The sequence below is a fragment of the Platichthys flesus genome, chromosome 15 (assembly GCF_949316205.1).
Source record: "Platichthys flesus chromosome 15, fPlaFle2.1, whole genome shotgun sequence".
Classification (NCBI taxonomy): domain Eukaryota; kingdom Metazoa; phylum Chordata; class Actinopteri; order Pleuronectiformes; family Pleuronectidae; genus Platichthys; species Platichthys flesus.
In genome coordinates, this window is record NC_084959.1 from 13210164 (window position 1) to 13495546 (window position 285383).

At 41.7% G+C, this 285383-nt stretch overlaps 17 protein-coding genes and 1 long non-coding RNA gene across 38 annotated transcripts; 10 read left to right on the forward strand and 8 right to left on the reverse strand.

Moving 5' to 3' along the window:
• Positions 1–1782: 1782 nt before the first annotated feature.
• sptbn2 (spectrin, beta, non-erythrocytic 2) lies at positions 1783–47325 on the forward strand. Of its 2 annotated transcripts, XM_062406226.1 has the most exons (39): positions 1783–1870; positions 12035–12222; positions 27481–27632; positions 27804–27977; positions 28343–28434; positions 28560–28640; positions 29707–29822; positions 30162–30274; positions 30398–30585; positions 30695–30812; positions 31067–31225; positions 31302–31604; positions 33067–33220; positions 33338–33732; positions 33857–34120; positions 34201–34412; positions 34671–34808; positions 34918–35137; positions 35247–35783; positions 36261–36463; positions 36553–36643; positions 36758–36904; positions 37223–37486; positions 37779–38003; positions 38081–38170; positions 38287–38565; positions 38653–38783; positions 38878–39082; positions 39167–39541; positions 39640–39884; positions 39975–40113; positions 40226–40310; positions 40891–41087; positions 41219–41346; positions 41436–41511; positions 42941–43119; positions 43305–43478; positions 43628–43670; positions 43789–47325. In XM_062406226.1, the coding sequence occupies exons 2-39, from the start codon at positions 12066–12068 to the stop codon at positions 43999–44001; spliced, it is 7062 nt and encodes a 2353-aa protein (XP_062262210.1). In that variant the 5' UTR covers positions 1783–1870; positions 12035–12065; the 3' UTR covers positions 44002–47325. The 2 variants fall into 2 exon arrangements, with proteins under 2 accessions (XP_062262210.1, XP_062262211.1); XM_062406227.1 differs by lacking the exons at positions 1783–1870; positions 12035–12222 and adding an exon at positions 17063–17683.
• An 856-nt stretch (positions 47326–48181) lies between these two features.
• dpf2 (double PHD fingers 2) lies at positions 48182–57635 on the forward strand. 4 transcript variants are annotated; one of them, XM_062406211.1, is made up of 12 exons: positions 48182–48279; positions 49809–49969; positions 50255–50362; positions 50564–50742; positions 50842–50934; positions 51544–51625; positions 52096–52137; positions 54181–54318; positions 54432–54563; positions 54665–54777; positions 54873–54954; positions 55326–57635. In XM_062406211.1, exons 1-12 carry the CDS (start codon positions 48248–48250, stop codon positions 55406–55408), a joined length of 1245 nt encoding a protein of 414 aa, XP_062262195.1. In that variant the 5' UTR covers positions 48182–48247; the 3' UTR covers positions 55409–57635. The 4 variants fall into 4 exon arrangements, with proteins under 4 accessions (XP_062262195.1, XP_062262194.1, XP_062262197.1 ...); XM_062406210.1 differs by having other exon boundaries at positions 50564–50741; positions 50835–50934; XM_062406213.1 differs by lacking the exon at positions 52096–52137.
• An 828-nt stretch (positions 57636–58463) lies between these two features.
• Positions 58464–84050, reverse strand: LOC133970050 (sodium/potassium/calcium exchanger 3-like). The gene is made up of 17 exons (XM_062406858.1): positions 83571–84050; positions 76671–76781; positions 69087–69163; positions 68856–68930; positions 68678–68762; positions 67885–67988; positions 67721–67795; positions 67603–67628; positions 65261–65314; positions 65033–65175; positions 64076–64242; positions 63760–63997; positions 63472–63638; positions 63203–63317; positions 63006–63118; positions 62807–62872; positions 58464–62048 (listed from the first exon to the last, which is right to left on the reverse strand). Exons 1-17 carry the CDS (start codon positions 83671–83673, stop codon positions 61938–61940), a joined length of 1830 nt encoding a protein of 609 aa, XP_062262842.1. The 5' UTR covers positions 83674–84050; the 3' UTR covers positions 58464–61937.
• A 7979-nt stretch (positions 84051–92029) lies between these two features.
• sipa1 (signal-induced proliferation-associated 1) lies at positions 92030–123656 on the reverse strand. Of its 7 annotated transcripts, none has more exons than XM_062406149.1 (16): positions 123503–123656; positions 106384–107985; positions 105917–106041; positions 105623–105811; positions 104206–104380; positions 103780–103883; positions 102625–102782; positions 101650–102256; positions 101289–101563; positions 100203–100643; positions 98878–99004; positions 98624–98756; positions 97276–97374; positions 96513–96585; positions 95267–95345; positions 92030–93892 (listed from the first exon to the last, which is right to left on the reverse strand). In XM_062406149.1, the coding sequence occupies exons 2-16, from the start codon at positions 107492–107494 to the stop codon at positions 93749–93751; spliced, it is 3840 nt and encodes a 1279-aa protein (XP_062262133.1). In that variant the 5' UTR covers positions 107495–107985; positions 123503–123656; the 3' UTR covers positions 92030–93748. The 7 variants fall into 7 exon arrangements, with proteins under 7 accessions (XP_062262133.1, XP_062262134.1, XP_062262135.1 ...); XM_062406150.1 differs by lacking the exon at positions 123503–123656 and adding an exon at positions 122541–122839; XM_062406151.1 differs by lacking the exon at positions 123503–123656 and adding an exon at positions 108636–108895.
• A 2332-nt stretch (positions 123657–125988) lies between these two features.
• LOC133969582 (histone acetyltransferase KAT5) lies at positions 125989–134607 on the reverse strand. Its single transcript, XM_062406159.1, has 16 exons — positions 134521–134607; positions 134373–134439; positions 133258–133326; positions 132977–133113; positions 132299–132367; positions 132031–132213; positions 131130–131300; positions 130964–131038; positions 129789–129851; positions 129292–129540; positions 128926–129015; positions 128699–128839; positions 128514–128607; positions 128245–128404; positions 128049–128130; positions 125989–127370 (listed from the first exon to the last, which is right to left on the reverse strand). The coding sequence occupies exons 1-16, from the start codon at positions 134548–134550 to the stop codon at positions 127236–127238; spliced, it is 1815 nt and encodes a 604-aa protein (XP_062262143.1). The 5' UTR covers positions 134551–134607; the 3' UTR covers positions 125989–127235.
• Positions 134608–136475: 1868 nt separating this feature from the next.
• abcg4a (ATP-binding cassette, sub-family G (WHITE), member 4a) lies at positions 136476–151688 on the reverse strand. 3 transcript variants are annotated; one of them, XR_009924221.1, is made up of 15 exons: positions 151107–151688; positions 148295–148532; positions 143815–143932; positions 143433–143694; positions 142675–142820; positions 142463–142586; positions 142122–142236; positions 141918–142048; positions 140869–140967; positions 140607–140775; positions 140424–140524; positions 140188–140346; positions 139989–140107; positions 139601–139892; positions 136476–138546 (listed from the first exon to the last, which is right to left on the reverse strand). XR_009924221.1 is itself a non-coding variant. In XM_062406158.1 (15 exons), the coding sequence occupies exons 2-15, from the start codon at positions 148521–148523 to the stop codon at positions 139664–139666; spliced, it is 1923 nt and encodes a 640-aa protein (XP_062262142.1). In that variant the 5' UTR covers positions 148524–148532; positions 151107–151688; the 3' UTR covers positions 136476–139663. The 3 variants fall into 3 exon arrangements, 2 of the variants coding, with proteins under 2 accessions (XP_062262142.1, XP_062262140.1); XM_062406158.1 differs by having other exon boundaries at positions 136476–139892; positions 143433–143483; positions 143562–143694; XM_062406156.1 differs by having other exon boundaries at positions 136476–139892.
• Positions 147789–148785, forward strand: LOC133969583 (uncharacterized). Its single transcript, XR_009924222.1, has 2 exons — positions 147789–147863; positions 148312–148785. It is a non-coding gene; the product is annotated as an uncharacterized LOC133969583 (long non-coding RNA).
• A 1669-nt stretch (positions 151689–153357) lies between the features above and the next one.
• Positions 153358–154649, forward strand: LOC133970018 (uncharacterized). Its single transcript, XM_062406803.1, has 4 exons — positions 153358–153532; positions 153684–153825; positions 153943–154076; positions 154436–154649. The coding sequence occupies exons 1-4, from the start codon at positions 153457–153459 to the stop codon at positions 154507–154509; spliced, it is 426 nt and encodes a 141-aa protein (XP_062262787.1). The 5' UTR covers positions 153358–153456; the 3' UTR covers positions 154510–154649.
• Positions 154650–155384: 735 nt separating this feature from the next.
• Positions 155385–157428, reverse strand: si:ch211-117m20.4 (sushi, von Willebrand factor type A, EGF and pentraxin domain-containing protein 1). 2 transcript variants are annotated; one of them, XM_062406805.1, is made up of 5 exons: positions 157216–157428; positions 156879–157043; positions 156617–156784; positions 156342–156542; positions 155385–156154 (listed from the first exon to the last, which is right to left on the reverse strand). In XM_062406805.1, the coding sequence occupies exons 1-5, from the start codon at positions 157313–157315 to the stop codon at positions 156141–156143; spliced, it is 648 nt and encodes a 215-aa protein (XP_062262789.1). In that variant the 5' UTR covers positions 157316–157428; the 3' UTR covers positions 155385–156140. The 2 variants fall into 2 exon arrangements, with proteins under 2 accessions (XP_062262789.1, XP_062262788.1); XM_062406804.1 differs by having other exon boundaries at positions 157210–157428.
• A 708-nt stretch (positions 157429–158136) lies between these two features.
• hinfp (histone H4 transcription factor) lies at positions 158137–162048 on the reverse strand. The gene is made up of 9 exons (XM_062406930.1): positions 161601–162048; positions 160892–161118; positions 160569–160680; positions 160260–160412; positions 160085–160162; positions 159533–159653; positions 159302–159440; positions 159085–159209; positions 158137–159001 (listed from the first exon to the last, which is right to left on the reverse strand). The coding sequence occupies exons 1-9, from the start codon at positions 161758–161760 to the stop codon at positions 158671–158673; spliced, it is 1446 nt and encodes a 481-aa protein (XP_062262914.1). The 5' UTR covers positions 161761–162048; the 3' UTR covers positions 158137–158670.
• A 529-nt stretch (positions 162049–162577) lies between these two features.
• On the reverse strand, positions 162578–167005 carry dpagt1 (dolichyl-phosphate (UDP-N-acetylglucosamine) N-acetylglucosaminephosphotransferase 1 (GlcNAc-1-P transferase)). The gene is made up of 9 exons (XM_062406242.1): positions 166549–167005; positions 166292–166412; positions 165989–166202; positions 165298–165444; positions 165005–165089; positions 164681–164869; positions 164481–164568; positions 163725–163880; positions 162578–163639 (listed from the first exon to the last, which is right to left on the reverse strand). Exons 1-9 carry the CDS (start codon positions 166713–166715, stop codon positions 163574–163576), a joined length of 1233 nt encoding a protein of 410 aa, XP_062262226.1. The 5' UTR covers positions 166716–167005; the 3' UTR covers positions 162578–163573.
• A 1527-nt stretch (positions 167006–168532) lies between these two features.
• On the forward strand, positions 168533–186082 carry c2cd2l (c2cd2 like). The gene is made up of 15 exons (XM_062406958.1): positions 168533–168770; positions 169067–169511; positions 177731–177826; positions 178059–178178; positions 178731–178841; positions 179385–179498; positions 179597–179690; positions 179780–179912; positions 180049–180113; positions 180908–181029; positions 181694–181865; positions 181973–182065; positions 182487–182620; positions 183296–183509; positions 184197–186082. The coding sequence occupies exons 2-15, from the start codon at positions 169146–169148 to the stop codon at positions 184445–184447; spliced, it is 2085 nt and encodes a 694-aa protein (XP_062262942.1). The 5' UTR covers positions 168533–168770; positions 169067–169145; the 3' UTR covers positions 184448–186082.
• A 398-nt stretch (positions 186083–186480) lies between these two features.
• On the forward strand, positions 186481–187121 carry LOC133970205 (histone H2AX). The gene has a single exon (XM_062407084.1). The coding sequence runs from the start codon at positions 186565–186567 to the stop codon at positions 186991–186993; it is 429 nt and encodes a 142-aa protein (XP_062263068.1). The 5' UTR covers positions 186481–186564; the 3' UTR covers positions 186994–187121.
• A 2623-nt stretch (positions 187122–189744) lies between these two features.
• phldb1a (pleckstrin homology-like domain, family B, member 1a) lies at positions 189745–220646 on the forward strand. 8 transcript variants are annotated; one of them, XM_062406757.1, is made up of 25 exons: positions 189745–189876; positions 190387–190436; positions 195458–195556; positions 196255–196378; positions 196998–197168; positions 198895–199029; positions 200416–201410; positions 204391–204849; positions 205382–205519; positions 206043–206171; positions 207706–207861; positions 207947–208057; positions 208160–208249; positions 208347–208484; positions 209250–209372; positions 209547–209705; positions 209883–210023; positions 210976–211074; positions 211163–211241; positions 211488–211632; positions 211953–212043; positions 213256–213402; positions 214638–214857; positions 218664–218749; positions 219249–220646. In XM_062406757.1, exons 3-25 carry the CDS (start codon positions 195497–195499, stop codon positions 219387–219389), a joined length of 4137 nt encoding a protein of 1378 aa, XP_062262741.1. In that variant the 5' UTR covers positions 189745–189876; positions 190387–190436; positions 195458–195496; the 3' UTR covers positions 219390–220646. The 8 variants fall into 8 exon arrangements, with proteins under 8 accessions (XP_062262741.1, XP_062262742.1, XP_062262739.1 ...); XM_062406758.1 differs by lacking the exons at positions 189745–189876; positions 190387–190436 and adding an exon at positions 193122–193242 and having other exon boundaries at positions 204391–204627; positions 204718–204849; XM_062406755.1 differs by lacking the exons at positions 189745–189876; positions 190387–190436 and adding an exon at positions 193122–193242.
• Positions 220647–225812: 5166 nt separating this feature from the next.
• Positions 225813–230712, forward strand: atf5a (activating transcription factor 5a). Its single transcript, XM_062405473.1, has 4 exons — positions 225813–226132; positions 226986–227240; positions 227537–228713; positions 228802–230712. The coding sequence occupies exons 2-4, from the start codon at positions 227099–227101 to the stop codon at positions 228986–228988; spliced, it is 1506 nt and encodes a 501-aa protein (XP_062261457.1). The 5' UTR covers positions 225813–226132; positions 226986–227098; the 3' UTR covers positions 228989–230712.
• A 107-nt stretch (positions 230713–230819) lies between these two features.
• On the reverse strand, positions 230820–238547 carry stk36 (serine/threonine kinase 36 (fused homolog, Drosophila)). Its single transcript, XM_062405513.1, is given in 22 exon segments — positions 230820–231576; positions 231897–232107; positions 232109–232216; positions 232218–232759; positions 232966–233149; positions 233241–233367; positions 233471–233588; positions 233702–233776; positions 234489–234599; positions 234709–234772; positions 234884–234975; positions 235066–235242; positions 235330–235461; positions 235604–235709; positions 235798–235979; positions 236066–236253; positions 236377–236470; positions 237086–237335; positions 237432–237562; positions 237856–237933; positions 238023–238163; positions 238246–238547. Coding segments are annotated over 22 exon segments (3288 nt in total). The 5' UTR covers positions 238330–238547; the 3' UTR covers positions 230820–231483.
• Positions 238548–244349: 5802 nt separating this feature from the next.
• stip1 (stress-induced phosphoprotein 1) lies at positions 244350–253436 on the forward strand. Its single transcript, XM_062406018.1, has 14 exons — positions 244350–244463; positions 247819–248028; positions 248117–248258; positions 248811–248952; positions 249215–249380; positions 249480–249606; positions 249857–249959; positions 250423–250543; positions 250640–250736; positions 250829–250953; positions 251056–251092; positions 251319–251422; positions 252699–252871; positions 252965–253436. Exons 1-14 carry the CDS (start codon positions 244455–244457, stop codon positions 253035–253037), a joined length of 1629 nt encoding a protein of 542 aa, XP_062262002.1. The 5' UTR covers positions 244350–244454; the 3' UTR covers positions 253038–253436.
• Positions 253437–255355: 1919 nt separating this feature from the next.
• On the forward strand, positions 255356–266949 carry rps6ka4 (ribosomal protein S6 kinase, polypeptide 4). Its single transcript, XM_062406104.1, has 18 exons — positions 255356–256310; positions 256727–256798; positions 257348–257415; positions 257804–257954; positions 258151–258266; positions 259897–260004; positions 260152–260232; positions 260770–260873; positions 261072–261222; positions 261306–261467; positions 261663–261788; positions 262461–262594; positions 262737–262830; positions 262967–263137; positions 264238–264429; positions 264507–264666; positions 264854–265017; positions 265311–266949. The coding sequence occupies exons 1-18, from the start codon at positions 256223–256225 to the stop codon at positions 265569–265571; spliced, it is 2403 nt and encodes an 800-aa protein (XP_062262088.1). The 5' UTR covers positions 255356–256222; the 3' UTR covers positions 265572–266949.
• The last annotated feature ends 18434 nt before the right edge of the window (positions 266950–285383 follow it).

Genomic DNA, 285383 nt, shown 5'->3' on the forward strand with positions numbered 1-285383 from the left:
GACAGTATCATGTATGTGTATAGTAGGATATACAGTATGCATGAATATACAAAGCCACTAGGGACTTGTTGTTCATGAATTCTTTATTGAGTCCCTAAAAAAAATCCCAAACTGTTATAAAAGGAGATGCCTGGAGACTTTGACGCTTTGAGGATCAGGGAGACATTTAAGTGGGCTTTGAATGAGGATGATGCATTCTTCAATCAAATTATCCTTCCTTTTTTGGGGGTTCTATGGTTTTATGTCTGTCCTCATATGCAACTGCAGTATCCCTGTTTTTTTGTCCAAATTCCCAAAGAAATTAGATGTACACAAGTAGATCATTCAAATAGCATCAAAAACTCCCTCTATGTAGAATCCTCCTCGTTTTGAGATCCATTACCTCTTTCTACTTCAGGTCATCTTTATCCTTTGATATAGTGGCTGAGGCCTGGGGCGGTGGGTGGAAGAGGGTGAGCGAGCTGTCTGTACTTGTATTCTGTATTGTATGTTGGCTGCATGTTTGGCAATTTTTGTAATTGTGTTTATGGGACTTCCTAGCAGGGGGGGGGGGGGGGGGGGGCATAGGCCTCAGCTAAAATCTGATTGGCAGCTAAAGATCTACTGTCCTGTCAGTAAAAAACACTGTCACTTACTAACAACAACAAATGTGACAATTTCTATATTTTTTTTTACTGTGATGTTATCGATGTCTGCTACTCGTCAGTGGTGATAGAACTTCACAAAGCATTGAACTATAGAGCCAGGTTCAACCCTTCTTTTGGGTCCCCTGGAAACATGTCTGTCATCGCTTTAACAAATCGATGAATCGTTGTTGTCTATTTTTTGTGTTTACTTAATTTGCAGTGCGTTGAGCTCTCTCTCTGCCACCCTAGAGTGTACGATGCTTTAGCTCTAACAGCAAACAAGAGATCAGCCACCGTGCGTGGATGTTAGGACACTTAACTGGCCCATGATTTAGGAAAACCCTAGATCCGCCACTGCGCCCCCTTCGAAAATAAGATGGGGGGGCTCTCATTTCAATACATTCAAATCAATTCAATGTATATTGTAGTTTTTCAACGCTGCTCTTTGTAGCGTGCAAAGACAGAGATTGATTTTGAAAGGAGCTTTTTTTGAAATACGAAACACTCCCTCTGTTTTCTTAGATGCTTTAGCACCAGGGACAGCACCACACACATACGCACACACGCGCGCGCACACACACACACACGAGCGGAGCATCTTCCTCCCTCGCTTATTGTTCGGAATACAGTGAGAAACGAGGGCGGTGTTTCCCATGTGACTGTGAGGGGTCAGCAGCACCCACCCACTCCACCACCCACCTTCCACACACACGCGCTCCCACACACCTCTACCACCACCACCACCTCTTCTTTCTTCTCCCTGTAGAACAGGAGCTCGGGCAGCGGGAGTGTGCGAGGTACGGTTCGGCCCTTCGGATGCTCGGCGGCGCGGGGAAGAAGCTGCTCCTGCCGCTGCTGCTGCTGCTGCTGCTGCTGCGGATATCCGCCTCTCACCTGCTGCCTCCTGGACGCGGGCTCGTCGTGTCTCCTCTTCCTCCCGGCGCGGTGAAAGCCAGATAGACAGACTGAGCCAGAGAAGAAAGACTGCTCCCGGGTTTCGTAACGCTCTGCACCGGTGCTAGCAGCAGCAGCAGCGGCGGCGACGGAGGGATTCGTCATTTTTCTCTCTCTCCACAGAGGATGCGGATTTAACGGAGAAACGTTATCAGCGTCACCTGGGATTTTTTTTTTTTTACCGTTAAAATTCGAATTAGCCTCGGTCGATAGCGGAGGAAGGTTTTTTTTTTTTACACACCGCGGTAGAAGCCACAGCGACGGGCTTTTTGTTTCCAGAAGATAAAGAGGTGAGCGTGTTTTATTGAACATATTTTATTTCATTCATCGCTAGCATCACCAGCAGGCTAACCACTAATAACAAAGCTAATGCAAAGAGGGGGAGTGTGTGTGTGTGTGTGTGTGGTATTCAGGTGACTCCTGCTAGCATCCCCCTACTATTAGCTTCCCAAGCCCACACATCTTGTTTGACACTGACACAGATGTGGGTTCATTCCTGGTGGGAGCTAGCAGCCCGGTGGAGCTGGGTCTGACTGCGGGTACCTCGGTGCTGGTTAGTGTGTGTGTTTGGGGGGGGGACCTCCTCTCTATCTGTGTGTCTTCTTGCCTTTGTTTGAATCGGTGTCAAACGCAGCCACATTTTTTTTTTTTTTTTTAATCTGCGTGGTCTGTACAAATCCAGCTTGTGGATCTCTCCTGCCGTTCAACACCTCTGCTATCAACCGAGCTGTTGCGAGATCCCGGCCGGGTTCTTCATCCCACCACGCCGAGATGGGGGGGGACAACGGTGGAAAAGCCGCTGTTCGATTCCCTCCTCCCGACAGTGAGGGCTGTGTGGTTATATTATGATATAGGACCGAGCTTGATTCTGCGTGCCTGGCCAATAGACTGTGAGTCATAGCAGGGGGGTGCATCAGGTAGTGCTGTGGAGGAGGGCTCTCAGCTACAATAAGTTGTTCCCATCCCCATTGAGCGTTTTAAAGACCGTCCCTCAGATGAGCAGATGAGCAGGGCTGACATTTGCTGGCCACCACGTGTAGAAGCAGGTTTCGTGGCCCTCAGAAAGCATCACCCCGTTGAAGAAAATGGTATAATTCAGAAAACACATGGGTGCCAAATGAATGTTATAAGCTTTTCTTTTCTAAATCATCGTTCTCGATGAGCTTTTTTTTTTTACTCGGAGGTTTTTGTATAGCAATGACGTGGGCACACACCCATACACCCCCGATGAAGAACAGGAGTAGTAAATTGGTGATGAAGGAATATGTTTCACGATGGATTTATATTATTTGATGGTTTTCTGAAAGCAGAAACAAGAGAGAGAAGGAGAGATGACTGGAAGAGACTCTGTTGGAAAGAATCGCACAGCAGTTAAAGGGAAGGATAACTTCGCCTAAAAACAAACTATTGACCAACCTGTCTTTTCACCTACATTTACAAAGTGCTCTTTCTAGGCCAGGACTGTCCACAGGATATATGTGTTGTTTAAAGGACACTTTGATAGATAAAGATGTCTCCATCAGGAAAACAATCCTCTTATCAGTGTCCCTCAGTAGAAACACACCTCAGGTTTTCGGCTGACTTTATATCCAGGGCTCATTGATTGGAAGCTTAATGCAATAAATCACTGTCATCTAGACGGTGGTCAGGTGTTTGTTCAGTTAAACTTAAAATGCCTTGTCTTTGTCTTCCACATCCTCCTCTGCTTTGAGACCTGAACATCTATTTAATTGAAATAAGATCACTTTAACAGAGTTGTAGTTGAGATTAATGTCTAACTTAAGACGGCAGCTAAATAAGCAATAAACAAAAAGTATTAAACTATAATTATTTAATTTGTATCCATATTTTTTGCTGTCCTTCCTGTGTTTCTTAAAGGAATAGTTCACCCAACAATTAAAATTCACTCATCTTCTTACCACTATGCTGACGGAGGGGTGGGTTTTTCTGTGTTTTGTTACGTGTGAAGAATCAGTCATATACTTAAATTGTATTGGATTTGGCTGCAACGCTGTTTACCCTGGAAAAAACAGATGTGTTTTGTCTACTGAAACACTTCACCCACCCCTCCATCAGCATAGTGGTGAGTAGATAATGGGGGAATTTTCAGTTTGGGGTGAACTATTCCTTTTAACATTCTTAATAATTCCTGTTAAAGACTTCCATCCTGAATCTTTTTAATTTTCTACTTGGAATTTGTCTTCGACTCTCGGTCACAATGATGGAGACAGCCTGCACATCGCATTGGATAATCCTAAACAAATTATTGTTTTTGTTTACCACTTATAGACAAAGTTACTGCTCAGAGGAGAACAGGTTATTTTGGTACCCCTCCCTTCTAGATGCTTCACTGCCCTTTGTTAGAGAAAACCAAATAGTTATGTTGATAATTGATATTTGGTTCTTGCTGCTTCCTGTTCCACTGTCTCTAAGCCAAGCAGCAACTTTGTGCAGAGTACACTCATCATACACTATATAAAAATGGAGCATCCAACTGAGGTCTCCTTCAAGGAACCTCTGTCCAAGTAAACATGGATATGTCATGGAGAATATTTGCTTTAAGTATCTCTACACCCAATATAAGTTTAACGTAAACATCAGCACAGATGTTCACTATGCCTACACGATTTAAGAAGTAAATGGTCTGCAAATGAGATGCATTGAGAAGTCACACACGGTTGCAGAAAGTCTGAATTGGTACCAGCAGAGGGCGACATGCTGACTTTCTCTTTCTGCTCACTTGGTTGAAATGATGCACACGGAGCATTGTCTGCAGGCGTTTTCGGTGTAAGGTTAAAGTAGGCCACATACAGTTTATTTAATAATTAACAACATCCCTATGGTGCTGTGGCTGAAATCTAGCTGCAGAGGCCTGCTGTGATATTAGCACCTACAGATACAGCCCTGCGCAGTAAATGTGGAAATTATAACACTGTAATTGTTATTTAAAATGTACTTGGGTAGTTATTGTGATTCTTTGTGTCATTCAAAGCTAGCTCTACATTGGTGAACCCAGGAAGAATACGTGCAAAAAAAACAAACCGAATAAAATACATCAACAGCATCATTTTACTTTGCCCTGTTGCAAAAAACGGTAAAGCCTTTTTGACGGCGAGACAGACGGTTGTGATGATAGATAAAAGAGAGATAACTGTTGGCTGGCTAGATGGCTGTCTACATGAACAGCATTCAACAATGGAACGGCACTGTGAATGTGGGCCCCCCATAGTGCTGATTCTCAAAATCCCTCTCAAAAAAGCTTTTTTTCAGTTCCTGCTATTCACACATTCATTGTGCTGCGGTGAACAATATCACTAACCCAGAGCATGTCATGTGTAATTGGTGCTACTTCCTGATGTGCAGTTCTTCATGGAACATTTTGTAATTTAGAGCTCTGTTCTGCAACATCTCAAAGTGCATCAGAGGGTTCAGTATGGTGTTGTATTGTGTCTTTGTTCAGACAATCTATTCATATACCCTGGAAGGCTTTTGGCACACGTGTCCTGTGTTGTGAAGGCTAGAAAGTGACTGTTTACTCCGGGTCAAAATGTTTCTTTCTTAATCTGCTGCCATGACGTAGACAATAAGAAAATCATTATCCCTCCTCCACCCATGCCTGAGTGAGACTTTTAACTGTTGTTGGACCTGAAGCTTTGGTAAATAAAATGCATAGTAGTTTAATTTTTTTTATATAACATTTAAAATGAGATCTTTTAAAATCGAACAACCTATGGAGGTTATGAACTACACGTATCATCAATTTAGATTAGGTTAAATAAGACTCATAACTTTGTTCATGAAAAGTTGATCAACTGGATATGTATTTGAGCATTATACTCATGCAGCATGTAAGAGTCAAAGTTGGAATCACTCACGGCTAAATGCTCAGTGGCTTAGGGAGAGGAATACGGGCATGGCAGGGTCACATGTGACAGACGCCTCCACACAACCATCTGGAAAACATGACTTGTTTTTAACAACTTCTTCAATTTCTGTATTTACAGCACTTAATACTGTTAGAGTTATATTTACAGCATGCTCTCAATTCCTGGAAACGCTCTTTTTTGAGGCATCTAATAACAGATGGTGGTATTATGATGCAGCTGGTTTTCCAGGTGTGGTTTAGTTGGTGCTAGCGGAACTGCATTAGTCTGGCAAACACTGTTGTGTTGTGCTTGGCTCTGCTTTGCACCGGATGCAAGATTAGATCCCTTACACACAGGAGCAGACCTATAGACATGCCAACAGGCCCACTGTCTGCACTTGTTTTTTTTGTGTTTTAAAATGCCAAGAAGCAATCCTCAGTGGATTTTTGCCTGATCCAAATTTAATTCACTGATGTTTTTAATTCTCTCAGTGCCGTAGATCGATGCTGCCACTGCAATTTCCAGCCAAATGTATTTAAGAGCACCAGCTAAGCTACAAAATAATATTTTATTTAAAGGGTTAATCTTTGAAATTACAATATTTGCCTGAGTGTGAAGAAGATAACAATGGTCGCTTCATTATAAAGCATACAACTTGCTATATGCATATAATTTGGATGAGTTGGATTTGTGTGGATTATTCTTCAGAATTTTTTTTTTAAATCCAACAGTGAAACTTGTTTTGCTCCTTATTGTTTGCTCATGCCTCTCATTGACTGAAGTAAGCATCTTGTTTCCCCCATTAACTACGTGTGTCAATGCTGCACTGCTTTACTGAAGAATCATTTAAAAAGACTGTAAGACAGTATTTTCTTATTAAAATAATATACATCATTTCTGGGTATGAGATATAGGACAGATATTGTTTGCACTGTTTGGCCCTTCTTCATTGTCGATTGAGTAAAATTGCCGTTACTATTGTATTGTATTGCTAGATTTTAAATATGGTGTAACTATGATGTAGTTTAAATACGATTGTTTGACAGCTGAAAACTAGTTAAAAGCTATAACTTATATTAACTTACTATCAGTGATGATTAAATGCTAGTAAACTTCTAAATAGAAGTGGTCAGAGTTGGTGCCTTCAATCAAAGGAGCATGTCTGCCTGTGGAGGGCATTCTGGCTACTTGAGTTTTTGATGAATGTGATGCTACAAGTCAACAAAGGACCTCTGCTGTCCTATTCAGCCGGGCATTCAGGTCAGGATCAGCAGCCTGTGGAGGGGCCTCCGATACGTGTGTGACTCTGGCTGCTTCATTTCTGCAAACAGGAAAGGCTCGAACGGCTGGACTCAACTGTCTGCTGACTCCTCCATTGTATGGGGCCAGCTTGGCGGGGCAGGCTTTGTGCACTGCATTTTGGGATCTGCCACCGCACCCTCTAGCTCATCCAGGCATCACAGGCATGCTGATTATGGGGCAACACAGAGGTGCCACCTCAGCTTAAATTCATATAATTAAATTTATGTAAACTTGGCTGTAAATTTGGCTTCTTTACTGCCATTATTATTTCTTTTTCACAAAAATCTTTAAAATGTTATAATTAAGTGTATTTTAAATACCAATATCATACTATAGCTTTTGGTAGTAATTGTATGGCTAGGGTAATAGCTTCTTTGTTCGGCATCACTGGGAGTGGCTGTGTGTTTGTATGTGTGTCTTGCCTATTCCCCTGGTGCGTGGTGGCTCTGTGTATGGCTAATGTGCACTGGGCCTAATTCTCTGCAAGGGACTGATTGTGGGCTCTATTTCTCTTTTCCTCTCTCCCTGATTAACGGGTGCATTGACAAACTGGCCAGCTGGGTGAAGGGAAGCAGGTCTGGAGAGGGAGGAGGGAGAGTGAGACAGAAAGAGGTGGTGGCCTCGCCTATAATGCTGCTGGCACTGTCCTGCTTTCTTAGCTGGTGTCACTCTGTTGTGAGGAATAGCCTGATGTGTGTCTGGTCAGAAGCTGGGGTTCAGCCTCGAGGCATTCGTCTGTGTCCCAATTTCCCTCTTCTCTTTTTTTCAGAAGCAAAGGAAAATCCAACTTATAGTACATGATTCATATTTGAATTTAGAGAAAGCATAGTGCTGTCATGTTTGAAAAGGTTATTCCCCATGTAGGCCAAGCTTTTCCACCCAGGTTATAATATAAAAACAAAATTTATATTGAATGCATTCTGTCATTGAATCCGTTCACTTGCACTATAGTTACCCAGTTTTTTCAATGATGTTTTATTAGCAAAATTAATATGTGACGGGTTAGAAATCTTTCATTACATTAATGTGTGTCTATGGATTAGGCCTTGAGGGGATTTCCTTTCATAGAACCTCCTTTATGCATGCTTTTTGTGTCACATCTGTGTGTCGGACTGCCTGTCTGTGTCTCTTTTTTATGATCAGAAACACAGTCGGAAGATAAATTGCAGTAGCTCTGGGGCAAACATCTGATGCCCCTAGAAGACTTGTTTATGAAAAAAGGACTGGAGAGGCCCCTTTATTCTTTTTAACATTACACAGCAGAGTCATTTTTTGGGGTTCTTTTCTGTCTCTGATGGGATTTCTTTCTAGACTGGCTGGGGGCAATTGTGTATCACTCAGACTAGCACTATTGTAAGTGTGCAACCGACCCATTTTGTGAGCTGAATGCAAATACACTATATGGTTAGATCATGAGTGGGTGCATTTGTATGTGTGCCTTTTAGAGGCTGTGTGTGTGTGGGGTGGTGGTGGGGGAGGTTTAATAGGTCAGCTCAGCTTTCATGTGCGGTTTCATGCCACACTGTTGTGTGTGTATGAGTGGAGGATGTGTACAGTAGGTTGTATCATAGTAGGTCAGGGGATTGTTTGTCTGATCCATTGAGGAGCGATTAGTGCAGACCCTGAGCTGAGCCTCTTCCTATCCACAACAACGGGAGGGTTGCCCTCCATTTGACACTGCCAGACTCTTGTGACCTCGCTGCTCCATCCCCAATCCAGCCCCTGCCCTGGTCCACTCCCAAAGATAGATTGTCATGCACATCATGGCTGTCTGGTCTGTCCTGGATCGTTTGTGCTGTTTGTGGCTCTTGCCTAAATGCCATGACATTTGGGTTATTTAGGTGGGATAGAAATCTTATAATTTACATTACATGTCATTTGGCTGACGCTTTTGTCCAAAGCAGCTTACAATTAGTACACTCATATTATCACTTAGCTCATTTTCAGCAGCACCACGCCACCATCAGTATCAGCCCATTCATTTTCAGGGCATGGAAGAGTTGTTTTTTGTGCACTGATTTAGTGATCAATGTATTTTGGAGAATATCCAATGTGGAAACAGGGGATTAAATAAACATACTGACTACCTACACTCGGTGTGTTTGATGTACTAGCCAAGTCCTGGGTTGTCAGTGAGTAGAGAGGTGACAGGTCGGGAGGAAGTGTGGAGGCGTTGCTCTTCCTTCTTCTCTAATCCCTGCATTTAGTTTCTATTGCCAGCCACTTCTTAATCTGCCACTAATAGGATTTGCTGAGATTTTGTTGAATTTTTTTATAGGTGGAATGTTAAACTGGTTTGACTTGGCTTAACAATGGTGAGGTATACTTTAGTGTTGTGACCACGGACAACTATATGGTCTGAGGACTCAAAACTAAAGCCATCTATATTTATAAAAATGTATGCAACTGTCTGTAGATGTAAAACCGCATCCAAAGTAAATCTACATTTACGTTAAAAGATAATTTACAATACACTATTACATTAAACATGTATCTATTTGAATGTTCTAATGTTTTAAGTAGATGTTGGGTTGATATATTGCATCAGAGCCTAATCTACGACAGTATGACAACATCCTCCTGCAGCAATCTCATATCTGCAAATTTGCCAAAATGTATGTTTAAAATTTATATAAAAAAAAAAACACAATAAAGCCTGCAGTGAAAGTGTGACCCAGTCACACATAAATGTGCCCCCATGTTACCCAGATGCAGATAATTTCTGTGATTTAACGGTCTCCTCTTTTGGCTTAAGAACGAATAGCTACTAGTGCTGTGAAATGACATTTGACATTTCAAGGTGGGTGGGGTATTTTAAATCTGTGCTTTCTCCACCCCCCCTTTTAACTCTATGATCACTTTTTTTTTGCATATGATGCAAGGAAGATATGGGTCCAATGTGGTTACACATTGGCAGTATTTGCATTATGCTGCTGAGGTGGCCTTCTAAATCTACTCTAGAATATCACTTCTTTTGTTCCCAAGGATTCTCTTTCCTCCTTCGTCTCATTATAGCAAAATATAATCTAACATAGACTAAACTCACCCATACCATGAATGAAAGCACGCGTTTCACAGTCCTCCGTGGAGCTTGGCTTAAGAATGCCTCTTAACACATCACCATGACCTTACTTCCGTCATCTTTGTGTACGGTAACACAGCCACAGCTGCTAGACAAAACAAAAGATAAAGTCTCCTCAACCTCGTCTATTAATCTGTCCAATGCTCTTAAACAAATGGCCCCAGTTAGTTAATGTGTCTCTGGAGGGGTTTATCTTGATGTACTGTAGATCCCCCTTTGGGTGTCATTGCATAATACTTAGGCTGTCTGGTCATATGCACTTACCATACCTTTTTTTTTCTCTTTGAAACAATGGAGTGAAATTATTAACAGATGAAGCCCTATTACCGATAGAACATATTTGACGTGTGATTTTAACAAATCTATTGACACTTTTTACTTAGATATTTTTATCTGAATGTGCCACCAGCTCAACCTTTGAGTTAACATCATTTATATGTGGGAAGTTGAGGATCCATCCATGTTTTCAAGCTATTAAGGCACTAGTCCTGTAGATGAGAGTTGTTGTGGCGAAAGGTCAAAAACAGAGAGGGTCATGAAAATCATGTGGCTTCAAATAGTTCAGCAGCATTCAAAGGATTTAAAAGCAAACATCAACTTTCAGTCATTTGTGCAGTCTTGCAAACCAATTCTGTGTATTTTATATGATAGATGTTTGAAATATCTGTTTTATTGAAAAATGAATTTGAAATTGAATATATGTATTGGAGTGAAACATTACCATAGGCTACTCCATCTTCTGTAATAGCTGCTATCACAGCCTGTTTCTGATTGTAAAATACCAGTGTTGATATTGATCCATCCATTCGTCCATTTAATTAGATGAAGTTGTTAGGCCCTATTAATGATAGTGCATATGTAAAAGGTGTGAGCAGTTATACTTTTGTATATAATAAGCATGGGCCATTACATACCTTACTTATTGACTTATTGACTAATGACTTCCTGTATTGTAAGTAAATCAAAATGTAAATTAAATGCGTGTCAGTGTCTTGATCTGTGTTGTCTGTGCTGCAGGGCTTGCATGTGATGCTCACTGCGAGGGGTCGGGATGTAGAAGAGAACATGAGGAGAGATATATTAAACTGCAGGAAACTGCTGCACTAGAGAAATTAAAAAATAACATTTTGAGTTGACTGTCAAATATCTCTGTAAGCTACCGCTATCACTCAACACATTCATGAGATTGACTTGACCTTGGTGGGTGTACTGCTGAGGGCCCATGGATGTGCAGTGTTTAGTTTTTTCGATGGGTTAGATAGAGCAGGGGCAAAGCATCCATGTAACCTACATCATTGATTAGGACAAGGTTGGATCAAAACTGGCTGCGCCCAGACAATGCAAGCTGCAGCTACAAAAACATTCAGAAAATAATCTAAAGTGAGAAATATAGACTGAGATCGTAGCTCTGCAAATTGGAACTGGCTTATCACAGCAGTGCAACATGCACACTCACCTGAGAGGGAAAAGCTCTTTGTTTTAGACATAACAACAGCAAGACACCACAGTTTTGTTCACTTTTCATTCCCACCCAAGCCTGATATATTACAATGATTATTAGTCAGAACATTAATTAATAACTGTGGTTTACGCCCTGCTGCTGTTGTGGCAACTCAACATTGAACCAGGCTTCTTCTAATGTTGTTATTTGGCCATCTTTCATTTTAAAATGCATATCAATATTAGTTGTGCGTGCGTGTATGTGGGTGTGCCCTCCTAGGTTTTTACGTGTGCAAGTCAAGATCTAATCAATGTAGATTGAGGTTGTTTCTGCCATTGACACTGAGGCTATAATGAAATTACTGGCGCTTCCCTGGCTTAGAGGAGCAGTTATATTCAATTACTGGTTGGCTAACCTAATGTCTTTATAGCAGTTGCTGAACTTATCTCAAAGTTTTTATCTCATTACATACTCGGGCAGTTGTGCTGTCCAAACGACTATTTGCATATGACTGTCACCTGAGAATGTAAAACTAAAGTGAAGCTGAGAGGCTGTGTGGAGAGTGTGGGTGATGTATGTAACTGTGCATCCTCATGCTCCTGCTAATATAAATAGATTCTTGCTTTTTTAAACTGAACCTCCCAAACATCGGCTCTCAAACTGATCAAGGCTCAGTCTTATGAAGCGTCCGGTAGTAAGCAATGTCTTCTCCCCTCTGTTGTCACTGATTTTTGGTTGTTTTTCTGTCTCTTTTGATTTCTAGGTTGAATGTGTTTTCCTCCTGCTTGGACACCATGAGCACCATCTCACCAACAGACTTTGACAGCTTGGAGATCCAGCAGCAGTATAATGACATCAACAACCGCTGGGATCTGGCAGCAGAGACTGACTGGGATAATGAGAACAGTTCAGCACGCCTCTTTGAGCGCTCGCGAATCAAGGCTCTCGCAGGTAAGCTACACTTTAGGCCACACCAAAGCACAGTGCCTGCATGAAGTCATCATGCACCTACTGCATGTGTGAGCTGATGACAGACAAATATGTGAAGAAGTGTAATTGTGTTTCTTTCTGTCAGATTAGCAACATACATACCAGACAGTTAGTGCTTATGGAATATTGCTAGAAGGAGCTCTAAAAATGGAGGTATAGACAATCAGTCTAGCAGCAAAATGGCTAGAAATTATGCATAATTTAACACTAGCAAAACTAGATGTTATACACACCACCCAATCACAACATCTGTGTGTGAACTTTCTAGTTTCATGAGCACGTCTGTGTTTATTGGTGGTTACATCAAATGCATTCTAATACTACATGTCACAAAATGTCATGGGCAGAAAAACAGACTCATGTCATGTTAATAAAGAAGTCAGAGAAGAATTTACCTTTTTTTTCATCCTTCAGTGAGCAGCCAAGACCTGATTTAATGCTGCACATAGCATAAATCAGCAAACAGCATGGCCCAATGAAAAGACAGTGTTAAACTCACTGAGATATTATGGGTGTGCAGCCTGTCGCCTGCAGCTCTTCATCTAACAGTTCACTGTGGCTGCTCCTTCTTGTTACTCCCTGTAATATTTCAAAGTGTTCCAATGAAAATTCTCGTCATCTTGATTTATAGATGCTTTTTTGATAAACGTTAGCAATGTTTAGTGAATTGTGAAGCTCCAGTTGTTAGAAAAAAATGAAGTTTGCATTAACAGTAATCTAAAAAGGCATTGGCTGTTATTTGATGACAATTTAGCATTCTGCATTCATATGCAGATATATTTTCATAGATATGACCTTAGCATTAACATAACAAAATTCTATTTCCGGGTATGTCACTACAGTCTCTCAGTTTATGGTTTAAACAGCTTAACATTTTTAAGCATGTGACTTGACGAAGAGACCACATTCACCGACAGAATCATTGACTAATTGCAATATGCATAAATCTAATTAGGTTCTGTAGACTAAGGAACACACTTTAATTGATTCTTTCCCAAAGGTACATGTTTTTATAGGGCAAGACAGGAATACCTCCAAAAGGAGGACATTACCAGAGAGCTGTTAAGTCAATCCACCAAAGAGCAATAAGCATTGATGCAATAAGGAAGAATCTGCCTCAAGGCTAGGCGTGGTGAAGATTCTCCATGAATGGGACACAACCCAGAATATTAACAGTGTTATTTTAACAATGTCTGTCTTTTCTCTTCAGTCTAATCATTTTATGATTATTAAAAAAAAAACAACATGAAATTTGCTGGAGCCTCTTACATGGCTGTGCCAAGACTGGTGTCTTACCGTAATTAATGAGAAGGCTGTATAATCGGATATAATGCAAATGTCTGTCTGAATATGGCTTTATTCTCTTCCTTCATCACATTTGGTTGACAGTCTTGACACCCTACCAAATTTTAGATGTTAAAGTGTGTGTCTGGCTGGCCCGTCTTGTTGGAAACACCAAATAAGATGACCCAGGTGAAAATCCTGCTTGCTGTATTTTTTTTTTGTATTTACAGACATGTAGTTCTGAAAGGAATTTCATCTTCCATTTTTTTCCTGACAGAAAACAACAGAAAGTACTGGATTTATTTCATGAAATATCAAGCTCTTTCTTCTAGTTTACAATGGCAAATTATTGTCAGATTGAATCGAATTGCAAAAAATACTTAGGCCCAATGGTTCTTCCCTGAATCTTATTGTGGGCAATTTGTCTAGACACCTATTGATTTGTCTTGTAAGGAAGAGATGAACCCCCTCTATTAATAGTCTTAAGAAGTTTAATTATCATGGAGAATCCAGCAGAGGGGAGTAAGAGGCAGACAGGCACCAAAACACACACACTCATGCACACAAAGTAAAAACCACATGCTCTAACTATCTTTGAGCATGGTGGTAGTAAAAGTTAAGATAAGCTTAATTTTACTTAAAAATACAGCCATGCATTTCCACACGCTAACAGAAAACAGTTATTTTCGTTTGTATTTATTGTAGTGAATTCAAAGATTGTGTTAATTTTGCTGACATGTAAAGAAAGCAGCAGAGGGCAGTAAAAGTGTGTGAGTGTGTGAGTGAGTGTGAGTGTGAGTGAGTGTGAGTGAGTGTGAGTGAGTGAGTGAGTGAGTGAGTGAGTGAGTGAGTGAGTGAGTGAGTGAGTGAGTGAGTGAGTGAGTGAGTGAGTGAGTGAGTGAGTGAGTGAGTGAGTGAGTGAGTGAGTGAGTGAGTGAGTGAGTGAGTGAGTGAGTGAGTGAGTGAGTGAGTGAGTGAGTGAGTGAGTGAGTGAGTGAGTGAGTGAGTGAGTGAGTGAGTGAGTGAGTGAGTGTGTGAGTGAGTGAGTGAGTGAGTGAGTGAGTGAGTGAGTGAGTGAGTGAGTGTGTGTGTGTGTGTGTGTGTGTGTGTGTGTGTGTGTGTGTGTGTGTGTGTGTGTGTGTGTGTGTGTGTGTGTGTGTGTGTGTGTGTGTGTGTGTGTGTGTGTGTGTGTGTGTGTGTGTGTGTGTGTGTGTGTGTGTGTGTGTGTGTGTGTGTGTGTGTGTGTGTGTGTGTGTGAGAATTTGTGATACCATCTCTGTTTAACAAGTGTCGACTTGACGTTCACATTCTTTGACATGTTGTAGCAGCTATTTGCCCCCAGGCCCAGCTCCTGCCCATCTTTTAAACTGAAACCCAAATGTCAAGACCTTTTGCATTCTATAGGCAGCTACTGTCTTACGCATCTTTCTCATGTTCTCATTCAGTGACACTGCCTCCCTGTAATATGATTTCCTCATTTCCGGGTTCACACCCTTCACACTGCAGTTTGTGTTTCAATACTTTTAAGTGTGACAGCAGTGCACTACTTGATACAGCGCAGAAAGAGCCTCCCCTGTGTTAAGATCATTGTAATTTGCTTAGATAACCACTTATCTACTCGTCTGTACTGTGGAGGTAGCAAGGCAAACTACGCAAATTTGCCTTTAGAAACGGCCTGCTTAAAACAAACAGTTACACAAATTTACTGTGGAAGTTTCCAGACTGGGAAAGAGCATGCTTTTGTACTTTGAAAAGCATCTTTTCACTTTTATTTACACTAGTAATCATTACTACTCCATTCTTACACTGTTTATTAACATCATTGGCATAGATGTGACAAATCAGTTAAGAAACACAAATTAATATACACATATTTGATGTGTACATGATATTATTTTGGAAACAACACAGAAGCACCAATAATATATTAATTATCACGTTTGAAATAGTGTTATTAACACTCAAGAGATTTTTGTTGGGGTTCTATTAAGAAGTCCGCCCCTCCGAACTCCCTCAGGTCTAGAGAAGGGTTGGTGCTGTTGGATGGATAAAATGTGCTCAGCAATAGATCATGCCTTTCTGGCAGTGCTGAGACTTCCAGCAGCTCCTATCTTTTCCTCTTTCTTGTCAAACCATCATAAATTATCATTAATTCCAGTTTGCTCAATTGCAAATAAACCCCCTTTGGCAGCCTTTCTCACGGTTTGTTTTCATATTTCACAAGCTTTATTAAATCACAGTTAATCCTACCCAGTGTGTTTATTTATTAGTTTATCTGAATGACTGATGGGTTTTGAAGGGAGGAAACTGCCCTAACATAACATGTTAAGATGCATATACCAGACACACAAACTTGCCACCGCAGCTGCCTCTCATGTTAATTTGAATTACAATGTTTGGTATATGCCCATTGGGATCTTAAATGACCATTACTGGGATTTACTAGTTCTCCCTCTGCATGTGACCACAGCATAGCCTCTGCTCCTCAGAAGGAAGCCTGTTCGCTTTGGATCTCATTAGTCCAGTTCCTCTTTATAAACACCCAGTCACAGAAGGCCTGGGGCATTTGGTCATCTAATGAGACTGATCCAGATGCTCCTAGCTCATCAGCAGTACAGAGATCAAGCGCACAACCAGGCCTTTTAACTACTGGACCCTGATCAGACGGACCTTCCACTTGCAAGAAAGGCTGTGACCTTAGACCTCAGGGTTTATAGTGTTGTGTAATTTTGGCACATACAGGCATTTGATAAGTATCTGCCTAAGTCACCTCTTCCAACTCTTTAATGCTGTTATTGTTTTGCTTATTTTTATTTCTCTCTGTGTCAATCTATAGCTGTTGCAGGACATTGTGAGGCACGGATTAGTGGGATTGTTCTGACTTAAATGAAACACTTCTGACATGATTCTATACCTAAGGTGTATAGAAACATTGTTTTATGTACAAATATTTGGCAGTTTTGAAGTGCAAGCATAACTGAAACTACATAAATGTGTGGATGTAGTACAGGTCCTTTATTCTTACTGACTCACTTCTTTATACCCTCCATTACTGCTTATAACACCCTTCCTTTCATACAGACATGCACGTTCACACTTTCAAATCTTGTTGAGACAGGAACGAGCTTTTTGTGTTGAGACTTTCTCAACAACTTCCTTCCTGTCTTAAACATCTTATCATATGGCAGACCGCCCTAACAAAGGAGGGGAGATCAAACATTGTCTTAGCAAGCGATAAGAATAAAAGGGAACCACACAGCGAGACAGGAGGATAAGACGTCACATCTTACGGGGACTTTCGTGAGGCACCTATTTGACAAGCCACACCCCGCTGCTGCTTGGAATTAAGGTGGAGTTTAATAATCCTGCCTCAAGCTACACAGAGCAAAAATTCTAATGGTTTAGTCCACCTCTACACCTCCTCCCTCCCCTCATCCTTCCACCATGTTCTGTCTTTGTGCTCCTCCCTCAAACACACCTTATGCAAATGCCACAATTTTCAGAAGGCACAGCAGGCTTTGTTTACACAGCTATCCGACCGCAGCCAGTTAGCCTGCTCGGCTGTGCTCTGTTCCAGCAAGTGTGAGTTCAGAGTTTGGAGGGAAAGGAATTGCCACTCGAACCACGAGGGAGTGCAACCAAACGATTTTTCTTTGCTCAGAGGCCACAACTGTGGTGAAATTCTTCATAGGAGGAGGTGAAACCAGAGAACATTTTGTTCTTCGGTTTTGTTTGAAATGCTTCTTTGAAAAAACCCTCTACTCCGGCGCTCATTGCTGTGTCTTCATTGGACAAGGTGGGACATACAGTGGATGAAGAGAAGAACAAGCGGCAATTTTTTCAAGCTTGTGTTGTGCCTAACTAAGGCACAACTCTGAGGGAATCTGGAAAAGCCACGTTTTCTTTCTTTTGGAAAACACTTTAAAGGATTTGATACTTTGTAGTGGGAAAGGGTTGCTCTGCTGTGCTATGTACAACAACTCCCATTCACTTCATATCTGAGAGGAATATTTTAGAGAGAGAAAAGCAGCCATGGAGTGGGACCAGAGGGAAAGAGAGCACTCCTTGTCCCCAGCAGCATTTGTTAATCAGGTGCAATACTCCAACATCTTGGAAGGAAGGTTTAAACAGCTACAAGGTAAGAGTTGTACTGACCAACTTCTATTCCATTTGGTAATTTGAAATATGCTTCTGTTATCTTTTTTTATGGTTTAAATTAGTTAAGCAAATTCATTTGAATATACAGAAGTCTTATTGACATCTCAGACTAGAGTCTCAAGGTCTCTAGTGTGGCTTATGGAAACAGTTGTTGGTGTTTCAGGTTATTGATACGACTGTGCTAGATTGAGAATTGTTACACTTTAACACATCCTGTTGATTGTTTTTAAACAGGAAATATGGCTTTTTGGCTTCTGTACAAGTGGTAGTCCTAGAGCAGGTGCTTTGTGTTCTGAATGAGTCCCCAAATAACAAAGCATTTTTCTGGCATGAGTGATTATCTGTGAGAGTTTGAAAAGACTCCTATTTAACTTCTTATTAAATACTTTTTCAGAGCATAATGTAGAGGGTATCAGGTACAGTGTATAGTAGATATACACAGTAGGCTTCAGCTCAACTCTAAGGCAGGCAGGCAGTATGGCCACTGATCACTGGGCCACCTGTCCTTTCTTATCTTATTACGATTCATGGCTCTGACTTCGACCAAAGCCTGTTAGGTCTCTGAGTTCTTGCACATAGAAATCACACAGGCCACTGGTTGTGACTTAGAAGTTTAGAAATAATGTGAAAGTTTTGACATGGTCAGTGTTACAACATTTTATGCTAAAATTGCAATACTAATTTAATCGGACCTGTATCTCCCAAGTACTAAACTAACTTCTGGGAATGCTTGTGATAAAAAAAACTATTTTCTTATTACCATTTGTACCTTGTAAGAATTCTTGCGTCATTCTGTGGCTTGTTCCTGTGAGCTTTACAAATCTTACTCACAGGCCATGCGGTAAAGAATCTCCAGTAGCATTGTGTGTATGTGTCAGTGGTGTGCAAGAAGAACACTGTTTTGCTAGTTTCCTGTCCCTCCCTGGTTGCTGTCTGGTATGGAGAGCTGTCTTTGAGTTTACTTCAGGGGCAAGTCTACTCTTTCTGCATGTTTGACATTCTTTTAGTGAAAAAACAATATTTCGCCTACCATATTAGATTTTATCTTCATGGCCATTGAAGAAGACTTTGTTCTCCTGATGGAACATGTATGTGTGCATATATTTACATATGTCTGTGCAGTCTTATCTAAATAAAAAAATGTGTACACCTCCACCCGGACAGCACTGGTGCTATTGACTGGAGATAAGACCCATGGAAAAGATTGCATCTTCTACCTCAAAGAAAGTACACGATATACAACATTGTCTGAGTCAACCGTGAAGTACAGAGAAATACAGGTTACACCCCTGCGCGTCTTTTTCAACCTGCCAGGCAGGAAAACCTTAAACCTGCAGTGTAATTTTGGGGGCTAGTGATCAAAAACCACATTTTTGCTGACAGGATTTATTCCCACTTCCCTAAGAATATTGTGAAATAGACCTGTTTAAGAATATCTAAGTATTAGGGTATCTATGCATGATACTTATACTTAATACTTTTTATATTCTTTGTTGGTTATCTGTGCCTGGTAATGCTAGATGAAGTTTGCTGTAAATATACTCACACGCTCACATACTCAGACTCACAAACACATTTTGGCAACACCCAGTTGTATTTCCAGTTTGACTACCCCCGAGGCTCAGTCTTTATGTTACTCCCTGCCTCCCGTGTTAAATCTGCTCAAACTATTAATTAGAAGATCTGACACGTTTGGCGTCATTATACAACTGCTTCACACAAATGGAAGCATTCCCAACATGGCTTTCGTCATGGTGGAGAGGACACCATGTGACTCAGGTTCCTTGAAGTCGTTTAATGTCGGCCCAGATCCTGTTCTTACATGTTTACTGTGTATAATCCTGATTTGACTTGACTTTTGTAAGGATATGAAAAGATTCATGTGTGTTTGTGCATTACCTCCACCAAGTAGGTAATTTTTTCGTCTTTGTCTATTTATAAGCAGGATTACGCAAAAACTACTGGATGTATTACCAGAAAACTTTGTTGAATGATGGGGTATAGGTCAGAGAAGAACCCATTAACCTATTTTAGTGCTGCTTCAGATCAGAGGGCAGATCCATGAATTTCATTTTCACTTTGGTCAACATATCAGAATAATTAATGGATCTTGATGAAGAAAAAAAACAGGCCTGTGTGGGACTTATATATGAGTGTGTGCAATACAAATCTGGATCTAGTTAATATAAATGTGGGGCCTTGGTGTAGGTATGCACTCTACTGTGTTTTTTTCTATTTTGAAATATTTGTCAACTTGTACCCAGTCACTGATTCACAAAATGTATTTTTTGGGAAAATCTTACCTGAGCTATACAGTATTCTTAATTAATTTCATTTTGGACATTTTAAGATCTTAACAACGAAATGTAATGGCTGGAAATATTTGAAGAGTTTCAGGTCCTATAAAAGTCTAACACCAGCACTAAAGACATTAAGCATTATCTGACTCTGGTAAGTGATATCTAACCAGTAAACAATGAACTGAGTAACTAAATAACTTAGGCCAAGGGAGACAGGAATAATGAAAGACCGGGCTGCAGCTAAGTTTGTGAGAGGGGGGACATTTTTTTTAATCTTTTTTCCATGGAACAATTTTTAATAAAAGAGGGAGAGTTGCTGTTTAATAGTTTTTTTCCCAGCCCATCCCAGCATTATTCTTTGCACCAATAAATCCCTACCCTAGTATTTTCTTAAAATACAAATCACTCTTACAATGTCTGTTGCATGTACTATCTAATTGACAAATGCCTTAGGCCTATATCTTAAGTTATCGATTTCTGTGCCAAGATACCGGCATGATGTCTGTGATGTTGCAGTTTAAAGATAAATAGAATGTGAGTTTAGTGTGGTGCAGGGTCCCTGTTCAAAAGGTCACTGTCCCATTTACCTGGCCCCTCTGAGTCACTGCTGTGGACTTTCGCCTGTCAGGCTTTAGCAGGGTGGCTTTATTCAGACAGACTTTGACACTAAGTATTTTCAATTTTTTTTTAAACACTGGAAAAAGTTAGTTTCACACTGTTGTGTCTAGTTGTGTATAATCAATCTGCTTTTGCATTCAGTGTTATATTGTGGATCAAGTTTCAAGACTTGAAATTGTATATCCTAAATTGATATTTCCAACAGCTCTGACTTTAGTGGCCTCAAGCTGCAAGCCAGAGAGAGTCGCATTACCTTGGTCAGGGTTTGCCATTTGTACACACACAAACACACACATGTAGGCGCACATGCACGATGCTTTGTTTGTACAGTTTAACTAATATTGACAATTTCCTACTTGGGAGTGCAACAAGAAAGTGCAGTCTCTGAGGCATCGGGACAATTACTGTCTTGTTGACATTTCACACCCTTCCTGTGTCCAGATGTTATGGCTGAGAGGTGCCTCTTTCTGTCTCCTTTCTCATGGGATTGGCCTTGGCCAGTCCTCTTCTTCCCTATCCTCCCCCGTTATCAGTGGCCGCTGCAGATGGCACAGAGAGGCATGAACTCTCAGTATGAACGAACCTGTGAGAGTTGGGTAAAAAACACAATGTGTTTCTCTACTGGTGACCTCAAACCGTTAAATGTGTAAAAATAAGTTACGCCACAGCGTTTTTTACCACAGCCCTAATTTCAAAATTATAAGCAAAGGAAAGGCTGTTGCGCCTTTATAGGGAGAGAAATGTCAAAGCGTGTGTTCATCTATATTTGCCATATTGGTCACTTTGCATCATACACTCATTACTTGCTCACTGTTTATTTGAATATCATAGATTAATTGGTCTAATGATAAACAGGGATGAATGCTACAACTCTGAAGTCGGTAACACTCAATATCTTATTTTTCTACTACTTCCTAGTACTGTTATTACTGCACACGTTGACTTCAATATGTAGTCGTTATAATCTTGATTTGAATTATTACACAAACTTATACAGGCTAATATATAACCTAAAATTGTCTTATGCCTGTTCAATTGCTCATCCTATTTGAAAGTGAATTGTATAGATGCCCTCTGACCCATAAAGGACATGTCTTAATGTGTGATTTTGTCTTTTTGTACAGATCTAGACATTTGCAGATAGAGGAGTTGGACATTTTTTTGAGTCAAGCCATTCATTTTATCCCACCTGTTGCCGAAGATTTACTTACAAAGAACTCCTCAAACAGTCTGACCTCATTTTTTACATTGCTCAGTTCACAATGTGTATTAATTGATGGATATGTCCATACCCTCCCATCAAACCTCTCATAGGTGTCAATAAAAATGACAACTATGCACCACAAAGCTGAGAAGCTGCTATTGACTGTCTGATGTTTTATGTTTTCTCTGCACTGTATTAAAGATGCACAAGTATTCCTTTACTGAGGGCCTAGGATCTACTCTGTAATCTCTGAAAGGAACAGACAGTTTGGAACGTGGTGATTGTTCAGCAATTGTTTCTTAATCCATTCTTTTTAGCTTTATTTGGAAGAATTCCTGGTAACTATATGGCAATGAACTGTCTGATAGCTGCATTAAACAAAACTATTGCAGGTTCATAGGTTCTCAGTTAAATCTCAAGCAATACTCTTCTATATTTTGACTTTTCAAAATTTGTATCGTTTCACATCTGTCAAGTCAAGCACATATACAAGTATCAAACCAAAATGTCCATTTTACTCACTAGATTTATACACACGTCTCACAGTCTGGTTTTTAGTTAACTTGCTTCATGTTTACAACATCATATTGATGCCTAATTTGTTCTGTACAAGCTGTTATTCAAAACAAGTTTCACACATTTGAAAGAAGTTAAACTCCCATTGCTGGGTGCCCTTCTTTGCGCACCTTGGCACAATACCATAATCTTGTCTGTGTGGGAATGTCCAAGAGAAGGTCATTAAAGCTGATTAAAGGAGATAGACTAAGGGAAGTGGTTTACTCCTTCTTTCTGAGCACAGGGTGACCAGAGTCATAGGCCCAGGGTGGGTGAGAGACAGAATATCAAAAGCATATGGAGTCAAGGGTGTTTTCTAGCTACACAGGGAACCAGTAATGACCAGGGACTTGACCTGAGCAGGAAATGACACAAGATGAAGTTGTTCGCAACTTTGAGTGAACAGTCTTTGCTGAATCCAAGCCAATACTGCCATTGACCTTTTCTATTTCTCTTCTGAAAGTGACGTTCATATTTGCGAATACATAAATGATTACAAAAAATCAGCAAATTGAAAACTTGAGACTAAAGTCTGCAAAATTAAGTCTGCCATATTCATTTGTTGCCAAATGCAAGAGGTGCTTAATATGATAAGCTAATATATACATTTTTGAATGGAGTCTCTTGCCCCATGATGAAGTGAGGCCAATGGGAGCCAAATGTGCAGTGTCATGCAACATAGCAGGGGGATGCAGGAGTCATTGAGAAAACACTGAGCATTCATTAACGACCAGGAGACAAACTTAGTCTGTCTGTGTCTAATCTTTTGCCACAGAGGAGTTTTTAAGACTGGCTTTGACTTTTGCTCTTAATTCCGAAGAAATTACCACCACAATTATCTTTGTCTCTGTGATGGATAAACAAACGATTACATCACTGGCAGGGCATTATCACTTGTAGAGACAGCAGTGGTGACATCTTGTACCAGGTCAATGTCTGTTGTGTACACAGATACACACGCCAACACGGAGACTGAAATGTACAGGTCAATAAAGTTAACTACAATCCAAACATTGTGAACAATGAACAGACATAATCTTCAATTAGTTGTGATCAATGATCTGCAGAGTTAATTAAATCCCTTTGGGTTGAATCCAATAGCTTCCAACCAGGTTTTGGCAGTATTGGATATTTAGAGCATTCTGTATTTGTATAGCAATCAAGAAAATTTGTCATCAGTGACCATAAACTTTGCATGCTGGCAGCTAGAAAAATGTTATCATGACAAATGGGATCTTGCTGTCTGAAGGACACCCTTTTCTTAAAGTCATCCCACTGTGTGTTAGCTCGACTCCTTCTGCAGACAACTGCCTCAGCTACATAGCATGTACTGTCCGAAACTGGTAAGATGACAGGAAACTTTATAGAAAAAATGTATTAAAAGAAATAACACAATATAAACTACAGATCAAAACAGAAAAGATCCATTACTAGCCATACTGACCTAATTAAAAAGTATATCATTGCATCAGCGACGTCTGTTCACTCGTTAATTCATTTATTGAACCATGATGTAACTCGACTTGATCTTCCCATCAGTCAACACCTGTTCATGTAACAATAAATTACCTGCTTAATGTGAACAATGAACTCGGGACATGGTACATCTGATTACAGACTTTTATTAACTGCTCACTATTGTACTGATGCTCTCTTAAGGTGTGTGATTCGATGTTAGTACTGTATCCTTCTCCATTGTATCTTCAAACACGATCTTAGCCCCTATGTTCCAACCCAGGCAGGATTAAGTCTGCCAGCATATTTTCTCATATTACATGCAGATAATAAGTCTTTATCGGCACTGTCTTGGGTTTGTTTGGGGTTAAATACAAAATCAGTTGTGAGTTCAGTAGGCAGTGGAAAGGACAAGGCCCCACTCTACAATCCATGTTCTGACGTGTACTTAAAGCTTAATACCAGTGACAAACATGTTCAAAGTGACTGGACATGTCCAAATAGTTTTGGAAACCCCCAATGGTGCCTCTAACCACTAGTTCTGATGTACTATTAGAAACATTCAGGAAAAAAACGTGGCACCAAAAATTTGATTCACTTATTCCTCTCAAGGGGGAGAGGTAGATCTCCTGTATGGTCTGGGAATTTTTAAAATTCTTTATTTTATAACACTTTATTTATTTGAATGCACTACAAAGTTATCTTGTTGTAGAGAAGGTGTCTTAAATTAGATTATTTATTCCATGTTAGACACAGTATATACTTGCTAAGATTCATACCATTTTCACAGCAGCCAATATCTATTCTCTACTGATCAATGGGGATGTCAATATAAGAATATATGGCAGTTGTATTGCATCTTGTTGCCTCTGACTTTGGAACAATGCATTTCAGTGTGGGAGAACTATCATTTTGAATTGTGCGTACTTAAAGGCTGCAGTGTAGAGTCATTTCAGAGGGATTGTGATGACGCAAAACTAGCTAGTAATTACTAGGCTTCTTGTCTTAAGCTCATTCTGTGTTTTCCCACTCTTCTCTCTTGTCCCATATGTCATTTTATAATTGTGTTGGCAGGCATTTAGCTTGATCTGACTGTTTAGAGGAGACTTAGTCCTGGTCCTTTATTATCTTTTCTCACCTTCCCGTTACCATTTTCATAGGTTAGTAAAATGACATTGCACGAACCCAATCCACAAATGTCACATTGTTAGAGAAAACCGCTGCACCAGTTCCGCCCTTATCTACTGACTCTGCGACTGATGACAAGTTTGTGTTTGCTTGCTGTAACGAGCACACACACAAGAGACAGATATCTGTGTTTGTCGTTCTTGTGTTCATTTTCAGCAGCCTTGTTATTAGTACATCACCCGTAGGTTAGCAGCACGTCTTCTTTAGATTCCCAGCCCACTGCCCCACTACCTTCACCTCAGTGCAGGGTGCTGTCACAACATGACCAAGCTTCAGGAGGAATGTAGGCTTCTCCACTTTACTCCACCTGCCCCATTAATCCCCCTCGGCCTGCTCATTGAACAGATTCCGATTCAGAAGTCCCCAAAACTCAAACATCCCCAAACAACCAGCACATCGTATTACACCATATTACAATGTGTACAGAGCCAACTGGGTTTAAAATAAAGCAGGGCTGTTTGACTGAGTTTTACACAGCTCAGGCTCTTCAAATGTCTGTAGGCCATGACTATCACCTGTTTTGATTAATATATAGTATCTTTGCAGCCAGATAATCATTTTTCTCTCTAACATTCAAAATTCAATTATGCACGGTATCTATTCTGAATCTGGAGATTTCAATACACAACATATGTTAATATTCACACGTGTACGTTCTTTTTTAACTTCTTATTCTTCTGTAGGTGTTGTTCTTTGACAGTCAGTGTTGTTAGGAGAAAAACAGCTCAAGCAAGGAAGGGGTAGTGCATTGACGTCTCATTTTAAGCATCGTTTCATAATGAACGTTTATGTGACTTGAGTCCTGCAGTTCTTCTGTCAATAAGAATCTGTGTTACACAATCCTGATGGACTCATGGGAGACATTAACATACATGTCAGCATGTTTGTGTAACATAAAATAAATAAGAAACAATATGGAGACCGGCGTATTAATATATCATTGTACAGTTTCACTAGAGGTCAACCTCCACTGGATACGTTTTAATACCTGAATTACATTGATGTAGATGTTAAAACATTATCAGTGACAGTATCTTTTTTTTAAACCATTAGCAGCAGTCTGCAGTTCGCTGTCACTGTATCAATTCAAGAGAGAACATTGTCAGTCTTGATACAGCGGAAGCACCTGCAGCTTGCAGCAGCTTCATGTTCTGTGGTATTCCCCCACCCTAGAAGGCTTGTGTGTAATTTCACAATGTTCTTTTTTTAGCTGACAGTTGGCACAGTGGTTGATTCCACAACATACCTTCTTTGTTCACCTCAAAACACCCCATTTAAAACATACATAAAGATAATAATCCAGAAGACCTGCCATTTACTGACCTCAGGGCATGATCTCGTTGATCTCTTTTTAAAATGACTTTATTTTACTTGCTTATCTTTAGTCTCTGTTACACAAACCACTGAGGTATTTGGTTCTTGACTTTGGGTTGAAGCTGGGTTTTCAATATTGTTGCATTTGAAATTATTACATCTTTCAAACTTGGTGTTTACTTTAGTGAAAATAAGACCTTTGAAAACATTAAAATATGTTTTGGTAGTAGGAACCCTGATCAAATCTACCTTGATATAATATTTCATAATATAACCTTTTATTATTGCATATATTACATAATAATATGTTATGTTATATAATATATACAAATTCATAAACTGGTAGTAAGTTGAACTGAATTGGGGTAAGGGTTAAACATTAAGAGTTTTTAGCAATTACATTATCTAATATTGTTCTACCTTTTACTTTAATTTTTCTTTACCTGTAAGTAGGCTTTGTTTTGTTGAACTCTGAAGTACACAGCTGCTTACACAGATCTATTTTCTGTCTGCTCCAGGCTTGTTCTATGTGGACATGTGTTAGGTACTGTGCATTAAGTACAATGCTAGAAAAGTGTTTTCCAAAGGCGGGGAGACCTTGTGTCCTAGAAATAAGGTCACCTTGTTAGGTGGCGGAGCAGGATTAGCTTCTTACTCCCCTGGTCCATATGTCTGAGCTGCTGTTACAGCTTAATTTATTGTAATTCTTTTTTTAGTCTTCTCTAGTAACGTAACAACAAAATTGCTCACTAAATGTCATTGCCTCTACGTGCAATTTAGCATCGTCACTTTTCACCTCTGAACTCTCATTGGCAGAGCACACATGAGCAGAGCCATCAGTAAACGTTGGTGTTAAGAGTGAAAACCTCTCACTAAGCTGTCAATACAGTCACTCCTGGAGTCTTAATGGTGCAGCTTATGAACTGCTCAGGGCAAGGGCTTAAGTCCTTATGATTTACTGCTACCTGTCTGTCCTAAGATTTGATCAAAGCTGTAGACAATGGTGTTTGTATTGAGCAATGTTAATTTCCTGTAAGTATTTATTCCTCTAATAGGAAAGGAATGATATTTGGAGTAGAGCCATCTCCCTCCATAGAGGCAATCATGCATATAACTTCACCTCCTCTTTTTTGCACTTTGCAGATGAGCGTGAAGCGGTTCAGAAGAAGACCTTTACCAAATGGGTGAACTCTCACTTAGGCCGAGTGACCAGTCGCATTGGTGATTTGTACACCGACCTACGCGATGGCCGTATGCTAATCCGCCTTCTGGAAGTGCTCTCAGGAGAACAGCTGGTCAGTATCACACAGAAACTACCATTCTCTGTCCCAAACCTGACCCAGGCACCAGCGTGGCACTCACATGACCTTTTACTTCCTCTTTTTTAATTCTTGCTCCCTTTCCCCTCAACTTATGTTGTAATCAATTTGTTCAACAATGTCAACATAGGTCTTCTTTCCCCACAGCCAAAACCCACCAAGGGACGCATGCGTATCCACTGCCTGGAGAATGTTGATAAAGCCCTGCAGTTCCTCAAGGAGCAAAAAGTCCATCTGGAAAACATGGGCTCCCATGACATTGTGGACGGGAATCACCGCCTCACACTGGGTCTCATCTGGACCATTATCCTTCGCTTCCAGGTAACTTATAAAGTAGCAGAATATAGCACTGCTCATATTTTCTCTCAGCTCAGCTGCCACATTTCTCCAGGCCTTTCAAAGAGAAGTTTGACTGTGAGACATCTGGTCTCTGCATGTAGTCCATCCTCAGGCAAACTCACAAAATAGGGTAAAAAGGTTACTGCCACTGGGATGTGATTTATGGGGTAATTTATCATGTCGTTATTTTAGTCTTGAACCTGCTGTCATTACCTGTGAAATTTTCAACTATTCCTTAACCTTGGTATAATACACCGATAAGAGATTATATTAATGATGTGGGATCGTCTAATAATCTTGGAATTTTGTACAACTCAGTTTGAAGTAAATTCATATTCTGCTTACAGATCCAGGACATCAGTGTGGAGACGGAAGACAACAAGGAGAAAAAGTCAGCTAAAGAAGCCCTGCTGCTTTGGTGCCAAATGAAAACTGCTGGGTAAGAAAGGAGAGAACGACAGAGGGCTTAATAGCAAAGGATCAATACTGTGAAATATGTGGTGTTGCTGATTAATCTTGCTTTGTTGATTTAATGATTAATCATTTCTGTTCTGACCTCTGCAGATATCCCAACGTCAACATTCACAACTTCACTACCAGCTGGCGAGATGGTCTGGCGTTCAGTGCCATTGTGCACAAACACAGGTCACTGACTTCTTCTTGTGTGATGTGGAATGCAACCCGACCCTTTTAGGCCCATACAAGTATATTATTAACAGTAACAATTATTAAAAATTATACTTTTAACAGGGCTCACTTTTCAAATGAGAATTTTATCCTACAAGGCCAAAGTATCCATTATCCCCCCCACTCATTTATCTTTATATAATGATGAGCGCGTGTCTATTTGCAATCAAACTACTATTTAGGTCTCCTCCCACGCCTCCCATCCTTCACACAGTCTGCGGTATGGCTAAAAGGATGAACATAAAATAGGGAGTAAGATGACCTAGATCACCAAAATAATAACCCACATATTTTCTATGAAGAGCTAAGCTTGGATACTCACTTGCACACCCTGCTGGGTAATAATAGCACGAGCAGCTTGGGTTAGGCCAAAGGTTTACATTCAACTTTTGTGTCAAGTAGAACAGAGAGCATTGTTCATGACAATGAATGCCTCAGGTGATACTAGATACATGAATGATCATACTGGTTTCACTGGCATTACTGAACCATGAGTATCCATGTAAGTTGTGATGATGCAGTTTACATGATCACACCCTCGTTCCAACTACTGAGGAGCCGACAAAGGAGGCATTCAAATATTTGGAATGTTTTTTTTTTCCCTTATTCACAATATCATACGTTACTTGAATAAAGAATATGCTTTCTCCATAGCCATGGTGCAGTTTTAAAATCTAAGAAGTTAATGATCAACGAAAGTCAAAGGCAAACTAGTAATTGTCTCATTTCCATGTATTGTGAATGCCAATTCATGCTTACTGGCCTCCAAGACCAATATTATATTGAAGTAAGGCTGTATAAAAACGTGGTTTTGCTAAAATTGTGTAATAATTGGCTGGAGCAGTTTGCATAATCCAAATATGAAAAGCCTGTTTGCTTGCAGACTTTACGCAAATCCAGTGAATTATTTTATTTATCCTACTCTGAAAACAGAAAGGCATATTTCAGTGCTTGGCAAAATTTTATTTTTCCGCGGGTTGATGGTTAATTTATTAAAATGCTTATTGTTCCCCTGATTTTGCAGATCTGACCTGATTGAGTTTGACAACCTGAAGAGATCCAATGCTCACTACAATCTTCAGAATGCTTTCAATGTGGCTGAGAAGGAACTGGGCCTTACCAAGCTGCTGGATCCAGAAGGTTAGTGAGTAAAAACAGGAAGCACTCCTGTACGTCACACTGATGACCTGACACCATCCACTGAGACATTAAGCTGATGCCTGCTCCCTGCAAGACTGACGGGTGTTGGACTATAGAGGATTACTGGAATTAATTATAGCTTAGGCAACACAACATCACATATCAGCTATAGTGAGATCACAAAAACCTTGTCTAAAGATGGTAATGGTTTGGCAACAAATAAACTGATAATTCAGGCTATTTTGAAAGCCATTGTATAGTTTGTGGATGCTGAATTTTATACTAAATAGGCAAGAAATGGGGGTTAGGTACAGATGGATAATGCTTTCTCTATTTCAGATGTCAATGTTGATCAGCCTGATGAAAAGTCCATCATTACCTATGTGGCCACCTACTATCATTACTTCTCCAAGATGAAAGCCCTGGCAGTGGAGGGCAAAAGAATTGGCAAGGTTAGCTCTCACTCTGTGCATGAGTGCATGCGTGTGTATATGTATGAATGTATGCGAGTAATACAGTTGAGTAAATGTGTGCAGTATGAGCTGTCTTCATTTACAGATCTCTCCTTGTTGCAGGTGCTGGACTATGCGATTGAGGCTGACCAGCTGATAGAGAAGTACGAAACCCTGGCTTCAGAGCTGCTGCAGTGGATTGAGCAGACCATAGGGACGCTAAATGACAGGCAGCTCGCCAACTCCCTGAATGCTGTGCAGAACCAGCTTCAGGCTTTTAACTCCTACCGGACTGTGGAGAAACCCCCCAAGTAAGTAACAGGCAACTAGTTTAATACAACTCAGTGGTGATCCTGTACTAGAGGATCCAAAGGTGTGAAGCAACAGTATATTACATAGAGTTTGTGTTTATATCTACAGATTTACAGAGAAAGGAAACTTGGAGATTCTTCTCTTTACTATCCAAAGCAAGATGCGAGCAAACAACCAGAAAGTCTACATGCCAAGAGAGGGCAAACTTATCTCAGACATCAACAAGGTATGAGTTTGTATGAGAAGAGGTTATAAATACCTCCTTCCATTGACAACGTTTCTAGTTTCATAATGTAATGTCATACCATAAGTTTTTCAATTAGGCTGTGTGCTTTTGACAATGGTGGTCATTCAACTTTTTGGTTGTCGACCACAGGCCTGTGTGGTTGCATAAAATTGTCATCATGCATGTAGTATACGTATCCTTGTTGCTGGACACCAACTTACCGAGTTATTTTTGTGTTTTCATTGGTGTGACAGGCATGGGAGCGACTGGAAAAGGCAGAGCATGAACGTGAGCTGGCGCTGCGAAATGAGTTGATTCGACAGGAGAAGCTGGAGATGCTCGCTGCTCGTTTTGACCGCAAAGCAGCTATGAGGGAGACATGGCTGAGTGAGAACCAGAGGCTGGTGTCTCAGGTAGAGAGATGAACATTTATTCTGACTTTATTACATTGATTACTTTTACTGCAATATGTTGCATTTCCTCTATTAGGACAACTTTGGAACCGATCTGGGAGCGGTGGAAGCTGCCACCCGTAAACATGAGGCCATTGAGACAGACATTGGGGCATATTGGGAGCGTGTGGCTGCTGTGGAGGCTGTTGCAAAAGAGCTGGAAGCAGAAGGATACCATGATGTGCGGCGTGTTATTGCTCGAAGGGATAATGTGCTTCGACTCTGGGAATACCTGAAAGAGCTTCTGGTTGCACGCAGAGAGCGGCTGAATGCCCACCGTGACCTACAGAGGCTGTTCCAGGAGATGTGCTACATCATGGATTGGACGGCAGATATGAAGGTAAAGAGCCATTCATTAAAGTGAAGGCCCGCAATATTTTAACAAGGTTAACACAGATTTAACGTATGGTGAACTACTGCTTCCATTCATACATTTTGTTGGCTCTGTTTTTAATTAACACAAATGAATTTCCTAATCAATTCCATACATATGTTCACAGCAGCTTTAGTATCTGCCCTTAATAGGAGTAATTTGCTTTTTATAGGCCTAGCCTGAGCTGTGTTGCCTGCTTTGTCATTGCTGGCTTTACTGAGAATGGCCAAGCCTTTCTCCTTAGGTGGTTAAATTTAGTGACACTATTTCCGTATACTACGATTTAATTCACTTTGATTGTGTCTCAAAAAGTAGTGTCCCGATATTTAATTTCCTGATAGCCACTGATTCAGAATTTTACAAATTAGGCATCCATTAAAGTATAGTTTAACACTTGACTGGCTTAAATGTTGCAGTATCAGTTAGTTTAATATCACAATATGTGTGATATTAAGCAGTAATATCACACATTTTAACATAGGGTTTATTAGACTTTGTATCAAGAGGTTGAATTTGCTTATATGCTTTGGCATTAAATGCACTGTATTCGTCATTTGGCTATCGCTTTTGTCCAAAGCGACTTACAATTAGTACAATCAACATTTTATGAGGGGCCATTTTAGGGGTTCAGTATCTTGCCAAGAACACTTCGGCATGCAGATGGGGAAGAGTGGGAATTGAACCCCCAACCTTCTTGTTGGAGAACGACCACTCTACCCCCTAGGCCCATACCGCCTTAATACTTATACTTAAAACATTTAGAAAACAAAAAGTAGAATATGTTCCTGTCTCCACCGCCTCAGATCAAATGTCTGCATAGCACCTAGGACTTGGCGTCATTATTCACCCCTAACTTTTAACAAACACTTCATTTTTTCATGTTTTTTCATGTGTTTTTTTTTTTTCATATTTCATGTTTTCATTATATTCCTCAATTCAGAAAGTTTATAATTAGATGTGGAAAGTAACTGAAGACAGCTGGGTGAAGATGTATATGTCTGCACCTACAGTTTGTTCTGTAATCTTCAGTTGTAGGCCATTACCATATAAATAAAATGCTTGTATACAGTTTATTATCTGTTTTTATTATAGCCTGTTGTCATTTAATGGCCTAATCTAATGACTCTCTCTGTTGTTATCTAAATAAGCTTATAGCTCCTGTTGTGTTCAGGTTAATTGTAAAAGACCACATCATTGATGAAATATTGTCATCAGCTATTATCTTTTTTTGTTTTCAAAATGCAACCATGTATTATAAATATCTACTGTCTAATAGATTTTTGAGTAATGTTGCTCCTGTTCTTCTGTCATATTCTGTTTGTGGATACAAAAGCTGACATGGTTCCCTACCTGGGTGCTGCTGCACGGGAGTTACATTTAAGTTGAAAAACTAAATATTCTCATGAGCTGTGTCCTTTGTGTGTTTCAGAATCGTCTGCAGTCTCAGGATAATGGCAAACATTTGCATGATGTGTTGGACCTTCTTCAGAAACACAATTTGGTAGAGGCTGACATATCAGCTCAGGCAGAGAGGATCAAGGCAGTGCAGGGAGCAGCACAGCGCTTCACTTCCTATGAACAGGGTGAGTTTTAAAACATACTTTAAATCATTCCTTTTACAAATCACACAGCTTTAGTTTGACCTATTTGTGCATTATATCTAAGCATCTTGTATTTCTGACTTTTCTGTTTTTTGCTAGCCTACAAACCATGTGAGCCAGGACTAGTAGGTGAAAAGGTGGACCTGCTCGGTCAAGCTTACGAGGAGCTTGGTCAGCTTGCCTGCAAACGTAGAGAGCAGTTGGAGGACTCTCGTCGCCTGTGGCAGTTCATGTGGGATGTCGGAGAGGAGGCAGCCTGGATCCGAGAACAGGAGCAGATCCTGGCTAGTGGAGACTGTGGGCGGGACCTCACTTCTGCTCTTCACCTGCTCAGTAAACATGAGGCTTTCAGAGATGAGATGGCTGCCCGCTATGGTCCCCTGAGTAACAGCATTGCTGCCGGGGAAGCTTTGGTTAACGAGGGACACTTTGGAGCCCCAGAGGTCACAGAGAGGATTGAAGACATCCGTTCACAGTGGGCACATCTTGAGGAGGTGGGTGATGATCATGACTCTTTTTAGATGGTTGCTCACAGTATAAAGATATTTTCTCCAAATATATATTTTTTCCGTTATGTATTTCTGTTTTTGTAATTCTCCTGTTCTTACTGTTTTCCAGACAACTAAACTGAGAGAGCAGAGACTCAAAGAAGCTGTGGCCCTGCAACAGTTCCAAACAGATGCCAGTGACATGGAGGCCTGGATCATGGAGACACTTAGACAGGTGTCAAGTCAGGAGTTGGGCCACGATGAGTTCTCCACTCAAACTATAGCTCGCAAGCAGAGGGAGATAGATGAGGAGATCCAGAGCCACCGCCCCGTCATCGACTCCTTGCAAGAGCAGGTTCAAGCACTACCGCAGGCCTATACACAATCCCCTCAGGTAGGGTGCTTTATTTTCATTCTTCTTTAATGATGACTTGACAATTAGAGTTCTAAATCATGGTTAACTGCTGACTGTAGGTGGATGGCCGCCTACCTGCTATCGAACAGAGTTATGAAGAACTGGAGACTCTGTCAGTAGCTCGGCGGCAGGCTCTGGAAGGAGCCCTGGCTCTTTACCGCATGTTCAGTGAAGCAGGCGCCTGCCAGCTCTGGGTGGAAGAAAAGGAGCAGTGGTTAGACAGCATGGAGATCCCAACCAAACTGGAAGACTTGGAGGTGGTGCAGCAGAGGTCAGTCTGTGAGGAAGAGAAGGGATGAATGTTGCTCAGTTCATATCCCCCAAAAATATTCATGGTGGAGACATTGCAACTGAGGTTCAGATGTGAAACAGTAATTGAGACTCATTTTGTTGCACTAATGTATACAAATTATACAATTAATGATTTATTTTAAAGGTCATTTTAATATATACAGAAAAATCTTGTCTAAATGCCATTTTCTCTATAGAATTACAAAATTAATACTGTTTTTTTATCGAATAATTTCAGATTTGAGACTCTTGAACCTGAGATGAATAATCTAGGAACTCGAGTCACTGATGTTAATCAGGTGGCAGAGCAGCTGCTGAGCTCTGACAACTGTAGTAAAGACCAAATCCACCAGACAAAAGACCAACTCAACAGCAGGTCAGCACTAACAAACAACGCCTAATAAATGTTTTTTGCAAAAAAATATGTTTATGCTCTACTACTACTAATGTTTTTGACCTAAATATTGCACTTTATATGGCCTCAGATGGACAGAGTTTGAACAACTGGCTGGTCAAAAGAAACATGCCCTCGAGTCTGCCCTCAACATCCAGAACTACCACTTGGAGTGTAATGAGATCCAGACTTGGATGAAGGAAAAGACCAAGGTGATTGAATCCACTCAGAGTCTGGGCAATGACCTGGCTGGAGTGATGGCACTGCAACGCAAACTCACCGGCATGGAGAGGGACCTGGAGGCCATTCAGGTATGGAGATCTTACAGGCAGTGACTTATACGATAAAGATGGGAAAACCATAAAAAACAATAAATACAAAAAATGTTTCAGTATCTAAACGATCTTCTTGTCCTTTCAGGGCAAATTGGATGACCTAAGAAATGAGGCAGAAACGCTGGCCACAGAACATCCAGATCAGGCAGGAGAGATCCAAGGCCGCCTGGCTGGGATTCAAGAAGTGTGGGAGGAGTTGAACGCGACCATGAAGCGACGTGAGGAATCACTGGGTGAAGCCAGCAAGCTGCAGGGCTTCCTCAGGGACCTGGATGGTTTCCAGTCCTGGTTGTCCCGCACCCAAACAGCCGTGGCCTCAGAAGACATTCCCACTTCTCTGACTGAGGCTGAGAGTTTACTAGCCCAGCATGAGAATATAAAGAATGAGGTGGATAACTATAAGGAGGACTATGAGAAGATGCGTGCAGTCGGTGAGGAGGTCACCCAAGGTCAGACAGATGCCCAGTACATGTTCTTGGCTCAGAGGCTCCAGGCACTGGATACTGGCTGGCATGAGTTGCGTCGCATGTGGGAGAACCGCCACAGTCTTCTGGCCCAAGCCTTTGACTTCCAGACTTTCCTAAGAGATGCAAAGCAGGCGGAAGCTTTCCTGAACAGCCAGGTTAGAGACAAAAGCACTATATAAATTAAAGCCTGTGCCGGAGAGCTGTGGCTTTAATGAAACAAAAACCCAGAAGTCCAGAAGCCAGTACCAAACCCCGAACCACAAGTGTTCTTTTTCATACCTATTTTAGTTCAGGTTTCACCCTGTATTGCTTTTTATAACGATGTGTTGGGAGAATGTTGACCTGTAAGTGGCCCATAGGCCTCGATCTGTGTAGGTGTGAGCCACAATATTAAGTTTATTTTAATTTAATAAGAATCAGAATCAGATGAATCAACTACTGTTTAATTCTTAGTAACACCTAAATCAAATGGTGAGTTAAAGTTCACAATAACCCAAAAGCTGCAGCACATGATTATCACTTTTTGCTTGTTTCATCAATTTATCACTCAAAGTGACAAAATAAAGAAAAATCATTGGAACTTGATAATTGAATACAATAAATGTTTTAACATTCCTTTCCTTTTTGTGTAGGAGTATGTGCTGTCCCATACAGAGATGCCTGCCAGTCTACAGGGAGCAGAAGAGGCCATTAAGAAGCATGAGGATTTCCTCACTACCACAGAGGCCAGTGAGGAGAAGATAACTGGTGTAGTGGAGAACGGAAGGCGACTCATCAATGACTCTAATGCAAACTCTGATAAGATCCAGGAAAAAGTTGATTCTATCCAGGAAAGGTTAGCAACAGTAAAGAAATCAGAAATGTTTTTTTCTTTTTCAAATAGATATTTGAAGAGTGGCTAATTTTCTCCTTAATTTTCTCCAGGCATTTTAAGAATAAGGAGTCTGCAAATGAATTGCTGACAAAGCTTAAGGACAATCGTGAACTTCAACACTTCCTCCAAGATGGGCAAGAGGTAAAAACATCTTTTAAAGATTAAATGAAATAATAGCATAATGATTAAAGATGTTTTAACATGTGAAGTTGATAATGCTTATTCTGAAATTCTCTCCACTCCTCTCCTCCATAGCTCACATTGTGGATCAATGAGAAGATGCTGACGGCACAGGACATGTCTTATGATGAGGCCAGAAATCTTCACAGCAAGTGGCAGAAGCACCAGGCCTTCATGGCAGAGCTGGCCTCTAACAAAGACTGGCTGGATAAAATTGACAAGGTGACACTAAAATGAATCTAATTAAAAAAGGGTAAACTTTGTGATAGGGTTTGTGTTTGATATGTGGACAGGTGGTGGCAATCGGGTTTGTGTTTGATATGTGGACAGGTGGTGGCAATCGGGTTTGTGTTTGATATGTGGACAGGTGGTGGAAATGATTGCTGATAGTTACATGACTGTTATGTAATTGTAGTGGATAATTTATATTGATGTTATTATACAGTGGCGCCAGTCTGCTTGCCTTCGCGTGGCCAATTACAGCTATACTAATGTAATTAATTAAAATATAAGCGTGTGTATGTTTCCTGATTCTAACAGGAGGGTCAGGCTCTGGTGGCAGAGAAGCCTGAGCTGAAACCTGTTGTCCAGCAGACCCTGGAGGACCTACAGCGTCAGTGGGAGGAGCTGGAAGGCACCACACGCACCAAGGCCCAGTGTTTGTTCGATGCTAACCGGGCTGAGCTCTTTACACAGAGCTGCTCCTCTCTAGATGTCTGGCTGAAGAACCTCGAGGGTCAGCTGCATAATGACGAATACGGCAAAGATTTGACCAGTGTCAACATCTTGCTCAAGAAGCACCAGGTAGACGACACTGCAACAAAACATGTCCATATCATCTTTACAATCAATAATTACTGTTGTAGAATGGATCTTTAATATCATATGGCACAATTAGTAGCTCTCATGGACACAAAACACCTTTTGTCAAAAATATGGATTTCAATGTCGTGAAAAACCTAAAGCAATAAAATAATCAAATCTGTACTTTCTGTTGAATATATTTTTCAGTGCATGTGGTAGAACATGCCAAATCTGTGTATTGGAGACTACCAAATGCCTTTCCTTCTTACATCTTTTTACTGTCTGTGTATAGATGCTGGAGCACCAGATGGAGGTCAGAGAGAAGGAGGTGCAGTCCCTGCAGTCTCAGGCTCTGGCGCTGTCCCAGGAGGACGCTGGTCTAGCAGAGGTAGATGGTCAGCAAAGGCGTGTCACTGACAACTTCTCAAACCTCCAGGAGCCTCTCAAACTGAGGAGACAGAGACTACTCGCCTCCAAAGAAGCACATCAGTTCAACAGAGATCTGGAGGATGAAATTGTGAGTTGGATTACCTGTCTGACTACAAATATTAGATAAAGAAGTTTGGAGTTTTACTCAGTCTGTTTTTCTATCAGCTATGGGTGAAAGAGAGGATGCCCCTGGCTAACTCCACAGACCATGGAAAAGATCTGCCTACTGTTCAGCTGCTTATCAAGAAGAACCAGGTAAAGTGATTTTTGCATGCAGGATGATATAATCATAGTTAAGAGGGACATACAATTATCTTTATCTTAATGTAGCTGCAAAACATCAGTGAACACCCTCTCTGTTTCTGAATCAGACATTACAGAAGGAGATCCAGGGCCACCAGCCTCGCATTGATGACATCCACAGAAGAGGGGAGACTCAGAGCCAGGTCGATGGTGAGAGACAGTCTGTCCTAGAGGAGCGTCTTGTTGAGCTGAACGACCTTTGGGACCAACTGATTGGCGAGACAGACAAACGTCATGCACGTTTAATAGAGGCCAATCGCGCCCAGCAGTTCTATGCTGATGCAGCGGAGGCCGAAGCTTGGATGGGCGAACAAGAGTTACACATGATGTCAGAAGAAAAGGCCAAGGTACAAAGACAAAATAAGACAAGATTTGCCACTGGTTCACAATCTTATGTCTTGGGAAAACTTGATAATTTCCTGTTTTTCTCTCAGGACGAGCAAAGCGCACTAGTGATGGTCAAGAAGCACCAGATCCTGGAGCAGGCACTTGAGGACTACGCCCAAACCATTCACCAGCTAGCCAATAGCAGCCGTCTCATGGTCACCAGTGAACACCCAGAGAGGTGAAGTAGAATATTGACAGTGACACATGCCTTTCCTAAGCAAAAGTTATACACCAACCACTGACAAATCTTTCCTTAATTTTTCATTTAACAGTGAGAGAATCAACTTACGGCAAGCCCAAGTGGACAAACTGTATGCCGGGTTGAAAGACCTCGCTGAGGAGCGTCGTGGCCGGCTTCAGGAGAGACTGCGGCTGACCCAGCTGAAGCGGGAGGTGGATGACCTAGAACAGTGGATTGCTGAGAGGGAGGTGGTTGCCGGCTCCCATGAACTAGGACAGGACTATGAACATGTCACAGTGGGTCTCTTTTTTTTTTTCCGACAAATTAATTTGGCTGAATTAATTATGTTGCTCACATTCTCCCTGATTTTCTCTCTTCAGATGCTGAGAGACAAGTTCAGGGAGTTTGCTCGTGACACCAGCACTATTGGCCAAGAGCGAGTAGATGGTGTAAATGGGTTGGCAGATGACTTGATTGAGTCGGGTCATCCTGAGAATGCCAGTGTAGCTGAGTGGAAGGATGGTCTAAATGAGGCCTGGGCAGATCTGCTGGAGCTGATCGACACACGCACACAAATGTTGGCTGCCTCCTACGAGTTGCACCGCTTCCATCAGGATGCCATGGAGGTGCTCGGACGTGTTAAGGAAAAGCATGAGGCACTGCCTTCTGACCTTGGCCGTGACCTGAACACTGTCCAGCATCTACACAGGCAGCACAACACGTTTGAACATGACATCCAGGCCCTCAGTGGACAGGTCAGCTATCTGTTGATAAAGAGATGTTTACGCAAGATTCGAGTTAGAGCTATTTTAATAGAATACTGAATGTCCCCAATTCCCTCTTGACCTTGTAGGTGAACCAGGTGCAAGAGGATGCAGCCCGGTTGCAGAAGGCTTATGCTGGAGAGAAAGCTGATGACATTAACAGGAGTGAAAATGCTGTGACTTCTGCCTGGGAGGGCTTGCTCGAGGCTGGTCAGGCCCGCAGGCTCCTCCTGCTGGACACGGTGGAGAAGTTCCGCTTCTTCAACATGGTGCGAGACCTCATGCTATGGATGGATGGCGTCAACCTGCAAATTGACGCACATGACAGTCCAAGGTGAATGTCATTTTATCATTATGAATTCTGTTGTAATCAGTGGTACGTTTTTATATTTAACATTCACCTTTCTCCTTTCTGTTGTCCCAGGGATGTATCATCTGCAGGGCTGGTCATTGCCAATCATCAGGACATCAAGTCAGAGATTGAGACCAGGGTTGACAGCTTTACTGCCTGTACTGAGATGGGAAATACTCTCATTAACAACAATCACTATGCAGCTGATGAGGTATTATACAATAGGTCACTTTCACTATTGCTATATTCAGGCATGTTTTGAGTAAGAAGAAACATGATCACATATTATTATTTAATGTTCCTGAATATTCTTTGATTCTCAGATTCGGGAGAAACTGGTTCAGCTCCAGGAAAAGAGAGACAGGATCAACAAAAACTGGCTAGACAAGATGGACCATCTACAAATTGGTAAGCATGCTTAACATGTGTTAAAGTGCGTGCAAGGGGACATTCAATCTATTTGTGCGATTGTGAAAAAACGCAAGAGATCAATTAATGTGGGCAGGTTTCTACAGGTTAGAGATAGCAAAGAAAATACAAACAGGTATGTCCAGTTTGAAGGCCTGGGACAAAGACACCACCTAGCAATTTATAATCCAATTACATACTCTAATTGTACAGTTCAACTTTACAAAATTATCATGGCAGCCATTATTTTTTCTTTTGTCTGTACTTGTGAGGTAAACTACACAATGCTCCAACGTTGATACTACACATACTCTACAAGGCACGTCTACTTCCATGTATTTTCTGTTATTGATTACGCTATTGCTAAAGCAGTACCAAGATTAACTTTTTTGGTTTGCCTACACATGTTTTTATTGTTTATCTCTTGTGGCCCCATTTGCTTTGGTGTCCTTCCTTTCACCAACAGTCTCTCTGAAATCGAAGAAGCTTAAGAGCTGTTGTGTGTTTGTTAAGTAAGAGGATGTACGGCTGACTCACTATCTATTTATTTATATCCTCCCTCTTTGTTTATGCATCTCAGTGCTGGAGGTGCTGCAGTTTGGACGGGATGCCTGTGTGGCAGAGTCTTGGTTGGCAGGTCAAGAACCTCTGGTGCGAACAGCAGAGCTGGGCGCAAATGTGGACGAGGTCGAGAGCCTTATAAAGCGTCACGAGGCCTTTGAAAAACTTGCTTCAGCCTGGGAAGATCGCTTTGTCCTACTGGAGAAACTCACTACAGTAAGTACAGATACATCCTAATTACATGAACAATTCACAACTTGGTTAGATTTCTGCCTGGCCTGGTAGTTGCACTATATACAGAATGCCCTCACTTATTTAAATAACACCACTGCGTTGTCATTTTTCAGCTTGAGGAGCAGGAGATCCAGAGGAGGCGAGAGGAAGAGGAGAGGGCTCGCCGACCCCCCACACCACCCCCAGTCGAAGAAGTGGCACAGTCTGAGGCAGAAAGTCATCCACATGATTCGGCAGCCAGGTAAAGGGGGCTTATGAGAAGAGCACAATGGTTGTGATCTATTTTATCTTTTTGCTATTAACAGGGTTTCCCCATCTCTTTAAACACAGAACCAGTCTGGACCAGACCACCCTCAATCAGGATGTGTCAGTGAATGGAGTACATAGTGATAATGACACATCTCAGGTAAGACATATGTTGCACTGATAATTATTTTAAAGATTTTCAAATAATCTTATGTGTAATGTACTGTAATGCTTTTTCCATATTGTCATCCCTGGATTTATTTGACTAAATCTGTTTTAAAGTTCAACAGAGAAACAATAGTTTAAAATATTGGTAACTTGCATCGTTGTTGCCTCGAAACACTCACTTGGTATCAATTCCCTGCAAAATATACAAATATGTTAAGAGTTTGCAGCAAACCATGAATAAAATGAAAATACATGTTTACTTTGGGTTTTTAACTGAACTGATCAGATTCCGGCCCCATACAAAGACATTTTAACAATTTTTATTACGTTTTTACCAGCAGTCATTATCGCTACCGTTGTCAGTGGGAAAGAAATCAGATCCTAAACGTGTGTGTAAGCCAAAGCATCCGGAGCGTGTGAGTACCAAGCCGTGGATTTGGCTCTGTAGCTTCCCCGTCGTGCCCCTCACAGCCTCTGCTCAGCTCCTGGTCAACTGCAGTGCCTCTTTATTTGACCAGCCATTGTTCTCTATCACAGATGCAATCCATTGCTTTTTTATTTTAATTTTGTTTATACAATGAGCCCCATTGCTGTTTAAAAGCATGATGCAGATTCATGGGGATTGTCTTCATGGATGACATATGCTGCCTGCAGGTGCATTTGTGCTCATATTGACCAGGACAGGAGTAAATTTAAATGTGGAGCCCAGAGTTGTAAAGTTTGTGATATCATAGCTGTTCAAAGCTTTTTTTATGTGTAGTTTGTTTTAGTCTGTCCCTTTATGTGTACACTTTTTGTGATGAGTCGTTTCATGGAGTCAATTATCAGTTCTTTGTAGACGAGGTGTGTTGTATTATAGGAGTTAGTATTGTATAGAACTATTTCATATTTAAGATTCATATGGTAAACATTTTTTTGTTAAAGGTGGTGTCATCCTTTATTCGTTTATGAAGTGAGTCTGGCAGGTGCAACATAATGGACCTCAGAGAGGCCAGACACTGAAGACAGTAGAGAGATTTACTGATATTTTCAGGGAGCTATTCAGAGTGTTAAGATTAATCTCTCACTAATATATTTAAAAGGTTCCTTTGGTACATTTTTATCTTTTTTCTAAAAACAAATATGGGTGTTAATTATAGGATGCACCTTTCCGAGATGTGTGTTCATTTTAACTATGTCTTACGCATATAAGTGACTTAAATGTCCTGTTAAATATCAGTGTACTGCAACTGTGGTCATGTGGAACCCATGCTCTGCTGTTACCTCAGGTAATCACACACTGTCATCAGCGCTTACGTCATCATGTCTCTTCATGTATGGCTGTGAATGGTTGCGTTGCTGCTCACTGCTTCCATCCACTCAAGGTTTTTTTTTTTTCTCTACCTCATTATACCCACATTCACGTCTGGTTTGCACCACAGGGCTCAGAGTCGGAGTCGGTGAACGGGCCAGGTAGAGACAGTGGGCTGGCATCTTCTCGCCTCGAGCCGTCTGCAACGTTACCAGGCAGGGGTGGAGCAGAGTCCGAGCCAGACACCATGGAGGGGATGCTCTGTCGAAAACAGGAGATGGAGTCCCACAGCAGAAAGGCAGCTACCAGGTGAGTGTTCTTAAGAGGGGAGTCAGACAACACAATAGACCTAGGAGAGGGCAGACACTCAGAGAGGTTTTAAGAATTTATAACAATGGAAGATAATTAAAAAATTGTTCTAGATATAAAAATTGTACTTTCTGTTTTTGTATGCAACACATGCTGTTTCCAATGCCATTTATTTGCTCCCATAGGTCTTGGCAGAACGTGTACTGTGTCTTAAGAAAAGGAAGTCTTGGTTTTTATAAAGATGGCAAGAGTGCCAGCAACGGAATTCCATATCATGGAGAGGTACCCATCAGCCTCGGCGAGGCTGTGTGTGAGGTAGCAAACGGCTATAAGAAGAGGAAACATGTGTTCAAGCTCAGGTAAGAGAACTGCTGTCACACTGCTGGATTTCATGGATAAAATAAGAGATCATGATGAAATGCCAAGCAAATAACAAAACAGTGGGACATGAATTAGACTACATAGCTTCTCTCTGACTAATGATTCACCTCCTCGACTGTGTCTGCAGGCTAGGGGATGGAAAAGAGTACCTGTTCCAAGCCAAGGATGAGGTGAGATATATAGGACAGTATTACATTCATAAAATAAAACCATTTATAAATTTGTGGATAAATATCTTGTTTGCGGGCATCTGTCTGACCTATAATAATGTTTTCTGTCTGTCTGAAGTCGGAAATGAGCTCCTGGATCAGCTCCATCCTCAGTTCCATTCCAACAGGATCAGGAGACTCACCCGGAGTTCCACGGGCCATCAGCCGCGCCATGACGATGCCTCCCATCTCCCCCAGCTCAGTTGATGCTGGAGGCGTCACCATGCGCAACAAAGAGGGGAAAGACAAGGATCGAGAGAAGAGGTTCAGCTTCTTTGGCAAGAAGAAATAGAACACTTGTAAAATCAGTGATGGAAACTAGATTTCTCAAAATTCAACACAGTGAAGCAGGCAGAATGAAAAGTACAAACAGGTCAAACCAACACACTGCTTTCAGTGCAGGCCCCAAGGAATTTGTCCACAGCTACTGTACGTGGCACACAGTGAACTTTGTTTCTTTTCTTTCTCTCCCTCGCCATTTTTATCTGTCATTTATTTTTTCGTTCACCCAGTTCTTATTTCACATTTATCTGCATCCAACAATGAAAGCCCTCATCCAAAGGCAGTTTCAGCCAACCAGCAGAGCTCAGTGTGAGTCAGTAACAGGTCTGGTTGTCGTTAGCAGGGATCCAGGCCCAGTTCACTTCCAATCTCCTCTTCAGCATGATGGTTTTATTGCCCTCACTCTTAAGTGCTCTCTCTTTGGGAAGGATCACATCAGTCTTTTTTTTCTGTTCTCGGTATTGATGTTATTAACCTGACCAATATTATTGCTATTATTATTATTATTATTTATCTTTTGCTGTTGCTGGTTTGAGAAAACTAATTTGACAGTAGATGATCTTGATTCATGTTGGGGAGAGAAATAAATTTAGTTTCACTAGTGGAGAATGTAGGGCTTGCCCTTGTATGTATTTCTTTTATGACAGTTATTGAGGTGTTTTGAGAAAAAATAAAACTCTTTGAATTTTAGCAGCGTGCAGTAAGTGATCACACGTTTCATTGGGAAATGATATATAAATATATATATATTTAATAAGTGGTTTTATTTTTTATTTTATCTATAATTTTGCCTGTATTTGATTATTTCTTTTGAGCGATCTTTTCTGCTTAATTTTCAGCTTTTTTTCTGTACAAAGCAGATAAGATTAGTTTTCTAGTGTGTGTGTGTGTGAGCGTGTGTGTGAGTTGTGGTGCTGTGGATTTTGCACGTTTATGTTATTCCTAATTAAACGTGGCCAGGCTGATGCTGCTTTTCGGTACGCAAATGTAGACAAAAGCCAGACAAACTCAAACTCACAATATTACTGGAATTATTTCCTCAGAATGCCTTTTTTCTTTTCTCTTTTTTTTGTTGCTTTTTATTATATGTCAGAAGAAATTAACAATGAAGATCCTCAAGACGGTTTCATTATTTCTGTTTCTCTCAATATCTATTTCTGTTCTCCCTCCATCTGCTGTTGTGAAGGCACGGGGCAGTGTGTAGATAAAAAGCTGATGCACATGTGAGCAGGACAGCTGACGGGTCTTATTGCAGGTGAAATGAGGGGCGTGGAAGTGATAGGCAGTGAAGAATATGGTTTGTGTGCTACTTGACAGAGAGAGGTGTAGTGAGCCTTACTTGAACCTACTACAGATACACTGAACCCTTTTTTTTACAAACCCACCTCCCATTCAACAAGTCTTAAAGAAAGCTTTCTTAGTACTAATGATAAGAATGTTAAACGTGTGCCCTGTGGCAATGATCTAATGTATGTCAGTGGATTGTATATGCAGGTAAGAAATGAATCAACAGAGGGAGAAGCCCTGAATTCTCTCTGAAACGAGCTTTGCGCTCTCGCATATGTGGCATGACTTCGTGTAAGTTTATACTCGATGTGTCTCATCTGTTCTCTTCTGTGTTGGTGTAATCACTTCATATTCAGGGTTGAGAGCAACCAATTATCTGTAATTGGCATTTACATTCATCCAAGATATAATGGCAATCTAACAAAGATTTGTGTTTAGGCTCCTCAAATACTGAACATAATTGATAGGAAAGATGCATTTACAGTATATTGTGAAACTAGACTGTAGCTCAATTACAAAGAAACATCTAGAGACCATCGGAGGGGTCGGTAACTGTTTGGTCGAGTCACTCACTTAAATCCAGGTGTTAATTTGCCTTTTGTACCTGCCAAAAAGCAAAAAGAAGATTTTTTTTTTTGAAAACCTTGAGTGGGTTGCATATTTTGCAGATAAACAATAATTTGACCTGTCCTAAATGTTGAAAGTAGCCTGGATGTGTCACAGGCCTTTGCAGGGCTGATGAGTTCACAGGAATGTCACACCAAACTGTTGTGATAACACACACAGGGGGAAGTAAACTTGCATTCGGTTGCAGTTTAAGCTGGTCGGCCTTATTTTTCCAGTTCCTAACGAATGTGCAAACGCTGTTCAAATCCGACACCCGACATCCACTTTGAGACGATTAGTGATCAGGGTTAATTTGACACCACCTAACATTGCCTTGTCTCTGTCAGTGGGACTTAGCATCCAGGGTGCGTGACAGAGCTCCCTATAGAGACAGTCCACTTTAAGTAACCTCAAACTCAAAGTTCAACCGGTCAACGAGGTCATTGCATACACGAGTGAGCCGACGCAGTTTAGCACATCGTGCACAATTTCCTATGAATCATTCTCCCCCAGTGGACGAGCTGGCTGTAGTGAACACTGCACTGCACAGCCTCCATTCGCTGTTATAGGGAGTTCAAGTTCATAGCTCACACAGGTGTGTTTTCTTATCAGCTCATTTGAATGTGTGAAAATTCAATTTAGTTTTGGGCCAAATTGGTCACGTGAAGCAAAAACGTCCTTGACACACTGTACACAAGCTCTCTCTCTTTCTTTCACACACACATTGGTACTGTTCTGTATATTCAATGCAGAATGACCTTGGCGATCCAGTCTTGTGGGAATGTCCTCAGCTGGCTGATTCGATGTTGCATATGGCACCCTTTTAAAACAAAACAAAAGTAACACTGTGCTACTGGTGAGCTTCGAGCAGAACATGGGACGTGTGTATTATTGATGTCAAAGAGATGAGTCTGGTTATGAGAGAACTTGTCACAACGGAGAACTTCATGAAGAAAGAATTACAACTTTTACTTGTTGAGTATTAGATATGAGTGAAAACAGACTGGTGATAATTTTAGCTTCCTTTTTTTAGAAGAAGGCAGGATCTTTGCTGTCTAGTGGGAGCTTGTATTTTTTCCTCCAGTAGTCTGTCTTGCAGCATTTGATAAGCCTGTTCGACAACCTTCATTTCTGATTTACTTTTGACGAATGTCTGTTCCTCCCTCTGTAATTCAGAGCTGTTAATACCACTACTATTATTAATTGCTGTTATTATCATTATTGCTACTGTTGTTACTATTACTACTACTGTTACTAATGCAACCTATTGCAAAAAGTATAACTGCTGTCCATTTTCAGGTACGTGTCTGTAATACCAGACCCTTCCACACGATGTCAGTGTGCTGTGGAGCATTTTCATTACGAAACGAAAATAATGTTTGTTGACTTGTGTATCTACATCTAATATTAGGAATAATAAAACATGGTTTAATGAAACAAATGTGGATGTTGGGTTTTTGTATGTTGAAAAAATGTGATAAACAGAGAGAAGAAGTTAGATGTTTGAATTATAGTCACTTAACAAATCTATAAAATGCAAACTATTAAACTGGGACTCAACTGTTTAAATAAGTGTCTTAATAAACCTCAACTACTCTATTTTATTTTTATTAAGTTAAGTCCGTTCACACCTTGAGATAACAGCTTAGGTCCCACAATGAGCAGGCACAGCAAAGACAAGAAAAGAAATGTCTAATCAAACTAAAGATAATTGATAAAAAAATGTGGTTCATTTAGAAGTTGTGTACCTGGTTAAATGGGGTAATATTGTTAATATTGTGCTTCCATGAAGTTGCCGGAATCACAAAGGCCAGATTTATTTTTAAAAAACAGTTGAGATAGCTTGGAGTGAGTCAAAATCCAAAGATTTTCCCATTTCCCATAATAAAACTCTGAAGCAGCTCCTAATTGTGTGCAATTAGTGCCGATACAAATAGAAATCCAGATCTAGTGAATTCAAATATAATTGTATAAGGGGACTGTTGGGCCTTGGCGGAGCTAAGTACTCAACTTAGCATAATTCTACTTGAAGTTGAACAACTTTCCACCTAGTCTAGAGAAGAAGTTTGATCACAAGTGAAAACTCGAGTGGGCTTAAAATTGTCTTTTCATTTTGTGACTTGCTGTGCAGCCCTATAAAAAGCATATTGTGTATCTTTAGCATTTTTAGTACCATCATCTGTTTTTAATAAATTAAAAACGAATAATTCAGCTGCAGAATCGCAGCTTTTTGACCACTCCTGCAGTGACGCATCCGTACCAGCAGGGGGCTCCCGACACCACGCTGATCGCTCTCTGTTGCCTACAAGTCCTCGCAGAGGGCAGAGTTCCCCGGAGCCACTTCCCCCGTGTGTCAAAGCAAGATGGCAGCTGTTGTTGAGAATGTTGTCAAACTGTAAGTGCTGCACCTTTATTCCTTCCTAACCTTCGTCCTACCTCGCGCACACCGTCACGACTCCCTCACACTCCACGCGGCGTGTCGCTAGCCTAGCTTAGCCTAGTTTAGCCACAGTGACTTAATGGGGTTAGCCCGTGGGAGCCGTCGTGTGTGCTCACATCCTGGTGTGGGAGTGGAAGTCAGCGAACACGCAGTTTTGACGTTTGTCAAACAGGCACCGACGAGTCCGTGTGACGGAGCATGTTGTTGTTTATCAGTAAACACGTCCGCAGAGGTCGCACAGTCACCTGTTGTGTCCGTGGAAGTCCGCGGCTCCCCGCTACGCTCGGTGCTAACGTCAGTGGAGGGCAGCAGCTAGCCGCACGCTAACAAGCTAAAGTGAAGAGTAGTAGTAGTAGTAGTGGTGGCCCACGTCGTCAGCGGACACACGGTGGAGAATGAATGAAAGCCCGCTTCACCCCCCCCAGCCCCGTGTCACGCTGGACGCTGGAGATGCGTGACAGCTCTGAATGTCATGCAGCTACTCTGCGGAAGTGTCCGAAGGTTCCACTGAGTCTCAGCAGCCGGTTCGGAACGTGCTTCCATTTCCGCTGTCTGCACTTTGTGTTCACTGCAAACTAAACATTTAAGTTTCTGCCAAAACTTTCCTCTGTTTTCTTCTCCACCGATCATTTAAATGTCCTTGTGCCATGACCCTAGATGGATGGGCTGATGACGCTGATGATCCCTGGTGGGAAATTAAATTGGCATAGCAGCCGGATTTATCAAAATAAAATGAAATACAAAGTAAACATACCTAGAGTAAATATACAAGTTGCAGTGGAAGTGCAAATAAAAACTCAAACTACAACAGAATGAGATATTATATACACAAGGTTCAAAGGTACTCGAGATACTGTGTAAAGAATGGTGTAAATGACATCCTGGTGAAATGATTGTAATATTTATAGTAATGTTAATAATAATCATAATAGTGCACACGCTACATACTATTAATAATGTACTGTTATAGCATAGTAACAATAATAATAATGGCACAGCTTAAAGTTATAATAATAGTGTTGTTATAAAGTAAAATATGTATTTATAACCATCATATACACTCACTATGTAATAGTTAAAGAACTTTGAGTATATACATACATTAAAACAGTATATGGATATGATTTAAAATATCAATGTAATGTTTATGTCTGAACACTTATCACATGTAGTATAGTAGATATATTCAAGTAAGCAGCCTGTTTGACTTTATTTATGATGAAAACACAGCTCACTTTTGACTGTGCTGACGGCCAGGCTTTTTTTTGTTGATGTACCAACAAACAGGGAACCTGCTGTTGCCCTGTCACAAATTATCTCCTTTTGAAGTACATAGACATTGTCTGGTGAATGAGCTTAAGGTGGGAGCACAACAAAGAAACTGTCAGAGGGGTTCAGAAGTTCGAAGTGGGTCCTCTCTCTTTATGGAGTAGCCTGCTGATTCGTCTTTTAACCGGTGTCTGACTCTGGTTTGGTTCTGTCAGGCTCGGGGAGCAGTACTACAGAGATGCAATGGAGCAATGTCACAACTACAACGCCAGGCTCTGTGCTGAGAGGAGTGTCCGGATGCCGTTCCTCGACTCGCAGACCGGCGTAGCTCAGAGCAACTGCTACATTTGGATGGAGAAGAGACACAGGGGACCAGGTGAGATACCAAGCAGGTTCACTGGAACATTGTCTAAGGTTAAGACCTAGAACATGAAGTTCACTTGCAGTCATTATTAGAAGTGTTTTAACAGAAGTAAGAGAAAATTTATGTAGAGAGAATATTTTAGGAAAATAAGTCATATATATTCATACAACAAGCTAAAGTGTGAATGCATATATCTAGATATACCCACTTAGCTTTTTTAATAAAACCGAAAAATTGATGTAGAGATGATTTCATATTTATCTATTGATTGTTGAACACAATAATTCTGTCCCTCAGGCATGGCTCCAGGGCAGCTCTACACCTACCCGTCCAGGAGATGGAGGAAGAAACGGCGATCTCATCCTCCAGATGACCCCCGACTTGTCTTCCCTTCTGTCAAGTCAGGTATTGACATGAATGGACAGAATTTAGCTCTGCTTGGTTCCCTGAACCGTGTCCTCTTTATGAAAGGCTATAAAAGTTGTAATTTTATGGGCTAATCAAATAAGTACTACCTTTTTTTTATTTTAAAATGTGATTTAGTCCGTCAATATACAAGTATTCCAACGTTTAGTTTTTCTTCTTGCATCTTTGTTGTATTCATAGAGGTGGATTTAGCAGTGAAGAAGGATACTGTGCTGTCGTCGGACGGCAGCAGCCTGGAGGCCCTGCTGAAGGGAGATTCCTTGGACAAACGTACGACCACAGAGATCCGAGGGTCTGAAGAAGACTCAAACACGAGTGATTACACTGGAGTCTTGACCCCTGCAGCTCGGATCAGAAAGGTTTTTAATTTTTGGCGTTGGGCACAAGATAACTTTAGAGTTAAGAAATTCCTTTTACTTAACAACTATTTGCCTCGTTGTCTTATTGCATTGACACAGAAAATCGTCGAGCCTGAAGACTTCCTGGACGACCTAGACGATGAAGATTATGAGGAAGATACACCTAAAAGAAGAGGCAAAGGGAAAGGGAAGGTAAATAACATCTTCGGACAGGAATACACCTTCTCAATAAGTCCATCAACTCCATGTGTGTCACAGCCTTTGGGCTTACACATATCAGCTCTGATCTCCCAATTCAATTTCAATTCACAAAGTCCAGTCAGATTCTATCATGTAACTTCCAGGATGGGATATTAACTTTTTAAAAAGCAAACATCTACCAGCTATTGACATGGGGTGTATTCAAATTAACAATCCACCTCCATGACTTAGACCTAAGCTCACTCAGCATGCTCACTATGTTATTCTCTGGTATTTGAATTTGATCGCTACCTGCTGACCCAACATGCTTGTTTGAGTGTTTTTTGTCATTTGTTTACGGATGTTATGCTTTATTTTTTTATACTGAGCGGAAAATGCCTGTTTAGAAAATAGTTCAATTTGTCGACATCTCATAAATCAAACAGCCCTAAATGTACCACTCACAACAGGTAAACACTGCATGCACAACATTTAGTTCATTTGTTGTTCATTAGGAAAATGCAAAGATCAATTCTGGGATTTAAGAATAAGAACAACTGCCATTAATGGTAATGAGTTTGTGTTTAAAACCAGCCCGACTGTTGATGTGTCTGTGCTCAGGGTCGAGGAGTGGGCAGCAGCACCAGGAAGAAGCTGGACACAGCAGCACAGGAGGACAGGGACAAGCCGTTCGCCTGTGACAGTGAGTCATGCTGGTGGAGAGGGGAACATGTGAACTCAAGTTAACGACATGTTAATAGCTGTAATGTTTGTAATCTAATGAAGCAAGGTACTTTGCCCTAGCACCTCATTCTTTATCATCTGCCTATACATTTTCTCCCTTTTCTCTTGTCCTCCTCCTTATTCCCTTCTGCTTTTAGACTTCCTTTATCTGAGCGTCTCTATAGTTAGTCTCAGCTTAGTTGTGCTGTTTCTGATTGTCATTAGGATATCAAATCTCTCTTATACTTGCATCTCAAATCTTTCATGTACGGGGGGGGGGGGGGTTTCTTCGACTCCTTCGGTTTTGTCCAACTGTGTACTTGCTTGATATGATTAGGTTTTTCTCTTTATGAAGCATTTTCACTTTCACCTGCACTTCCCTGTCGGTCTATGGTCCTATTTCTCTGAGTCTCTGTCTGTGCTCTCTTCTTCTTCTCTTCTCTCTTTCAGACACTATCAAACAAAAGCATATTTCAAAACCTTCTGAAAGAGGTATATTTCTCTCATTCGTTTTTTACTCCTGTCTGCCTTGTCTTTTGTCTTCACTGCCTGTTTTTTATTTCTGTGTGTTACCAAGTACATTTGCCCTCTTTTGTAGTTCAGTACATTGGATACAAGTTTTTTCCTAAGCCATTTACTTAATCATAATTAACCAGATTTAGATTCAGGTCAACGCTGTTATTATACTCCCTGTTTAAGCTGTTGTCTCTAATCAGACAAATATATGAGCAGATGCAGCCGGTAAGAGATAAACTCCTTTTTTTTTTTTACTTCCCACAGAGTTAGATAATCTAGAGTATTGCTCCTGCTCCTGTTTTTTTTCTCTCTGTGCTTTGTCTTTTGTCTTGTTATTTAATACGTTCAATTTGATTGCTTTATACTTTTTCCTCTTACTTCTCACCACACCTGCACCCTGTTAGGTTTTATTCAGTGTTCCATGTTTTAGCGTGAACTGCTGCCTGTGCGTTTGACGGCCAGTTTGACCTTTGGGGCATATTCTTTAGAAAACTGTCCCATAGAGTTCTTATTCCTTTAGATAGCAGTTAGAAGAAACGGAGCACGGGGGTTTTAAGGGAATGAAATTAGAAAATGATGGTAGTGAAAGAAGAAGTACTTTGTCCCTTGGTGTTATCTTATGACAGACCTCACATACCTCCTGTGACGACGGCTGCTCACATTGGCGTCTTTGTCTCCCTAAAGTCAAATAATCCCCCTCACACTATCCCATTGGCCTCTCGTTCCCCCTCTGATGGTGTAAACTCTGATCAGAAACATTCATATCGAAGGTAAGGAGCTGAGGTCATATACCCTTACAAAATACCAATACATTTCTTAGTTTATTTATGTTTAACACTAGTGAGATACTGCACGTCAGTTACTTTGTTAAAACCAGTGTCTAAGAGATTGCCCACCTTTGCAGTAGCTCGGAGCCTGAGATTTAATCCTTTTGAGCTCTAATACATTACTGCCACAGACGATGTGATAACACCTGCATAGAAATATCGCCTCCACAGCATGTTCTACATTTCCCCAGACTTCTTCACCTCTAATATCAGTACAGGCCAACACATTTCATCGTCTTTATTGTGTTTTCAGGGTTTTCCCCTCCCTTTAGCGTGTCATACAGTTTTGTCTGCATGTCAAATTTGGCCCCAGGCTTCTCCCATCGAGAATCGCCTTGAATGCTTTGTTTGCATTGCTCGCTTTTTTCCTTTAAGTGTCAATGTCCTCAAATATCAAGTAACATGGCCACCTACTGGTTAGCTAGACCATCATCCTTGTTCTTATGGTTAGAGGTTACAGCTGATCAGGAGGTATGGCATTTCTGACACATGCTCTAGGTGATTGACCAATCACAAGAACGTGGGTCAGCTGACCAATCGGATCAAATAATATTTATTTTGTACATAGCACATAAAACCCTTTCAGGATTCTTTAAATACCACATTGTCTGGGGGGTGTCATCACTTCGCTGCATTACAGATGATTTTTTTTTTTTGTTGCACTATTTCAGTATCTAAGGGCAGAGATATCAGAAATCACATTAAGTCTGGTCATATTTGTCTGTAGGGTCATTACAGTCTGTTTAAATAAACTTTTTTAGACTTAAATATATCTTGGTAGCTGCTTCCACCACAAAATGTTGACACAATATTTATTAATAACTATTATGTCACAGATTTCAAACTAGAGAAGTTAAAAGTTTGGATAGACCCTTGTTATGTACAGTAGGCATAGTTATGTTTGAAGTAGGATACTGTAGCGCTCTGTTTCTTAAAGCAAGTCTTTGTATCGACACAAAAGATCCAACAATCTGGATGATGGAAATAAACAATAACAGCAGGTGTTTCTCTTACTTTCAGCAGGACTTGCAGTGTTTATTGGTCAGAAGGGAAAAACATGACACACGCACCATGAGGGACCAGTCATCCTTTCCATTAGTCACCCTCCTTTTACCGCTGACTCTGTACAACCTGGAACTTACTAATGCTTTCATTGTTTTCATACATGTTGTGTTTCTGCTGTTGGTGGCAGTCTGTGGGAAGCGCTACAAGAACCGTCCCGGCCTGAGTTACCACTACGCCCACTCCCACCTGGCGGAGGAGGAGGGTGAGCAGAAGGAGGAGGTGGAGATCAACGAGCCGGCCAGGCCGCTGCCAGATGAGCCTAAAAGTAAGTGAAACAGAGGTTTCCTTTTTAAGTTGCTCTGGTTGTTGCACAACTGGACTGCCTTGTTCTGTATGTTTCCTTGTTATTATTACTGATGTTTTAATTGTGCTTCTCAGCTCCCAAGAAAGGCCCGGATGGTCTCGCGTTGCCTAATAAGTACTGTGATTTCTGCCTGGGAGACTCCAAAACCAACCTGAAGACTGGTCAGTCCGAGGAGTTGGTGTCCTGCTCCGACTGTGGACGCTCAGGTACATTCAAGACAGGAAAAAGTTGTTTATTAATATTCCACAAACAATCCCACTGTTTCATCTGCATAGATAAAGGGATAAAACAATTTCCCTCTATGCAGGCCACCCGTCTTGCCTGCAGTTCACTTCTGTGATGATGGCCGCTGTGAAGACGTACCACTGGCAGTGCATCGAGTGCAAGTGCTGCAACATCTGCGGCACCTCAGAGAATGACGTGAGCTCACCTACTGACATTACAGTGCATGCTAAACTCCGGGTTGTTTTGGCCGAAGGCTCAAGTGTTTGTTGTTGTCATCGCTTTCATTCCAGGATCAGCTTCTGTTCTGTGACGACTGCGATCGAGGCTATCACATGTACTGTCTCAACCCACCCATGTCTGAGCCTCCAGAGGGTGAGTGAACTACATGAAAGAAACAGTGTTCCGCTCAGTATAAGATAATGAATGCACATGATTTACCACATTATCAGACCCTGAAAGCCTCAGGTCGGACAACACTGAAATTCGTGTACTTGTGTTTCTTAGTCAGCACTGTTTGTAATTACTATTTATAGTTTGTAAGTAAAATGTATGAACGTCTTATTAAAGTGTTGGTATAATATAAATAAATATTTTATTTCATTTTATTCATGTTATTCATGTTATTCATTTTATTGGTTTTATTCATTTAAATATTTTATTTATCCTATTTTATATACAGAATGACATTTAGCCCTGTGTTAAACCATTTCTGACACTAAACATTTGTCTGTGTTCTCGCTCAGGGAGCTGGAGCTGTCATCTATGTCTGGAACTGTTAAAAGACAAGGCGTCCATCTATCAGAACCAGAACGCCCCCCCCTCGTGATGGCCGTTCCTGCCCCGCACACGCTCATCACTCAACCGTCCCAGCAGCAAATGTGTGGTTTACCCTTCAACACCGATGATGAGCTCCCACTGACAAGCTGACCTCAGAGGGAGTGTGTTCAGAACGGGAAAAAAATAGTGAAAAGGGAGGTTCACCTTACCAAACAGGTCTCACTTAGCTTCAGATATGACTGTTACACAGTTACAAGCTCCGATTTAGCCCCAGAGATTTTTATTTTCACCTCTTTGCCACATAGCCAATTTGATTAGTGCTGAATTTTTGGATTCACAGCATAAACAGCAAAATATGACTTATTGTTCAGCCTTTCTACACATACACAGATATAAAGTTGTTACTCTGCAGTGTGCTGGATTTATGACTAGAGCAGAAATAGAACTTGTCGGATTGAATAAGCATGCCAATGCTTGCTTATCGTGAAAAAAAAAGTTTTATAGTATTTATATATTTCTATGGTATATAATAGTGTGAAGTATGTACAGATTGGAAAAAGATTGGTCGTGTAATGGTCTTTAAATTAGTGTCCATCCCATCATTATGGAAAAATCCACAACCATTTATTTTCTTTTTGTGGCACTGCTGATATTTGAAGATTAACTGTGTAGAGTCAAAGGGATCTGCTGAGACTGTAAGAGACTTTCCATCTCATCCAGCGACACACACAAACACACCGAACCAGGGATGACTAGTAAGAACCCTGACATGCAAGTCAGAGTGGCTCCAAAGGCTGAAAGACTTCAGGGATGGCAGTTTAGACTTGAATCTGGTTGTTGACTCTTGGCTGCTGGTAACTCGAGATTCACAGAGTTCAAGAGGACACACTTCATTCAGGCTTTGGGGCCTTTACTGACAAAACTCCTGCAGCTGCACAGTTCAAGGTGATACTTGACTTCAGTCTGCACACTTGGCCCTTTTCTGACAGATGTGCAACAGTTGTGATGATAATTCTAGTCAAATCAAAAACGAAATCTACTTTCATTATCAGCCAGGTTCATGGATAAAAAGTCTTCAGCGCTGTGTTCTAGCAGTTTGCTCTTCATGCGATATCTGCAGATGTGACACCACTAGATTAATTTGTATGTAACTGAGGACTATGTGACCATGCAGATGGTCACCTGTTGACAATGTAAAGCAATATGCCAGGATGAGAGTGACTCACATACAGTCTGCTCAGGCTATAATGTGCGATACTGTACATTATCTTTCCAAGAAATGATTACAGACAGGCGACTGTGAAAGCAATTGTGGATGGTGGCTCCATATAGTAAACATATATGAAGATGTGTTCGTCCTATGGAAAGACAGCTATGTTTGTCACTGCTTTCATAGATTTATTATGCAATGGTTTCTGTCTGTGGCAAGGCTTAAAGCAAAATGTGCGGCTGAACTGCTACGGCAGTTACTTTACCTCAAAGATAAATAGTATTTAAACACATGTTGAAACATGCTGTAGATAGATCGGTTGAGGGCAGACGGATGGATAGTAATGAACGGAGCAGAGTCTTGCTACAGTATCTGCACATTCTACATTTAAAACAAATGCATGCTCAGTAAACATCTGCACTCTCATACGCTTTGTAGTCGTCTCAGCGTCAGGTCGGTGATGGTGTTGGGAAGTGGTGTAATATAATTAACCATGCTGTCATGTTGTTTCAATAGCCAACTAACAATTACTAAAGAATTACACAAATATATCTCGGTTTCTTTTCTCATCACGTTTGGAACCCTCTGTTATGTAGAGACAGGGGCTACTAAAATATTCTTGCAGGTTGTTTTTGTACTGGATGTTTGCAAACCTGACGTGTGGGACAATTTGGGACTTAGGTGGAAGTTGCTTTCTAGTTGATCCTGTGATGGACTGAGCCGCTCTCTTCCAAACCTCGAAAACGAGAAGCAAAGCCCGTAGTGTGATTAGAGGCAAACTAGGGAGCGGCACCTTCAACACTGAATGGTTAAGTAATAATGGACCAATGCAATTTCTAGGCTGCGTTCAGACAGAAGTGAGAAACAAGGAAGATCACCTTTGGTTGTCAGGTTATATATAATTCAGTTTAATACCAAGTATGGTTCAAAACAAAAAATGTTTAAAAAGGTTCATATGTTTACTCGGTAGGTGAATTCTCTTTGGGTGGACTTTTCATTTTGGGTTCTAAAGGAATGTTATTGTATGAAATTTGTCTTCAAGAAAATAAAATACTAAGCACTATAACTTGCTGTAACGTTTGTTTCGTTTGTGATGATTGGAACACAGCATGGGAGACCCATGGAAGTAGGGCAGATCATAGGTCACTATTTGAGTATTAAATACAATTTTTTATATATATTTATTTAAATAAAATTGAATTAAAAAAATTGAAATCAAAAATAATTAAAAAGGGGGGCGTTGTATTTTTAAGTTATAATTACAGTCTAGACATCAGGCAGCGAATGTTGTCTTACATGTCTAGTTTTGATTGCAACATGTATGTCCAAGATACAAAACATCTTGTTTTGATCTCGTGTAATCAAACATTGATGCCAGGCCACGGTCACACCGTGTGACGAAAACACGTGATTCGAGGTAGTTTATATCTCAAACTTGTTGTGACATTCATCTCAATTTGAAGATGAACTGATGGAGTCCCTGGGAAAAGTTCGTCAAAGTAAAAGCGTGGGAAATGCCCAATGACAACTGTCCTCATTTCCATGAGGATCGGTGAAAGCTAACTGAGGGGCGTTTCCGTGCGTGGCGCTGTTGAGCCATTTTGCCACGCCCATTTCAAATTATCCCGGATTTACTTTTTGGGGTTTTGAATTTCCTGCAAACTATGGTCATAATATGTCCATGTTTAGGCCCAGAAAGGGAACTAAAAAACCGTTGAAATACAAAAGGGCCTCCCACAGGAGGTGCTCGGGTCCTAAAAACTATTGTGTGTACAGTAAAAGAGCTAAATGAACAAGTTGCAAATGTGCTCTATTGCATCTTACTCCAGTAGATGGATTGAATGCCGTCTGTCTCATCATCAGTGCTATCTTGATAAAAATACCAGGAGATGAATTGTTATTGCACATTTTTTTTATTGCACTCAAGATACAACAGTCTTCTATGATCCAACACGACCTCTAAATCAATACATTTTAACTGGGAACACATCGTCTAGCCCCAAGGTCGCAACGAAACAAACGCAGTGTCCTCTGCGAGCCGTGAAACCCAAGACGTTCTGCTGCTGCGTCCCTCTTTCGCCACAAAGAGTGTATTGAATTTATTACTAGATTTAAACACAACTCCTTACTACCCTAACAGCTGAGTATGTAAGTCCTCACCTGGCACAATGACATAGACGGATAATGAGGATGTCAGGAGACTGTCTCTTCTCAAGGTCAAATTCAAAAATGAGCTCCCAAAAATGCCAACATAATAGAAGGGAAGTAATGATTATTTCCATTACCTTTTGACCTCAAGTCTTTTTTCTCAATAAATTACCCAGTGTTGTGTATCGGTTGTTTCACAGACTCAAAGAGAAAAATGCCAAATCCTCCTTTTGCATTGACAAGTGACTATTCTGCATTTTTTTTCTCAATGTATAACTCAAACAAATAATTGATTGATCAGATTATCTGTCAGTTAACTTTCAGTCCGTCAACTTACCAACACTTTATTAAACATTTAAAGTGTGCAAGTAGAAAAGTGCATCTTTTGTCGGAGAGGATCATTCTTTTTTGAATCTGACATTTTATAGGTGATCGGTTACCCTGAAACCACATCAAAATGCATTATTGGGAAGCATAGTGTGTTTGAATTGGACTACACTTTGGAATTGTGTCGCTAAAAAAAGAAATGTTCATGTTTTCTTGACAATTTAGTATGAAAAGGGCAAAATATTTACTGTCATTAATTGGTATATGTCCAATTAAAATAGTCCAAGAAAAACTAAACGCTCATAAATTTTAACTTATTAACTTTTAAAACAGTTAAACAATATTTTCTACTTAATTTCAACCTGTAAACCGGAGTCTTACTTTCTGTGTTTCCCCTCACATGAAGCGAGGAGACATGAGGTTGAATATGTCGATGAGTCAACACTGAAACAAAAAAAAAACTTCACGGTGAAAAGATTCAAATATGAAAATACACAAGTGCGGTAAAATTCATAACAAAGTTAACGTCTTCATGTTCCCCTAAACAAAGTGACAGAATATCTATTATTTCTGTTATAACAATTATAATTCACAAGCAGGTTAACAATATGTAGTTTCTTAGAAAATATCAAAAAACAGCACAAATCTAGTCTCTGTCGGACATTTGTTGTAAAACTATGCCAATTATTTAACATTTACAAACGGTACAAAGTGTTAAGTCAAGTAGACAATCATAATTATACAGCCATCCCAAAAAAACAAAAAAAACAAACTCTCATCCCTTTGGTGGAACAGATTTGAAATTCATGGGTTCAACAACAGCAAATACCAAAAACGGACAGCACGTCGTCGTCCAAAACCTAAAAACACATTTTTATCAACAGGAATGAAATGTTTTTTTCTCTGCAGAACAGAAAAGCAGCTGGTTTATATATATGTGCGGAAGATGCAGCATTATTTGCTATAATACACACGAACACACAGTATAAATATATAGTTTATTATTGTTATTTTTCTGCGTGTGCGCTGATACGAGTTTGTGCTCTTTGTAAAAATGTTCCACCAAAGTGACTTAAATCTCTTTAAATGTACAAGAAACAATACAAACATCCATTGTTGTACCTAAACGTGACGTTTTACAACTAACCTGCACTCAAAGTCTGTGACACTCAAAGAAGAACATTATATTCATTTTGTAGTAATAAGACCTCCTAAAAAATACTGTAACTGTAGGTTAATCCTTTTTCTTACATACACTAACCTGTACCAATACTTGCTTCTAGGTAATGAGTCATAAATCTTTTTAAATATTCTCACAATAATGTGCACATCAGTGTTCCTGTTCTAAAAGTCCTCTGACACATACACAGTGCCCTTTGCTGCACAGCTAAAATTCCTTGTCGTGTTTTCACAGGTTCTTTGCTGCTACATTTTAATGCATGTAAATATTTCCAAAGCGAGGGTTTACATTCAATACATATTCAAACCTAAGGACGACAGTAAAGTTGATAATCTGATGGTTGACAAAGTAATTCATAAAGTAATTTTTTTTTTTTTACATCTTTAAAGTAAAGATGTTTATTGAGTTAAATAAAAGTCACCTAAGCCGCCTGATGAATCCTGTCACATTATGGTTCCCAGCTTATTTAGTTCTGGGTTGTTCGCCTGTAGTGGGGCTTTGTATTGGCTAGTCTCATTTAAAACTGCAGGAGTAAATCATTACCTAGGGTTAGGGTCACCCCTAACCCTAACCCTTTACTACTGCAGAATGAGATTCAGGAAAACTAGAGGCCCAACAAATTCAAATAAGCCACACCAAATTTTACCATCAGTTCCCCAAATGTGCCTGATGGTGTTCATCAAAATCTACAAATTATTTCCTGGGAAATCAATGGAAAAGATTTCATATCTCAGAATGTTAAGAGTAAAAAAAATATATATATCCTGTATTTGCACCTAAATTGAATTGGTCCTTTCCTGACCCGTATCCCATCCTCAGACAAGGATTCATAGAAATCCTTTTTGTTATTTTCGTGTCTAATCCTGCTCACAAACAAACACACGGACAGGGCTGAAAAACATAACCCTCCTTGGCGGAGGTGATCAAATAACTCTCTGTTAAAATGAACTTTCACTGTGTTGTTATTCAACTGTTTAATGATCCGTAGATGAGTTGCCCGGCTGTAGCAGCGTTCAGAACACAAACATTAAAAATAGAAATAAATAAAGTCGAACAGCAGACGGAGGAGAAGAGCTGCAAGGACGGTCCCTGACCAGAACCGGACCTTTGTGTCATTAAGACCTTCACAATGCATGGGACGTTAACTATGAATGTGATAATCAATAATAAGTCTGTCAATGCCTCAAAGGGTGTTAATGAAAAATACTCATAGCACATAATTCATTATCAAGAACGAGCAGTTTCGATTTGTAGCTAATTTTAACAGGATTCTTTGGAATTAATAAATGTATGTGTATTAAAATTATATGAAATATAAAATCACATTGTTACAGAATTGACATTTTTGCTCACTTAGGATTTATAAATATCAGCAAATATCGGTGCACAGCCACAACAGTGTGCAACTACCAAGCTACGACCAGAACAGTCAGTTTCCTGATCTGAAACGTTAAAGACTTCACTGCACGAAAAGGAGGAAAAAGACAAAACAACTGTGCTATTGATAAAAGACTTCAGTTTGTGTTTGTGTGTGTGTGTGTGAAGTTGTGTGTTACTTTAAAGAATCTTACGGAGGTGCACGCACACTCTCACTAGGAACACATCAACGCTGTCACTCTTTTGATTTGGCTTTGGGAAAGAGAACGAGTCGTAGCCAGGTAGGTTCCTCGGTGTGTTTGTCTGACAGGGCTCGACCTTTGACCCTTCAAGGCCTCACATCTGCCCGAAGAGGATGGAGCAGAGCAGGAAGATGGCGTAGAGGAACAACAGGCCCACACCCAGCCGACGATCCAGCTTCCAGTGGTTCAGATGAACACTCGTCACCTGCCGGGGGTGGGGGGGGAAGACACAGGGAGGAGGGAGGGACGAAAAGATTCAGCTGAACAGTTTTTAACCAAGAATTTATCCTGTAAATCTAGAGATATAAGATTTCTAATACTAATAATAAGATAATTTCAATTATTTCAATAGCATTTACAAAATATTTAAACAAAAACACAATCAACTAATGACCTGGAAAGTTTCTAGGCCATTTCAGGGTTGCATTTATTAGAGCCGATTATACCAACCTTTCACACACATCTATCTCGACATTTATACACCGGGATCAACAATGTGCACCACTGTGAAAATGTTTACGGAATAAACTCTACAGAAAAGATGTGCATTTATTTTATTTTATTTATTCGTCTAAAGACATTTTGGGGGCATTTTGCCTTTGCTGACGGGACAGCTCAGGAGAGAGGATGGGGGAACACTGGTGAAGGCACAAGATACTTGTTTATCACCCCCACCAAGGAGGTTATGCTTTACATCCGTGTTTGTGGTTTTTTACATTTGGAAGAATATGGCAATGTTTTTTTATTTAGAGTTGTTTATAATAAAGTTTATAGGTTAATCTGTAAAAATATTAGGCATCAATAACGAGGCTTTGATAACAGCATCTTAATTCCGATCGCCCGTCAGAAAGGTTTTCACTAATCAGTATCGAACCCGCTAAAATCCATATCGAGGATTAGACATTTTATTTGTCAGTTATTAATCATTTGTAGAGCAATGCTTGGTCTGTTGTGTTCACTCACTGTCAGGAACACGGACGCCAGCAGCAGGACGACAGAATACACCAGTCCTTTATTATTGATGTAGACCTGTGAGGAAAAAAACAATAAGTGTCACCATTTTATGACCTCGAACAGACGTGAGAATCCAAAAGCTCTGTCACGTGCACGAAGACACCGGTAACTATGATTTGTATATTGGGGGGATAAAGTTAGTGCATACCGATGATCCATTTTCCACCACCAGGGTGCGCAGAGCCCAGGGGAAACCCAGACCCAGGAGGATGTCGAATATATTGCTGCCTATGGAGTTAGACACCGCCATGTCGCCCATGCCTGAGAAGAGACAGGAAGCGTGACTGAAGAATGGAAACAGGACTCAGAGATATAGAATAATAAGGTGCACGCTGTTCTCTTTACCTTGTCGTGCTACAATCAGACTCGCCATGCAGTCCGGCACGCTGGTTCCTGCTGCCAGGAAGGTTATTCCCATGATGTAGTCTGGGATGTCTAGTGTGTAGCTGATGATGGTGACCTGATAAAATGAGAATTCAGCTATACAGAGCTGCAGGGGTGATGTGCTTGTGCTTTGCAGTAACGGCAGCTTTTCACAATACAGTGTACAAGGAGGGAACATTTTAAGGGGACACATAATCCCTTTGTGCAGTGCTTGGGTCCTGCCTCCTTACCATCCACACCATGAAGTAGGAGAAGATGGCGATCCACAGGGTGGAGGCCACGAAGGTGACCATGAACCAGCGGTGCCAGCGTGGCTGAATACAGTTAGGCACGGTGCAGAAGAGCAGGAGGCCCAGAGGCCACGTGATCACCCACTTCACCCTCGCACCGCAGCCACCTGCGAGGAACGAGAGCCGGGGCCGACAGGATCAGGGATTTAATCATCCGGCTCGAGATTGAGGTAAACAAATGAATTAAACCACTCTGATCTACTTAAGAAAGGTTTGCGTCTTCCTCACCTGGTATCCGCACGGGACTGAAAATCCCATAATCATCCTCTTCCTCCTCCTCTTGCTGACACACCTCGACGCCCGGCTTGTCTCCCACCTCTGCTTCCACTATCCCCGGCCTCCCTCCTCCGTTCTCCACAGCGCAGGAGCCCGTCCTCTTCAGGCTGTTGTTGGTCGACCCGCCTCTCGACCCGGCGCTCGCCTCGCTGTCTCGCTGGCTTTTGGAAGTCCGGATCAGCCTCTGTCTCTGTGAGGGCAGAGCGGGACGTGTTTGTCAGAGAGCTCCAGTGGCGATATGATAACCTGCGATGTGTGGGTCCCGTACCTCACTGATGACCACGCGTCCTGCCATGGAGAGCCTGGTGCGGGGGGAGAAGTGGGGGGTGATCATGATGCGCAGGCCGGCCTCGGAGAAGGACAGCTTGTGGGGGTTAAGGATCAGAAGCTCATCCACCATGATGACTGGATGAGGCTCCTGACCGTGAGATTGTCCTGAGAAAAACGAATCAAACACGTAACAAATCCCCGTATGTAATGGACAGACATTTTTTTCACACATATGACACCACTTTGGCCTTTGACCTCTGAAATGCGGTGTTACGATTATTGGAAGGAGTTCCTGACTGGGAAAATTCAAGTTAATGCCACCTAAGGCTGGAAAAATAATTATGCCTGCGAAACAAACAAAATCTGCAAAGGTTTGTTTATGAGCTGACATCATCACCAAAAAAAACATTATTTCACAATCAGCTCTAAATCGTAGCTTCTAATGTCTACTTGTCACTTGCAACACTTGCAAACTGAATCAAGCACAATTAAAATCACAAGAGACTTTTAAGCCAGTGCAGATATTTTGGAAATGGGTGCCAATGTGTTATTTAAATACCAGCATCCAGGTTTTTCAAAGCACACTGAAGTCTGGAAAACGATTTCCCAAACTCAGGTATTGGGATGTTCCCAGTAGCATGTGAGTTTGAGTCCAAATGAAAAACTGCTCAAATTTGAAGAAATTCCATGCAGGCAGACTCGAGATAACATGTTCAAGAGGCCACTGTGACCTTGACCTTTGACCTTTGACCACAAAAATCAAACCAGTTCATCTTCAACTCCAAAAAAAACGCTTGTACCAATTTTGAAGAGCTTCCCTTTAGGCGTTCTCTAGATATCATGTTCACGAGAATGAGACGGATGGACAACTTGTAAACATAACGCCTGTCGCCGGTGCAGTGGCATGAAAACCTCTGGGTCATGTTCATCAGCCTGAGCTGTAACGACCTCTGACCTTTGTTGAGCAGCACCATGGACGTGTTGCATGCGGAGGCGTCCTCTCCCATCTTGTCCTCTCTGTGATCATCTGATCTGAGGCAGCACGGCTCAGCGTTGCTCAACTGACGTGTCACCAACGCCCGAAGCTGGGAGTTGAACCTGTGACCGGACAGAAGCTGTTAGTGTAGATGCAGAGTCATAAAATGATGACTGATGGGGAAGTTTTTTTTTTTTTTTTACTTACTTCATGATTATAATGTAGACTCCATACATGGTCATGAGGAGCAGGGATTCCCACCTGCACAGTGAGCAATGGATTTGTGTTAGTTTGGTCTCAAACTTTCCGAACCTCCATTTAAAGCACAGAGCACACAGCTCTGTCTTCCATGCCTGACATGTAGATGTGATAAAGATGTGATAAATATACAAAATATTTCTGTACATAGTGAAATGTGCATATTCATCAAGTTTAGGGCATCCTAAACTATTTAAATATTATTGCAAATGGATAAAAAAAAAGCGTATTTTTTATCAATTAAAGACTAGAAAACACAATTAAAAATATATATTTATTTTACAATATTTAGATCTGATCTCATCTTACTTTACCTTATCTTATCTTGACCTATCTTATCTTATACTATATTATACAATGCAAGGTTATTGCAATTTGATGAAAAAAATATCACATTTCTTCATTAATCTTATCGATTGTCTGTGTAACTAAAAAATTTTTCCTTTGTGAACTTATATCAATTTATTTTAAGTCATGAAAATGTAAAGTTGCAGAGAGCGACTTCCTTCAGGAGAGTTTAGTCATATCATCCACATGGAAAACAAATGCAACACAACACATAAGGAGCTGTGCACACTTCTACACACACACTTTACCTGTGTGTGCACATCTTCCCTAACAAGCACCAAAACTGATCTCTTGCTGTCCCCCATGTGCAGACTCAGATATTGTGAGCAGGCAGTGACTTGGCAAACTCAGCTACAACACAAATCTGCCCCGGTGGATCCAGAGGGACAGGGGGTGAGGTGAAATACAGCCAAGCGGCTTTGGCTCCGCTCGCTGCAACTCAATAACAGTCTGTCATTTATCACTGAGGAAAGCACTGACATTAAATCCAGGATTAAATCTACTCTTTCATTAAAACCACTGACATATACAACAATGGAAAGCCCCTTTTTTTTTAAAGGCCAAAAGAAAACATTCACAGCAGCTTGGAAGCATAAATGAGCGTGTTTAGAAAGAAAAGTCAACACAAAAGAAATCAATCCAACAACTATTTCTAAATCAATCTAACAAGCTCCGAATTGCTGAGGGGTTGCCACAGATGACACAGACCTCCTCCACACAAAGTAGACAAAAAAAAGTCATCTGACAGCAGATTGTAAATTGATCGTGAGCTGTTTTGTTTTTTTCTTGAACTGAATCGATTTGACGTGCTGCCCAATCACAGACGGCCCAATCACCCTGTTGAAACCCTCAACCTCCTGATTGTGATGACACAGGTTTGAGGACAGAGGTCGCGACCCCAATCACGAAGGAGATGAATTCCCACATCTGAACACAGAACACAGCCACTGTGGGAGTGCTGCTACAGAAATGTGATCATATGAGCAATGCTTGGCAATAACAATTATTCAGAGCAATCCTATTTATTCATACATTTTAATGGAACAGTATTATTGTGATTTTGCTTTTTCAAATGAGCCTAAAAGTAACCCTGTGACGTTTCAGTGATGATGTAAATGTGAGTTAGTGTAAACAGGAATTTCAGCTCCTTTTCTCCACGTTTAAAGAAAGAGCAGGAAGTTTAAAGACCTTTCAAACAAGCTGAGCCTCCGGGCTAAACCTCAACTGATTTATACCTTTAGCGTCTGTTAAAACATTGTAAAACATCGTCTCGTGCAAGAAATAAAGCAACAACATTTAGGCAGCAGTGGTCGTTCAGCTCCTACAACCAGTGCAATTTTAGTCTAAAAACGTTTTTTATCCAGACTCATAAAATCATGTCATTTCAAACAATCTTTACCAAAAATCTTTTTTGGACATCCTCTGGCCTTAACCCGCTGGGACTGTCACGGTGACCTTCGACTGAAATCTTACCAGTTCATCTTTGAATCAACCGTTCAAAAGGCAACTGTGACCTTTGACCACTCAAATGTGATCAGGTCATCTGTGTCCAACTGAACGTGTGTGCCAAATCTGAAAGGATTCCCTCGAGGCTTAAGATAAAACATTCATAAGATAAGTTAATCCTTTATTCGTCCCACAGTGGGGAAATTTGCGTGGTCTCGGTGACCTTGAACGAAGTTCAACCATCAGTTCATCTGTGAGTCCAAATGAATGTCTGTATAAATTTGAAAAGATTCCCTGGATGTCTTCCTGAGGTATGTTCACAAGGCTAAAAACTTTTTGGGGTCTTGACCTTTGACCCTTTGACCATCAAAATCAAATCACATCTTCTTTCCCTGAACGTTTGGACCAAGTTTGAAGAAATAACATGCGGACACCTGACAGACAATTGTATAACACAGGAATACAAATATAACATAATTCAAAGTGTATGAGCTCACCAGACGACTCTGGCATCATAGATAACCTGCAGAGAGAACAAAAGAGATGAATTGACACAATGTGGAAAAGTTCAAAGCTACAAACAGGTTGACTCTGGAGGAGGAAAGCAGATCTCACCCCAATGAGGGCCAGTACAGAGAGGATGTAGTAGGAGGAATCTCTAAACAGAGACCACCATGTCAAGACCACTGTCTGAGGAGTGAAGTTAGACATGTTAGTGTTCATTCTCTGTGAGATCTACACAGGAGATGTTAGACATTTTTTTTTGTTAAAATTTCTACCTGGCCTGCAAAGATCCCACTCAGGCCAATGATGACCAGGATGTTGAAGACGGCCGAGCCCACGATGGTGCCGACGCCGACGTCTCCTTTAGTGATGAAAACACCTGCGGGGGGGGGGGGGGGGGGGGGACACGGAGGGACAGGGGGACGAAAGAGAGGGAGTCAGATGTGTCCATTCAGCGTCTCGCTTTGTTTGGCTTCTGATGAGAAGAAAATCAATGCAGCAGCCTGTCATCTCCTGTCGGATTCTGTGGGTGGCTTTACAGAGACCTGGCACGCACGTACACACACACACACACAGACACACACACACACACACACACACACATTGATTTGCTGGAGACTCACTGAAACCTTATAGTTACTAACTGACTAATCCTAACCCTCATTCTAACCTAACCATAATCTAATATTAATATTAAATTTGAACCCAAACCTAAATCTAACCTTAAAACACGTTTTCACTTTAACATGTAATGATTTTACATTACAGGGACTTGATTTTGTTGCCATAAGGCAGACAAGTCCCCATCATGTGAGTGTGTATACAGATTTGGGTCCCCACAACGTGAGTCATAGCAGGACCAGACATCCCCACACACACAGACTATAGAGAGGGGGTGAATATCAAGTATGTAAATGGAGGGGGGGTTATAGAAGTTCACTTGAATTGGACTTTGCTGACATCTCCTGGAGGAGTCTGTTACTGCAGCAACTGCAAACAAAATGTATATCTTTAAATCTGAATAAGTTCAAATGATTCAGTACTCTCTGAAATGGCTGAGCAACCCACCAATGAGAGAGGTGAAAAGCTCTGGCGCAGAGCTTCCTGCCGCCATGAATGTCGCCCCGGCCACATCCTCGCTGAGCTGTAGGTTCTGTTAGATAAAAAAAAAAGACCATAAAAAAAACAAATCAAATAAAGACCTGTTGTTTGAAGAAAGTATATTCGAATGCAGTTTGATGCTCACCTCTGATATCTTCTCAAGGGAAGGGACAAAGTAGTCTTCACACACGATGGCCAGAGCGTAGAACATGTAAATGGCCTGTAGAGTTGTTGAGCACAGATCAGAGAGTGGAGGGACACACACACACACACATCCTGCCTCTGTTTGTAATATATCATGACAAATATTATTATAATGAGTCGCGTAAACACAAAGGAAAATAAATTACAGCCAAATATTGTGTGAAATACTCACACAGAGGGTATGAAGCAACACAGCCCCTTTCCTCCGCTGCTCCTTGGTAAATATGTCCTCTGGAAACTCGTGGATGGCTGTGGGAGAAGGGCGGACAGGGGGAGGATTTGAATATTTCATTTAGTTTTTCACAGTTTTTCCATTTCCTTTTCTAGTTAAAAACAAACGTCGATTTTGGAAGCTGCAAATAAAATAAAAAATCAGCCCAAATGTAACGTGACATCACTTCAGTGGAAGAACACCCAAAGACAAATGGATGCTGACAGGTTTTAAATGATGTGAGTCACAAAGTCGGATGCCCTAAAATCAGCAAATGCCTGCTCATTTTAGGGGGAAAAAAAATCAAGAATACAAAATGTTTCCCTTAAATTTAGGGAACATATTACACAGTTGAACTATTTTCTCTCTATAAGATGTATGCTTCTTTCATTCCATCCGGTCATTTCACAGTGAATGTGCAGATTAAGAACGGTGTCGTCCTCCTGTTGGTCCCATTTCAGACGCAGCAGAAACCACAACATCTTGCAGACACAGCCTTGCACTAAAGGTCGAGACAGGAAGTGAAGTTGAAGTGAAAGTGGCAGCTGCTTCCTGTTCTTCCTCGAGTGTAAAAGATAAAGAAGACTGTTGATGACAGCTCAGCCTCCCCCCTGCTCCCATCATGTTACCAGAGAGGGAGAGGGAGAGAGAGAGAGAGAGAAAGAGAGAGAGAGAGGTGCAGCTCCAATTTACAACTCGGAGCAGAGCTGGATGAATTTAAACTACGGGGAGCATGGAGCTATTTATAGCTCCTGTGCTGTGTGAGACAACAGTGGGTCGACAAGCACACAATAAGCCCAGTGCAGCCGTCACGCTGCACACTGTGGCTGCAAGGAAACTGAACAACAGACTGCGTGGATTAAGATCGGGTCCCTTGCGATGAGGGATATGAGATTTAATCTTTGACACTGTGTTGTCAGAGACGGAGAGGAGGAGGCCATATGGTCCCGTGGAGAGGACAGTGACTTGGCCATATCCAGTCGGAAAATGTAAATGTTTACACATGTGCGTCTGTGCTGCCTGCTGCTTCTTGTGTATCAATTTGAAGGCCTGCAGTAGGAGTGGGTTTGTGAACACGGACAGGGCCAGGGCCTTTGTCTTCTGATTGCTTAGTGGGCTCGGAGAAGAAAAAAAACTATTTCATCCGTGTGCCAGCTGTTATTGCGGGGCAGGGCTCATCCACTAAATCACCGAGGCTTAGCATGTAAACTTTCTGTCATCTTATTGCACGGAGCAGAGCCTGAATGTGAGGCTGTCCCTGTGTGTGTCTTCTGAAGCGGCCTGTCACGCTGATCAGCTGTTGGACATCTGTGCTCTCTCTCTCTCCCTCTCTCGCTCTCTCTCTCTCACTCTCAGTGATTCTATTTCTTTCCCCCTCTTGTTTGGCCTGTGGCGTCCTGTCTCACAGCCCTGGACGACTCCCAGCTTCCTCTCTGCCCCACAACACAAACTCCCAGGTCCTGCAGTAGGTGGAAACCCAGGGGCTGTGACATGCAGCTCAGATGGACGCTTCGAGGAGTTGCTCTGGTGAAGGCAGTTGCTATGGAGACCCTCTCCCCGGGGGCAGCTTTTTTTTCTTTCCTTTTTTTGATGGGTGGCAGTAGGAAGCCAAAGGCAAGGCGACTGCATGAACAGTGAGAAAGGGGGGAGGTGAATTTGTGTTTCCCATGGTTGGGGTTTATGAAAAATGGAAAAAAGAGAAGTGACAGCAGCTCTGGACCGTAATGTCTAAAAATATTTATTTTTCCTCACAAACCCTCTGGAGAGGTCTGAGTGAGCGAGGGGGGGGGGGGGGGACAAAGATACACAGGGACAGAAAGTGCGTACTGGTTTACTGAATGCTGCTGGACAGGAATGTGCTTTACCAGGACTGCTGCGCTGTGGTTTCACAACACAAACTGAAACACACTCGCTGAAGACAAATCGCACATCTGCAACTTCCAAAAATCAGGGATTTAATCCAGATGTGATATCATCTCGATACAAGCAGTGGTTAGACATCCCTCTGTGCTCAGACCTACCAACCTAACTGCTCCTGGTGTCTTTCCTCTGCCCCGATCCCACACTGATCTGCTTCTGTCACAGACGTTCACGTATCTCTGCTTCATCTGAACTTCTCCACAACCCACAGGTGTTTAAAGCTCTGTGTATTTCCTCAACCTTTTCAAACAGTCGCTGCACAGAAGCTGCTGCTGTGGCGTCTGCTCAGACATGAGGAACATCACTTCCTGTGCAGCAGAGAGCACAAAGAGCACAATGTGATGAGAGATGCTTAAATGAAATGGTTGAATCGTCGTTCACTGATAAAAAGATGAAACAGCAAAGAAGAGCCGGATTTCTTGAGCACGATCGCTCAATAACTCTGAGAAATGTACGTTTTTACATCCTCCTTCATTTACAAGCACATCTTTGACACATCACATGACGCTGCAGCTGTGTGATCACTTGATCTGGTGATGTAGTCGGTGTGAGGCAGCATGGGAAGTGACAAAGTGCGTCGGTAGCAAGTGTGAACATCAGACTAAACTGGAGAATAACCAAACAACACTTTGTAACATTGTTGAATGAGGCCCAGTACACACCATAGACTGAATATATAAGGTTTTGTGGTCTCTGTGTTCTCGCACAAGTGGGCAGGTCTGAGTGCGTGTGTTCACACCTGACATTAAAATGTGACCCCACTTGTGTCACTTTGTCGTTGTGCGTGTGTGTGTGTTTGTGTGTGTATGTGTCGGCACGGGCCAGGCAGGTATCAATCAGGATGTGGTGATCAGTGTTGATAATGTGGCAGTGGTTACAAACAAATAAAATAAAAAAGTTTGATTCATGGTGAAACTGGAGGAGTTCCCTACGTGTGCCACATCTTTTCAACAAGAACCATTCCTTATTCCCTCAGAAAACTATGAAATCTAAAAACCCACCAAATCTCTCAATGTTAAAGAAAATTTTAATTAGAATTTTCCTTCAATTGTAAATAGTACGCTAGAAGAGAGATGACCAATGATATATATATATCAATCCATGTTGATTCTCTCCTGGTTTAAAAAAAAGGCTTGTAAATTACATATTAATAAAAGTGGATTAATGTCAAGTCAACCAACACTTTATCTTTTACATTTTTTAATCCCCAGAGAAGAAGAACAATGAAGGAAACATCCCTGGGCCTGCAGGGGAAGGAATCAACGATTAGTTTAATATATTTTTGTTCCCTTGTGCCTCCTGATTTTTCAATATCCAAACCTGCTGACAGCAAAGTAACAATTATGAGTTGTTTATATGAGTTATTTATTTGTTTATTAAACTTTTCCATGAAGAGGTGAATATATAAAAAGAAGCCAAGTGTAAATTTGACTAATGCATCTGCTTTTAGCCGAAACACGCTGCGTGCACTCAATAAAACTTTATTAGCTTTTACCTGCGGCACCACCAACATTTATTACCTCCACCAAGGAGGTTATGTTTCCACCCGTGTGTTTGTTTGTTTATTTGTTCTCAGGAAAACTACTGAACCGAGTTTCACCAAACAGAGAGGAGGGGCGAGGCCTCGGAAGAACCCATCACATTTTGGTGCTGATGAAAAATAATGGACAAAATAAAACATCTAAGTTACCAGGCAACTTCCTTTTTTCTTTTATATTACTACTATAAGAACTAGACAATCCTGTGTGGGTGGGTTCAGCCTTGGCAGAGGAATGTTCTATACTGAGTGCCATTCTAATTATAAAACACTGTTGCCTATTTGAAGAAGCAGCTGGGCATTAAATAGTTTGTTTTGGTGTGAGGTTGGATATTACTTATATCAAAAAGAAAAGCAGTTTTCTGTCCTTTATTACCTCAGGTTAATTTTTTTTCTACTTTTGTTTCTTCTTTTTAATTAGCAGGATTACACAAGAAAAAAAAATGCTCATGTGGATCCAGGACGTTGTGAAATAGGATGTTTTTCAACATTTTCATTGATTACTCAGCGAAAAATGATTAGATTTTTTTAAATCAGGCACATTTTAGAGGACTGATGTTCATGTGTGTCTGCAATTCGGTGCAGATTAAATCTTTATCCAGTGAATCTAAGTGTGGTTTCATAAGGGGACTGTTGGGCCCTGGTGGAGGGGATGAAGTTAAAACTATATGTGTAGCACTGTTTATGGTTGTTTCACAGATTCTGTTTCGTACATGTATTATTATTGAAGTGCAGAACAATGATGCATGTGCAGCAGATTAGATCCTTGAGTAGAAGGTTGGCTGATGTCTCTCTGAGTCCATCTGCTTCAGGAGGCTTCAGTGTCGGTGAATGTGGGCAGGACGGAATCATGCTATCGACCTGGAAGTCGGCAGGGTGTCCTGGAGTCAAGCTACGGTATCGACTGGCACACTGAGTCAAGTCGTATCATGCACCACCCGAACTGCCACCGATGTATCGACACACACACACACACACACACACACACACACACGTACACACTCTTCTGCATTTTACATGAGGAATCAAAAAATAAATATTTCATCCAGGTGTGTAATGTAAATTCAATTATGCATTTGTTCTTTGATTTGCTTTCCTTTGAGGCACTATGAATACGACGTTGATGAAACGACACCCGGGCTTCAAACCGCACCAATCACCTCGGCCGTCAGCAAACACGTCGAACATCATTTCACTCTGGAGTGACGGAAGTGAACACAAAATCTGATGCAGCCTAATCGTACTCATACAGCACCGTCACGTCCTCAGCCTGGTGGACAAGGATCATATTTTGGTTTGTGGGCAGGACATCAGAATCAGAATCACAATTATTTGTATTGCCATGTATATTTGCACATACAGGAAATTGCCTTGGTGTGGTTGGTGCACTTTACAAACAACAAATTAAAAACAACAATATCGAACAATATAACAACAATATAAAAAACAACAATATATACAGTTGAAGAGTTACGTGCGGTCTCTCTGCTCAAAATGTTCCAAAACCTCAAGATTACAAATCACGCTCGTGTTAACTGCTGTTTGCTTTGTCTGCCATCCACAATCAGCCTGTTCCCCTAAAAATGTCCGACACCATTCCAGGATCATTTATGTGAGATTATCCGCCAGCTTCTCTTTCTCAACGCTGTTCCCAAAAAAAAAAATAAAAAACACGACAGTGGAAAAATACTATTCTCAGCTGAGTGTCGCCTGCCAAGATAAACATCATAACATGCCTCAGCAGCACACGGGCCTTTCACTTCATTTACATTATTTGGATTAATTCACCCACTCCTCCTCATCCTCCATCTCCTCCTCGTCTATTTTTAGCTCTTTGTACTTGAAATGCTTGAAAGACGAGAATTGTCTGGGTTTCAAAAATTTAGCATTCAGTTGCCTAGCAACTGCAGTCTCCGAGGCTTGTCAGCTGAAGGCGGATCTCACCGTCTCCATCTTGTTTGGAGGAGTAGGGATGAAAAGACAGTAGGAGAGCCTGGGGCTGGACGCTACCGTGCAATCCCCAAGGTAATATCCCCCGAGGTCCGGCCAGGCTTTTAATCACACTACAGATTATACAATCACTGTCAGACGGCCTGCTGAGGACGGCAACCTGAGCCCGGAGCCGCGCTCACTGCTGCGCCTTGCACTACCTGCTCAGCCTTTTGTTCGCCTCGCACGTCTCAGGAGTATTACCACGGGGGAAGTACCTCGCCGCGGCGCGCTCGTGTCTTTGTGAGCGATAACGAGGAGCCTCATAAAGGTGAAGTGTGTTATCAGGTAGCAAAACACAAATGGTCGCGCCGATCGAATGGAGCGATGGTGGAGAGATGCACCGATTCTCATTTTTTCTCATTTCCATCTCATTTCTCGCTCTCAAGTGTGGAAGAGAAAAAAAACCTCTGATGTAACGTCATAGATGAGGATGTGTGACAGCAAGACAGTGAGGTGTGAGATCAATTGTTCCCTCTGAGTCCGTGTTCCTGCAGAGCGCCGCAAAAATATAAACTATGTCATATCACAGAGACGCGGAATTACTTTTCTAGATCAGATTATCAAAACGTAGAGTGGTTTTAAGATTAAAATGGCTTAAGGGGAACAAGGTTTGGTGATAAAACGATGAAGAGAATTAAAACTGACATCTATGGTCACACGGTGGATAAACTGAGCAAGTCACAGCCCAGACCTCCAAAATAAACAAACCTCTCGATAAAGTCAGTAATAAAATTATTCCAAATAACACATTGCTCCCATAAAAATAGAAAACCCCGCCTGTGCCCGTGTTATATAAACCTGTTGTGAATAAATTAAGTTGCTCTGACATCTTGATCATTCCCGACGGCTGTGATGAAAAAGATAAAATGTGAGAATTTGTGCTTCACGATCAGAAACGCAGAAATGATCAGACACAGGTCCTCTACCCAAATCTATTCCCGAAATTATTAAAATTATTCATTGTGTGTGTAAAGTACTCAGGGTTGCACTCTCCTAACATGTTATTTGCACTTTATATCATTAACATTGACTTCTATACATTTCTGCCAGAGCTGAACAATAACCCAACAGTGCTCCATTGTGAGTGACAACCCAATATAAGAAGAGTCATAAAGTAAATGCAAATGATATGAAGATACTGAGTCGAATCTCCTAGAAGGGGCAAAGGGTTTTTCTTTTCTCTCTTTGTGCAGCATTGTTATTTTATCGACTCCGTCTCATTATCTCCGCACAACAATAAAGAGATTTCCTCCCCGAACTGAATTTTTAATAATAAAACTGTCAGCCGTGATGAATGCAGCTCATGTCAGCCAGCCAGCTAATCAGCCTGGGAAGCACAGAGGCGCAGGTCTGATTATGTGCTGTCGATTGGCGGCACGGCTCGGGGATAATTTCACAAAGATGCGAGAGTTGGAATCTGTGCAGAATATTCAGGGTGTGCGACCAGACTCGAGAAGCAAAGGCAGGCGACTTGTATCCTGCTAAAAAGAGAAAAAACAGACCACCTTAAAAAACAAACTGATCTAATCTGACTTCTGTGCCTCATCTGCTCTCTGAGTTTTTCAGCGCACGGCCTCGACAGTGACAACCGACACAATGCTTCGTCCGCATGACCTTTCAATTTCACCTGCAGGGGGGAGAGGCAGGAGTCTCTGGTACACTCCGCCCTCCTTGTTTACCTGCACACACTCACACACATGCACGTGACATACTCTCTATAGCACTTCCTCACCAGTACCAGGATCGCCATGCACCTTTTTTCTGGCCGTGTGCGTCATTCCAAATATCATACCATGAATAGGACAATATGACAATATGAGTGTAATGCACTCATGCGGCAAGACATATTAATGGACTGTCATGGGGGCTGATTCACAGGATACATAAAAAAACTGACATTTTTTAAAGACGTATAATTTTCCCCCGCAATATCACGTTATTCTGATTTATAGCTGATCTTATCCACATCATCCCATGTCTACACTGAATGATAAGGGAGTGCTACAGACAGTCTGGGGGGAGGGGGGGGGGGGTGTGCTGCTCTGTCCTGGAGGAACACAGAAGTGATCTTTCTGGTTGAGAGCAGAGTGACTCACCTGCTCGAGGCTGATCCAGGGTCTGGTTGTCTGACTTCTCCTGCAGCAACCTGCGAGTCCATCGCGGCGTCCCCCCGTTCTCGTCTGGCCGAAGAGCAGAAGATTCGGTTTCTGTTAGGAGGAAGAAAAAAACATCGGGGTCATTTTTGTGTAAAAAAAAAAAAAAGTTTCACACACTCCGGCTTTAGAAACTATGGTTTGATGGTTGATACCTCTGCCAAGGAGGTTATGTCTTCCTCTGTGTTAGTTTGCAGGATTACGCAAAAACTAACTTTTGATGCAGATCTGCAGATCAGAACAGACGCAGGGATTTCGTTTTATAGTTCATTGATCTTGATTAGATAAATCCAGCCTGTTTAGGGGACTGATATATATGAGTGTGTGTAACTTGGTGCAGATCCAAATTAAAATCTGGATCTAGTGAATTAAAATGTAGTTTTAAAAGAGTTGGGCCTAGGCGGAGGTACGAACTGTAAGTGCCATTATAGTTTAAGCACTGATCCTTTTTTTTATTGGTATAGTCAATTAATTTGTTGATTGGCACAAAAATTGAATGATTCCCTATCCTCCACCATCATTAAGAGTCTCAATTAGCCCTTTTTTCTCTGTCTCGTAATTGTGACTCCAGTTATTCTGGTCTCTTGTTGAGCGAGTGCTCAACAGACTGTAGTTTCATGTTTCTGGCCATGGGAGATAACAGCATGTTCAGTAATTCACGCCATGACGCCGTCAGCTGTCCTGAGCCATCAGCAATGAAATCTTTAAAAGGTGTGTATTTCAGCTCCGTGCATTTTATTCCTCAGTAGCTAATCTCCGTGTGGCTTCCAGTTTTTACAGCTTTACTAGGGTGACAGCTGAGGAACTCCCCACAGATAGAGCTGTCTCATCATCTATCTCATCATCTCTCCTCCGTGGGGGGAGAAAAATACACATATTCCCCCTCTGCTACCCAGAGATCCTTTCAACGAGGGGCCCGAGAAGATAGCCAAACGGTTATTACGCACTGCACTACACAGGGGCCTTTTATATATGAAGCGGCTCGGTGCCTGTGTCTGATGCGTTTTGTGATTGCCAGGCGCTGTAGTGTCTCTTTGTAGCATGCAGCTCATTGAGCCTGGTTGGCGAGGGCAGCGGCCGTGGCTGAGAGGAGACGTGAAGGCTTTCATGTTGAGGCATCAAGAGGGGCTCGACTCGTATGAAATTCAAATGGGTTTCTGCCACAGATGGCTCTGCATCACTTTCACACATTGAGCCGGGGTGAAGCCTTCAACACCTTCAACCACATCTCGTCTCATTAGAAAAAGCCGAAATAAAATACGTGATTATCTCTCGAAAGTTTCTTTTTAGCCAGGTTCAGATTCCGTCGATTTCAGACACTTCACATGGTGTGCAGAGGTTACAGCAGGATCAGTGATGAAAGCCGATGAAATGTGGTGTTTGTGTGGAGATGTCTTAATCCTGCCTCCAAGTTTCCTCAGCATAAACACGCTGCTTGAACGAAGAAGGGTAAGTATAAATACCATCATGTTAGGTATAAATAATAAAATCTACAATTCATCTCTCTTCACATTTGTAGCTCTTATATGTAGAGCACAAATCTCCACTAAGACCCAACAGTCCCCTTAAAGTCGATCAAACTGCTCCGACTTTCACACACTATGAATTATCTCGATTTAATTGATCAAGGTCCATCAATTATTCTCTGAAAAAAAAATCAAGGAAAATGTTCAAAATGTTAAAGAACCGTAGAAAAGTGCCTGGAATCGCCTCCTGATCCGGATCTGCACCAAAATGATACATGTTCTTTCAGTTCCCATATTGCATCCTTCAGCCAAGTTTTGCGGTAATCTGCCCAGTATTTTCCAGTTTAGTCTCGTTAACTAACAAACCAACCAACTAACACACAAACCAACCAACAGACAAATGCACATGACCTCTTTGGCGGAGGTAACAAAGAGCACGGGGAACTGGCATTGAAGCTCTGTGCCACTCATGTATTCCTTTTGTTGTGAAATGTACTCATGGATTTGTTTGTGGTCTTAACACATGTGGAAAATGGACCGAATGATACAAGCTAAAAATCCTTGTGTAAGGCCTATTTAACTTTCCCAGGCCTTGAGGAAGAAACCATTATTTGAAGGTAAGTCCGACGCCATACACCCGGTCATCAGCTCCATTCAGAAGACACACAGCACTGCGGCCTCCTCTTCCGTCAGCAGAGACAAGACATTTGATCCCATCAGTCACACATCGACTGAACGGACCGGCTTCCTCACGTCTTACCCCAAACAGGCCCAGTGCCTCCACAGGGACTCAGCGACTGCAGCCTGTGGAGGCGAACCTGTGTTGGTCTCTGACTGGGAAATCCTCCACAAGCAGGTTGCACACGGCTGCATGTGAAACCTGAATCTTTGGGTTCTGCTTAATGTAAAATAAATATCTGTATCTCAGTCCATTCTACATTTTCATATAGAACACAGAGCAGTCGTACAGGTCTCTGCTGTGACATTCACACCGAACGTTCAGTCAGTGTCATGTTGCAGTAAACACAGAGGATGAGCTTTGGATTTGACCTTAAATGGGATCAAAAGGCAGTAAATATCTGAGCGTAGCCAACACCGAGTTCAAATAGTGACAAACCAAAGCTTGAATAAGGATTATGTCGCGGTACGATCAGGTCAACCTTCTCATATTAATGTGTAAATGATTATAACCTGTTGATATTCACTGCAGAGAGTTTGCACATCCAGCTGCAACAATATCGTATTCATACTTGATTTGATTCATTTTTCTTTCTCGTCAAACCAGTATTGATACTAACCTGCAGTGCATTAGAAAAAAAAATCTGACCAATTATTCTGCAGCCTAAAGCTTCAATGATTCAAAAATGAATTGTCTCCCTGAACAGTCAACACTCAATACCCTGCCACGACAAATCCAAAATTGAATTGTAGAAATGTGTGATAATTGATTGAAAGAAAAATATTAATATTCTGTTCAGACCCTTTGGCCATGATTATAGTGTCCTGTCCTCTTGGATATGAGGGGACGAGCGTTGCACACCTGGATTTTCCGTCCTCTCAAGTTCACTGTGGGCGCAGAGCCATCTCTAAGGCTGCAGAGATGTTTGATTGGGTCGATGTCTGGTCCGAGGTCCTGACAGTTCAATCTTGGCGTCTGAGAGTCCTTGACTTGCTTCTTTTGTTTTCAAAATCAGCGCAGCTCACTCCGAGTGACCATCAGGTGATTGTCACATCTGTTACCAACAGCTCAGTGATTGGCCCGATTGGCCAATCACTGAGCTTTGCAGGCAGTCGCAATGACCTCACGACCTGGTTTTTGCTGTGATATTGAGTGTCAGCTGTGACACCTTATAGAGACAGGAGTGTGACTTTCAAAACCACGTCCAATCATGAGTGTACCACGAGTGAGCTGCAATGAAAGAGGGTCGAGAGAAATGGGAGATATCTGAGACTAATTCAAAATGTCATGGCAAAGGGTCTGAAAACGTATGTCTATGTACGATTTCAAGAATCGTAAAAAAATTCCAACAAATTATATTTGTATAGCCCACATAGGGCACCATCCTCTCTCCTGAACCCTTAAACTTAACTTTAAACATACAAACTTCAGGGGGAGTCATACATGAGGGATCCCTCTTCCAGGAGTGCACAGAGTAGAACCACACCCACACAATAACAATACAACAAGATGTGTTCCACAGTAGATTTAGGGGGGCAATATATTGACAGAAAGCTGAAACCGCGAAGGTTTGTGAATGCTTTTGTTTGTCAAACGAATGAATCAAACTGGTGCAATCTCGTGTGTATACGCCTCCAGACCAATACACTCACTGGATGGATACGACAAAGTAGTAGTAGTAGTAGTGGCTGTAACCATTTATTTGTATTCTAACAATGGGCAACATGACTGGATTTGATAATAACCCCACAGAGAATCATTCGCACCTGATCTGCTTCCCTCAGCTCTACAGAGGATTTTAACACGTTCAGGCACGATGGAAACCACTGCGCACGACCTCCCCAGCACCAAACTGGGGACAGACAAGGCAACCAGCCACTGAGCACAGCAGAACATTGAAGAGACAAAGAGACAGAGGTTTCCCACAGTGGAGACCAAACACAGCAAGAACGCCACTTAAGAGTGGAAACCTCAGCCAAGACCTAGACCTCTAATGAAACCACATTTAAACTCATTAGATCCTAATTTGTATTTTATCTGCACAAAATTCACACTCGTAAATATCAGACCCCTAAACATGCCCGATTTTTTTTTCTGACAAATTAATTATTTTCTAGGAAACCAAAGAAAATGTTGAAAAGAAAGTAGGAAAATAATATGATAATTGGTCCAGTACTGTATGTGTATCCTGCTAAATACCCAGTAAACGTAAAAACAAATAAACAAACTGACAGAGGTGATGTGTCTCTGCTCAACGTGCAAATAAGCAACTGTTGGTGAACACATTTTTGCCATATTTGCTATTAAACCTTCAGAAAATGAATATGCCGATGTACGTTGACAGCTCATTCCCACTTCTCTCAGGGATCCCAAATGATGCTATTCCAGGTTTGACATTTAGTTCTTAAAAAAAGAGATCCACGTTGTGTTTTGTGTGCTGCCAGACGCGAATGTGACGTTCATGGGTGTGTCAGCTGTTCGACTCACTGCTGCCGCACAGCCATCTTGGAAATAAAATGTTGTTAGTAAGGCTTTAAACCATCAATCAAGCATTAAAAACCTCCCTTTTATAAAGAAAAAGGTCAAAAAGTACCGAAATAAAAAATGCGTTTCCTTGCTGATTTTGTCTTTAGAGAGTTTCTCAAGCTTTCAACCATGTTTGTTGCTTTTTTGGCAGTGGATGCTTGTACAGTTTGTCATCATCCTTTGAGAGTTGATGGTGATAAAATACACTTGTAAACAGTTTGTGTTGGTGTGTCATTTGGTGTTGTTTTACTAAATCTGACTAACATTGATATGGCAGTGTCCAGCACAGCCATAAATAGTCATACTAGCCGTGGTATTCGGGATGCTACAGGATGTGTCATATTTTCCGAGTACATTGCGAGCGTAACCTGCCTGTCGCCATTACAAACAGCAGAGCAATGCTTCGCCCGGAGCTCTTCCATGGTTTAAGTTGAGCGGCCTTGGTCTCGGTTCAAAAAACCTCTCCTGGTTGATGGCACACTCATATTTTAAAGGTGAAGTATAAATATTAATGACACGGCTCATTCACCGGGACACTCTTCAGCGAAGGACATCATCCTGCAATACCAGGATGAGGCCGTTACGCGAATCAGAACACTGCAGATGGAACAAAAAGTTCAAGGCTTCAAATCTTCACAGCACGCGCGCACACACACACACACACAGACACACACACACACACAAAGGATTACAGGGGGTAACTGAAGCTGCTGATGAGTGTGTGCGACAGTGTGACCACATCAGAAAAGGTGATGAGAGGATAATGAGCTGGGGGGAGGGGTGTGTGTGTCTGTGTGTGTCTGTGTGGGTCTGTGTGTGAGAGTGTCAGAGAGGGTCGCATAGTGAAGGTGTGTCTGGACGTGGACTGTGATAAAAACCGATGATTTGTGTGACATGAACTAACACCACATGTCCTTTTATAGATGGCGCTGTTCTTACTGTGTCAAGTGGAATGTTGCCGTGGGGATAGAGGAGGAATCAGACCGTGGGGAAATCAGAAAATCGGGAAAATGTCAATCATCTGTTTGGCATCGTGTTATAAATAGGATGAAGTGACAGTTACCGTAAATAATTTCCAAGATAAATGGAATTCATTTATATTCGTCTACGTTTAATAAGAATTTATTTGGCAGAATGAAAAACACATTCTTATTGTAGCAGCCTGAAAAGAGGCAGAAATATAGAAAGGGGCGAGACGACAAAATCCCTAAGGCGCCCCCAGTCACACAGGGCATCGAACCAACGCCTGCTGAACCTGCAACGACCAAACTGAACTTATCATCAGCCATCAGATTTATTATAAACCACAAATTGGGTGTGATTTATGTAATCAGCAAACTGTCCCATTCCTGCGGAGAGAGCCGAGTAAAAGCCATGAGCAGGAGGACAGGAGCCGGCAGTCGGCTGGAAGGCGTGTTAGAAAATATGAAGAAAGGTTTGAATATTCAAACGTTGTGTTTAGGGTGAAAGGTTTTATCACTTTGATGATAAATTCTTTGCTTTAAGAATTGCCGGAGAATCACACCTTGAAACCTTTGCACCTACTTATCTTACTTTTATTATGCTATAATAACATATATGCTCAACCTACAAAGGCATTTTGATGGAGCATTTAGGGCAGAGTCCATATGTATTCATATTTAAATCCATAGCAAAGAGGAATTTGAGATCAATGGATAATTGGGGAGGCCTATTAGAGATTTTGCTGCACTTCATGTTGTACACTGCATACATGGATCATACAGGTCATATAGAACATTATATAGATGTTCAAGGCTAATATTTTAATACACATCCTCTTATATACAGCATATACATCTTATTTTTTTCTATACAGTTACATTTTTCTGAAGATTTATTTTATATATATATATATATATAGATATTGTTTTGCTTTTCTCTCTTTCATTATATGATCTTTATATATAAGGTTTAAATATGGTTATTTGTAAATTGCGACCTCCTGATTGGCTGCACCTCTTCTCATCCTTCACGGCAAACACACACATCAAATCTATACAAACAGATTCATGTGGTGCATATGATGATAAATTGTTTTAAAATACTTTTGCGTTGGTATATGTCGTTTATGTTCCTGTGGCTATGTATGAGAATGTGTAGGATTAAAATGACTGGGCGCGCGCCGCGTGCGAGTCTATATTAAGGTCTCACCTGGTGCCTGGATGACCTGAGCGAGCCAAATGACGGCGAGCAGCCCGACTCCACAGCAGCAGAACCGCTGGAAGGGCCGCCGGTTCCTCGCAGCAGCTCTCATTCCTCAGCCGGCCGCATATCCACCAAGAAACATCTGTTGCTCTCCGGCTTTCTCACACTTGTCCTCCACTTTGTGTCCGCGGACGAGCCTCCTCCCGGCAGGGCAGCCGGGGCGACAACAGCAGCGAGCGACTTCTCTGCCAAGTTGAGTTCTAAAAAGACAGGAGAAGAAAAACAACAGAAATCCCCGCTGGTGTCAGGGACCAGCCCGGTTCTGCTGCCCGGGCTCAGAGCAGAGGCCGAGCCGCCTCAGTGCGCCGAGTCTCCGCCTGGTTCATAGCGAGGAGACGCGTGAAAGGAGCTTCGTGCGTTCATGTGCTCGGTCTGAAAGGTCGACAGCAGTGAGGTGCAGCCACAGGAGGCGACATGCTCTGAGCTCCGTGCGCCTTCACTCCCCCTACCTCCCCCTGCTCGCACCGACACCTCCTCTGTGTGGCCACCAGACGGCGACAAACCCAGGAAACCTCGGTCAGAGGACACGAAAAGAGGTGCTCGCGAGTGGTTATGCTTTCAGCTCTGTTCGTTTATGGGTTTGTTTGTTTGTTTGTTTGTGATCCAGATTATTGAAAAACAGCTGAGTGGATTCCCGTGAAACTTGGGGGAAGGATGTGGTATCTATACATATGGGCAGTGGCGGGTCTTGAAGTTTTCTAAATCAGGGGCCATAAAGGGGCCCAATTTACCATGGATGAGTCCTGATGCGCTAAGGTGCACATTTAAACCTTTCCTTGTTTTCTGTTTGTGCAAAGCCACACATCAATGATTATTATTTGGAAATTGTCCCATGTGTACTCCATTACAATTAAAAGTGTCAGTCATGTCTTTTCATTAAACAAACAAAACACTTATAATTTGACAAACAGAATCAGATGTGAGTTTATGTATTAAGTTCACCAGTTCGGGACCTGCAAACAATCATATTGACCAGATAACGCGAAAGTTATTATAAAAGCTGCTTCATATTTTACATTCATTTAGCATTGGGCTGAACGGAGCAATAGGGGCAAGAGCGACTGCAAGATCTGCTTTCAATCGAAAAACATAAAATTGATAGTAGATAGTCAGCCAACACAAGTACAACATGAAACCACTCAGCAGGGAGATGGTTACTAAGTGATTCAACATTGTGAGTCATCAGGTCAGAGATGCTCAAACAACATCACTCACAGTGCAACTGCATTCACCGAATACTGACGGTTGTGTTGTACAACAATGGGTAAACAGAACAAGAGAATGATGCAGATGAATAAACACCAGTAACATCACCGGTCTGCTCCCAGAGTGCTGCATGATGACGCTGCTCTCTGAAACATGTGGATGGAGCCTGTTCTCGTACAGGCACTGAAATCAGGCCACTTTCAGGAGCAGATGATTTTTAAACCTGTAAGTTCCACTTCTGCAGCTGAGCTCGTCTGATATTGAGTGACAGCTCCTCGTTTCCTCTGCAAAATACACCTGGGCGACGCATGGAGACACACACATATATATATATATATATATACTATAAATAAATACAGCTGTTGTGTTCACAGCTGGCAGTCTGACTGCCAACCCTGTGATTAGCGGATGACCTGCTCTGCCTCCAGCTCCACAGTCACCCTGCTCTTAAAGACCCTCAATGTACCGGCTGTTGGATGCAGAGAAAAAAGCAAAAGTCACTCACCACAATATCTTGTGTGTATCGTTACCTTAAAATCAAAAACACATTGTGCTACCAAATGAAGCATTGCCTAATTTGAATATTTTGAAAAGATCATTTCTATTTATGTTAACTTGTTGGGGCCCGAGCACCGAACGGTGGGAGGCCCTATTGAAATTGTAAGGATTATTCTGAGCGTAGTGAATGGGCTTTTTCAGGGCTTCAACGTGCTCAAAAATATTTTTAAGTTTGCCGTAAATTAGAAATTGGTGTAAATTGACGTATTCTAGAGTATTTGGAAAAGGGCTTGGCAAAATGGCTCAACAGCGCCACCTGAAACGCAGCCCCTAGGTTTCCACATAACCGATCTTCACCAAAATCGGAAACAAAGGTGACTGTTCATACAAAAAAGCCTCAAGGAGCATTATGAAAAACGCAACAGGAAGCCCGCCATTTTGGATTTAGTGCCCATTTTGGCCATATTCCGCATTTTTACTTTAACATACTTGTCATAGGGATTTCATCCGATCAACTGTAAACAGGACCTCTCTCTGACTACCTACAAACTGAAGATCAAATATTCAAAGTGTTTTAAAGTACTTTGAAGTATATATCCTGAAATGAACTGATTTGATTAAACACATGTTGGACTTTACTTTGTAAAATCTCTTAATCTTAATCTGATCTTCAGTATGTAGATAGTCAGAGAGGTCCTGAACACAGGTATATCAGTCTCTCTCTTAACTTATTGAGCAAAGTGTTTTTAAAGTAATTTGAAGTATCCTGAAATGATCTATTCCACAGTGAAAATGTTGGAATTTACTTTGAAAAACCTCTTAATCTATACAGTAAATATGTTTGATAATCAGTATGTAGGTAGTCACAGATGTCCTGAACACAGGCATATCAGTCTCTCACTGAACTTATTGAGCAAAGTGTTTTTACAGTACTTTGAAGTATTCTGGAATTATCTATTCCACAGTGAAATGTTGGACATTTCCTTGAAAAATCTCTTAATATATACAGTAAAAATGTTTGATCTTCAGTATGTAGATAGTCAGAGAGGTCCTGAATACAGGCATATCAGTCGCTCTCTGAACTTATTGAGCAAAGTGTTTTTAGAGTACTTTGAAATATCCTCAAATGATCTTTTCCACAGTAGAATGTTGGACTTTACTTTGAAAAATCTCTTCATCTAGAAAGGAAATATGTTTGATATTCAGTACATAGGTAGTCAGAGAGGTCCTGAACACAGGCATATCAGTCTCTCTCTGAACTTATTGAGCAAAGTGTTTTTAAAGTATTTTGAAGTATCCTTAAATTATCTCTTCCACAGTGAAATGTTGGACTTTACTTTGAAAAATCTCCAAATATATCCAGTAAATATGTTTGATATTCAGTATTTAGGTAGTCAGAGACGTCCTGAACACAGGCATATCAGTCTCTCTCAACTTATTTAGCTAAGTGTTTTATAGTACCTTGAAATATCCAGAAATTAGCTACTTGAGGCTAAAAATGTGTGACTTTTATTTGTAAAATCTCTAAATTGATACAGTCAAAATGCTATTCATAAAAATGACACGTGAGACGATATATACTTGTGAATATAATGCAATCCATTTATTTTCAATTATGCATTTTGTACATGCTCCATGTCAACAGTTTATTTTGAAAAATACGCTTTTCATGCGTATAACATAAATGTCAGTATATGCGTGCAGTTGAATTTCTGTGTTAGCTGGCTTGACCGCAGTTCTGCGCAGGAGATGCGCGGTCCGCTTCTGTACAGGAGGTAAATAAAAAATGTTTTTTAAACTAAATTAAAAACAAACAAAATGTATAATTACAAAAAGCCAATTCAGTGGCCTGAAAATTTTTTTAAATCCTTACAATTTCACTATGGCCTCACTGTCTGTCAGTGATTGTCAGTGCTCGGGCCCTAATAAATAATAATAATAATATATTTATTTACAGGTGCCTTTCACACCACTGACAGCACTGAACCTTACTAGACATAGAGAAAAACTGATCAAAAAACGATCTATTAAAATGATCAATAAAATGAACAGTGAATACATCACTCTCTATCTGTGTTTACTTGTTCAACTTGTTGCTTAAATGCACTAATTCTTGCATTAAAAAAGGTACAATGAAAAAAACCTCTCACGACTTAAAATACCTGTAAATGATTTAAAGTCCAATGGTTTATTCAAGAGCATGGGATTAAACTACGAAGTAAACATTAGAAACATAAAGCTTCTAAAATACATAAATGTCCATGAAGGTGTGAGTGCAATAGATGTCTTAGTTACAATATACATTATACACACAACTGTACAAAGTCCTAATGGCTAATAATTTACATATATTCAAGGTTACTAAGATATGTTTTGAGATGTGTGGGCAGGTGTTAGAGTGTTCAGCAGTCTGGGAAAGACACCAACATGCACTCTAGCTTTAATGACTATGGTAAATTCATCAGGAGTGTGCAGGAGTCAAGGAGTCAGTCAGAGGAGCAGAAATAGTGCTTTTTTATTATGGAGACTATATATACTTAGAGGGAGAGACTCCACTGATTCTCTCGACTGTCCCACTCACGTTATCACCCCTGTCTGTTTGTTTGTTGGTTGATTTGTATGATTGTTTGGAAGCAAGATTACACAAAAACAACTGGACGGATTTCCACTGGGTCAGAGAAGAACAATTAAATGATGGTCTGGATCTGGATCAGGGGGCAATTCCAGGGATTCTTTTTCTACTTCTTTTTCTACTTAGTGAGGCTTTTTGAACATTTTCATTGATTTTCCAGAGAATAACTTTCTTCTTCAAAAAAATCTGGAATTTAAAGGGAACTGATATCTATGAATGTGTGAAATTTAGTGCACTCTAAGTCGACTGTTGCCGGAGTCTAATTTAACACTGTCTCCATATAAAAAATAGTGGAACAACTGGTCATGGTAACATCATACCAGGATGGAGTGTATACTGTCTACATTGGTACAAGATGGTGATTAAGTCACCATACACATTGTATAATAAAGTATGATGAATAGTCCAATTCACTGCTACAATCAGCAATGCTGTTTTTGTACCTATGGTTTATGACAATGGGATGATTCTAGTTGTGCATGAAACTTTGCTTGTTGGGTTTATAGATTACTTCTAATTATATTCTGTTGGGCCCACTTGCAGGAAATGTCCATCCTGACTACAAACTAAATATGACATTATTATTATCATTAACGAAAATAAATGAGTCGGTGACAAAAATGGCTTGATTGCATTAGAAACAACGTAAATCAATGACATACAGACCTTTAGATTAATCCTCGTATTGACAAAATAAAGCCATAATTGATTCTTTAAATCTTCTCTCTCTCTCTCTCTCTGCTATATATTCTTCTAATTGTCTCATACAAGACAAAATTCAAAAATATTCAAACGGGGACCTGCCATGCTGCCTGTGTTAGGAAACAAAGGCTTCATGTCACACAGAGATCTTCCAGAAACAGGCTTAAGGTTAAGGAACAGCTCCTCGATGCTGCTAATAGTCTATCCTGCCAGTTCCCCAGAAAGAGCAAAAGTACACAAACCCCCTTTTGCGTAAAAAAGAATGTACGTAAGTTGAAGTGGCCTGGATAATGTCTGCTGTTAAAAATTACAGCTAAAAATAGGATAGGCATACTTTAAATCAAGTAATAAAGGTCAAAGGAGCCTCATACATAGCTGCAGCACCCTGGAGTTTTGTATATTTGAATGTCTTTGAATGCAGGGTTTATGACATGAGGGTTTATGACAGGATTCATTTATCAGCCACAGTAATTGTTATATGAGGTGGAGGCATCACTTATTAACAGGCTGGATTGTAAACAAACCAGAAACATGTCATGGGTTGTTGCACAGCAGGACAACAACACTGCAATGCAGAACTCAAGGAGGTCTTGTCTTTTAAATTATTATATAAGTTCAGATTTATAAAAAAAAATTTAATTTTTAATTTAACATTATGACAATATTGATTTTGTTCCAAAAAACCAAGCTATCAGTTTCCAAAAAATGGAAATCCTTAATTTAAACCCATGCTGTGCCTGATAAAATGAGCTGTTTGGGTATATCTACACATCAGGGGCCCTCTCGGATAAAACATTTATCTGCTGTTTGTATCTGTGGATGCACAACATCGATCAAACCAACGAATTCTAACTAACTAAACTAAAATGTTGTGAGGTCCCATTTTTGACAGGTAGTCAAGTTGCAGCCATGTTGCAGACAAACTAATATTATAGGCCTCATCTGCAAGTTGTGTGTATGGAACAACAGTGGGCATTTCAAATGCAACTACCTTGAGTCTAAACACACACACACACACACACACACACACACACACACGGCCTCTGTATTTACTGAAAACGGATGAGTCAAACTGGCGTTAAGCCCCTTGAGCTGTGTGTGACACATAGCCCCTAGTGAAGACGTCCTGTGCTCCAACCCCAAATAAAGACATAGGCCGGCGCATTGTTGTCATCAGCTCCCCTGCTGGTGTCAGGGCAGGGAAGATAAAGTGTTTTTCTCCAGCTAGTGTTTAGGAAAGTCTTCCAGTGGACAGAGTCCTGGGAAATGTTTGTATCATGTTGTCGTGCTGTATTATGATCATGGACCGAGCTTCGGAAAGTGTATTTGTCTTACCTCATGTTGCATCAATTCAGGGAGACGGGAATGTGCACACAATCAGGATTTCAAGCTGCTTTAAATCGGTGTTATCTCCCTGTAAATCTCTACACGTGTTTAGGAGACGACGCAGGCTGGATTTATTTTTATCTTTCAGGCACTGCATGTCAGCTGCTGATGGGACTCTTGTGGTGATCTTCAAGCATTTTGGGAGTTTTATGAATTTGATACTGATAAACAGTTGATTGTGATCTTAAAGTTGTTGAAGATGTAAATAAGATTAAAGGGCTGATTCTGAACTCATCAGTTTGGTCCAGACTGAGATATATATTACTATCAATATAATATCTCTGACTACTTGATTGTTATGAAGTGGTAAAGAGATGGAAGGTTCTTAGAAGTCAGATGATGTCCGAACTTTTTCCTTTTGCATATTCTATTCCTGCTCAGGATTTCAGTTCTCCAAATATAATAACTTTGATACCTGAATGAAAGGTAAACAGAGAAGTGGAGTGCGAGTGGTGTTCACACTTTGTGTAGGTTGAGTGTCATGTAAGTTAATGGGGTTCTCTTCCCTCCAAAACCAATTTCACCAATTAAAACTCTCAAGATCTTGTTTGTGGACTTGTGGATTATTTTTTTTTCTCTCTCTCTCTCTCTAATGGAGTTTTTTTTTTGTCTTGAACCTGAATGGAAAAAAAGAAGCTTTTGTGTGTATTTTTTTCTACTTTTGTCCCTTTTAGGTCATTCAGCCACATTTAGCGATTTCTTTTCTTTCTTTTTTAAATAATTCAAAATACCTCATAATAACCCGCCTGCATACGCCATTCAACACATTCATCTCAATTCGACTCGGTTTCACCCATCATCATTTTTAAAGCACCTTTTTCCTTTTAATTCACTTTTAAAAATTATATATTTGTTCGGCTCTTTTAACAATCTGTGGTACTCATGGAGCTGTAAACCTTCAATGACGCTCAACAACACACATCTATTACCATTATTATTATTATTATCATCATCATCTGTTCTTTCAGATCACGTGTCACCCCATCCCTTTTCCTCGCACTGCGGATGAAAGACCAGATGTTGAGACAGTCTCTGAGAAAATCCTTCATCGGTCACGAAAACAAATGAAGAACTGGGCAATTGCAACCAAAGACAAAGAGAGGAGATCTCTACGATGGATTAACATACATTACATTTTCAGGTAGGCACAAAGTCAGAGAAATAAGCCTTCACATATTATACGACCAGTTCTGACCAGCCATTCTGAAATAAGAGTTTCACTCATTAAGGCGTACCTCATGGGGTTTTAAGACCTTATTATACGAGCTGTAGCTGAAATAGCTCAATAATAGAACGTCAAGGGGAACCATAGCCGGAGTTGCAGATGGTATTTTGTCGTGTCATATCACGCTTGTTGGCTTTCTACAAAATAAAACTAAAATTGATGACCAAGCCCCCTTTTTCACATTATTTTTTTTCCCCCCTCCAGTTTCAACAGCAACAAGAAAATCCACATTTGCATGATTAATAAGTTACATTTTTTTTTTTATACATACACACGTACAGAGGGGGAGCTTGGAAGTTGCTTGGCACATTCTCATGCTAGACCAACCTCCTACAATCTAAATAACTATACAAGACACAGTAAAACAGGTCTTCTCACACCTCTCAACTCGTCTCCCTGTCCGGACAGGAGGCTTCAGCGTGTGTACAGGAGATGAGACGGATGAGACAACCCTCGTCTGCATGATCACCCTGCACAGGGAGGACGTACACAACCCGATGCACTAAATAACACGGAACAGTTCGGCTGTACATACAGTATCTTCACATACCGATAAAGTTTTTAGATTCATAATTTAATCTGTATATACTGTGTCTTAATATGCTGGTACCAGGTATTCACAGTGACTCTAAAATAAAATTACAAGAGGAAGTTTGTACAAGAAAGAAGAGAGTCCGAGTGACTGGCGAAAGTTTGGCATCCTTTTTTCCCGTCGGAGTTCAGAGTTCGTGATCGTGGGGGGGGGGGGGGGGGGGGGGGGGGGGGGGTATGTCTGTGGTTGAGCCAGTTCTGTTTGGGAGTGTTTCAGGAGAGCTGCCTGGGATTTTTCGTTGGCACTGAGGAGAAGCAGTCCAGCTCCTCTGAACACATGTCATAGAACGGCGCCGTCAGCCATGAAAAAAAACAAAAGGGTGAGGTAAGGTGGCGTCGGGGGGGAGGGAGGGGGATCTTATCCACCTTTTTTATGTTGAACAATACATAACCAGGGCAGGCTAATTAAAATACAGTGAGGGCCCTGTCCAGTGCTGATTTCACAATTTTTTTAAAAAGAAAAGAAAAAGTGCAAGAATGACACAGAAATACACACAAACACACATCAGGTTGTAAGACTTCACCCACTGTCCTCACCGCTATGCCTCTCATAAGCCATACTTCACTATTAACCCCAAAAATAGTCACTGTAGAACGTCCGCCGAACACTAAAAACATATTTCAATACAATATTCTGTATTCCACTATTAGTCCAAGGTGTTTTTGTCCAGACATGTAAAGCTATTTTTGCGAGTTGAAAAGAAAAGCTGCCGTTTGGCATGTTGTGGTTCAGGCCAGCAGGAGATCTTCTACAGTATGGCTGCTACAATAGTGAGGTTAGAGGATGGCTACAGGCGTTAGCGGAAGGAATCTGAAGCAGCTAGTTCCTGCCTGTGTCTTCGGGAGAGGTATCGACCTTTTTACGTTATTCCTTCAACACTGTTTTCATACACACTTCCACGTGGGATAAAAACATGCCCAGGTATATGTTTTCCAGTTTACATCCCTTTCATTTATGTTTTTTATGAGGTTCGCCTTAAAAACTTTTTAATACAGTACTACTGAGAGGTGGAGAGGGCAGGAGTGGTGGGTCCTTCCGAAACTGACCTTACATCAGTTGGCATCATTACATCTTTTGGAGTGAAAGGCTGCCTACAGCCTCGCCGAGGTCATGCTCCCTTTTTTTCTCTTTTTGTGTTTCTATACGAGGCTTTCCACACAGGCAGAGCCAGGCAGAAACACACTGCATCTACATGTCTGGCAGAGGGAGGAGAGCAATACTACTGTTCACATATATTATTGGTGATATATATATAAATATATATATATATATATATATATATACATACATACATACATACATATATACATATACATATATATGTATATATACACATATATATATGTTCCCTTTTGGTAATTTCAGATAAGACACCACTAAACATGCTATACAGTGTCTCTCAGTCAGTCTTAATTGCCACTTTTAATGCAAGTGCTATTCAGCCCAGCTTGTCAAGTATTTGAAGCAAAGTACAGTAAGAGATGCACACATAAAGACGGACACACAAAAACACACACACGCACACACACACACACACACATTCATACACGCACTGTCTTATACACACCAAGAGAAGCACTCCAGCATTGCACGCCAACACAGCAGCGCGAGAGCTGCTCATTGGTCAGTCTATGAGGGTCATGGGATCCTAAAAATGTCTTATTTTTTCTTTTGTATGTTGATTTGCATACTCCCTCACCGACAGGCAGGTTTCAGGACAGAGACTGTGCCAATACACAGACTGAAGAGGACCGGTGTGTGTGTTTGCCTTTGCAGATATGCATGAACAAATCAAGTGCACTGAGCGCACAGGGACATTGTTCGATTTGCATCTGTCTGCTGATCAGCTCATGTGTTTGTGCGCGGCGGCGGCGGCGGCCGAGCTAGCAGGGCTTGTTGACGTTGCACAGCAACTCGGTGACTTTGATGAGGCGGGCCACCGTGCTCTGCGACTCCTCCTGCAGCCGCTGATTGTTCTGCCTGAGGCTCTGCACCTCGGCCTGCAGCACCGCCTTGTCCTCCTTCTCCTGAAAGACATCGGCACACAACAAAACAAAAGCCGTCGCTCAGATCGCTGTGGCAGGAACGGGAGGGGAGCGACAGGTACAGCGGGTGGCGTTAAGGCAACTAGTGGGCACACATAAACACAGAGCTTGAAATAAAACAACACAAACAAGTGTCGAGAGGCACATCACACTGCAGTGAGGAGGAAGACACTCACAATCTAAAGAGCACAGAAACAGTAAATAAATCACTGAAAGGATCATTTATATGATATTTTCACTGTTTACAGCATTCAATAAAATCAGTGTTGGGGAGAAGACATTCTGAGATTCTGAGAATAAAGTCCTATTTTTACGAGAAGAAACATGACATTTTCTTTCGTATAAGTCTCACAAATAACATAAGTCTTAATATTTTGGCACATCAGCACCACTTTTAGGTATTTTTGGTATTATTTGCTTTTTTTTTTTTTATTATGGTAATATTATGACCTTATTCTCAAAATCCCAGGAAATGTTTTCTTCAACATGGCCAGAATACTCTGTCGTGTAACTGCGTAACTTAACACTTACAATTGTTACAGGGATGCAACTAGGAATAGGGAATACAAATGTCTAAGCAAAGTCTTAGAAGGGGATGTCTTCAAATCTGCTCTATTAACTGATGATATTCAGTTTATAATTATATCAGACAGAGAAAAGCAGCAAACCAGCACATTGAAGAGGACAACAGAATAAGCAGAGATCATAATTTAACAGAAAGAGATCTGAATTGTTATTGTCACTAAGCTCATGAATCCGTCTTTATAGACTAAATCATTGATTTGACAAAGATACATTATATTCATCAAAAAGGAAAATAGGTTTCAGCTCTTATCAAAGGACTTGAAAATAGAAAAGTATCCGTGTGATTAGGATGAAAAATACTCATACATACAGAGACATACACAGTATTGAAAGAAATTCACAACACAATGTCCATTCGTCTGTCATTGACTGAGCAGCGTCATCCACTGAAGAAGACCATGAGCTGTGGTTCAGTGGACTTTGTCATGTCCAGTATTGTTTTACAGGAATATTGAGATTTAGGTTTAGTTTATGCAGAAATATAATAGCTTGTTATTTAAAAAAAGTTTTAGGTATTATGTCTGAGTTCAAAAAAGAAAACTTTTGAGTGTCTGTTGTTTGTGCGTGTATCAGCTGTGACTGAAAATAGTTGTATGAATTAGACGATTTGTACACGTAAAAAAGAAAGTGCTGATCGGAAACTCCAATTCCTCTCACTCCAGTAACAGGAGCTGATCCACTTATATCCTCGTTCCTACCTGCTGACTGTTCCCGTGCAGCTCGCTGGAAATGTATAGTTAGAGAGAAAAGCTGTCATGAAAGTCAAAGCACCTTTTGCAGGTCATCCTGCAGCTTCTTCAGCATGGCCTCCAGCTGGGACACCTTCTCCTCTAGGTGGCCTGGAGAGTCACTGCAACAAAGAGACGCAGTGACACTTCGTCAAAAGCAATCGCAGCACTTTGAGGTTTGTAATTGGAAAATGTATAAATAGAAACCAAGGTGTCGACATGGTTTTGTTTGACAGACGGATGTCCTCACTGGTACCCGCTGTATTTTATAGAAAGATTATTTCTTTATTTTTTGTTATATAAATAATCAAATCTAACTTTTATCTAGTACAGAGTGAACTTTTTGAGTTGCCTGATCGGCATTCGAGTAACTCCCATGCCCTAATGGTCTCCACTGCCATTAACGTAACCTGTAATACTCCGAGATCCAATTACAATTACTGCTACGGCCGCCAATCAGACCTATCCTGAGTATAGTCCTCCCATGATGCATTTCGTCTGATTGCAGTTACACACCATGATTAGACCCTCCAGAGCAAAGCGCCGGCCCTCTCCTGGTGATGTGAGAATCATGATAATAATGCTTTTAAAGGAAAGAACACAGCGTTGTTGTTAAATGATTTGGGCCAAGTGGTGTATTTTTAAATGTGCTTTTTGTTATCTCAGTATTTAAAGAGATTTTTGACGACAGAGTTTCCCTGAAAGAAACTGTCAGTTTCCCTCTGTTTGCTTTTATTTTAACTTTACATATATTACTCAATTAGTTTTAACTGAAAATAAGAAAACTTAAATTTAAGATTTTAGGCAACAATTGATAATAGTTAATGCAATTTGCAAAGTCAGGGTGAGAAGAGGGTGCAGTATATGGCGTGTACAGTTCTATGTTCTTTATAAGCATCTGCTTCATCATGCTTTAGGATAACACTGCTGTGGACTTAACGTGTTCAGAAACAGCATGAAAGAGGAAATGAAGTAGCTGGGAAAAGAATAAAAGAAGAATAGAATGGACTGGGGTGGGAGTTCTACAGAAAGATGACAACGTGGGTGAGTCAGACACGTAAGTGCATCCGAGTGCGTGCGTGAGTGAGTGTCTGAATCAGAGCTCTCTCTGCAGGGGAGAGGATTGATTGAAGCCAATAAAGTCTGAATAAGAAAAAGAGAGAGAATAAAGGAGAAGAGCACGGATCGAGCTGAGAGACATGTGCAGGGATTCAGGTAAAGCAAACAGAGAGACTAAAGACAGAGACATTAGAACTGTCTCACCCTGACTGTACTGTGCAGCAACCCACCTGTCCTTTGAGTCTCTCCGCTTGCCATCGGTCTGGTCGGCTCCTGCGTCTGACGGGTCTCCGGCTTTGCGGTCTGTGATTTTAACAAGAATGTTATTTACATTATTGCCACTCAAAATAGCAGAGCATTAAACACTCAAAAGTAAAGGGAACTGTAAAAGATGTTCACTTTCTCTCTGACGTTAGGATAATTTTAGAACCGGGCTGCAGCCATGAGAGCTTTCCCGAGGTCAGTCACTGTCGTTGAGTGATAATTCACGATTCCCACCCATATCAGGGGATGCACAAACCTCAGTACTTTTAGAATAACACTGAAAATATGGCTCAAAACAAACAAGACATTTGAAACATTGACCTCTGGAACTGTTTTATAACATGGAGACTGTTTGTGTGTGATGTACTTTTGTTGTATTGTACAACATTGTTGCACATGACCCCTGTTAACTAGACAAACAAATTCAACTCAGTTTTACTAAGGCCTGACTCACACTTGTTAATTTTATTCATCCCAAACTGGGGAAACCATTATTTTCATGTTCATGTTTTCATTTAATGTTGAAACAGGTATGAGACTTCAACAATAACGTTGGGGCAAATGTTCGAATCTGTCTAACTAGAAATGTTTGATTTTGAAAGGATGAGATAAACACAAGGTATCAGTCAGTTTAATCCAGGTTTCTCTGGATGTTGTGACTGTGTTGACCATATAGAAATGTTGCTGTATTATTTTATATCTGTATGTAAACAGTATGGTAATCCTCACCGTCTCGTGACAAAGCCTCCAGGATGCTGCGGCAGGCTGTGGCCAGGTTAGCGATGGACTGCCACTCCTCCTCCGTTGAATCTGTCGTCTCTGAGAGAACTGAGAGAAAGAGGCCGTGGTTTATGGATCATAACTCGGTGAAGTGAAGGAGTCAACTGTAGCTGCATTCATTCAGGAGAACAGGGACATATTAGTCAGTGACAGAGCACAGATTCACTTTGGTTCGTCAGTAACAAGGAGTCACCACCTGGGGGTGCTGCTGTGTTAAATGACAATTCAGGGACAAGGAGGAAATGCAACGATTTAAATGTAATGCACTTGCAGGTTTCTATGGAAGCAGTTTACTAAGGTTGTAAGTTGTTAGACATAAGTTAACATGCAATTTACTGCAGGAACAAAATGAAAAAAAATTAAGATAAAAGTCACATTATAAGAAATTTAGCTTATAATGTGACTTAGTATCAGCGTGCTTTGGTAAATTATCAGATGCAAATTTAATAAAAACAAAACAACATAATATATATGCAAGGATCTACAATTGTTCTTTTTTAAGATCTATTAAGTCCTTGAATCTTATTATTCAGTTATAAAAATAACCTGCCGGCCTCCTGTGAAAGAACGTAATGTGAAACAATCAGAGGCCTCAGAGTCCTCCCCCACAAAAATCTAAAAGGATCTGAAGAGAGGATGAGTGTGAGATGATGAGTGTGCTCTTATGGCTGTTAAATGATGAGTCCCATAGTCTCTACAGAGGCAGAGCAGATGGCGGAAGAGGGGTTCCTAGATTTGGGGCTGCCTAAAAACTACCCCCCCCCCCCCCCCACACACACACACACACACACACGCACACACACACACACACTACCCATCTGTCTCCCTTTTATCCCAGCCCTGGCAGGGGGTGGCAGCGGAGCAGGGGTGATATTAGATTAGCGATCGAGGGGGCAGCGGGGATGAAAGAGGAGGGACAAAGGGAGGATGCAGTGGGGATGAGGAGGGAGGACAATGAGGAGAGGGATTTAAGGCAGGAGGAAATCTGGGAGAAAAGGAATCTGAGGCTGAAACGTGCGTGTTTGTTCCATTTTGGCATCGTTCAAGTAGCACGGAGCATTGTTCTGAACCCAGGATCAGATTAATAGTTTATTTCTCATCTCATGCTGCTAATATTCCTTATGTTTAAGAATACCACACAATAAATATGTAGAGTTATTACTGATCCTAGACTGTAGCAGGAAGAAGGAGTACTCGGAGAAACCCCACACAGTCACGGGGAGAACATGCAAATCAGCACTGCCCAAATGAAACTTGATGGTCATTCAATAATCTCTAGGCAGAGGGAGGTACTCACTCTTGGTGATGGAGTTATGAAGACTCAGGGCTCGTGAATTTCGTTCGGCTCGGTCTACACACGACAACCGGGAAGATGAGAGAGAGGAGTCGCTCGCCGATGCCCTGTCGTCGCCAAACTCAGGCCCCATGAACTGAAGACAAGATGGAGACAGAGATAAAGGGGAAACGACACTGTCAGCGAGGAACTGGCATGTTGGGGGGGGGGGGGGGGGTAGAAACCGCTCAGATGTCATGTCGGTCTTAGTCTGTCACCTGTTCGTCCTCCAGGGGAACTTTGGACTTGACGGCCAAGATCAGATCAGGCGTGTCGTCTCTCAGCTCGCCGAGGTTTTCGTAGATGTGGCATTCCGGCTTGAGCTCCACGTTGTCGTACACGTGCCTGCCCGCCAAGGAGGAAAGGGAGAGTTGTGGTCAAACACACAATGAATCTGTGGCTGATAGCTTGTGAGATTTATATTTGAATCCAATCCAGAGGTCAGAACAGAAACAGGAGCACTTGGAAAAGTAATCTCCAGATTCCGGCTTGATTGACATTTGTTTATCTTGCACTCAGAAAAGGATCTTTCAAAAATATCATATCTGATGCAGCCCAGTCAGATGACTCAGTTCTACTTTGATGAAAAGTCAAATTCATTTAAGTGAGCAGCTAAGTTTGATATTAGCCTCATGAATATTCCCTTTATGCACAATGTTCTCTTTAAGCTGATGTGACTTGTTGGAGTGAAACCAATCAGTGTTTCACAGGCAGGAACATAATGTATATGTGGTGCTGTTATTACACAGGTTTATTGCACTCTTGTGACCATAGCAAAATTAGAGAAAAGTTATATTTTATTTCCCCGAGTGCAGATATTATGCAAACAAAGGGAAACAAATGTGCTTTCCTGTGAGCAGGAGTTAGAGAGGATTGTCTACTAAAAACCAGAAGGTCAGTGGTTCGACCCCCGCCTCCTCAATTCGGCATTCTGAAGTGTCCTTTGGCAAGATACTGAAGTGTATAGATGGTGTGTGAGAGTACAAGTGCTGCATATAGAAGCACTGTATGAATGAATGGGTCAATATGTCTTGTAATGTGACACTTTGTGTGAGCGATAAAACTAGAAAAGCTCTGTGTAAATAATTGGAGTCCATTTATTATTCTTGTTTTCAGTCACTATTGCCCCCAAAAAAAGATCTTTCTTCTTTTTTTTTATCTTTGAAGAATAAAAAAATCTATGCTCAAGGAGAGTACATTTAAAAAAGTGAAATCTTTACTAAAATGAAAGTTTATTATGAATCATAATTTAAATACCACCGCATTAAGGTCTAGTGACGGAGTCCTTTCTCTGTGACTCAGAACTTACGCGGTGACTCTGAGATTTGATTGGGATGAATCAGCTTCAGTTGGAGGATTTCAGCCATGTTGGATGAGGTCATAGTCGACTCATCTGCAGTTGTGTCTAGATCGGTTGTTGCATGGATCAAAGCAAATGTCCTGTTGTTTTTATAGCGTGAAACCCTCTTGCTCTCTAAAACACCTTGGAGCTCTCACATGACTGAGGTTATGACTGATTGAACTAATCAGCTTTAACACTCACCCATCACAGGTGTCCCTGAAGGAGGGCTGCCTCTCCAAAGAGAAGCTGCGCGGGAGCTGCGAGGCACTGCCCTCCTGCCTCTGATTGGCCGGTGGGTCCTGCAGCGACGTGGCCCGTAACAAGGGCAGGCTGGGCGGCGTGAGGAACGAGTCGCGATTTCCCTCGCTCTGCCCTTCATCACACAGCATCTCTATGACCTCTTTGGCCTCCTCCGCCTCCTCGGCATCCACCTGCACCTCCATTGCGTCTGTCTCGTTGACCCCATCCGCCTTGAGGTCGTCCTCCTTCGCCTCCTCCTCCGCCTCCACCGCCTCCTCCTCCTCCTCCTCCTCCTCCTCCTCGTCTTCCCTCTCGTCCAGCACCCAAGCCTCTCCCGACTGATCCTCACCAGGCTTGCACTCTGCATCCTTGATGGCTTTCTGGTACAACTCAGAGAAACTTCTGCACGACATAAAACAACAACATACTCAGTGAGAAAAAAAAAAAAACTGTGACACCTCTGTTTTTTCTGTCCAGCTCCTCATTTCATGGTCATACATTATTTAAGAAGTCAAAAAGAAAGATAAAATGTCGAAGCTTTTTTATATACTGCTTTGAATTCACAATGATGACGCCTTTGTTTTCCACAGAATAAGAATTTCAGGCCTGAACTATAAATTAAGCTTTCAAATGTTTCTTCTTTTTAAGTTTATTAAATATTGGTTTTATTTACATTATTTTGACATTCCATCTGTGTGACAGCTGAAAGGAGAGCGTGCTGGTAACAGTGGGACAGCCTGTGCCAGTGTGATTAAACGTCGTTAGAGGGATTCATTGGTTGTTAGCCAGCTGATTTGACACTGACTGCCGACTGCCAACAACAGCACAGTGAACTGTGACCCCTGAGTGGCACCTCTGTTGTTGTTCTCAACTGATTTGTCCCATTTAATTGTTGTCAACCTCTGCGCCACCCCTCACTGGGACCACTCTTCACTTTCCACAGCTCTATTCCCACAAGGCCCCTCTCACCCAGTTTCTGTTGACCCGTGCGTGCCCTTGTTAGCGTTCACCCTCCCCCCCTCTCCTCCTATCTGCTGCCTCACCCACCTGCGAGGCTTGCCGTTCTCGTCCGGCGGTATGACAGTGATGTGGATCTTGTGCGCCGTGCGCAGCAGCCTCGTCCTCTCCTCCGGGCTCAGGTGAACCAGCGAGTGTCCGCACAGCCGCACCACTCGAGCCCACAGCTGCAGGCCTCCGCTCTCTGCGTAGCAGAACCGCTGCAGCTCGGTCACAAAGCCCTCCTCGTTCATCAGGAAGCCCGGCTGACCGACCCCGTCTCGCAGAGGGGTGACCTCCAGCGCCTCACAGCCCCTCGTAACCAGCTGCAGACGTGCAGAAAAGTATGGATGATTCAGAAACACAATAAACAACTCACTGTATAATTTCCCATCAGGCCACAATCACCCACCTCTAGCCTCTGCACCACCTCACGTATGTCCTCCACCTGGCTCTCCATCACACTGATGGACACTGACTCCCCACGCTCATAGAATATATCCAAGCAAGGGCCGCCTTCCTTAGTCTCTGTCACGGCTTTCCAGCCAATGACATCTCTGCAGGAGCAGTTAAACACCACCTTGCGTGTGCACCTCTCGATGAGCACCACCGACTCGGCCGACACCCCCAGCAGACAGGGGAGCTTGAGCTCTCCCACCTCCCCCTCATCTCTGCTGTAGACCATCACGGCCCACACCAGCGCCCCGGCACTGTGCAACTCGGCACCTTTGGCTCCCTTCAGCTTGTCCTTGCGCTTGCCACCCAGGGAGAGCAGGGGGAACTTGGTGGAGGAGTCGATGGGTGTCGTGGTCACATAGTTTTCCGCCAGGTCCTTCAGGTATTCCTGCCGCGTGCGCGTGGCCATGGAGCGGAACTTCTCGGATTTCTCTGCGCCGTTTTCAGCGTTCACTGCCTTTGCCAGGAGAAAGTCTCTGAAGGCAGCTGAGCGAGGGAATCGGGCGCCCCTGGGGAACAACGGGCCAAATAATGGGATGTCTTTCGAGCGTGTCACAGCCACCCTGAGATGGAGAAGAGAAAAAGAGGAATGACAGAGTGAGAGAAGGGTTCTCTGGAAACAGTCAATCTAAGTGTCCTTTGTGCTAGATAATGTCTCCTAAATAAAAAACATTTGCAATGAATCTGCTGTTTTTGTTTCCCCCCCTGAGGTGCACTGCTACTCCTATGTAGATAGATTAGATTATATATTTTTTTGTCTTTCCTGGGAGTTCAGATCTTTCCATAACTCATTTTACTTCACCACTGCCTATGAACACACATGCGATGTGTCCGACGAATTCATTCCCTTAAAAAATCAATAAAATGGGAGCTAAAAATGTATTTGATTGATAGGCCTGTGTATCAATAATGGCATTTTGCAGAATCCTACCTGTAGTAGGTGTTCTCCGTGCAGGGCTCATGAACCTGAACAATGATGAAGACATGTTGGAAATGGGAGCGGATGGACTTCGGAGTGAAGGGCATAGCGCCTGGCTCCTGGAAAACGATCGTCACAATGTCGTTTCCGATGTGTCGCTTCCTCAGCAGCTGACGAGACAAAACCAAGACACAGAATCTTACCAAACAGAAAGGCCAAAGTCACAGTAAAATACAATTAAGAGGAGAACAAGCCTTAACTCACTGGAACAGCTTGCAAGACTTAATAATCGACAAAATAAAAGGTTATGGTAAACAGCAGAATTGTGTTATTATTGAAAAAATACCTGATTGTTATCATTAATATGATTATCATTGTGATTACTGTTTCACCATTCAGACCCTTCTATTTTTGATTCAACTTTTTGTATTTGTCTGTTTTCTATGCGATATAATTGTAGGATACAATGTTGATATTGTAACTGTGCAATACTTAATGGTAGGTTGTAATTGTGGTTGAATGTATTATTTTATATATATATTTTATCATTATATAGAATCTGGGAGGAGAAATAAGTCCAAATAAACCATATAATATAAATAATATAAATAAAAAACAAGTTAACTTGTACACAAAAATATGGTTGGAGTCAATTAATTAAAGTTAATATTGTAACTTCAAGGGGTGGATTTGGTCAAGATGACGATACATTTAGAAACATTTTATAACTTGAATCAAAATGTAAAATCCGAATGATTATATCATTAGATGAAAACTGTCTAATCCCCAAGTTCATTTTGATATAAACTTTTAAGCTGCATCACAATGGCAGGTCTTTGGATAGGGGGCACATGGAGAAGTGACAGTCAGCTGAATAGGGAGTCCGCACAGTGAATCCCTTCATAGTGGGAGAGAACACTGGGGGGCAGGATTTTTATGTCATGCTTGTTGCAGAGCACAAGCTTTTTTCCTAAAGCTTTGACTAAAGCATGACACTGTGAACAAAGATCGTCAATGAAGCTTGAACCCGCACTTCTGCTGATTTAAAGAACAGAGGTGAAGCATCTGAGAACCGTGGCCTCCCAAGAGTAGAACTTGGTTTGGGAGAAACACAAAGCTCAGGACGAGGAACCCTGATGCTTCCGTTCCATTAGAGGTTTATTTTACCTGTTGTGTGTTGTTGGCTGTGTAGGGCAACATAGTGGACACATGGAACATAATCTCGTAGTCCTGGTAGCGCGTGTAAAGGGAGTGTGTTCCAGTCGAGTCGCCTGTACAAGACACACAAACGCAAAGAGACAAAGAGGGAGAGATTAAGGAAAATCAGTCAACATCTGCGGATGAAAACAAAGTGTCGCCGTCAGGGTGAGATCTGCCTCGTCTGCCGTTCGCTGCAGCTCAGGGAGGGGACAGCAGCATGGAGATAATCAGCAGTCGCCGTGCTTATTTGCAGGCATTACTCAGATTACATGTGGCCAGATAGGAGTTATCTTAGGCTTTCAATAGCGCACTGATGCCCTTCGCATAATGGCCCTGCGACAAGGTGAGATGCAGCCAATAGATCCGGGGGGGTGGCGCGTGTTTTCAGCTCACTCTTTATATCCAGCTGCGCTCTGTATTTCTCCCAGCTCTTCAGCCGCACCCGCTCTCCGAGCAGATCCAGGAACTCCTCAAACGCCGGCCCGGAGCTCTCATTGTTGTACATGTCTTCCTCTGAGCTCTGGCCCGCCCGACAGTACATCACCCCGACCTTTCTCTGGAAGTTCAGCTGTAACCAGAGACAGAGAAGAGTCAAATATGCATATTTATACCATCTTCTCCTTCTTTTCATTCCAACTACCAAGACTTTACATATATTGAGGGATGCTCGTCATTCAATAGCTTATGTTGCAGCTCAAAAGGTTCATTTATGTGCTGAAATGAAACCCGGCTGTGCAGCACACATTATATTACTGACCCTATCAACGACCTTGAGCTTTTACATCAGGATTCAGGCGGCTCAATGCTTCAATTAGAGAGACACTTTATTTTGTCTGTCTTGTTCATTGCTTCTCTAAACTAGTTCATCTCAAAGCATCCGCTTGTTTCTGTCTGTCGTGGGTGAGTTTAATTGCTCAGCAGCCTCAGCAATAAAATCATCAAAATAAAGCCTCTATTCATGTGAAAGAATGCAGCACTTTATGTTTTCTCTGAGAAACAACTGTATGTTAAAAGAGATGGCATTGGAGAAGTTAATCTTTAGGTTTCAAAAATAACAAAATATCTTTTGACTCATCAGCAAGTGTCTGGACTTTGAAAAGATTGTGTAAGAAACTGTCTATTCCCAAGACCAAACAGACTAGGAGGAAGTTGTCTTTTTTGTGGATGAAGACATGTTTGGTATCGGTCGAGTGTGAGGTAATCGTTGGTTTCTTCTGAGTGATATTCAAAGACGTGGTAATCGAAGTTTGGGATCCAGTTGGAGTGGAACTCCTGCAAGCAAGGGTTCACATTGCTGCTTTTTTGTTTAAGAACGTTTTGAATTTTATTCTTACACTTTTATAAAATAGTTTCTGTTAGATTACGACTTTATTCTAGCAGTAGTTAGATTTTCTCATTAAATTCCGATTTAATTCTCATAATATATAACTTTATCCTAGAAAACAACAAAGCATCAATCCTTCCTGTAGTAGACCAAAGGTTGTAGAGTTGCTGAAGCTCCAGATTACTGCACATCAGTAGGTAACATCAGACAAAATCATTAGGTGTAGTCCTACATGCTGAGTGAACAGGAGGAAACTATAGAGCCCAGAGAGTAAGAATACACGGATCCGATGACATCACTTTCTCACTGAAGCACGGTGATCGATCACAGAGGATAGTGGAGGAGAGATGTTGACTATAAAAAAAACTGTACTTGCTTTGGATGCTTTACTCTGGATTCTAAGGTGTGACATTCAAACAAAATAACACCATAAGATGTCCGTGCATGCAGAAAGTCTCCAGAATCCACAGGCGTGTCCTTACTCACCCCCTGTTCGTCCAGCTTCAGCAGCGTGTCCCTGACCTTGGGCGAGTTTGAGGCCAAGCGGAGGCAGTGCAGGTTCAGCTCGGGCATGATGAACTCCAGCAGCCTCTTGGGAGACAGGCCCCGGGGGGTCGTGTGACGAGCAGCAGACGGCACAGACTCCTCCAGGATGGAACCTCGCAGCGTCTTCATCTGAGGGAATTCACATTCATCACATTCATCACATCCCGTCAAAAAATCCATTTTACACACACTGAACCTGAAGGAAGCTCCGAGGCGAGAAAAGCACAGCCGTACCTCCGTGGTGCGAAAGATGATCCTGTAATTGTACTGAGCTCCACTGGATCCCTCCTTCTCCTCTCGACGGAAACTGATGGCCACCGGGCCGAGGCGGTCGTCCATGCCGAAGAAATTCTGGTGTTCTGTGATGAAAGTGGAGTCGCATCAATTACAAGTGTGAAGATTGATAATGGAAGTGCAGCAACTGGGACAGTGTTGGGGTTAAAAAGAAATACAAGATGGGACTGTGTGAAATGTATTGGAGTTTTTAAAACAAAGTAAGACCATGCAAAGAGTTTTGGATATTTTGACCAAATTTTAAACTGAGAACTAGCTGATGAAAAATATAAACTTTTACAAGGGAAGGAAATAAATCTGACATTAAGAAATTGTTTATACCTTGATAAAGATGAATAGGACCACATTGTAGAATATTATTCCCTTAATTAACTCAGGTAAACAGAATCAGCAGAATCAACACGTACCTTTCATGTAGAAATATTTGCGATAGTAATGGGCTCCCAGATCTGCATGCCCGATGAAGTAGTTGCTCTTGCCCTGCTGCTGGATGTGACTCTCTCTGGGCTCCTCCAGAACCGACACGGCATCGTTGGGGGTCCGCAGGCTTAACCAGAGTCCCCGCCGGTCCTGGGATCGACCCAGACCCACCTGCTCCTCTCCCCCCGTCTCGTTGCGAAAGTGGGGGCAGCTGAGCAGCAGCTCGTTATCATTGCCATCCCCTTCGTCCAGCAGCGACTGCTCGGGGTCTTCTGGATTCCCCCCGTTGCCTCCCGCGCCCTGTGCCGGGGAGGAGGGGGTGGCCTGGGTGAGGGGCCGCAGCTGGGAGGCGGCCGAAGCCCCTGAGGTGATGTTCTTTTTCCGCCCAATGCTGTCTCTGTTGGTGGCCGCCTCGGTGAGGTCGAACAAGATGCTCTGGACATCGTAGTGGGCAAAGTTCCTCACCCAGGCCCCGCCCCCGATGTTGTCATTAGGGCCGGGCTGAGGGATCTGCAGGGGCACAGGTTTGGACTTCTTACCCAGACCCTCAGGCTTTGGTGGCTTGGCAGGTTTTGGGGAGTCCCCTGTCAAAACAGAAAGACCCCGAAAGAAGCCATCAGGCTCCGGAGGGTTGCCCTGCAGGCCTAAAAGCAGGAAAGGGTCTTTGAACCTGAGGGCATTTGGACTCAGGGGCCCCTGGTCCTCTGTGCTCAACTCCTGGATTTGAATCTGTCTCTCCAGTGAGGACAGGCTGCCGTATTCTCTATGTATTAGCATCCCTGAGTCGCCCTGAGCCCCCACACCCACCTTCTCACCAACCGCCCGTGTTGCTTTCCCCCCTGCTTTACCAGAGGAGTCCAGGTCCCCCAGGGTTACATCGCTGTTACTTCTCTGCATGATGTGGCCCCGGCCCACTGACCTCAGAGTCAGGCCCACGCGGCTCGGAGTGAGGCTGTCGCCGTCCACCCCGTCGCCGTCCCTCCTGGGCGGCCACTCCACTACACCCTCTTCCCGTTTGGGGTCAAAGCTGACGGAGGCAATCGGCGGCCGGACATTCTGGCGGCGAAACTTGCGGATGAAGAGGTCATCTGACTGCATGGTGCCAGGGAAACCAGGCCGTCCCTCCAATTTGGCCCAGAGCCTTCTGCTCTCCCAGTTACTTTTACTGTCCTGGTCTCTATGGTGCTGGTGTTAACGAAGATGAAACCCCCTCTGAGGGAAATCAACAGTCCTCATTCACAGCACTTCAGATGGCTGAAACGTCTCGACCCACTGGGCTCTCATAGACGTCTGAGCGAGGTGCCGAACTTTAAAGTCAAAATGGGCTTAAACGCAAACGACTGAAGGCAATTCTCGGCTGTGTCTCGTTGCAAGGTTCCGTCCAGTTGTGCAGATGTGTGTTTTGCTGTGAATCCGGACGCGGGGTGCTCCTTCCTGTGGCGTGAGGATGTAGGGATCATCACTGAAGCCAAACTCTCTGTTCTCCGTGCAGAAGAGGCTCTTTGTGTATCAGCCCCTGTAACATGGCATCCGTTCGCCTGCACTCTTCAGTGCCCGCAGCTTCCCTTTTGGTTTCGTCCCCTGCCCACCTGCATAGAAAGAAAAAAAAAAAGAGTTGTGAAACGTGTCAGTCTTTCTTGACACTCCCCCAAATCGCGGTTATCTTAATCAACAGCTTTATATTCCGCCCAATAGCAGCTTGTCAGTGAGTACACAGAAAACACTGGCTTTGAAAACAAGTGTTGAATTCCAGCAGTAAAGCGGCGAGCCGGTCCACCATGTGTTTTGTTGTTGAGTAGTGCCCTGTGCCTCTGTTTTATTTCATTTATTATTCTTTCCGTTACACACTTTCCGCTCCAAAGTTTCCCTAAATAGTTCCAGACTTAAAGCTCCCCGCGTCCACCCTGCACATGCTCACAATGGACAGTGTTACCACAGGGGAGGGGGGCTTCCTGGCTTACTGACAGTGTGCCAACATACGAGAGAGAAATAAGCGTACACTATCTCTCAGCCTCACTCACACAAACACAGTGTAGTAGTTCCATGATGTTATGGTGTAACAACACACAGACATGAGCGATAACTATCGGTATGAGGTCTTCTAGCAGTTGTTAAGACTTCTTTTCATTTTTCACAGAGTCAATGAAAAGAGCCAAGAGATTTGGATGAAGAAGCTGTGTGCTTCCCCTTTTTCCTTTTTTTTTTTTAAGTCGCAGAACAAGTTTTCATTCTAACTTACCAGTAAAGTGGATTGCATGTCAGGCACAGATCAACCAGTTCCTGTCATCATCTGTCCCTGGTGCCCCGTCCCTGACCGAACTGACGCCAGCCCGCTCGAGCTGGAACCTTTTTGTTGCTTCAAAAAGCTACGAGAGGCTTCTTCCTGTCTATAGCGTCTTTTCTTTTTTTAACACGCATCTGCTCGCTCGCGTTTGCAGCCTCGAAGAGCAGGTGCAGTTGTGCAGAGCTGCTACCAGGAAAGCCTTTCACATACACACACACACATACCGTTAAAAAATGCTACAGAGGCAAGTGAGGAAGTCACCAGAACTGTTTGTTTTCCTTCCTCCCCTGCTCTCACACTGTCTGTTTCATCACAGTGAGAGAACACGGCAATTTTCTAAGCCGTGCACAATCAGTGGATATTTATCAGCAGTTTTGATGGTGTAAGGAGATCATGCGTGCCAAGGTTTAAACATGCACTTCTATCATAGAAGACATTCGCTGGCACGCGAGGCTGCTCTCTGTTTCCAGGAAGTGGCACTGGATGAAGATTTAATCAGTTTATCTTAAAGGTTCTTGGTATTGAATTATATCTGCTCTTTAAGAAGAGAAAAAGGACATGTACCGGGCTTTGCAACATTACATTACATGTTAATGTTTCCCATGGTCTATTTGCTCTTTTCAGTCTGTAACAGCAGTGTAGAGCTCTAAAAAATATATGAAATAGCTATCATAATTTACCTGAAGCCCTAACTTTTTTTTTAAATGTCAAGGTCACTGTCACACAACATTTCAAATCTCAATAGAAGATGAAAATGAGATCATTTATTGGACATTCATTTGATTCTTCTCATGGAAGCCACACTGGTCGTCCTTGAGCTCACATTTGAGCTGGGATATAATATTTTAGGAACGTTAGCAGACTAAAAGAAACTCACAAAATCTTTAAATGTTTAATCCCTGTGATATTGAGGCCATGAAACCTGTAATGCAATGCATGGAATATAAGTCTGGTGGAGAAAGTGTATAACCCCTCCATCTATCAATCCATTATCTATACTGCTTATCTTTCAAGGTTCGCACTGGGCTGGAGCCAATCCCAGCTGACATTGAGCGAGAGGCGGGGTTCTCCTTGGACAGGTCTGACCCCAATTAACCAAAACCCAATGTGCACGTTTTGGGACAACGGGAGAAAACCTCAAACTCTGCACAGAAGGGCCGTGGCTGGGTTGGGATTTGAACCAGGAACCTTCTTGCTATGAGGTGACTGTGGGGTCATGTATGACTGATCAATATGTGGAACATTGGACGTAATAACCTGCTTTTGTGCCTGAGTGACTGTTAATCTTGATCATGTCACATGCGCTTCAAATGACACAGGGATGCTGCAGAAGTTCAGCTGGTGTGTGTCGATGCTTATCGGCAAATCGGGAGGCGCAGCATCATCTGCATGTTTCACAAAGCCTTCCAACAAGTGCGAGCAATCAATTTTCTCCGCTGTCTCCGAGCGGGGGTGCGGATGCCTGGTTTTTTTTCTTCTTTTAATTAAAAATCACAGATCGCCTTCATGTTGTTCCAACAGCAAACGGAACTCCCAGGGTCGGAGAGAAGCACTCCTGCTGTCCACCAACACAGCGAGGGTGGAGCTTGGACACTTCTCAATCACTGCCTTTGTACCGATCACATGTTCCTGAGCTTCTTCAGACCCCGACCCGTGAAGCAGTCGTTGTTTCCATAGTAACTGCTCCAGTGCCACCCTCTCTGGAGGAGGTGTCCAGTCCACCAGTGTTTTATAACCACCCTGGTTTCCTCACTCAGGAGGAGAAGAGGTCTTGTTTTTTGCAAAATGAGCCCGAGACGGATGATATCTGTGTCGGTGACCTCTGTGTTTACTCCTGAGGCAGAAAAAATTATCCTGTCGTGATTGAACTGTTTAAAACAAGATAGTGATGATCAACGGAACAAGTTCAGGTTCATCCACATTTCATCTTTCATACCGGATGCTGTATCGAGGGCCCTGGGCGCACACACATGTAAATGTATCGATAGAAAATATTTACTTCCTGTGTGGAGGCAAATCGCAGCGTGGCTTCGCTAAGAGCTCAACGTGAGTCATTGGCAAAAGCATGTCAAGGCCCTGAATGGGTTGAGCGGCCACATGAAAAAAGGTTGTGGATAAATATAAACATGATTTAATCTGTTAAATCACGTCAAGCTTAAAAAAACAACTACATGTAAGCATGAAATTCTGAATTGTTTTATGCCTGTGATGAAACAAATTCTCTCAAAACGTGCAACGCGCAAAACATTTGTATTCCTGATAAGTTACTTCGAATCCCAGCCTGATCATAAAACACTCAACTAATGTTGACTAACTTGAAAAAGTTTGTTATCATTCAGTTTGTTATCATTCATGTTATATTTGACTTATCATTCAGGACAGAATCTAAACCTGATTTCAAGAGATTTGGCACAGAACCATTTTATTTCATCATTTGCAAAATTCACTTCCACATGGTGTGTCTGGTGTGTCAGCCTCTATCTGGTCCTGTGTTATGAAGTTATTAATCATCTGTGTTTACCACTGTGAGGGTGACACTCACTTTCAGCTTGAAGCCGAATCAAAGACGGGAACAGAAAGTGATGGTATCTAGTTTCAGTCATGCAGGCGCCAAACGTTCAAAAAGCAAAATAGTCATTTTCTTACCATTTCTGATGTACGACAAATCAAATCTTCACCAGGTAGTCAGAAAACTCCAGTTAAATATATTTTAAATACTACTATATTATAGTTATTCCTGCAAAAGTGGCCTGCTTTTGATTAGAAGCTGACCTCTGTGTGTGTTATAGAGAAGTGTGTGACATACCTTAAAGAGACATACAAAGTAAAGCAGAACTGGGTTTTGTCCCTGCCCCCTCCTGGTTGCTGTCTATAGGTTCCTGTCTATTTGGGAACCCATTGTTTTAGATTTCAGTAAGTCATTTAAAAATGTCACTGCACCGTCCATCCTCCCAACTCAAAACCAGTGAAGCTTCATCATTTAAACAACTACCTCTTGATCCAAATATCTTGCTTTCATATGAAAAAAACCATAAAGGTCATTGATACCAAACAATGTTACCAGCTTTAATCCACTAAACCTTTATATGGTCTTTAATGGATAACTTTGTAACCACAGGAAACCAACACCCTGCGCAGTTACAGTTGGACGAGCTTCCCCATGTCCACAGTGCTGCTCGAATGAGATGATGGAAACCTGTGTGCGACCTCTGACGCTCCCTGAGCCACAACTCCACCACCACTTCAACAGCAACACAGCCTCTCCTTCACTTCAGCTGGTTAGCCGGAGCATCTTAAACACTTTGTATTAAATGGCCTCAAGGAGGACTTCCTGACCTTTCTGTCCTGACCTACATTACGCCATGCAGCAGCAGGGTGATGCAGTGCTCAGCACTGTCTCACAGCGAAAGTAGACCCTGGGTCAGCTGGAGTTTGCGTGTCCTCTGTGTGAATACGTGGCTTTTCTCCAGCTTCCCTCCCACAGCCCAAAGACATTCAACTTAGGTTAAATGGAGGTGTGAATGGTTTGTGTCTGTGTGACTCCTCTGTGATGGGTTGGCGACCCGTCCAGGGTGTGCCCCGCTTCTCGCCCAGTGTAAGTGCAGGACCCTCAAAAGATAAACTGTGTAGATAATGGATGGATATGGCTATTATCTGGTGGTAATATCACTGATATTTCCATGTGTCATCTTAACTAATAAAGAAAAACGTCACATGAATCAAAACGTGAATAGGAAGGCTGTCATACAGGCACATGGTCCAACTCGTTCATAATAACAGCTGTTTGCTCAATATTTTAGCAGATTTTGTTATTCAAATTGTTGAAACTATCAACACACACACACACACACACACACACACACACACACGTCCTACTGATGCTCTCCAGGATTTTTTATTTTAAGATTTAGAGAATCCACTAAGACCACTGGGAGCCAGCTGCCCTCTGCAGATTCCCTCACGGTACCAGAGCCAGTCTCTGTGCCAGAGAAACTCAATAATGCATGCAGACAGCAGTGTTTATTCCTGCAACTCAGCCAGTGCACCGACTGTAATGATCGCAGTATCGTGCTCACATGGCCCGTATCAACTAGACTATATTTTACAAATATAAATCTATATTTTATCAAATACATTTCTCTGCGTGCTCAGCTCCAGTTTCGTGTTCTTGATGTTGTTACATCACCGAGAGTTAAGGATCTGCTTTTAACACTTGGATAAGAAAAGGAAGGAAATGTGAAATGACCCGGTGGAGCAGCATCAGTTTATCTGTTTTCAGGATTGTGTCTTGTCGCTTGGACAATATTCTTTTGTCCTTTTTGCACCAGATTCACTTGGACGGGTCACAGCTGCCTGGGATACGTGTTTGGTTTAACTTATGATAACAAATGACGACCACTTCCACGTTGAGCCCAGGACAAGGTCAACGGGCCTCTAGCGTAAACCGTCAGGACACAAACCGAAGACAGAAGAGAGTTGCGTTAGGCTTGCACCGTTTTGGGGAAGTCACGGCCGCTTGACTTATTTTGCGCCCGCTCGTGCAAGCCTGCGTCCTGTGAAACAGGAAGAGACAACTGGCTTCTGAACCCTGAGAGGATGGGTGTCGTCATCGTTCCAACTCAACACTTCCACACCTATGGCGGACTGTGCTGCAACCCTGCAGCATGAATGAGCAGTTGTTTGCTCTCTGCCAGTAACTGGAATTAACTTTAACATCCACTTGTGTGCTCTCTTCGCACTGAACCACCGATTAATGGTGAAAAAGGTGGACGATTGAGATTTGATCTGTTTTCCCCTTCGGGTGAAGCCGTGGAAATCCGCTTAGCAGCTTAGCAGCAATTAGATGTGATGGCGGACATGAGTTGTGCCTTATCAACTCCGTCACGTCACTCTGTCAAGTTGCAGCAGCTGTTAAGATTCACACCATAATGTCGTCTTTGTGTCAAAAGACTTGTGAAATACACTGCAGGCCTGCACGTGTTGTGCAAGCGGTGTTTCAAAGCAGCCGACCGGTGTGACATGTGATGTTAAAATCACACGTAAAGATGAAGAATCCGGCACTAACACCAACATCTGCCGCCATACATGTTGTTGCACTTCGGTGAATATTTCTTTCGGAAAGTGCGGGGGTCAGCTGCCCGAGTGTCACCGTCCATCCTCATAGTTAAAAGCCAGCTTGCCGATTTCTCAACCGCAAGGTCTCAATCAACTCCTTAATAGAGATTGATTTTGGGAAATTTAAAGCCAGACTCAGTCCCACTCTCACTATTGATCCGTCGCAGCCCTGTTAGATTTCAGATCAGGTTGCATCCCCGCTTCGCTGCTGAAGAGAATCTGAACTTTAGCTGGTTGCGATGCTTTTAGGAGAGTGAATAGGTATTAACGTGGCTGGATACGATTCAGGAAATGACTTAATTCTGAAGCCCAACACTTGCTCCAGGCATCCTCCGTCCCCCCCCTCCCCTACCCGGCCCCACCCTCCTCTTCACCACACTGCGGACAGTGAACTGGGCCAAGTCCAGAGGCTGCTAAGTGGATGGTACTGCAGCACTCTGTCTTTTTTTGTCATGTGTTTTATCTCCCTCCCTCGTTCAAGCGGTTGGCAAATGTCAGTCTGAGCTATTGGTCCCCAAAGACAAGCATGCATCCCTGGAACCAGGTGTCAAATGGGCTGGTGTTATAAGGATAGCGGCCATCTGATGTATCAATTGCCAATATTAGAGTAACATAGGTGAGTATCGACATCGGACAGAATTTGGCCGGCATACATTTTTTTGTTAAGTATTAGTTTCACCTTTTTATTTGTCATGTGCAAGTTTACACAGGGTCAACAACAGTACAATGAAGTGATGAGGGGAAACAGATCAGCTCAGCAGTGCGATAATTCAATTAAAATAAAAGTGGGTATTAGTCGACACTAAATGATCTAAATAATGCAGTTCAGAGACTATAACTTATACTCCAAAGATGGAGATGCAGACGTCTGCAATACCTGCAAAAACTAAATAAGCCAGGGAGCTACATCTGAGGGATATCTGTGATTATGCATGCTGAAAAAAGATGTGAAGTTCAGTCTATTCTGGTCGTGTACGGGTTTTCTTTTTATCTGTAAATATTTATTAAAAGGTTTCTGGTTAAATATATGTATCTGCAGGTGTATCTGTATCTATATAACAGCTGAGGAGGCAGAGAAAAGAGAAGGTTGTTGAAAAATCTCCAAAAATCAAAAAAACTTTCTGTCACAATAAATTCCTTTTTGCACGAGCCATTCTCCACACATTTTTTGGCCTCATATATATTATGCATGTATTTTCACCAGTGGAGATAATGTGATTGTTGATTTTTTGAATTCTTGCTTTAACAATGTTTCCACAGCCTGTCAAGGTGACAGATAAACGAGCAGACACATGCTGGTTGGCAGTTATTCCTTCAAAAATGACGACTGGAGAATCGCAACACAAACATTCACAACACCTGTCCCCTCTTTCAACAGTTTTGTCACAGCACACTGATGCTAACTTGTATCTTTTAAGGACACAATGGGTTTTCCCCTTAATGTATACGTCTTGTCCTATTTCAAAGAAGGCGCATGATTTAGCTCCAGAAAGAGGAAACGCAGAGGAAATGTTAAATGCCTTTGCCCGCAGAAGGACCAATCAGCAGAAAGGGGTCAATGAAAAGCCGTCTTTGTCTGTATCTGCTCTGCTGTATGGCATCGTTGTCATGGTCGTATGTGGAGGTCAATCCTCCCCCCGGGCTGTACAGTAGGCCCCAGCATCGTCCCCGCACAATCTAATAACTTTAATTTCAAGGAGAGCAGCTCCCCTTTAAAATGTGTCCTTCAAAAATTTGAAAATAAATGTTCCGCACCATACATTATGAATGAGGCTGGGCGAAAGGGGGCGAGGGTTACCAAAATGTTAATTATTCATGGCTTGGTCGCTCCCTCGTCCACTCCTGAACCATCGAGGATGCACACAAACTAGAGCTGATTTGTTATGATTTATGTCCAAACGTCTGTGTCTTTGTGCACGTCTGGCTCATTTTACAGTAAACCAATACGGAAAAGGTCACTCTTTTAACGTCATCTGGTACAGTTTCAGTTCTTTTTTTAGGGCTGCTTTTGTTCTATGGAGAAATGAGCTGCTACAGTGTAGTAGAGTCAGACACCGGGAGTCACTGGGAGTCTGCAATTAATCTGATAGCTGAACAATCAGTGCATACATTGTTATTATTATTATTTTTGTTTTGTCAAAGCGGATGCATTAACAGTGACCCTCCAGTTTCAATAAATGCAAAGAGGAAGTTGCTTTGAAAAGCTCCTTCTATAGTATTGTTCTTATTAAAAACCTCACTTCCTCTTGTAATAAATAGCCCGACCTAAAAGTGATGCACTCTAGAAAAAACAGTATCAAGCGCTATTGTTTCTGACATCTAAGCTACGTGCACGTTCCCTAAAAGAAAGTACCGAACTCACACTACTATTGTTTGACGTGTTATTTGCCATGACATCCACCCTGTGTACTGGCAGAGCACTGCCACTTCCTGTGTAGCTGAAAATACACCTTGTGGAAGGCCATGTGTGTGTGTGTGTGTGTGTGTATGTGTGTGTGTGTTTGCAGATTTAAGGCCGAAATGTGAGAGATGGTTTGTGTGTCTTTGCTGACTCTATAAAATAAGTATCCGTGCTTTAAAGATGCGGCACACTGTCCTAACCGTGACAGGAAGTGCAGCTGTCCCTTTGCAACCCCCTGTGTGTGTGTGTGTGTTTGTGTGCACGTTTGTGAGTAGGCGTGTGTGTGTGTGACGGAGGAAAGGAACTGACCCTCAGCTTCATGACTGTATCTATTATGTCGAGCTCAAAGGTTCACTGTTACCCCCCCCCCCCCCCCCCCCCCCTGTCATCTGTGTAAGCTCCGAGGCGACAAAAACAGCCCAATACTGCTCTTATGGCACTGAACGTTACCCCCCCCACATACAGAGGACGACACGCTGACCTCCTCCGCTTCCTCACCGTCACTAGTGTCCACTGAAATGTGGCCGGGTGGCGGCGACACACGACAGCGGAGCCGACGGAGCCCAAACCCATTTCTCAGCTGAAAAATCTCCCAAATCTGTCTTCAGCTGCTCTCGATAAGCGTTGCTGGCGGCGAGGAAAGGCCGCTTCTAAGTGGACGTCATGAAACTCACAATCTGCACCAGTCCAGTCCATCTCCATTAGGATTTCAGAGGACACATCAATTGGAGAAATAGACTCTCAGAGCGCGGATTGACGGAGAAATCAAGGCCAGGTTGAAGAGTAAACCACACCTGTTACTCCTTGAAGAAAAGCTTCTCTCTGTGGAGATTTGTATTTCTTTTCCCTTTTTCAGTCCCTACCTCCATTTTTATGACTTCATGTCTTCCACTGTAAAATACACTAATATTGCACAATTTCATACAGGGAGGTGGGAACTATTTCTCTGGGACGAGGTGCTGATCACTTATCCCGTCACACATTACACACTTGTTAAGGTGACGTTAGGTCTCCCTTCATGGTGACCCACTCTGACTGCTACTTGTACAAGATATTACTTCTGAGTGTGGCATGTCTGGGTGGGTGCTCAGTCCCAGAGCACGATGGCCTGGTAATACACATCTCCAAATACATCTCATAAAAGAGAACATGAGGCTAAGCAGATTTTATGAATCAGTACTGAGCCCTAATGCCATTATGGCTTTTGTGGACGTGTTGGTAAGCAGCACTACTGCATTACGCTTTCAAAAGTTGGCAGTCTGGCAAAACTTTCACATCCATTAAAAATGCATTAAAAACAGATTTAATCTATGAAGAGACAAATAAAGGCTTTAAACTGTAAACATCTGAATCATGTGGATTGATTATGACATATTCACAGAATCCTTTTCACTTGTGTTTGTTTCTCAAATGGTAATTCTGACCTTTTCTCTCTACTGATTTGTTACGAGAGTAATCATAGGCTGCTTTACTGAAGGAACAGCTTCAGTGCATCTGTGGTTTTTACATTTGTGAATGAAAACACTAAGGTTTCCATGAAATGATTCATTGAGCCATGATGCACAGAACCTGCTCAATTTAACTTTTTGCCTAGAGGCTGGGGGGGGGGCCACTATTATGATTTCTGCCGCTAATTTTGTTTTTGTTCACTTAGGTATAAGATTGACTTTCGTTTCAAAGCAAACATGCCCTTGTCGCTGCTACTTCATGAGGTAAAATCTCTTAGTCAGTTTCCTGTGTGTGTGCGGTCGCTGTTCGGTCACGTAAGAGTCAACACACGACGCAGCACTGAGAGGTACACTGCTCTCACTTCTGCATTCGTCATGACGTCTACGTGCGTGTGGAACCGATACGGTTGAAACCACCTCCACGCAGATGTATCGGAACAATGAAGCCCTTGAGTTTGAAAATGTATAACCTGCAGTATTTCGTGCATTGGCCCCGAGAACAGAATTGTTTTCACGATGGTATTTTTACTCTCCTCTCGGCCTTTTTGATCTCTATCTCCATGACGTGGTGCAACCATGAATGATGGTTCCTGGTCTGCTTTCACTGGCTCTGAATACCCGTGAGTGCACTTTTCCTGTTATAGCAACGTGGACAATAGCAAGGAGCTGCTGCACCACTGGATGGTTTTATGTACGTGTGACATAACAGAGAGGGGCATTGTGTGAACGTGGGTCAAGTATTTTTTTTTTTTTATCAACGTGGGTTGTGTAAATATAACAGAAAGATTCACAAGTATTAACAGCACATGCTTACATAAAGATGTCTCATAAAGACAGACGCATCCACATATTTTAGGACGATTACATCAGGGTTCTGTTATTAGATGTGCCTGATTCAGTTACTGTCTCTCTGCGTACAAGGATCTCACTACATCATTTATTTAGCGACATCGTTCATCAACAATGATGACTTTCTTTGTACTTAACGCATCACTTTCTTTGCTGGATGCCGTGACATTAATGGCTGCTATTCCCACGTGTAATTTTGAACATTTGACAGAATTGTGTTTGTGCAGACGCTTAAAAAGCATTAAGTGCTGCATTTCAGAAAGAGAATAGCGTCTCTAAAGTGACTAACATTTCCCCTAATGATAAAGATCTTCAGTGAATATTTGTCACACTAATTTATCTCAAAATTTGCAATCCCACTTTGACACTGTGAGTGAGTGATTGTGCTGTTTTTTCCAGTCCTTTGATATAGTGCAAAGTTCAACTGGATGGCTACAAAAGGGCAACAAACTTACATAAAAGCAATAAGGCCTGATCTTCCATTAGGGCCATTGCCAACAGGGGCCAGGTGACAACCAAGCACAAGCTAAGAGGATCCACCCAGTGGCTTATTCTGCCGGCATCCTGCCATCCAACGAGGGGAAGGCTCCGCCTGTCCAACTGCCTTCCTCGCTGAGCCACCACAGGGAGCCTGCCAGGGTGTAGCCATGCAAAATGGCTCCAAATGAGAGGACTGATAGGATGCTGACTCAGAGCAGAGCAAAATCTGCCTGGTAACTTTGCAACTCGTTCATCTAAATTCCCACAGTGATCTTCACAAAACAGCGCATTAGAGTCACTATTCTCAAATCTATTCTAGTTTTTGCAAAAATACACACATAAGGATCTTTGTGAAAACAAAGACCTTTAGAAATAACATTTATGTCATCTCCATCTTTTTGTATTTATTGTGAAAAGCAAACTGTTGCCTGTTGTCAGCTGGTGGCTGAAGCTGAGGCTATGTGGGTGAGGAGTCATTTCAGGAGTCACAGTATCAATCAGTTTAGAAACGGGACAAACAACGAGAAGCGAAGTTTGAACTCTGCCCGACAAACTGCTTCAGAAAATATTAGCTACCGGCTCTGGAGGGTAACCGAGTCGTGCTGCACGACTGTGTGATGCTGCTGGACTGTCATCATAATTATTCAGTGGAAAGGTTATTCACTACTGCACCTGCATTTACAGACCCTGATAAACAGAGCCGTCTTCTGGAGCTCTACACTGGTTTCTGATGTCGGGGATTAAAGATTATATTCACAGCTCTGTCTCTGTGTTGGACAATAAGAATCCATAACATGACACAGGTACCCAGTCGAGCTCTTTTGGCTTTTGTGTGGTGCAGGGAATAAAAGTAGGCCGATCGATTCAATAGTCTCCTCTGACTGTTTCCCTCAACCTGGAATAGTATGAAACCCACAGAGGAAACTGATCCGAGGGAAAGACACACAGGCTGGAAATAACTCTGCTAAGAAATGACAGTATCCTTACGCACGTATGTTGTTTTTTGCTCATGGACCATCGGTGACCTTGGGCAGCAAAATAATTTGGCTGAGAGTTTCACACAATCAATGAATAACGGGCGCTGGAGCTGAGGAGCAACAGACTGGTCTCAGCGAGGACTGAACGTGGGTCCAGACTGAAAAATATATCCTGAAAGTCACAGTATCCCCCCCACGAAACAATTAGTCGATCAATGAACTGCAACAATTTTGAAAGTTGTTCTCTTAAGTAATTAAAGCTTAAATGCCAAACTTTCTCTGCTTCTAGCTTTTTAAGAGGTGATGAAATGTGATGATCAATGACTGTAAACTGAATAGCTCTGACTTTGAGTGTGCTCTGTGAAAAGTGCTTGGTGAAATAATAATTTATAAATCTTTTACAATATTCTACGAGACGGAAACACTGATTGGGAAAGTAATCCACAGATTAACCCCAAAAAAAGACAGACACTCTAAGTGCAATCTGAATCCAAACGCCTATTGTCCGTTATGGCAAACAAGGATGTAACTACATAGTAATAGCAAGCAGACAGGTAAATGTCATCCATGTTACTGTTGGAGATGGTTCAATTGTGTGACCATATGAAAACCACTACTTTACCAAAAGATTCCATCAATTTAACTCAGAAATAAATTCTCAGTTCTTTAAGCCGAATAAAGATGACGCTCTGAATTTATGGGGATTGCAAAGAAAATTACACAAGGATGCTTTAGAGAGGCTTCACTTATTCTGGTTCAAGTCGGTTTTTCGAAAAAAATATCTGTGCACAGGCATACACGTGCACTTTTTACTATTTAGACATAACTACGAGTCTCAGCACTTTGATAGAGGAAATCTGTAAATGCAGTGAGGGCAGTGGACAGCAGCAGCACATAAGTCTGCAGCAGTGGAGTTTAGGAGGAATAAGTTTGTTAGCAACCTGCTGTCAGTGAACTTCATGCACACACACACACACACACAGAGCGGCTGTGGCTCAGGAGATAGGACGGGTGGTCCACTGACTAGAAGGTCGGCAGTTTGATTCCGTCCTGCATGATACTGAATCCCACATTTTGCCCCTGACAATTGTGAATGCAGTGAATGTGTGTATGATAGAGAAAGAGCAGCTAATAGACGGACTGTAGGTGTGAACGGCAAAACTGTTCTGTGAGTGGTCCTCCGGAAAACCAGTAACAGCCCTACAGTTAGAGTTGACCCTGATGGAAAACATCAACACAAACACAATCGATTCACGTCCAGTCATCAAACATCACCCCCGAACCACCACGTCAGGACCCACTGCATTTGATCATTCAAACTGCCCGTGTCAACCACAGTGAATACCACATTGGACGAGGAACCGTGCGGCTCAATGTAAATTAAATGGCCTGTCCTTTGAGTGCACTGGCTTATGTAAGCTGCTGCTGCTTAATACCACCCCCCCCCCCCCCACATCCCTGCCTTTCTTTCCCTTCAGCAGCAGCAGCCTCGTCCTGCCCCTGAAACCCAAACGTCTCGTATACACACACATACACACACACACAGACACACACACACACACAGCCCCATCCCTAAACCAGAGAGTGCAGGGGGTGGGTGGGTGAGTTGGGTAGGCAGGGAGGAAGGTGAGGAGGGGAGGGGAGGGGAGGAGAAGGGGGGGGGGCGACTCCTGCATCCCTCATTTTCTGTGCCACCTTGAAAACAACACCCCAATTCCTGGCTGGTGTTCCTCCATTCCATCATTGTGTGCGCACGTCACATGCAGCGGCGTTACAACCCCCTTTATCCACGCAAATCCCCCCCCCCCCCCCCACACACACACACACACACACCCATCCACCGCCGCACATCCCCCCCTGACTAGTGGCTTTTAAAATATGTATCTGGATCTAAATCCCCGCTTCTCTTTTTTTTTTTTTTGTTCTTGCATCTCCTCTCCCCCCAATCCGTCTCTCTTTCATTCTCTCAGTGTCCCTCCATCACCCTCCATCCCCCTCCTCCCCCCACCTTGCCCTCATCCCCTGAGTCCTGCAGCCACCAGGTTCCTCACCGGCGTCCTGGCGATGTCACAACACTGTGTTAAAAAACGACCCTGCCCGGTTTGGAGAGGGTGCACAATGGAGGGAGACAGGGGAGATGATGGTGGTGGTGGTGATGGAGGGGGGAGTGAGTGTCGGGAGACAGGGAGCGGAGGGGAGGGGAGGGGGGGGAGGCCAGGGATGAAATGCGACAAAGGTTGGAAGCTGGATTCAAACCCACATCGCTGCGCGTAAACGGTTTGATCCGATCCGGGCTTCGCTGCGCGGCAGAATAAAACAGAGAGCTGACAACTAAACAACGGGCACGGAGGTGGAAGCCGGACGAGGACACGATACCACCGGGCCATGACTGCACATCCTCTGTCGCTCTCATTACATTGTCTCTGGCTGGATGGTGTGCGCACACGCGTGCCTGTACAGGGGTAACGTGGCACGGTGCGCACATCCATCCTCCTGAATTCATCATCACCAAGAGAGAGAGAGAGGGGACGCCGGGGCGGCTGGAATCTGAATCCTCCATTAATCCCGACGCGGAAAGGAAAAAGCTTACCTCCACATTTCAGCTCTGCTCGACCCTGCCTTGTGTCATCCTGTTCCTCTCCGCCGACTCCCTCCCCTTCTCTCCCCATGACAGCATGTTTCTGCTATCTATCTCCACGGTGAGGCTGCTTTCCTCCTCCCTCAGTTCCTCCCGTCCCCTTCCTCTGTCCAGAAATACAATTTAAACACACACACACACACACACACACACACACTTCAAGATCTCCCTGTGTGTGTCTGTGCCGGCTCCTCTATTCTGCTGTTGGAGTCAAGAGGCAGGTTGATTTGTGCTGTCCTCCTCCCTCTTTCTCCTTCTCGTGCTGATTCTATTCCATTCACATCACACTAGAGCCAACCCCCTCTTTCTCCTCCTCCTCCTCCCTCTTTCTCTCTCTCTTTCACACATAGAGCTTTACCCGGCTTCTCTCTCTCTCCTCCCCCTCCTCAGCTCCTAGTCAGAGAGAGACAGGCCAAGCTCTCTGTGTCTAAAACTGATATTCAGAGAGCGTGAAATTCAAGATCTCAAAAGATGACATGCACAAGTGGACTGTGTGGCAGCATAGACGCTGATCCAGTGTTGTATCAACACACAATATGAACACAATTTCCCAACCTTCATATTTGGCTTGAACTGAACCCTTTGCCAGATGAATATTGATCATCATATCCAGCACCTTTCATTTGAAGACTCCTCCTCTGATACCCAAAGCTGACATTTCTGCACAGCAGAGATAAAGGCCAAAGGGCAAAGGTGAAAATGGCTGTGTGTTTGTGTGTGTGTGTGTGTGTGTGTGTGTGTGTGTGTGTGACACTGTGTTTACTTGTAGAGACCTCTGTGTACTCCCCAAACGTAGCCAGTGTGGGTCGAGACCATAACAAACAACCGGCCTGCTCAGGAACAATGAGAGCGCAGGAGAATAACAACACAGCTCGGCCTCTTTCCTTCCCTCTGCACCTTTACAGAACAAGTACCTGTGAACGCGGCTCCACCACAACATGATGCTCAGGAGAGGAGAAGATGAATCATGCTGCTCCACCTCCACTGCAGCGGCGCAGCCAAGTGTCCGGCACCATCCCCCTAATTACTGGTTGGAGGCTCGTCCTGGCTGTAACATATGGCCGTGTGTGCGTGTGTGCGTGTGGGTGTGTGTGTATTACCAGGTCAGAGGCTCTGGTCTGGGGTTGGGGGTGGGGAGGAGGAGGAGGACAAGCCTGTGTTGCTGGTGATGTGTGTCTTGGAGAGATAAGAAAATATAAGAGCCCAGGCACTGGTTGATAGCAGTGAAACAGTTTTCTTTTACAAACCAACCTACCTCAGAGCGTGTTTGTCGGGGAGTTTGTGGCTTCCAGGGTTCAGCGTTGGTTTAAACCGGAGAAAGGAGAGGACAAAGAGAAGCCACTACAAATAACCAGTTCATTATAAGATCACATTTTAAACATCCGGACCAGGAGAGATGTCACCTACATTTCCATGAAAACTAATTTCAAACACCAATACTCCTTGGCAATCTTTACATACTGGAGGATGTAAAGTTATATATGTGTAATATAATATCGATGTAGAAAAAAGGCCATATCATTTAGAAAGCCAGAACAGCACTCATTAGAGCGTGTACTTTCGCCAGGGCCCAACAGATCCCTTGAATTCAATCACACTCACAGAAATCAGATTCCTAAACGTATCTAATAAAAAACACCCTATCTCAAAATGTTATAGAAAGTGAAAAAGCATTTCTGGGTTCTTCCCTGACCCATACCACATTCTTTTACACAGTTTCGGGGGAAATCAGTTAAGATGTTTTTGCGTAATCTTGCTTCCAAACCAACCAAGGAACAGGGCTGAAAACTTAACCTCCTTGAAGAAGGTCACGACCTCTGATGTAAACAAGAGTTTGAAAGTTCAGACCATCACAAATCACCCGGATATCTCACTAGAGGTCATTTAGGAAAAAGGCCTCACTACGATCGGTGCTACAGTGCCACCGTGTGGACATGTCCCGCTGAGACTGCAGTCAGGTTTGCAGCTCTGCAGAGAGACATGGTTGACATTTTAAAGTTTCGTGGTGTTTGCTACTTGAAACAATGACAGACAATGCAATCTCCATTTAAATCATCATTCCTAGCTGTGTGAAGAGCAGATATTTCCATCACCCAATATTCTTGATTATCTACTATTATCTGACTGTTAACACTAATTCTCTTTTGTTTTATCTGAATGGTTTTTTTCTTGCACACACTGTGTCATATTTAAATTGCCTGATCTGTTCATTACAATGTGATATTCTGTGAAATATGGAAAACAGATAAAAGCAGGGAATCTTCACATAAAGAGGCCTAAACCCGAGGATATTCAGATTATTTAGCAATTGAATTGTACAATTTTGATCACTTTGCTCTTATTTGATTTTTCAATTGATTATTTTGGCTCTAGTCTATATATATATAATATTTTCTGTGTTATACTTTATGACAGCCCATGGTGATAGAATTAAACATTATTTATTCTCAGAGGTCCAGATGTTGCAGAAACAGCCAATCAGTGAGGAGGAGGAGGAGGAGGAGGAGGAGGAGGAGGAGGGGGAGGAGGAGGATGTTAGATGAGTGTGAAATTCCTCTCGCTCTCCTCATGGGGACCGGTGTAGCTCTGCCAGGTGCAGTAGGAACATGTGTGTGATGAAATGTCGAGTATAAAGGCTGAGGATTCAGACCTGATTCACACCCATTTAACAGCATCAATCCAAATAGGAGCAGATGCAGCAGAATCTGTACCTGAGTGTTTGTCTGTCCACCTGCTCTGTCCTGCAGCTTCAGGTCTCCTCCTCAGTCCAGTTGTTTCATCTTGTAGCCTCGGTGTGTACATTTGATCAGAAGCTGAGTGTCAGTCCTGTAACACAGCCACAATGATCAGGTTGCACTTTTACATTTGGATTCAAACGAACATCACTCATTTCGCTTTCAGATCGCGGTCTGAACTCGGCTAATGCAACTTCACAAAAAGAAAGAAAATTCACGCTGCTGCCGCCTGGTGGACAAACTGTATATAGACACAGTGAAATGAAAGATCTAGTATTTAGGACTGGCCAGATTTTTAAGATAAAAATGCATGTTTCTCTATTTTTAAAGATGAGTTTGATGAATTCAAGTCTTCTTATTTAATTTTGAATACCAAGAATCTTATTTTCCAGATTATATTTCCCACTTAAGTTTTTTCCCCAAAGGCCGGTCACAATTGAATAACGGCTTTCTATTCTTCTATGCGAGTCTGTTTTTTTTTAACTTCTATCTCTTCAAATTTGAAATTAGCAATTATGCAATGCTACATACATTTTGCATGTACCAATACTTACCGGTGTTTTAACTTCACTACACTATTAATGTAAGTGACGTTCGAGTTTTGCTGGCTATTCAACGTGGTTCTCAGAACTCTAGGCCGATTAAATAAAAACAGGATGCTGAGGTGGGAAATGTACACTTTTAAAATCAAATATTAAAGACACGTTACAGGGGTTTTTACAATGTTTTTTTTATCAATCCAACAAGCTTTTCAAATCAAAGGTTCAAATCATACTCCCAACTGTGTTTCACATAAAGATATGCTAAATTATTTCACATGTAAACATAAAAACACAAACTTGAAAGTAAGATATCACTTTAAGGTCTTGTCCTGTAATTATTGTGAGGCCTGTTAGCTTACATCAAGTAAAAAAGAAATACAACTGTACAGAAAATGTACATTCCTCTAACAGATCAACATGGCTTCTGTCTTCTAAAGGTTTTTTAATAATCAGGTTCAGTATGTACAGTAACAAGCAACATGTTTAACTTATGGATTTGTCTCTTGCACATTGAGTACAGATGATCGCAACAGGGGATGAACAGGAAAAACAAACTATTCACCTGAATGGTCACAAACAGAAATCATATACGCTTCCAACAATTTAAAATACATGGACATGAAAAGCAGAGCTTCTATTGTAAAAGATAAACATGAACTGACCAAAAACATTAAAACATCGGATCTTATGTCTAGTTTTAAATATTTGTCTGTTTCCAAATAGTTCTGAATATATATTTGTATATATAGAGATACGTGTAGCATAATCGACTTTGATTTGACACAAGGATCCAGAAGCCTTTAGCAGCATATTTCCATTCCTCTTCAGGCACCGACGCCAGGGGAATCACAATAAACAGATGAGCACTGTGTGCCATGAGGAGCTTGACTTGGCAGAACTTTACTCTGAAAACAGAAGTGGAGTCTGATTCCTTGTGCTTTCTTTCCTGTAACGCAATCCCAATACTGATCACACTGAGTCATTGATATAAATATATATAAATACAACCAGTCCTATCATCAGTGGGTATTGTTTCCAATCACTATTATTACTACTCAAACCTTTGTACACAGGAAGAGGTTCTGATGTCTGCACACCAGAAAAATATCTACTTAGAAAGTGATGACTAAGGTTTGGACAGTGAGTTATGGCATTGTTTAATAAGTGTTATCATAGTGAACAAAGTTTTCTAACTATGGCTATGGCAATAAAAGCTTCTGCTTCTCAAGTCACAGTTTATGTTCATTGTCTGGTCTGATTGAGGTTCTTGATGAGGAGAAAAAGAAAAAAAAACTTGATCTGATCCATCATTTGTTTTAAGTCTGTAATCTGAAAGTCTGGGATGGTTTTCTGTGAACCAGGCTCGGGCTCTACCACTTGCCCCTCTTGCTCCAGTCCTTAGGTGTGAAGTGAAGACATTTTGAATCAATGCGTAAGTGTCTCTTCTGCATCGCTCTCTCATGCCCCTCCACTATGTCCTCTGAGAGAGTCAGGATGTACTGTCCCTGGAGTCAGAAGACAAGACAAAGTCAGTTCATACTCTCCACAGCAAATTGAATAATATTTAAAAAAATGTAAGTTCTGCATTAAATCAAACAACAATGTTCCTTTTCACCGGATTTGTTTTAATATATTCACTTTGAAAACATTCTTGAACTTACAATTCAAAACATGGCCTAGTGATTTCTTTCCACCACTCTGTTCACGCTGAGATTATTCTAATATAGGTTTATATTTTTTATATAAATATATTTATGAATGTCCTCTGCTGACTCCATACTCTTGTAATTTTCTTTCAATGATAGGAAACTCAAGGTTTAGAGTTGAAAAACATTTCCTGGAAATTGCCACGGTTACGAACTTCTGCTGTTTTCCCATTACCATTTATGTTGCTCTTTAGTAGGGCTGCACTATAATAGGAAAAGATGCGATATGAACACTGTGTAATATCACAAAGACGATATGATTTGCGATTAACAAACATAAGCAGTCCCTGGCTACGGAGGCAGAGACCACAAGCAGCTTTTTGGCCAGGAGAAAGGTCACAGCCCGACCGCAGCGCCACGGTGTCTTTTGCGATACGTCTATCGCGCATGTTGATATCGATATATCGTTCAGCCCTACTTTTTAGATAATTTTAGATCAGAACATCAATTTCGTAACAGAGAGCAGGGGTCTCTCACCTTGTAGTAGTTGATTAGGTTGAGGTACTGAAGTGTTGAAATGACGTCTTCTTTCTTTACACTCGTGATCTCACTGATCTCACTGAGAAACAACAAGAAAGGGTCAAATGAGAGAAGGGAAACTATCAATTTCTTTATCTGAAAGGTTTGTTAAGAGGTGAATTAAAGTTGAGATAAAATGGCACCAGTCACATACTTGATGGTAATCTGCGGCCTTTCCCCATTGTCAGGTTTAAGGTCCATGAGAATTTCCAGGATGGTCTGTGACCAGTAGGAACGATAGGACAAAAGACCAAGGTCAGAAAGTGGCTTCTCTGGAGTTCCCGTCTTCCCTTCGACCTTGGACAGCTCATAACCTGACAAACACAGTGAGCAGATAATCAGCACCGGTGAGGAGAACACAGATATGACCAAAACAAAATACTACTACTAGTCCTCAGACACTGTTTTTGCTACTAAACTTACTGAATTCAATAAGCAGCTTGCCATAGCCCCTCCGCTGGTAGGGAGGCAAGGTCAGGATGCAGGCGACGTTATAATCTTCAGTTGACTCTTTTTCCTGCACACAGTAAATACTCATTATGTTTAGATTTTGTCACGAGGACATAAAAAAATAGGTTGTTTCAAAATCGTCTGCACGATTTATGTACCTTAGAGAAGTATCCCACTATGTGGAAGCCTTTGGAGTCATACTCCGTCATTACATAGAAGAGGAAAGGGTCTGTGTCATAATACAAGGTTTTGTGATCCAGGAAACATTTAGCCAGTAAACACAGGTTCTGGGAATACATCTGAAAAAAAAAAATGCACACATTAACGATAAACATAATAAATGCTTTACAAATGTTGAGGAGAGACAAAGATATCAGTCACTTACTTTGTTTTTCCTGCCGTCAATCTCAAAGAATGAGATGGTGCCTTTGCGGTAGATCTCGTTGCCTGGGGGATGTCTCAGGTTACATTTTGTCTGTAAAGATGAGAGAGGATGAGAGCGATGTCCAACAATCTCAAAAGTCTTGTTCACACTAGATGATTTACAGCCCGATTTGCCAGTCTCCAATGTTTTTTGGAAATCACACACAAAAGCAGAGACAGAGACGTACAGGAGGAATTGAACATAGTTTGGAGACCAATTGGTGGATTCTCCTGGTGATAGCTGTGTATGTGTGACCCCCTGTCCCCTGTGGTGTTTTGTAAAATCTGCGTAAGCCGCCAGAGCCAAGAACAAACGGATGATTCTTACCAAATGCCTCTGTAGACACTTGAGGCTTTTGAGATACTTGAGGCAGAATTCACAGAGGTAGAGGATGGGCAACGCGGTGAGTTCCTGCGGGTATGGTGAGAAGTACCAGGGTTTCAGTCTGTGACGTCCTAGCTCTATACACTCGATGTTTTTCATCCGGGTCACGATGTCATCGTGGCTGCGGTCAGACACCAGACTCCCTGTCATGCGGGGTGCAGATGGGATGCCATCCGAACTGTCCTGGGAATCCTGGCAGTAAACAATGTGGACATTACAAACATTAGACCCTACTGTTGCAGCTATTTCTTTAGTAGCAAAAAACAAAAAAGCTGCTCGATCAAATGAGCAGATGCTTTTATTTTATGTATTTTTACAGAATTTGAAAACTAAACTTGGATCAAAGGTAATTTCCCCCTCAGGTTTATCGGACCCACTAAGGCAGAGCTGAATTTGGACCACAACACACAATCAACGTGGAAATAGGAAATTGTACAGACCTCTGGTGGCGGTAGAAAGACACTGGCACTTTGAGGGTTGTTATACTGCAAAACCTTTATCATCTAGCAGAGGGAAAAAAGACAAAAACACAGGCTTGAGCAAACTAAAGAGGAGAATAAAACAATTCTTATTTACACTGAACAGTTTGGTTAAGGTGACAGATTGAAAGCAATAATGGACTTTAGTGTAACATTGTAGTTATAGTATATTTCAGGGTGGCTTCATGAGTAGCCGACCAGCAATTCTGACAATGACAGAAATGTCCAACTGTGAATGAATAGTGAGGAAAAGTGCAAACACAAAACCACCAATTATTTCAAGTGGGTTTAAGAGGATGTTTTGTTCACTTATACGACAACCCCACTGGCCACGGTCATCAGAGACGTGAGCAGATATATCAGCTGCAGCAACTTTCTCATTCCATACAATGTGTGAGAGAAGCTTGATGGAGTGATAGAAACTCTGATCTGCTAGGTTTTTTTTTCAGTGCAGGTCACTGCTTTGCTATGTGTATGAATTAAAATAGGCCAAAATATTATCCGCTCTCCTGCTGGATTATGCAGCCAACATCATACATTTCTTTAAAAGATCATAAACATTCAGAAATACAAATTGCAAATGCTTAAGTTTAAGATGAATAATAATATGAATTTGGGGGAGTTTTTTTGGGTGTAATAGCTTTGAAAATTTAAATTAGTTAATTCTTCACCTGCAACAATTACAAGGCCAATATAACATTAATCAAAAATTAAAGACACGCGAAAATGTAGAGAATAACTAAAACAGTAACTTACGGTAACCCAGCAATACATGCTATATGGTAACATATTATTATGTAAATCAATATGTTTTCAATGCACTTGTATATTTGTAGTCACTAATGGCGACAGATATGACAAAGGTGAAAAATTAAATGTTAAGAGTAAAACCAAAAAGACAAAACATTTCTTTGTTTTACTTCTTTAAGAAATTGTGTGTCATCAGAAACATTATGAGCATTAAGATTTACATAATTTGTTACTTGCCTGTGAAGTTATAATGGAATACTGTGCACCATTAAATTGATTTTCACTTTTTAACATGGATAATTCTACCAGAGGTGAGCATACAATGTTTGTATTTTAGATGGCACATTTCAAACTGAAATATAACTGAAAAATAATTAGCCTCATACCTCATCAGCTCCCCCACAATTAGCTTTCCTTTTCCTTCCGGGCTGAGGGGGTATGAGCCGTCGGGCAGTGCCGTTCTATCGGTGCATAGAAATGAAAAGTTACACATGAACCTGTAATAAAACACTTCAGCTCGAACATTGAAGAGCCCAAGAAGATGTTATGTACCGTTGTGAGCGAGGCGAGCTGGTCATGGTCTTCGCGGGACTTGAAGGTGTTGGTCTCCCGCACAGCAGGAAAAACAGATGCCTGAGTGGCTTCAGCTGAACTTGGCAGGGAGGGGACCGGGGGGGCTGGGGGTACCTGAGTCACCATGGGGACAGGCTCGACTTTCCTTTTCTGCAGCAGACAAATATTGTTAAGACACTCTGCCTGAAATTCAGACAGAAACCACTCATTTTTGAATCAGAAAATATTTCTTTGCAGATATTTTTGATTCAAGCCAGACAAGAGGCATGTGGTCAGTGTTTCCTCTACCATTATCTACTATTCTCTCTACTATTATATTTTTTTTTATATAGCGCCAGATCTCAACACAAGTCATTTAATGTTACCTTTCCTAAAAAACAGGTCTATAGCTTGGCTCTTTTATTAAACAAACTAAATGGCCTTATTTTATTTATCTTATTTATACGACGGCTTTTCATTTCCGTCTCTACATGGTCGCGTGTTTAGATTTCTCCTCTGCTCTCTGCTTCATAGAGGGGTGTCATCTCAAATATTACTTACATCTGTTCATTGATATAGTCAGATTAAACTTTGTCCAATGTCTGCATGTAATCCTGGCATTAAAATGCGACAAACACAGATCAGGTAAATCTGCAGTGTGTTGCATGTAACTAAAAATATGTTTTCACAAAGAAGTTTTAAAATGTTCTATTCCCCCTCCTAAAATAACAACTGCATCAACCAATCTCCACTGTTTTTTGTTGTGTTATTTAATAAATTCTGCGAATGTGGTTTTATATTGTTTCTTTATATGTCTGCAGACAATTAAAGCTCAGAAAAACAATACGTTTTCAGTATAATTACACCAAAGATTGAAACAAAGAAAAAACATGCCAGCTACCTTGAAAGATCTGAAGCTGACGTTTGGCTTTACAAGTCCAGTGCGTACACCAGACAAACACTTTGATACATTGTGCTTTAAATCACTTCCAGATTTGATCTGCACGAGTGGATCATCCTCTTCCTTTATTGTGTCATGGTTGTTTGTCTCTGGAGTTCCGTGCAGTTCAGTATGACTCGACAGCTGTATGATCATACAAGACGCATGTTAAACACCAGGCTTAAACAAGGTCTCAGTCATTTCTGGAATGGGTAAATTCAATTTGTACCGGTGTGGGAAGAGTTTTGCCTCTGGAAGGGGCTGTGGCAGACGGAGCGTTGAGATCTAGACTCTTCCTCTGAATTAAAAAGAAATTCAAAGTGTGTAAATAATAATTAGTCACTGTAAACATAAACAGATCATTTAACAGTTTCTGTGGCATTATTTTAATCAAAACTTAGATCTGAAGGATTAGTAAAACAGAAATAGGAATATAAAAAAAAATCTGTTACTTAAGAATGAAGACTTCTCTATAGGCTGCACTACTAAGGGATTTTTTTGTACATAAAAGGGTCATGTATATTATTGGCAAAAAGCTTTGAACCGATAAAGGCTCGGAAACAACTCATACATTTTGTGGGTAGATTTCAACATTTCATTCAAGCAGCATGTAAGTCATTAGCAGGGTGACCATAAGATTGGTGGCTGATATATTGTAGTTTGTTTCATTTTTATACCACACAAACAAAACCATGTGGAAATGTTGTTATAAAAGTTCTGATAACAATTATTCTCATTAACTAGTGTTAAGATGCTTAAAGTAAATACTACTGCTTACAAATATTAATATACAACAATACAGGTTAGTATAGGCACTTGCCAATATTCAAACCAAAGTTTGAAATGAATGAGTTACTGTCAATATTTAAAATAAACATTTTGTTGAGTAGTACTTATACACGCTTACCACTTCTCTTTCTGGAGAACTGGGACGGGAGCCTGGAAGACCATTCTTAGTTGGAGTTTTAGCTTCTTTCTTGGGGAACTGAAGCTTCTTCATGTCCAGCCTGTCTGCTGTGACCCACTCATCTAGACGCTTGTTGACTTTTCACACAAGTCATTTTACACAGACAAGAACACAATTGCTGTGATGTTTTTGTGATGTGTAATACAGCCAACACAGCGATTATAACAGTTATATACAGTCCAGTATAAACAAAGGAGCGATAAAAATGCACAAATACTCACAGTCGATGTAGTGAACATAGAAGAGCTTCCTCGCAGACACTTCTTTTACACTTAGAATTTCAGCCAATGCTGTATGAAGAGAAGTTAATAACATTTTAGGTTTAATATCTCACAACCAATATAATAGGTTAAAAGCATCATGTATGGGTCAGAGGTAATAGTAGATGGCACAGAGACAATTAAAATGAAAAAAGCTAAATGGCAACTGACTGTTTGGTTTGTTTAATTAATTGCAAATCGAGTATCATTCAATGAAAGACTGATTAAAAACAAGCCATTTAAAGACTTAATTTGAAGCACTTGGAGGGTTTTGCCATTTTTAAAAAATGTTATTAAGTAAAGAATTATGAAAAGTACTAGCTCAATAAGATGATTCTGGAAGAAGAAGAATATTTATTAAATTATTTTATCTTTTCTGTAAGAGTAGATAATTATACATTTTCACACCCAATGTATATATTATAAAATTAAGCTCTAAAACAGGACTATGTCTTTTTTAGATTACACATTATGGGTGATGAGGAGTTAGTGCTTAGATTATACGGGTCACAACACTGTGCAAACCCTGCAATGATGTGAGATTACAAACTGTCAGTCTGTGCATGTGTATCGAAATGTAAGACTGTAAACACTGCCACATAATAAGTTTGTAGAAGTGTATCAATAAGCTACAAGGAAGAGCCACTGGGCTGTCAACTAAGATCTTACTGTGGCTCTTACTTTTCTCTTCTTGCCAGAAACAAGTAGAGTCAACCACAACAACTTTGGCCTGAACTTGACATTTATAACTGGGCCAGACAGAATTCAAATAAACTGTTGTTCCACCTGAACAGGTGTATTTTACGATTGTAAACAAAGGCCAGTTGTCACACAGATTTCACTCTTTGGGAATAAAATGTATTATTTATGAAAACAGCCACAGGACAAGACTTGTTAACGACTCATCGGATGTAGCAGTGTCTTGGTAAGCATTCAAATTAAAGTCGTTATACTAGCATGGGTCCCTGGGAGTGTTTACGCTGCCCTGAGCAGCGGAGCCCGTTAACAACAGCTAAGATTAGCCACATAGCATTAGCATTAGCTTAGCACTGGGAAGAGAACCGGACAATACTTACGCCACTCGTCCTCGTGTTCCTGGTTTTTACGAAGAACGGGCAGGCGACAGCCCTCCACAATCTCCACCTGTGGGGAGACAACACGTCAAACTCCACCAAAACAGCGTGAGAAACGTCTAATATAAAATTGCATCTTTAGGAAACCTACCGACGATCCGCTGTCCGCCATTTTCGTCATCAGTGAGAGCAGCAGCAGCAGCAGCAGCGGGGTGTTGTGGGAAAATGCCGGTCCACGTCAAAGAAGAAACAAAAAACAAGATAAACATCTAAGAGCCACTTTGGTGAGCGGAAGTAGAAAAACCAACCCGGAAAACGAGGCAACAATAGCTGAACTATCTAAACGTCTAAATTTAGTTACTTAGCCGTTTTTTTACTTTATGTATTAGTTATCTTATCTGTCTTTAGATCCATATTGTTTATGTTCCAGCTTGGTACCTGTGTGTGTAGAACTTAAAGTCCTCTATTATTCAAAAACTTTTATATTGCAAATGGGTTGTTGAAAACATTGTTGTTTCTCATGCAGAATTTGGTTGGAACTTAATAATTTCTCTGATTATAACCAGTGCACCTGAATGGGTTGAGAAGCCATAATGAAGTATTGTCTTTTGTCTTTTAGGGAACTGGTCCTATACATTTCTTACCACCAGGGGTCAACGTTGTCTATAAATGAATCTTTCTTAAAAGGGGAACAGACTTCCCACATGTCTTTAACAGAATTATGTTAGTTTATGTGTGAACTTTATATTGTTTTTAAATTAAGATTATTTGTGTGGTTCCTGTGGTTTAATTATAATAATAATAATAATAATATCTAAATGTGTATATATGATATAGAAAAAGTATCACATTTACAAACTAATAGTGATCAAGTCAACTTTTATAACAATGAAAAAATAAGGGACAAAGTTATATTCATTTATTTGTACATTAAGACTCATTTCATCATCAAAATGATTCACCCATGGCCCCTGAAGGAGTTCAGGAGTTGTTGCTGCATGATTCACAACAGAGAGCAGAACTACTTCTTGATGACGCTCTGAACAAACGTGTGCTCAAGTTCAAACAGTTGATGCACATGCAGTTTTCTCTTGTTTGCTAAGTTGCTTGTAGTTTTCTTGTTGGTTGTCAAGGATTCTTTCTCACAAGAAGCTTCTGCTCTCGTCGGGATCTTGAAGGCAAATGATATGTGTCTGCAGGTGACAAACAATAGTTGTAACAACAACTTTTAAACCTTTTAAACTCTTATAGTTGTCATAGTAACGTCTTCTTACAACTCCCTTTGATCTAGAGAGAGAGAGAGAGAGAGAGGGGGGGGGAGAGGGAGAGAGAGAGAGAGAGAGAGAGAGAGGGAGAGAGAGAGAGAGAGAGAGAGAGAGAGAGAGAGAGAGAGAGAGAGAGAGAGAGAGAATGCTGTCTGGGTTAAGTGCAACAAAATTCGTCACTCGTGGTATATACATGGAAAGTGAACAAAAATTTGTTATACATGAAATGTTACATTTAAAGCAAACCAACTAATCACCCTTTGGCCTGGAAAATACAGGAGATGTGGCCAAGTCGGTAAGGTGTTCGGTCTTCAACAAGAAGGTCCCGAGTTCGAATCCCAATCTTTCGGGAGAGGCAGTGGTCTAGTGGTAGAAACTTGGACTATGGGCAGAAAAGGTCTCTGGTTCGTCTCGGGTTCGACTCCACAGAGAGACAACAAAAGACGAACCTGGATTGATCTGTCCAAAAATCCAAGAGTCTCCCTACCCTGTCTAGTGTCCCTGAGCAAGGCACCTTACTCCCCCAACATCTGCTCCCCGAGCCGTACATGGTCGCTCACTGCTCTGTGTGTCCTACACACAGATGGGTTAAATGCAGAGGTTAAGTTTACCTACCATTGCATGAGTGTGTAGTGCATGTCTGTGCATGTGTTTGGTATAAATAAATACATCTTAATCTTAAGAAGTTTTCAGTTTACTTACCGTCCGTTTTGTTAGATATCTGATTGAAAATAAAGATACATATCTCGTAAATAATGTGAATTCACAATTGTCAGTGTTTGAGCAATCATCTCACTAATCAGGGGCAAAGGTTATAAATAATCTTTATTATAATCCTTGGAACAGCATTCATTACACAGAATTTGCATTTTTTCAGATGAGAAACCATAAATTAAAATGCAAATGTTAAACAAATTATATCTGACAAAAAATAAACAAAAAGAACATGTGTTAAACAGCCTTCCATTGCAATATTAACTTTTCAATCAGTTTTCTGTCAGGATCACCTGCATATTATTATTCACCATGCAATGAGTGCACTAGAATCCGGTGGCTTATTATGACGAGCAGGCAAATAGTGGCTTGATGAATAAAAGCATCAAAGAAAGTGAATAGGCTCATCAGCTGCATCCAGCAGTAACACCTCCGTGATCATTCATTTACACAGGATTACTTTGCATTAAGATGAAATTATTTAGTGCATGTCCTGCAGCAGAGGAAGTATGATTTGTTTCTTCTTTGGTACCACAGGCCTCGAGACCTTAGGCAGAGACTCTCCCGGACTGGTTAATGACTTCAGCACTTGCTAATTATCCCCGCTTTGTTTCCAGCTTGGAGCTGTCTCTTTTCTAAATTCAGTTTTTTTGTTTTACAAAGTCATTGCTGCAGGTCCGTTATGAGCTCGTGAATTTTTGATATAATTTGAGGAAGGTCAAATCACATTTCTGCTGTGTTGGCGGTTAAAAATTACTTTATGCATGACTTCCCCTCGTGCTACAAAGTTTCTTGCACTGACTTGAGAACCAATTATTTTGACAGGTTCTGATAATGAACTGACAGCGTCTGCCCATGTGCTCTCACCCCCCTTGTCAAATCATTATGTTGTCAGTATGTGCACCAAATTCTTACTTAACTGAAGCAACAGATACCAAACTGAAAAAAAAAGATGAAAAAGTTCGGATTGCAGCATCACATTTCTCTTCATGAAGGTGGTCTCACAGAGTTAAACTTTGGATGGTTATTGCACATAATAAAACAACAGGTATAGGAACAAAATGACTCTAATCAAGTTGTTGCTACAAAACATATACACATCTAATGCCACAGCAGTGGGAGGTATACATGTAACAATTCAATTACACAATGGTGACTATTGCTATTAACGACAGAATCCGAGCCTCAGCTGCTGCAGCCGTCTCTTGATGCAGATCAGTACCTGCTGCCACCACACTGAGGCAGATCAGGGATTTCTCTCCGACCCAGCTGCTCCCTACCACCAGTGTCATCAGCTACACAACCATACATTTGGTTGTTTATTCTTCCATCGGGCATGTTTAACCTACTTCTACTTCACTTCCACAACTTGTGATTCTTTCTTTTTTTTTTTATCTACACCAGCTATGCACATTTGATTCCAGAGATTCTAAAAACGCTCATCAGAAAACAGAGGACTAGCGTCTCCTCGAACACCGCAGGGTACATACATTTGGATGATGGAGTAAAACTCGGTTTGCTATTCTCTGAAATTTCATATTTCATAAACTTCATTCCTAAAGTGATCATGCAACATTCAGTTGCTGTTTTTCCCATTATACTTTCAAGCAGCACTCGTCACATAGATAGATATAAAAAGGAAATTGAACCCAAATAAAAAAAAGGAAAATTTAAACATACATTGAAAAGTGCAAATGTACATTTGTTTACAGCATGACATATTCACTGTACAATCATTGATTATATGCTCACATAAGTTTATGCATTATAATAAGGATTACTAAGTAGCATAGTTTGAGTAAGAAATATTTCATAGCAAGTCTATTGGAAAATTTTGCATTGCCCTGTGACAAAGGCAGGTTTCTAAACATTACAAGGGTGTGTTTGTGTGTGTGTGTGTGTGTGTGTGTGTGTATGTTTGTTTGCGTGCATGTGTATACATGTGTGTGTGTGTGAGAGAGAGAGACAGCATGTACAGTATGCTGACATAAGGTGTATATGCAAACAATGAAGCAGAGGAAACTCAAATCATTCTAGCTCAGAGGCACACAATCTGCCCAGCCAGCAGTTCCAGTATCTGGCATTGTTTTTGGACAACACACATCTTGTCAGACATCAGCAAAGCAGAGAGGAAGAGAAGGAGAGGAAAAAAGGGACACTTCCCATCGCAGCTCAGCTGGAGGCGGCAGCTGAAGAATCTGACGAGTGGAAACAAGCAGTTCAATGATTTGTGTCAAAAGAGCTTCACCGATTAGTCAAACATCACATTTTAGTTGTTTTTTTTTTAGAATAGGCTTTTGCGTTTCACCCTCAAACACCATGCTCTCTGTGTAAGCAGTATGATTGAGAAAGATGTCTGCGTCAGGCTGGAGACGGCTGTCACGCTTGCCTTCACATTTTGCTCCCGCTTCAGTGTATGTTGTGGGAAAACCCTACGTGCTATAACAAGGAGCAGGTAAGGACTCGTTGGTCCAAGGGTGTTTCCAGATCAGTGTCACTGCTGGACATCTCATCCCCATCTGAACATTCTACCGTTGACAATATCAGGGCAGAAGGCTCGTGAAAATGATCACACTACAAAGGGAAAGAGTGGAAAGTCCCACTGACAGTCAATTAGTTTTAGGGCTGTATTCCATCAAGAAAAGCCACCGTGTCCACAATCTTGGTGATGATGACTAATAAGATGATCCTCCAGGTGAGAGAGAAGCCAATCTGAAGTTTCCTGGCGCTTTGACCTCTTCTCCTGAATTTTTTAATCTTGTTCCTCGGATGTCTTCATGGGTGTTTTCCAATTGAGTATCAACTACCAGGATTCCGACGTTCGCCTAGGATTTCCTCCTCAGGCATTGGGTTGAGAAGCTACATGTCACTGGACACTTCATTATTCACATGGCACTTTCCTGGTGTGGAGGAACAAGTATAAATCTGCATTTCTCAGTTCAATGAAACATGCTTTCTGCTACTTTGCTGAGCATTCTGTTTATGTACGGTGGAAATACACAATATTGCGGGGAAGTAATGGTGATCTGAGAAATACTATTACCTGAAGGACAACTAGCAATGGGCAGGGGGCAGAACACCATTTGTCACAGTCTAAACTTTCCATTTTGTTGTATTTCAAGCCGTAATGAAAGGTATTTGGGTAATGATGCAGAGCAGCTGTGGGATGACTGCACATGCTGGATTTGTGTACGTCTTTTGTACATGTGTGTGAAGTAGAGACAGTGAAAGAGAGACTACGTGTTTTCTTACTATCTCACACTGCCGGGATATGTTACGAGCGTCCGAATCCACCAGCGGTCGCCGATGGATGTCTTAACGCATGGACTTGACTTTGTAGCGCAGGACCAGGTAAGTGGCCAATCTGAGGATCACGAAGAAAACCCCAAGCACAATGAAGTCCACGTAGAGCTTTGCGTCCTCCACGTCCAGCAGCTGCAGGACCTCTACTGGCTTTTGGAACTTGCACACTTGTAAGTCCGGACATTCAAGCTCTGACCGGTTCATCCCGTAGATTGAGAGTATCACCCCTTCAAAGCCGTACCTAAGAGACAGAACCACATGAGCCAATTGAAAGAGAATCATTTGAAAGCCTGAACATTCCTAAAGCTAATGGTTAATCTCAGAAATCTGACAGTACCTGACATAGGAGACATAAGAGCTCCACTGGAGGTATTTGGGAATGGTGTCAAAATTGACAAAGAAGCCAGAGAAGAGGAGGACAGGTATGGCTGTGACTGGACCCACAAACGTTGCCACCTGTGGAACAAATAAGCAGTATCTTCCTCAGTATATCCCTCAGTGAAATATCTTGTCAAAAGATACGCAGCGACACCAACCTGAAGAGATGTTGATGCAGCCCCTATAAGGAGACCCAGGGACTGCGCTACCAGGGCTGTGGATGTAGACAAGGCCATGAAAAGTAGGTAGCGACCTGCCTCAGGTGGCTGCGCCGTCATCCAGTACACAATACTGCAGTAAAGGATTGGACAAATCACCTGTGAAGTTGGAGTGTCATTAATTTATAGTCGTCACACTTTTAGTAATATGAAAGTATGAAATTGCAGAACATTACCTGGAACGGTATGTCTGCCATAGTTTTGGCAAGGTAATAGGCCTTCAGGCTGTACCAGTAGTTGAGATGTTCCCTCAAAAACACAGACATTTCCATAGGAACTGTGGAGCAGCAGCAGCATTAAAATATGTTTCACTTAAACCACAAAACACACAAACCAGTGGTACAGACACAGCATCTTACAGGTAAGGACAGTGGGCATCAGGGCAGCGAACATGAGGAACAGCATGGAGAAAAAGAGGAAACCGGTGTTGTTGAAGACCTTGCTGGCATCATTTCCGATTTTGAGATAAAGCAAACCAATCAGCACTCCAATAAACAGATGGGACATGACCCTGAGGTGGGTAAGCACCTTGAAAAGAGAAAAACACAACATAAAAGAGAGCGTCAAGATTCAACCTTACCTTGTTTTTCCTATTACAGTTTAACATAAAAGTTATTTCACCGTGTCTCTGCATATTGTGATGAAGGTTCTTTTGAAGAGGATGCAGAACTGTGTGAATGTACTGGTGGCAAAGCTGTGTTTCTCCAGAGTTCCTATTTCCTGTGGATTAAAGACAGATAGAAATAGATAAGGAATCAACCCCTATTCATTCTCCAAAATAAATGTTTGTTCAGTCGAGGAAGGCAAATAGTCATAAATGATTAGATTAGATATTTTCACATGATGTGTAAATGTCTGTTTTGTATGCCATGAAAGAAATGTGTCATCTGTGGACCAGGTAAATAATCAGTTCCATGAGGAGGTGACTTAAAATGTCCTAGACAACACTGTTCACTTCTCATGTTTGTCTGTTACATACAGACAGCAGACGTTAGCTTATCTTAGCACAAACAACTGGAAACACAGGTGGTGATGAACAATGGCCGATATTTAAACTACAAGTGGAGAAGTTTAAGCACAGTGTCACTTTGGTTCAGATATACATCAACAATTTTTTACATATTACACCACAAGACAAAATAAGACAATTGTTTGCAGGCAATGGCCAACAATGAAGATGAAGAAAGACACAGTGAACAAGATCAGAAAACTATCCTTATGTTTTGGGAAAAAATACTTGATGCAATTTAGTCTCAAGAGGTTGGAAATTGCTAAATCAATAAACTGGTAAAATGTAAGGCCCAAGCTGCACAGTGCACAGTATATAATTAACTGCATCACAAAGTGCTCTTGGTGGTTTGCATATACAGTTTTGATGTTTAAAAACATCAAAACTGTTGAGTGAGAGGAAGCTGAGAGAGACTGAGAGCAAGGCACAGCAGAGGTGAAGAAATTTAGATTGCCGATGTAGATTTGAAATATGGTTCCTGCGTCATTTCTCAAATGTAGATCACTTCTAAATGTATGCTGTTGATTCTTCTGCGACAATAAAAGGGAACTGAGAAAACCTTCTGCAATTTCCTGGCATCATACCATTTTTTGAGATGAGTAAAGGATTTTGTTAGTGACATGATGGTGTGGTGCTCGGTGAGTGGGCGAGTATAACTTACAGGGGGACACTGCGAGGGACAGGACGGATCGTTTTTGTTCTTCTTCCCTTCCTCGGAACATAGTCCACCCTGGACGGCCTCGAACAGCACTGGATTCAGGTCTCCATACTCCCCTGATGCCACCTCAATGACTGCGAACAGAGAGGACAGTCAGAACAAACACACTCGCACACACTCACACTCACAGGGACACGATGGACTCACTGAAATCAGCTGGATTGTGATACGTGGGGCAATGGAGGCCCAGGTTCTTCAGATAAGGGATGAGGTAAGGGACCGTCCCCTTGTATATGCATTGACCCTGACTGAGGATGTAGAGCTGGTGGAGGAGGAGGAGGAACACAGTTACAGGGCATCCAACATAGTTTCCAACACACTGACTCCCTGAATTATGTATGAATACCTGACAAAACAACAGGCCTGGATATCGACTTCTGTGCTGCTTGTCAGCTGGATAAAATTAATCATGGCAACTTTCACGTCCTGGCCTGAGCGGCAGCTAATGGGGGGCCAGACGTGTCCGGCACTATGAGCACTCAGGTTACCTTATCAAACATCTCAAAGAGCTTGGCACTGGGCTGATGAATAGTGCAGATGATTGTCCGTCCTCCCAGAGCCAGAGACTTCATGAGGGAAACGACCTGGAAGCAGGACGCGCTGTCCAGACCACTGGGACAGGAAACAAGGTGTATATATATATACATTATATATGCTATTTATGTTGGGTTGAAACAGATTCAGATGTGTGGTATCTTACCTGGTGGGCTCATCAAAGAACATGACGGGAGGATTGTTGACCAGCTCGAGGGCGATGGCCAGTCTTTTACACTGACCCCCTGAGAGAGCGTTGGTGCGTGTCTGTGCGCACTCCTGAAGACCCAGAGCAGTCAGGATCTCATCCACCTCAGACACACACACACAGATGAAAGTCAATACATGATAACACACATACAATATACAACTCCAGAATTGGGCAATGTGGAAACAATATACTATCATGGTATGTTTGAAGTGTATAATGCCATATTGACGAATGCTGTGATGTTATACAGAAAGACCCGGCAGCAGGCAAGATGGTAGATGTTCTCTGTTCAATAATTTCCTATTTGCTTTCATCATGACTGCAAGTGGAATAATTTGGATCAGGTCAAATAAACTTTTTATGGGTAATTTTGTCTTTATTGACAGGGCAGGAAATTTCAGGCAAGCGTGAAATGGGGAGACAGAGAAAGGCTGCAGGAGGGCTCAAGCCTCATTATGCATTTGTGTTAAAAATTGTGTTGTTTTGCCTACTTCTGGAAATCAAACTATTACATGCTCTCAGTTAAAGTTGTAGCATTTTGAATAGTAATATTCCAGGCTATTGATATCACATGACTTCCTCCACATAGATATGTTTCATTTTCAAGGCATGTCAACATTTTAATGTAATAATATCATGATAAAATTATCTTTCTTATTAATTTGAAACAATATATATGTACAATGCAATGGAAGCAATAGTTTCAAACTTACAAGTTCTGTTTTGACCTGCATGCTCTCGTTCAGTTTCAGATTGGCAGAAACCTGAAAGACAAACACATGATTTCTGAGTAAAAGGATTAAGGGAGGTTCCGGGAATCTCTTTGTTTCGAATGACCTCACCATCATGGCCTCCCTGGTAGTGAGGTGTGGCAGCAGCATGTCATCCTGCATGATGTAGCACGACATCTTCCTGAAGGTCCTCAGGTCCCGCGGGCGTCCATTCACCATTACCTTGCCCTTCATGCCCGTCTCCCTGTTTCCAAACAGAAAACAAAATTATACTGCCATCAATTTCCAAGCACTAAATCAAATCTAAAGTATCTTGTGAACGAAAAGAATATGTGAGAGTAAATAATCTGGTTAGGGATCTCACCTGTACCCTGCCAGAATATTCATCAGAGTGGATTTCCCGGCTCCAGACGGCCCCATGATGCCAATCAGCTCTTTGCTGCTGAATCTTCCTGACAGGCACTTGAGGAGGGCTTTGTAACCTGAGTAAGAAGAAGATGCTCAGATGTTTATACTGTCATAGATATATTTACTTTACGTGGATATTTGTGTGATAACTTGGAAAAACAGACCCGACTTATAGATTTCTTTATATTTCTTATTCTAGACCATTTATGTGAAACAAATCTAGGCTACACTGTTGAGAAAATATTTCCAAGGTGTATTTTTAACATTTACAAATCACAATATATAGCCTATAAGAAGAACTAAGCATAATGCTACCTTAACTGCTGCTTATCTGACAAATAGGTGGTTAAAAATAAGATTAAGGTCAATGATTAAATATAGGTCAAATATTGAGGGCTGCAATTTTTCCTTTACCATGTGGTGATTTCACAGCCATGGGCCATCTGCTCTCTATACGAGTGTATATCCTCCTTACTATGACCACATGAACCAGGAACAGTGAACAGGAGTGTAATAAACTGATGTCAGTTTACAGATTCTATATGGATAGTTCAAGTCTAGGTTCACTTCAGCAGGAGGGAAGACACAAACGAGTAAATCTGACTATCAGGAGCACTCAGGGAAAAAGTTATGAATGCTGTCAATCATAAAAGGTCAGACACACGTGTTGTCACACATGACCATCATCCTTATTAGCAGAGTACACTGACTGTGCAGCCACTGGATTAAAATACAAGAAATGCTAGAAATGGGAGCTAAAGACAAGATGTTATCAGTGTCTGGGGAAATATGTCTTATTGAGCAACTTTAATACTCACTGCAAGGTTCCTATACTGTTATGAAGCTTTAGTGTTGTCTCTCACTTGTTAGTGAGAAAATGTAAGAAAGGTCAATGTAAGAAAATTCAAGCTAAATTGGATTTGAAGACTATTTCACAGCATCTAAAGAGAGCTGGGTGTCAGGTGTGCAGCTGAACTGTTTTGTAATGGAAAAATTATAATTTGGAAAAAAAGGAAATAGCATTAGAAGGGGATTTATGATGCCCTCTGTGGCGCCAGCAGAAAAACCACAGGTATTACTTCTCTGCATGGGTTTAACAAATGTTTGTGGTGTAGCCTGCTAATGCAGATGGCTTAGATGTGTTTGCTCCTGATGCATTTCCTAACCACTGCGGCTCTTGACGCTGAGCAGAAATAGTGAAACAACAGGTTAATAACTGACACAGATTCCGAACCCTTCCACATATGGTTATGTATCCTGCCTTATTGTCACCACATATCCCTTCAGGGACATTTCTCCCTGTCTCCAGCTGTTTAATAAGGGTCTCAGCAGAGCTTCCAGCCCACAAAATGTAAACCCTATGAGCAAGCTAAGCCGCCTTGCTCCCTGGCAGTGTTTTTACATCAGACATCTCCACCCAGACAGCAGAGCGCCATGCTGTCAGTGAAGCAGCACTGCCCTGGCATGCGGTGCATACTGATGGTCTAACCCAGTGCTGTAGGTCGTGCATAGCAATGGTCTCATCTGTGCAAGACTGCCGCTACATCCTGATCACCCGGTCTCATGAGAGCCGCAGAGTACACAACTCATCTCACTGTCCCCACACACGTTTAACTGCATGTGACAGTCGATTTGAGGGAGCCTGATCTCACAGGTGATCTCAAAGTTAAGTGTTGGACAAATTGTTATGAGTCACGGTTGAGGTGGGGGTCATCACTTGCCTAATGGAATATGGAATTATAATACTTCCATAAACCAGGACGACCTGTTTCATTCGGTCTAACCTGGGAAATTGTCTGAGCAGAAAACAAAAAAGAAGAAGAAATGAAATTAACAAAATGGAGTAGTAAAATCTGATTGATGTCCTCCCACATGAGGCAGTTAAATTGATAACATACTCAGGCTCTGCATAAACTGCTTCCATTCGTCATAGGATAAATACATACGGCTAATGCATTACTTTGAATTCAGTTTTACCCTTGGCCTAACGCGCTGTCCACAACATAACATGATCAATAAAAAGGCAAATATAAGACTGCCACACATCACTGTGAGCTACGTGTGCTGAGTGTCTTTTCAAATCTGGTGGAAGCAAATTGTAAATTTTCTAAATTGTTCTGCAATACAGGGATTACGTGGATTTGCATCCCAGTCATGAATTTCACCCACAGTCTAAGACTGAAACCAATAAAAAAAGATTGCTTGCACATATTATATATTGCATATTACAAAGAATTTTGACAAAATGCACAATCACAAATCATTCATAGAACAGCCTAACTTTAGCCGTATATTTCTTTTTATTCTAGTTTATTATATATTTGATTCTAGGTCCTGTTGCCATTCCTATTTCTTGCTGCGTTGCTTCTCTCTCGTGTTGCTGTGTCAAATTCAAATGTCCTCAACAGAGAATCAACAAAATGTTTATCTAAAATCTTAGCAAGAGCATTCTAAGTATAAGCTGGGATTTTGTCTCTGTAATATGATCACTCTAATTCTCTCCCTAACCAACTCAAATAATAGACCGAGTGGCAGAGACGCAATGGCGCTAAATAAACAAAATGCAGATCTGTAATCACCTGAAGGCATGTAAACATCTCCCTGCTTTCCCTCCCTCCCCTCCCGCCCTCCCCCTCTCATTGCCGGGTTAGTGTTCCACCAGCTGTCTCCCTCGGGAGGAGAATACCCTCAACATGAAACAAGCTCACAGCAGCTTCATCCTAACAGGGACAAATGGATGCTCTCGCCGAGAGGAGCCTGCAATAACAAACTCAGACGGAGGGCAGCCTGTGCAGCAGCTGACCTTCCTGAGCCCTTCTACGATAAAAAGAAACAAGTCTTACATTCACACAGTGGTGATTTATGGATAAGAGTGGAATCAAAAATGGACCCCGTCGTTCCTTTTTGAAAATGAGTCATAAGCAGCGTGTCTCATGACTCAAAGACAAAAACACATTAAATTAAAGATGACATCATGGGTTTAAGGCTCAGGTTTTGTGCTACACGTCATCCTCTTTCTTGTCTTTCCTTCCAACCCTCTCCCACGATTACATATAAAACTGTCAAAACTCAACAGAATATAAAGTAATCACAGTCTGTGTGAATAAACCTGTTTGTTGCTTTGATCGGGCGGGAAACAGGAAGTGCAAAGAATCAGCTCTGAGCTGAGCTTGGACAAAAAGTCCCTCAGAATGATCTACAGCTTATGTCAGATATGAGGCAACACATTAATAATAAAGCTAAAGGTATGGATTTTAATTTTATGTGAGTATGGAGGTACCATGGTGATGTGGTGGTTAGCACTGATGCCTCATAGCAAGAAGGTTCCTGGTTTTGAATCCATGTGTCTTTCTGTGTGGAGTTTGCATGTTTGAGACAATTGGTGTGAATGGTTGTTTGTCTCTGTATGTTGGACCTGCAGTGGACTAGCGATCTGTCCAGGGTGGTTCCAGCCCCCCCCCCCCCGCACCATCAATAGATAAGGGAACATATTAGGAAAGGCAGGAGCAGGATGTGCAAGGCAGGAAATTCTCAGAGTAAAATGGAAAGCCAGCCTCTTGATGAAAGGAACCATTTAATTAATAAAAGCTGAAACACTTCCTGCTCACACATCATCAGTCCGATGAGCTGAGCCAAGCACCTCGACATCAAGCTTCCCCCTGCATGAGATTCCCCCGCTGCTCCTCTTCCCAGCCGTTAATGCTCTCCATACGTTGAGTAGAAGAACAAACACAGGCTTTCATAATGCACATCAATATTACACAAGGCTGAAAATAAAACAAGACAACCTGCAATGCATCAAACAGGGCCTCTCCTAAGAATAACATGTGGCGAATGTCAATAAAGAATTCCTCTGAAGTCTCCCCCCCCCCCCACCGAACACACACACATACCCGCCCTGCTAAACACACAGAGCACAACAAGAGCACAACAGTTTACAGAGGGTGGTGTGGTCGACGATTAGCTAAATGGCCAAAGGTTGGAGACTCGTCATTGACATAGTCGGTGAGTTTAAATGCCCTCCATATTTCATGAGCGGGATCAATCATGGGCCTGACTCGCTGCCACCGCCTCCTCTCAGACAGCTCAGGAAAAAGAGAGGTGTGCAGCCTGCCAACCTGCAAGTGTAAATTATTAACTATGTCTAAACTCTGCTGAGCGAAGCAGAGCTTATAGGAACACTGGCTGCTGCAACATGCGGGGACTCAGTGTGTATGTGTGTGTGTGTGTGTGTGAGGACTGGGCTGGGCTGCATGTCTCAGAACAATAGAGCCGGTCAAGATTAAGAGTTCAACACGGGGGGGGGGGAATATTTTTCTCACAAAGGCTTTTAAATGCCTTCCTTTGAAATTCCTGCTCTCAGGTTATTGATCGTCATGGGCGCTGCTTTCCTGCTCATCCATCATGGCTACTATAGTGAAGCGAGCGTTCAGTACCTCTCCTCCTCCACCAGGGACCCTCTCGGATGGTGTAGGAGAGCTCATTGAACTCCAGGTCCACAGCAGAGCGACGTGGGAGGTGGGAGAAGCGCTGGGCCTCGGTGATGTGGTTCTCCACTTTCTTCAGGTGGACGAGCAGCGGCGCCTCCTGAGGTGCTCCGGTGAGAGCTTTGGTCTCCTCCATGGGAATGCTGACCGAGCCCGGCTCCTGCGTCTTCTCGGCCATCGTGAAAGGCTGCATGGGGAGAACACACGTGTCAGATTTAAAACTTGTTTTTAAAGCTCACCTCCTCTCTCCTGCTTCACAAGAACATGTATCATTGTTCTCCATCAATTCGGCCTCATAATGCTACAGTTTCCAACACTTTTTCAAAAGAAAAATCATTCAAACTTCCATCTCTTTCGATATAAACATACAGAATGGTTAGAGTGTGGCTGTCACGTGTCAAGTGCTTTAGGATTTCATTAAATAAGAATTGATGAAGATATTCTGCAGAGGTGTCTGATTAAGGAGGCAGAATTTTTTAATGCTCAGTGGTGAACAATAGAATAATCTCAATGAGCCTTAGTTGTCCATACAGGAATAGATGAATTTATTATTAGAGCGCTCTGTCAACAGAGAGGATTCTTGGTCTAAAGTACATCCGGATGTCAGACTAAATAAAACGGGAAGTACAACAAAAGCACTGTAAGTCATACACAATACTAAGAGGCGGAAAAGTTACAAATTAATTAACACAAATCCTGACAGACACTACAGTAAGCAAGTTGATGTGAAATTAACTGACCAAGTTAACAAGATCAGCATGTGACTGATTGGTTGAATGTTTCCCTGGTGTCCACTAAACCAGAAGTGCGGACGCAGAGCATCTGTTGCGGGAATGATTTTAGGACGACTGCAGGCATCATGCTAAAAACAAGGTGCTGCACCTGATCTGATTACACTTCATTCTATGGACTGGCTACTTGAGGGGAATGAGATCCAGAGTGTGAGGAGTCGGCGTCTGGTTTCAGTCCTGCAGCACACTTATACTGCTGATTCACCTAAATTTCCTGCCCGATAAGTTGGCCTGTCTGAAGTGGCTGTTAAACCATATAGTGCCTGCTGATCCATTAGCTTTCAGGTTATCGGAGACTGAAACCCCACATTGCTTCTGTGTGTACTGAAGAGTACAAGATTTTAAGCAGGTAAATCTTTAACAACAAATACCTCCGAAATAACTTATAAAAGATTAGATCAGGAATTTAGGTATGAGTAAATCCCATGCAATTACAAGTTAAATGTCTACAGTCAAATTCAACAGTTGTGGATCTAGGATTTTTCTAAATCAGGGGCCACAATTACCCAGAGGGCCATATTATAATGGATAATGACATCCATGCACAATTCCTGATTCAGTGCAACGGTGCAAATGTAAGTAATTTATTGTTTACTGTTAGCTCTATAACTTTGAGCAAAGCCTTGTTCAAGCACATCGTGTACCAACAAAAAAACTAATTGTTAGTATTGTTAGTAAATTACTAGTTTATTCAAAAGGAAAAAAGACTACTGACAGGACAGGGACATTTCTTGGGCCAATCAGAATTCATCCCTGGACCAGCTCCTGTATTTAAAATATTTTGAATACAAAACATAATGGTTTAAACATACACTAGAGTAATTTCTCTTCTGCATTCAAACAAACAACATCTAGACAATGCCTCAAACTGATCCAGACTAATGTGGGAACTGTAGTTTGATCATTTATTATTATACAAAAGTCAGTGGTGTGAGTATGTTTATGTACATGCAGACCTGGAATAATATTAGAGAATAAACAGATTGTGGCGATGGAAAAAATGTTTCAGAAATTAATAACTGAAGCTTTTTGTTTATATTCAAGACTCAGCCACCCATGCATCTTTATCAAAGCTGTAATTATTTATCCTCGTAAAAGATAATCTTGTGACACCCTATCAGAAACTAACATATATGACACAATCACCAATCTGAGAGATCACACTGCAGAGAAAATAAAATAGAGAATACAAATCTCTATCAGCAAAGGTAGGAGAGTAACACACCTCATGAAGAATGCAATCACTGTATACAAACATTTCTGCTGCCATGCAATGCATCACGCAGTCTTGTAGGTTCTCTGACCTGTACTATGTGCAACAGAATATTCTCCTGTGAAGAGTACCAAGTGAAGAAAATGGACCATGGCTTGTATTGATCATACAGCCATTAGTGTATTTCCATTACCAGCCTCCATAAGCTCTGCTGACTTTAATGGTCTCACAGTCAGAAAATGAAGGCCTCTCCATGATTTGTCATGTGCGGCCCCAAAGCCAGGACACGTGAGCATGAACGCACGCCACACACACACACACACACACACACACACACACACACACACACACACAGCCCTAGTAAAAGTGTGCTGAAGGGATGAAATATGGTTATTAAATGTACAGGCTTTGCAGTGGTGTGTGTCTGTGTGTCTGTGTGTGGACTCCGGGCTCTGAAACGATGGAGGTGGCCCCTGGCTCTTCAAAAAGCACCTGTTAACAACAAACTGATGAGGATGAAAGCATGACACTACATCTATAGGCTGAGAAAGTACAAAAACACAATCTAAAATACAGAAAATGGACAGAGGTGCGGGGAAGGAGTTTTCTGAGGCGGATGACTCACAAATGAGCCTCTCCCAATGGCATCTTTACAGCATCAGTGTCAGTGTTCTACAGTGTTTGAGTTGTATTGAGCACACACGCACGCACGCACATGCACACGCAGACAAACACGCACACGCACGCATTCACATACTTATTATTGTGTGTAGAGATGAGAAGGTGAGCAGCTCAGCCCTGGCTCTCCTCTCTGGGTGGGAGCAACAGATCCTCTCAGACGCAGTCCCTCCACATTTAGGAGGTCCCCCTCCTCCACCACCAAAACACAGTCCCAGTCAGCCACAGACAACAAGAGGCTCACAGGAACCACAACAAATTAAATTAAATACAAAATCCGGATCGGCTATGATGCGTTCAAGGCCCGCGCAGTGTTCCTCCAATTGTCTAGTATCTCTCCCGGGGTGCGGCGCACATCATCCCGCATCCACCACAGCTACAGCAACTCATCAGATTAAAACCATGTCCGGCCTCAAACTATGACCGCATCCCAGAGAGGAGAATCGTCAGGGCAGCATGTTTGTTGGAATTATGATTATTGTTATTATTATTCCCTCTCGTTAAATCCATCCGTCCTTGAAACGCTCGCACTCATCTTCATTCAGCGGGGACAGTCTTCACATCTGGAGCCAAAACAGTGATGCAGATCCTCCAGCAGCAGCAGCAGCAGCATCAGCATCAGCATCAGCTCGACACAGCAGCAACCGCCGTTATCCTCTGGAACGGTTTGTGCGTGTGTGCGTGTGTGTGTGTGGTGCGCACGTCGGTCTAGGATAGGCTACAGACATGGATGCACAGGCTGCAGGGCGTTGCTGGCAGGATGCTACAGGAGGGGGACAAATAAATTACATCTGCTTTTTTGGTTTTGATTGAATGCTCCTCAGAATTCTTACGTTTTAGATGAATACAGTCTTACAGGGTTAAAAAAACAAAAATTAAGAAAATCAAAAAGACACATTTGAAGGATTTCATGGAACTAAAAGTTGGAATGGCTTCACTGTAAAATCAGATTATCTGCAGAGGCTGTGTCACTGATACCAATTTAAACATGTTACAATTTGATTTTCTATTCCGGGACTACTCAGGGTTGATGCGCATCCACGAGTAAACAAGATGAAAGGGGATTAATGCAATAGCAACACTGGTGTTTACACATATCCGGGTCATACGATCAGCATGGCTTCATTCTGCCACTGACGGTCAGTGTAAACGTGAGGAGGATCTTTTTTTGGTGCCATCCAGGTCTGTCTCTTTAAAGGCCGCACCTGCGCAGCTGCCCGCCTGGTGCTGATGCTGCAGTGCCCGGGTTATTTTCAGTAGAGCAGCCGGGTTACTCGCGTTCAAGCCGGGGCCTACATGTCTTACATCACCCCTGAGAGGGAATCAAGACCACTTTTAGCCAACCGCACCGCGCCTCTTCGTCAGAGACGCTTAATAACGAGAGTCGCCACATGCGGGAGCAGCTCGAGCACAGCGAGCCATGCACCCCCCCTCACTGTGCCTCCTCATAGCTGCTATGATGTGCCACACACCAGGAACAGCGAATCCATCACACTATGAATACACGAGTAGAGCTTTTAACTAACGTATGTCTTCTTCTTAGTATGTTCTATATGACATCTTCATCTGATGGCGATGAATCAGTGTCAGTGTCCAAATAATAAAGGCACATGTTTGGTTTTCTTTCTTTATAAAATATAAATGTATATCCAATGATAATTGAGAATAATACAATGCATAAATGTTAATAATAATAATAATAATAATTGATTTAATGTGAGAAATGTCCAATAACACGCCCTACATATACTTACAGAAGGTACACTTGCAGTGACACCATTGCCGAGCTGACATGTCCCTCTTGTCCAACACTTTTAAATGTACCACTGACCATCTGTGGACTAACTTAAACTTGAAATTTGACTTAACTTGAAACTTGACTCGGTAATTAACTAAGATTGAATGTGCAAATGTGTTGCATTCAGGGACACATGAAGTGGTCGTGCTTCAATCTGTTATTTTTTCTGCAAAGGCCAAATCCAGATTGCATGATATAAAATGAGCTGGGGAGAGAGAGGGATGACCTTTCATCCATCGTCTGGAGAATAATTTCACATTTGAACCAAACTGTAAATCATCTAAAAGCAGCCAACAATCCTCAGCTGTGCCCGAATGTCTGAGAAAACACCAGGAGGCAGATCGCTCAATCGAATAAATGATCATTAATCCATGTCAGAGATAACGGTGTTCTCTTTTCATGAACTGCACATTAACAGGGCCTGCACCTGTTGCCCCTTTTGAGATAAGTGCAAACACTCGTGGGAGTTTTACTTTCGGTCTACGTCTGCTGAACATTGACAAGGTGACAGCATCAATGGAGGTATTCTGAGAAGCGCAGTGTGCTCCCAGAAGAGGGGTGAGGCGTCCTATAAGTACAGAGCAGCCGTGTCATTACAGACACACATCAGAGGGGGACAAGATCACTCAGGATGGAACTCAGCTCGACGGCTCTCTTCTCCGTGGGCTTTCTTCTGCTGCTCCCACAAGCAACTCTCATGAGCACGGGTGAATTTAGAGTAGAATCCAGGAATAGAACATTGAAAGATTCACTGTGTGTGTGTGTGTGTGTGTGTGTGTGTGTGTGTGTGTGTGTGAGTGAGTGAGTGAGTGTGTGCATCATGCAAAGCATTGCTTTAACAACAATGTGATATTACAGGTCCAAAGTCTCTTCCAATTATTCTGACTGTGGAGAATGACCTGTCTAACATGACCCCTGAGACCTACTTCAGCTCTGTGGTGGAAAGAGGAGTGCTGCTGGGCGCTCTGAGGAGAGTTCAGGACACACAGCAGGATTTCAAGTAAGACCCCCCTGTGACGTCCCCGGCTCGGGCTGGTTCTCCTTCATATTTAAGATCGCATCTGCTCTCAAAGAAATAAGTGAGGACTCCACAGGACTCTCCGTTTGTGTCCGTCAGGTTCACAGTGAAGGAGGACCCAAACTTTGGACTGATGCTGGAGAGCGTGAACGGAGTGGCTGGCAGCGAGCACGAGCAGACATACTGGGAGATCCTGTCAGTGAGCTCAGGAGAGTACAGCCGACTGGATGTGGGTGAGTAAATCCTCCCCAGAGTCTCAGCCCAACGTATCTGTGGAGGACTTAATGAGCTGTAATGAGGCAGGAGAATTGGTTGTCCTTTCACTTAGTGCCTCAGGATGTTCTTCAGTGCGATTATTCAAAAAACTGCATTGATGTGACAATGAATGTTTTCTATTTCTGCCCGTCCATAATTACAGTCTGTTGTTTGGTAATATAATGAGGGCCTCTTTGATTATTATGGAGAAAATTGGTGAATGAATAGTACCACATTATCTTGTTTTTACTCCAAGAGCGCTTCAGCGACTGAGCAGCACTAAACCTTAAATCATAAATATACCTGATCCACACTTTTGTCTTTTAATTAATTGCAGGAATTGGCTGCTACCAACCCAAAGCAAATGAACACATCATCCTCAGGTTCAGCGTGTGGCCTCAACACGTTTAGCAGAAGGAATTTGGAGTCAGACCTGGAAGAGGATCAAGATTTGTTTTATTTGTCATTTTTGCATATATGACCGTCTCTGCATCATGTGTTATTGTTGATGCTGATGACTGCTGTTAGTGAGAATAAACAAAATAGCAACACCTGCTGGCTTTCAGAAGTAATGTCATCTACCAAATACACGGATACTCTGCTGGAAATATTGCAGAGTCCATTAAATTGGTTTGCAAAGAATCAAACATCTGAGCAAATAATCAAAGAGTGAGGCTTATTTAAGATATTTTTAAATGTTAATAGAAATATATGAATCCATCCTTCCATTATCTATACCGTTAATCCTGGAGTCAATCCCAGCTGACATTGGCTGAGAGGCGGGGTACATCTTGCCAGTGCAACTTCCAGTAGAAAGAAGTAGCCAAAGAAATCCATATATAAAAATATACAATAATCATATATTTGGATATAAATATTAAGAAATACAACAGGCCAGAAACTACACGCTCCACCATAATTGTTTCAGAAAAAAGGAATAAATAACACTGGGAGGTGAGAGGTATTATGTAATTGCTATACTAACCATTATAAGTAGCATATTATCAGCATTGTAAGCACAAGTCGATGGAAAAGCTGGATTTAAAAGGAAATACAAACTAAGGTTTCTGAGCATGAAAATCAAATCAACTGGTTGTGAAGTGTGTTGATGCATTTAAATCTTCATATAAAATATGCCATTGTGTTCAAATAGTCTTGCGCTGGTTTTGGTTCATTTTATTCCTTAAAAATTCACCAGACACCATTTCACATTTACACCATCAATCTATATAACAATAACAATTTGAACATAGTTTTCTGTGCCATTTATCCACTTAAAAATAATTTGAATATCAAAACATATAGCATTCTTCCTGTCAGCAGAAATAGTTAGCACATAGCTTATGAGTTCTACAGCACTTAAGTTATCTCTGACCACAGCTCCTCCCTTTCTAACAAGATTAAAGTTTCAGCTCCATCCAGGACAGATGGACTGAGAGGAGGTAGATGAGGCAGAGACACTAATCTCTGTGATTTCACTCCCCCCTCTCCTTTAGTTCTACCTTCCAAGAATGTTTATAGACAATGGTTAAATAAAGTATATTCAATACACCCGAGAGGTTAAATTTGTGACATAAAAGATTAAATATAAAATTATAATTCCGTCTGAGTGCTGTCTAAACCCCCAAATCCTGATAGTTTGCCCTCCCGAAATGACATTAATATGATAACAGACCTCACAACCTGGCACTTAAGGTACTTGTAAAAAAAACATTTTAACAATATAAAATAATTGTTTGACCCAAATCTGACATGACTGTTCAAAGTTTGAAGATTAATTCCCCTCACTTTTCTTGTCTCGCCACCCTACATCCACAGATAAGATCAGCAGCTCTGATTTGCTCAGAATTCACCACCTAGTGACTGACTGCCATCTTCTTGTCATATTGTAAACTCTCAAGGAGAAATTGGGTGTGCCAGAGAGATTAAAGATTGAGAATCATAGTGTGTGTGTGTGTGTGTGTGTGTGTGTGTGTGTGTGTGTGGATTTCTTCTTCGTCTGATGTCTCACCGTACAGTCAACCCTGGGCTTTCTCCATGCTCTAGCCTGCAGATGCTGAAATAAAGAGAGACAGGCATAGTTTGCATGACATTCCTCAATGACAGACACCAAATTAAGGTTTGCAGTTCAATAATTAAACCGCATTCAAGTGTTTTTACACCGAGGTAACATTGCCACATGTTCACATAGCACGAGGTCAACAAGTCGGTATGTTTATGGGTATAGCGAGGAAACTACTCACCACATGATAGGGCACAGTCACAAATGCAGGGGACGCACTGTGCAAAGAAGCGCTTCCAGCCGCTCTCCTTCTTCTTGCAGTTGTCTATGCGGCTGCAGCCTTGCTTGGGGTGGCCGAAGTAGCTCTTGTAGGCGCAGGTGGAGTTGCAGGTCCCGTTCAGTTCCCTCTCACTTATTTCAACGCTGCCTCGCTGACACATTCCTACAGGACGGTCAGAGTGAATCACATGCCGAGCTGAAAGGGGTCACACGACCTTCATGCCGGTGTTTACTCACGGAGGCACGCAGGTTTCGGCGTCCACAGACCATTAGGCTGGCAAATTCTGGTAGGGTTTCCCACCAGCATGAAGCCATAGCGACATGTGTACCTCACCGCTGAGCCCACCCACCAGTCGTTACCGTACACCGCACCGTTATAATCCACGGCTGGCTTCCCGCAGTTCACTGCCCGCAAACAGGAAAGATGAGCGAGTTAGCAAAACAAGGTTGACAAGAACAGACAGTGAATTTCAAACAGAGTGGTAGTCTAAGTTTTTACCTTTGCACAGGGACTTGTAGCCGAGCCAGCAGCAGCTCGAGTCTCCACAGCGGTCTCTCCTCAGCTCCTGGTGCAGCGCCTTACAGCCTCCTAAACAAAGGGGCGCTGACCCTGACCAGTATATGTCATCTATGAAGTCTGGCTGGGGAATCCATTCTGTCTCTCCTGCAGTAAAAAAACAACTGTTTAATTAACCTCCTCAAACATTAGAATGGGACAACATTGACAGTTTTGGTTCCTGAGGTTTTGCTTTTGTTATTGATGTGATTGTTATTTTATAGGGATCCATTAAGCTGTACAGTGAACATTATACTACCATTAAAGGTCTTACCACTACCTTCCACCTCTTCAGTCCATTCAGGCAGCTGGGAAATTCCTCCCTGGAAGAATCCAAACAGGGAAAACAGCAGCAGAGGGTCAAACCTCACGGCGCCCATGACTGATGGACTCAATTCCTGTGATAAATCTGCAGAGGGATCCGAGACCTGTCATGAACCTTAACACTGTACATCATCAGCTTTGCGAGGTCAACAGACATGGAGTTAGTGGAAGTGAGTATCCAAGCTGCAGAATGAGGGAGCAGAGAGCAGTAACTAACACTTGAACTAAGCTGTATGTGCTGCCTAATCTTCTCCACTACACTAATCTGCCACCATGTCCTCTAAATCATGCTGTGACTGGACACACGCAGCTTTGGCAAAGATTTGTTATGATTCAAATCACCTAATCAGCCGAGCCTTGATAGATAAAAGTAAACACAGCCCATGAGATGACTATGTGGTGTGAAACATTAATTTCGCAGTTTGAATATTTGCCAATAAATCCAAGTAATTATATCTTGACCTTAGTGGAAAGAACAAAAATATAAATATATATGGATTTAAAAAAAACACATCAAGTAGATTAGCTAGAACACATCGTGATCCTTTTTACTGTCTATCCAGATTTACTTTGCTTTTTCAAATCACATGCATGAAAACTAAATCTAGAAAAATTAGACAATACTAGAAAGTCAACACGTTGATTTGGCTCAACTAATATCTTTTTACATGCTGTGAGCGCAGTTTGTTCATCATTGATTGAAAACATCTCCATTCTAGAACTGTTAATTTATGCAAAAAAACTGAGCTGAAGTTGAGCAATCGTATCAGCAGAGGGCACCGTAATGCAACTAAAGCAGTGGCACTGCATATTCCTCAAGATGACTTGATAGAAGTCAGAGAAATGTTGTGTAACATATTAAAAACACTTAGAAAAATTGATTTTTTAAAAACCATTTGTGAAACAAGTTTATTTAAGTTATAAAGCAATTTTGAAAATACACTTTCCATGATCATGAGGTTGGTCTTCTTTGCTGGATCCACATATTATGGTTAATATTAATGTGTGGTGGATGCATTTCTGAAAATCTGGACAGCCTTCCCATCTACAGGAGACTGATCATCCACTAGACATTGTAGCATTAGTATTCAACCATCTCAACATGTTGCAGAACAATGATTTAATTTGAAAAGCAAAAAGAGCCAGGTTCAATATTATCAACCAAAAAGAGATAAAAAGGCTTATTACCTAATATAGGCTTATGGTCAGGACCCTGGAGGATGTTTCCCTTCATTAACACATTTTAATTGGTCATAGCTACATCTCTGCACCAGCCCTCATTAAAGGGTCAGAGAGTCCACAAGATGTTTCATACATACACCATCCAAGAAACAGCAGAGCTGATGACAGAATGTCCTGCATTCAGGACTGTGGTGGTCCAAACATTTGCATCTTTGCTCGGAGCAGTATCCTAGAGAGTCACCATGGCCGAGTCTTCCTCTTCTTGTGACAAAGCTCCAGTGAGAACGTACAACACGCTCTCTTCCTGTTTGCTCTCCTCAGCGCCATCGGTCGGCTCAGTCCTCTGCTCCTCCAGCAGCACCCCCCTCAGTTCCACCTGCAACTCTGCAGGAGCTGCACCTGCAGATTCTTCCTCCAGCCCCTGCCCTTCACTGTGTCCCCCATCCTCATCCTCTTCCCCTTGCCTGGTTTGTCTCTCCCTCATTAACTGCTCGGTGAGTTCGACGCTCTCGTAGCGAATCAACTGCAGCCGCATGAAGCCGTCTTCGTGCTCCTTGTACCTGAGAGAAAACCAGGTTTTCAGTGGTTCAATACTCCACACGTCTCAAAGTCGTGCTACTAGACGGATCATTGCAAGACATACCTGAACCTGGGGTGTCCAGAGGGCCATTTGAATTGGTGCTTTTTGTGCAGATGGACTGTGAGGTTGTTGCCCCTGGTGAAGCACTGACCACACACATGGCACTTGTAGCGAGGTATAAAATTGCCCTGATTATGGAGCAGAAACAGAAAAATCTATTAAATAAAAATTCCACAAAGGAAAGAGTGCAGTTCAAAAATGTAAGGATTCCCCCTTTCACCTCGTGCTCTTTTTTGTGATGAATCTTCATGGTGGTGGAGGTACGACAAGTGAAGCCACACGCGGGAACATCGCAGCGAAATGCCGGCTCGCTGCTGTGGCTATCCAGGTGTTTACGCAAATCGATCAGATTCTTACAGCTAAAAATCAAAAAAGAAGAAAACTTCAATGCAAGTGTGTGTCCACAAGCTAACGTCAATAAAAATTGCTGCTGTTTCAATGGATGGGAAACCTGTATTCGCAGTATTCACAGCTGTATGGCTTCTCGTTACTGTGGCGGAACTTGATATGGCTGCGTAGTGAGGAGGGTGATGGACAAGTCATGTCACAGAGCGGGCATTTGTAGTGGCTCACTGTACAGGCAATGAAAAAGACAAATGAGAGTTGAGATTTGTTGCGATCATCAGTGTGGGGGGGGGGGGGGGTTGGTTTTTACTGGAAGGGTGGAGATCAATATACAAATGTACGACACGGTTTGGAAAATGATGAATAGAATAAACTGAGCACGCTTTTGAGAATATTTAGCTAAAGGTTGAAAAAAGTGCAGTCTGGTGTGTTTAAGGGTGTGACTTCATTTCCACAAATTTGGAAGTCAGTCATACTCCATACTGATTTAGTGCTGCTCATCTCATGCTTTTAATCAAGTAAACTACTACTTAATACTAAAAGATTATTTGTTAATGCTATTTGAGAACATCCTCACTCAAAGCAAAACATTTTTGGAAATACTTTCATTTTCATTCCTTGAGTGAGATGAGGAAAATGTACTGTGACAATGACTGACCGTGGGTCCTCATGTGGTCTCTCAGCAGCCTTTCTGTTGCAAAACGTTTGGAACAGTGAGAACACTGGAACCTCTGACCTACAACCCAATAAGCAAGAATGTTAAATTAAAGAACTAAATATGTTGCTAAAAATATTATCCGTCATCCTGTCATGATTCTGACATTTCTTTTTACCTTCCATGGCGCTCTGTCGTATGATGTGGTCAAACAACTTGGTGTTGTTGGCGTACATCCCCCCACAGCCTGGACATGCCACTACCTTCTCCTGGGTGTGGCTGCGCAGATGCTCCCGCATCTTAGGACGACCCTTCGCAGTGGCTTCGCAATCTGAGGAGAGACAAGTGCAGAACTTGTACTCAATATGCTTAGTATTAGATAGAATAGTTACTTATCCTTCTAAAACTTTTACACAATAAATTTATTATATAGGATTTACAGATTCATCAACATGTCTAAAATAAAATCTTAGGATGAACCATGTACCTTTCCACCCACAGCGTATTAGGAATTCACAGTCTCCTGTTGGTATATCTATGCACAGGCTATGCATCTCCACATGGCGGTAGAACCACTCAGGGTTTTCATATGGTGGTTGCTTGGATAGATATGGAAAAAAAATTAATCAATGCATAGGCAGAGAGACATTCAAATCTACTTCACAGCTTTTGAAACGGAATAAATCCTTAGATTTATCTCATGTCACTGGATCCTTATTACATCAAATTGAAAATACTTTCCACCAACATTATCTTAACAGATTCAAAAAAATTAAAAGTTTCACACGTGTAGACGGTGGTCAACTGTACCTCGCACTCCTCCCAGAGACAGACGAAATTGTCTGGGATTTCAGGGATGATGTTGCGGTTGTGGAAGCCGATGGAGCAGCTGCCGAGTTCTGGCTGAGCGTTGAGCACCTGCTGACCCAACTGCTTCAGCTTGGTGTGGTAACAGTGAAAGAAGAGATGCCGCCGTAACTCCTCAGGACCCTCCAGTGAGCAGAAACCGCAGTCTCTCCAGAGACAGTTTTTCTCCCCTTGGCACAAAAAGCAGAGACCATGCATAAGGAATAGTAATCACCTCTTCTGGGGCATCATTTAACAGCACAGAGCGTGCACTGGAAGGACATTACGTACATTACAACATACAAGGCACTTAGTCGGGTCGAGAGCTCACCATATTATTGAGAAACACAACAGTTACCACAATCATCAACAATTTGGCAACTGTGTGTGTGTGGGGGGAGGGGGGGGGATCTCTTTTAACAGTGAGAACCCTCTGACAGCACCAGACTTGGGACATGGGAATGCTTGATAAACACCAGCAAAGACTTGTTTTGTTTGTATTTCTGCCTCCAGTGAGGTCTTCAGCTATTCAATAAGATACTTGACACAATAACACTTGAACTTCGGTCATTTCAATCTGTTGCAGAACCATGTCAGTGCTCCACTACCTCCTGACTACCCTCCTCAACTAAATGTCCCTTTTACATTCAAATGGCTACACTCGGCTCCTCACCTTCTGCTTCTTCCTCGTCCTCCTCCGCCATGTTCCCAGCACTAAGGTGACCCTCCGCATGTTTGCAGAAGTTTTCCATCCGACTGAAGGACTCCTGACACGGGCCCCACTCACACTCAAATTTCAGGGCTTTCTTCTGGATCCGTGTGTTGGGAGGCATCTCTCTGTTGAGTCAGGCCGAAGCTACAGACGCTGTTACCGAGGTGTGACCATCACCTGCGGAGCCCTGGCTGTGTTTAGCTAACAGCAGGTTTTAAAACACCGAGCAGCTGTGACACAAGCTAACACAAGCTAACAGTCTCTATCCTGGAGCTCTGCGCCAAATGAAGTCACATAGGAAGTCAAATTCTACCTTGGATATCAGCCTCAACACAATAACCTTCTAAAAGCATTGACATGATGTAAACAACAGTTTGTTTTTTACTACGCGGGCTGTGTGCAGTGCAGATACAAGTCCCCCCGAAACAACGCTCAAGTGTTTAATAGTTCCCGGTGCGCTTATGTTTCGTTCTATGGTTCTGCTTCAAAATCCCCTTTAGATTTTTCCATAATCATTTGAAACAATTTGCACAGAATAGTACTTTAATTTCGCCTGTTGTTATTCACTTATATACTTTTTAATTTAAGTCACTGTATACTTTGTCTCAACTACGGAACTAAACATGGCGGCCTCAGTAGGTAAAGAGAACCTGCTTCTGATGAAAAAATGTATTATTTAAATATAAAAGATGAGACACACTAGTGAAAACATCACCAAGATTTTATATTCAATTCCAATAGATCCCTTTCACCTTAATCTTACACATGGAATCTTTAAGAGATCAAGAGTCACAATTATGAGATTTAAAAGTCACAATTATGAGATAGTAATTATTTTGAGATGCTAAGTCTTTATTTTATATTTACTGAGTCATTGTGTATAGAAATTTACAGAAATTACAAGTTACACTAACACTAAATCCAACAACGATGGCAGATTACTTTTTTCAGTTTTTATTTCTGAAGTTGAGCCTTCCATCCCGACAGTAAACCGATTCTCACAGGAAGTTACATTCCTAAACAAAACAGTCCAGTGCCAGTTGACTTCACATTGGTGATGCTGAACCTTTTTTTGTGGGGGGTAAATGCATATCAGTCATAAAAAATACAGTTATGTACCAAATAAAAAAAAAGAAGGTAGAAATCAATAAATTCTAAATATTGTAGTAAGTACATCCTTCACCTTCCATATAATTAGTAATTTACAAACCAGCGATAATAATCTCATTTATCCTTTCTATTGTTCCACTTTGTTTACCTGCCTCCACCTAATTCCATGCAACAGTCATCAGACTCCTACAGTCTTATCTTTTCATCACATTCACCATTCTGTGTGCGTTTGTTCGGAGGTAAAAACCCAACAATCAAAAAGACGTCCAACTTTCCCACTACACTGCTTTTGCTGCATGGATTGATAGTCAAGCAAAGTACATTTTCCCAATGCCATTTTTCTTCAACAGCACCTTCAAGCAATGAACTACTTTGTTTAATATAAATCAAAATCTTCTCAGAGCAATTATTGCTCCATAAACGTCTAGTTTTTTTTTCAGTCATCAAAATTCAGGAGTCTGTCCTGAAGATCAAGACTCTTCCTCAGACGGTTCTGTCCTCTAAAAAACCCAGTACACAAAATGTACTTTCAGGGAGGACATTAAAGATAATTTCAGACATATGTTCATGCTTGTAATCAGTGAAACTCAGACGAGGATAAACAGTAGAGCTGTTGGTTGATGCCATTTATGCTTTTATGTGAAAATGTTCTGGCAAAGGGAAACACAGCACTGATCCTTGCACTTTGAGTCCCTCCTGCAGGTCGAGTCTGGGGCAGAGTAAAAGCGAGGTACAATGGAACCTATTAAAAAGGCAGATGCCTCTAAAATAGTTCCAAAACAACTTTCTCAAACAGATTTCGCTCATGTTTCCAGCAGAGCGGTCTAGACGTCATAGAAGAGACGCACCAGATGATAACGGATCCCAAAAGCCGCTGCGCTGCCTATCACCTGAAGGAGAAACGAGATAGAGATGAGCACCAAGGGAGGCATTCATGTACTTCCAGTGTATTTGGACAGAGCAGCTCTGGTATACCTGGATCGTGAGCATGATGACCGTGAGATTTCTCTCATGGATGGGGCCGAGCAATTTCAGAACCAGATTTATTAAAGTCATGTTGTTGCACTCAATAAAGTCATCATCTCCCTCCTCAGCTCTCTGCACCTCGAGCAGCTTCAATAACTCTGCCACCTGTTGAGGATCAAACATATTTCTGTTATTACCCAATAAAGCGAGTTGGAAGCCTGACACAGATCTGCATCACACACATGTTTACCCACCTGCACCACTCATCACTACATGCGTTTTGTTAATAGTTAACCTGATGTCAGAGCTCTCATTCGCTTTCACATCTCCATTTTTAATGAATCAATTGTAAAAATTATGAAGTGAAACAAAACGTATTATCTGTCTAACTATCAGGTTAATCAATAAGGGAATTCACATTTAATCAGAGACTGGTCTGTGAGACTAATAAGTCAACCAGCAATATTGTTTTGGGTTTAACTGCATTTTATTTTCAGTTACTGAAAGTATAGTCTCACTCTTGCAATATGCACAAGTCTTTACTGGAAAAAAAAGGATCAGCAACAGTTTTGACGATGGAAGGATCGTTTATGTGAATAATTAGAAAAAATGTCAAACATCTGATTGTACCAATTCCTCCACAATGAGGATTTTCCACTTTTACAGACCTGCAGGGAAATGTTTCAGCTCAATAAAACAGGGTTTACCTATTATCAGAACAAAAAAAAAAAGGTATATAAGATTACACAAAAACAAGAGCTTTACCTTTAATATGAGGAGACCTAAACTAGAAAGATCCTTTCTTTTGAATTTAGAGTAACTCATCCCCAGCTTGCCTGTGTCTCGATTCAGTCTATTATTTGTAGGAACATTGGGAGAAAGACAAAAAAGGGTACAAATTAAAACAATTGGAGAATATAATTCAGCAAAGATGAATGAGAAAAACACCTCAGGCAGTGTGTTACCTGGGGAGCCGGTGTCTGGGACAGGGGATGATGTGGAAAAGCTGAGGCAAGGAGTAGACAAAGTTTAACACTTGAGGAATGAAGAACAACAGCATTGTTTTGCTGAAGTGTCCCAATATGCCAACTACAGCAAAAGTCATTCCGGCAAAGTAGCAGAAAGTGTCTCCAACAAAGACAGATGAGGGGTACCTGTGAAAAAATAGGTTGCAAGTTAGACATTTTTTATAGTAAAAGGACACCTATGTATCCCACCGCACTTTTAAATATAGAGCAGATACCTACAGTACGAGATGAAGGGTGGGGGGGGGGGGGGGCTTAACTTACCAGTTGTGGTAAAAAAGTGCAAGTGTTGTGAAGAAGAATGGTATCATGAAGTAGAGGGAGAAAACGTGGTCATCGCGGTAATCTCCTGATAAATGACAAAACCAGAACCCAGACCAAATGATAGTAACTTAGTATACAATGAATATCAGGTGAGCTAGAGAGCCAAAACATCCACATTTTAAAAACATAAATGATCCTATTCATTCCTAAATAGGTAATAAACTCTGTATCCGATGTGATACGAGAGTGAGCTCTGTAATGAGGAGGAGGAGGGACTAAGCAGCCACACACACCATTGAGCTCCAGCAGGTTGAAAACGATGATGGAGCCGGAGATGAACAGGGCTTGACCTGACTCGATGCCGTTGATGCCGGCCAGGATGTTGATGGCATTCGTGCAGAATACTGCGAGCATCCCCATGTAGACGTAGTAGAGAATACCTGCAGGGATCAGAATTCACATTGTTTGTTTAGATAACAGGTATAATGCGTTTCCTCAAAATGTGTGTGTTAATCAGCGTAATGGACAGTAAAGCTGATGTTTTTATGTTTCTATTTACAAAACAAAAGACAAAGTGAAAAGCAGGTTTCTTTTCTTTACAGATTCATGTGATTCATTTTAAAAGAGATGCCAGACAGAGAAAATGCAAGAGGAATCATAAAATCTGCATCTGGCCTGGGAACTAAAGCCTGACGATGAAGATATTTAAGGGCTGATATCGATGTTAGGGGGTAAAACATTTCTGATTCTGATATATATAAGAACCTGAATGGAGGAGGCAAACATGTATTATGGAAACATCGATGCATAAATGCTGATACTGGTATGTCTGTGAAAGGTACATATAATATCAGCAAACTGGTAAATCAGTCAGAATCAACTGGGAGCATCTTCAGATCCTTCAGGGGGAGTTGGACAATTTGATCATGGGGTAAACAGACCTGTGGTTACAAGAAAAGTTCTGCCAACAACCGCACAACTCACCCAGATCCAAGTTCAGGCCGAGCAGGGATCTGAAGGGCTTGGGCACCACGATGACCGTGTTGCCAAAGTTGGTGAAATAGACCATGAGCAGCGGCAGCGAGGCAATGGTGGGCAGCAGGAGCTTGTGTCTCCAGCGCAGGTTCAGCACGTCGTCGGCGAAGCCCAGGAAGATCATGCAGCAGATGGCCAGCAGGGCACCAATCAACTGCACAAACTGACCCAACACACAACACCAGAGGTCAGAGCTGCAGGGGCAAACCACGTTCAACATGGGGGAGAAAAACACAACATCGGCCGACCCACCTCATCGTGAGGGAAGCCCATGCACTGGTCTCCCACAAAGCAGCTGAGGAAAGGCACTGGGATGAAGCAGAAGAGGATGATGAGGAAGACCGTCCCACTGATGACTCCTTGCGACTCTGGGCTGCAAACACACGTGACCAGGAGGAGACACAAAAGCGAGAGTTATTGCTGGAAAAGAGCACAAGGACTGCCAAAGTTGATATAGAGCACAAAGTGAGCGGAAAACCCATCAGAGGACGGACGGTCAAATGACTCACACTTCCTTTTTGGATGTTTTGTTCAGGTCTACTCCGAACAACCTGGCTTTGATGAAGTGGTCCTTGAAAGCAGGGATGAGTACCAATGTGGCCAAACAGCCGATGAAGGACATGATGCAGTTGAGGACCAGCGGCACGACCGGGACCGGTGCCGTGTTTCCCGGCATATTGGCGAGTCAGCGTCCGACAGATCAAGTTTAGGTTTCCAGCTAAATCTGACGTTTCCCCCCCCAACTTCAGACGATCGATGCACGAGCTTCGGCTGGAGTCTTCACGGAGCTACAACATGTCACTGCGCCATGTTCAGTGCAAAACACACCTCTGTCAGGGGAAGATTAGTCCACAGGTCCCAGTAGAGATCCATAGCAAGTTTCATTTCAGGCTGTTCATGGTGGTTTGTGTCCACACGCCTCCAAGTGACTGAACTCCACGTCTCTGTTAAGACCTCCTGTGTGACGACACTTCCTGTTCAGCTCTTCAAAACAAAACTTTGGCAGCGTTTCATGGTTCTGGTTGGATGTATGCAAGTTGTGTGTTCAGAATATATCGTTGATGGTGGTTAATTAATACAGTGATGTTTTTTTTTTTTTTTTTTTTACATAACAAGGGAATTGCTCCCGAACAAAAACTCTTGCCCTCGTTTAACTCACACGTAAATGATCATTTACATTTTTTACTTCCGGTCAGTGTCAAACATGTGTTGACACGGAAGTGAACTGTCAGAAATTTTTTTTTTTAGGATTAATCAAAACACAAAAAATAACAATTAGTACATAACAAGTTGATGATGTTATAAAACAAAACAAAATAATATACCAATATTAGATTCGTGTGTCAACATTTGATCAACACAAATTGACTTAATATCATGCATTATATTAGTAAAACATCAACAAACGTATCAAGGCTTTTGGAAATGGGTTTAATGGATGCAGTTGATTTAGTACTTGAGTGAGCAAAAATTCTGAAACAAATTGACCAAAAAATAAGAAATATATTAAATAAAGCATGTTAAATCATCCAGTATCTAAAATCCCAAAAAACAAAAGTAACTTTTAAGTAAGGCTTTCAAATATATGTAGTAAAGTTGAAAATACATTGGATTTCTCTGAAATGTGAATCAAAAAAAAGCATAGAATGACACAGACACACACAAAAATGTGTCCATCTTCTTCCTGTGCTTAGTTTCTCATTGGAATGAGCATGTAATCCAATCCCTAATATTACCAGGGCGGTGTGTCCTGGGATGTAGAGTGATCGTTTGGCCTAGGTGGTAGAGTGGTCGGTCGAGCCCCACCCTTCCACATCTATATGTCGTAGTGTCTTTGGCAAGATATGGAACCCCTAAATTTGGAAGAACTTAAAACACCTTAGTAATTTTATTATTAAAATTAATAATTTTAAAACACTTATTTAAAAAATAAATAAATAAGAAAATCAAATTAAATTGAAAAAATAAATTAAATAAATAAAAATAAGATAAAATGAATCCTTTTTTAAGTAACAAAATAAATAAATAACACAAAATAAATTAAGAGTAAAATTTCACTACTTTCTAATTTAGTAAATTTATAAGAAATACAACTTACCAGTTTAAAATATATTTACTATTTTTCTGGTCTTTTAGTTGTGACATTATTTGGTCATTTTCTCTAAAACTTCTGTATAACAACAGAATTCAATTTATATATATTATGCAATGGGACATAATATGGCAGGGATAATCAAAACATTCATGCAATATTATATCATCGCTACTACAAAAGACGGGGTTTCTGATTGACCTACGCAAAAAGTACCTATCAGACTTGAATCTCAAACTTATGAATGCCTTTTTTAGTGATTGTTTAGATCTTTGGTGGTGTGCTTTTAGTTTGAAGGCGGAGTTTTTAACTTCCTTGTTGCTGTAGCGCTTTGTCAGCTGCAGCGCCCCCTGCAGGCCTCGCCTATTAGCTGTCAGTGTGCAGACGGAACAGCGGGCAGGAGTGCTCGAACAGCGGACATAGTGAAGCCTCTGCAGCCTCAGAGAGCAGAGGGGTCGTTTCAATATCGAAAGGGGACGCCGGAGTAACATCAGTACAAACATCGCTGAGAACACTGAAGATGGGACGCGTGTGTTTGTTCTTGGTACCGCTGAACATCGCAAGGAATCCAGCTTCACGTTGACGATGCCGTGTGTTCGATCCCCAGCATCCCGCAGCCCGGAGCGTGTAAGTGACACGGTAGGTTTCCTGCTTCATCATCTGAGTTTCATCCATTAACCGGCTGCGCATCGTCCGCTCTACTAACGCATGGTTCAAAATATCCAAGATGTGTGTGTAACGTTTACGCATCTTTCAGTGCATGGGTTTCTGCTTCACACGCGCATTATCCGTGTTTACCGTGACCCATACGAAACAAATGAAAGTCAGGCAGCTGACGTGCATCATACATGTGTGTTCAGTGTTATTCCTCAGTTATAACATGTCTATGCCGTTCGGATGAGGAGGGCTGAGTGTGTGTTTACTGCCTCTCACAGGCTGAAGGGAGCTGAGCTGCTCTGACTGACACCTCCTGATATTTCCAACCGGACCTGCTGACATGAGAGGGAGGCAGTGATGGAGCTGCAGGAGTTGGCCTGGCTGTCTGTGGTGGCTCTCTTTCTGGCCTCCTTGCTCATCGTGCTGACATGGCTGATCCAGTACTTGCAGAGCGCACTGCGGCTCTGGAGATTGAGGAAGACACCTGGGTCGGACAGGGGAGCACCGGCCCGGCAGCCACTGTGCTTCACGCTGCCCCACCACAGCCTGGGCGGGGGTGTGTGGGGCTTCCTAAGGAAGCTCCGCCCGGGCCGGGATGGAGGAGCCGCAGCTGAGGCCGGGGTCAAAGGCTTGTTGACCTCCCTGTTCTCCTTCAAGTCCTTCAGGGAGCACTGGCAGAGCACCTGGGTCAAAGCCCTGAATGAGCAGGCCTGCAGGCATGGGGTGAGTTGGACCAGATAAGATCTTCCAGTGGTGAACAGGAGGAGTGAGGAGCTGCTGGTGGCAGTGTGTGAAAGAGCATGCCTTGAGTTACTACCACTAAGCAGGAGCATAAATAGTTAAAGCAAAGGCAGTTTGGTAGTGTGGTAGTGTGTGTAGGCAGGGAGGTGGAGGTGTGGGAGCTTGAGTGTCTAAGAGGATGGGGGGCAGAGACTTGCGTAACAGCTCTGAATCAATGCAGATAAGAGCGGAGAGGCAGGACCAGTGAGCGTAGCTATGGTATGAACACCCACACCTCCTAAAAATAGTCTGATACCCATGGCTGCGTTTGATCACAGTGGGAAGAGGCGACAAAAGAATAGTTGACTCACCTTTGTTACAGCTCTTAACCTTCACCCGTAGTATTAAAGCAAAGGTACAACACCGATCCAGTGTGGTCAGTGTCCGACACGTCTTAAAGACTTAGCGTACCATTTAAAGTTCTTTCTCCTTTTTAAATTGTCCCTGTGATGTGTTTGAATCATTGTCTGCCACCTAGCCAGAGGTTTAAATGAGCACTGCAAGAGGAGATGGATCCTCAGCCCCCACATGTGAAAACGGTCTGTGTGTGTGTGGGCTGAGTTAGACATGAGCTGGCCGGGAGTTTAAAGGCATCAATCCACATCATTCGTTTCTGATTTCTAGGGGTCAGCTCGCCATGGCAGATTGAAAGCTTCCCCTCAAATGTTCAAGTTAACACTTTGGCCCCGTGCTGTTAGGGACATACACCTCGGCCTGCCTTAGCAGAAGGTGTCTTGTGATTTAGAAAGGTGAAAAACCTGTTGACGCCAAGGTACACAACTGAAGATATGCTTACATCTACTGATGGTTGGCAACTTAACCAGTGCGAAAGACTGTCAAACATACAACTAATATTCAATGCAAACAGTCCTCTAAGCATTTTCTTCCGGAATTTTCACTATTTCTTGAGAATTTCAAAATAAAACACCTGATTTTGCAGTGAGAAAAAAATTCCTGGATCAACCCCTAAAGTTAATGAGTTCTTATTTGTCCCACACCCCACCCTCCCAGCAAGTTTCAATAAGATCTGTGAGTAGTTTTTGCGTATCCTGCTAAAAAAGTTTGATGAAGCTTAGAGAACCCTGAACTGGAGAATCCGTTGTAGTTGCCGTTGTCGTAAACGCAGCCATTGTTGTGCACAAGCTGTTGTTGAGATCAGCAACATCCCTTAAGTTGACGTTGAGTCCCAGCAGCGACTTTCACAGTGCCGGGCTGCCTTTTTGTTCAAATTGTATTAATATTGAATGTCTCACGTGCACCAAATCGCGCACTGCACTTCGTTGGGCACTTAACGACACCCATGATATAAGAGATATTAGACGCACAGACAGAAAGAGATTTCTGGAATTAGTTGATAGATGTGTAAATTGCTCACCATTTTATGATCCCAGTTCACTCCATCAATCAGTAGTACTTATCAAACGACTTAAGCTTTGTGTAGCTCTTGGGGGCTTAACTGAATATGAAGAGGACAGTGGTGTCCATGAGGACACACAAAGGTCTGCTGTTTATTCTCCAACATCATACAAGGACACAAAGAGCTTTGAAGACTACCCTATCTTCATGTGACTTCATGTGACTTCATGTGATTCCTTCATGTTCTAAGGTTCTGTTTGCATGTTCTCTGTGTACTCGGGTCTCAGTGGTTCTGTGGAACTGCCTCTCTTTATTAGATGGATGTCAATGGTGTGAGTGTGTCAATTTGATTTTCTTACAGTGGCCTAATCATAGACTGTTTATAAAGATGGATGACATGTCTGCTACCCACACGTGAGGCCAAAATGACTCAATCGCCCCCCTGGTGCCTGGCTGCAGTATGGGTCATAAATCCTGATGTTTATTCAAGTGTCGTTTTTTCCCATAAGTTTTTTGTTTAATTACTTTTTAAATTCGACAAAACAAGCTGAGGCATCACAATTGAAAGCTGAGCAGCTTCCACGGCTCCATCTTTCAATTCCTATTTCGCAGAGTCCGGCCAAATCGGCACATGATGGCAGCAATCACACCCGGGATATTTTGGCTTCATTTCTAGAAAGTGGGAGGGGGTGAAGACACGTCATCCATCTATGTATACAGTCTAGGGGCCTAATTAGTTGATCTATTGGGACCATTGTGGTTCTCAGCTATCAAAACTGCACATCATTGGAGTTAACCTTCATAGAGAGAAATTAGACAGGGTTGTGTGTTTCCCAACATCATTCTCTGAAGGTTTAGTCTCTGGGCTTATATGACAGTTTGACCTTGTCTTGTGAATTGCTTTAAAAAGACCAGGAGTATAACATAAAAAGTAGTTCTAATGCTGAAAAAAACAAGTAGAAAACAGTCTTTTTTAGCATAGCTGTCCATGTTGGTCTGTCCGAGTGTTAAGTTTGTGAATGTGAGCCAAAGCTTCCCGAGCTCACTCATCACAAAGAAATATCTGCTTGTCATCGTCTGTGTGCACAGCAATCTGTTTTTCTAAATGTGTCTGGGGCGCATGCAAATCAGTAATGTGCTTGTTAATGAAACTTTTCACATCACACTCTTGTCTTGCATGTCTTGAATAGATATACCTGTAGAGGACTGAATCTAGGTAATAGGAAGGCCTAGTGATTGATGGCATTGCCCTTGAAGGTCACATGCTTGGTCCTTTCAACATCACATGCATTCAATGTGAAAGTAATTGTTGGCCCAGTAAGTTGATGTTCACTTTCTATTCTGGTTTTTCATGTGCTCCCTCCAAACATGACTGGAAATACCTGCTGCTTTGTAGAGATATGTCAAAAAAAGGAAATGCCCGCAAGTGAGTCACTTTGCATACTTGGCTGCTTACGAAGCACCTGCCACTGCCAGGCATGTTGCTGTGGCCACTTGGAAAACAGACACGACTAGAGCGATTGCCCAGACTATGCTCACACTCGCCTCTAAGTTGCATTTCATGATTATGTTTCTACATCGGACAAAACATGAGCTTCCCTGGAGGAGCGCAGCCCGATGAAGATACGGCTTCGGTGTCATCATGTGGGGATTAGCCCGCAAATCCTTTATAGCATTAACCTAAGTACTTTTCCAGCATTTAAGAGAGATGCTGACAGAGGTCTTTAAATAATTATGTTGGAAATTTATCCAAAGGAAAGGCAAGTTGAATGAGCCTGCATGGGCATCAAACGGGGTTCAGCAAACCCTTTGCCCGGCAGGCTCCAGTGTTTTTGCACAGGCAACAGAGAAACACTATGAAACCCATCACGATAAAGACAACTATTAAACCTTGCAGTGTAACAGGAAATCAGATCCCAAATTCTGTGCAAAAACTGCAAATATCCATTTCTATCCTTCATTAACTTGATTGGTCAGTCAAAATAACGTTAATTGGAAACTATTTATCTCATCAGTTGGTATTTAGAATGATTTCCTGGCAAAAATGGCTAAATCTGCTGCATTCCAACTTCTAAAATCTTAATGCTTTTTATTTATTTCAAATATGATCCAACTACCTCTTTAGAAATGATAATGGTCGTTTCCAGCTGTTTTATTTTCACACGTTTTAATGACAAAACAACGGATGACAAGAAGGTTTTGTTTTCATCCCTGACTAGTTGTTGGTTGGTTGGTATGTTTGTTTGTTAAGCTAGATTACACAAAAACAGCTGAACGGATTACCGTGAATTTCTGTGGAAGGATGTGGTATGGGTCAGGAAAGAACCCATTAAATTTTGGTGCGGATTAGAGGACGGATGTAGGATTTCTATTCCACTCATCTTAACATCGTGCGACATTGCATTTTCAAACATTTTCACTGTTTTCTCATAGAATAACTCCTGGATGGTAATGAAAACAAATAAGACACATTTAAGAAAGTGATATCAATGATATCTGGTGCAGCTTGACTCCAATTCCAAGTTAAATAAGGAAAGATTGATTATTGGTGAAGATTGGAAAATATTTGTTGAAGATCTGATTGTATACCTAATAATAATAATGAAAATAATGAGCTTTATTTGTGCAGCACCTTCATAATAATGTTGCAAAATGCATCACAAAAGGCTATAACTAATAAACAGTATAAAAAAGTAAATAATAAACTAAATAAAATTATATTAAAAATACAAATATATAAATACGGGCAAAAGTCTTCTAAATTCAGGAGTTTACTGTGACATATTACATGGATTATTTTCACATATGGTGATGGAAAGGAGCTAAGATGTAAACTGATAGTCTGCCCTATCACATGATGGTTTTTAGTTCTTTGTTGCTCATAAGATCATTGAGAGACGTGATATCACTTTCATGACCTGGATTTTCCTTGTGAACAACAAATGTAATTGTGTCTCTGTCACCAGCGCATTTTACTGATTTAACAATCTGCCCTTGAAATAACAGTGAAATAATCCAGAGCAGGTTTTTCCTGGTGACACTTCCAATTGCTCTCCGATGCCTCAAGACAGTAATGTGCCAACAATGCATCTGACGACACCTGATGTTAAGACCAACACTCCCACAGGCTCCCAGATGGGTTCAAGTGCCTTTTATAACCTACTCACGATGTGTAAACACACATATGCTCATCTCTGACAACTGGCATGCTAGAATAAACATTGAGTTCCTCTGAGATAGCATTCTCACTAGACTTACAAGGTTGCCCTCAAACACTGAAATTAACATTACAACTGTGAGTGTGCATGTGTGATAAGATCTTAGCTGTATGAATATGAATAGATGTACGGACTTAACATGTGCAGCAGCACAACAGCACATCTGATTTCGTGAACTCCCTGCTGCACCTCTGGACAGTATCCCATGATGCAGCTTGTTCCATGACTCAGTTGTTTATGTCGAGAAAATGTCTGTCTGCTAAAGTATCACTGCAGGAGCCTCTCACAATAATCGTGCCTTGGCAGAGTGAACTTGATATGGAGCTATTCGGATGCCTCTGGCTGGATACAAGTGAAGGCTTGAAGGCCCCGGACTTGTTGACCTTGCCAATACCATCGGATCATAACAGCATCATCAGACTGTGTGTGCATCTGCAGCTGACATCTGATGTCGAGCCACCATCACTGGGCTCAGTGAGCGGGAGAAGGAGGCGTAACAGAGAATATGAGAGCGCCTGCAAGGAAGGAAGTTCCCTGTCCATTCAAGATCTGCATTTATAAAGAAACCTGGTGATTAGAATGAGGCCAAAGCTCATGTCTTCCCTCTCTGACTGACTGCGAGCGGCTGCTGGTAGATGATTAATGCTCCGTCATTATGCTCAAGTAGATTCCTTCCGAAAGGCCGGGGATTTTCAGCACCCAGCACTCATTTGCTATGATAGCACAGGAAACTCGTCTTTTTATCGCCCAGTCGCTGCTTTCACATTGCCAAGCTTTTAAACGGCAGCACATTTACTGCATTATTAAATCTTCAAGGCTCCTCCTTTTACTCAGCACTTATGGTTTACACAAACATAATGCACTACATGGATACACACTACCTTAGAATACAGTGTGAAGTAAAGGTAGATGATAAGGGCTTACAATGGGTGACTCTGCAGTTTTGTTACAACTTATGATGAACTGCAATTGATAGACTCACATTAAGCAGTTCCAGGTATTGGCTATAGCTCATGAAGAGTAGTACAGGAGACTGTGCTATCAAATAAACTGACATTCACACAGACTCCAAAGTCTGTGTGCACTGGTTTATCGGTTTCAAATTATTCTAGCTGGTGTGAGGCTAATTCTACCAACAGCAGCATGCTAAAATGTTCAAAATGGCACTGCTAATATTCTGATGTATATCATGTAATGATAACTATGTTTATGGCTTTAATGCTGACAGCATACTAATATTGTCACAATGGCACTGCTAATATTCTGACAACAATTAATCACAACCATGTGTATTCTTCTTATTAATTTTTATCCACCACAAAATGTAAACACTGCCGTCATCTAAACACAGGAGGGGAAGCTGAGGGTCAACTACAGCTACAGGGGGTGGGAGTGTATTTCTGGTTGACCCACATGCTTTCAGAGGCGATCAGCCAGTCAGACCCCAAGGCGGCGACGGTGACAAACCTGAAGTGACAACATGGATGTCCTCAGGAACGGTCTCTTTCCACAAATACCCTGCACATACACACTCAGTTAAAACAGCGATTGTTCACAAGGACAAATCTGCCTCTCCATGACAAAACAAGCTTGGAGCCATTACCAGTAGGATAAACAGCACCACAGTGCACCAGATGGCTACCTGTGAAGCCAATGATGTACAACTCCTTTTGCACTCTAAGAGAACATGGCTGCTCTCTTGTCTTATCCTTCTACCAAATTTGATGGACATTTGTTCTGTAGTTTTTGTGTAATCCTGCTAACAAAAAACACACAACCAAAACAAAAAACCAACATACAGGGTTGAAAACGTAATCCCCTTGGGTTGGAGGTCATAATCTAACACTCTATAATCTAAGTCTTCAGTTTGATTCTGGGTCCAGGGCTCATTAATGCATGCCAAGCTCCACTCTGTCTGTCAAATATTCATATATCAAAACTCCAACCTGTCTCATGAGCGTAAAACACCAAAAATAAACATCTAGAAAAATACAAAACTTTTTTCTTCTCATCACACAGATTTGTTGCTGAATGAATGGACCTAAAAACAAATCAACTTGTGCAAAGTGTTGTTTTTACTCTATTATTGACTATTTACAAATGCGGCAGTTGTGTTTAATTGCAAGTGATGAAAACCCTGTGGTTAATGTGTTATTCTAAAGCCTCGCAATTTGAAATACATCACAGCATATTTGTTTGGCACTACAGTGGGTGTAATGAACGGTTGGGTGACTGAGTAGGTTTGGAGGCTCCAGCCAACAAGAGCGAAAACACAGCCGGTTGTATGGTGTAGTCATGTGACTGCAGTGTTGGTCCAGGGAATCTACACAAGCTTGCGGCATCGCAGTTGGCTCAGCTTCCTGCCCTTTAGGCTGGAACACTGACAGACACATACACACACACAAACATGGACACACACCATAAACTTTGTTACATCATCCTCTCACCTCTGCCTTGCCTTCTCTGTTGTGTTTGATAGAGGTTGGACTTGGACCTAGTGAAACATATGCCCTGACAATAGGGGATTTGTTTTCGCTCCCTTGTATCTCCTGAGTCAGTTAAAGCCATCCAGTGTAACGGATCCTCTGGCACTCTGGCACTCTGGCACACCCACACGCACGGTTGTACAGCTGTCTTAGTGAGGACACTCATTGGCATTATGCATTCCGTAGCCCTTTACCCTAACCCTAACCTAAACCTGATTCTAAAAATAACCCTTAAATGAAGTCTTAACCCCCAAACAGTCCACCAAAGAGTGGTCCCCACTTTCCCAAGATGCCCACTCAGTAGGCTTGGACGCACACACACACACACACACACACACACACACACACACACACACACACACACACACACACACACACACACACACACACACACACACACACACACACACACACACACACACACACACACACACACACACACACACACACACACACACACACACACACACACACACACACACACACACACACACACAAGCACAAACACACACACACACCCAAGCACAAGCATTGACTGACGTAGGTCCAAGCAGGCTGCAGTTTGATGAAAGGTGAATTACAATTTCTGGATTATCATAAAAACTCAGATTAACTTGCATGTTACGACCCTTGGGCAAAGCATATGTTGTAATTTTTCGCCAGTATCTTCAGGCACTTTTCATCTGAGCGCACAAATCCAGAGAGCTGCCCTGGCTTAAAATCACATTTGTACTTGGCGATGAATTGTGAGCACAACAATGATTATGGCACCCAAAAATTAGTCTTCATGGTATGTGGTTTTGAATATATCATAAGTTTTGAATGCAAGTGATAACCAATTACTTGTTCCTTGACAATTGTTGCCAAACCTGATTAAAATTCATGAAATCCTCAGTTAATTTGCATTTGAATATACATTTTACAGCAGCTGTTTCATTTACTAATTGAATAAGATCTACAAGGACCATGACTAACTGCTAATCAGCATCATTAAAGGCTTCATCGCTGCAGAAAAACTCTTTCATGTCATGTCCCCAAGTTCCTCTGCTCCATCCACTATGTAATATTCAGGACATTTGTTCTCTTCCTCTGTTTCTCCCAGAGTTCCATCCAGATCACGTTTGACAGCAGTCCACAGCTAACGGCTGCCTCTACAATAGATAGTGTGACCTGCACAGACCAGTCTACAGACAGAATGGTGAGTTCATGCATGTTCAATAAACACAGGGATTAAAATCTTTACTCAGTCACCCAGTGAATTTTAATTGGAGCAATGGATGAGAAAAAAAATTCTGTGACCAAATTGTGCGAGATTAAGATGAACCCGGATACATTTTAATCTTAGAGACGTTATGATGCAGCACTGTTCATAACAGCCTTGAATACACCCCCCCCCCCAGCCCATTTCAGTAGCGTGCTTTGTTTCACAGGTTTTACACTGTAACTGTTGGGTGGACAGTGTGACATTTCCCGTGACTGTCACCCAGCAGTCACCTGCTGCCGTTTCCATGGACACCTATCAGATCACCATCGCACCTATGATGACAAAGGTACAAAAACACACCCACTGGAATTCTTCGTGACCTTTGCACGTTTGAGGGCAGGCCTCTGACACCACTAAAAAAGTCAGAGAAACATTTGCATTTTTATTCAAATTTTACACATATCACATTAAATCCTTTCGTGCCATCACGTCACTATTGTTTAACGAGTGAACTTGAATAAGCTTTGTGTATCTCTAGTTATTCTGTGGCTGCAACAGTATTCAACAGAGCTAAGAACCTGTTTCCCATAAATCAGGTTGCTTCCAGTCTTGGTGAGGTTTGATTTTCTCTATTATGTCACTAAAGCGGTGATTCATTTTAGAAATGATTTTCCATGTGCATTTCACTCCCTTTATCATACAGCACTGTCAGGAAATAAACCAATTTACCCGAGATCCCTTCAGGGATCAATACAGTATTTCTGATTCTGATAAAGCAGCCACTAAATGTTATGTATCATCTACTGTTTTCTGCTTAATATGACCAACTTGAAATATTGTAGTTATTGTAGAGTTTAATATGTTTTCCAACCTCGCTCCCCCCGTCTGTCTCCAACAGGTGGTGGTGTGTCTGGAGGAGGTGGAGGATGAGGGTCTGCTGATATCCTGGACTCTCAACAAGCAGCCGTCATTTTCTCTGAGCGTGTCCCCGCGCAAGCTGCAGAGAAAAGTGAGAACATGTGCTATTAGAACCACTACCCTCTTTACATATTGGAAGGTTTCATATATCCAATAATAAGGAAATACACATTATGCAAAGCTTTGTGAGGCCGTGCTAACGCTTTCAGTTAAAGTCTATTCATAAATCTCAGTCATCATGTAATTTTTTGCTTATGAGTCACTTACTCCCCTGTTAAACTCATCATGACTCATGAAGGAAATGCCGTTCCTTAATGCTGTTACATAAATGTTCATGCCATTGTCTTTTTGCTTGAGATGGCAACAGAGTAAATAAAGAAAAAACTGCACTTGGTTTCATTACTGAAGACAGATCTCCTGGATACTATTCGACATGTAAACTGTTCCAAAGTGGAATTATTGGGAATTGTTGTGATTGGCCCAAGGGCGCAAGGCTTTTTGAAAAACTAACTTTTTAGAGGAAAGCAGCAGCAAAAAAAAATCACATTTGATTTGTCCCTCATGGATATTATTACAAGTTAAAGTGACATCAGACATAAAAAAGAGTGATCAGTTACTACTTTTTTCTTCTCAGGGGACAGAGGGTGGCGTGGACCTTAGCATGATTAAGGGACTGATAGAGGACACTCTGTTCAGCACTCAGCCAGCCATGGTCCTCAACCTCAAGACCTGTGCTTCCAGTCCTTCGGTGAGAAAAACAAATTGTTTTCTGTCAATTGGATGCTGTACCACAAATCCTATATTTAAACTTATTAAGATCTGCACACATTTTCTGAACTCCCCCAGGTCCCCATGGACCTCCTGTCAGTGGGCTTGAACTCCCAGAGTGTCTTGGTGCGGCGACTGCAGCTCCGGCAGCTCCGAGCGACCTTAAGTAAAGGTCAGATATTTTCCATTGCCGTCAGATCATTCCCTCCGGCATCACGCTGTTTTTCAACGGCGACTCACTTTGTTGCTGTGTGTCTGCAGGTCAGTGGTCAACATCAGAGGAGCTATGCTGTGTCCTGAGTTTGGATCCACCCTCCACAGAGAGGGCGACCCGCTTCCTGCCTGTGCCCGGCAACCCCAACACGCCACTGGATTGGAGTGAAGAAATGACTCTGTACGAAGGCATTTGTGACGTCAAAATGCTGTTAATGTTTCATTGTGTACAGTCATGCCAAACTGAAGCAGTTGTTTATTTTTGTGTTGTGAAGTTTAACTTTAAATCTAACACAGCTGGTTTCTGTGTGTTAAAGGGAGCTCCGGCCAGACACCAAAGAGCTGAGAGTCAGACTTCTGGAGCGGAATGGCGAGAGGGAACGTAAGGCAATACTCAACATCAATTCACTATTGGCTGGTCAGAAACCTTATCAGCAGGAACGTTTAGATTGGCTAAGCAAAAATCACTATTCGCTTAAAATGTTCTGCTTGCAGGCTCATGGTAATTTTCTTTGTCAGCGTTTTAGGATGTGTAATGGAATATTTAATTACATTTCACAGCAGACAATTATCAATTCTGGTTGTTTAATTCTTACCCAGCTGCGGCTGGGGGCAACTTGCTTGTACCACTGAAAAAGCCGAGCAAGCGCACATGAACAGTGAACACACAATGCTTTTATACAAGTCAAACCCCTCCTCACACAGATGCAGAATGTTCATCCAATCAGATCTCTGCTTTGTTGTAATCAGGCTTACATTTAGTCACCTTCAATCTGAATGAGGACCCCTTTGAAAGTTATGCAATGGCATCAGGCATCTGCTTAGACTCCAAGTTTCTCTTAGACCCCGTCTCTGCTGGATGACCCATAGAAGACTCTAGGTGTGAAAACCGAGGCACAGAGGAATCTCCAACGAATACACATCTGAGTCTGCCACATCTTAGGATTTAAAAGTCTAACTGCAGAAAACATTCTAGCAACAACATTCTATATATATATATATATATATATATATATATATATATATTTGTCATTCTTCATTAAACTTAACTAAATATAAAATCTGCCATCACAGATGTATACAATTTCAGGAGATTCTCCTGTGCCGACTTGAGAGCTCCAGTTTATTTCAAAGGCTTTCATGCTGTTTCTACAAATATGTATTTTTGTTTGGTAGAATTCCTGCCGGGTCACGCCTCCATCGCCTTGGATCTCCGCTGCAAAGTTCTCAATGGACAACACACGCTGTCAATAAGCCCTGGCCTCGGCTTGGCACCACACACTACAATCACCGCAGAAGTGAGTGGCAAGATATAAAATGTCTCAAGAAAAAGATGGAAAACTGCTTCAAAGACATTTGCACTCCATTCCATATCATTTAGCTGACGCTTTTATCCAAAGCGACTTACAATAGGGGCATTCCACCATGAGGGTACAAACCTAGAATAGCAAGAACCATATAATTAGCTACGAGTGCTATATATAAGTGCAAGGATTTAAAGTGTACAGCTACATCTCAGTTTGTAATCGAACATCAACCAACCTTGAACGAGACAGAAGGAGAGGCAGCGCTGAAACTGTCAACTGTCATGCCTGAAATAGTTGTCAAGACCTCTTCTGGCCTTTTCACAGCCAGTTTGATGCCTTCCTTCAGTCTTGCGGAGAGCTGCTTTTGTTTCAATGACTGTAAATTACCTGTAGTTCTCTGTAGTACCAAAGAGGAAAAAATAACCTACAGGAGACAAGATAACACCTCCTCTAGCAACCTGTACCCACTCATAGGTCATCCAATACTGTCCCTGCAGATCCAAATGTCCAGTTTAACTAATGCAACTACCTCTTGAATACAGTGCCCTCTTGTTTGATGAACTGCCAACCCACTCTCCACATTTTATTGGTGAAATGAAATATGTAAAAGCCCCATGAAAAGTTGTACAATCTAACTGTTTCTCAACTCCACCAGCTGCTGTATGTGGAAACAGAGGAGCCGCACAGCACCCACAATGCTTTGCCACTTCGTTCCTCGATCACCCCGACCAAGAAAGTCGACGTGGACCGAACCATCATGCCAGATGGAACCATCATCACCACGGTCACGACCGTTCAGTCTCGACTAAAAGTGGAACGCAGTCCAGGTTGGTTTTCTGAGAGAAGTAATACTTCAGGGTAGATGCATGATAAGGGATCAAATATTGGGATCATATTATCGATGACATAAAAAAAAAATGTATACGCCTTTCAGGTGAATCCCCTCTGCGATCCCCTTCCAAAGTGGAGGTGACTGAGAAGAAACCCACCATCCTGTCTGATGGCAGCACCACCCCCAACCAGAGCAGTGAGTCGGACTGAAAGGCCAGACATGGTTTTACATGACAGATGCAAAGTAGGATAAGCAAGAAGCTGCAGTGTAACATGAGACGAGAGGATGGCACTTTTCAGTATGCATCATGAACTATGCAGGTTCTCCAGTTCAAAAACCTTCAACTCTAACATTAGGATTACACAGGGAAAATACATGCTTTTACATCACAAAGCACAAAAAGTCTAGACAAATTTAATTTACATGATCTCTTAGACATTAAAATACTAATGTTTTAGTTTAATACAAATCTTTTTGTATGTCTTTCTAACAAACCATACATTTTCAAATCACACTGCAAAAAGAAGTATTAATCTGAAGGTACATTTTGAAAAACAGCATATCGCAGTTTTCTGGTATAGTGCTGATTTACATATTTACGTTTTTTGTTGCGTAGAAAGCAATCGGCTCTCTAATGGCCTGGATCCTGTGGCAGAGACGGCCATTCGCCAGCTGACGGAGTCTGCCTCCAAACTAGCTCGGAAGACCCCGACAAAAAGGAGCACCCTGATCATCTCGGGCGTGTCAAAGGTCAGAGAATGGAAACTGTGTAAAAGGCAGTGGCTTGTGGAATTTATCTTGCCAGTGTTAAAACAAATGTGTGTTTATTTTAGTGCAATTATATTTTGATGTGAAAATGTATTTTGTTGTGAAAATATAATTTTCTGTATTTGTTCACTTATCAGTAGGATGCAAGTTACCTGCAAAGCTACATTTCTTAATTAGAATAATATTTCGACTTGGTTTTGTTTTAACCAAACATCACTTATAGTACAGGAATCATTTATCGACATAACATAATTATAAGGATTCTAAAATACAGAGACATGGAACCAGACAAATTGAGTTTGATCTAAATTTAGTCCACAGTCGCAGCCCCCTGTAGGAGCACATTAGAGGAGCATCAGGCCTCTGACCTCATTATTTCCCTGAAATCCTACAGTAGTATATCAAGTGTAAGAGGCTACACTTGAAACCTGACATTTGCAGGTGTTGTGATGTTCAAGGTGTACAAATGTTGGTGATCAAGTGTGAATTTTATTAAAACAGGGGTAATCAGATAAAAGGTTTTGAGCAGCATTTTTAGGTTTAGTGTCTAATAAGAAATTACAAACTTAACTTATTCCTCCTCTGTCCTGTCTAACCCCTTCATCATCTGAGATTTTTGAAAGGATGTAAATTGATTCAGTATCTAACACCCGTCAGGTTCCACTCTCAGAGGACGACTGTGCGTTATCAAGTGGTTACGCTGCAGCCATGGATGCCGCCATGCATGGGAACCACTTCGGGGCGGGGCATCACCAGGACCCAGATGAAACTACACCCTCCGACGTGTCGGAGCGTCCGTCTGTGGACGATGTGGAATCAGATACTGGTTCCGCTGGTGCCATGGAAACCCGTAGCCTCAGAGACCACAAAGGTAAGACTTGCAGTTTGGTCTGTGGAATAAAATCATCTGAGGTGGTGATTTCATTTCTACTGAAGCTGTTCAGCAATGTCTAACAATAATGGTAAACTTTCAGTTATATTTGCGGAATTTTAGCCTATTGCCCCTTCTCTTGTTATTGTAAAACATATTATTTTATTAAACAGGTCAATACATTTCAAATGCATCAGATTTACATTCAGAACTTTGTTTGAGCATGAGATTCAGACTTCTGGAGTTTGCATTTAAGGAGAACCCCACATTTTGCCCCTTTTGCTTGTTTTCACTGAATCAAACAAGTCTGCATCATGCTGCTCCAGGATGGGACTTTAGCATGTCAGCTTGTTATCAGTGTATCGCCCTGTCCCATCTTGCAGGTCCCTTCCTTTTTCACAAGCATAAATCTGGCTCTGTGAATTCCTCTGCTGCCACATAAAGGCTGAAGAACATTGCCCCCATTATGCAACATCCCAAATTAGAACAGGCTGTTTAAAAAGGGGAACATCTGACTCTAAAGTTACACTGCCGCCCTCTGGAGGCCATGTTGATACATACTCCAAAACAAACAAGAGTGGTGTTGAATGGATAAGTGATAAATTCAATTTGTAATTACTGGTTCATCATTGGCTGTTGCTGTTCATCAAGGTCACAGTGTCCCTTCTGTCTGTCTGCTTCCTGCAGTGGGCTTTCTGCAGAGCGGGACAAAGATGTTGTTCCGCAGGAGACATCGAGAGAAGGAATCCTGCCTCAGCCAATCCCATGAAGACATCTCAAACATTGGCAATAACTTTGCTGCTGACGCAACCATCTCCCGTAAAAAGTCCGGCAGTTTCTCTCGGCGTATCATCAAGCGCTTCTCTTTCCGCTCATCAGGCAAATCAAAAGACAAAGGCTCTGCCACCAACGGAGGAGCGAGCTCGCTGGATAACTGATCATCGATGGCCTCATCCTAACTCAACAGGATTGTTTTAAAGCCTCTGTCGGTTCTGTCAGAACTAAACCTTGAGTCCAGACTATGTCAGGTTGAAAGCCCCCGGAGGGTTATCATCTGTACATGTTGAAAGGAGGATTCCTCTGGGAGGGCCTTCCTCTGTAGTCAAACTATCGCACCTTCAGAACAGAAGTCCTGTTTAATCACATCGCTGAGGTTTAAATGTGATTATTTATTTCTTTAAAAGGAGAAATCCGCTGCTGAGTGAAATGAGCAATATAACTACAATGAAATGCTGTGTGCCCAGAGTGTTTGATTGTGACCAAGCTTTTAAACTAAAAGGCCAGTATAACAGTATTGGTTGCACTCGTTCCTGGGTTGTATAAAATGTCATTTATTTATTATGTGGTCCGCATCAAACAAGTGCTATTCATGCCATTCTCCAAGAAAACGACTCATCATATTTGCATTATCCTGTAAATTAGAGATGTTGCCGTGTTTTTTCCATGCACATGTAATTTTATCACCTAGTTTTTAGTGAGTTAACAAGAATCTGTCTTAAATTAGCTGTAATGTCCATTCATGATTGTTTATAAATTGGTTTTAGGACGTGGTTAAATGTTGTATCTTACATAAGAAGCAGAAAAGATCTTATATCTATTGTGCTTTATATTTTATAAAAGCTACTTTCTGTGGAATTTCATTTGAAGTGAAGCTCAGAAATGCATTTTAGTTTGCTTTGGAAACTTCTCTCCACTACTCTCTCCACAAGACAGTATTCTGTCAGGAAGAAAAGCAGGGTCAAGTCCTGCTCACTTTGTATCTAGTGTTGACTCTCACAAGTGAAATGTGCAGTTAAGCGCATTGTAAACTTGATGCTCCATGTTGACCTTTTACTTCTGCAATAACTATCATTACAGTGGAACAACTTTGAATACGGCATATTATGTGACATTTGCACCTGTGATCGGCTCCTAATTATAATCTAAACCTTACAAACCTTATCGTGTCTGTAAGATGTAGGATTGTTATCATATTGTGTTTCTTTTAAACAGATTTGAGTCTCACATGAGCGACCGCAGGGAAGACATTTTGAAACATTTTGAATCGCAAGAAACAAGATTGTCAGCGTTAATGACAAGGTAACGGGTATATTGGACCACTCAGGGCAAGAAAATAAATTGCTATAACAACAAGAGATATAATGAAATATACTGCATCCTCATAAGGCAAACAGAAATCAAAAATACATTTTTGGACATTTGTGATTAGTCAGAAAAAAGAGAAATACATCAATCATCTGCATCAATTCAGAGATCAAATTAAATAATTTAATTTTCATGTTTATTTGTATCAATAAAAGAATAGCTGCTAAAAAGGATCGAGAAAACGTGGAGCCAAACGCTGTCAAAGGGACTCTACTGATCATATACCATGTGCTTCACAAAAATAAAACCAATTCAAAATGCTGAATAAACGAACAAAGCCACTTCGTTGACTAAAGGCAAACTACATGATATGTGTCTGGAATGTGAACAGAAAGTCGCTGGAAATTTTAAGATGTTTTTATTTTCTGTTGTAATATTTGAAATGTTTAATTTATTGCAAATAAATTATTTTTGAAGCTCAATCGATATGTGAACCCACATTGACTTGTGAGTCTTTTTTATTTTAGGAGTTATAGATTTTCAGCTTCATTGATATGTACATTTTCAACATTTGTTAATCTTGTATACAGACAAACTACTTTTAGATATTAGTTTATACTTTCAACGCTCAAGCTAAACGCGCCTAAAACTTTGAAGCTGGAGGGAAGACGTTGGATTGGTCTTCCGTCTCAGCCTCTGTTTCATGACCCTATCACAACACGCAGTAGGAAAAACGACCGCCTTTCTTCTGTAAACCCCTCCATGATTGGCTTCACGTAAGGACAGTCGAGCCAATACTCACCCACTTCCTGTTTCATTTGACATTTGACAGCCAATCACACACAGCTAATTCCATCCTCAGTACCTATCGCGTTAAAGGGCGGGACAAACAGAAGGGTTTATATCCTGGTTGAACACTGGTGTGTTGCAGTATTTTTTACCGAGAGAAAAAAGAAGCGAACTAACCAATATGTCTGGAAGAGGAAAAACCGGAGCCAAGGCCCGCGCTAAGGCAAAGACCCGCAGCTCCCGAGCCGGTCTGCAGTTCCCCGTCGGCCGTGTCCATCGTCTCCTCCGCAAGGGCAACTACGCCGAGCGAGTGGGCGCCGGGGCTCCCGTGTATCTGGCCGCCGTGCTGGAGTACCTCACCGCCGAGATCCTCGAGCTGGCTGGAAACGCCGCCAGAGACAACAAGAAGTCCCGCATCATCCCCCGTCACCTGCAGCTGGCGGTCCGCAACGACGAGGAGCTCAACAAGCTGCTCGGCGGCGTCACCATCGCTCAGGGCGGCGTCCTGCCCAACATCCAGGCCGTCCTGCTGCCCAAGAAGACCGGACAGTCCGCACCCAGCTCCGGCAAGGCGGGAAAGAAGGCCTCCTCTCAGTCCCAGGAGTATTAGCTGGCCGGCTAATAACTCTCAGCCCAAAGGCCCTTTTAAGGGCCACCCAGTCCTCCGTTAAAGAGCAGTCTGTCCTTGTGTTCCTCTTGAGCATGACTTTTTAATTTAATAAACGTTTTTTTATACAAGTGCTTGTTACCCTCGTTGTGATGGTAGACCTCTTGCTAGTAAAGGGGGGAGCTGTGGTTACTGTCTGTAGCCGGTGGGTGTTTTGCTGATATACATATAAACCACAACTTTATGATTTCTAAATATATGTTAGGCTGTAGTAAAAGTAAGGATCTGCTTCCTGCCACATGCACCAACGCTTCTCAGCAGGCATCTCGTGTCCAGTGAAGATTTATTACCAGCAGGCATGTGCTCCATGGGCCTGAATCTGCTGCTGAGCCAGCAAACTGTCGTTCACGTGCTTCCTGCACGACTGCTTTTTGGTTCAAGTTGGGTATAAATCCCTCAAGTCTTATTTTATGGGTTAGGGTTAGCAAACAAATCCTACATGACATTGCAAACTAACTAATTCACATTCGGCCCAGCTAGTGGCACAAGCGTTTGGGCTTCAATTTAGTGCGTGGTCTATAATCTTTATTCAAACTCATTTCCTAGATTATTAGATTAACCAGGTAAAGAATCATTAAATCTGAAGGGTTGTCATTTGGAGGCTTTGCTGTGCACATACTTGCCTCACCCTTTTACATCAGTGAACAAAATAAAAGCACCACATTCCATATGCTTCAGAAATTATCATTATGATGAATTTATGTTTTCCCTAATTATACATCTACAAAGTCTGAAAGGTTTTAGTCGCAGCAAGAGAGACGCAGCATCTCAGGGGTTTTCTTTCTCGGCCTGTTTGTGCATCTCTGTGGTTAAAGTCTGTTTAACTGCTCCTGACGCTTGGGGCTCCAGGTGTTTCCTTGTTACATGTCAACACAAACATTTGCATCCTTCAAGAATTTTACAAATGCACATCTGTTCACAATGTCTAGTGGAGGGGTTGATTGCTACCCATGTTGAGGGTCGTTCTGTTAAACATGCAGCTCGTTGAGGTTCCGTGAGTCAAAGTGTCTTCTCCCCAGTTAGACCTGAATACAGCTCTTGGATGAGATGTAAAACGTCTCATAGGCCTCATTCACAACATCTGCCCCTAGTTTATCTGATCACAAGGGGACAGCACTCAGTACAGGTCTGAAAGTGTCCTGTTAACATCTTGCGATCCGGTCACTGAAATCCAAATTCGGAAGAACAAAGCACAAGCAAGTTCAGTTTCCCATGTGCACATGCAAATACCATGACTGAGATCCTTCTCTTATAAACACCTTCACCTAGTTTAGCAGAGCGAGCACAGTAATATGTGATTAAATACACAACTCAATAGAATGAAATTAATCACATAGTCAAGGAGCATAATTTAGCTGAGCCTCAATAATCTCTTTAAATCACAAATCCCATCATCCAAATGGGCCAGAAATAAGGCAGTCAATAAAAACAGTAAATAAAGTCATTACTGGTAATGCAGTAAGATTAATGTACATTTGCTATCGTCTTCATACGACTATAACTTAAATTTAGCCATCACAACAATATAAGTGTTGTATTTATCCTGTCTGACAGCGGTGTGGTCTATTTGTACAAGGTCAGGACAAACCACGAAACCTCCTCTGACCAAATTAAACCTCTGCTGAAAAAAAAACATCTGTGGGCCACACAAACCACATGTCAGAGCTGCTCCCCAGGTTACCACACAACTCTGCAGTACTTTAATCAGACTACACACTCAATGAGTTGCAGAGCCAATGATGCAATCATGATGTCGGAGGTGCACTTCACTAATTTTGCCACCAGGTGTCAGCTGTTTCATATCCGAAACTGCAGGATGTCCATGTATCATGTGGTGTGTGTGTTTCCTTTAGTGTCATGAAAAACAGTAAAACATCTTTAATTTTTAAATGGAATCACCACTCCTTCCAACAGTCCTACTTAGCAACTCTTTGTGGGATTTATACAAGATGACATATTTGTTTAAGTCAGCTGTGGTGCAGATGCCTTTTTTTTCCTCATCCCATCCCAGACATGTGCAGCTAAAATCGCCCATAACCTTTCCACAGGAGGAGAGCACGCATATATTTCTGTTTGCTCTTGACTGTTTTATTAGTGGGAAAAGCAGCATGACGCACTGGGTCTGAACTGAACCCAGGACAGGCTGAACCAATTACTCTGGCCTTGACAACGTGTCCAACACCAACAGCCAGGCTAAAAACTCCAGCCTGAGAGGAAAAACCAGAGTGTCCATTGGCTGTGATCACTATAATTTCCTGACTGGCACCCTGTCAAAGGCTCTAAATTTACCAGTTGCTCTTCTCACTCTGTTTGTGGTAAAGTCAAGTAAAAGATGTGCAGTTTTGATCAGATTATGGCCATTTTGTGTGTGTTTATGCAATTCGGTGCAGGAAACAGAGACAGAGAGGTACAAGTGTTGACTTGACGGTTTTTAGAAGTCTCTTGTGCTTACCTCAAAATGCAAAATCCTGTTTGCACTTTCTCTAATCCTGAATGAGTTATGAAGTAATCTCATCCTGGTGACACCTTTCTCCACGTTTTGTCTTTTCTCACAGAGCGATGCAGCGACACAGCGTGGGTAGATTCAAATGAAGGGGAAGAAAAAATAAGGAATTATAAGTGGAGAGAGAGAGAGAGAGAGGGCTGGAAAGAGGGGTGGACCCGTTAGAAAGATGTGTGTAGATCCTCTGGATGGTTTGACTTTGAAAAGAACTCAAGAGATCAACGAGCAGTGAAGAAACTATAGTATATTTCCATCCTTGTGGAGAGGACTGGGAGACTTTTCCCATAATGACACCTCATCTCTGATGTGCCGAGCCAGCCTGGGTAATTAGAAACTAAAATATTTGCTTCGTGGTCTGAGAGTGCGTTGCAGGAGAGAGAGAGAGAGAGAGAGAGAGAGAGAGAGAGAGAGAGAGAGAGAGAGAGAGAGAGAGAGGAGGAGATAATGGGGGTTATTGTGGCAAGTTAGGATGGTGGTTGCAGCCCATTATGACCCAGTTCCCTCTCCCTTACTATGGACAGTGTGTGAGAGAGTTTACATTCTTTTTGATTGTTTTTGATCCTTTATCAACGTCTTCCAGTCATAACTTTATTACAGAGCAGTGGGAGCTGCAGGTGTTCGACCTCTGGTTCCAGACATAGGTTTCAGAGAGAGAGAGAGAGAGAGAGAAAGAGAGAGAGAGAGAGAGAGAGAGAGAGAGAGAGAGAGAGAGAGAGAGAGAGAGAGAGAGAGAGAGATTAAGGCTGTGTGAATGGACTCTTTCTTGTGTGTGTATGAGATCAGGCTGCCTGAGGGGCTCATGCGTCTAATAATGCACTTTGGTGGAATTACAGGTTGATGAAGTATATCCCCTGACAGGAGTTTGAGGTGCACATGAGCCTGAGTGAGTATATTTTAACTAGATTATAACAACCGTCCATTCATTTGATGTGTTTTTATTCTTCTAATGTGTTTTCTTGATCATATCAACTTATGACAGATAAAGAGGACAGATGTAAGAAATAAAGTGATAAATGTTTGGTGTGAGACTCAAAGAAAAGTGTTTTGAGAATATCTGCAGCTTCCTGTTGTTGGTTTTCATTATTTATGATTCATCTGAAGACCAATCTTATTTTAATATTCTTCTTTCATTGTATTTTATGTTTTGCCACATGTAAGGACGTGGGTGTTACACAAAGCAGAGTAAATCAGATGATTCATATGACTACTTATGTGCAGGAACGGTAAATTTGTTACTGTTTAAAAACACTTTTCTGTTTTCAAGATTGAAAAACATATTGTACCCCAGTGCTTTGCAACCATCTGGTCTGTGCTGCACATGTTGTCAATGGAACCCATCTGTGAATCTATCTCTTATCACTCCTCCTTCAGGATGAGGGTATGTCTTGTCCTTGGTAGAGTCTCCCATGCAGCATTCCTCCCAGCTTGTCAACAAGCTCCACCAACAATCACCACCACCACTTGGATGGCTATGTTTGAGTTAAGGTCAAGTTCAGGGCGAAATGTGATATTTTGGTCTGTCAGTGTCAGCGGAAGAGGCAGGATTTGTGGCCGGCCTGAGAGGAAGTTCTGCTTGAGAGGATGCGATCAGGGCGAGAAAGTCCACGTGGATTCAAAAGAGGAGAAAGGCGACTAAAAAGATTCAGATGCAGCTTAATTTATCACTTCTTTATTACACTTAACACCACACAGGGGAGTGAAATGTGGTTCCCCACAGACATGGCTGCAGGTCACTCTTCAAAACAACAACAGACACAAACATGTTACATCAACGTAATAAAAAACATAAAAAGTGAGCAGCTTAAAGGGCTTTAATGCAAATTGTACATATTTTGAGTGAGACACCACTTGTTCTTAATATCTTGCATTCTTTCAACTGCCTCCCATGTCGTGTCCATATGTGCTGCAGAAACTGCACACATCTGCTTCATCTCAGTTCATATCAGAGTGTAGCTGCAGGGTCGACACAAGCTGAGAAATCTCTTTCTCTCACCAGACACATTCTTCAACAGCTGTGAGAAATGCTCACACCGGTGCGATTGACAAATACAAACACTGACGCTGCATCTGGCAAATCTTCAAGCAGACGTGAACCTTTCCCATCATCCCACTGTGCAGGCAACACTTACAGCCAGGAAGAGGTTGCATAACATCATAATACTGAAGAGCAATCAGCAAAGATACATTAATGATAAACAATAATCAGTTTACATAACTAAGATGTCATTAAAAATTATCTGAAGATATATGTTTTAACAGCAGAAAAACCCACAATAAGAACTTTCTTTTTATAGCCTGGATGATTTTTTTCTGATATTACATCAAATCGTATGTTTCTGTAACTTATAAGGTCTCATTGCTATTTTATTTTATCTTATTAAATGATTTAAAAGTGACATGTCCCCATATGATGCATCACACCAGATTATATGTTCAAGCTAATTTGCATCTGTAGTCCAAGAGCAAAGGACCAACAACAAATTTTACAAGAAGAAACAAGACAATACAAGATGAGACAAAACAGCACATCACAGTTATCTGCTTGTCAAATAGAATATAAAGACCCATGATTCCAAAGTCAATGGATGCTGACATTTGCTATAGTGACAAATCTACATTCAAAATCCCCATTTAAAGGACATTCAGCAGTTTTTCGTCCTCTCTGCAACTAAGGCTGAATGACTCAGGAATTCAAACTTCGATACAGACTTTACTTAAAGCCCATCTGGTTACTTAGCTGCCTCTGTTTGTTTTTATTTTCCTCAGTGACTCATCATCTGCTTCATTTCCTCCATCGCTCCTCTCTGGCCCCCGACCATGGGAAAAGACTTGAGAGATCAATAGTGGACTCTCGCTCCCACTCTCTCCCTCTCTCGGCTTGTCTTGAAGCCAAAGCGCTCCTATGGGAAGTCTGAAAAAGACATTTCATGTTTTCACTCACTTCCTCTGGAACATTGTTGTTGTCTCTATCCCATCATCAGTGATGTATCAGTGGACATTTCGTAAGTCACCGTGCTTCGTCACACTGTCACAACTTGTAATTCAACAGTTTTCCAGAGTGGAAATCCACTCTTTCCAGATTTTGCTGCATAAGTGGGAGAGAGATTGGAGATGGAAGTCAGGAGACACAAGGTCTTTTCCATCTCCGATCCCTACACCACATGTTATTTCCTCTCTGGATCCGACTGTTAACACCTGCTTTACTAATAGCCAACACTGAGGAGAGTCACAGCAGCGCAGGGCTCGGCCTCCAGCCTCCTGCGATACTCTGGTGTGGTCCATCTGATCTTTCAATCAGTGGAAACCTTGAGGGAGTGATTTGAACTCTGACCCAACATCTCTTTTTAAGGTTTAAAGTTCATTGTTAGAGTAAACAGATATACTTGTTGGTTTATTTGCCTCAATGAGAGAAAGAAGTAAAAAAAAAAAAAAGAAGGAGTCAGAGGTAAGAACTCGTTCTGGAGGGCAGTGCCAATGCAAGGTTTTGTTGGGGATGTAACTTTGCACCGGGATGGGGAGGAGAAGGGGTTGGGAGGAGGGAAATAGCACAGGAACTCAGTGGGTGAATGAAACAAGCTGGGAGCATGACATAAACAATAATGTGGACGCCGCTCAGTGGATAAATAATCGAACCAGATAAACTCATGGATCTATAGCTGCTGTCTGGATTCTGTAAGAGCAGAGAAATGGTAAGAGCTGCATGTCTGTCAGGGAAGTAGTGAAAGAGCCGGGTGGTGATTTGCAGCAGCTTGTGTGTTTTTTTTCTCTACTGTTGTGTTGTCCGTGATCAAATCTTCTATTTTATTAATCGTTTTAAAGGTGCCTTTTCTAGTGACTTCCTGTGATTTGTTAGCTTTCTCAGCAGAAGTCCTTTCTCTTTAAAAGTAGCAGCCCAGACTGTGTGGCTGGCGGTGTCTATTTTCAGAAGCTCATGGCAACTCTGAAGGGCATAACTGCCCCTGTAATGACAGGTTGCTGTGGAAAGGCCTGCGTTTGTGAGCATTAAAACTATTCTCCAGCCTGGGTGTGTACGTTCAATCACTGAGGCTTGTGGGAGCAGGAGCATGTGTGTGTGTTTGTGTGTGTGTGTGTGTGAGTCAGTCAGACAGAGGCACATTACCCTGCCCACTCTCCGGCCCTGTGTCTGAGTGCGTGGCTGAAAGAGGGCTAGTGTTGACAGCCAGTGGGCTGACAGCAGAGGCATGAGGGGTCCAGTGGCAACGTTGAACAGAGGGATGGTCTGTTCTCCATGTCACTGGGTACTCGCACATGCATACACACAGGCACACGCACAAACACACACACACACACACACACACACACACACACTGGACGTGATTGTCAGATGTATGTATAGTTTCTACCCGGCAGCCCTCTCTGGCGTGACATCAGACGCAGCTTGAACGCCCCGTTGTCTCAGAGAGAAGGGGCTAAACTTGGAGCATGACGGCTGAGGATGGTTTTTTTGTAACACCCACATCTTATTTTCCAGAATTTTTTCTTATCAGAGATGATGTCAGGATAACTCAAACAGTATAAGCTCAAGATGATAATGGATGATAATTTCGGGACAGACTGACTGGTGTAAAACCAAAGCCTGCGGTGATTTTGGATAACAAACAAAACACCAAATAAGTGAAAAACTTCAAAAAAGAATCATGTTCATCCATTCAGTCGCATTGTAGCTGTGCTAAAGGTAACCCAAACTCAACACCTTGCAGTGCCACTGTATTTAGGATATCTACCTACTAATTCCACAACAAGGGTCTGAAGATTGTGTCGATTGCATAACAGACCTCTAACATAACCAACATGCAATGAATGCAAAAATAACACCAGTTAAGTTAATCATTCAAACTTATACAGAAGCTACACAGGTAAACAGTAAGACAGCTAATTCAGTTTCATTTTATAAAAAAACACAAAGTTTTCTTATTTCACTCTGCACCATAGACTATTTATAAGAAGCTCTAACCACAACGTTGTTTGAGGAGGACAAAGGACAAGAAATTATTCTGAAATAGCTCTGGAACATTAACACAGGACAAGAGAACTGGCCATTCCAAACAACCAGGTTAACAACTGCAACCGCACAAATTAAAGTGAGGGAATCTGTGAAAATGACACGTCAGGTCTTGACACAATTCATTTTTCCGACTGGCTAAGAGTAGACAAAACAGTTATTGGATAGTAGGTGACTTCAGTTTTGCCTAGAATGCTAAGCTGCTCTGAGTTGATGCCAGGACAAGCAACCCACCCATGAGGGAGATAGTGAAAGACGTGGATAACGTCTTTTAGAAGGAAAATAAGGCCAGTCATCTGGACTGCTTATGTGTCTGTGATCGTTCCAGACACGTCTGGTTTCTTTACTGGTCTGTTGTTTTCCTTTTCGTTTGATGTGAGCGCGATGAGCAGACAGCTGGATCCAATCTGTCTGTGAACTGTTTGTGTGTTTGTGTTTGTATAGACTATAAGATCTGCGAGTGAGTCAGGGTGACTCATTAGGCTCAGAGGAAGTGGTGATCTAGCCCCTGGTGTGTCAGGCACCTGAAGAGCTCACTCACACCTCCTGCTGCTGTGAGGATACACACATAATATCAGGCTCTTTTGTCAAATACCTGCTTGTGTTCATTCTGTAACATATATGACAGTAATGTTTTTTAGATTGAGGCTTTAATCACTGCCAGCTTTCTTGACAGATCACTATGTTCGGCCTGTTCTGGAGAAACAATTACCCATTATAATGGTTTGGTCACATGGGCTAATAACTGGGGCAGGAGGGTTTCTAAGGAAAGCACTGTTCCCATTGTAGTACAACTGTAGTAGCAGTATTCCCAGAGCTCCCATTCATCCCAAGCTCCTCGCTCTATCCCATCTCTCATTCTGTGTGTGTATGTGCTGCAGGATCTTCACGTGTCGGATAGTTCTGACAGTCCGGAGGACATGGAGCGCATGAGGAGGAATAAAGTGGAGCAGGGGGGACAGACGCACCAGGTCCTACAGGTGAGCCGGGGACAATCCACTGCGACTGTTTCTATTGTAGCATCTCGGGTGAAGCAGCTTGTTATTCAACAAAAACTGAGAAATGAATGATCTCCTGAAGAATTTCCTGCTTAATATGTAAGCAGCTTCCAAAGAAATCAAATGAATGTGCTGAAAAGAATGAAAGTCTTCTGTGTGCTCTAGTATGAGTTATCGCTGCATCTTTTAAAAGGTACCAAATGCTGCGTGATAATCTCCAGTTATTTCCATGCTTTGTTCCTCTGTATCACGTGTTTCTGACTTAGCATGAAACAAATGTTCATTAAAACCATACAATGTTTGTTCCTCCAGCTCCAGCCATCTGGGCTGCTTGTTCATGAGCCTGATTTCCTCAGATCATTACATGTAGCTGGTGGATATTAATGATCATGTGACAGCCACAGTATCAATGCAGGCACCTCATATAACCTCTGTGCTGAAATGTTCTGTCGATAGTCTCAAAACTAATGTCTCCTTCACAGTGTTTTAGGTTAACATTTATAATAACATATTCAAGTGTAAAATTTTGAATCAAGTACATACACTTGACAACTTATTTGAACATTTAAATATTTAGATCTCATTATATGTCAAATTTTCATTGTTATGATTCTATTCAAGACATAATCAGAATCTATATGTCCTCTTCCAGAGTGTTGAGCCTCTCTTTGTGTTGACAGGGCACTCCGTTAGACCTGATCGAGACTGGCAAGTCCCTGAGAGTCCAGGCAGAACGCCCCCACCTGGTTAGTCTGGGAAGTGGACGACTGAGCACGGCCATCACTTTGCTTCCACTGCAGGAAGGTGAAAGACTCCTGGCCTAGTGTCTATTGTGGGTTGGGTGGATAATTGGGTACTTAAAAGGGTTGGATTTGTCAAAATGGTAAAATACATTTTGCAATTTAATATGTAAGCAGCACAACTTGTCACGAGTGATGAATTGATAAAAAGCGATGACACATTGCAGTCTAACCCTCTGATTGTTGCTCATACTGTGCCACAGTATTTGATCTACCTTTTGTCTCACTGGTTTATGCACCACATGGGAAAAGAATGGAGAGGGTGTGACTGTAGCTCCAAAGAAAAAAACACTCTAGGAGTTTTTTTTGTGTGCTGTATCATCTGTGCTTTCAAATATATATTAATACTGTTTGTGTTGGATTTACATCTCTTGTAATCAGACACTGTAGGATTAGAACTGAGGAAAAAACTACACATAAAAAAAGCAGCCACTTAGTATTAATTCTTACCCACGAGATGCTAATCATCTGCCAGGTTAGAGACGTCTCCCCTGCCCCTGAGGCTTTGACCTCTGAGCACCCGACGTCTCTGGCTTCAACCTAAGAATACTTCACTGAACTATTTAACATGTTCATCCGGACGTCCGGTAACTGATACTGAGAAAATGTTTCTCTTGTTGCAGGAAGAACCACACTGGGCAGTGGGGGCACAGATATCCCCCTGCAGGGCCACGGCATCGCAGAGCAGCACTGCTACATTGAAAATGAGGCAGGCGTCATCATTTTGTACCCATGTGGGAACCAGTGCGCTGTGGATGGCCTCCCCATCACCAGACCTTATCGCCTAACACAAGGTACCACAGTGACAGACTTAGAAATATGATTGTTACTGTTGCAACTTATTACCTTCGCCAAGAACATTATGGTTCATCTGCAAAATTTCTGTTAGTAAGCAGGACTATGCAAAAAAACGGCTGAACTGATTCCATTGAAATTGTTCGTGGACCATGACCCAAGAAGGTATCGTTACATTTTTGGAGCTGATCCTTGATCAGAGAGCATATTCAGGATATTCTTTTCAGGTTTTTTTCACATTGTGAGCTCGGCCATTTTACAACATTCCCATTGATTTCTCAGAGAATAATTCATGGTCAGGCACGCTTAGAGGAATGCTATTCATGAGTTTTTGAAACTTGGTGCAGATCCAAACAAAAATCCAGATCTAGTGAATTTAAATGTGAATTCCTGAGGGAACTGTTGGGCCTTGGTGGAGACATGTGCTCCAATGAGTGCCAATCTAGTTGATATTTAATCTTATATCAATAACATTATGATATTTTTGATAAATAAAAAATAAAAGTCTAAAAAACTCAACAAAACTACACAACTTGGTTCTGCTGAGCGTCTAAATTGAAGGGGAAGTGGATAAAACACTCCGGCTTCACAATAGCAAACAGTCCCATGTCCTTCTAGTAATGTGCTTACTTATACTGTAAAAAAAAAAAAAGAAGCACAACAGTCCCAACCCCCTCGGTCCCCTCTCCATGGGATCTGAGCCAGCAGCCACACCAGAATGTCATTTGAAGCCGGGGCGATCAGCCGGCGTGTGAGGAGGCAGCAGCTGCTCAACCAGAATACCTCAGGCTTTGCTCCATTCACAGGACAATCACGAAACACCTAGCAAAACAAATCAGGAGCGGAGGAAACAGCTTCACTTATACCACCAGGAACAATGTTGACTTCACTTTGAGGGAAGGAGTTAACACTGGAGTCCCTGTGGAGGATCTATAACTTGGATTAAGAGACTGAAGAGTGCAGAGTCTCAGGAAATATTATTCAGGCATTCGTTAAAGCCACCGGAAATGCAAGAGAGAAGAAAGAGTTGATTTGAGTTACTGGTTTTGCACACGTGAGTTAAACTTAGTGTTCAGGAGCCCGAATACATGTATCTCACAAATAACCAAACCACTTGTTGTAAATTGCAAGGTCTCCAGTTTACCAAACGAGCAATAACCACATGTCAGAGTTGGAAATTATGATACTAATGTTCAGTCTTAAATCAAAAGCAATTTTGCTTCATGTAAAGCTGAAATATAGATGAAAAAAATGTTAAGAAATGGTTAAATTAATTTGATATTAGATCTTGACTACTCTATGTACATCAACCCACCTATGGATTCATGATTTGTACAGTTATCTACTTTTATTGCTCTTCTCTCATTTTAACTTACAGGTGTTTTTATTTTTTTAATGCTTTTTATCATTGCGAGTGTTATTATTATCAATAGAGTGTACTACCTAATGGATGCAGTAACTATCACAATTGTGTTTGAATACTAACAGAACTTACAATAAAATCCGACTGCAGTCATTATATGGTCAGATTAAATTCAGTGTAAGTGGGAATTTGTGTCAAATTGTAATTGCGTATAGTCTGAGTTAGTGCTTGGGTTTAAACTTAACTGCATCAACATGTTTTTTTTTAGCAGAATATTTATGGTGATGTGTGAAAACTTTCCTCTCTGACACTTGTAACCACCCCTGAACCCGTCCTATACACTCACTCTTCTCTCCTGCCAGGCTGCATGCTGTGTTTTGGTCAGTCTGCCTTTTTCCGCTTCAACCATCCAGAAGAGGCCGTGAGGATGAAGAGCATGCTGCCCGGGGGGGGAGGAGGAGGCAGGGAACTCAGCACCACAAAAACTCTTCCGGCCGGTAAAGACATTTATAATGTACTTTTATCTTAACTCCAGACTGAACAGTTCCTGTGTTCCAGAAATAAGTTGCTCAGGGACAACTGTGTGTATGAAGGTTGCACACTTTCCTCTTCGGCATCTATTCTGGGCAGAGTGAATGCTTTAGGCTGTCACATGAACTGTTCGAATCATGTTGTCATTCCTTTCACATTTCTGTACAAACAAGTTGCATTAGCTCCCATTATTACCTCCAACAAGGATGTTATGTTTATACCCCTGCCTGTTGGATGGTGATTGATTTTAAGAAAGATTACACAAAAACCAGGGATCATCTATGTGTGTGAAATTTGGAGCAGCTTAACCGAACGGCACTGAGGTATGTGCACTGCGGACTACCATTCTAGTTCTAATCAGGGATTGTCTCTTGTAGTTCAGGTGCAGAGAATTGTTGAGCATTGTTCTCTGGATATATAGGATACCAATTTTGAAACCCGACTCTATGTCTAAAATATGCATTTGAAGGATGACATCCTCACAAATATTAAAATGGTACAGTAACCAAGCGCCCTGATGAAAGATGACGAAACACTTGAATGGTGAGATAATCTGACGTCTCCAATCTGACTCAAACTTTACCAGCTCTTGTTTCCCATATCTCAAGCCAAGTCGGTCTGGACGTTTGTGATAGCGTATATTATTATCCTTGCTCTAAACTAATTATCTGTGGCCTACATTATTGTGATCTAGTTTATTTAAATCTGCAGTTTGGGCACAGTGTGTGACCCTATTGTGACTGAGGAATGTTATAATCTTTGCCATCAGCTTTTGGATCATTTCTTTCTTTTTTACATGATGTTATATAATTGTGGCAACTGCTTCCTTATGCTGTGGATGATATTTAGAAGCCATTCTCCCCTGACCTTACTGGTTTGGCTGTCAGAGCCGGAACAGTGCAGCGGGAGCCACCACGCCCTGCCCAGTGTGCATGCATGGCCCACTCTTTCCTGACCAGGCCCTGTTTTCATCTGCTCTGAATGAGCTACACGACTGCAGCTTTTATATTTAGCAGCTCCAGATCCCTGTAGGATTACAACACAAGTGAGGAGCACATCATCCCGATCACAGGGTTTGGTTCATATACAGGGCGGCGTTGTCTCCAAGACATTCATCACTATTTAAAGTGGGCCATCGGGACACTGTGGGAGTGTGCAACAACGTATCCAGGCATGTGTGTTTTTCCTTTTATGAGCGACCTTCCTTCGTCCTGCACTACTGACCTGAGGTGTGGCCGATGTCAAATGTTTGTTGGTGTGTGTTTTTACAACTGTCTCCTTAACTGTGTGTGACCTCCTTATTTATTCTACAGGAATGCTAATGCACAAGTGTTTCTGTCTCCCTTCTGCAGACTCACACAGTGTGTTTAACGGCAGCCATCAGTCCTTTTCAAGCAATGGCAGTTCTAATATCAACAACATTGCCAAGACCCTCCAGTGCTCCTTGATGGTCAACACATCATCCTGGTCAGGACCTGGGAAACAGCCGCTTCCTCAGCCGTCTGCTCCAAACATGCTCAATGGAAGAAACAGCTCCACAACAGAGGACTGCATTTATGAAAACATCAGAGCCTTGGGAAGCCAGAACCTTGAGGACATAGCCCCTCCGGTACCTGCCCGGTCCACTCACACCAACCACACTCCTGTCCCCAATCCACGGAGCTCGCTGTCTGTCGCCTCGAGCAGTGCTGGCGGTGGTCACAGAGTCCAGGAGAGCCCAAAGCTTCTCAGGAATGTAAGATCCACCCCCACACCACAGAACTCAGGGTCAGGACAGGGCACACAAAACTCTAGCCCAACTCCCAAATCATCATCTGCTAAATTTTCCCCAGCGGCTCCCCCCAGCCCTCGAGTAAAAGGTTCCTCTCTACAACACAGATCCCCCAGCCCCATGCGAGAGCAGGGTCAGTTTGTCACCAGTGTAGAAGTCCCTCAAAGGCTCAGGACTCCAGAGCTGCTTGTGCCCAGCGGCCTGAGAGAACTTCCTCCTGTGGGCCCCAGCAAACTCACAACAAAAGCAGAGGCCATGAGGGCGCTGTACTCCCAGAGTCCATCACCACTCTCTGGGTTGGAGAAGGAGCCTGAAGGCAGGAGATTAAGGCCTGGGCCAGGAGTTACCATGGTTTCAGGTCTGGGGACGTCTCCTCTGGCGAGCCCTCATAGCCAAAGGAAAACCTCCTGCTCGAACATGACGGGATCCTCCACCAAGGAACACAACCTAATGAAGCCATATGCACGGGAGCGCAAGAACAGCATCTCCGAGATCAGCGACAATGAGGACGAGTTGCTGGAATACCACCGCTGGCAGAGAGAGGAGAGGCTGCGTGAGCAGGAAATGGAGAAAGTGGTGAGTGATTGGCCTTTTAAATATGACTTCAAAGTAGACTTGAGAATAACTTCAGGGAGTAGTTCCAGGCCACATCTGGATGCTGAAGAGAAGTTTGCTTCGGAAGTCGTAAAGAAAATATTTGCTGGTCTGGTATGGTCTCTATGACTTCATGTTTACTTTATCCTGTGTATGGACAGAATTTGTATATACAGAACTTTAAATCCCCCCCAAATCTACTTTTGGCCCATTAGGAGGAAAACATTACAACAAGGTGAAAGGTGCGGAGCCACATCTGCATCCGAGCATATGAACAGCCAAAAACACATTTTTTAAATATTTTTATCGAACATCAGCAAAGCTTTTAGCTCTGTGCACTTCTGAGAAAATAAATATCTAAGACTTCATCCTGATATCTGCTGAAATATGCCACTTTGGAACCAAATCAGTCACCAGTTTAAGTTGGTTCGATGTAAGGTTTGGGCTCTACAGGTCCCTTTGTCTTTGGCCCCTGAAGATCCTTAAAAAGTTCCTGGCTGTAGACTTCACTTTCTGTTTGCTAAAGTAAATAATAATATATATAGATAACTAGTGTTCACGTTTTTGTCAGGAACCTTACTGTCACAATTTGAACAAAACACAGCAGGTATATTGATGAGGCCTGACAACCACGTGGGTTTTAAAGAACATTTAAATAAAGACGAGTGGAGGAGACGCTGAGACTGTTGGCATACACAGACACCATGTCGGCATTCAGATATCTTGTTCGAATCTCTTGGCACACGTCCACTGGCTCGTCTCCCCACAGCGTTACCGTCATCGTCAGCACATTTGGTCCGAGAGACACGGGGTGAACATTCTTCCACCACCCTTAAGGTCCAGGGCGGCGGGCGTGGCTGCTTATTGCTCAGCACTATATTTACCAAAACGACGAATGGCATTTACTTTCAAAGTTTGCCACCGCCCGGCTGAAGGCTCTTTTATATTCCTACAGCACACGTTATCCATCCTCAATCCACACCCAGAAATCCACCCGCCATTCTCTGTACCCCCCACCCCGGCCTGCTCCTATACTGACAGCTGAAGGGACAACAGAAGGGGGGCGGGGGGGGGGGGGGGGGGGGGTCATTCCCGGACATTCTCCGTGTCAAAGGACTATTTCAGGAACCAAAGGGTTTTCTGGTAAGAGAGTTACTAACAACGTGGTGCACTGTGACTGCTGTGGATGTTTGTGTCACTAATCTGCCATGCTGAGTCATCCATGTGCACACGATGTACAGTACGACATCACTTCTGCAAATACAAAAAATGACAAATATGTCTTCCCCTGTTAATTTGTTGATTCGATTTAAGGTGTAATCTCACATATTCACTTTACTGAATGATACAAATTTTGTAGCCATATTATGTTACGTCTATGTGCTGGTATAGAAAAGTATCCACAAATGACAAATGGACTATTCAAATCAATGTATCAGAGGTTTCCAGGCTTTCCAGTGTTTGTTGTGCTACGTTGCTAGTTAATGGAATCATAATAAGGGTTATGTTTTCACCCCTGTGGGTTTTTTCAGGCTGATAGTCACACATGAAGTTCACTTTGTATGCAAGACTACACAAAAACTACTGGACATGATGTGATATGGATCAGAGAAGAAATCACATTTTGCTGTAGATCCGGATCAGGGGTGGATCCAGTATGTTTCTTTATGAGGTTCCTTAACATTGTCAGATTGGGTTTTGTTTCGGTGACATTTCAATTTGTCTTCCTATTTAGGGAACTGACATTTATGAGATATATTTGGGGCAGCTTGATTTAATTTAAAGGACTGTTGGGCCTTGGCGGTTGCTTCTGCTCTTCTGAGGCTCATTTTTAGCACGGCAGCTCTAGCTTCCCTGTTATTCCTGTCACATGTATATATAAATAGTGTCTAACCACTCATATAATACATTTAATGATAATAAAAGCTGGTTCACGAGGGACCATATTTGGGTCTGGGATTAGATTCTGGATTTGTTGGTTACAGCAGAAAAATTATAGATGATGAAGTTTTGACCTTTAAATTAGAGGGACAAAGAAAGGATTTCCTGTCAGTGAAACCAGTGCTCTATATGTGGGACACTGCTCTCTTGGCACAATTGGCACAGATATGCAGGATTTTATTTTTATTCTCACTTTATTGAATCTAACCTACACACACTGATATTGCTGGACTTCTGGTCAGAATCTTTCAGTATAAGTAAAGGACATCATGGCTAAAGCAGAGGAGAGGTAATAGAAAAGTACATTTTAGCATCAATTCCAACGAGAAGAGTCTAAAGAGGGTTAATCACTCTTACAGCATCTCTATAGCTTATAATATAAATATATTTATGTCAAGGTTTTAATGAACCTGCATTTCAGATGAATAACTGCTGCTTTTCATCAAGGAATGACTTGGACATTAACAACAGCATAAACAACAGTCTAAGGTGTAAATCTTGCAGTTAAAGTAAATGACGGAGTAATTTAAATACCAGACAAACAGATGCTGGCGGTTGTTGAAACAACATGAGGCCCCTCGTCGTGCCAGACTCCTAATCATTGTCAGACTTCAGCGAGCATCCCATTGTTTGGAGTGATGAGAGACGACAGGCTGGCACAGTGGAGACACAGCAAACAAGAGTGTGTGAGACATTTAGTGTGTCTCTGATCAGAATAACAACTGGTGTATAGTGTAATCTGAGATACTGTGATTCAGCAATGTGTCTCTGACAGTTATCACAGTCTGTCAGATTCTGTGTTCATAAACAACTCACGCTCTCGCGGTTTTTACTATGAACCCCCTCCTGAGAGACAAACCTCGGCCCCCCCTCCTACGGTCAGGTTACAGTGGTCCGGTGCCAGTGGCGGAGGGACAGCTGCCGAAATGGGCCAAAGTCACACAAGGACATTCAAAGCTAATCTGCAACATGAGCTATATGACGTAGGACGGCACGCTTACGTCTCCCATGTCTTCCGCAGGAGCGGCAGAGGCTGGAGACCATCCTCAATCTGTGTGCAGAGTATAATCAGGAGGGCAGTGCCGTGGAGTTGGCCGAGATGGTGAGGAGTGGGCTACTAGGGGGCGCTGTGGGAGTCTGCCCAGGCACAGGAGATGGGGTGTTCCTCCAGGGTGGAGACGGGCCTCAGAGGGCGAGGCAGAATGATGAGGACACCCAGAGAGAGGAGTCCAGCAGCACAGAGAGCACACACCAAGACGTAAGAAACACACTCATACACATGGAGGGAGAGAATATCATTGTTTTGGGTTTTTCTCTGACAAGTCTCTTTTCACGAATCTGGTGTCAGTGTGATGAGCTGATGGCTGCTCAGGAGCCCGTGTGCGTGGAGGAGGAGAGGAGCAGGATATTGTTCAGAGTTGATGACTTGAAGCACAGAGTCAGTGAACTGGAGCAGCAGCTACAAGAGACCAAACAGGAGGTCAGGGGACACACACACCCAAACACAAACACACAAACACACACACACACACAATTATGTCTCAATGACTTCAGAGGACATCAGATTGATGGACGTGACTAATTAACGTCCCTAACTATAGTTACTATTCACTTAACCCTAACCCAAACCTAAAATTAAACTTTGCATTGACTTTCATTCATTGTGGACAGCCTAAACCAATCCTTATCCCTCACCTTAACAACGGCCACTAGATCCCTAACCCATAATTTACTCACAGCTCACATTTAACCCCTAACCTTAGACATCGGAACTAAATACCTAACCTCAACCCTAAACTAAAACTAGCAAGTCTTAACCCTCAAATAGCCCTTTGAAAAGTAAAGACTGGCCAAAATGGCCACAACGTAAGGTCTTTGGTCAAAAACTAAGATACACACACACACACACGCATAAAACATTATATCTGATTGGATCCACTGACCCTCACAGTGAGAAGGACAGGCGGTTGTTTAACCTTCACCGAGCATTTACTCAGCGTGTTCGTCTGTAGGCGGAGATGGAGCAGGCTCTGCTGCAGGCCGAGAGGCAGGCAGAGCAGGAGCAGGTGGAGGCTGAGAGTGACATCATCTCTCAGCTGCAGCTCAAACTCAGCCAGCTGGACAACGCCGTCCAGAGAGAGAAGGACGAGGTAGGTGTCCCCAGCACAGAGGAATGTGATACTGTCAACCACAGTGGGATCACTCACTGGTTCCTGCACGTGAATGTTGGACGTGTCCTTCAGTCTCTGTGTGTGAATTTAAAAACTCACCTCTTCACGAATGTGCAAACAGTCTCGATATTTCCATTGACTTGCACCGCTCATTCAGTACATGTCTGTCCTGTCTTCTCTCTGAGGGGTGACCGGCAGTTCCTGTGTTTGAAAAGACAAAAACAGTGTGAATCTTTTTAGCTGGATGTGTGTCGTACTAAAATGTTGATTCAGACATATATATTTTTGTAAAAATAAATCCTTAACACTCCTGCAAACCTAACCTCTGCTACAACTAATACTTTAACGGCCTTGGCTTGTTAGTGTTAAAGCTTGGCTGCATGGACTGAAGATGTCTGTGATTTTTGTTTTGTTTCTCCCCTGGGTGGTGTGTGTCTGGATGCGGACCCAATTTGTGTGTGTGTACATGTGTGTGTGTGTGTGTGTTTCCATGTGTTTTTAGGGCAGGGCTAATGTGTCGGCTCAGCGGAAGGCCCTGGAAAAGCAGAGGAATGAGTACAATGAGCTGAAGAGGCAGTTTGATAAGTGCCCCTTGTCTCTAAGGGAACAGTTACAGGAGCAGCTCAGCAGGGTCAGTGTTCTCACGCAGCCCACTGGCTGGCAACAGTGAGTTATAATGTACCAAATACCACAGTACTGTATTGCCTGCACAGAAACAGCCACGGACATAACACTGACTTGGTTGTGAAGCACTCAGAGCTACTCATAAACCTGCAGGTGGCATTTCCTCTTTTTCTGCTGTGGCCCTTGAACTTGTTAAGGTTCATTATGTCAGAGCCATTTATAAGCTTGACGCTTTTGCTCCTCCAGCAGCAGTTTTAGAGTCCTGCTTGTTTGCTGCTGTTCCCTCATTCTGGATGCTTGACTCTGCCAGTTGCAATAAGTATTAATTATCATAATTAATAACGTTAACAGCTTTGCTCTAAAGGTCTGCATGTGTCCTGCTTTTGAAAACTGATTATTATTCATTTCACCTGCAGCCGCTTCTTGCTTTTAAGCAGAACATTTTCAAAACTGATGGAATGAAGTAGTTGCTATTCCCTCGTGAACTTTAAAGGAGACATATGATGCGTTTTCAGTGTTTCTCTCCTCTAGTGTGTTGTTAAGGTGCTCATGTTTGTAAAAGTTCTGCAAAGTTAAAAAGCCCAGAGTCTGCAGTAAAGGGAAATCCATGACAGAACAATGCCCGATTTTTGCATAGTGCATGCCAAGCAGCTAGTCGGAGACACCCCCTAAAATTTGTTGTGGCTCGCTGTGTCTGTCCATGCTTGAAGCAGCAGGCATCCGAAACAACTTCACTACCACTGACGCATATCAAAGTTTTGGTTGGTAGCACATCTCCTAACTTATTTGATTTGTCTTGTTCGGCCTATTAATGGAAATAGGCCGGTGCCACCACCAGTCGGTTTGTGTGTCCTCTTCCACTTCTTTGCATACTTCCAGGTGTCTGGTTGTATTTTTCTCAACTGATACACCTATCGCTAAGGAGAACTCGACACCAAGTCACAGTGCCTTATGCAAGAGAACGAAATCCTGTGTTGATGACACAGTTTGCCTGAGCAATGACCAATCTGAAACAAAGCAAAGCCAGGTAAACTGAGAGCAAGGACAAACATTTCCTACATTCGCTTATCACAACAGAGGGAACCAGTTGACCAATAAGAGCAGACTGGGCTGTATTGGGAGGGCACTAAAACCAGAGAGACAAGAGCTAAAACCAAGCATTTCAGACAGAGGCTGAAGAGATGTGCTGGGCAAAGTGGTGCCTTTTCTGACCCCAAAAAGCTTGATTATGAGCTTTATATGTCTCCTTTAAAGGCTGAGGCTGTTGTTTCCTATGTTTTTATTCTTGTGCATTAACACCAATTCGTGTTTGAGTCCTTCTCTCAATACTTTCTCTCCAGCATTTCAGTTGGGACCATCACTTTCAACACTTGGTGATATTGTTTTAATGGTTTACAGTTAATAGTGGATAACTGTTGTTTTTGCAAACACAGACAGCAGCAGTAAGCCAGAACCTTTCATTAGTACTATTGTCATCAATCATCCTTCAATAACTCAGTGATGTCAGTGGTTTCATGCAGTGTGTGTGTATTTGCGGACAGAAAGCTGAAGCTGTGGAGTGTGGGACCAAGCAGTTTGAGGAGCTGGAGTTCTGCCAGCTGGAGGAGGAGAGCAGTTTGGAGGAGAAGAAGGACACGCAGAGCTCGCAGCTTCTCCAAGAGAGGGCAGAGTACCACTGCAGCGTGGCCCGGAGGAAGGTGGGAACACACACACATATAGAATACCATCATTAAATCCTAAAAGTGAGTGTGACCGGACAGTTTGACATACGTGGATTCACAGGAGAAGATGGCCACAATGGAGGCTCAGGTGAAGCAGCTGGGGCTACAGGCCGCGCAGGACTGTGAGAGGATGGTTAGAGACAGGGCGGTGGCTCTGCAGCTGTTACACAAGGTCAGCTGCTCATAATGAGCCTTGTGACAACTGCATTGTATTTAACACATTATAGGGCTGCAAGGCATGCATCAATCTATACATGTTCCTTCTGCCTCCCAGGAGCAAGACAGGTTGTGTGCTCTGGAGAAGAGGCACCACACATTGGGCGGAGAGAGAAGTTACCTGAAGCCCAGCAGCAACATGAAGGAGGTGGGTGGGAACACGTGTGATCTCTAAGCTGCAGAGTAATTACTGAAAAAGTGGATTGAGGAAGGAAAACACAAACTTAGATGAACTTTCTAAACAGGATTTGCTTCACATCAGCGAACCTGACCTTGTTTATGTGGACGGTCCTCCTGATAGCCCCTGTCCCTCCTCTGCCTCCTTCTCCTCCTCCTCCTCTCACCTCCCCTCCCCTGAACTCTACCCTGTTAGACTACAAGAGGTAAATCCCAACAAAAACTAACAAATCCTAATCGTGCCTGTGCTGTTGCAATACAAATAGGCATGATGGTGTCAAAGCAGATACTGACAAACATTAGCGAGCTTGCAGTGTGAAAATTCTCTGTATATTAGGTTTGTTAAAACTTTAAAGGATTATACATTCTTCAAATTAGTGGTTATTCCATCTAAATTGAATGGAGATCGAAGAATTGTTTTCTTTGACATAAATTAACATCATAGGGGTAGATGAAAAAAAGAAAAGAAAGGAAAATGTCATACCTCCGCCAAGGCACAACTGTCGCAATGTGAAACCACATTTAAATTTACTAGATCTGTGTTTTTGTGGGAATGAACGTGCAATAATTTACACACAATCATAAATATTAGTCTGTCAAAAATCCTGTGATTTAATCCATCAGAATTTATGAATTATTCTTTGAGTGATCAAAGACAATTTTGAAAAAAGAAAAAACTGGATCTGTCACCCCCAAAGTTAATTGGGTTCTTCCCTGACACATACCAAATCCTTCAAGTTTCATGGTAATCTGTCTAGTTGTTTTTTGTGTAATCTTGCTCACAAACAAACAGAACAGAAGATGGGTGAAATACCCTCCTTGGCAGAGGTAATAGACTTTGAAGCAGCTGCTATATATTCCTCCCGATGTTTTCCCGTTTGCTTCGTGAGTCTTTGCATGACTTTTCTAGGCGTTGACAGTTTGTTGTCTCCTGCCCTCTCATCCCATGTCTCTTTTGGCCGTTGATGCAGGAGTACCTCAGGCTGTCTGATGTCTATAAGATGTATGGGAATGCTTCTGGGCAGCCTCACTCTTCCTCCCCTGCTGCTCTCCACTGCGTCTCCCTCTCTGTATCTCCAGCTATGCCATGCGAGGTAGACACTCCGCCTGCTTCCTGCCACACTGTCCACATCCTCCTCTGACTGATCTATGTGCTAAATACTGAAACCACAGAAGCAAATCAATATCATCTCGAAATATGTCCCAACCTCTTAACTTTCTTTTCCCCTTTCTTCTCCCTCGCTTGTGTGTGTGTTGTCTGTGTGAAGGAGTACATCACAGTCAGTCAATTAAGTCAGATCTTTGGGATGCAGAGACTGAATCCCTCCTCCTCTGCCTCTATTCCATCATTCCACATTGCCTCTTCTGAATCTGTCTTCTCGTGCCACTCAACTGCATGTGGCCCTTCCTCCTATCTCTCTGCACAGGTTTGTTTTTCTCCCAGTTCATGATGCTTAATGGGTTTCTATATTTCTGATCCGAGAATACCATCAGAACTGATCCACAACGATCTTTCCTCCCCGCCTGATGCTTCTCTTACTGATGCTCTTGCCTATCCACTGCCTCTTTTTTTCTCTTTGGCTGGTTGCCTCTCATCACCTCAGAGTCAGCCTGAGCTGAGCAGGAATGCAATGCCTCCTATTAATCTCGAGCGCTGGTACCAGGACATCATGGCGGCTGGAGAGGCTCAGTCGTGTCCTCCACCGCTGCCTGCCAAGTCTTTTTCCGCACGCAGACAAGGGCAGGTAAAATCTCCACTGTCACTCTCTTGCTCGCCTCTTTATGTCTGTCTCTGTCAAAAAACAAACTCTATTTGAGGAGCAACTTTCATTCAGATTAGTGCAACAGTCAATTAGTTCAACTATTGACTGATGAGCCAAGAAAGGACAAGACGAAGAAAAATGCTCACAAAGAAATTCCATATAATAGATTTTAAAAGTTATAAAAAACTATAAAAAGTACATTATATAGAAGAAATAAATCAAACAAAAATTCAGACAAACAACGTGGAATAAACTGATTTGCATAGAGGAAATTCAATAATATCTTAATACTATACTTAATCCAAAGCCAGGCTAAAACACGTCCATCTGCTCTCAGGTCTTCCAGCAGCTTGGAACGTACACAACTGCAACATGTATGTTTAAATGTAGCTTCTTTTCAATCTGGTAATTCAGAGTCTTGCTAAACACTGCTAGTGAGAGGCCAAATGCATCCCTGCTCCTGAAACTAGGCGGCCCTCTAGTAGACAGTTCATGTATTTCCTGTTACAAAGACAAATATGGTTTGAAAAGGAAATGTCAAGGAGAGACATTGATATAAGTTTAATGTTCAATCTAGTACTCGATTACAAAGCCACAAAGTGAAGCACATGAAAGGTCCTGTTAGAAATGAGCAGGATAAGGAAGTATTTCAGCTCACATGACTGGTGCAACTGGGAGGACAGACCCAAGTCACTAACTGATCAGCTGAGAACCGGAAAGAGTGAGGTCAAAGGTCAGATTGGTGATGAACTCGACCATCACGACCACCCCGTTCATTTGCTTGCAGGATTTTATACATGTACTCAGTTCAGATTTTCCAGTCACCCTAAAAGTCAAAAAGAAAATTCTTTGTCTTCAGCTGTTTTTGTGCAAAACATCTCAAATTAAAAAAAAAAGTTATAAAAAAAAAACTGAGGTGTCTTTCTCCCCTCAGCTGTTGAAGTCCAAATCAGATGGCGAGGTTGGCCTGGCGGCGTCATGGGCCCCAGCCCTGCCACACTCCAGCGCTCATGAGAGAGACGCATCCACCAAGGTGAGTCTGTCTGTTGACTTTAAAGCTAATCTCTAAATGAATGCTTTAAAGGTAGTTCACAGTGTGATGCCCTCCACGTGTTTCTCAGGGGTTACAGTTAGCTCTGGGAGAGATGTCAACGCCGTTAGACACGGAGTCCAGGAGGCAGATGGTTGTACAGAGCAAAGGTACTCGACTCCTTCAGTCTTCATCTGATTTATTTAGCAGAGTGGAGACTTTCACTGGGTGTGATCATGTGACTTTAACCAGAGGAAAGCTGTGGTCCTTTTTCCAGGAACATGTATTGGTTCCACTTAGTTTGACACGATCTGTGTGATTATATGATTTTAACCAACTGGTAGCAGTGACATGGTACCATCAGCAGAGGGCACTGCAAGTCTGTGACGGCTGTCTCTGCCTCTCTGCCTGCACAGACGTGTCTCCCACTGTCCATCACTCCATCCTGCATCACCAGTCGCCACCGAGCGGAAACCAGGCGTACGACACCCTGAGTCTGGAAAGCTCCGACAGCATGGAGACCAGCGTCTCCACCGGCAACTCCGCCTGCACCCCGGAAAGGTGAGAGACTGGGAAATCAGAGGCTGGCTCTGTTACCATGGGAACACTCCAGTCTGCCCTGTCTTCCAAGAGAAGGGTCACTGTTTTTCCCAGTGACATCATGTTTCCGTTAGACGTCTGCTCCCGTGACTACAAGTAACACTGTCTGTTGCCATGCCAACCTCTTCCAGTTTTCTTGTGAAGTTCAAAGACACTTTTTCATGAAGAAAAACCTTTGTCTCCTGTGTTTGGTCTCCGGGCATGTCTGTGTACTTTTTTCATCCAAGGCCTTGTGTCATGTAGCTGTGTCATCAGAGGCTGCTCCCCTCTGTGTGTTGCAGTGCCTGTGGGTTAGAGACCCAGAGGATAGAGGAGATGGAGAAGATGTTGAAGGAGGCGCAGCAGGAGAAAGCCCGACTCGTGGAGAACAGAGTGAGTGACCGGGTTTGGTGCTGCAGAGTTTGGACATGAACACGACTATACGATATACAATTTACAATATACACGTCCAAAACATAATCTCCATGATCATTTAAATTAGTGGATTAATCAATATGTCGATGGACATAGAATTATTTGGCAACTGCTTGGATGATTGATAGTTTAAATCATTTCAAAATAAAACATCAAAAAACTTACAAGCTATCTTAGCAAGGAATATGAAACAAAATCTCCTTCAAATTAGAGCAGGCATTTGTCAATAGTTTCTAACCAACATTTTCAAACTAAATTATTAAAATGATTATTTGAAGATGGATTAATGAGATTGATAAATGAATTGATAGGGGAAATAAGGTAATAAGTAATATAACAAAAACTGTGCTAGTGGAAAACATTGACACAGTTTTACTGTGTAATCAAATGTTTTTTCTCTATGGGATGACTTATCAACCTATACAGATAAGTCGTATTTTTATGGGCATGATGATATCCTGATATGGATTATCAATAGTCTATATTAGAATATTATTTGTAAGACATTAGTGTATACCAACATGATATATATATTATTCAACCGTTTCAATTTCCATTATTGTAACTGTGTCATAAAATCTGCTATACAAGGTTTACTTTTATTACTATTATTGTTAATCGACAAATATATGCAAAAAATACATCAAAATTGACATTCCCTCTAAAAATACAACAATCTTTCACTGGTTAAAAAAAATCTAAATATAATAATTTAACAAAACAGTGAGTTTTTAGTTTGTTGGAAATATTTTTTTTAAAAGACAGATTTCTATAAAAGATGCTATATGATCATCCAATCACCAAACCTACCAGGTCTACTTAAGGTGGTATTTGGTAAAAGTTTTGTGTGTCTTAAAAACAGTCTGAGGGTGATCAGTGATCATCAGGCAAAGTGAAGTTGTGAGCGGTGTTTGAACAATCTTGTTGAAAGTGTCTGAAAACAGCAAAGGATCATTTTACATCAGCAAAGCTTCTATATACACAAACTTGAGGGATATATTTTACAAAACCCTGGATTGGGACTTGAATTCTCATGCTCCTCCTCTGACAGTCATCCACTTTGTATCGCAATATTTGCCTACCATTAACATATTCGAACCCGTCTCCCTGTTATTTTTCTTCCCTTCTCCCCCATCTGTTCCTCCCTCTCTCCTCTCCCAACGCTCCCAGGAGAGGGAGGTGCAGGCTCGGCGGCAGATGTTGGAGGAGGAGCGGAGGAGGCGAGAGGAGGCCGAGAGAAGGCTTCTGGACGAGACGGCCCACAGGCAGAGGCTGGTGGAGGAGGAGGTGAAGATGAGAGAGAAAAACTTCTCCCAGGTCAGTGGAGCAGTGGGAGGAGATGACGGCGGCGAGAAGTGGAGGGAGGAAGGGAGGGAGACTTCAGGGAGAGGATGAGAGGCGAGACACTTAGGAGAGGCTGGGTGGATGAGAAGATCAAAGACTGTCAGGAAAGGGAGACAAAGGGGGAGAGAATGGAGGGAAGGGAGGAGCGGGTGAGAGAAAGAGCAGTGAGAAATGGGCGGGGCTGAGAGGAGTAAAAAACATATCATATATACATCATATTTTAATCTGATTGTGTTTAATTACCAGCTTCTCTTTTTGAGTAGTAAACAAATATGATCAAATATCAACACACCTTTAGCTCAATGTATTATTAGTTCTAGAAAACACTTTTACTATCAATAACAAATCAAACTAGAACAGCACTTAGACTCTGCCAAGGCCCAACAGTCCCTTTAGGTATGATAACACCCATATCATACCATCAAACGTGCTAAATTTGCTTTCATCCATTATTATTATTTTCTGAGAAATCAATGAATATAACGAAAGATGCTCTCAAGGTGAAAGAAAGTGGAATAAAAGAGGTGATGAACTGATCTGATGTGAACTTTGTTGCTCAAACTGATGAACCCAGAACATCTCCCGCCGCTATTTAGTGTTTTCAGCTCCTTGTCTTGGTTTCACGGCCGTCGACTGTGTTTGTTCATTCTCACCACTTCCATCAGTGATGTGATCAGACGCTGCACATTTCCTTTTACTCTGATGAACCCCCTGTACAGCAGCACTTAACACTATACAGCAGAATCAGAGGCTATAGCGCACAAAGGTAACACCCTTAGTAGTTGATGAACTCAAAGAAATTAGATTTATTATCCTTCAAATCCAAATGAAAGCTGACAGTATATCAGTATTATACCAAGTGGCTTACACTGGTTTAGGTCACAGAAAGAGAAACATCACACCTTACTTGCTCCGAAATGTCGGTATCCCTACGGATTTGTTTTGACTTGAAATTTGACTTGTGTTAATAACTGTAATTAGAAAGTCACTCAGTAGGACCATGCATCGAAAATTTGATGTGTTCTCCCCTGATCCATTTAAAATAAACCTAAACACCTTCTTTAGGTTGGGCTGCAACATATTGGGCCCTGACATGTGATCAACCAAAAACCCTTAAATGAAGCTCCACTGATTATCCCCATCACATCCTTTAGTAGCATTAAGAGCATCAAGTCTATGAGTAACAACATGAAACGTTTTCTTCACAGGCTCGTCCAATGACGCGCTACCTGCCCAACCGTAAGGAGGAGTTTGACCTGCGCGCCCACGTGGAGTCGTCCGGCCACAGCATCGACACCTGCCCCTTCGTCAACCTCACCGAGAAGATGTGTAAGGGTCACCTGGTGAAGATGGGCGGCAAAATCAAATCCTGGAAGAAACGCTGGTTCGTTTTTGACCGTCTCAAGAGGAACTTCTGTTATTATGCGGGTGAGGATACATTCTATTTCCAAAATGTGGCTAAATTTAAGCTTGACTAAATAGATAAAAAACAGATACTAAATCAGTTCACTAAGTTTTTGTGGACATCAATCCGGTAAAATGGACGGGTGAAAACAGAACTCCTTACTGGAAAAAGTGACCGATCAAATCATATCCCACTGCATAATGCAGTCCCATTAATAGGCAGAAACTTGGACTATGGGCAGAGAAGGTCTCTGGTTCGTCTCTGGTTCGACTCCACGGAGAGACAACAAAAGGCGAACCTGGATTGATCTGCCCAAAACTCGAAGAGTCTCCCTACCCTGTCTAGTGCCCCTGAGCAAGGCACCTTACTCCCCCAACATCTGCTCCCCGAGCGCCATACATGGTCGTTCACTGCTCTGTGTGTCCTGCACCAGATGGGTCAAAAGCAGAGATTACATTTCCCTACCTGCATGAGTGTGCCTTTGCATGTCTGTGCATCTGTTTGGGACTAATAAATGCATCTTTAAAAAAAATTTTTTATTCAGAATGTTGTTTACATCCTCAATCACACCTGAATATAATAAAGACATCATGTTTTTGTCAAAATCTTTCTACATGATGACGTTTTTTCAGTCTCTGACGCATTCTTTCTTGTGCCCTTTAAACACTAAATACGCTGTTCAGATATGTGTCTTTCCATAGAATGAAATGTATTTTTCGTTCTGATTGCCGGATTGTGTGAACTCACTCTTTCTGTCAGGAGTCTCCAGTGCTTTGGAAAAGTGGGTCAATTCACCTCATGTGCTGAATGAAAGGTCCATATTTCTTCCTGATAGCTGGAACACCTCTATAAGAAATGATGTTTATAATATATGTATAGCTCTCATAATTATAACGCAACCCCACAAACCAGAACTTGTGCTTTTAAAATCGGTTCAGAAAAGTTGTATTATCAACATGTGACATGTGACATCAAAGTGCATTTCAAAATCTGCACGTTTGCAGAACAGCTCGAGTAAAAACATCCCCCCCTCCTTCCTCTGTCATGGCCCTGAGGCCTCCAGTTACTCCTCGTGTTAGAAACTTCTCTCTGCACCACCAGGACTGAACAGGGTGAAGGAGACAAACCAAAGTGAATTAGTTAATCAGAATCAAATTAAATGTATTGAGAACCGGAGGAATAGACTATGGAGCCTGTAGAGTAGACCACTATGGAACCAGTCCTGTGAATTAGATGCTTCAGATGTGATAGAGCCTCCACACTTGGAGAAGTTAGGACAGCTCATGAAGGCTTCTGATTGGACGGTTTGGGGTGGAGGTGGCACCTGGAATAATTGACAGCTGAATGACGGGAGGGAGAAAGAACATTTTAAAAGTTTGACAGCTCACATGAGATTGGCTCAAGGCGAGGGAGTCAGGTTGTGATTGGACGAAGAGAGAGAATGAGCTGATGGGAGCGTAGAGACAGTGAGCACTGTGCATGTGATTCAGGAGACAAGAAGACAGTGTTCCTGACGGAGCTGCCACTAAACTTCATTACTGAAATGAACTCTTTAAACTCACCGTAAAGAAACGTTCAAGTTCTATTAAGTATTTAATGATGTGTTGTTTTGCTCAAAGTTATAGAGCTCACAGTAAACAAGAAATTACTTAAATGTAAATTGTGGCCCCTGACTTTGAATATTTCTAAATCCGCAAATGCGTAAACTTTTTGTTGAAAACTTTCCTTCTGTTCACCAGGCTGAGTCCTGACTTCTTCTTAGTTGTGGCTGTCCTCGCTTCTCTTTATTCATCAGGAGCCAAACAGTGAATAATGCTGCACAAAGTGGAATATTTCGCCCTCGCTGTTCTAAATTAGTTGGCAACTCACATCTAAACTGTCCCCGACGTTTGTATTGAGAACATTTAGTTTGAATAATTGACCCATTTTGGGACACAAAGTTCGAAACACAATCCGAGTATATTTTCATTACTGACGCCCCTCGTCTCTTCGCTCCGCTCTCTTTCTCTCTCTCTCCTCTCTTGCCTAGCCTTTTCACCCCCTCACTCCTGACGAAGATGATGGTGGTGATGATGGTGATGAAATAAGATGCAATACTTTCTCTGGATGTGTTTTTCTTGGGGAGGAGGCTAGCTCCTGGCTTGTTCGTGACTAATAAAACGAAACTCACATTTCAAAAACATTTATCTCATTACTAAGCAGATTTGACTTATGGAAGAGGGAGAAGAGAGAAAGTGTTGAACGTATTTCAAAAGATTGCCTTTTAATTGTCGCTGGGTGTTTGTTTCTGAGCCGGGCACCGCAGCGCGCACTGGAGGAGACAGAAAGAAAAGGGCCGCTGTTTGTTTGAATAAGACCGGAATCAGACAGAAACTCTTTAAACTGAGGTAATTTGAAGAAATTGATCTGAGATGAGAAAAAAAAAGTCTCCTCACACTCAAACTCCTTTAGTTTAGCCTCAAACTAGGAAAAAAAACATCAATCCTGCGATTGCATCCGCTGAGATCCATCCACCAAATTTACGGAAACATGAAACTCCTGAGTGTTGGAGTGACCTAAAACTGCTTATAGGTAGACGCTGTGAACAGAGAACCAAACCCCTGTGTACTGGACACGAGCTCTGACCTGCTTTAAGGGAAAATGTTGAAGATCAAATCCAAAAGATGCTTTTCCTTTTAAGATTTACAAAAGATCTCAACCTCGCCAGCGGGGACAAAAATAAAAAAGGGTACGACTGAAGAAAACAAGTCAAATTAATAGGATGGCAAAGACTTGAGGCATAGCTTGAAATAGACCTGCACTTTTAATTAACTTTTACTCTGATCCACTGCTGCTCATACCTATTCATGGGGTATGTGTGTTGCTGGGAAAAGTGGGGGTTAAACACCTTTCTTCTTTTTTTCCATATCTGGTTTCCCCATCCACATTTCACTTGTTCTTCTTCTGTTTTACTCAGACTGCCACCATTTTTCAAATATAATTAATTTTACATCTGGTAGAATAGACGGAGAGAAATAATAACTTAAGAAGACACAATATTACGTTTAAAAGTAAACCAATTAAGGCAGAAAACAAACAATACTCATCCATTCAAGTAAATATGCTATTCACTGCTGAACTGCTCACTCCTGAGGGCAATATTTAGCTTTTTGAAATAAAATCACTGTTAATGATTAAATTAATAAAAGTTTAGCTTAATCATAAATTTAAAGACTGATGGGGAATAAGAGATGTATAAGAAGATAAGTGTCCTGGCTTTTACCCAGAATCCTTCCTAAAGTCACATTTTAGGTAAATAACAATCTTATCTTGAATAAATGGGCAGATCATACAACTTTTATTTCTGCTGGAACTCGTTGTAAATTGTTGGGAACTGTGTTAGACATTACAAAGCAATTTATCTATTAGGCCTTGTCTCACATGCAGTTTGACCTGAGCAGTTGTTGTTGTGCTTTTCTTACGTTTCTGGTTTTAATTTATTTCCATCTCATTGTGTTTGTTTTAAACTATCCACCATTGGATCACAGTCAGCTGTTACTAGTGTGAGATTATTCCACAGTTGCCTTTATTTCATTATAAAACGGCTAAAATTAACGTAGACATTTTTTAACACGTTTTTTGGGATCCACGGCCCTTATTATGAAATGATAAATATTTACTTTAAAAGGAATTCAGGCCTTGACAATCTGTCCAAAAACAAACATGAACTGTATTCCCACAGTTGCGGCTGGTTGTTCTGTCTGGAGCTCAGACTGGCAGAGGTCTTGCATCAGTACAAGACGTAATATAATGTTTCTTAGTGTATTTTTTTTTCTTTTTCTCCTCTCAGACAAGCATGAAACCAAGCTGAAAGGACTCATTTACTTTCAGGCGATTGAAGAGGTTTATTATGATCACCTACGCAGTGCCACCAAGGTAAACACTCTCTATTCTATTTTATAATAGGCTACTAATAGATCATAGATTGAATGGAATAAAATCTGAGGGGTTTAGATTCACAATGTTATTTAATCAAATTAGGGGGGGGGGGGGGGGTATAGAGTAATTTTTAAATCACAGATGTTCTGTTTTAGAAATTTATGAATTAAGGTTTTCGAACCAGCTGTAACTTTTAAAATTAATGTTAAAGCTCATTATAATTATAAAATAAAGAGTGTCTGTGGGACATACAAATTGGCAGGTTCTGAATTGATTTGGATGGATTTGCAATTTTTAACCTTTTAATCTGATTATCTTATTTTCCCAAAGTGTATAGACTATTTACAAACATTATTTTGAAGCAGACAATTATGTGTCAGCTAGTATTTTAATGTAGTTTTTTCTGATAAACATCTTGGAGGAAAAAGGTGCAACAGGTGCAGCTGCAGACTCTGGTCTATAACGTCCCCCTCTCTGTCCCCCTGTGATCCTCCAGAGCCCCAATCCCTCTTTAACCTTCTGTGTGAAAACCCACGACCGGCTCTACTTCATGGTGGCCCCGTCCCCGGAGGCCATGAGGATCTGGATGGATGTCATAGTAACGGGCGCCGAAGGCTACACGCAGTTCATGAGCTGAGGGACCATGTGTCGGGTGACAGGTTGGGAGGATGATGGGGACTGAGCGAGCACCGTGACACCTGCGAGGCAACCTGAGCTGCTCCCCTGCTGGGGCTGGAGCTGAGGCTGAGGACACGCGGCAGATGTGTCCGGGATGGACATCTGAGGAGACACTTGATCTGGTGCTCATATAAAAGAAGCCTGATGCTTTGGTGCAAATGAAGGCTGAGTCTTGACATAGGTGCTTTTTTTTTTGTAAGAATTCTCAAGTTGGACTGAGACTGAGCAGCCTGCCTTTGGATCTATGAAGGGAAGCTTTCTAGAAACAAAACCGTATTAAACTCGTTCTATTACCAAAATGTATTTTAAATACTTACAATATGATTTCGGGAGGTTTCTGGAGGAACACTTGGAATATTTCTTACTTCACATAAGCTCAAACTCTTTACATCTCGGAAGCCGATCTGTGCATGCGCAGTATTAATCTAACTTTTCTCTCTTTTTGATACATTTGTACTTTTCCCTGCAGTTTGTTAACCTTCCGATTAAAAAAGTATCTTTTAATATGTCAAAAACACTAAAAGGAAAACAGAGTTCTATAGCAAGTATCTTAAAATATTTTTAAAGAGTCATATATTACGCAGCTTTGGTGCCAAATACTTTATGAAATGTTTTTATCTGATTTTTACAATACAAATTTTAATATCACTCAATATACAGTGCAATATTATAAGGGCTTTTCATTCAGATAAATAATAGCATTCATGTGTATTATAAAAAAACATATTTGCATTTTAACAGTAATCATAAATTATAGTCCTGTAATGATATTGTAAAACTACCGTGTATATCTAATGAATAAAAGTATGTGATGAATCTGATGCTTTGTTTATCTGACAAACTAATTTGTTCCAGACAAATCGGCTAAACTGAACACGTTCACTTACAATCCAGCTCCTTCCTTAATTAGTGTTTCTCGCAATTAAGTCATTCATTTTTTCAGCTTTCTTTAAAAAACCTCATAAGCCCTTAAACGCTCCACACGTTTCATGTTAAATGGAGAGCACACAAAAGGTGTTTGCTTCAAGCCACTACAACTCCTCTATTTACACAACCACAGTCAGGTAGTGGAATTAGTTAATGATCTCATTAACTCGTTAACTGTAGAAGTTGTTGTTAGAGAACTGAAATCATGTGTTTCTGGCTCAGTGTAATTCATTTGATGTCTTGCCCTGAACTATAGTCTATTTAAAAATGAGAAGGAAAAATAAACATGTAGTGAAATGACATGCAACTTAACATGTATGATTCAACATCGAGAAATTTCACATGTGAGGGGGGGGGGGGGGGGGGAAACACGTCACGGAGAAGACGTCTCACAAAAATTCTCCATAAACAAGTTTTTTTAAATATTAATTGCTTGCTAAAAATATATTCACGTTTTATATATCTCACCTCCTCGGTTCAAAACTATGACAGAGATGTGCAGGTGTAGACCGATGATACTATGTCAGCGGGGCCGTTAAATTATTTTATAGCGGTGATTGTGGAAATATTTAACAGATGTTATCAATGAAACACACCTTGGCTCCTGACAGGTGCCGATTAGAGTCAGCACTGGAAATATACAAATCCCTGGTTCCATAGTGTAAGTGTTTTAGTGATTCAAATGAGCATCCAATTCATGGTATTTAAAAAATCAGAAGTGTCTGCAGCTTCATTGACATCGCTCAAAACATCCGCGTCCCTCTGACCTTGGGAGAGACGTTCACACACGCTGCTATCATCAGTGTCTTTGAGTCGCCGGTGCACCTGTCTGAATTATAAACAGATCAACGTGAGCTCATTACCGTGGTGATGAGCATGTGTGACACCCAGCCTTATTGTTGGTGAAATATTAATGAGCCAAGGGTGATAACGGTTAAAGATGCAGACCGGCCTCTCCCTGAGGCCTCCGGAGCTTGAGCACGATGGTGCAGGTGCTGAATTAGTGAAGGTCTCTCATGATGTTGTCAGAATTAATGGGGGGGATATTAACCTCGTCGGAAGACAAGCTCAAGCGCTCTGATGAAATGGAGATGTCTCTCGGCTCGGAGGGCATGTTCATAGTAAAATCACCTGTCAAATCCTCGCGCTCCCTCACCCATCACAACATTTCACCACAGACGTTTGTAATTTATACGTTTTCATATCCACATGTGCGTTCAGAGTAATTTAGGAGATTAAAGAGAAAAAATTATCTCCTGCCCAGCCCCAAACATGTCCACATGCACGCACGCACGGCAGATGAAAGCCTCCAAATAAATCTAAATGCATCTGAAGCGGCGGAGAAAGTTCCGATCCTAATGTGCACCGCTTTGAACAAACCTTCTCCGCTCTCTTTGAAGGAGAACGTAAAATGACAGTCATTAATTCAGAATTGGGTGCGTGGCATACAGATCATTAAATCGTAATAGAAGAAACATGTTTTTTTGGGGAGGGGAGAGTTTCGTGGCAAGAACAACAATGATATGTGAAAAATATCCGGAGGGGAGAAGCGCCAGCATTGACCTAATGAAGCCAACAAAAATACAAATTGTAAAGCCACAGCTGCAGCCAACTACTTTTTATTTCATTGACTTCCAGCAATGAAAGGGAAGTGCTCCCAAATTTCACTGCAGATAGAAAATTGGAACTATCACACTGTGTGTGTTCAGTTTTTATAACGTCCAGTTTTTAGACCACAACATATTTTTCACACTCTAAATTTAAATGCCAATAAATCAGACAAAGATCGATTACAGCAGCTCGGTTTTTCTGAATTTCTTGTCTGCCATTCGGTCACTTTTATGGGTTTGACCTTTGCCTTCAGACATGTTGTTTTTTTGTCAGTTAAAGTGGGAATTAGGTTTAGAGCTGTATCAGTGTAAAGCCAGTCTGGACTTAATCAGCGTGATGTTACCTAAAGTACATATACATGCAAATTGTGTCTAAGTACAGTAATAAAGTAAATGTACTTTGTGACATCGCACACCCTGTATAAACTGTGTAGGAGTGCTTGGCGTGAATGAAGATGTGTAAAAGTTGAAAGGTGACAGACGTCCAACCTCTGGGGTTTAAACGACTCTGCAGAGCAGCGGGACACAGCCTGAGTGCTGCGAATGACACAGAGGAAACCCCCCCCCCCCCCCCCCGGGACCTGTTCACCAAGTTTGGGATGTGTTCACTAAAAACAACATGCGAGGCACAAGTGAGACACGATCAGTAAATGTACCTCAAACTCTGATTACTCTGTTGTACAGGATGTTCTGTTTTTCTACGCTTCATTTGTCATTTATTTAAATTCTATATTTTTTCCAAACTTATTTTTTGTATAACACCCAATTGTCTAACTACAGTATCCATCAGTCAATGATTCATGTGTCCTGAACACCTTTATGAAAATGTCTGCAGGAGTTAGAGCGAGTTCAGAGAGATGGTCTAAAAACCGACATCCCTAAACAAAGACACAACAGACGCTGTCGTCCTTCATAGCACGCACGTCTGTTTCACCATGAAGTCCTTGAGGAACGGTAAAATCAACACAACCATGTGACTGACTGATTCAGATCCGTCATGGCTTTGTGCAAATCACTTTACCCTTGTATAAACATTCATGAATAAAGGACACATCTTATGCTTGTCACTTTATAGAGGCTGGATTATCACTTTTCGTGCCAGAAACAAATGAGAATGAGCTGTAGCCTGAACACACAAACATGAAAACCGCCACAGATGATCCCCTCCGAGCGGCTCCCATTCACAAGTTGTAAGTGAATTCCGTGTTTTCCTCATATGTTCAAAGAGGGGCAAAAGTTGAGGACAATAAATTCGGAGGGAGATGATGATGAAATGATGGTGTAACCCTCACTAACGCGCCATACGTGCGCTTGGCATGCAGCATTGACTTTTCTGACTTCTGGGCTCACACACAATATTCAGACAATAAATGTAGGTTTATAATTTTGATGGGCAGCTCTTGTGCTGCTGAAGAAACGTGATAACAAACACCTCAAATATAATTTGATGTTCAGTTTGATCCAAATTTGACATCCTTCATTTCGTTCAGCGGCAAACAAGTTTGGATGATTTGTTTGACGAGAATTAAAAGGGAGAAACAAAGGCATTTTGACTTATTTCACAACTTTTCCTGAATGATGAAAAAGGGAAATTGAACCTGATCGTGGAGACAACAGGAAAACGCTGCAGCGCTGTGGTGAGCAGCACCTTGGACTTATTCTTATGATGCACAAACAGGAAGCCCTCTGTGGACCAATTAACACAGGCGGAGAGAGCCGTCAGCGATTTCCTGGGAGACCCTTCGACTTCACCAGCTACTGCTGTTTCAATCTGGTCTCCATTACGACCACATTTATCCAGATTGCATCAGGTTGCCTTTCTACAAATCGCTCCAAACTCAGCGATCACACATTGGGGCGATTTGCTGATTAGCTCCCCTCTAACAGAGCTGTCTCTTTAAATGACTCGGATTAACACAAACAACAGAACATTTCACTCCGATTCAGTCTAATCTACAAATACTGAGGTTCTGTGGATTATTTAGTGGACGTGTTTCACTTGAGTGGAAAAAACTCCTCTGCAGTCATTCTGGATAATGTCTTGTGTCTCCTATGTGCAATCAATTCAAGTTAAAAGAGTCCCGACTTTCACTTGATACACAAACTCATGCTCAGCGGACAAGTCCATTAGACGCTACAGTGTCCCATCAACATGCAAATTCAGCAGAACTGGAAATAAGGCCATTAGTTTGGGCCAAATTATCATGTCACAGACGTGCAACTCAGCAAATGAGTCGGTGGAATGGTTGGACCGGGAGGGGTACGGAAAACAGGCGGAAGGGATAGAGAGAGGGGTAGAGAGAGAGAGAGGGGTAGAGAGAGAGAGAGAGAGAGAGAGAGAGAGGGAGAGAGAGAGAGGGAGAGAGAGAGAGAGAGAGAGAGAGATGCAAATCCCATGGCAACAGCTACCAGAAAACAAGTCTAAAATAGGGGGCAGTGTCCGCTATTACTATAGCAACAGGAGAGCAGCACGCTCACCCATCTGAGGGAGAAAAACAAAGCTTTATTCATCACATAATTGTTATTGACAGTCTTTACCAATAAATGAATGTGTCTCACTAACTTAGCAATGGGAAAAAAAAGAGTCGACAACATGGAGCGATGATTTAACTTCAATTGTGCATAGACTCAGTCATTTTATCAAACAAAGTCTCAGTGAAGTTACGAGTTGACGACTACTGAGTGAATGTGGCAAAAAGATGTATTAAATACAATTTAGACATAATTATAGCCTCATAAAGTAATTGCCAGACTGGACTATATTTCAATGACGACAACATATTTTCAATCAACACACAAATGCAAATCAAAAGTGAGATCATAATTCATTTAATTTACATCTATTTACCTGCTATACTGTATAATCAGAGACTTTTATTTTAAAATACTTATTGACCACATGTCGTTACGTCAAAAGAAAAGAAACAAGCTCTGTTGTAATCTAAAGCGCCGCAGCACTGAGCTCCACTCCCGGTTTGTTTACCTCAAACATGTGCACACTCTGCACTGCAGGAGGAAAAAAAAACACAGTGATGCTCTGGCTGCCTTGCCGAGCATCGGCCAATCACAATTCACATCTACCAGAATCCAACCAATGGCAGCCAGGAAGCCTCAGCACGCGCAGCCAATCGGCTCTGAGCGTGGACCACTGATGCAACGGAGATGCAACAGAGCTGAACAACAAAGTGCTGTGAATCAAATAGTCCCCTTCCAAAACAACACCATGCCTCCTTATTATAAAGTACGGCATCTGAATTCTACTGGTTTGTGCTGGAGGGTCGTTTGCACCTAAACCAAAACCAGGTTGTGACGTCACTTTCAGGGTGTGAGTCTGCTCTGTAACAAACGGCATCTGCCCTCCATGCCGTCTCCCTTGGCAACAAAGGACCACAAGAGAAAAAAGATTACAAAGTGTAACGTTACAGTAATCTGATTACATGTCAGATTACCACGGATACACTTCTATTTCATAAACTCGCAACGGGTCTTGTTTACACTCTCCTCTTTGAAATCGAACTATTCAATTGAATAATTGATATCAGAAGATATAATTAAATCCATAATATTTCACCATCTATAGACTCTTGGCAATAATCTACTTCCGCTAAAGCATAATTGTGTAACTCATGTCACATGTGCTTAATTTCTATTGAATGCCTCTGGTGTTTCCTGTTATCTAGCAGGAGCAGAGTGGACAGAAATCGCCGTGTTGTGTCAACATTAGCACCGTGATTGAATCAATGGCCACTCGCTGTAAGACGGGTCATTAAAGTGACGGGTTTACTTTAGAAACTCACGGGAGGAGGCAGCTCTCTAACTTCTGTGGCGGAGCAGCAGGGAGCGAGCGAGCAGGTGGTGGGACGTCCTTCAGCGGGAGTGGGCGGAGGGATCTGGTGTTGTCCCCGTGACGCAGTCGGTTGCTAGGTGTGAGTGAAGTGATGCTTCCCCACGATGAAGCTGCTCCTCAGTTTACTGCTCGAACACAACAAAGCAACAACTCGCCGTTTCCCGGATCTTTCCTCCGAGCTGCAAAACACAAAACAACGGCAACAGCGAGGGCAATGGCTTTTTGAATTCGTGAAGCTTTAGGACCCGAGAAGAAAACGTGCTTTGCTCCAGCAACGCACCCCCAAAAGTGCTCTCCACGTTTTCCTGCAAGAATGGAGTAAGTCGTGGATGTAGTTTGTTGTGTCAGTGTCAGTGTGTGTGTGTGTGTTTGTGTGTGTGGAGGAGTTTGTTATTTGGCTGGTTTCTCTACAGTAACGTCTGTTTCAAGTCATTGAATTTGTCTGAATAGTTTCTTGTTATTTGTTGTGGTTCCTTCCAGTGTTGTTTACTTGGTTTTAGGGTCAAAGTCTCTTCTTGCGTCTTCTTGTCAGAGTGTTGTGTTAGAAGTGATGTCCCGATGGAGGACGACGGCGTCACGTTTCTGCCACTCTCAGTTTCCTGTCCCCTCTCATAGAAACCACTTTATTGACCTTTTTTAAAGAGCTTAAGTGATCAAACCGGTGTAATTGATTAAAAAGGAACATGTAATTGGGAGCGGCTGATCTGCATTGATCCGATTTTAAGGATCAGGGTGTGTCTCACTTAGAGGGATGTGCTGTAGATCTGCTGTGAGTCTGGAGCCTCATCAACAGTTGGGCCCCTGACAGCGTCAGGTCCCACGTGCTTTGAGTGCATTTTCCTTTGGGGATGTTCAAAGTCCCACAGGTCACAGCTCTCACCTCCGCATCACTCACTGCTATTTCTGACTGTTTTTATTTCATCTTTTTTTAATCTTCTTTATTTCAATTTTATTTGAAATCCTTGATTCCATCTATAAATGTGTATATTTAGGATTGCTCACCTGACCATCATCCTACTACATGACATCTTCATTTTTCATCACAACAGGCTGAATCATGTGGGAAAAAGTCACCGAAACCGTCAGGAGTGATTTTCCTGGTTCCATCACGTCGACTGAACAAGTTGGATCTGTTCTTTGTCTCTGAACGCCTTCTCCGTTTGTCCTCTAGGTTTCATTATGCTCACCCAGCCCTGCTCTCTGTGGCCCATCTGTCAGACCCCGCTTGCTCTCAGCACATGCTCGGACTTGGACTTGGCCTGAATCGCGGCACCAGCAGACAGAATGATGGCAACATCAGCTCCTGTTTGGAAGGCTTTTCGTGTCTGCCCGGCAGACCCCCTCGCTCTCTCTCACCCACAGGCTAACCACAGCCAATCACAGGGGTGCAGGGGGGAGGTGTCAGAGGAGAGTCAGCACTTAATTGGTGAGTTGCAGTGAGTACGTTTTTTATATTTTTCCCATTTCAGGTGGGCTCGGCACTGCAGCACATACGTCCTTCTCGAACAGTAGGTAAAAACTAGCTTGTCTAATATACGCGACCGATAGTTTCTAACTTTATTCAGAAAAATATCTTCTTTGCAGAACTATTACTCGATTAGGGATTAGGAAACTGCGACGTGCGCTGTTGGATGAAGGATGTTTATTTTATATTTTTTGCTGTAACATTTTTCTTCACCCGACAGCTAGTAACGACTACAATATTTTCACCCTCTTCAATAGGTGATGGTCTCACTGACTGGATGACGGAAGAAGTGGATTTCTCCTCATACCTCCCAAACCCCCCTTCCCCTCCCTCCTCCACCAATGCCTCCCTTCCCCCCTCACCCCTTCAGAATGATATCCAGGTGCCCTCTGACTTGGAGGTCATGACCTCTCTGCTGCAGGAGGAACTCGCCCAACTAGAGGACTACTTCCTGTCCGAGCCAGTGCCCGAAAAGGGGCTGAGGCTAGGGAAATGCGACAGGGGTCCTCTGCCGGCGGGTCCTCAGCCGTACGGTCAGCTGCCATACGCATCATACTCGACATCCAACCAATCGGACACCAGCCCACTTCTTGTCACCCTGGCAACAGGAGAACTGGACCTGCTGAGTATCTGTGGCGGGCCCATTGGGCGACCCAAAATTCCAAGACACGCCCCGTACAGCTGCAGTCGCCCCAGTGGGTGTAGTAGGAAAAGAGTCCCTGATGGTGTGAGGTTCAGTGAAGGTTATGATAACAGTTCCAAAGCAAGCAACTCAGGTAACTCAGCGGTGAACCTGTCAGGTAATTATTGCTGTGGAGAAGACGAGCAGCTGGTAGAAAAGAACTATTGCCTGGGTAGTGCAGTTGAAGTCAGACGATGTGCTGTTCTAGCCAAAGAGGACAAAAACTGCTGTTTCAGTCAAGATGTTATCGGCGGGGGGAAAGTTGTTGGTGGAGGTTTTGGCTTTGGTGGATCCCTGGATGTCCAACACAAGAAAGAGGATTTGTTGATGTATAGCATGAGGGAGGTCAGTGGAATGGCTGGTTGCCACGACATGCTGAACAGTATCAAGAGCAGCGTAGAGGTGACAAAAGCTTCTGTCTGTTGGAAAACCGAGAGCAACGAGGGCTGTTATCTTCCAGCACCGCAGCCCGAGGCCTATCCTAGCTTCTTAGGCAGTGTCAACGAACAGCTCAAATCAGAGAGTCTGCAGTTAAGGCAACATGAGCTACACTGTAATTTCCTCGAGGATCAGGCCCCAGAGTGTCTTTTAATGGCCAGGGAGAGTCTGGACTTGGAGTCGTCAGGGCACAGACAAGCATGTAGGCTAAAGGAAGACCACTGTGACTCAGAGTTCGACCTGGATATCACCCCGGGTGAAGGCGGGGAACGCAAACAGAAGAAGAGAGATCAGAACAAAACTGCTGCTCACAGGTGAGTTATAGTTTCTATTTGAATTTCAAACATAAAAAGGACATAAGCATAGAAAATCTCCATTTAATCTTTCTTCTCCTGAACGCAGGTATCGCCAGCGAAAGAGGGCGGAGCTCGATATTTTGGAGGAACAGCTGCACGGCCTCGAAGGGAGGAACCGGGAGCTCCGGGACAAGGCAGAGTCCGTAGAACGTGAAATCCAGTACGTTAAAGATCTGCTGATCGAAGTTTACAAAGCCCGTAGCCAGAGGTTGAAGCAGGACACAACAGCGTAGCACCGAGCTCGAGCAAGTCCGTCTAAAAAGGGAGTAACAGGGAAAATGTGGAGCTTATTTGAATGTTTCTAACGTTGTTTTTCCACGGTGAGAGGGGTAACTGCATGCTTCGCTAATTTTACATCTTAAATTAACACTGTCCAATGCGTCCACTGCTTTCGCACTCCAATCACTTGAGCCTGCACTGTGGCATTGCAATGCTTAAAAACGACAATCATTTTGAAAAGGTCTCGCACCGAATGAATCTACAAATTATTTCTGAATAATTACTGTAATTTATTATGCAGGTTTACTATTTTTGATTGCCTTGAATTGGAATTGATGTCAGCAATAGCGTTTTAATTTTTATTGTTTTTATTATTTTTTAATTGCATTGACAGTGTCGCCCTTTTCAGTAGTAGAAGTAGTCGAATATGTTGTGTCAACTGCATCATTTTATTAAAGACATCTTTCAGACCGAATATTTTTATAGAATCATTTCAAATCCACCTTTGGACAGAGGATAATATTTCAAATGTGTTTTTAAATTATAAATGTATTTACTGAAGGATCCGGTGACATACAGATGAGGAAAATAACTTGTCAAAAATGTATTTTATTATTGTTACTCTTTTGTGCACAATTTTATTTACTTAAGATCCAATGCAGCCCTAACTTTTAATTCCTCGATGGGATTTGTATGTTTCAAGCTTGTCATTCTATATCTGGTGAAGGTCAAGCATCTAGATTTGTTGGAAATGTTACTTGGCTATGTTAACATTACATCCGTTTTATTTTTCTTATGTTTGCATTACATGGGACATAATAACCTTTTTTGAAAAAATGCTTGCAAATGTTTTCCAAAAATATAAATTCGGTCACCAAATGATAACTATTTTAATGTTTACCTGTCTCAAAGGTGGAAACTGATATCTAATCGTTTTGTGGTAATTTGTGATATTTTTCTCTGGCACATAAAAAATGTGTACAATCTTTCTTGCCACTCAGGATATGCAGCATATTATCCTACATACTTACAAATAGCAGTAGGCATTTGTAGATTACAGACTTGTAAAATAGCTCCTCTGTTCTTCATTATACGTGGAAAGATTTGACAGGTTAACAGGTTTTCCCAATGGAAAGAAAGGGATTTCCACATGTTCAAATATTGTAAGAAGTAGTAGTAGTTAACGATCTCATTCTGCATGTTTTTCGCTCTGGAATAGAAAATGTAGGATTTCAGAAATGAGTTTCTCTAAACTGCTTGTTAAGGCAATAAGTTTTCTAGGCCTCTGGCTGATCTGCACTAATTTGTAAGGACTTTTGTATAATCAGGGAGTGGAGTGTTTCAGCCTTTTCTTTGTAGAAACCTAAAGAAAAATCTCATTAGAGTGTTTGTCAAAGCTTTTGCAGTGTTGGCTTTGGTTTGAAAGGATTATATCTAAATTATTTTCCAGCTCTTTTCTCGCTTAATTCAAAAAAGATTATTTTATTTTCCAAATGTAATTAAGACATTTGTTTTGTATTGTTTGTTTAGTTTTTGACAAAAACTGGTGTCACACTGTTGTTCCTCCTCCCCGCCCTGCGGTGTACTATCAACTGTGAATGTGAAAACCAAATACACGTGTAGCCTGATGACAGCAAATCTAAAAGCACATTATAGGGGTTTGTAATCTTATTTAATTTAATTATTTATCCATATTTACTTTGTGTGTCGTCAACGTTTCTCCATTTCAAAATAAAATGTCAACTCAGTCCCTTGTGTATTATTCTGTGTTTTTTTTCGCAGGGAAAAATTAAAATGATTGCCATTGATAACACTCAGTTACAATATAATGAGGTGACACCACAATGAGAATTTGAAGTTTTATTTTTAAAGATTTTATAAATCCCTTTTCCTCTGGTTAAAGTTCAGCCCTCCGGAGCCCGACGGACTCCCTCTCCTGTCTGACCCGAGCTCGCAGGCCTGGTCATGGACAAATCCCACACACTCACTGACTGGAAACAACACATTTAATCCATCTTCACTAAAACTGATTTTTTTAGCCCATGCTGCAAAATGAGAACTTCAGATGGACTTCACTTATTTAACATCCGACCTCCCAAAAATGAATAGTGGTGTTTTAAGCGCAGTTTCCCTGACACAGTTAAAATCAATTCATTTCAATCTTGAAACCCGTTTCTGGCTATAAAAAATACGAATATAGACCTTTAAACCTTGAATGTTTTATGTTACTGTGAAATTCTGAAATAGTCCTCTCTCATTAAACAGGAATTCTACCATAACTTCTGTGCAACACTTCCATTTATTGAATTGGACCCACTATTGTCGTGAAAATTTACTTCAAAGCACACAAGTTTAGTTTTTATTCGCATCATTTAAATTAAAAACTATATATATTTTTTAAATAAAATAAGACAAACGAAAGAAATGATTATCTGTCATCCTCTTCCACATCATTCTGAGACAGGACGAAGTCACAGGCTGCTGCAAAGTAAGAAGTGAGAGTGTTTTTTTACCACCCTGCCATCACCCATGAAGTGGACTGACTCACAGCTGTCCAATGAACTGATAGGTGTTTCTCACCGGCATCGAGGGACAGCAGGACCTTCAAACAAACATGAGAGAAAAGTCACTTTTGAATTTAAAGTGCTCACACACGTTCACAGAAGTGTGAGAGAGTGAAAAAAGATATTTCAATAACTCGGGGAAGAAGATGCAACGAAGTATTGACATTTTGCTATTAAAGAAATATCTCAGTGTGAAATTTTCTTATGTAAAAAACAAAATATACTCTGAAAGCTCATGTGTGTGTACTTTCTGTAATAACACATGAAAATTACATGAAAAACTCATTTCTAGCTAAATTTTCAAACCAGAAACAGACTCAACGTTACTGTCTATACTGTCTGCTGTCCCTTTCATTACCTGACGGATTGTGTCCTGCTCGCTGTAAAGGCACAGGGTTGCTATGGCAGCTCGTGTCACTGCATTATGGGAGTCCGTGCATGAAGCTCTCAGAGGTAAACTGGACACGTCTTTCTTTAACAAGGACACAGCGCCGTCAACATTTAGCAGGTTTCCCAGGGCCACGCAACAGTGGAGCCGTGTGAGGGAATCAGTGTCAGTGATGATACACTGACGCCCAACCTCCCCCCTCCTTATCGTCCGTTTCCAGATCTCCTGCTGGCTCACTGTCTGAATATTTGTTTCTGTTTTGTTTCTTCTCGTCGCTCCACCTTGTTGTCCATGTCCATTTTAAACCCTGGCCTTGCTGCAATACATCCCAACCAGTTGCCCACTGTCCTGCAAGCTGTTCGCTGCACAAACAAGCAGGAATCATCAAGACAGCCAATCATGCTTTGGAAAATGTCAGGCGGCAGTGTATTAGGCCTGAACGGATCCAGATTGCCCAAGAGTATGCACGTGGTGGCCCTGACGCCATCATGAGGGTGAGCCAGCGCCTGGTGCAGCACAGAGGCGTCCAGGTGAAGCTGAAGGCTGGCAGGGCGAGCCGAACAACGGGCTACTTGGGACAGCAGAGTTAAGAGCTCCACTGCAGAGTCCCAAAGCTCATCCTGCTGCAGCAAGTCAAAGAGCAGAGAGCTGGCAGTTCTGGTTAACGGAGTCTGGTGTTTGGAGGCAGTGAGCTGTCGGTCCCTGGGTGGTGAGAACAGACCACAGGCGGCTTTACTGAGGCGGGGGACGGAGCGCTCGGGGTCACACAGGAGCAAACGGCTCAGCAGGGAGAGAGGCAGCTCCAACCGCAGAGGAGGAAGAGTTTGAATAACCTGCCAAAGCAAGGAAAAAAAATAGACATCCTGACAAGTTGTCACATCAAACAGTCGACAACAAACAAGACAATCCTCTCACAAAAGTACAGAGGCATTTAGATATACAGTGGTGTGTGTCAGATGTGAGCAAGAGGTGTGCTGTGTTGCATCAGAGAATGAGTATCTCAGCCAGGTCTTTATTAGAGGAATGGGAAGGCTCGAACCTGCGTCAGGCTTTCGACAATACCACAACTGTCATACAGCTGGAGTATGTTGGACATATTGTGTGAAGGCAGGTCCAGGGCAAATGGAAAACACAGCAAGTGGCAGCTCAACGTGGTCATGCTGTGGCGACTCAGATCCACTTCCAATCTCCTGGGACTGCAATCTTCAGCAAACAAATGAAGACTGTAAGATATAAAAAGGGTTATCGTTAGCTCTGAGTGGAGTAGCTGTGCAACTCGAACATTTACATGAAACAGTAGATTAAGTAATTTACCAGTCAGTGCCCAGCAGCCGGCCAAGAGTGTATACGCATCTCGATCCACTCTCAGAAAACAGAGGGATGCACGAGTGTGGATCCCCGGTGAAGAGGAAGAAAGCAGTAGACAGAAAGGAAAACAGCCCTGATGTAAAGAGAAAACAACAGAAAGGTATTATGTATGTAGCCATCTTAATGTACAGTCTGTGGCTCTAATTGGTTGGACCTCATGTGATGAACATATTTACCATTTGCCGAACAGAAGTCTGTGACTGCTGTTGTCGGTGCTAGTGAAGTTCCAATTTTTTTCCACAAATCCAGAAACACAACTGGATCTAAACTTGAAGCTGCAGAGCCATTTTCATGCTGTTACAAAAAAAACAGAAACATCAAAAGGAAAACACAGGAAAGTATTAAAGGTCTTCTTCTGGGATTCATCGCGTACATTTTTTTTTATTACATCACAGGCATTGTCTGACCTCAGAGAGTGTGTGTAGGAGTAGAGACAGCAGACCATCACAAAGGCCCCAGCCCGAGGGAAGAGGAAGCAGCGGCTGAAGAGACAAGAGGAGAGGGAAGCACTTCAAACAGAGGAGGATCACTTTAAACTTTGCATCAAAAACTTATAAATGTATACTGAAGAGTAAATGATCATCACTGATTCTGTACCTCATACAGTGTTGGAGGATGTACTCAAACATTTTACAAGTTAAAACCAATATGGACTCAAGTAAAAGTAGCAATACCATGTTACATTTTTGGAGTAAAAGTTCTTCTAATATTTGCTTTTAAATATACTGAAGGTATTAAAAGTACTTCCCCAGTGTGGCCTATCCGCTAATGCAACAGTCTACTACATCATTAACTCTATATTTTGTTTCATAAAACAATAATAGAGATCGTGCTGCTGATACTGCTGTAAACACTTGATGGCAGAATTTAAGCAGCCACTGGTCTCTTCTACATCCATTTCAGGGGTTTCTTCTTCACCAGTGATGCTGCTGCTGGAGGCGGGGTCTAATTGTCTGATCTGACTGGATCAGTGCAACAAATCCCCTCTTGCTATTTATTACTCTTAAAAGTATATAAAACAATATGAACATGTAACACATCATATTGTGAAAATGCAGATGAGTACAGATGTTTGCTGATATATGTGGTGGATTAAAACAGTCCCTGAAATCAAATCTACCCAGGTACAGACACATTAAAAAAGTTACTGAGTACCGTAAATGTAAAAATACTTTGCTACATCCCAACACTGACCTCATATGAGTCCGAAAGCAGGTTTTGCAGCAGGGAGGTTAGACTGTTCACATCAGCTTTGACATCGACGTTATGTTGTGTAAACAGACACAAAACAGACGCAGCCAAAGGCTAAAAAACAATAGCAGAAACAGTATATCAGACAACTGGCGAGAGTCTTAGTCAATGATATGTGAACATGGTTGAGAGCTCCTTTGGATTAACTTGAGTGGGCACTTACTGACAAAGGAAAGAAGTCTGGTTGACTAAGAATTGCGAGAAAGGGCTTGGTGAACTCTTCCAGTCTAGAGTAAGAGAACAGTTGATGAGCTGCATTAGATGAAGGACTGTGCTGTATGACACACACAGTATTCAACACATGAACAATATTAGCTTCAGTGAAGACCACAACTTACCTGTGATCTTCTTCTATCGAGTCGGGGTGTTTATCCCAGTAGATCATGATGACTGCAATAATTTCTCCAAGTGCTGACACACTCCACGGTCGCTGAGGAGAAAAGACAGATACCAGAAACGTCAGGAATATTGTGGACAGATGCTTGAAAATGCATTCATGATTAGGTGATATGTATCTAACCGGGATGTAGTCAGGGTTTTCTACAGTAACGTGGACAACGTCGAAGAGGACATGGGGTAGTCCCAGTTCCTGGCCAATGTAGTTGGACTGCTTAACGTCAGGGGTCTGTAGCAGGTTGCGCAAGACCTTCAGTGGTTGGTGAATCTGCCATGCGTCTTCAACAGCGCCACCTGTTAACTAACCAAACAACAATAAAGAAGAGATTACATTTTAAATTCTCCCTGAGGAAGTGTTGATTTACAGTTGAAAATGTTACCTAATTACCTGAATTTTAAAAAACAGAATCTTGGCTCTAAGTTGAGGTATAATGGGTTTGTAGTTAAACTGCCCTCTCTGCCGCTTGCTCTGATCAGATTCTTGGGCCAGTTTTTCCCAGTACTCCACACTGTCCGCATTCTGAAAGGGCGAGACGAGACAGCAAACACTACATTTATTACAAGGGCACATTTGCCAGTGCAAGAGAATCTATACATATATAATGGAACAAGACACTAAATAAGAAATGTCTTTATATCACCAGAAAACAAAGAGCACTGACCTGCTGGTTATGACTTGTCTGTTTGTTGTCATTGCGTCTACTCAGCAGTTGTGGTCCGACCTTCACAGACAGAAATTCCCTTTCGTAGTCTATGCTGATCTGACCCCTGCAGAGGGAAAACCCATAACCATGAACACACACTTAAGACTGGACTGGTTATATATTGTATCTCTATTCCAAACTTCCATTAATACCTGGGTTTTGATCTCACGCAGGCACGAGTCTTAGGGTTGAGGACTTGATTGGCAGCTCCGGATTTAGCTCTGACAGAATCAGCTGAGGTTACAGAACCATCACTGGGGAGGGGCGTGGCTCTGCGGAGCTTTGTCGCTTTTGCGGAGTCGACCCTTATATTTCCCACTCCATGCTTTGTAACCTAGTAATGTAAACAAAACCGTTTAAAGCTCCTCCATGGATTTCAATGGGACTAATTCAATGAAGGAAAATGAACTGGCTTCTCACTTTAGCTTTACCACAATCTACTGGTTTCTCTCGGCCACTGTTGTCCCTCTGCCCCGAGTCATTTCGCAGTAATCTACTACGTCCAGGGGTCGGTACAGTCTTCGCTGCCACTTGCTGAAGCTTAAGCGCCATCATGTCAGGGCTGGGTGGGATGGTCAGAGGGCTGATAACGTTTGTTTCTGCCAACACTTTACCAACACATCAAAATGGGGTTTAAAAAGATATCGGAATTATTTGAGAAAGGTAGATTAATACAATGCATTGTATTTTATTTTTTTATTTCACAATTTCTTTAAAGCTTAAAGCCTCACCTAGAACACAGTCAGCAACAAAGGGATGGTGCAGGAGATCTGGCCATGACAACCGCTTCTCAGGGTCTTTGGTCAACAAACCTTTCAGAAAACTCTGCAAGGAAAATATTAGATAAGTCAATGTATTCTGTCCCCCCCCCTTTAGCAGGTCTATACCTGAAGCTACTCGGGCTATGTTCTTAGTATAGTCACTTTCAGACGTGCTCTGAATTTCAAATAATCTCCTGACATTCTCTGCACTGCAGGGGCTGTATGTGAGAAGACAAATTTCCCAGTTGAGTGCTCAAGACCTTCTCCAGCGTTTCTCTTGTGCGCCCACTTGTAAAAACTCTGAATAAGGTGCGAATTGACCCATTCTAGAATTCAGCAGGACACAGCAGGAGGATCACAGCAGTAGAGTGGACCGGTCTAAACCATGATGAATGCAAATATGAAATGGAATTGTTACAATACACGTCGAAGTCTCGACCCTGTGGTGCTGACGTTCTCCAGAGTTTATGTCTAAAAACAGCTTATATCTGACTACTATGGGGACATCCTGTCCTTGAGAACCTGTCTGAGTCGCCTCGCTGTAAGGAGGACTGATAAGACTTTCTATTTACGTTGTTAAATCCGCTCGCTCTTTTGGATATCAGATTTTCATACATTGAAGCTGTTGGATTTGATCCAGACATGACACAACATTGTTAAAAATGAAGCGTTACCCTACCGTGCAGGGCCCGCTCATCGTGTCTGGCCATTTGACTTGATCTCTCACGATAAGCTGCACCAGGTGGAAGAGGGAGTTGCTGTAGAACGGTGGTGTGCCTGTGTGGAGCTCGTAGAGGATGCAGCCTAAAGACCAGAGGTCAGACGTGTGGTCATATGGCTTCTCATCCACCAGCTCAGGAGACATGTACAGTGGGGTTCCCTTAATAGAAGTCAGCACCAAGGTGGAGGTGCTCATCGACCTGGCAAACCTACAGGAAGATTGCAACACATATTGTTATCCTGTGTGGAAAGAGTTAATACAGATAGCTTTTGCTTCAAAAAAATAATAAATATGCTGTGCCTACCCAAAGTCACAGAGTTTCACCACCCCACCTTTCCCCAAGAGTATGTTTTGTGGTTTCATGTCACGGTGAAGAATGCGATGGGAGTGTAAATAATACAGGGCTGAGACCAGCTGGCAGGCGATCTCACGCACCTGAGAAGGAAGGAAGGGGGAGCAAAAGGTTAAGGTGAAAACTACAGTACGTTAAGTCTAGTAATAATAATAATAATATTAACAAAAAATAACAATGCTAATACTACTTATATTTGTACAGCGCTTTTAACAATGCTCAGACACTTTACATAAAATTTAAAAAGAAAAGTTGAAGCTTCTTTACTCTGGCTTCCATCACGTTTTAGAATTTGATTTGAAGTGTCTTTTAATTACTTATAGGGCACTTATTTGTCTGACTGCTCAATATATTAAGGTTCAGTGACAGTGAATACCTGGCTCTCCGGGAAGTTCCGCTCATCCTGAAGAATCTGGAACAACTGCCCCTCTGCATACTCCGTCACAACCACAACCTGTAACAAAGGATTCCAGTCTCCGGATTGTAAAGATTGTGAGACAATATTAATCTGAGTGCGTTTTTAAAACACGACAGTTCACGCACGTCAGTTTCCGTGTCGAAGCTGTCGAAGAACTGGACGATGTGTGGGTGCTGGAGATCTGCCATGATCTCGATCTCTCTCCTCAGGCTCCGCAGCTCCTTCTCGGATCGACCCACCTTCGGGATGAACTTCAGGGCCACCACCTTAAGGAAACGCACGGTTCACACCGAGTGGCCGACAAACAACAAGCAGCGGTCAAACTTCAACCCAAACCGCTGCACTCACCTGACCCGTGCATGTGTTCCTCCCTTTGTAAACTCGACCAAACGAGCCTTCACCCACCAGCTCCTGGACGCGGTACGAGTTCATGTCGACGAATTGTCCGTTAGGGCGAACTCAAATGATGGCCACGGTAACCCGTAGAGACGCTTCCTGTGTCAACACAACCTGACACTGATCTGTGAAGTCAGCCGCCTCTATAGATGCCACACTGTTCGGAGGAAGCTGCCGTTGCTGCTCCACTGTTTGGCATCTGCCACTGTTAACACGCTGATGGAGGCAGCTGCGACTGTTGTGTTTGTCACTGCCGCTACACTGTCTCAGAGCAACTGAAGCTGTTTGTGATTTATTCAGTTGACTCAGGCCTAACTGTTTCTCTCAGGACGGGATCTGCTGTGGCAACTGACGCAACTGCGCTCAAGCCAGCCGACACAGAAATTCTACTGCACTCATATACTGAGACTTATGGTAAACGCATCCAAACCGCCCAGAAAGGGGACGCCAACTGAGTACTCGACATAAGAGGAAGAACACATGTGGGCATACGTCCGGTTTTGAAAATAAACTGTTGACATGGAGCCTGTACAAAATCCATACTTAAAAAAGAACTTCTTGGATTAAATCCACGTTAAGTATATATCGTCTTTCCTGTGTCATTCTTGTTCATAGCATTTTGACAGTATCAATTATGAGATTTTACTAAATAAGTCAAACATTTTTAGCTTTGAGTAGCTCATTTTCTGGATACTTCAAAGTACTATATGAACACTTTGCTCAATAAGTTCAGAGAGAGACTGGTATGCCTGTGTTCAGGACTTCTCTGACTACCTAAATACTGAAGATCAAACATTTCCACTGTATAGATAAAGAGATTTTTCAATGGAAAGTCCAATATTTTCACTGTGAAACAGATAATTTCAGGATACTTCAAAGTACTGTAAAAACACTTTGCTCAATAAGTTCAGAGGGAGACTGGTATGCCTGTATTCAGGACGTCTCTGACTACCTACATACATGAATATCAACGATTTTTACTGAATATATGTGGCGATTTTTCAAAGTGAAATCCAACGTTTTCACTGTTTACTATTTTTCAAAGTAGAATAGATCATTTCAGGATACTTCCAAGAACTGTAAAAACCCTTTGTTCAATAACTTGTGAGAGAGACTGATATACCTGTTCAAAAACACAATTTTATATTTAATTAATCTAAATTTAAATTTAAGTTTTTTTAAGTTATTGTGAAATATTTAATGACCAAAATTCTGCCAATTTCTGGGGCACTATACTGATATTGCAGGCTTACAGATGGGTAAGAGTGGAGTAGACCGCGACCTTCTTATTGACGAACTTCCATTCTACTGACTAGGCCACACCGCCTGCTGATTCCCATGGGAAACTAAGCTCATTAAGACACACACATTGTTGTGTGTGTCTGTGAAATTCCTGCATTAAAATAATGTATCATGACAGTTTGGATAATTTGAAATGGTAATTTATTATCACACTAGCATTTAATTATCACAGCCAACAATTAGGCTGCATTGAACTGTAAGTAAAGTACAAAAAAGTTAAAATAACGAAACCTGTAATTATTCCTTTTGAACGAATATCATTCACGTCTTATTAAACCTAGTCACGCCAAAGTGAATGAGGTAAACAAATCCTTTCTGTTTCCTCTTCTGAGCCTATGCAGGTCACGTGGAAAATTATCCAAAGACTCGTACCCGGCAGATGAACGAATCGTTCACCTTCAGACCGTGTCTTCGGATCAATGATTCGTTCATCTGCCGGAAATGAGTCTTTGGATCCTTTTTCACATGACCTGCATCAGCCTATGCAACAGTCCCGATGCGTGGCCACGAGAAAATGAACGAATCTCTCTTTGAGAGGACTCGTTACCCCTGAGTCCTTGTAAGGATTCGTTCAAAATGAACAAATCGTTCACGAACGACACATCACTAACACAGTAAGATCAGAGCTCGTTCACGTGAAGCAGCTGCTCAGTGACTGACCGGCTGCTTCTTAACAGATGAAACAGTGAAAACACAGAGTTTCTCTGGTCACAGCTGATCAGAGATCAGCGCCGCAGCTTCTTGATCAGTATTTGTATTTGGTGTGTGCCGAGCTTTAGTTTCTGTGTCCGCCTCCAGTCTGACCTGCTCCCAAGCTTGGGGAACAGATTGTTATGAGTATAAGAAGTTTGGTGCAGGGTACTGTTGGCTGTCGATGGAGACGTGATCTCTACTGAGTGTTTTCTTTATTTGGTAATGAGAGTAAAACAGTGGAAAACAAATATGTTGTAATATAATGATGGCATGTATGCTAACAACTGTTTGTGATGGGATCATATTCTAATGTTCATATAACTTTCAATTTTACTGTATTTATTCTTGAATGATTCAACAGTGTATTAATATCTGGGCCCTGGCACTTAGCATTTGTTGTGACAGGTTTGAAGTTTAAGTGTTGAGATTTTTATTCTCGCTTCCAGTCTAATGAGTTTGTCTATCATCAAGTCCCTCTGTACAGCCTGATGAGCATGTGGCACAGTTTGCCATGTATATATGTTTGTGGTGAGTTTATGTTTGTGGTGTGTATATGTTTGTGGTGTATATATGTTTGTGTTGAATATATATTAGTAATGTGTATAAGTTTGTTGTGTATATATGTTTTTAATGTATTTATGTTTGTAATGTGTATATGTTTGTGGTGTATTTATGTTAAAGATGTTTATACGTGTAACCGGTCTCTATCTAGTGGTGATTTTCTCTGCGTTTTGTCTAAAAATGGATGACCAGGACTTTTATTTCTGTTCAGAGGTTCAGCAAAAGAACAGAAAACATGCCTAACAAAAAAAAATACACAGCTCAGAAGGCGTTCTTCAGGACACAAAATGACGGACACCTACGCAAAAGCAAGCTAGCAAACTTAATACATGTTTGCTAGCTTGCTGTAACACTCTGAACTAACTCAAAAATGAAAATAAACCATAAAAGAATGAAGCAACTCGACTACTATGATCGTATGAAACACATGACACATTTTAAACAACTTACAGATTACTTAAATTACAAACTTTACACATTAGTTACGCGCTGTAAACGATACGTATCGGTATCAGCCAGATCTAGAACATTCTGGTGAAAACCGGGAGGATAAATACAATAGCCACTCGCGACCAACAGAGGGCGCCAAACACATGTGAAACACACAGTACAAAATCATTAATTAACAAAAACAGGAGGATTTCTGGCGGAATTAAATAATACTTTTAATACAGGCTACATACGCAGTGGTGTAAAGTAACAGAGTAAAATTACCCCGTTACAGTACTTAAGTTGTTTTGGGAGAATATATACCTTCCTTGATTATTTTTATTCATCAGGTCTTCCACTTTTACTCCACTTCATTTGAAAGAAAAGAATACTTTTACTCCGTTACATCGACATTGGACAACTCGTGACTCATTACAAATTAATATCTGTATATAAGTCCATTCATATTGCATCCTCAGCATCTGGGGTTCAAAAAATTCTACAGTATATGTATTTTTTCTTAATATTTTTCCAGTCACCTGAAATAAAACCTTGAGAGAATTTCTTTTGATTGTTTTGTTTGGTGTAGGCCTACTATGAAAAACACATTTCCTTTTTAATTGTGGTACTTGTACATTTCCTTTTGATACTTAAGTACATTTCAACACCACATCATTTTTTTTAATACTTTATTTACATAACAGAGTGTTGACAAGCGTGATACAAATTCACAAACAAAAACAAAACATAGGGTAAAACATACTTTTTATACTTAAGTACGTCTAATATGAGCTACATTAGGACTTTGACTCAAGTCTTTTTCTAACGGGTGACTTTACCTTTCAGGTTTGATATCTGTACTTTTACTCGAGTATGACTTTCAATAACTTAACACACCTCTACATTCCTCCCAGATTAAGAAACACAAATCTGTGCATTGATTACGGATAGTCTGTCCCAGACCTGGCAACCTGCACCCTGTTCACTGGGAGGCGCTAGTCCGCAGTAGTTTCTGGAAGGAACTTCAGGCTGGTATCATGGACAAAGTGAGTGTGCAGCTACTCTTCATTATTATAAAAAAATAATGTTTAAAGACATTTCCAGAGCAAGCACACAGCATCTGCTGAAAAGTACCAAGCTGGAGATGAGCAAAAAAAGCCTAGTTCTGTGTTTCATTTATTTCAAAGTAGGCCTACACATGTATTATGTTCTCCTCTTCATAAGAGTTTGGTGTTTTCCTTTTTTATAACAGGTAAAAATAGCAGTTAAATGTCAACAGTTTTTTTTATTTTCGTTTTATAATTTAATGAATGCAACAAACACAGGTTTTAACTTTATAACATGTGTTATAAAATGTGGTTTGCGGCTCCAGACAGATTTAATTTGAAGGAAGAGGGGGCAAAATGGCTCTTTCTATAGGAAAGGTTGCCTACCCCTGGGTTAAGGTAAGATGAGGACCTGGGACTTTCCATGTCATTCCATGGCAAACAGTAGCATGATTAGGCTGTACAGGAAGGCCTTCTAATCAGAAAACCATGTTTTTATGTGTCCAAAGAATGGTCTGGTATGACATTGGTTAAGTTACACTTATATTTGAACTATAAGACGATGTGCACATTGTGTAAACTCCATGTTGAAACTCTCTAAATCTGCCAAAGAGGGAGATAGATTTTCTAACACCAGACAGTGAGATCACCTTGTGTTTTTAGCCCTGTCCGTTTATTTTCTGGTTAGTTTGATTGTAAGCAAGAAAAACAGAAAAACTACTGGATGGATTCCCATGAAATGTGGTGAAAGGATGAAGTATGTGTAAGGAAGGAACTTTTAAATTACGGTGCAGATCCGGATCAGGGTGTAAATCAAGGATTTTTATTTTCCACTATTGTTAACATTGTGTGATAGGGTGATATTTCTACATTGTCACAGGTCTCCAAAGAAATGATTAATGGCTCTTGATAAAAAAAGGCAGGCTTGGGGAACAGATTTTTATGAGTATAAGAAGTTTGGTGCAGGGTACTGTTGGCTGTCGATGGAGACGTGAGCTCTACTGAGTGTTTTCTTTATTTGGTAATGAGAGTAAAACAGTGGAAAACAAATATGTTGTAATATAATGATGGCATGTATGCTAACAACTGTTTGTGATGGGATCATATTCTAATATTCATATAACCTTCAATTTCACTGTATTTATTCTTGAATGATTCAACAGTGTATTAATAGCTGGGCCCTGGCACTTAGCATTTGTAGTGACAGGTTTGAAGTTTAAGTGTTGAGATTTTTATTCTCGCTTCCAGTCTAATGAGCTTGTCTATCACCAAGTCCCTCTGTACAGCCTGATGAGCATGTGGCACAGTTTGCCATGTATATATGTTTGTGGTGTGTTTATGTTTGTGGTGTATATATGTTTGTGTTGAATATATATTAGTAATGTGTATACGTTTGTGGAGTGTATATATTTGTGGTGTATATATGTTTGTAATGTATTCATGTTTGTAATGTGTATATGTTTGTGGTGTATTTATGTTAAAGATGTTTATACGCAGTGGTGTAAAGTAACAGAGTAAAATTACCCCGTTACAGTACTTAAGTCGTTTTTGGGAGAATCTATACCTTCCTTGAGTATTATTATTCATCAGGTCTTCCACTTTTACTCCACTTCATTTGAAAGAAAAAATACATACTTTTCCTCTGTTTCATCGACATTGTACAACTCGTTTCTCGTTACAAATTAATATCTGTATATAAATCCATTCATATTGCATCCTCAGCATCTGGGGTTCAAAATTTTTAAAATTATACAGTACTTTATTTACAATTTTCAGATACATAAACAAGTGTTGACAAGCGTAATACAAATTCACAAACAAAAACAAAACACAGGGTAAAACATACTTTTGATACTTAAGTACGTCTAATATGAGCTACATTAAGACTTTGACTCAAATTTTTTTTTTACGGGTGACTTTACCTTTCAGGTTTGATATCTGTACTTTTACTCGAGTATGACTTTCAAGTACTTAACACACCACTGTCTGTACGTTCCTCCCAAAATAAGAAACACAAATCTGTGCATTGATTACGGATAGTCTGTCCCAGACCTGGCAACCTGCACGCTGTTCACTCACTGGGAGGCGCTAGTCCGCAGTAGTTTCTGGAAAGAACCTCATGCTGGTATCATGGACAAAGTGAGTGTGCAGCTACTCTTCATTATTATTAACATCAAATATCCAAATTTAAACAGCACCGAGCTGTTCATTATTTATCATCTACTTTAAGCTTCGTTACGGTATAAATGTGTAAATGTTAATGGAGTTATCCGCCTTACACCCGGACTCCAATGTTTGCTCACATCACAGAGCTAGCTAGCTAGTTGTCTAAACGTCAGCCCGGCAGTAATGTGCAGTAGCCGCTTGGCCCGGGTTGCGGGATTGAGTTTAGAGCTGTTAACTCGGGACAAGACGTGTTTCCACACCGCCGCTCCGCTGCGTAGCTGCTTAGCTAACATTAAATCTCAGAGGGGCAAACTTAGCTAGGCTAACTGCTCGGTCATATGTTCACGCTTGCACCCGATGAGGTTAGCTAACTGTTAAGCTAACATGCATGATTGTAATGTGCCTCAGGTGCGGCAGGGAACTTTCCCTGCCTCTGCGACGCTCGTCTCGATCCAACAAAGCGGCTCACTAACCCACAAGCACACCACCGGGGATTTACTGTAATACGAAATCCCAGAGTTTAGACGGCTAATATGAGCTTGCATTGTGAATGCTATCATCAGTGAGGTGATGGAAAAACGAGAGACGTAGTTAGAGCCCCCGTTCAAAAGCGCCGTGAGGACGGACAGCTTTAAGTGCGGCAGTCCGTCAGCAGCACATGCTGCGGGAGTATTTTGGGATCATTGTCCCCGGCAGCTTGCTCTCACGCTGGAGGAACCTTCTAGACGCACACGGGGCCGCTGTCATGGCCACAGCCGCAGCTTGTGCTCTACGGTCGCTTCCTATCGAATCTACTGCGGATTTTCTCTTTTATCAAACAACGACAATGCACAAAAACCCATTTCAAAATGAGAGGAGTTGATCTATGCTAGATTTAGAAATCAACTCATGTCCATCTGCAGTCCTTGGGCCGGTCGAGCACTAAATATAAAACACCCCCAATACTAAAACATTAATTTACACCATAACACCATAAAGTCTCCATCACACAAACCAGTAACACAGACAAATCCACGTCTAAACATCTACATACACCAACACAATAACTCATTATTTCGAAAATTTACATTTCAAAACAATAAAAAAATCAGAATCAGTCAAATTAATGTTGACTTGACTGGTTGCATGTTTTAAGTTTTAAGCTCAGCTAGAAGCATACTCCAATGAAGCATATTCTGCTAAGGTAGATTGCCACAGACTGATGTTTCAGACTGAATTTAGAGCAGATCAAGATGCTATGCTCATTTGCTCTGATCAGAGCTGAAGAAAGCTCCTCATAGGTTGTGGAGCAATATTAGGAATGATCTTAAAATACCAGTTGTACTTTCCGAAAAACAGAATGAGATTTTGAAATCTGAAGATGCTCCCAATTTTCTGTTACAGCACATGATTTTCTCTATAATGTTATTACCACGCCTTAGGGTGGCCACTCATCAAAACCTGCAAAACCACTTACGATTACATTCAGCAAGTGTGGTGCACACTTTTGGTCAGGAGGGGGCACTATCTGATACAATTATGCTGATACACTGAGGACTTAATGTTAAACAATGTTATTTATTATATGATTGAAAGGGAACAGAGCAGAGTCTGTCCTGTAGCTTGTTTCTTACTTGTCATATCCTTAGTGTATCACAGTTACCTCATCAAAATACTATATCAAATTACTGCTCAAATTAAGGATTTGATTTATAACTAGACTGGCACTCAGCAGAGCGCATACCTAATTTCTTTCAGTTAGATCCACAAGTTATTCCCTGGATCCAGATCTGCACCAAACATTCAATGGGTTCTGTCTTAACCCATATTACATCCCTCCACCAAGTTTGGTGGAAATATGTTCTGTCATTTTTTGTGAAATCTTGCTTACAAACAGACTTTACCTCATTGGCGGATGTAATATTTTAACAGGAGTGAGGCTTGATGCACACTCTTTGTCTTATTCACACATATTACCAGCTTTCTCTAGTACAATCTATAGTGTAGGGCTGCTCGATTATGTAAAAAATCATAATCATAATTATTTTGGACAATATCAAAATCACGATTATTTAAATTATTTTAGATTATTATGTGGCCTTATCCTGAAGTCTATGCTTTATTTTTGTAACCACTTTTGGTTCCGGTAAACACTGATGATGGCTGCGTCATCATCAGTGTTTTTCACCTTTTCAGCTTTATTTCACCGTGAAACCAGGATATCGGTGGCCGGTTATTCAAACCCTTAATGATGGCAACCCTAACACTCTCTGACCGGCACGGAGAAATGCGGGTCCGGTCTGACTGGTCTGAACAGCCAGGCGAGAGCTTCTCCATTCGTGCTGTTTTTTTCAAACATGGAGGGGAGTAAATGTGACACAGAGAAAGGTTATTCAGGATATGAATGGGACCAGCACAGACAAATTTAGAAAATTATCACACTGTCCCTACAACAGACCCGCACACCACCACCAAACTCTTTTACCACCTATGTGTGGATCATTTCAAACCATTTATGGAGAGTCCACACATGACAACCACAAAAGATCAGTTGAGTGCTCAAAGCAAACCCTAAAGTCAGAAGTCACAAGAGGCTTTTGCCCACAGCACACAATATGGCAAAGAATCACAAAATTGGAAGGGGGCAATGCCAGCCGTTGCAACTTTACATGGTCCAAAAATGTACACAGCCAAGAAAAAGTAGGGTTAACGATTAACTTTGATTTTTGGTCATATTGCAGAGCCCTAATTCTCATAATTTCTGAATACAGCCTTGATTTTGCAATTGGGCTGCTTCTCCCATGGCTTTTCACAGATTTATTTTATCTGAATTGCAGCTCCTTGGGTGGATATATAGGATTTATTAATTTTTTTTTACTCTTCTTTAAAAAACTCAAAAAAATCCAACAACTACAAGATTTACTGAGAGTTTTTGATGTTACAATCTTTGTGTGCATATGATTCAGGTGTTCACAGTGGATTACGTTTGGTGACTTTGAAGGGAAAGCTATGTCAGTCAACTCCTTGTACTTCACTCGGGGCAATTGTTACTGCGCCTTTACCTGTCCAATGATGCCACAGTTGGCGTCTTTCTAGAACAAAGTGGTTATTTTTTTCTTGCTCAGTGTGTAATAGACTCTGTCACATACTGTAGATACACATAATCATAAATTATCAAACAGAATCAAACCACCAACGAGGTGTGTTAGAAAGAATTTGAACACTCCCACACGTTTTTAATCCTTTATGTGCTTGATGCCTGTGTCTGTCTGAACAGGGCTTCAGCTAGCAGGCAGGTTAACCATGCTAACCTGTATGCAGTTATTGATCATATCTTCCTGCCTCGTAGGTTTCAGTATTGAAAGACCAAGGCAACAAGGCACTGAGTGCAGGAAACATTGACGAGGCCGTGCGGTGCTACACTGAAGCTTTGGCCCTCGACCCTTCAAACCATGTCCTGTTCAGTAACCGATCCGCTGCCTACGCCAAGAAAGGCAACTACGAGGATGCTCTCCAGGATGCCTCTCAGACCATCAAGATCAAGCCTGACTGGGGAAAGGTGAGATAACATCTGTTCTGCAGTTATTCTGTTTACTAGACATGCTGTCATAAAATAGAGAGGTAATAATCTGTCACCACTCAACCAGGGCTACTCCCGCAAAGCTGCTGCTTTGGAATTTCTCGGCCGATTGGAAGATGCTAAAGGAACTTACCATGAGGGACTCCGACAAGAGCCTAATAATCAGCAGCTGAAAGAGGGTTTACAGAACATTGAAGCCCGCCTCGCAGGTAGATACAGTTCAATTTTTGATGGTTTTTTTTTTTGTCCCTACAGAATGTGGCATTGTGATTTGAAAATTACATGTCTCATTTTTTCCTCCTATGTGGGTAGAGGCTCTGCAGATGGCTGTTAATCTGACAGTAGCCAGTCAGATTTACCCTTAGCCTCAGTGTACTCTCAAGTTCGGCCTGTATCATTGATTACAAGGCCAAAACAGTTGATGATGCTAAGTTGCTGTTATTTACCTAACATCCCCTTGTGGCCGGTAACACCTGCTAAAAATGCAATTTGTATGTTTTGTATTTGATCCTTTTTTTCAAATACGCATTACTGGTTCACTTAAAATAACTTAATTTATTAATGTTGATGAGTGTTGCGTGAAATAGAGTAAACTAAGGGTATCAAAACAAAATCACATTCTGCTCAAGTTTTCAAATGAAGAGAGGACAGTCTACCGGAGTGTCTTGATTTATTCAGTGGACAAGTACTAGGGCACGATGGATTGATGATCTGAAGACTTTGTTGGAATTACACTAATAACATCCTTCTTGCTTCACCAGAGAAATCCATGATGAACCCCTTTGCTATGCCCAACTTGTATCAGAAGCTGGAGAATGATTCTCGGACGCGGGAGTTATTGTCAGATCCCACCTACAGAGAACTGCTGGAGCAGCTCAGGAGCAAACCATCGGAGCTTGGGACGTATGTGCATCGTCACAATTTTATTTTTCTGATATAATACTAAAGCATTATGGTTCGAGCCCATAATTTGATACAAAATGTATAGTGAGAGGAAGTTACAAATTGAGTAAATTGCACTTCAGTCGACCAATATTCTAAAAGTATATAGTTTTGGGCAGTATCAGAACTGTAATCTGAACTTTTTTTAAGTCATGTTTTTTAGGAAAATGTGTATTAGCCTTGTTTACTGAGGTATTAAAAAAATAAATTGACTGTTGTGCAGAAAGCTGCAAGATCCCAGAGTGATGACCACACTCTCTGTGTTGCTCGGACTCAACCTCTCTGAGATGGAGGAAGAAGATGAGCCCACCCCACCTCCTCGGCCCAAACCCAAAGAGACTCAGCCTCCTCCACCCAAAGAGGAAGACCTTCCAGAAAACAAGAGAAAGGTGAATGAATCCATCAGTGTAGCTTTCAACCATTTGGCAACCTCCAGTTAATCACTGTTCTTCAGTTTGTTAATCCTCTTATTTACATTTTGTTTTCAGGCCTTGAAGGAAAAAGAACTTGGGAATGCTGCTTATAAGAATAAGGACTTTGAAGCAGCACTGAAACACTATGAAGAGGCAATCAAACATGACCCCACCAACATGATGTACATCTCTAATCAAGCAGGTACCTATTCTCGCATGCAAAAATAATCCCCAGCTTCATGCATTAAAGGAAACTGGAGGGATTTTTAAAATTATAATTTATGTGGGTGTATTGGCTACTTAGTAAGTCCTTCAGACACTGAAAAACACACAAGTTCTGATCAAACCTTCTTTTCCTTTACTGACAACATTTTAGTTCAGCTGATATTAGATATACCATTTAAATTTGTACTTAAAAATGTAATGTAAATGTCTTCCTATCATCTCTTCAGCCGTCTACTTTGAAAAGGGAGATTATGACAAGTGCCGAGAACTGTGTGAGAAGGCCATTGATGTTGGCAGAGAGAACCGAGAAGACTACAGACAAATTGCAAAGTGAGTTATTAAATATTGCAAATATTTTTTATAATTTGAATTTAGTTATTTTTTCTTCTGTTTTTGGTTTGAGCCCAAGTGAATTTATGCATCTTCTTACAATAAGCTAAAAGGGAAGATTAAATTGTTTTTATGGGTCTATCGCCCCCCTGAAAAATGATCTGAGCTGTGTTTCGGATTGTTGACCGGATTTGGAACCCAACCCTCACAAATACTTCTGATAAACATACTGGCCGCAGGCATTTGTGAAGAGGAATCAGCTGTTATATACAAACTCCACTAGGGGACAGTGTTCTCTGTTGCTTTACACAACAAACCGACCGAATTTGATATAATGGTTCACTCAAATAAGCTGCCCTTTTTCTTTTGAAACATTTTCTCATTGAGCTTTTTTTGTTGAGAAAACAAGTGTCAGATCATCTGATGTAAAGGCATGTTTACCATTTATAATTGTCTGTTTTAGGGCCTTGGCTCGGATTGGAAATTCATACTCTAAGCAGGAAAAATACAAAGAAGCGGTTCAGTATTACAACAAGAGTTTGACAGAGCATCGTATTCCTGAAGTCTTGAAGAAGTGTCAGCAGGTGCAGTACAAGCTGAGATTTTAATCACAGTACAGTTGACCTACAGGTGGACAGTTAATGGTACTTACATCTTGACACCTATAATTGCTTCTACAGGCAGAAAAGATCCTGAAAGAGCAGGAGAAAGTTGCCTATATTAACCCAGATCTAGCCCTGGAAGAGAAGACCAAGGGAAACGATGCCTTCCAGAAAGGTGTGTATAATTGTCATTGTGTTTGCTTGTTGATTATATCAGATTTTTTAGGACTATTGTAAGAGGTTACATTTTTCTTTTTTTCCCCAAAGGTGACTATCCCTTAGCCATGAAACATTACTCTGAGGCAATCAAGAGGAACCCAAATGATGCCAAACTCTTCAGTAACAGAGCTGCCTGCTACACAAAGCTGTTGGAGTTCCCACTTGCCCTCAAGGTAACGTTCTTCCTATACCTACAATCTTAATGAATCAGTTGATTGAACCTGAAAAAAAAGTTAATGTTATGTAACATTTTACATTATAATAATTTTTTACAGGATTGTGAAGACTGCATCAGACTTGAGCCCTCATTCAGTAAGAATAAATGTTTCATTTAATACATTTTAAGTTAAAAATTTACATAAAATTGAAATTGATTTAAAATACTAATTCGTTTTTTAATTTTCTATTTAATTTTGATTATGCAATATTACACCAATACAGATAGACAACATTAATAGTTTGTTCAAATACTAAGGACCTTTTAGCCTCTGGATATATCACCCTGATTTTGTAATTAATATAACGCATCATCCCACAGTAAAAGGCTACACACGTAAAGGAGGTGCTTTGGAAGCCATGAAAGATTATTCCAAAGCTATGGATGCTTACCAGAAGGCATTGGAGCTGGACTCTTCCTCAAAGGTACTTTACAGGTTTCATAAATGTCTAGAACTGGAAAAATGAGAGGAAAACATATCTGGAAATCCCCAGCATTTCAAAGTATCGATACACTGATTAGCCACAACATAAAAACCAGTGACGGGTAAAGTTAATATTATTGATGACCTTTGGAGCAAGGGATCTTTCAGTTCTTGAAGTTTATGTATTGTAAGCAGGAACAAGTTTGAATTGTAAGGATCTGAGAGACTTTTACAAGGGCCGGATTGTCAAAGTTTATGTAAAATGGCAGGTGTTGTGATGTGTTCCTGGTGTGCAGTGGTCAGAACAATCTTAAAATGGTCCAAGAAGGAACAACAGGTGAACCGGCAAAAGGGTAATGGGTGCCCAAGGCTTTCAGGCATCATGAAAAAAAAGTTCATGACAAAGAGTTCAAGGTTCAAGCTGCTAATCCGATCGAGCATCTGTGGTAAATACTGGAAAACAAGTTTGAAGCATGAAGGCTCAAATCAATGCGTCAGTGGTTCAGGACTGTTTCAGGATCAGAAAAGTGACCCATGCTATATTTGACATTGTTTCAACGTTGTGGTGTTTATGACAAAAGAAAATTTAGAAATTTATTGTTGGTATTGTTCCTTGACCCGGTCATCACAAATAAAGCTGCAGTTGTATTTTGGACTTTTCTGCTAAATTTGTTTAAAATATTGTGACCAAATAACCTTTTTGTTTTCATTTAACATCACTGCTCAAAATACATCAGGGTGACATTTATTATTGTAGGGATATACAGAGCAGTTGCTTGCTATTGTTACATGGCAGTCACACTATTTATCAGTATGAGTAATAAATAGTGTAACTGACATGAACTGACATGAAGGTTGGAAATACATTTTAATGTGTTAATGCATTGTGCCACCACAGTGAGGTGGTGTAGCACATAATTAATCGACCTCAGATTTGTAATATGTACTGCTGATTATCCTCTATTCGTAATTTTCTGTTCATACAAAACAGTTAAAAATCACGTTAGGAGCAAAAATCTGTCTTAAAACTTCAAAGAAATAACGTGACATTTTTAATGATAATTAGTTATATCTGCCAACATAAACAATTTTTAAAGATATAATTTATTGTCATATCGTGCTGCCCTGGATTATCTTTGAATTTGAGCGAATTCTGGCACATAAATATCATAAAAAATCTAGAAATTTGAGAATTAAGTGTCTTTTATATCACAACTGAACTATATTTACTGGATTTTTAATAATTGGCTTTCATCCTTTACCTTGTCAACCTTCAGGAAGCCACAGAAGGCATGCAGCGCTGTATGGTCAGTCAGACCATGAGGAACGATAGCCCTGAGGACGTGAAGAAAAGGGCCATGTCTGACCCCGAGGTGCAGCAGATAATGTCCGACCCGGCCATGCGCATGATCCTTGAGCAAATGCAGAAGGACCCTCAGGCGCTCAGCGAGTAAGTTTAACTTGAGTGTCAGTGTTTGTCTTTGCTGAGTGTAGTACAGAAACGCATGAATAATTAAGTGTTTGCTTCCCATTTGTTCCACAGCCACTTAAAGAATCCAGGTATCGCTCAGAAGATTCAGAAACTCATCGATGTTGGACTGATAGCCATTCGTTGATGAGAGATGGTCCAGACGTGTGAAGAAACTCCCAAGGCTAAAGTGGAACAACATGCAAAACCCTCTGAAATATAACATCCTATTTTCTTGCCTTCAAATTCAAAATTATATTGTCCTTAATCTCACAGAGAATAAGTGTGTATGTTATGTTTTTTTTAAACTTCACAACTTTTACATTGTATCTAAGAAAGCATCTTGTTGTCATCTGGAAACCTTGAAAACTCCAGTAAAATCTGGATTTGTGAACAGATGCTTGATTACATCTTAAAATAAACGTCTCAATGCAGTGCACCAGTATGTTCAGTGTTTGAAGGGGAAATCCACCCTAAAGCGGTTCACACATTCCTGTCGCCATATGAAAGTGTTGTGAAAATGAAAGATTAAAAAAGAAAATAATTATTTCTAGACTTTTATTCTTTTAATTTGTCAAAATTTGTCACAAATTGAAATTGTCAACAGTTATGTATTGTTACCTTTAAGGCGGCCTTCTGTCTGCTTGATATTTGTGTCCAGCTCATATCAGGAAAGTGATTCTGTGATTGCAGTGGCGTGAGGATAGATCTCGACAAATTGTGACTAGAAAGATGCTTTCCATTGCTTTTCAGATCCTTTGAGTCTGAGCTCTTGTGCCAGGGTAAATATCACACGGTCAGGAAAAAGTGACAAGCCTGTTATTGGTAAAGTGCTCTGTGAGCAAAAACACAATGTGGTGACCTTGCACAGTCAGGATTGTGTGGCTCAGGTTTTTATTATGTTAAAGACACATGTTGATGAGCAAAACTAAATATGAACTAAAGGGTTGTATTACAAAATGAGATAAATTGCTTGGCCTAAATATTCCAAAATGGGAATAATGTGATGGTTAAAGGGTGGATTTACCTTTCTAAGCTCTCAGTTATTGGTAAAATAGTCAAATAGAATGACACTGTAGAGCACAGACCTCTGCCAAGGACCAAAAGTCCTGTATTTCAATCAAGCTGCACCAAATTGAACACACACCTATTCAGGCCCCTAAATTTATGAAAAGTACCCCATTTGGCAATGTTAAAGAAAGTGGGGGGAACAAGTCCTGCATCCGTCCATGGCTCAAGACGTGCTCCAAAATTAAAAGTATTCGTTCCTGACTTTTACCACAACCTTCCAACAGGTTTTGTGGTTATCTGTTCTGTAGTTCTTGTGTAATATTGTTTACAATCAAACAAAAACCCTGGTATCGGTGAAAACACAACCTCCTTGGGGTAGGTAATCAGTCTTTTACTGAGACCCCAGTGCTATCTGTCAATTCTTTCTAATATGTACTTCACTCAAGGCAATTCTTCAGGTAAATTGTGCCAGCCTTTTCTGGTTTTAATTGTAACGCTCTGTAATTCAATGGCTTCGGTGGTGGAAATGGTTCTCCCACAGCAGTAGATAGCTCAGTTTCAGTTCCAAAGAGGAAATTCATATAAATATTGCTATTGACCATAAGGCCATGTGTGGCCTCAGATCCCTCAAGAGTCAGCATATTGTCATAGTTATTGCAATGCTATGGTTTTGAATTTGAATATGTCAGAAATTACCTTTTTGTTTTCACAATTATAAAAAAAAAAAAAAATTCTCTAAGACATGTGACACACAACATGACAGACCAAAATGTCTAATGAAATTATAAATTACACGCAACAATTGTGTAACTCTTGCATGATATAAAAATAAAACGCTTCAAGACATGTATTGTTTTGATGGGAATCAGCTGCACAGTGAAATATACAGTATCTTCAGTGAATTACAAAGGTCAATGGAGACTTATTTTTAGGTCCAAGACAAAGCATTGACTCTTAGTCAATGTGCTTAAGACACCAGTACAACATACAGTGTAGAGATTCTTCATATCAACGTGTGTGCGGAGTCATACATTCCACAAACTATGCCTTGAATAACACCTTAATCATATTGTTAACAGATATCTGTGGTGCAAGATTAAAGTTGAATGTAAAACTAATGTCTCAAAGGTCTGTATTGATTTGAAAGTGAAAGACAAATTGATGAATGTACATGTAGTGTGAATCATCTGAGAACTGTATTGAAGAGGTGCTGAGGATTCAGGGGCCCACAGCTGCACCACCTTGACCTCTGGATGCGATGCACTAACACCAATAACTTAAGCGTCAGTAAAATAAAAAGTGTGTAGATTTATATGGTGAATAAACATATTGTTAACGTGAAGTTGATAAAATGAACAGATAGCCTTCCTGCATAAGTATAATCAGGATGTGATCTGTGAGGTCCCAATCAGACTTCGCCCCGCCCACACTGACTGTTCACGTGACCGACCGTCGCCCAGGTTGTGTCGAAAGCATCCTGGTGTTAGCATCCAGCTAGCCTCTGACAATAAACTCAAAGTAAGGTTTACATATCTCCGAAGCACTAACTCGACTCTAGCGGAGACCGAAGACAAGGACCTGCCTGCACGGGCCTGTGCCGACATGCTCTGACAGCTGGCACCCGGAGAGTCCAGCTTACACAGCGGACTAAACCTTTAGCTTTAGCCGACGTTCAAACTTTGACGGGGACACTGCAGCGATTCGACAGCTAGCTGCTAGTTTGCAAATGTCCTACTACACCAGCAGCTAGCTAGGTAACACGACTTGTCGTTGTAGCAGTTATGCTAACTCAGTAGCTCCGCGGCTGTTGACACACTGACTAGTGATTTGGTTTGTGTTCAGGTTAATACAGCGTTAAGCGTTTTTACACAGTGGCGTCAACCAACTTACTGGTAATGACAGACGCTACGGTCGAGCTGCTAATGCTAACAGTAGCCATTTAAATAATGGGAGTTGCACTTAAACTCTATATTACGCATACGGTTGATCTAAGTCATAGATGATTTATCTGAGAGTTTATTATGATTGTTATTGTGAACACCTAACAGTGTGAACGACTACACGTGTGTGTTTTGTGATTGATCGAAATATATCATGAGATAAACGATGCGAAACAACACAATGATAAAAGACGTGGGGATTAACGCCGCGACAACAATATTGTCTAGAAAACACAGCTCGATAATCCTCGTGTACTCGGTAATGCAGCGGCACTAGATTTGTGTTGAAGCGCTTAGTGTAGTGTTATACTTTGATACAAAATCCCCCCCAGCTGATCGTAGATAGGCAGTCTCAAGGCTGTGGTCCACTTTTCTTTGAGTTATGTCTGGGGACACATCGAGCAGCAGTGATGAGTCCGATTCCAAAGCAAGTGAAAAGGCCTGTACCGTCAAGCATCAAATCACCAATGGTAAGTCAAGTCTATTCACTGTGCACTGTAATTAAATCCATCACTTAGCCAAGACATTTGTGACACATCATTTCTAATTGATGAGGCGTGGACAATACAAAAGTTAACTTGTATTGTGTAGCCCATACAGGTTTTTCACGAGTTTCTTGGATTTCATTGCCTTTAGTTTGAACTCAATAGTCGGTTAAACAAGATCCTAGCCCTCCATGTACCAGATACTTGATTACATGTTTATATTTCATGTATTCTTCTCTTTGGGAACATTTGAGGGGGGGAAAATGCATTATTTTTGTGTAGAATACTGGAAGCCAAACAATGCATTTGCTCACAAATCACTTAATACTAGGCAGCTTTTAAAACATTTAAGCACACTCTTTATCCTGTGTTTAAATGTTGCATTTTCTCTCTGTCACCAGCTAACCTCACAGGTCACACTGAGAAGGTCGGCATGGAGAACTTTGAGCTGCTTAAAGTCCTGGGCACAGGAGGTATGTGTCGACATTAAGCATGGAACATATGAAATATCGTTGCTGTAATACCTCCCGAAAACTTAAAAAATAAAAATAAAAATGTCATTCTGAGGGAGAGACTGGGCGGTAGGATGCAGTCTGCTGTCAGGGTCAAGTATCTTGAAGACAAAGTGTTTATCACTGACTTTTGTAACCTGTAAAGAGAAGTTTGCTTTGAAGACACATTAATTTCTAGTTTTGCCAGTTTCAAATCATCAAGGCAGTGAGTAGTAAGTGCGTGTTTACAGGGTAGATATATACACGCTGCCTTTGTTATTAGATGTCATCCACTTAGAATACATAGGGCTGCTTCTGCCAACAAAGTGTGATTTGATTTAGACAGACATGTTTTTGTGTGCTTTCAGCTGATTTCATGACATCATCGTTATTTTTCCATTTTCCATCTTTTGCTGTGGCCCCTGATCAAAATACAACCCGGTCTGATGGTGTTTCTTTGATTGCTGGTATTTGTTTGTCTTTCTAAGTGGCATGAATGACTTGAGGGAATGTTCATTTCTCTTTGTCTAGCTTATGGAAAAGTGTTTTTGGTCAGGAAGAACAGTGGTCATGATGCAGGCCAGCTGTACGCCATGAAGGTGAGACCATTTGTTGAAATGCTGAACAAAATGTGTTTCTTGGATACAAATTTTAATCTTTGGGATAAGTTTACAATTTCTTATGGGAAACATTTAAAAAGAATGTTTTATCAAATCCTTTCACAAATTTTTTTGTTTTTGTTTAAATATTAAATGAATGCTTACAATAATACTTAGACAGTACATTATAAGATGGGATACCACATAATATGTTACCAAGTGAAGATTGACTGTGCATCCATTCATTGAAAGTTAATGAACCATTTTTAGCAGATATGTGACTCACTTTTGCTGTTAAATGGACATGTGATTAATTCAGTGTATTATTTTTAGAGAATTATTCAGGATGTCTAAATTTAAGTGAATTTTATTTGTATTGTTATCCTAGGTGTTAAAGAAAGCAGCTATTGTTCAAAAGGCCAAGACAACAGAGCATACCCGCACTGAGAGACAGGTGCTCGAGCACATCCGCCAGTCTCCCTTCCTGGTCACGCTTCACTATGCCTTTCAGACACAGAGCAAACTACATCTCATCCTGGGTGAGTGATGAAGCCTTAGAACCAAATACAGGGAATTCTTGTCTCTTCAGGTTCAAAGCACTGAATAGATGTTCTCTTCGTGTTTCTATCTATTGCTGCATGTTAGTCTGTAGGCCGAATGTGCACTGTGTTTGTGTGCAACTTTGGTATCAAGTCTATTTAAGCTCCCTGTGTATTTGTCTGTGTGTGCGTACAGACTATGTGAGCGGCGGGGAGATGTTCACTCATTTGTACCAGCAGGATCATTTTCCAGAGGAGGCGGTGCGGATTTATATTGGGGAAATAATCCTGGCTTTGGAGCACCTGCACAAGGTGGGTGTTGCTCCTTCCAGCTCCATGACTTGAAGCTACAGTTATTGATTATGTTTTTGTGCAAGGGGGCAGAAGGAGGACAATGCAAGCTTACAGAGCCACTGCACTGATTTAGCACCTTGTTATAGCTGATGTTATAGCTAGCAGCTGCATATTAACAGTAATTTACAAGACACAGAGCAATGTTATCATCCTATTTGATTTGCAACTCTTGCTACCATATAAATGTAAGACTTTTGGCTTGGGTTTAACCACTGACAAAATATTATGGTTAGGACATCTAGATAGTTACTACGTGTAGCCCCACTCACCCCTGGTATTAACAATCCATTCTAAGAGATCTGATCATAAGTGGACAGCGTTAAGTACGTATGCTAACACATGGTATTTAAATGCTTTCCTGAATGTGTCTCCTGGGACCACTTGTTTTCGGATCTCACATCCCCGCTCTACTTGCCATTAATCACGTATGCCATTTCTGTCTGCCAAGAGGGAATTATGATTGTTTTTAGCCAGAGTGTACAGATGTGTCTAATGTTACTGGGTTTGTGTGTGGGTGTTTGGGTGTGGGTGTTTGTGTGCGTTGGTATGAGCGAGCAAAGAGGACTCAGGAGGGGCTGAATGAAAGTCATGCAGCTCCGCTATGAAAAACGATTTGACCAATTCAAGAAAATAATCAATCGTTTATGTGGTGGTCACTGTTGATATTGTGACCCAGACTGATTAATGCGTGGGCACTGAGGAGTGTACAAATAAGTTCCAAATAAAACACCTCATTGTGAAATTGTCGCGGTCCAGGGACGTCAGCAGAATAGGCAGTCATATATGGCCCTGGATGTATTTGTGTGCATACAGTGAAGAGATCCAATCACTTGTGTGTGTCAGACCACCTTCAAATGTGGTTTGAGTGATTGGATCTCAAGACACTATCAGGATGCATTTTATTGCGTCACGCCTCCTGGTGCCTGTACTTGTGTTTACCACTTGTGATCGCATCACTCTAGGCGATTGTTAATACCATGTCTGAATGGGGTCTATGTGTCTGTGATTTGGTGCTGGGCTGGAAGGGCTTGAAATACTCTGCAGCACTAGATTTTGTTCTGATCTCAGGGGCAAACAACTGAGGCATTGAAAGATCCGTATGTCTTCTGGCATGTGCACAAACCCACTGCACAGATAGATGTAGAAGGTTTTTGAGTACACTCATGAGGTTTGTGTTATTGAAAAGTTATGACTAAGACAAGATGAACCATCCTGCATTGAAATAATTGAAAACTTGATACTTATGGTAAAAAACATCATTCACCCAAATTGTTCAAATAAGCTGAAAACAATTAAGTTGACTTATTGAGTTTTACTTTTCGGGTACCATCTAATAAACCTTTGACGCAATAGCACCTTTGATGAGCAGTATTCTCATTTCCTGATGTATTGTTGTAATTATTTTGTGATTTTGCGCTGCTGTCTGAGCACTTGTTTACTGTGACAGGTTAAGGCATAATTAGAACTAGTGAACAGGCTTAAAAACTGCTGGGATTACTGGAAATAACAACCTGAAAAGAGTTTGAAAATGTTAACATTTTACTGCATATGCTGGATGTCTGTGTTCACTAACTGTTCACATGTGCAGCTCGGGATTGTGTACCGAGACATCAAATTGGAAAACATTCTTCTAGACAATGAAGGCCACGTGGTGTTGACAGACTTTGGGCTCAGCAAAGAGTTTCTGGAGAAAGAGGTATGTGAACATGAAATCCAAGTCGAAAATGTGTATGAAAGTGGAAAATGTTACATGGAATGTGTTTATTGATATGTTACAGTATTTTGTTCATATGAGATTTTTTTTTTAGAAATAAGCTCAAAGTCCCCCTTCTCCTGATTACAGAAGGAGAGAACCTACTCTTTCTGTGGAACCATTGAGTACATGGCACCTGAAATCATCAGGGGCAAGTCGGGGCATGGCAAGGTAGATATGTGAGAGTAAGGTCACGGTCGCACATACGTGAACTTCCTTCTCGCCAACAACAAAGCCAGCATCTTTCTCTGTTATTCGCAGCACATTTTCTTGCAACCTTTTCATCCGACAACTACAACTTCAACAAACTGATCACAGAACTGATTTCCGTGTGCATCAAAACCTGCACTGCCCAACTTCAAGACGCGATTATACGTAACTCTTCGCCTGCTCTAAAGCAGCAAGCACTTATGTTCAGTGTTCAGAAAATGTTTAAGTGTATAAGAGTATCACGGTCTCTCATCAAGAGCTGTAAAGTGATGATCAAATACCATTTTATTTATATCTAGATGTTTGAGATACATTGCGGCTTTAACATTTACGTAAAGGTTAAATACCAAGTGCTTGACTAACTTTGATTAAATGTCAAAGAATTCTTGCATTCAGTATCACGACAGACAGCCCAGCACTGGCATAATTAATACACAGCGAGTACCTCTCATGTGTTTTCTCTTTCCTCTTATGTTTGCAACACGTCTCTTACTTAAGTCGGTTGACTGGTGGAGCCTTGGGATCCTGATGTTTGAGCTGCTGACAGGCGCATCACCCTTTACCTTGGAGGGAGAGAGGAACTCCCAGAGTGAAGTGTCAAAGTAAGTGCTGCTGACTCAGTCTACAAAGAATGTGTATTAAAATCCCAGAAAAAATGTCCAATTCATAAAAATTCCTTTAACCACTGTGTTCTACATGCCATTTAACTTGCAGTTAGGAAAATTATCATTGGTGAACACCTTAAAGACTAATTCAAATGTTGTTGTTTTTCTCCATCTTATCCTTTATTTAAACTCAAGGCGTATTTTGCGCTGTGATCCACCGTTTCCTTCGATGATCGCATCGACTGCTCAGGATCTGCTGAGGAAGTTGTTGGTGAAAGATCCCCACAGGAGACTGGGCTCCGGGCCGCGAGGGGCTGACGATCTCAAAGCACATCCCTTCTTCAAGGTCCTATTCTGCTCAGCTTTTATTTACTATGATATCCTCTCTTCATTCCTCCATAACTCCCAGCTGCCTTTTGTTTCCAACAGGGACTGAACTGGGCTGACCTAGCACAGAAGAAGTTGCCAAGTCCCTTCAAACCAGAGCTGAAGAGTGAACTGGACGTGGGAAACTTTGCAGAGGAGTTCACTGGGATGGATCCTGTCTACTCCCCGGCCATCACGCCACCAAGCACAGGCCGCCTGTTCCAGGTCAGCCCTCTGTCTCACCCATGAGCACTATCTCATGGGTGAGACTTCATTTGGATTAAGTAGACTCTAGTAAAATATGAATGTGCTTTGGATATCTTAATGTTTATTTTCTGTTAACACAATTCTTCAGACAGTTTTTCTCCCTATCACTCAAACCACACAGCTCAAAAAGCATTCTCTCGTCTGTGATTTCAGGGCTACTCCTTCATTGCTCCATCCATCCTCTTCAATAAAAACGCAGTCATGGGAGACTTTGTAGAAAGCCAGATTGCTGCTGATCGACCAGGGTCTGCCTCTGTCCAACGCAGTGCAATGTTAGAGGTACGGGATCTTCAAGATCATCAAACAGTGGATCTTTGTTGATAAATCTTTCTGTGGCTGGTTTGAAATTAGTGTTGTTCTTTATTTAGCTACAGAGAAGCATTCTTCCAAAACCACTGCGATGTAACAGTTGTGACATAAAGTGTCTTGTCTTGTTTTTGAAAGCACGCTGCTGTAATCTGGTGTTGTTAAATAACACAAAAAAATGCTCTGCAAAGTTAGTTAACCAGGACACAGGAAACGGAGAGGAAGAGAAACTAGCTTATTTAGCACATATTCGTCACCAAATTTGGCTTACTTTATTTCACAGTAGGTTTTATCACATTTTATCAAGCACCTAGCGATATAGAGGAACATCAGGATACCTTGTTGTATTATCATAATACAGTATTATAGTGTCTGTTGTTTAGAATTTGAAAACGTACGGGTCGGTTTAGACTCTATGCCTTTGTCCTACTTGAAATATTGGCGACTCTAATATTTCCCAGTGGTATTGCTTCATATCCTCTGTCTTTATAAACTCAGTTCAGATTAAATGAATGCAGTGTACAGACAGATTGTTTCTTGCCATTTACATGTATATATACTTTAAGCCTAAATGTGCCTTTGCACAAGGACAACAAAACTAAAAAATATCTTTCAGTGTCCCTCACGCTCTTGTCCTTTTTGTAGGAGTCACAGTTTTTTCACAGCTACGAGCTGTGTCTCCACGGGCCACCCTTAGGCGAGGGTAGTTTCTCTGTGTGCAGGAAATGCAGGCACAAGCAAAGTGGACACGAGTACGCCGTGAAGATTGTGAGCCGCAGGTGAGTTGAGATGTGATGCTGCTACACAGCCTTTCTAACAGCCTTGTTTGTGTGCTTAATTTTTTGTACTCTTTGTTTATATTTGCATCACTAAGTGCCAGAATGTGTGTGTTAATATTCCTTTTTATCTTTTTTTTTTTAGAATGGAGGCAAACACGCAGAGGGAGATTGCTGCTTTAAGGCAATGTGAGGCTCACCCCAACATTGTCAAGCTACATGACGTCTTTACTGATCAGGTACAATAGAGGAAAGACGACATGTACACTGACATAGTAGTAGCAAAACAAACCCTGTGTATACTGTCTGTACTTTCAAGCACTTAATGCTGGATAATAAGCCTAATTTGTCTTTCCATTTGTTCCTCTCTATCAGTACCACACATATCTGGTGATGGAGCTTCTGGGCGGTGGCGAGTTGCTTGAAAGGATCAAGAGAAAGAAACTTTTCGGGGAGGCGGAGGCCAGTCAGCTGTTACAGAGCCTGGTCTCAGCTGTCAGCTTCATGCACGAGGCCGGAGTCGTGCACAGAGACCTCAAACCAGAGGTGGGCTGTGATGTGATGACTTGATTATATCCTGATATTATACCGAATCTCTTACTTAAGAAATACAGTATATGTAGCGATTTAGTATGATGATGCTTATATAAAAGTCTTACAAAGTCAAACACTACATGAACTTCTCTGGAGTTTGCCTTTCAAAATAAAGAAAGTAGCAGGGGATTTTCCTTACGGAGGCGTTTACAACAAGACAAAGGTCTCTGGAGTCTTCAAGCAAGAAGTAGTACAATGCAGGAGGCCGGATATAACATATTAATTCAGCCGAGGACATGAGGCATGTTTTAGTTTACACTATATTGAGACTGGCGTTGGCCCATATAATTCCTGCTGTTTTCTCTGTGGTCTTCGGACTCGGTTCTCACATGCACCTCATGTGGATCATTTCAGGATGTTATCCGAAGTTTATTGCCATGTCTGAAAGCAGCTTTAGAGTGATAATCCTACTAAAACACCTCATATTGAAATTTGAAATAAATTTCAATAATTAAAGATGAAGGCTGTGCCAGAGGAGTTAAAAAGGACGATGTAATGTGTGTGTTTTTTATTGGCTCCAGTAATGTGTTGAGAATGAATATTTAATCGTCTCAGTGAAGTGCATGTGTCCTACGAGGATGTCTCGATTAAACTGATAGAATACAGACCTTTTTGATTCACGTGGACATCACAGTGATTATTTTTCAGCAATGTTTCTACATGTTTAAGATAAAGTATACAAAGCAGTTAATGGTGCAAAATGTTGCTGCTCAGCACTTGAAGGCTGCAGATATATCACCCTTGCATTCATTTTCAGATAGCTGTGGGATATAATTCACTCTTGTATAGTAAGAAAGAGCTGAAAATGACACATAGTCAAATTTAAGTTTTAGTTAAACAGTTCATAGTTTGTGAGTATCATTGAGAGATCTCTTATCCCCTGGAATCTTAATTATTGCCAAATATATTGGTGCCTCGTTTGAATCTTTTGGCCACATGCACAAACATGGGAAATGCATATGTCAAGGTCAGGAACACAACACCCTGCAGTATTTACTAGTCGCAGATCTGTTGACTAGTGGTATCAGCATGTTTTCTTGTTTACCTTCCAGAACGTGCTGTTTGCAGATGAGGGGGAAGACTCTGTGCTGAAAGTAATAGACTTTGGATTTGCCCGGCTCTGCCCTGCAGGCAGCGCCCCCCTGCAGACCCCCTGCTTCACGCTGCAGTACGCTGCACCTGAACTTTTTGAACGTGCGGGATACGACAAGTCCTGTGACCTCTGGAGTCTTGGAGTCATCCTGGTAACTGCAGCCTCAAACTCTTGTCCCCATCAATCAAGTGAAGTGAAGTGTTATTGACTCTGCATGTTTTTCTACAGTACACCATGCTGTCAGGCCAGGTGCCATTTCAGAGTGAGCAACGGGGAATGACGTCATCGTACGCTGCTGACATCATGCAGAAAATAAAAGAAGGCGATTTCTCATTGGATGGGGAGGCCTGGAAAGGTGTGTCAGAAGACGCTAAAGAGCTGGTTAAAGGTATGTGATCTAGTTGACATGTTTGATTCAGTTAATAGGGCGACGTTACATGACTAACACTTGTACATGCTACAAATGAGAATGAGATAGTGGATGGTTTAGAGACTCACCCCAGCACTTTTAAATCTGAGTCCCTAATATCTTGTGCTCTTGTTTCTGTGTTTTCTCCTCCCTCTGTGATCCAAAGGTCTATTAACGGTAGATCCAGAGAATCGTCTCAAACTTTCTGATCTGAAGGAGAACAGCTGGCTGCAGGGGGGCGCATCCATGTCCACTACTCCGCTGTGCACTCCAGATGTGCTGGAGTCCAGTGGGCCTACCGTTCGCACCTATGTTAATGCTACCTACAAGGTAATAGCATCATGCTACATTTATTACAACTCCTAAGCCCTGTCTACTCTACTACGGATATTATTTAAGAGATATTTCCACCTATTTTATTTAACTTTTTTTTTCAGTTTTAATGACTCAAAATTCTGTTTGCTTGTGGATGAGAGGCCCAAATGCAGAGGAAAATGTTTGTTTTCCAAATTATACCACAGTAGTGTGGAGAGGGCCGTAAGAATGGATGTTAAGTGCCCGTCGCTCATGTGCTTCTTCTTTCTGTTGTTTCCTCCTCTTTTGTCAACTTCTTCTTTCACTAGGCTTTCAACCGCGGTAAGCGAGAGGGCTTCTTTCTGAAAAGCGTAGACAATGCTCCACTCGCAAAACGACGGAAGCTGAAGATGACGAGTACAGGTGTAGAGACCCGATGGAGCTCATCCTCTTCCTCCTCCTCTTCTTCCACGTCGTCCTCTGCCTCTGCCTCAGCCTCGGCCGCAGCCGCAGCCTCGGCCTCGGCCTCGGCCTCTTCAACGGCATCCAAACCACAGCCAAAACAAACTGTGACCCCAAAGGAGAGCTAGTCTGAATGGCAGCGGAGAGAAGAGCTGGGAAACGAAGTGGTATGTGTTTACAATGACGACATGAAGTTCTCCGGTTGTGATTGGCTCACCGGCGTTCAGAAAAAATACCAATAAAACCAAAAGACTGGTTAAGGTTAGTGTTAAGGTTTCAATACAGAATTGAATTCCACATTTTTCCAGTGTCATATTTCCCCCAAACCGAGCATGTATTGTCCTCTAGTGGACGGAGAAGAAGTTAGAGGAGATTTTAGAGGTCTAGTTTTCTATCTTTGAGATATACAGAAAGCTGTGGCCTTTTGACCAACTTACACTTATTCAGTATTCTCTCACCATATTTGGTGACATCACACACTAAAAGTTCAAAACGAGACATTTACCTATTTTCACTGTGGGTAAGAAACAGTGCCTGGCTTTATAGGGTTAAAGGGAAAAAGGAGCCATAAACGAGCAGAAGCCATATTTAAACAGCGAAGCAGTGAATATATGAATTGAGCCGTTGTGATTACACATGAATTGCACAAAGCAAATAAGCGGTCCTTCCAGGAATTTGCTTACCCAATTCTTTGATTGTATTTTTAACTTTGCCACATACATTGATCGGCAAATGTGTCCACAAGTGCTGTGCCTCATGTGGGTGCTCTTCTGCAACAAATAACAGTTTTGTGAAAACTGTTTAGTTGCTTTTTTTATTTAGTTTGGGCAAAAAATATAGCACTTTTGTGGAGGGATGTAAATAAAAAGGATTAAATTGTAAAAAGAAAAAAAGCAACTTTCTGGAAGGACTGAGCACAGAGGGAAATCCCTGTGGTCTGTCTAACATTAGAGATTTGGCAGGATGCAAAAAAAAAAAAATCATCGTCAAAGTCTTCTTATTAGTATTTGATACAGATTAAAATGTGTGATGATATGTAGTCCAGAGGGATCGCACCTCCAGTACACGACCAACGCTGCAGCTCCCACTGAACGCAGTGATAGATGAGATGGTGTTTCAATAAACCATCAGAGTTTGAAGTTGTCACAGGACCGACCAGGTGTCCAGCAGCAGCAGCTGTGAGAACACACACAGGCGGTCCTGGATATACAGTGTGATTTTCCTTGTCATACTTTGCTGTAAATTACTTGCGTCATCGTGCTGGTCCAGCATGCTAATCTCTCGTGATGATCAACTATAAGATTGTTTTTAAATATTTTTTTGGTATCCCAGGCCTACTAAGGAACAGTTACCCAGATTGTTTTTAATGCTACGAGGTGCAGCTCCAGTGGAGTAAAATCCATTCTGGCTGATCTTGAGTGTACACTGCCTCGGGCTTGTGAATTTAAAAAAGGGTGTTTCAGTTCTCAGCTGGTCCGTCAGACCAGCACCACATGCAGCTCCCACTGAACGCAGTGATAGATGAGATGGTGTTTCAATAAACCATCAGAGTTTGAAGTTGTCATAGGACCGACCAGGTGTCCAGCAGCAGCAGCTGTGAGAACACACACAGGCGGTCCTGGATATACAGTGTGATTTTCCTTGTCATACTTTGCTGTAAATTACTTGCGTCATCGTGCTGGTCCAGCATGCTAATCTCTCGTGATGATCAACTATAAGATTGTTTTTAAATATTTTTTTGGTATCCCAGGCCTACTAAGGAACAGTTACCCAGATTGTTTTTAATGCTACGAGGTGCAGCTCCAGTGGAGTAAAATCCATTCTGGCTGATCTTGAGTGTACACTGCCTCGGGCTTGTGAATTTAAAAAAGGGTGTTTCAGTTCTCAGCTGGTCCGTCAGACCAGCACCACATGCAGCTCCCACTAATACCATCTTATTCGATACAGTGAATTACTTGCTCCCGTCTATTAAGCTCAGCTTGGGCTGCAAACGTCACCCATTTGTCTTTTTACATAAGTGGTTTTAAAACGTCGTATAGCTTTTGAAATTCAAATTGTTACAGAATGAAGCGTTTAATAAAGACTCAACAATAAAATGGCTCTTTTCAGACCGTCCTGCGAGGTCTGTTGTGTAAATACTCATCATTGATTTAAAGCAAAAAACACAACGATGTATGTTATTATTAGAATTTTTTTTTAATGATATCAGTCTCCTGATGTAATTGTGCTTTTATTGGACCTTTTTTTCTACTTGTTGCACAGTCAGATGATCAATTAAACACATTTCAGCTTTAAAGGTGCTTTTACTGATATTTATTACATGTAGTTGATTTTAATGCTGTGGTAATGGGATTATGATCATTCGGCTCCTGTTTTGTACCAGCACTGTTTGTGTGTGTGTGTGTGTGTGTGTGTCACTGGGAGATTGGTTGTTCTGCTCTTTCTATACCAGATGAAGCATTATTGCAAGTTACGGTTTTATTTTCTTGTTGTTTGCCGCCTTTGTCTCTTTTAAGGTAACTGGTTGTTTGTGTTTGAAGATTTAATTTGTACTTATGAACCTGTGCTTTTATTGGTGTTTATATTATTTTTGATGTAGTAAATGATACTTTTCCCTTTTTCTTTTGTTGAGGATGTAATATTTTACTGAGCTGCACTGTCACTGATGTCGTAACTGGGAATTTATCTTTTGCACCAGGATTTTGTTTCGGTTGGTGCAAAATAAACATTACTTTTAAATAGATGGCTGTGTGTTCTTTTCCTTCCAGTGTTGCAACTGTTCTTTAAATCGACCATCATGGCCATTTTGTCACGCTTAGGGCTCTATGGCTTAGGGTGGGAAAGGCAAATACTATTCAGAATAATAACCTGTGATCCAGGTTTATAAGTCATTTAAACAGAGAATCTGACCAACTGGTTTCATTTCACATGTTCCAATTGGGACATGGGACCATATTTCAAGGTTAAACATATTTAATAGCTCCTTTGCTACCATCGGAGAACAGCTAATGTTATGTCACATGTTTTGTGAATTGTGTCAAGCCCTTTTAGCTTTGGATTTAGCTTACAAGTTCGACTTCAGTGAATTTTACTTATAGGCTTTAATAATTGTATCCATAGAGGTACATTGATATTTCAGGATTCAAATGTCCTTGATGTTGGCAAGGAAGTGATTGAAAGCTTATGTTAACTGTTCCAATGGTGGCCAGCCTAAAACCTGAACCTTCACAAATGTCCTATGTCCCTTCATATTGGAACTGTCTATTGTGAAATAAAAACAGGCAGATTATCTGTTTTTATATGACGTATAAAGCTGGATCACAGCAGTGCAGTATGTCTCTGATAATGATTTGAGCTTCCCAGCCTGAGTGAGACTTCAATAATGCGAGCACTGTCCGCTGAAATTTTGGACTTGAAGCAAACACATCAAATTATACAGCAAATTAGATAACTCTCCCTGTTTGGTACTAAAGTAATATCAACATAAAGCTGCTCATAACTTTAGATTCACATTCTCATTTAACTCCAGCTTTAATTAATGTCAAAACAACGTGAGAAGTTTTCAATCAGCTCCTTCTGAAATGCTGCTTGTACAATTGACCGGACAAGAAATGTGACAACATGTAATTCGATTTTTATTTTATTTTATCACCATTCATAAACTCAATCCATTGCAATTCCCCTTTAATTCCCCACTCGAATTAACAGCATCTGTTTCCAGAAAACGATTGGGAGGATTTAAGTTTAGTTTGACCCTGCAGACGAGAGGCAGCTCTGTCGCATAGCTTCGAGCTTTACTCTGTGTCTGTGTGGTTCTGTTCTAACACTTGACCTCGATGTCGTTGAAACTCCTGAGTCTTTTAACTGTTCGACTTTCTGTCAGTGAATTGAATGGCTCCATTTTCTTGTTACTGCTCATCACACTGACCTTAGAGTTTGTCCGAGCTGTTTTGCAAAGATAGATGGTCATTTCAGTTTAAGTACTTGTTATTACCGTATATTGCACTGTACTGAATCTTTAGTACTGTTGTTTTTCCTCATGTTATTCCACCAAAGATGACTTTCTAATTTGTTTTAGGTTCTAATCCTTAATCTCTCTGCACACACACACACACACACACACACACACACACACACACGCTCGCACGCACGCACACACACACTCAAGGCTTAATTACCCTTCAGCTCTATTTCCCTCTTGCTTGCAGGGTGCTGCAATATCCCACACTGTGTAATGAGTTTATCCTACCATTAGGGGGCTTCTGTGTGCCGTCCTGTGTCCTCAGTGTCCTGTTTCATCTGTCCCTGCATCTTGTCCTGTGTCAGGTGTCCCTGGTCTCATCTTGTTGCTAAGGTGAAAGATATTAATATGCCAGCGTGCTCAATATAAAATCAACTTCTTGCTGTCTCTGAAATGCCAGAAACGTTTTTTCTGTGAATGTTTTCTAAATGATGTGTTATATGACACCACTTGAGTCAGGCTGTTTCCTGCTGCATGTCCCCATCAGGTCCACCAGGTCGCATGAATGTCTGAGACATAAATCAACACAAGGACCAGGTGACACAGGGCAGAACGGGGAAGGACATGGTGTCAAAGAAATATTGCAAGACATTCATTAAACTAAATTACATCCTCTCTTATATAGTTACATTTGATCTCATTTGCTACTGGGAAATGCAGAAGTAAGGACATTTTTTAATACAGGGCTATTGTAGCTTTTGTATTTTATATATTCTCTGAGAAATCCGCAAGAATGTTGAAAAACGCTCTACCTCACAATGTTCATGAAAGTAAAATGCAGTTCATGGATCTGTTCCCTGATCCGAGTCTGCACTAACATCGAATGGGTTCCTGCTTGACACATACCACATCCTTCCACTAGTATTTGTGGAAATCCATCCAGTAGTTATTGTGTTATCCTGACAAACAACACAGAATGAACAATAACACAACCTATGTATTGTACAACAAGTCTGCATCCATGCTTACATCTCTGTTTGGCAGGAACAGTGTTTACATGTAACCAGTTGAACCTGAGCCTTTTCTTTTTGATGAATGTAGCCAACAATGCAGCAAACGCCAAAAATAAGGAAATATAAGGCCGGCAGGAGAACCTTTGTAAATAGAAAGCACTACTTGGTTAGATATGAGGTAATGTAGACATGAATACATTTACATAACATAGAAATACAAAAAATATCCTAAGTCATTTTTTTATATAAATAATATATTAAGTAATAATCTCCACATTTATTAATAAGTCTTTTTTTGTTTTTAATACTGCTCTCGGGTCTCTCTCCTTGCTTCTCAGGTAGATTCAGGGGACTTCGAGCTTTCACTATTTAATTTGTCAGCGTTGTGGGAAGATGGATTCCAGTGCAGACCAAAACAAACCTGAAGTAGCACTACGCAGGCCAGAGTCTCTCATTAGGACCTGAAGCCTGAAGGTGAACGGCTGTGCAGATACATCTGGAAGATGTTTAGATCACTCAGAAATGTTTACCTGCTGTTGGCTCTCAAGGAAACACCCTCTGTGCACCAGGAAGACATTTGACAGAAATCCCTTTAGAGCTAATGAGATATCTCAGTCGAGACCAAAAGTGATGTATTGACACAACATACATCTCCACCATCGGAGCCACAAAAGCTTGTATTATAGTGGCAGTGGTGACGATGCATGTGATAACTCAAAAGCAAGGAAAAGCCAATAAAAGTGATTGGCATGCTTCGCAGGCTGCTCATTGATCGCTGGCAGCAGATGAATCCCCCTGCTGAACCTCTGGGCCAATCAAACTCTTTGCTTCACATATTCTACGGATTGTGTGCAGCAACACAGCCCACTGTTATGGCTGCACTTTCTGACGGCAGGACTTTTGTCTCTGCAGGAAGGAACAAGTGTTTACAGAGCCAGAATGAAAGCCGGCAAAAATGTTGTCGTATATGGGTTGATTATTTATAAGTAGGTGGAATAAAGACATTATCTGAAGCACATTAACAGCTCCACAGATTTTCCTGAAAGCATAATAAAAACGTTTATATGCTTTGCAGTAACAATCGGCCGTGTTTCAGGAAAAGTTATTTTACAGTTCTCAAACATTTTCCTTAATGTTTGACAGGTCGCAGCTTTAAAGAATATGTATGGGAGAATGGCTGTTTTTTTTCTTATGGTAACTTGTCAGTATTTATATAATCAAAACTTTATTTATATAGCACCTTTCAATACAAGGAGCAAAGTGCTTCATAACAAAAAATGTGAAACTCAAACAATTAGAATAACAAATATAATGATATGGAGTCTTTCCACACAGGGCGCTTTTACAATACAGTTTTATTATTTACCATTCAAACATACATTTCTACAGCTCTGGCTAGTGGCCGACCCGCTATCTAGCGGAAGGTTTATGATAAAAAACTGTAAATCAAGATAAGAGGGCTTAATGAATATTTAATAGCCTATTAAAATATGTGGATCATGGTAATATGTACAGTCACTAAATATTGCTGATCCAGATCCCACTGTGCGCTGTGATGAGCTCCATGAACTCTGACGCTGTCCATGGTCCTGCATTGCACTATAAATTCCACGCCACCGGGGGTCAGTAGGGGGCTTGGCACTGACAGCACCAGAACCACAATGAGCAATTGAGAAGCGATGGATAACATGAATATAATGTGTCATTGAGTCATTAATCAAATCAATGTCCGGGCGATTGATTTGCACAGGCCGAATGTAATATATCGAGCATGACAAAGACAGATCTGGAAGGAGCACTCGGCTCAGTGTCATCAATTACGAGCGGCACGGTTTGGAAGTGACCCAAGAGCGGAGAGCGCTTCCTTCAGTCAGCAGCACACACCCACAGAGAGGTGTGTTTGCTGGTGCTGCCACCGTGCTGCAGGAATTCAGCTGATGAGCTTCCACTGCAGAGATGAAGTCATACCAGTTCAGTGTTTGAGTTGGTCTCCATCGGGACGTTAGGGGCATCAGGACCCTCCGGCTCTGTGATACAAAGTGTGCATTCATTACAATATAAGATTTACGGGACAATGAGATATTTAAAGTGATTTTATACATAAAGGGCAGTTTACTCATCATCAGAAGAACTGCCCGGCCTGTTAAAGCTAGGGTTGGTAATCCTGGAAAATCCAGCAAGAGCAGGCTACACTTTGTCAAAATGCAACTGATACATCCCCTCCCCTCCCACCACCCTCTTAGCGGTGTATGTCTCTTTGGCTTGTGAAGACCTTAGTCTTGTGCAGTGAGAGAATGGGGCAGGGTGCAGGAAGGTAATTGACATACAGGTGCCAATGAAATTATTCCTGCGGAAACCGGGACACTGGATCTTTTTTCTTTTTTATGTCAAATTCAAGTTGCACTGTGTAGAATTTAGTGACATGAAGTGGTGAAGTTGCATGTGGCAGCTGAACAACCTTCACCTCACCCTCCCCCTCCAAACATAAAAGAGAACCTGTGGTAACCTTCAGTTTCCATAAAAAACTCGAAGGGCGGTTGGTTTGTCCAGTTTGAGCTACAACAAGGAACAGGGCTGTATGCGTAGAGAGGACCCCCCGATGTAAATATAAAGTATTTCAATATAAAGGGCCCATTCTAAGGTAAGCAAAACCACAATTTCTATCTAGGATTATTTTATATACAATTTCTGTCAATAGAGCCCTTTGACCTAATTCTTACTTCATGTTGACATTTTTAAATCACCTGACCTTTGCCTTAACTGTGATGTTGTAACAGAGTAAACAGATCTGCACAGTATCATTATTTCAACCACTCGATTCTCCTTCATGGTTGTTGTTTCCAAGCAACTGTTAGCTTGGTGTCACTACCACAGAAGGTCCGCCTCTCAGGTCATCCCATTGGACAAGAAGGGGGAAATATTAATTAGGTGTGATGGCTCTCTGGACGAAAGTCCTTCTTCTCTGTTCTAACAGTCAAGCCAGAGGGCTGAATAAACATGAAATTATCCCGGCTGTCTGTTGATCTCCGTGATGTCAGGTATGAAGGTTTGAACTGGACGACCTGCATTATTCTGCCGGACCTTATGTGATTGGTGTGAAGAGGCTTCATTAACCTGACGGTCAATATGTTTTCAAAGCCAACAGCTTACTTTAATTGAAGTTAGAAATTAACAATAAGTTAATTAATACATTCCAGCTACAGAGGGAAAACATCTCTCTCTCATTGTATTAATGTCACTGTTGAGGAACATGGCTGCAGGTTCCTCCGTTGGCCATCCGCCTTGTGCATGTCCTCTGACTCTGTGGCATTTACACAAGCAACTTCAATCTAGCAGGACCTAAGATCCGGGAATAGATTTCAGAAATCTGACTCATGTGGTGCACACAGAGCTGCCTCCACTCTCCATTTCACCAGCAGCATTTTTCTTCCTGCAAAATGTATTGAAAGAATTCACTGGAGTTAAGATCTTTAGATTTTAGAAAGAAAAAAATAACTTGTTATGAATGATTTTAATGTTTAAAACTCAGATATAAATATACTACTGCAGTTCAAACTAATTACAAGAATATAGTGCTGTAGAAACAACATTCATGCCACCTCCTCAGATAGGTGTTCAAAATGCTGCACTCAGAGAGACCCTCTCATTCATTCCTTGTGAGGAAATTCGAAAGACTCTGGAGGACATTGAGGGACGGAGAAAATAATTTGTAATTGTAAAGCTACATTTTCACCTTTTTCAAAATGTTTTAAAAAAGAAGGTGTCTGACTTCATGGGAAATCACTTTTTCTTCTTCCCTTTGTGAGAAGCTCATCATGCAAAACTAGAAAAATAAGAAAGCACCAGCATTTCAAAAATGGAAATCGTAAATGAAATAGTACTTGAATGTTAAGAAGACAATGTCTGAGGGCAGCAACAAAGAAAAAACACAATTTCACAGTTGGGGCACAACCTATAAACCCCTGGAGCACAGGAGGAACTGTACATTCACCCTGCATTCAAAAACTAGAGGCAAGCTTTGACTTTTAAGTTAATTTGCTTTGTGTGCATGTGTGTCTATGTGTGTGTGTGTGTCGATGCATGTGTGATAAGAGTGTACGTGCGTGTGTGCTAAGAATGTACACAGTGTGTGTGTGATAAATTTGTACCTGTGCAAGGGTGTATGTGTGCATGCGTGTGTGTGTGTCCGTGAGTATGTGATAAGTGTGTAGATGTGTGAGAGTGTGTGTGGGGGGCAATTGCACTTCACAACTGTATGTGAAAATGTCATTTGTGGTTCTCAAATAGGTGTTAATCATGAAAGTTGATTTCTAGAAGATTATGTGACATGATGACATTTTGTTTTTATATTGTATTCAGACCCTCACACACATTTTTTTTTAAAGAGATTAATCATGGATATGTTAATATTTCTCAGGCACGTTGTGGATAAAAAGGTGTTGAATTCATGTTTATCTCACCTCACTGGTAAAATACCTTCACTAACCAACAGGTTCTCGTTAGAAAAAAGAACCTGTGTATTGATTCAACAGCCGAAAAGGCATTTTCTATTCATAGACTAATTAAACGGCCATCCCTACGCTTTTTACTCCTCCAATTCCATTAACCTCACCCTCCCCTCTGGCACCCATCACCCCTCTCTGCTAACCCGGTTCGCTTTATTCTCCTCTCATCATTTCTGCCTCAGCTGAGACACCATCATCACCTTTCCACGCACGTCCATCTTTAGGCACGATTGTGCAGTGATACAAACTGTGTGACGGTGGGTTGTAAAAAATTCAAATTGCCAGTGTTAATATCCTCAGGATGGTTTCCCTGCCAGTGATCCACTTTAATAAGCCTGTTCAGACTGTTATAGATTCAGCTGGCAAGCGGCGGTGCCATGTACAAACAAATAATCCAAGTCTATTAAAAAAGGTAAACATTATTACAGTGTATAAAGAGAAATAACACCAGAGCATCAGCGGGGCAAATGTGAAAAGATGACGAGGCAGCTTTAAACCGCGCTGAATGTGTCAAACTAAGCGTGCATGTCGTGAAAAGAGCTTCTACAAAAGAGGAGGAAGGAGCAAAATGAAAGAGGGGGGAAAAACCATGGATGGTGCACGGGTATGATTTCCTAGGCTTTTGTGTCATATAAATTATGAGGCATATCTATCTCTCCGGCATTGTTAAGTGCACCTCCTCGGTATCTGATCTGCAGGGGCTGTGAGCAGTTTATTAAAAATGGAAGTCACTCTAAATGAGGCCGTGATGCTCAACCCTTTCAGGAAAATCTTAATGGATCCCAGCCTATCTCTGACAAGGTTAAACGCTGGAGGAGACAGCCAGAAGCGCTAACGGGCAAAAACCATGGAGAGAGATGAATGCTAACCAGCCCATACTGGAGACCCAACTAGAACATTAGACACTGTCGTGGATACATTTCCCGGAGCTTGTTAACAGCAGAACAATATGAGGCTCGTGCTGCTCCTCCATGAGGGGAAGATGCACCTCTTTGAAACCCACATTAGGGCAGCTGTCATTTTTCACCATCTGCATTTCTGAGAGGTGAATTTGAAATGAGAAAAACACTCAAGTGGAATGCTTTCCTCTAGCATGCTCACGGAGGAAGATGGGGAGGGGTCCGGCCCCCCGGTTCCCAGTGCCCTGCAGGGCCTGCTGGTGCGACTGGCAGCGTTAATAACCACACAACAATGAGAATAAAGGAAAAAATCTCATTGGCTGAAGATCACCAACCTGAGCCAAACTGCGAAATTACCATCCTTGAGGTCACTTCGACTCATCATCTCGTGTTCCACCAGGATGAACTGTCACCCCCTCTCGTCACGGTAGCGTGTGTCCTTCAGGTGACACGGCGCGGAGGATAAATTCAGCCTCATTAACGCAGCACAACTCGAAGCGGAAGATTTTGTGGTACAGTCTCACAACACGGGAATGTCTGAATAATACATTGTCTTTGTTTGTTTGGCGAGGAGCGTCTTTAAAGTCTCTGGGATGAGCTGTTTGTATGCATCTTTAATGTCGCGCTCACACGTCCCCATGTATAATGAATAAATATAATGGGAATATGCTCGGAGAAGCCATGGAAACTGTGCTTAAGTTGTCATCCTGGCATGTGAGCACATTCCAGGAGTACTTTTAGAGCTTCTTGTGGAATGACTGGAATGAGATCTTGGCTCAGGTTTTTGATGCACATGATGCTCACATGTCCAAAGTCAGGGACGCACGTGCCTCTAAGTCAGTGCTTGATTTAAGGAATGGTTTCAAAAACAGAACAGTGCCCATTGTGAGCCCGCCTTTTTGGAATGGTGTGTTAATGCCCAGGACTTCAATTCATTATTCCTTTTCATTCCTCCTACCAGATTTGATTTCATTGTTGTTTTTTCATACATTTCATTTCCGCTGTTTCAGAGGTCTGTAAATCAGTTAACACAATCTTCAGAACCAAGTTCAAAACCTCACAGCGACCAAATGAATGTTGTGCTTTTACTTTGATAAGATGAGGTAATCCGTAATTATTCCCACAATGGGGAAAATACCAATCTGAAGACAAATTGCCAGACAGGATTTGACTCTATAGGGATAACACCCGTCAATGTCTCCTATTCTGAAATAAGAAAATGTGATAATCGAAAACCACCCAGTTGCGATTTCTCCCGGCAGTTTAACTCACGTATCCTCTGTCCAAATCGCACCAAAATCGTCTCTCCACTTTCTGGGTCAACTTACCTTAGACATGTCAAGTGTGAAGTCGATAGGATGAACAGTTTGCGAGATATGCATTCCACAAAGAGACAGAAAAGCAGTTGTGGAACTGTAGGTACATTTGTGTTGAGCAATTCACAAAACCTCTTTATCTTCTTCCATTTGCTGGATATGGAGGACCATACATGACATAAGTAAAAATAAATAAATAAATAAATGTATAAATAAATACAGAAATAAATAAATAAATGAATAAATAAAAATGGAAATAAATAAATAAATACAGAAATAAATAAATAAATATGTTAATACCAAAAGAAATGTCAAAAGAAATGTCTTAAATATATTTTAACATTTATTTTTTCCCTGATACATTTCCTTTGCATTTGCAGTGTCCTTATGCTAATGAGAAAGGCGGGCCTAACCGCAGTCTCATGCAGGATTGGTCACAGGAGTGTAATGCGCAGGGGCTGTGTGTGTGTAGCTCAGTTGACCAATCCTGCTCGAGACTGAGGTTAGGCCCGCCTTTCTCATTAGCATAAGGACACTGAAATCGAAAAATAAAAGTTGGAATAAATGTGGAAATAAATAAATAAATATGGAAATAAATGCAGAATTAAATAAATCAATGTCTTAAACTTATTTCCACATTTATTTATTTATTTCCACTTTTATTGCAACTTTTATTTATTTCCACATTTATTTATTTCCACATTTCAGTGTCCTTATGCTAATGAGAAAGGCGGGCCTAACCTCAGTCTCGAGCAGGATTGGTCAACTGAGCTACACACACACAGCCCCTGCGCTCCGTCACACACTCGCTCAGAGACACGGGCAGTGACTGAGATTGAGCTCTTCACCGTGTAACAGCCAGTTAGTGACTCTGTGGAACAGTGGAAACAGTGAAAACACAGAGCTTCTCTGGTCACATCTACTCATAGATCAGCGGCTTCATGTTCAGAGCAGAGGCGGCAGGTGGTTTGTACCGAGCTGGAGTTTCTGTTTCCTCCTCCTCCTCTCGGCTCGCTCATTGTGCTCAGTACAACACGAGACGTGTCGCTCACAGTCAGGACTACTGACAGCTAAATCATCCCAATGAAAAATAACCTTAACTAACCCTCTGAACTTGAACTAGTTCATTTTAAGTGTGAACTGGCTCAACGCTGCAAACAGCTACTGGACACCAGCATTGAAAGGCAGAAGTAGTAGGGCTGGATCATTACACTCCTGTGACCAATCCTGCATGAGACTGCGGTTAGGCCCGCCTTTCTCATTAGCATAAGGACACTGCAAATGCAAAGGAAATGTATCAGGGAAAAAATAAATGTTAAAATATATTTAAGACATTTCTTTTGACATTTCTTTTGGTATTAACATATTTATTTATTTATTTCTGTATTTATTTATTTATTTCCATTTTTATTTATTCATTTATTTATTTATTTCTGTATTTATTTATACATTTATTTATTTATTTATTTTTACTTATGTCATGTATGGTCCTCCATAGCTGGAAGGGTCCAGTCATAAAAAAACAGGGTAGCTGGTGTTGATCATTTCACCCACGGTTAGCATCACACACTGCAGCCTTGATGAATATTGGAAAAGGCATGTTCTGATACTGTGTGGGTTTGTTTCAGGCTATAGATTCAAATAAACATGAAGTGCGCTCAGAGCACAGCCTTTGTTTTGTTGTCAGGGTCTCAGACATGGAGGCTGTAAATGGCCAGCCTTGCCTTTTAGGACACGGGGCTTTCAAAAGGACGACCTGTCATGCATTATTACATCTATCTGTGATCTGGGTCAAGCCCTTGCAATGCATGAGTGTGTTTACAGGCACATGCGAGACCCACATTTGGTACACAGGACCTACGTTCCACTGGAAACACAATCAAGCCTAATGTGGAGCATGTGCTGCTCTTATTAACGGCCTCTAAATGGCTCTTATAGCTGAGGCGTACAAATCTCCAGCAGCTATCAGATCGCCTGCAGCGATCACTCAAGCCTCACGGCAGCAGCAATGCGTTCACGGGTCACATATGTGCCGCCACGGGCACAAGCTGCTGAAGGAGACGTGAAATACATTCCTGTCCTTTTGCACAAGCAGCCAGGCATAATAAATACCATTGAGAGGCTTCTCCTGCTGAGTGCAGGACGCGCTGCTGAGGTGGTGGTGGTGTTGGGGGGGGGGGGGGGATAAAGATGTGCTGCGGTAGCTCTATTATTAATTTAGTTTGCCCTCGTGCGATATCTCACAGTCGTTTTCATGATTTGTTCCTGGATGTACATGCACAGGTTGTACAAATGCATGAAACGTACACCCCTCGTGTGCAGTGAACTTTCCGCCGTCGAGGATGAAAGTGTATGTTTAGTTTTCCGTATGATGAAGTTGAGCAGCTCCTGATATTGTGATATTCAGATTTGTTCATAAATGAAAAACTAAGAAATATAAAGAAATATTTATACGTATAAATATAATCAAAATATAATGTTTCCAGTGATATATCTTCTAAATGTTATGTTTTTGTGACAGATTAGATGAAACTGGGAGGAAGGATTCCCATTTGATATTGATGCAGAGCCATTGCATTTCGTTATTAGAGAACTAGAATGGCACTCAGTGGAGCACATACCTCCGCCAAGGCTCTGCAGTCCCATTATGAAATGGTAATACAGCTCTCATTGCAGTTGTCATTACTGCCTCCTTCATCTCTGTCAGACATTTGCTTCTGAACAAAAGGTTGATACACCTCAATGTGGACACTTTCTTTTCTCATGAATTTTGTTAATATTTTAATTTAGTTGAAATGCTCTGTTTCACGCAACCCGAATAAAAGTCAGATTGATTAACATTTAAATTGATCCTGCCTGCAGAACCAGAGCCGCACCAACATTTGTATGGGTTCTGGAACAGACTAAGGATTACAGAAGCTCTACAGGAAGGATTAACGGGAAATTTGGTTCTATTGCCGTCTAAGAATACATCACTGTTGTATCTGATGATATGTTGTTTAATTATAATCAACATGGCGACAGTATAGTTTACATTAAACAACTCCCACATTCAATTTCCTGTTGGATACATTAAAAATACTTAAAACCAAATCTGTTTAAATTGTTTTGATTGAGAGACGATAAGTGCCTTTCCTGTCTACATTGTTGGTTTTGGTCTTTTCATGGAATTTGTTGAACACTTGAAAGATACTGTCAAACACTTGAACGATACTTGTTTGATTTAGATAAGGTCATTTTTAATTTAATTTGAAAGTTTAGCTGGGAACGACCATTCGAGCAAAAAGGTCATTTGCTGTAAACGTCCAGGTATTGAAAAGGGGAACATCTGTCCTTGGTGACCTTTCTGATGGAGCAGACGATGTGGCAGATGTCGCACTGGGCAGGACAGATGAGAAAGGTGTGACAGAAAATCAACAGCAGCAGCAGCATCCAGCGTTGGCATGAAGCCATTTACTGCACCAGGGAGCTGGACGCCGCTCTGACCTCCTTGCAGACTCTGGGGCTTTTGTGCCTCCATGCCATAAAACAGCTTTATGTAGGTTACTGGAAATAAAGGACTGTGTTGCACTCGTGACTCTCCAGATGCAGAGCAGATCACTGGATCGATGGCTGCCCTCACTTTCTTTCCCCGCGTGGCTCTCACTGGCGAAGCGAGGGCTGTAACTGAAGCTGTTCCTTCAACTAAAGCAGTTTCAAAGGGACCGTATAGTTCAACGTTCTACAACCAGAGACTCATTTTCATTTAACTTAGTTATTAGCTTCCTGCTACACCTGCACCCTCTCATGTTTTTCAGGCTAACACATTGAAATCCTATTTATTATCTCCTGGATGTTTATTGCCATACACTTTACTTTAGGCTGGGGGTATTTGATGGTTTCCTGGACCAAAAATCACTTCTTAATTCATACTTAACTACAAGTGTAAAGAAGACTCAAATTAAAACTTTCATATTCTGTTGTGCAACAACGGAATGTCACAAAAGGACAATCCCATCTCAGCAAATGCAGAAATTAATGCGTTTATAGAAAAGGCTATAGCAGATACATATACAGCACAGTATGAGTTGGCATACATCATACTGATCTTTATATCTGCTTGACTGAATTAGATCTTTTGATTTGTTATGTGATATGTGGATAGTTAGAAGTTTGGGCTTCTGTAATGATGAATAGGTGATTTTAAACTGGTGGCATAACCCTAACCCAACCCTAACCCTGCATTTCAAAAATCAACAGTCTCATGTGATATCTGAGACATAATGTTCCTCAGTCAATGGTCAACAAGTTCACTTACGAATAATACCAAACAGAAAATCCTTCTTTGCATGAATGGTGCTGTTACAGTTGAATACTTCAGCATTATTGTTGTAAATGTTTGTTGTAAATCTGAATCAATTTATTTGTATTCAAATGTTAGATTAATGGTTTCATTGTCTTCCTCTTGTTGGAGGCATGGTGAGCATTTGGAAGTTTTAGCTCCTGCACTGCATCAAAACAAATAGAGCTCCTCAAAATAAACTTAAAAAAAATTCACATTTATTCAAAAAACAAAATCTTGTACATCATAAATAAATAATAATAAACCAATTTTAAAATAAATAAATAAATGTAAAATTTAGGATTCGAAATGAATGCAGTTGCCCTTAAAAGCACCATGAGGTAGTTCCGGGGTCAGTTCCGAGCGAGTGCCTGATCTGGAACCAGTTCTTTGAGTTGAGGCGTGGAGACATGACAGTCATGTACACAGTGACATAATGACCTGGCCCTAGGCCGGCTCTAGCCCGGGGAAAAGTAAACCGGTTCTTTGCAGGTCTGCAGGTTGAAACAGGTTTGAACCAGCACAAACTCTTCGTAGCACTTGCTACCAGTCATCTGAACGTTTGTCTTTTTTTCTGCAGTAAAAGGCCAGATTTTGTACTTGACTGAAATCTCCTCTTAAATCTGTGATGTTCATACTGAACTATAAACAATAAACTGTGCATGCAAGGGAGGTACTGGTGAAGTGTGAGGACAGAGGATAGAGGAGTCCTTCTCTATACTCATTCACATCCCCTCGAAGAATATTTATCTGAGGGGATTTGATCCTCCCTGCCTCCAGTGTTCCTGTCCCTTATGCTGCGGGACACACTAAGTCAGCCCAGCGGTGTGGAAAATTAGATCATTAATTGGGAACCATCAACACGGTATCATTGATAGGTAATTCAGTGAGTCTTCAGTGGTTGTGCTGGATGAGCTTTATACTACAAATTACTCACCCTCTGTAGTCTATTAAAGGTAGAAAAGTAGAAGGCTGGTAAATTAGTTCGGTTTGTCAAAGCTCATGGAAAAACAAAAGAAAGAGGATATGAATATGCTATATGATATAGAGTATATGCTATGCTAAAAATGATATAGAGTATATATACTCTATATCTATATCATTGTTAGCATGAAGACAGGAAAGGCACTTATCGTCTCTCAATCAAAACAATAACAAAAGACCTGGTTTGATGACGCCATGAAGCAGTGTGGGATAATGGGAGTTGTTGTTTTCACCACCACTCCCGAAGAAAATCCACCTAATGCAAATGGTGTTCACAGATGAGCTGATGTGTCAAAGTTTTATTCATGTGACACGTCGAATGACAATGAACTCGATCCGTTACGAGTGACCAATAGTGGAAGGAAAAAACAACCGATAATGCATTTTAGTCATGTCACTTCCTGTTTGATTTAGTTTTTCACTGGACTCCAGCTTCACTTCCACCCATTGTTCAGTTTCTCGCCACTGCACTCACCAGACCTGCACCTCATCACCAGTCAGTCACCCAGTATACATCCATTTCACACACCATTTCCCCCGCCTATTGAGTATATTCACATCTGCATTGACATTCGGCCATTCGGCCATTTGTTCCATTTGGCAGAGGCTTTTATCCGAAGCGACGTGCCGGATATATACAGAACAGTGTGAGTGGGATCGATTGATCAGTCCGCTTGTTCATGAAGGAACATGTCATACATTGCACCAGTGTAGCTCACAGCCGCATTTCCAATAAGATTTGACAGCAAACAGTTGGGTTAGGAGTAAGACACAAAGGAATAAGATGGATCAGGCTCAGGCAATACGTGTGAGTTTGATCAATTCATTTCTGGCTTTAGCGCTTGGATGGATTTACTGAAAACAAGAAAAACTAAATAAAAACTGACGTATTGCTGCTACTGACCCCGCAGACTTGTGTTTGACGCTGTGCCCAAACACCTTAACCCCGAGTCTCTCTCACCCTTCCTTTCATTTCCTCCCTCGCTCGCTCGCCCCGCTGTGCCAGCCTGCTCCGTGCCAACAATACCTCACATCTGCCGCTGCAGGGCACGAGTGATGGCTGCGATGTGGGTTTTAAAACGTGTGCCTCTGTAAATATTTGGTCGGTGAGTCCTGGGAGCGAGGGAGCCGGGGTTACCTTGGTCTATATAGAAACATAACTGAAGTGCCGACTCCCGCTGCAATCTGAAAGAGTCCAGCATTAAAGTAATCCCCCCCCCCAACAACACTGGCTGGAAGAAGATCCCAGGAGTATTAAGTGAAGTAGGGGAAGCAAGGGCGAACGTGATAGATGGGACCAACATCCCCTTTATAAATATTATAAAATAACCCACAAGGACGGGGGAAAACTACAGAGCAGTGAGGGTTTATTAGTTAGCGGCTCGCGTCGCTTACGTTGAAATTCGACAGCTGCTTCGGATTTAGCTCAGCGGTCTTAATCTGCTCATCGAGTCGAAATTTTTTCTATGCATCACTTCCTTTTGGAGTGCAGCTTGTTGACTCCTTTTCCAGTTCTTCCTTTCCTTCCCATCACGCCTGTTTTTCACCCCTTTCTATACATGAGGACAACACATATCCTTTTGTTCTAATTCAAGTACTGATTACCCATTGCTGAAGACAGAAAATGTTAAGAGGGATGATGAACACTGAAATGTGTGTGTAATCGACCTGTTTAAGGGGTGAGGCTCCGTAGAAATGTTGTATGGTTGAAATATTGTTATGGTTCTCACAAAACCCACTCACTTTCACATGAGTGAGAATTATTAGCAATCCTTTGAACGCCACACGCTTTCCTCACTCTCTTAAGTCTGGTGATGTGACAGTTAGAGGAAATGCTGCTCTGTCTTTCTTTAATCTTTTTTTACTGATTAAATTCCAAATATGTAAATGCGTTAAAGATGAAGAAGTCTTTGAGCCATTTATAGTAGAACTGGCTGCGACGCGGACCACTGTTGCAAATCGCGCCGACTGCAACACTGAAGTTATTATCCACACATTAGTCTTTGATTGTGCTTTATGAGCTACTTACTGTGCATTGGGTCTTGAGGTTTTTGTGGAAATATTCTGCAGTGATTTATACCTGGTTTTTTAATTCCATTCCTCGGTTTCTCTAAAAGACTGTCAAAGTTTGAAGAGCCGCAGCATCCCCCAAAAAAGATCATCCCCGGTCTATAACTTGGACTTAAGCCTGATCTCACTCCATCACTGGAGTGTTTCTGGACCCCTTTGAAATAAATGTGCATCAGGATCAACATGACAGTCACTTCCTGTCTGTCACTTCCTGACTGTCATGTTGATCCTGATGCACATTTATTTCAAAGAGGGCCAGAAACACTCCAGCATCTGAAGCATTTTGGTGACACAAGTCTTGTTGTGTAAAATGTTAGCGGTTATGCAGATTTCTGAAATGTCACCTTGATTGTGCATAAATGTTGGTTTACCCTGTAGAAGGTCTCTGGTTCAAATCCCGGTTTGGCTTGTGTAGTTACATGTCCCCCCCCTGTCGGAGTTGTTTATTTCTGGGTACTCCAGCTTTCTCACAAAGTCCAAAGACATGTTATGTGGGGTTAGGTTAATTGGAGACTGTGAACTTCGAGTGTGAATGGTTGTTTATCATTGTATGTTGGTCCCGTGATTTGCTGGCGACCTGTCCAGGGGTGTTCCTCGTCTGTCACCCAACGTCGGCTGGGATTGGCTCCAGCCCCCCCCCCCCCCCACACTGCCCTCTAAAGGTCAGGCTGTATGGATACGCATGAGGGGGGAAATCCACTGATTTTACAACGTGTGCTTACAGTAGTAATAAATACGACACAAGTCACACAAAGCTTTGTTTGGGCTCCGGATGAATCTGCACAAAAGAAACGATTAATGCCTTCAAGCTGTGTCACCTGAGTGTGCATCTGATAGAAGACTTGGTTTTTGAAAATGAAAAGAAATCCGA

Excerpts from the sequence above, each read along its gene's own strand:
- dpagt1 (XM_062406242.1), bottom strand. The coding sequence starts at position 166,715 with ATGCCGGGAAACACGGCACCGGTCCCGGTCGTGCCGCTGGTCCTCAAC. Across the intron at positions 165,445-165,988 it reads CGGCCTGAACTTGGATCTGG|GTATTCTCTACTACGTCTAC; the intron begins GTGAGTTGTGCG and ends TGATCCCTGCAG. Across the intron at positions 164,569-164,680 it reads CCCAGACACCGGCTCCCCAG|ACTGAATCGAGACACAGGCA; the intron begins GTAACACACTGC and ends TACAAATAATAG.
- dpf2 (XM_062406210.1), top strand. The coding sequence starts at position 48,248 with ATGGCAGCTGTTGTTGAGAATGTTGTCAAACT. Across the intron at positions 54,319-54,431 it reads GCTGCCAGATGAGCCTAAAA|CTCCCAAGAAAGGCCCGGAT; the intron begins GTAAGTGAAACA and ends TGTGCTTCTCAG. Across the intron at positions 54,955-55,325 it reads CATGTCTGAGCCTCCAGAGG|GGAGCTGGAGCTGTCATCTA; the intron begins GTGAGTGAACTA and ends GTTCTCGCTCAG.
- phldb1a (XM_062406755.1), top strand. Across the intron at positions 209,373-209,546 it reads CTCCAGCTATGCCATGCGAG|GAGTACATCACAGTCAGTCA; the intron begins GTAGACACTCCG and ends GTCTGTGTGAAG. Across the intron at positions 211,075-211,162 it reads AGAGAGACGCATCCACCAAG|GGGTTACAGTTAGCTCTGGG; the intron begins GTGAGTCTGTCT and ends CGTGTTTCTCAG.
- abcg4a (XM_062406156.1), bottom strand. The coding sequence starts at position 148,523 with ATGGCCGAGAAGACGCAGGAGCCGGGCTCGGTCAGCATTCCCATGGAG. Across the intron at positions 140,776-140,868 it reads TCACAATATGCAGAGACACG|GTGCTTACCCACCTCAGGGT; the intron begins GTGAAATAACTT and ends TCTCTTTTCAAG. Across the intron at positions 140,525-140,606 it reads GATGCCCACTGTCCTTACCT|TTCCTATGGAAATGTCTGTG; the intron begins GTAAGATGCTGT and ends GCTGCTCCACAG.
- si:ch211-117m20.4 (XM_062406804.1), bottom strand. The coding sequence starts at position 157,315 with ATGGGCGCCGTGAGGTTTGACCCTCTGCTGCTGTTTTCCCTGTTTGGA. Across the intron at positions 157,044-157,209 it reads TGAAGAGGTGGAAGGTAGTG|GAGAGACAGAATGGATTCCC; the intron begins GTAAGACCTTTA and ends TTTTTACTGCAG. Across the intron at positions 156,785-156,878 it reads CTACAAGTCCCTGTGCAAAG|TGAACTGCGGGAAGCCAGCC; the intron begins GTAAAAACTTAG and ends GTTTGCGGGCAG.
- c2cd2l (XM_062406958.1), top strand. The coding sequence starts at position 169,146 with ATGGAGCTGCAGGAGTTGGCCTGGCTGTCTGTGGTGGCTCTCTTTCTG. Across the intron at positions 177,827-178,058 it reads ACCAGTCTACAGACAGAATG|GTTTTACACTGTAACTGTTG; the intron begins GTGAGTTCATGC and ends TTTGTTTCACAG. Across the intron at positions 179,691-179,779 it reads CCGAGCGACCTTAAGTAAAG|GTCAGTGGTCAACATCAGAG; the intron begins GTCAGATATTTT and ends GTGTGTCTGCAG.
- LOC133970205 (XM_062407084.1), top strand. The coding sequence starts at position 186,565 with ATGTCTGGAAGAGGAAAAACCGGAGCCAAGGCCCGCGCTAAGGCAAAG.
- atf5a (XM_062405473.1), top strand. The coding sequence starts at position 227,099 with ATGATGGCAACATCAGCTCCTGTTTGGAAGGCTTTTCGTGTCTGCCCG. Across the intron at positions 227,241-227,536 it reads GGAGAGTCAGCACTTAATTG|GTGATGGTCTCACTGACTGG; the intron begins GTGAGTTGCAGT and ends CCTCTTCAATAG. Across the intron at positions 228,714-228,801 it reads AACAAAACTGCTGCTCACAG|GTATCGCCAGCGAAAGAGGG; the intron begins GTGAGTTATAGT and ends TCCTGAACGCAG.
- sptbn2 (XM_062406226.1), top strand. The coding sequence starts at position 12,066 with ATGAGCACCATCTCACCAACAGACTTTGACAGCTTGGAGATCCAGCAG. Across the intron at positions 35,138-35,246 it reads GGGACCTGGAGGCCATTCAG|GGCAAATTGGATGACCTAAG; the intron begins GTATGGAGATCT and ends TTGTCCTTTCAG. Across the intron at positions 41,347-41,435 it reads CCACATGATTCGGCAGCCAG|AACCAGTCTGGACCAGACCA; the intron begins GTAAAGGGGGCT and ends CTTTAAACACAG.
- LOC133969582 (XM_062406159.1), bottom strand. The coding sequence starts at position 134,550 with ATGACGAAAATGGCGGACAGCGGATCGTCG. Across the intron at positions 133,114-133,257 it reads CTATGTTCACTACATCGACT|TCAACAAGCGTCTAGATGAG; the intron begins GTGAGTATTTGT and ends TTGTGTGAAAAG. Across the intron at positions 128,840-128,925 it reads TTGACGGCAGGAAAAACAAA|ATGTATTCCCAGAACCTGTG; the intron begins GTAAGTGACTGA and ends TTTTTTTTTCAG.
- LOC133970018 (XM_062406803.1), top strand. The coding sequence starts at position 153,457 with ATGGAACTCAGCTCGACGGCTCTCTTCTCCGTGGGCTTTCTTCTGCTG. Across the intron at positions 153,533-153,683 it reads AGCAACTCTCATGAGCACGG|GTCCAAAGTCTCTTCCAATT; the intron begins GTGAATTTAGAG and ends GTGATATTACAG. Across the intron at positions 153,826-153,942 it reads GACACACAGCAGGATTTCAA|GTTCACAGTGAAGGAGGACC; the intron begins GTAAGACCCCCC and ends TGTGTCCGTCAG.
- LOC133970050 (XM_062406858.1), bottom strand. The coding sequence starts at position 83,673 with ATGAGAGCTGCTGCGAGGAACCGGCGGCCCTTCCAGCGGTTCTGCTGC. Across the intron at positions 76,782-83,570 it reads TCAGGTCATCCAGGCACCAG|AAACCGAATCTTCTGCTCTT; the intron begins GTGAGACCTTAA and ends TCCTCCTAACAG. Across the intron at positions 63,998-64,075 it reads GACGCGTGGTCATCAGTGAG|AGACAGAGGCTGATCCGGAC; the intron begins GTACGGGACCCA and ends CTGCCCTCACAG.
- hinfp (XM_062406930.1), bottom strand. The coding sequence starts at position 161,760 with ATGCCTCCCAACACACGGATCCAGAAGAAAGCCCTGAAATTTGAGTGT. Across the intron at positions 161,119-161,600 it reads GGACGAGGAAGAAGCAGAAG|GGGAGAAAAACTGTCTCTGG; the intron begins GTGAGGAGCCGA and ends TTTTGTGCCAAG. Across the intron at positions 159,654-160,084 it reads AGACCACATGAGGACCCACG|TGAGCCACTACAAATGCCCG; the intron begins GTCAGTCATTGT and ends TTGCCTGTACAG.
- rps6ka4 (XM_062406104.1), top strand. The coding sequence starts at position 256,223 with ATGTCTGGGGACACATCGAGCAGCAGTGATGAGTCCGATTCCAAAGCA. Across the intron at positions 260,233-260,769 it reads GCAAGTCGGGGCATGGCAAG|TCGGTTGACTGGTGGAGCCT; the intron begins GTAGATATGTGA and ends CTCTTACTTAAG. Across the intron at positions 260,874-261,071 it reads TCCCAGAGTGAAGTGTCAAA|GCGTATTTTGCGCTGTGATC; the intron begins GTAAGTGCTGCT and ends TTTAAACTCAAG.
- sipa1 (XM_062406149.1), bottom strand. The coding sequence starts at position 107,494 with ATGCAGTCAGATGACCTCTTCATCCGCAAGTTTCGCCGCCAGAATGTC. Across the intron at positions 104,381-105,622 it reads TGAAGCTGGACGAACAGGGG|CTGAACTTCCAGAGAAAGGT; the intron begins GTGAGTAAGGAC and ends CTCTGGTTACAG. Across the intron at positions 97,375-98,623 it reads TCATAACTCCATCACCAAGA|TTCTCTCAGAGACGACAGAT; the intron begins GTGAGTACCTCC and ends TCTTTCTCTCAG.
- stip1 (XM_062406018.1), top strand. Across the intron at positions 249,960-250,422 it reads GACTACAGACAAATTGCAAA|GGCCTTGGCTCGGATTGGAA; the intron begins GTGAGTTATTAA and ends TGTCTGTTTTAG. Across the intron at positions 250,544-250,639 it reads TCTTGAAGAAGTGTCAGCAG|GCAGAAAAGATCCTGAAAGA; the intron begins GTGCAGTACAAG and ends TTGCTTCTACAG.